Below are 288,358 nucleotides of genomic sequence, written 5' to 3' on the forward strand. Positions count from 1 at the left end.
AGCTTTTCTCTTTTTCTAAACTTTGGTTTTCATGGCATTCTTGGAATGTTACAACAGCTCACCTGTCAAACATTCCAGCTTTTCTCTTTTTCTAAATTTTGGTTTTCATGGCAATCTTGGAATGTTACAACTGCTCACCTGTCAAACATTCCAGCTTTTCTCTTTTTATAAACTTTGGTTTTCATGGCATTCTTGGAATGTTACAACTGCTCACCTGTCAAACATTCCAGCTTTTCTCTTTTTCTAAACTTTGGTTTTCATGGCAATCTTGGAATGTTACAACTGCTCACCTGTCAAACATTCCAGCTTTTCTCTTTTTCTAGACTTTGGTTTTCATGGCATTCTTGGAATGTTACAACTGCTCACCTGTCAAACACTCCAGCTTTTCTCTTTTTCTAAACTTTGGTTTTCATGGCATTCTCGGAATGTTACAACTGCTCACCTGTCAAACATTCCAGCTTTTCTCTTTTTCTAAACTTTGGTTTTCATGGCATTCTTGGAATGTTACAACTGCTCACCTGTCAAACATTCCAGCTTTTCTCTTTTTCTAAACTTTGGTTTTCATGGCATTCTTGGAATGTTACAACTGCTCACCTATCAAACATTCCAGCTTTTCTCTTTTTCTAAACTTTGGTTTTCATGGCAATCTTGGAATGTTACAACAGCTCACCTGTCAAACATTCCAGCTTTTCTCTTTTTCTAAACTTTGGTTTTCATGGCATTCTTGGAATGTTACAACTGCTCACCTGTCAAACATTCCAGCTTTTCTCTTTTTCTAAACTTTGGTTTTCATGGCATTCTTGGAATGTTACAACTGCTCACCTGTCAAACATTCCAGCTTTTCTCTTTTTCTAAACTTTGGTTTTCATGGCATTCTTGGAATGCTACAAATGCTCACCTGTCAAACATTCCAGCTTTTCTCTTTTTCTAAACTTTGGTTTTCATGGCATTCTTGGAATGTTACAACAGCTCACCTGTCAAACATTCCAGCTTTTCTCTTTTTCTAAACTTTGGTTTTCATGGCATTCTTGGAATGTTACAACTGCTCACCTGTCAAACATTCCAGCTTTTCTCTTTTTCTAAACTTTGGTTTTCATGGCATTCTTGGAATGTTACAACTGCTCACCTGTCAAACATTCCAGCTTTTCTCTTTTTCTAAACTTTGGTTTTCATGGCAATCTTGGAATGTTACAACAGCTCACCTGTCAAACATTCCAGCTTTTCTCTTTTTCTAAACTTTGGTTTTCATGGCATTCTTGGAATGTTACAACTGCTCACCTGTCAAACATTCCAGCTTTTCTCTTTTTCTAAACTTTCGTTTTCATGGCATTCTTGGAATGTTACAACTGCTCACCTGTCAAACATTCCAGCTTTTCTCTTTTTCTAAACTTTGGTTTTCATGGCATTCTTGGAATGTTACAACTGCTCACCTGTCAAACATTCCAGCTTTTCTCTTTTTCTAAACTTTGGTTTTCATGGCATTCTTGGAATGCTACAACTGCTCACCTGTCAAACATTCCAGCTTTTCTCTTTTTCTAAACTTTGGTTTTCATGGCATTCTTGGAATGTTACAACTGCTCACCTGTCAAACATTCCAGCTTTTCTCTTTTTCTAAACTTTGGTTTTCATGGCAATCTTGGAATGCTACAACTGCTCACCTGTCAAACATTCCAGCTTTTCTCTTTTTCTAAACTTTGGTTTTCATGGCATTCTTGGAATGTTACAACTGCTCACCTGTCAAACATTCCAGCTTTTCTCTTTTTCTAAACTTTGGTTTTCATGGCATTCTTGGAATGTTACAACTGCTCACCTGTCAAACATTCCAGCTTTTCTCTTTTTCTAAACTTTGGTTTTCATGGCATTCTTGGAATGTTACAACTGCTCACCTGTCAAACATTCCAGCTTTTCTCTTTTTCTAAACTTTGGTTTTCATGGCATTCTTGGAATGTTACAACTGCTCACCTGTCAAACATTCCAGCTTTTCTCTTTTTCTAAACTTTGGTTTTCATGGCAATCTTGGAATGTTACAACAGCTCACCTGTCAAACATTCCAGCTTTTCTCTTTTTCTAAACTTTGGTTTTCATGGCATTCTTGGAATGTTACAACTGCTCACCTGTCAAACATTCCAGCTTTTCTCTTTTTCTAAACTTTGGTTTTCATGGCATTCTTGGAATGTTACAACTGCTCACCTGTCAAACATTCCAGCTTTTCTCTTTTTCTAAACTTTGGTTTTCATGGCATTCTTGGAATGCTACAAATGCTCACCTGTCAAACATTCCAGCTTTTCTCTTTTTCTAAACTTTGGTTTTCATGGCATTCTTGGAATGTTACAACAGCTCACCTGTCAAACATTCCAGCTTTTCTCTTTTTCTAAACTTTGGTTTTCATGGCATTCTTGGAATGTTACAACTGCTCACCTGTCAAACATTCCAGCTTTTCTCTTTTTCTAAACTTTGGTTTTCATGGCATTCTTGGAATGTTACAACTGCTCACCTGTCAAACATTCCAGCTTTTCTCTTTTTCTAAACTTTGGTTTTCATGGCAATCTTGGAATGTTACAACAGCTCACCTGTCAAACATTCCAGCTTTTCTCTTTTTCTAAACTTTGGTTTTCATGGCATTCTTGGAATGTTACAACTGCTCACCTGTCAAACATTCCAGCTTTTCTCTTTTTCTAAACTTTCGTTTTCATGGCATTCTTGGAATGTTACAACTGCTCACCTGTCAAACATTCCAGCTTTTCTCTTTTTCTAAACTTTGGTTTTCATGGCATTCTTGGAATGTTACAACTGCTCACCTGTCAAACATTCCAGCTTTTCTCTTTTTCTAAACTTTGGTTTTCATGGCATTCTTGGAATGCTACAACTGCTCACCTGTCAAACATTCCAGCTTTTCTCTTTTTCTAAACTTTGGTTTTCATGGCATTCTTGGAATGTTACAACTGCTCACCTGTCAAACATTCCAGCTTTTCTCTTTTTCTAAACTTTGGTTTTCATGGCAATCTTGGAATGCTACAACTGCTCACCTGTCAAACATTCCAGCTTTTCTCTTTTTCTAAACTTTGGTTTTCATGGCATTCTTGGAATGTTACAACTGCTCACCTGTCAAACATTCCAGCTTTTCTCTTTTTCTAAACTTTGGTTTTCATGGCATTCTTGGAATGTTACAACAGCTCACCTGTCAAACATTCCAGCTTTTCTCTTTTTCTAAACTTTGGTTTTCATGGCATTCTTGGAATGTTACAACTGCTCACCTGTCAAACACTCCAGCATTTCTCTTTTTCTAAACTTTGGTTTTCATGGCATTCTTGGAATGTTACAACTGCTCACCTGTCAAACATTCCAGCTTTTCTCTTTTTCTAAACTTTGGTTTTCATGGCAATCTTGGAATGCTACAACTGCTCACCTGTCAAACATTCCAGCTTTTCTCTTTTTCTAAACTTTGGTTTTCATGGCATTCTTGGAATGTTACAACTGCTCACCTGTCAAACATTCCAGCTTTTCTCTTTTTCTAAACTTTGGTTTTCATGGCATTCTTGGAATGTTACAACAGCTCACCTGTCAAACATTCCAGCTTTTCTCTTTTTCTAAACTTTGGTTTTCATGGCATTCTTTGAATGTTACAACTGCTCACCTGTCAAACACTCCAGCATTTCTCTTTTTCTAAACTTTGGTTTTCATGGCATTCTTGGAATGTTACAACTGCTCACCTGTCAAACATTCCAGCTTTTCTCTTTTTCCAAACTTTGGTTTTCATGGCATTCTTGGAATGTTACAACTGCTCACCTGTCAAACATTCTGGCTTTTCTCTTTTTCTAAACTTTGGTTTTCATGGCATTCTTGGAATGTTACAACTGCTCAACTGTAAAACATTCCAGCTTTTCTCTTTTTCCAAACTTTGGTTTTCATGGCATTCTTGGAATGTTACAACTGCTCACCTGTCAAACATTCCAGCTTTTCTCTTTTTCTAAACTTTGGTTTTCATGGCATTCTTGGAATGTTACAACTGCTCACCTGTCAAACACTCCAGCTTTTCTCTTTTTCTAAACTTTGGTTTTCATGGCATTCTTGGAATGTTACAACTGCTCACCTGTCAAACACTCCAGCTTTTCTCTTTTTCCAAACTTTGGTTTTCATCGCATTCTTGGAATGTTACAACTGCTCACCTGTCAAACACTCCAGCTTTTCTCTTTTTCTAAACTTTGTTTTTCATGGCATTCTTGGAATGGTACAACTGCTCACCTGTCAAACACTCCAGCTTTTCTCTTTTTCTAAACTTTGGTTTTCATGGCATTCTTGGAATGTTAAAACTGCTCACCTGTCAAACACTCCAGCTTTTCTCTTTTTCTAAACTTTGGTTTTCATGGCAATCTTGGAATGTTACAACTGCTCACCTGTCAAACATTCCAGCTTTTCTCTTTTTCCAAACTTTGGTTTTCATGGCAATCTTGGAATGTTACAACTGCTCACCTGTAAAACATTCCAGCTTTTCTCTTTTTCCAAACTTTGGTTTTCATGGCATTCTTGGAATGTTACAACTGCTCACCTATCAAACATTCCAGCTTTTCTCTTTTTCCAAACTTTAGTTTTCATGGCAATCTTGGAATGTTTCAACTGCTCACCTGTAAAACATTCCAGCTTTTCTCTTTTTCCAAACTTCGGTTTTCATGGCATTCTTGGAATGTTACAACTGCTCACCTATCAAACATTCCAGCTTTTCTCTTTTTCTAAACTTTGGTTTTCATGGCATTCTTGGAATGTTACAACTGCTCACCTGTCAAACATTCCAGCTTTTCTCTTTTTCTAAACTTTGGTTTTCATGGCATTCTTGGAATGTTACAACAGCTCACCTATCAAACATTCCAGCTTTTCTCTTTTTCCAAACTTTGTTTTTCATGGCAATCTTGGAATGTTACAACTGCTCATCTGTAAAACATTCCAGCTTTTCTCTTTTTCCAAACTTTGTTTTCATGGCATTCTTGGAATGTTACAACTGCTCACCTGTCAAACATTCCAGCTTTTCTCTTTTTCTAAACTTTGGTTTTCATGACATTCTTGGAATGTTACAACTGCTCACCTGTCAAACATTCCAGCTTTTCTCTTTTTCCAAACTTTGTTTTCATGGCATTCTTGGAATGTTACAACTGCTCACCTGTCAAACATTCCAGCTTTTTTCTTTTTCTAAACTTTGGTTTTCATGGCATTCTTGGAATGTTACAACTGCTCACCTGTCAAACACTCCAGCTTTTCTCTTTTTCTAAACTTTGGTTTTCATGGCATTCCTGGAATGTTACAACTGCTCACCTGTCAAACATTCCAGCTTTTCTCTTTTTCCAAACTTTGTTTTCATGGCATTCTTGGAATGTTACAACTGCTCACCTGTCAAACATTCCAGCTTTTCTCTTTTTCTAAACTTTGGTTTTCATGACATTCTTGGAATGTTACAACTGCTCACCTGTCAAACACTCCAGCTTTTCTCTTTTTCTAAACTTTGGTTTTCATGGCATTCCTGGAATGTTACAACTGCTCACCTGTCAAACATTCCAGCTTTTCTCTTTTTCCAAACTTTAGTTTTCATGGCAATCTTGGAATGTTACAACTGCTCACCTGTCAAACATTCCAGCTTTTTTCTTTTTCTAAACTTTGGTTTTCATGGCATTCTTGGAATGTTACAACTGCTCACCTGTCAAACATTCCAGCTTTTCTCTTTTTCTAAACTTTGGTTTTCATGGCATTCTTGGAATGTTACAACTGCTCAGCTGTCAAACACTCCAGCTTTTCTCTTTTTCTAAACTTTGTTTTTCATGGCATTCTTGGAATGTTACAACTGCTCACCTGTCAAACATTCCAGCTTTTCTCTTTTTCTAAACTTTGGTTTTCATGGCATTCTTGGAATGTTACAACTGCTCACCTGTCAAACACTTCAGCTTTTCTCTTTTTCTAAACTTTGGTTTTCATGGCATTCTTGGAATGTTACAACTGCTCACCTGTCAAACATTCCAGCTTTTCTCTTTTTCTAAACTTTGGTTTTCATGGCATTCTTGGAATGTTACAACTGCTCACCTGTCAAGCACTCTAGCTTTTCTCTTTTTCTAAACTTTGTTTTTCATGGCATTCTTGGAATGTTACAACTGCTCACCTGTCAAACACTCCAGCTTTTCTCTTTTTCTAAACTTTGGTTTTCATGGCATTCTTGGAATGTTACAACTGCTCACCTGTCAAACACTCCAGCTTTTCTCTTTTTCTAAACTTTGTTTTTCATGGCATTCTTGGAATGTTACAACTGCTCACCTGTCAAACACTCCAGCTTTTCTCTTTTTCTAAACTTTGGTTTTCATGGCATTCTTGGAATGCTACAACTGCTCACCTGTCAAACATTCCAGCTGTTCTCTTTTTCTAAACTTTGGTTTTCATGGCATTCTTGGAATGTTACAACAGCTCACCTGTCAAACATTCCAGCTTTTCTCTTTTTCTAAACTTTGGTTTTCATGGCAATCTTGGAAAGTTACAACTGCTCACCTGTCAAACACTCCAGCTTTTCTCTTTTTCTAAACTTTGGTTTTCATGGCATTCTTGGAATGTTACAACTGCTCACCTGTCAAACATTCCAGCTTTTCTCTTTTTCTAAACTTTGGTTTTCATGGCAATCTTGGAATGTTACAACTGCTCACCTGTCAAACATTCCAGCTTTTCTCTTTTTCCAAACTTTGGTTTTCATGGCATTCTTGGAATGTTACAACTGCTCAACTGTAAAACATTCCAGCTTTTCTCTTTTTCCAAACTTTGTTTTTCATGGCATTCTTGGAATGTTACAACTGCTCACCTGTCAAACATTCTGGCTTTTCTCTTTTTCTAAACCTTGGTTTTCATGGCATTCTTGGAATGTTACAACTGCTCAACTGTAAAACATTCCAGCTTTTCTCTTTTTCCAAACTTTGGTTTTCATGGCAATCTTGGAATTTTACAACTGTTCACCTGTAAAACATTCCAGCTTTTCTCTTTTTCCAAACTTTGGTTTTCATGGCATTCTTGGAATGTTACAACTGCTCACCTATCAAACATTCCAGCTTTTCTCTTTTTCCAAACTTTAGTTTTCATGGCAATCTTGGAATGTTTCAACTGCTCACCTGTAAAACATTCCAGCTTTTCTCTTTTTCCCAACTTCGGTTTTCATGGCATTCTTGGAATGTTACAACTGCTCACCTATCAAACACTCCAGCTTTTCTCTTTTTCCAAACTTTGTTTTTCATGGCATTCTTGGAATGTTACAACTGCTCATCTGTAAAACATTCCAGCTTTTCTCTTTTTCCAAACTTTGGTTTTCATGACATTCTTGGAATGTTACAACTGCTCACCTGTCAAACATTCCAGCTTTTTTCTTTTTCTAAACTTTGGTTTTCATGGCATTCTTGGAATGTTACAACTGCTCACCTGTCAAACACTCCAGCTTTTCTCTTTTTCTAAACTTTGGTTTTCATGGCATTCCTGGAATGTTACAACTGCTCACCTGTCAAACATTCCAGCTTTTCTCTTTTTCCAAACTTTAGTTTTCATGGCAATCTTGGAATGTTACAACTGCTCACCTGTCAAACATTCCAGCTTTTTTCTTTTTCTAAACTTTGGTTTTCATGGCATTCTTGGAATGTTACAACTGCTCACCTGTCAAACATTCCAGCTTTTCTCTTTTTCTAAACTTTGGTTTTCATGGCATTCTTGGAATGTTACAACTGCTCAGCTGTCAAACACTCCAGCTTTTCTCTTTTTCTAAACTTTGTTTTTCATGGCATTCTTGGAATGTTACAACTGCTCACCTGTCAAACATTCCAGCTTTTCTCTTTTTCTAAACTTTGGTTTTCATGGCATTCTTGGAATGTTACAACTGCTCACCTGTCAAACACTTCAGCTTTTCTCTTTTTCTAAACTTTGGTTTTCATGGCATTCTTGGAATGTTACAACTGCTCACCTGTCAAACATTCCAGCTTTTCTCTTTTTCTAAACTTTGGTTTTCATGGCATTCTTGGAATGTTACAACTGCTCACCTGTCAAGCACTCTAGCTTTTCTCTTTTTCTAAACTTTGTTTTTCATGGCATTCTTGGAATGTTACAACTGCTCACCTGTCAAACACTCCAGCTTTTCTCTTTTTCTAAACTTTGGTTTTCATGGCATTCTTGGAATGTTACAACTGCTCACCTGTCAAACACTCCAGCTTTTCTCTTTTTCCAAACTTTGGTTTTCATCGCATTCTTGGAATGTTACAACTGCTCACTTGTCAAACACTCCAGCTTTTCTCTTTTTCTAAACTTTGTTTTTCATGGCATTCTTGGAATGTTACAACTGCTCACCTGTCAAACACTCCAGCTTTTCTCTTTTTCTAAACTTTGGTTTTCATGGCAATCTTGGAATGTTACAACTGCTCACCTGTCAAACATTCCAGCTTTTCTCTTTTTCTAAACTTTGGTTTTCATGGCATTCTTGGAATGTTACAACTGCTCACCTGTCAAACACTCCAGCTTTTCTCTTTTTCTAAACTTTGTTTTTCATGGCATTCTTGGAATGTTACAACTGCTCACCTGTCAAACACTCCAGCTTTTCTCTTTTTCCAAACTTTGGTTTTCATCGCATTCTTGGAATGTTACAACTGCTCACCTGTCAAACATTCCAGCTTTTCTCTTTTTCTAAACTTTGTTTTTCATGGCATTCTTGGAATGTTACAACTGCTCACCTGTCAAACACTCCAGCTTTTCTCTTTTTCTAAACTTTGGTTTTCATGGCAATCTTGGAATGTTACAACTGCTCACCTGTCAAACATTCCAGCTTTTCTCTTTTTCTAAACTTTGGTTTTCATGGCATTCTTGGAATGTTACAACTGCTCACCTGTCAAACACTCCAGCTTTTCTCTTTTTCTAAACTTTGTTTTTCATGGCATTCTTGGAATGTTACAACTGCTCACCTGTCAAACACTCCAGCTTTTCTCTTTTTCTAAACTTTGGTTTTCATGGCATTCTTGGAATGTTACAACTGCTCACCTGTCAAACACTCCAGCTTTTCTCTTTTTCTAAACTTTGTTTTTCATGGCATTCTTGGAATGTTACAACTGCTCACCTGTCAAACACTCCAGCTTTTCTCTTTTTCTAAACTTTGGTTTTCATGGCATTCTTGGAATGTTACAACTGCTCACCTGTCAAACACTCCAGCTTTTCTCTTTTTCTCAACTTTGTTTTTCATGGCATTCTTGGAATGTTACAACTGCTCACCTGTCAAACACTCCAGCTTTTCTCTTTTTCTAAACTTTGTTTTTCATGGCATTCTTGGAATGTTACAACTGCTCACCTGTCAAACACTCCAGCTCTTCTCTTTTTCTAAACTTTGGTTTTCATGGCATTCTTGGAATGTTACAACTGCTCACCTGTCAAACACTCCAGCTTTTCTCTTTTTCCAAACTTTGGTTTTCATGGCATTCTTGGAATGTTACAACTGCTCACCTGTCAAACACTCCAGCTTTTCTCTTTTTCCAAACTTTGTTTTTCATGGCAATCTTGGAATGTTACAACTGCTCACCTATCAAACACTCCAGCTTTTCTCTTTTTCCAAACTTTATTTTTCATGGCAATCTTGGAATGTTACAACTGCTCATCTGTAAAACATTCCAGCTTTTCTCTTTTTCCAAACTTTGTTTTCATGGCATTCTTGGAATGTTACAACTGCTCACCTGTCAAACATTCCAGCTTTTCTCTTTTTCTAAACTTTGGTTTTCATGACATTCTTGGAATGTTACAACTGCTCACCTGTCAAACATTCCAGCTTTTTTCTTTTTCTAAACTTTGGTTTTCATGGCATTCTTGGAATGTTACAACTGCTCACCTATCAAACATTCCAGCTTTTCTCTTTTTCTAAACTTTGGTTTTCATGGCAATCTTGGAATGCTACAACTGCTCACCTGTCAAACACTCCAGCTTTTTTCTTTTTCTAAACTTTGGTTTTCATGGCATTCTTGGAATGTTACAACTGCTCAGCTGTCAAACACTCCAGCTTTTCTCTTTTTCTAAACTTTGTTTTTCATGGCATTCTTGGAATGTTACAACTGCTCACCTGTCAAACATTCCAGCTTTTCTCTTTTTCTAAACTTTGGTTTTCATGGCATTCTTGGAATGTTACAACTGCTCACCTGTCAAACACTTCAGCTTTTCTCTTTTTCTAAACTTTGGTTTTCATGGCATTCTTGGAATGTTACAACTGCTCACCTGTCAAACACTCCAGCTTTTCTCTTTTTCTAAACTTTGGTTTTCATGGCATTCCTGGAATGTTACAACTGCTCACCTGTCAAACATTCCAGCTTTTCTCTTTTTCCAAACTTTAGTTTTCATGGCAATCTTGGAATGTTACAACTGCTCACCTGTCAAACATTCCAGCTTTTTTCTTTTTCTAAACTTTGGTTTTCATGGCATTCTTGGAATGTTACAACTGCTCACCTGTCAAACATTCCAGCTTTTCTCTTTTTCTAAACTTTGGTTTTCATGGCATTCTTGGAATGTTACAACTGCTCAGCTGTCAAACACTCCAGCTTTTCTCTTTTTCTAAACTTTGTTTTTCATGGCATTCTTGGAATGTTACAACTGCTCACCTGTCAAACATTCCAGCTTTTCTCTTTTTCTAAACTTTGGTTTTCATGGCATTCTTGGAATGTTACAACTGCTCACCTGTCAAACACTTCAGCTTTTCTCTTTTTCTAAACTTTGGTTTTCATGGCATTCTTGGAATGTTACAACTGCTCACCTGTCAAACATTCCAGCTTTTCTCTTTTTCTAAACTTTGGTTTTCATGGCATTCTTGGAATGTTACAACTGCTCACCTGTCAAACACTCTAGCTTTTCTCTTTTTCTAAACTTTGTTTTTCATGGCATTCTTGGAATGTTACAACTGCTCACCTGTCAAACACTCCAGCTTTTCTCTTTTTCTAAACTTTGGTTTTCATGGCATTCTTGGAATGTTACAACTGCTCACCTGTCAAACACTCCAGCTTTTCTCTTTTTCTAAACTTTGTTTTTCATGGCATTCTTGGAATGTTACAACTGCTCACCTGTCAAACACTCCAGCTTTTCTCTTTTTCTAAACTTTGGTTTTCATGGCATTCTTGGAATGCTACAACTGCTCACCTGTCAAACATTCCAGCTGTTCTCTTTTTCTAAACTTTGGTTTTCATGGCATTCTTGGAATGTTACAACAGCTCACCTGTCAAACATTCCAGCTTTTCTCTTTTTCTAAACTTTGGTTTTCATGGCAATCTTGGAAAGTTACAACTGCTCACCTGTCAAACACTCCAGCTTTTCTCTTTTTCTAAACTTTGGTTTTCATGGCATTCTTGGAATGTTACAACTGCTCACCTGTCAAACATTCCAGCTTTTCTCTTTTTCTAAACTTTGGTTTTCATGGCAATCTTGGAATGTTACAACTGCTCACCTGTCAAACATTCCAGCTTTTCTCTTTTTCCAAACTTTGGTTTTCATGGCATTCTTGGAATGTTACAACTGCTCAACTGTAAAACATTCCAGCTTTTCTCTTTTTCCAAACTTTGTTTTTCATGGCATTCTTGGAATGTTACAACTGCTCACCTGTCAAACATTCTGGCTTTTCTCTTTTTCTAAACCTTGGTTTTCATGGCATTCTTGGAATGTTACAACTGCTCAACTGTAAAACATTCCAGCTTTTCTCTTTTTCCAAACTTTGGTTTTCATGGCAATCTTGGAATTTTACAACTGTTCACCTGTAAAACATTCCAGCTTTTCTCTTTTTCCAAACTTTGGTTTTCATGGCATTCTTGGAATGTTACAACTGCTCACCTATCAAACATTCCAGCTTTTCTCTTTTTCCAAACTTTAGTTTTCATGGCAATCTTGGAATGTTTCAACTGCTCACCTGTAAAACATTCCAGCTTTTCTCTTTTTCCCAACTTCGGTTTTCATGGCATTCTTGGAATGTTACAACTGCTCACCTATCAAACACTCCAGCTTTTCTCTTTTTCCAAACTTTGTTTTTCATGGCATTCTTGGAATGTTACAACTGCTCATCTGTAAAACATTCCAGCTTTTCTCTTTTTCCAAACTTTGGTTTTCATGACATTCTTGGAATGTTACAACTGCTCACCTGTCAAACATTCCAGCTTTTTTCTTTTTCTAAACTTTGGTTTTCATGGCATTCTTGGAATGTTACAACTGCTCACCTGTCAAACACTCCAGCTTTTCTCTTTTTCTAAACTTTGGTTTTCATGGCATTCCTGGAATGTTACAACTGCTCACCTGTCAAACATTCCAGCTTTTCTCTTTTTCCAAACTTTAGTTTTCATGGCAATCTTGGAATGTTACAACTGCTCACCTGTCAAACATTCCAGCTTTTTTCTTTTTCTAAACTTTGGTTTTCATGGCATTCTTGGAATGTTACAACTGCTCACCTGTCAAACATTCCAGCTTTTCTCTTTTTCTAAACTTTGGTTTTCATGGCATTCTTGGAATGTTACAACTGCTCAGCTGTCAAACACTCCAGCTTTTCTCTTTTTCTAAACTTTGTTTTTCATGGCATTCTTGGAATGTTACAACTGCTCACCTGTCAAACATTCCAGCTTTTCTCTTTTTCTAAACTTTGGTTTTCATGGCATTCTTGGAATGTTACAACTGCTCACCTGTCAAACACTTCAGCTTTTCTCTTTTTCTAAACTTTGGTTTTCATGGCATTCTTGGAATGTTACAACTGCTCACCTGTCAAACATTCCAGCTTTTCTCTTTTTCTAAACTTTGGTTTTCATGGCATTCTTGGAATGTTACAACTGCTCACCTGTCAAGCACTCTAGCTTTTCTCTTTTTCTAAACTTTGTTTTTCATGGCATTCTTGGAATGTTACAACTGCTCACCTGTCAAACACTCCAGCTTTTCTCTTTTTCTAAACTTTGGTTTTCATGGCATTCTTGGAATGTTACAACTGCTCACCTGTCAAACACTCCAGCTTTTCTCTTTTTCCAAACTTTGGTTTTCATCGCATTCTTGGAATGTTACAACTGCTCACTTGTCAAACACTCCAGCTTTTCTCTTTTTCTAAACTTTGTTTTTCATGGCATTCTTGGAATGTTACAACTGCTCACCTGTCAAACACTCCAGCTTTTCTCTTTTTCTAAACTTTGGTTTTCATGGCAATCTTGGAATGTTACAACTGCTCACCTGTCAAACATTCCAGCTTTTCTCTTTTTCTAAACTTTGGTTTTCATGGCATTCTTGGAATGTTACAACTGCTCACCTGTCAAACACTCCAGCTTTTCTCTTTTTCTAAACTTTGTTTTTCATGGCATTCTTGGAATGTTACAACTGCTCACCTGTCAAACACTCCAGCTTTTCTCTTTTTCTAAACTTTGGTTTTCATGGCATTCTTGGAATGTTACAACTGCTCACCTGTCAAACACTCCAGCTTTTCTCTTTTTCCAAACTTTGGTTTTCATCGCATTCTTGGAATGTTACAACTGCTCACCTGTCAAACATTCCAGCTTTTCTCTTTTTCTAAACTTTGTTTTTCATGGCATTCTTGGAATGTTACAACTGCTCACCTGTCAAACACTCCAGCTTTTCTCTTTTTCTAAACTTTGGTTTTCATGGCAATCTTGGAATGTTACAACTGCTCACCTGTCAAACATTCCAGCTTTTCTCTTTTTCTAAACTTTGGTTTTCATGGCATTCTTGGAATGTTACAACTGCTCACCTGTCAAACACTCCAGCTTTTCTCTTTTTCTAAACTTTGTTTTTCATGGCATTCTTGGAATGTTACAACTGCTCACCTGTCAAACACTCCAGCTTTTCTCTTTTTCTAAACTTTGGTTTTCATGGCATTCTTGGAATGTTACAACTGCTCACCTGTCAAACACTCCAGCTTTTCTCTTTTTCTAAACTTTGTTTTTCATGGCATTCTTGGAATGTTACAACTGCTCACCTGTCAAACACTCCAGCTTTTCTCTTTTTCTAAACTTTGGTTTTCATGGCATTCTTGGAATGTTACAACTGCTCACCTGTCAAACACTCCAGCTTTTCTCTTTTTCTCAACTTTGTTTTTCATGGCATTCTTGGAATGTTACAACTGCTCACCTGTCAAACACTCCAGCTTTTCTCTTTTTCTAAACTTTGTTTTTCATGGCATTCTTGGAATGTTACAACTGCTCACCTGTCAAACACTCCAGCTCTTCTCTTTTTCTAAACTTTGGTTTTCATGGCATTCTTGGAATGTTACAACTGCTCACCTGTCAAACACTCCAGCTTTTCTCTTTTTCCAAACTTTGGTTTTCATGGCATTCTTGGAATGTTACAACTGCTCACCTGTCAAACACTCCAGCTTTTCTCTTTTTCCAAACTTTGTTTTTCATGGCAATCTTGGAATGTTACAACTGCTCACCTATCAAACACTCCAGCTTTTCTCTTTTTCCAAACTTTATTTTTCATGGCAATCTTGGAATGTTACAACTGCTCATCTGTAAAACATTCCAGCTTTTCTCTTTTTCCAAACTTTGTTTTCATGGCATTCTTGGAATGTTACAACTGCTCACCTGTCAAACATTCCAGCTTTTCTCTTTTTCTAAACTTTGGTTTTCATGACATTCTTGGAATGTTACAACTGCTCACCTGTCAAACATTCCAGCTTTTTTCTTTTTCTAAACTTTGGTTTTCATGGCATTCTTGGAATGTTACAACTGCTCACCTATCAAACATTCCAGCTTTTCTCTTTTTCTAAACTTTGGTTTTCATGGCAATCTTGGAATGCTACAACTGCTCACCTGTCAAACACTCCAGCTTTTTTCTTTTTCTAAACTTTGGTTTTCATGGCATTCTTGGAATGTTACAACTGCTCAGCTGTCAAACACTCCAGCTTTTCTCTTTTTCTAAACTTTGTTTTTCATGGCATTCTTGGAATGTTACAACTGCTCACCTGTCAAACATTCCAGCTTTTCTCTTTTTCTAAACTTTGGTTTTCATGGCATTCTTGGAATGTTACAACTGCTCACCTGTCAAACACTTCAGCTTTTCTCTTTTTCTAAACTTTGGTTTTCATGGCATTCTTGGAATGTTACAACTGCTCACCTGTCAAACATTCCAGCTTTTCTCTTTTTCTAAACTTTGGTTTTCATGGCATTCTTGGAATGTTACAACTGCTCACCTGTCAAACACTCTAGCTTTTCTCTTTTTCTAAACTTTGTTTTTCATGGCATTCTTGGAATGTTACAACTGCTCACCTGTCAAACACTCCAGCTTTTCTCTTTTTCTAAACTTTGGTTTTCATGGCATTCTTGGAATGTTACAACTGCTCACCTGTCAAACACTCCAGCTTTTCTCTTTTTCTAAACTTTGTTTTTCATGGCATTCTTGGAATGTTACAACTGCTCACCTGTCAAACACTCCAGCTTTTCTCTTTTTCTAAACTTTGGTTTTCATGGCAATCTTGGAATGTTACAACTGCTCACCTGTCAAACATTCCAGCTTTTCTCTTTTTCTAAACTTTGGTTTTCATGGCATTCTTGGAATGTTACAACTGCTCACCTGTCAAACACTCCAGCTTTTCTCTTTTTCTAAACTTTGTTTTTCATGGCATTCTTGGAATGTTACAACTGCTCACCTGTCAAACACTCCAGCTTTTCTCTTTTTCTAAACTTTGGTTTTCATGGCATTCTTGGAATGCTACAACTGCTCACCTGTCAAACATTCCAGCTGTTCTCTTTTTCTAAACTTTGGTTTTCATGGCATTCTTGGAATGTTACAACAGCTCAACTGTCAAACATTCGAGCTTTTCTCTTTTTCTAAACTTTGGTTTTCATGGCAATCTTGGAAAGTTACAACGGCTCACCTGTCAAACACTCCAGCTTTTCTCTTTTTCTAAACTTTGGTTTTCATGGCATTCTTGGAATGTTACAACTGCTCACCTGTCAAACATTCCAGCTTTTCTCTTTTTCTAAACTTTGGTTTTCATGGCAATCTTGGAATGTTACAACTGCTCACCTGTCAAACATTCCAGCTTTTCTCTTTTTCCAAACTTTGGTTTTCATGGCATTCTTGGAATGTTACAACTGCTCAACTGTAAAACATTCCAGCTTTTCTCTTTTTCCAAACTTTGTTTTTCATGGCATTCTTGGAATGTTACAACTGCTCACCTGTCAAACATTCTGGCTTTTCTCTTTTTCTAAACCTTGGTTTTCATGGCATTCTTGGAATGTTACAACTGCTCAACTGTAAAACATTCCAGCTTTTCTCTTTTTCCAAACTTTAGTTTTCATGGCAATCTTGGAATGTTTCAACTGCTCACCTGTAAAACATTCCAGCTTTTCTCTTTTTCCAAACTTCGGTTTTCATGGCATTCTTGGAATGTTACAACTGCTCACCTATCAAACACTCCAGCTTTTCTCTTTTTCCAAACTTTGTTTTTCATGGCAATCTTGGAATGTTACAACTGCTCATCTGTAAAACATTCCAGCTTTTCTCTTTTTCCAAACTTTGTTTTCATGGCATTCTTGGAATGTTACAACTGCTCACCTGTCAAACATTCCAGCTTTTCTCTTTTTCTAAACTTTGGTTTTCATGACATTCTTGGAATGTTACAACTGCTCACCTGTCAAACATTCCAGCTTTTTTCTTTTTCTAAACTTTGGTTTTCATGGCATTCTTGGAATGTTACAACTGCTCACCTGTCAAACACTCCAGCTTTTCTCTTTTTCTAAACTTTGGTTTTCATGGCATTCCTGGAATGTTACAACTGCTCACGTGTCAAACATTCCAGCTTTTCTCTTTTTCCAAACTTTAGTTTTCATGGCAATCTTGGAATGTTACAACTGCTCACCTGTCAAACATTCCAGCTTTTTTCTTTTTCTAAACTTTGGTTTTCATGGCATTCTTGGAATGTTACAACTGCTCACCTGTCAAACATTCCAGCTTTTCTCTTTTTCTAAACTTTGGTTTTCATGGCATTCTTGGAATGTTACAACTGCTCAGCTGTCAAACACTCCAGCTTTTCTCTTTTTCTAAACTTTGTTTTTCATGGCATTCTTGGAATGTTACAACTGCTCACCTGTCAAACATTCCAGCTTTTCTCTTTTTCTAAACTTTGGTTTTCATGGCATTCTTGGAATGTTACAACTGCTCACCTGTCAAACACTTCAGCTTTTCTCTTTTTCTAAACTTTGGTTTTCATGGCATTCTTGGAATGTTACAACTGCTCACCTGTCAAACATTCCAGCTTTTCTCTTTTTCTAAACTTTGGTTTTCATGGCATTCTTGGAATGTTACAACTGCTCACCTGTCAAGCACTCTAGCTTTTCTCTTTTTCTAAACTTTGTTTTTCATGGCATTCTTGGAATGTTACAACTGCTCACCTGTCAAACACTCCAGCTTTTCTCTTTTTCTAAACTTTGGTTTTCATGGCATTCTTGGAATGTTACAACTGCTCACCTGTCAAACACTCCAGCTTTTCTCTTTTTCTAAACTTTGTTTTTCATGGCATTCTTGGAATGTTACAACTGCTCACCTGTCAAACACTCCAGCTTTTCTCTTTTTCTAAACTTTGGTTTTCATGGCAATCTTGGAATGTTACAACTGCTCACCTGTCAAACATTCCAGCTTTTCTCTTTTTCTAAACTTTGGTTTTCATGGCATTCTTGGAATGTTACAACTGCTCACCTGTCAAACACTCCAGCTTTTCTCTTTTTCTAAACTTTGTTTTTCATGGCATTCTTGGAATGTTACAACTGCTCACCTGTCAAACACTCCAGCTTTTCTCTTTTTCTAAACTTTGGTTTTCATGGCATTCTTGGAATGTTACAACTGCTCACCTGTCAAACACTCCAGCTTTTCTCTTTTTCCAAACTTTGGTTTTCATGGCATTCTTGGAATGTTACAACTGCTCACCTGTCAAACATTCCAGCTTTTCTCTTTTTCTAAACTTTGGTTTTCATGGCAATCTTGGAATGTTACAACTGCTCACCTGTCAAACATTCCAGCTTTTCTCTTTTTCTAAACTTTGGTTTTCATGGCATTCTTGGAATGTTACAACTGCTCACCTGTCAAACACTCCAGCTTTTCTCTTTTTCTAAACTTTGTTTTTCATGGCAATCTTGGAATGTTACAACTGCTCACCTGTCAAACATTCCAGCTTTTCTCTTTTTCTAAACTTTGGTTTTCATCGCATTCTTGGAATGTTACAACTGCTCACCTGTCAAACATTCCAGCTTTTCTCTTTTTCTAAACTTTGGTTTTCATGGCATTCTTGGAATGTTACAACTGCTCACCTGTCAAACACTCCAGCTTTTCTCTTTTTCTAAACTTTGGTTTTCATGGCATTCTTGGAATGTTACAACTGCTCACCTGTCAAACACTCCAGCTTTTCTCTTTTTCTAAACTTTGTTTTTAATGGCATTCTTGGAATGTTACAACTGCTCACCTGTCAAACACTCCAGCTTTTCTCTTTTTCTAAACTTTGGTTTTCATGGCAATCTTGGAATGTTACAACTGCTCACCTGTCAAACATTCCAGCTTTTCTCTTTTTCTAAACTTTGGTTTTCATGGCATTCTTGGAATGTTACAACTGCTCACCTGTCAAACACTCCAGCTTTTCTCTTTTTCTAAACTTTGTTTTTCATGGCATTCTTGGAATGTTACAACTGCTCACCTGTCAAACACTCCAGCTTTTCTCTTTTTCTAAACTTTGGTTTTCATGGCATTCTTGGAATGTTACAACTGCTCACCTGTCAAACACTCCAGCTTTTCTCTTTTTCCAAACTTTGGTTTTCATGGCATTCTTGGAATGTTACAACTGCTCACCTGTCAAACATTCCAGCTTTTCTCTTTTTCTAAACTTTGGTTTTCATGGCAATCTTGGAATGTTACAACTGCTCACCTGTCAAACATTCCAGCTTTTCTCTTTTTCTAAACTTTGGTTTTCATGGCATTCTTGGAATGTTACAACTGCTCACCTGTCAAACACTCCAGCTTTTCTCTTTTTCTAAACTTTGTTTTTCATGGCATTCTTGGAATGTTACAACTGCTCACCTGTCAAACACTCCAGCTTTTCTCTTTTTCTAAACTTTGGTTTTCATGGCATTCTTGGAATGTTACAACTGCTCACCTGTCAAACACTCCAGCTTTTCTCTTTTTCTAAACTTTGTTTTTCATGGCATTCTTGGAATGTTACAACTGCTCACCTGTCAAACACTCCAGCTTTTCTCTTTTTCTAAACTTTGTTTTTCATGGCATTCTTGGAATGTTACAACTGCTCACCTGTCAAACACTCCAGCTTTTCTCTTTTTCTAAACTTTGTTTTTCATGGCATTCTTGGAATGTTACAACTGCTCACCTGTCAAACACTCCAGCTCTTCTCTTTTTCTAAACTTTGGTTTTCATGGCATTCTTGGAATGTTACAACTGCTCACCTGTCAAACACTCCAGCTTTTCTCTTTTTCCAAACTTTGGTTTTCATGGCATTCTTGGAATGTTACAACTGCTCACCTGTCAAACACTCCAGCTTTTCTCTTTTTCTAATTACCTGCTTGGACCACACCGTTCCTCTCCGTCACAAGGTACTGTTGTTTCTTGATTTTTCTATCACACTCACGTAAATGTATCCAATTAGTCAATTTCTTCCCAATCACACAGATGGATACTTAGGAAGCTCAGGGCACAGATTCTATATTACTCTTTTTTTCTTCATGCCCAATTTTCCATTGGATTTTCCCCGCCACTTCCTTCCACGCCTCCTTAATCCCAACACACATCTTCGGTTCACTCCATTAATTTCAGCGTTTCCATAATCTGTCATTCCAACCCTCACCAACGAATCGCAAACAACTCTCCTTCTTTGATAATACCTTCACGAATCTGTCCATCTTTGCAGGAAAGGGGTAGAAGGAGGTGGGAAGAAGGACAGGTGCTCCTTCAAGCCTCTCTTCCTCAGCATTCTCATCCAGCAAGTTCAAATCGAAGGAATTGTGATCCTCCGTGAACACTTTCATCATTCAACCTCGAGCCAACCTCTCGCCATTCAATCAACAGCCAAGTTTGTTTCACTCTTCACATAAAAATACAGCAATCCCATTCCAAGTGGTAGCTCGGACATGGACCCTCGAAGGACTCGTGGGGCACAGGGGTCAGAAACTATTGGTTACCTCCACATCAAAGTACATTAATTTTCAAACATACCAAAATGTACCCGAGAACAAACTCTTCAAACGTCGGAGCAACCTTTTTATCGGAGTTGGGATTCTCGAGTTACGGAGGGTGCGGACAGCAAGGGCGGATCCAGGAATTTTTAGGAGGGTCCAGAAAAAACTTGATTTTAAAATATTCACAGATCGCAAAATCTACCACCAAGCCTTATTCAAGTCAATGTATTCGTCTTCTAGTTTTTACACCTGACAATATTTAGCGAAAAGAGATATTATCCTCAATAGATGAATGTAAGCTTGTGCCGGGCGGCCTACTGAGTGAAGTAACAGTAGTGACAGCCATGTATCATGGCCCTGTGAAGCCATGTAAGGCATGTAGCGACAGTGACAGCGATGTAACATGACCATGTGAAGCCATGTGAAGCCATGTAGTGATAGCGACAGCCATGTAACATGGCCATGTGAAGCCATGTAAGGCATGTAGTGACAGTGACAGCCATGTAACATGACCATGTGAAGCCATGTAGTGACAGTGACAGCCATGTAACATGGCAATGTGAAGCCATGTGAAGCCATGTAGTGACAGTGACAGCCATGTAACATGGCCATGTAAAGCCATGTAATGCATGTAGTGACAGTGACAGCCATGTACCATGACTTTGTGAAGCCATGTGAAGCCATGTAGTGACAGTGACAGCCATGTAACATGACCTTGTGACACCAAGTAATGCATGTAGTGACAGTGACAGCCATGTAACATGGCCATGTGAAGCCACGTTGTGACAGTGACAGCCATGTAACATGGCCATGTAAAGTCATCAATCATGCATGCCACGTCTATCTAAATTCACGTCATAGTGAATGTGCGTTAGTAGCAGTCCATTCATCTGATCTTCACACATTGTTGTCTGCAGATGTCTCAGTCCACTGATGGACCGCTCACACTCGCATGATGTTACGGGCATCATGCAGAAGAGACATATCAAGCAGTGGATGTCGGGGAAGAATGATCTGTCTGTCTGTTTGATGGTTTTTACTGCTGTGTTTGGGACCTCTGAGGCTGACTTGCCTTTTTGCACACCGAGCTGACAACCGCGCACCTCAGTGTTAACTAATATTGGCGATGGCAGGCCAACTTGGTAGAAATCCACCAGTTTACTGATAACTTCTGTGTCTACTGTCCCAAACAAGCAGATCACAGATGTCATGAGGTGCAGTGCCTGTGTGACCCGTCTCGTGTGCTCAGTGAAGTGGGTACGTGGTTTTACGAGCAGGTCCGACATCATTGGCCAGACCTAGCAGCGGCAGAAGTATCATTGGAGGAGAGGCACCAGATGTGGAGATCTGCACGATGGTGCCGGGGGCGACTCAGTTTCCAGGGCCAGAAAAGATGATAGCTGGGACTCTGAAGGTTGTGTACAACTTGAATCTGTAGCTTGGGCCTCGTTTGCCTTCTTGTTGGCATTTTTGTCCAAAGTGGTAGCTCATGGCCTGCAATATGCAGAAATGAATGCACGTCTTACTTTGAGAAAGGAACTTTTGTTTGTAGTTAACAAACCAAATGGAAACTCTGGTTTTGTTTGTGATAGACGATTTTAAAATGATAGTTCCATCATGGATGTTGTGATTATTTAAATTTGTTAACAAAGAAAATATCTCCAAGAGGGTCACATCCAAGTACACAAACCAATAGAAATTGAAAATGAGTCCAGGAAAAACCAGTTAATATAACCAGAGCTGGTGATATCCAACCATCAACTTACTTTCTCCACAGGAAAATTCAGGAAAATTTAGGTATGGTATTCGACGAAAAGGCCTCGGGCCTGTCACTAACTGAGTGTAAAGAAGAGCAGAAGGTTTTGGAATCTTTGCGACGGATCTTTACAACAATGATGTAAATATAAAAACAGTTACGATACAGATCAACAAGAACAATGAACGGGCATGCACAAAATGCGATGAAAACAATCTGAGTACTAAACCTAAAGTCACCATTACGGATCATCATATAGTCATAACAATGGATGATTTAACAATTGAATGTTTGAATTACCTGATGAAGTAGTTCAGGATTGTACTGCGCTTTGCTGTCCAGAAGAAGATGAAGAAGACGATCCAGAAAATTTTGCCTTTCATGAGGAGCCAAATCTGGACACCGCATATCAGGAATTAACACAGAGCTAGACGAGAAAAGTAACGCGACTCGGAGCAATTGCTGCGTGAAAGGAAAAAAAAGCGTGAAAGAAAAAGACGCGTGAAAGAAAAAAGAAGCGTGAAAGAAAAAGATGTGTGAAAGAACGAGCTGAATGAAAGAAAAAGAGGCGTGAAAGAAAAAGAAGCGTGAAAGAAAAAGACACGTGAAAGAAAAAGACGCGTGAAAGAAAAAGACGTGTGAAAGAAAAAGACGCGTGAAAGAAAAAGACACGTGGAAGAAAAAGACGCGTGAAAGAAAAAGACGCATGAAAGAAAAAGACGCGTGAAAGAAAAAGACGCGTGAAAGAAAAAGACGCGTGAAAGAAAAAGACGCGTGAAAGAAAAAGACGCGTGAGAGAAAAAGATGCGTGAAAGAAAAAGACGCGTGAAAGAAAAAGACGCGTGAAAGAAAAAGACGCGTGAAAGAAAATGACGCGTGAAAGAAAAAGACGCGTAAAAGAAGAAGACGCGTGAAAGAAAAAGACGCGTGAAAGAAAAAGACGCGTGAAAGAAAAAGACGCGTGAAAGAAAAAGAAGCGTGAAAGAGAAAGATGTGTGAAAGAACGAGCTGATTGAAAGAAAAAGAAGCGTGAAAGAAAAAGACGCGTGAAAAAAAAGACGCGTGAAAGAAAAAGACGCGTGAAAGAAAAGACGGGTGAAAGAAAAAGACGCGTGAAAGAAAAAGACGCGTGAAAGAAAAAGATGCGTGAAAGAAAAAGAAGCGTGAAAGAAAAAGATGTGTGAAAGAACGAGCTGATTGAAAGAAAAAGAAGCATGAAAGAAAAAGAAGCATGAAAGAAAAAGACACGTGAAAAAAAAGACGCATGAAAGAAAAAGATGCGTGAAAGAAAAAGACGCGTGAAAGAAAAAGACGCGTGAAAGAAAAAGACGCGTGAAAGAAAAAGACGCGTGAAAGAAAAAGACGCGTGAAAGAAAAGGACGCGTGAAAGAAAAAGACGCGTGAAAGAAAAAGACACGTGAAAGAAAAAGACGAGTGAAAGAAAAAGACGCGTGAAAGAAAAAGACGCGTGAAAGAAAAAGACGCGTGAAAGAAAAAGACGAGTGAAAGAAAAAGACGCGTGAAAGAAAAGACGCGTGAAAGAAAAAGACGTGTGAAAGAAAAAGATGCGTGAAAGAAAAAGATGTGTGAAAGAACGAGCTGATTGAAAGAACGAGCTGATTGAAAGAAAAAGAAGCGTGAAAGAAAAAGACGCGTGAAAGAAAAAGAAGCGTGAAAAAAAAGATGTGTGAAAGAACGAGCTGATTGAAAGAAAAAGAAGCATGAAAGAAAAAGACACGTGAAAAAAGGACGCGTGAAAGAAAAATACGCGTGAAAGAAAAAGACGCGTGAAAGAAAAAGATGCGTGAAAGAAAAAGATGCGTGAAAGAAAAAGACACGTGAAAGAAAAAGACGCGTGAAAGAAAAAGATGCGTGAAAGACGAAGACGCGTGAAAGAAGAAGACGCGTGAAAGACAAAGACGCGTGAAAGGAAAAGACGCGTGAAAGAAAAACACACGTGAAAGAAGAAGACGCGTGAAAGAAAAAGACGCGTGAAAGAAGAAGACGCGTGAAAGAAAAAGACGCGTGAAAGAAAAAGACGCGTGAAAGAAAAAGACGCGTGAAAGAAAAGACGCGTGAAAGAAAAAGACGCGTGAAAGAAAAAGACGCATGAAAGAAAAAGACGCATGAAAGAAAAAGATGCGTGAAAGAAAAAGACGAGTGAAAGAAAAAGACGCGTGAAAGAAAAAGACGCGTGAAAGAAAAAGACGCGTGAAAGAAAAAGATGCGTGAAAGAAAAAGATGTGTGAAAGAACGAGCTGATTGAAAGAACGAGCTGATTGAAAGAAAAAGAAGCGTGAAAGAAAAAGACGCGTGAAAGAAAAAGAAGCGTGAAAAAAAAGATGTGTGAAAGAACGAGCTGATTGAAAGAAAAAGAAGCATGAAAGAAAAAGACACGTGAAAAAAGGACGCGTGAAAGAAAAAGACACGTGAAAAAAGGACGCGTGAAAGAAAAAGACGCGTGAAAGAAAAAGACGCGTGAAAGAAAAAGACGCGTGAAAGAAAAAGACGCGTGAAAGAAAAAGACGCGTGAAAGAAAAAGACGCGTGAAAGAAAAAGACGCGTGAAAGAAAAAGACGCGTGAAAGAAAAAGACGCGTGAAAGAAGAAGACGCGTGAAAGAAGAAGACGCGTGAAAGAAAAAGACGCGTGGAAGACAAAGACGCGTGAAAGAAAAAGACGCGTGAAAGAAAAACACGCGTGAAAGAAGAAGACGCGTGAAAGACAAAGACGCATGAAAGAAGAAGACGCGTGAAAGAAGAAGACGCGTGAAAGAAAAAGACGCGTGAAAGAAAAAGACACGTGAAAGAAAAAGACGCGTGAAAGAAAAAGACGCGTGAAAGAAAAAGACGCGTGAAAGAAAAAGACGCGTGAAAGAAAAAGACGCGTGAAAGAAAAAGACGCGTGAAAGAAAAAGACGCGTGAAAGAAAAAGACGCGTGAAAGAAAAAGACGCGTGAAAGAAAAAGACGCGTGAAAGAAAAAGACGCGTGAAAGAAAAAGACGCGTGAAATAAAAAGACGCGTGAAATAAAAAGACGCGTGAAAGAAAAAGACGCGTGAAAGAAAAAGACGCGTGAAAGAAAAAGACGCGTGAAAGAAAAATACGCGTGAAAGAAAAAGACGCGTGAAATAAAAAGACGCGTGAAAGAAAAAGACGCGTGAAAGAAAAAGACGCGTGAAATAAAAAGACGCGTGAAAGAAAAAGACGCGTGAAAGAAAAAGACGCGTGAAAGAAAAAGACGCGTGAAAGAAAAATACGCGTGAAAGAAAAAGATGCGTGAAAGAAAAATACACGTGAAAGAAAAAGATGCGTGAAAGAAAAAGATGCGTGAAAGAAAAAGATGCCTGAAAGAAAAAGACGCGTGAAAGAAAAAGACGCGTGAAAGAAAAAGACGCGTGAAAGAAAAAGACGCGTGAAAGAAAAAGACGCGTGCGATTGTCCATTGTCCAATGGTATATCGCATGACGCATGACGATCGAGACTAGAAGGGCACTTTGTGGAGCGCATATCTCCGCCAGGTTGAATAGTTTGTGCTTTGTATCCCACTGACACACCGGATCTGGATTTGGACCTGAACCAAAATCAAATCGGCTTCTTATTGTCGCCAAACCAACTCAACCACCAAATTTAGTTATAAAACGTCCACAACTTTTTGAGACATCGTCCTATATATCGTTATTAAACCTATCACTCAATGGTGAATAATGAATTCTCGTATCCGAATCCATATTGAGATTTTCACCAAAATCGAATCGATTTGTCCTTGTCGCAACCCCGACCTGTCCACCGAGTTTCGTTCGAATCCATCCACAACTTTTTGAAATAACATTCTATATGTCGATTTTAGACCAATCGCTCCATGGAAATGAATCACTTTAAAAATTCTCTTATCTGGATCCGTCTTCGGATCTTCACCAAAATCGAATCTGTTCCTCCTTGTCACCCACTCAACCTCTCCACCAAGTTTCAGTCGAATCCATCCACAACTTTTTGAAATATCGTGATATGTATCGTTGTTGCCCTATCGGTCAATCGCGTTGGGTTTTCCAGGGATGATTGAAGAACGTTCTTCCTACAGGGAGTGATTTATGAGAATCGATCAAGTTAAACACAATTGTCTTGTTGGTCAAACATCAATGTTGATCCCCTGAATGTTTCACCAAGAAAGGTGAAGGTGATCCTGGACAATGATCCATTCATTTATAGCGAGGTGTCCTGGTGACGATCGGGAGATGCCTACCTGAGGTTCCAACAAGCCTAAAAGGGCAGAATGTGATTGGGTATCAATGAATAAGGTGGGTACACTATCTCACTATCTCAGGCCCAAGCGCTGGAAAACTGACAATATCACTCGACTCACAATAATCAGTCCACTGCATCCGAGTCTGTTCCCTCTTCATCCACCTTACTGGTGCAGGTACACTTGTCACATTTTCAGGTACACTTGTGACATTTTCAGGTGCACTTGTCACATTTTCAGGTGCACTTGTCACATTTTCAGGTGCACTTGTCACATTTTCAGGTGCACTTGTCACATTTTCAGGTGCACTTGTCACATTTTCAGGTGCACTTGTCACATTTTCAGGTGCACTTGTCACATTTTCAGGTACACTTGTGACATTTTCAGGTGCACTTGTCACATTTTCAGGTGCACTTGTCACATTTTCAGGTGCACTTGTCACATTTTCAGGTACACTTGTCACATTTTCAGGTGCACTTGTCACATTTTCAGGTACACTTGTCACATTTTCAGGTACACTTGTCACATTTGCAGGTACACTTGTCACATTTTCAGGAATCAGTACTGATATGGAAGGGGAAGGGCGATGTTCAAGATCTGGGGAAGTACAGGAGCACGACGCTCCTTAGTCATGTCATGAAGGTGCTGGAGAGGATTCTGGACGAGAGGATAAGAAAGAATGTGGAGGTGGAGATCGGAGAAGAGCAGCAGGGATTTAGAAAGGGTAGGGAGACGACAGGTTGGATGTTGGCGCGAAGAAAGCTGGTGGAGAAGAGGTTGCAGGTGCAAGGTGAAATGGGCATTGGGATTTGTGGACCTGTAGAAGGCCTACGACACTGTCCCGAGAAAGATAGTGATGGCGACACTGAGATGGATGGGAGTGCTGGAGGCGAAAGTTAGGTTGCTGGAAGGGAAGGTAGAAGAGTTTTGATTGGTCCTGGGAAGTCGGAGGAGTTCAAAGTGAACATCAGTTTGACGCAGGAAGCGCTATCTGCCAACTCCTGCTTACTATGGTGATGGAGCTGGCAAGAAGGAAGGTAAACATGAAAGATATTCTGGGGAGGATGTTGTAGGCAGAGTATCTTGATTCCTGCTGTTGTGGTGGAGAGTAGGTGGGAGATGCAGGAAGTACTGGGGGAGTAGAATGAGGCATTTGGGAAACATGGGCTGAAAATGATCATGGAGAGGACGGAGGTGATGTGGATTGGGCAGATTTGGGCATTTGGAATTTGACCAGAGTGCCGGCGATAGGTCGCCTACTATTCGCGAAGAACACCATGGGATCTCTAACGTCCACCAACGAATGCTGCTATGGTGAAATAATAATAAACATAATGATAATATAACTTAAAATAATAATAATTGGAAGTAATGAATATCAGGTAAGAGGAGAAGGAGATCAGACATGGAAATTTATTTGAGTATCTGGGGGGGGGGGGGGGGCGGGGGGGGAATAGTGAACGGGGATGGTAAGTCAGAGGCAAAGATTCAGGGGAGGATTCAGGTGGGTGCGAATGCGTGGAGGATGTAATAGCAGACAGAAAGCTTTCAATGACTGAAAGGAAAGGTTCTGATGTTGTGTGTGACGCCGGCCTACCTGGATGGTCTGGAGACGGTGGCACTGACAGAAAGAGAACAACAGAGCTGCAGGTTTGCGAGAACACCTGGGTCAGGAGGATTGTGGGAGTGAAGAGGGTGGATAGACGGAGAATGGATGAAGTGAGGGTGGGGATTGGTGTGCACGTGAGTTTGATGGGGGAGATTGGTGTGCAGGTGAGCTTGATGGGGAGATTGGTGTGCAGGTGAGCTTGATGGGGAGATTGGTGAAATGACGGCTGAGATGGGCTGGACAAAAGGTATGGATGGGGGAAGAGAGAGTGGCAAAGAGAGTGGATAGGTAGAGGGAGCAAGTTAGGAGGAAAATAGGGAAGTGGAGGAGTATCGTGGACAAGGCAGGGCAGAAGCTTGATGCCATCGAACCTCACCCTTTATAAAGGGAAGAGGAGGAGGACACGTACATGGCACTTGATGTTTTCTGCATTTACGGGAATTGATGCCACATTGGGATGATTTACATCCATAAGTAACTTGCAGGGAGGAGTTTGTAGTATTCCAGTCAGACGACCTCTCCCATATTTGAGCCAAGGGTGGGCTCAAGTCCCTGAGCACCCCTTCCTCTTGATAGTAGTAAAAGTAGTAGTCAATGACGATCCCATGGCATTTTAAGTTTATGATTTTATCCCCTACAACCGGATTTTATCCGAAGTCAACCGGTGTAATCTCTCTTCAAGACTCTCCGAGAAAAACGTTCTGTTTGGGTTTGTGGGATAATACTAATAATAATATGGTGGAATATTCTTCTTCTTCTTCTACATTGGCCAACATTGTCCCACCTTTCTTGTGGGGTTTTCCCGGGGAAGCCTGGCCCAAGTCTTCACGGACCGGCTGGCCAGGCCTGACGTTCGACTAGTGAGGACAGAAATTTGGAATTTGACCAGAGTGCCGGCGATAGGTGGCCTACTATTCGCGAAGAACACCATGGGATCTCTAACGCCCACCAACGAATGCTGCTATGGTGAAATAATAATAAACATAATGATAATATAACTTAACATAATCTATCTATAATTCCAGTAATCTCTGTGTGTATGTGTGTGTGTATGTCTGTGTGTCTGTGACCGCTGTTTCTCGACAACCACGGGTCCGATATACTTGAAACTTGCCAGGTATATTGCTGGGGACCTGAGGATGTGCCTTTTCAAGGTTTCATATTAATCGGACAAGTAGTTACCGAGCTATGGCGATTTATTTACCAAACTCCGCAAGCCGTTCGCTTTGGCTTTGCGAATGGACCAAACCATTTCATGTAAATAGAGGGGGGGGGGGGGGGGGATTGTCACCGTACTCGCAAGCCGTTCGCTTTGGCTTTGCGAATGGACCAAACCATTTCATGTAAATAGAGGGGGGGGATATAATTTTAGATATATATATAGTACGGGCATGCCCTAGTAATAATAATAACAACAATAATAATAATCTATGTTATAAAAGGAACCGTGTCTGTCTGTTTGTTTGTATGTTTGTTTTTCGTGTTATAACTTGAGAACGGATTAACGGATTTCAATAAATGCAACTACGGTGGATTTGGGTAACTCCCGGGAATGTTTGTGATCCAAATATATATATATATACAGTGCGTATCAAAAAAAAGGTAATCCGAATTCAAGCGGTTAATATGCAAAGGTTATTTATTTTGACAATTTACATGTGGTTTACTAATTAAGAGGAGATCCTCAGCTTTCCATTGATACCTTCCATGCATCATTGCTTTCACACATGACCGAGTACATGTTCATTGAAAATGACAAGTTCAAATCGCATTTTTACAAGTTTGGCTAATCGATGCAAGTCAGGATAATTGGTGCAAAATGAACATCAGATGTGAACTTTTCTCAGGAATGATTGGCCTTTATGCACCCACACCTTCAACATGTCCACCTCCCCTTTCAACACAAAGCTCACAGTGGCGGAGCATGCCATGAACTGCTCGTCTCACCATAGACCGGTCATTGCGCAAAGCATCCACTTCATGTCGAATACGGCCCTGCAATTCGTCAAATTCACGGGAAGGAGTTACGAACGCCTTGTTCTTTAAATGTCCCCGAAGGAAATAATCACATGGTGTGAGGTCAGGTGATCTTGGCGGCCATTCCACTGCATGGTTGAGGGCGATGACTCGGTCTCCAAAGAGTTCCCTCAGTCGATCTCGGGCAGCGATAAGACGATGTGCTGGGGCACCGTCTTGGGCCCACCAGAGATATCTGAAGACACCACGAACCTGTCGCTCAAAGTTCTCCTCCAGCTGCGGTAAAACTTCATCATTGATCATCTGCAGATACCTGTTACCATTGACATTCCTTTGAAAGAAAAATGGTCCGATCACCTGACCACTTCCACAAAGTCCCAACCAAACAGGCCACTTTTGTCGATTCATGTTGGTGTCAAAATTAAATTCCGGGGGTTGTCCTGTTGGTGCATATTCAAGAACATTATGGGTATTGACCTTGCCGTCCATGGCGAAAGCAGCTTCGTCGCCAATAACGGGATACCGCAGCAAATTGACATCTGCTTCGCAACGTGCTATCAACCATCCGGCAAGCACCAGCCTCCTGGCAAAATCCTCTGGCATAAGTTGATGCCGGATGTGAATCCGATATGGATGTTGGTGGAGGTCCAGTCTTGTGATTCGGTTGAATGTTGCTGAAGGCCATCCCATCCCATTTCGTCTTGTGCTGGTATGAAACTTGCTGCCTTCCTGCTGCAATGTTCATTTCCGATCGCCCAGTGCACCTCCTACCAGAATTCTCCTTGTTGCGGTTGAGGCTAGTGCCATGCTCTTGGTATTTTCTAACATTCGCCCAGATGGTGTTGGCTACTGGAGGCTCCTGTTCTGGGAAACGTTCCCTGAACGCATCACGAGTTCGCTGCAAACTTCCAGTTTGGTGAAAAGTTGTAACCACAAAGGTCCACTGTTCAGTCGTAAGTTGAACCATCTTTTCAATGACTCAGACTGTCTCCAAACCCATACACTGTAGGCCCATCTTAAATACCCATCTTAAACAAAGGATGACGAAACCGACGATTACCAGACCAGCTTAACAATTTTACATAATCAACTTGGCAGTCGACAAGTAATGCGTCCATTTCAAACTGTCTTGCACCGATTAGCCAAACTTGTAAAAATGCGATTTGAACTTGTCATTTTCAATGAACATGGACTCGGTCATGTGTGACAGCAATGATGCATGAAAGGCATCAAATGGAAAGCTGAGGATCTCCTCATAATTGGTAAACCACATGTAAATTGTCAAACGAAATAACCTTTGCATATTAACCCCTTGAATTGGGATTACCTTTTTTTTGATACGCACTGTATATATATATATATATATAATTATATATATATATATATATATATATATATATATATATGTATATATGTATATATATATATATATATATATATATATATATATATATATATATATATATATATACATACATACATATATATATAATGGGTACATGGACACGCGTGTCAAAACTGTAAATGCCAACACGTGACGCTTGTTATCCCTGCACAGAGAGCAGGATCTCCCAGGAATCCTTCTTTGTTAACTTGAGATCAGATTTCAATGAAACCACTCTCAGGAAGTAAACATAACCAGTTATCCCTCTCCCTACAAAGATGTTTTATATCCACCATATTGATTGCAAATCTCCACGAAACTCCACGAATCCAAATCATACAAATCATACTCATCTATATATACGTACCCAAGACAATTTATTCAAAAGAAAGAAGAGATGGAGGGGGAGGGTGAGAATTTTTTTCATTTTGATCTTCCTCTTAATGTGTTGTTGTATATTATTTGCAATTCAGCATCTAACTAGAACGACACTCAGTCGAAAGTATACCTCCGCCTGGTTGGCCATATCACTCAATGGTGTAGAATCACTTAATAAATTCTACGAGCTGGATCCGGAACCGGATCTTCACCAAAATTTAATCGATTCTTCCTTGCCACACCACATACAACCTCTCCAACAAGTTTCGTCCAATTCCATCCATAACTTTTTGAGATATCCTGCTATGTATCGTTTTTGGCCCTATCTCCCAATGGTGAAGAATCACTTTAAAAAATATAGTCGCCGGATCCGAATCCGGATCTTCACCAAAATCTAATAATTTCGAATGTGTGGCATATGCTACATCTCTGCCAAATTTCGTCCGAATCCGTCAACAACTTTTTGAAATATGTTGTTCACAAACAAAGAAAAATCACTCATAGAGTGACACTTGGCAAAACAGAATAAAGTGGAATGGCACTCATAGAGCATCATTTTGACCTCAAAAATAATTAGTGGTTGAATTCAGTGACCTAATATGCAAATCGCCTTCAAAGTTTAAGTTAATCTGATTAAAATTGACAATTTTAGAAATATGGCCGTTGTTGACCTTTTGGTCTATGTTGACCTCAAAAATAGTTGGTGGTTGGTTTGAGTAAACTGATATGCAAATCATATTCAGATTTCAAGTCAATCGGATAAAAATTGAGGATTTTAGAAATTTAAAAAAAGTGGTTGACCTTTAGCCTATGTTGACCTTATGACCTATGTTGTTCTTCAAAATAGTTGGTGATTGAATTCAGTTCGCTGATATGAAAATCCTATTCAAATTTCAAGTCAATCGGCAGAAAATTGACGATTTTAGAAATTTGAAAAAAGTGGTTGACCTTTGGCCTATGTTGACCTTTTGGCCTACGCTGATCTCAAAAATTGTTGGTGGTTCAATTCATTTAGCCGATATGAAAATCACATTCAAATTCCAAGTCAATCGGTTGAAAATTGAGGATTTTAGAAATTAGAAATTGTTGTTGACCTTTTGACCTACGGTGATCTCAAAATAGTTGGTGGTTGAATTCAGTTAGCTGATGTGTAAATCCTCTTCAAATTTCAAGCCAATTGGATGAAAATTGAGGATTTTAGGAATTAAAAAAAAAGTGGTTGACCTTTGGCCTATGTTGACCTTTTGGCCTATGCTGATCTCAAAAATAGTTGGTGGTTTAATTCAGTAAGCCGATATGTATATGCCATTCAAATTTCAAGTCAATCGGATTAAAATTGAGGATTTTATAAATTCGAAAAAAGGTGGTTGACCGTTGGCCTATGTTGACCTTTTGACCTCAAAAATATATAGGATTTTGTCGGACCACAAACTCTACCATTTAGTGAAGTTTTGCGAAGATCGGTTTAATATTGTGTCCTGCAGGCAAGTATAAGTGAGCTGACAGACAAACACACACAAACCGGAATGATACTTGCACTTGCAAAAATATTGCAATTTTTTTTTTTTTTTTTTTTTTTTTGCCAAGTAACAAACGGACAAACGGACATAACCTCCAACCCCCATAAGGGGTGAAAACATAACCTCCATCCACCTTTGGTGGCAGAGGTACAAAGGTTGTGCTGAATATTCCTTTAGCACTCTCCCGACACACTTCCTAATTTTGTTTTCCCCATTTTTTTCATTTAATGTTTTTTTAATACCAAACAACAACAACCTTTTTTTATGATGCAAAGATTGGTGTTCTACGTCAGCAAAGCGACGGGTCTAGTCTTACATGCTAGTCTGTTATAAAGGGAGCCGCGTCTGTCTGTTGTCACGTTATAACTTGAGAACGGATTCATGGATTACAATAAATGCTACTACGGTGGATTCGGCTAACTCTCGGGAGTGTTTGTGATCCCTTCCCCCCCCCCCCCCAAATTTTTTTTTTTTTAATGGGTACATGGACACGCATGTCAGAACTGCAAATGCCAACCCGTGACGTTGGTTATCCCTGCACGGAGAGCAGGATCTCACGGGAATCCTTTTTTTTTCCTTCCCCCATAGATTTGACATCGCAGCAATGATTGGTATTTCCGTCAACGAAGCGACGAGTCTTATATTCTCGTAATAATGAAAACCCCGGGAAAAGAAAAGAGAGGGTATGGTGATGCGGTGCCGAACAGTAAGAGAAGTCACGCTTAAAGAAAACGTATTCAGATTATTTAAAATACACCCTGTTCCTATTTCCCCTCAAACATTACAGGTACCAAAGTTGGACAGGCACTCGGTAAAGAGTACACCTCCGCCAGGATGCTTTGTATCCTGGTATCCTTGATGGTCACGCTTTGTATCCGACTGATAGGCCGGATCTGGCTTCGGACCTGAACCAAAATCTAATCACTTGTTCATGTCACCTTCCAAACCCGTCCACCTAATCTTGTCATAAGTCGTCCATACCTTTTTGAGATAACTTGTTATGTATCGTTTTAGCCCAATCACTCAATGGTGAGGAATCACTTAATATTTAAATAATTCTCCTATCCGGATCCAGATCTTCACCAAAATCTAATCAATTCTTCCTCATCCGAGACCGAACCTCACCACCAAGTTTCAGCAGAATCCGTACACAACCTTTTGAGAGATCCTGCTCACAAACAGACAGACACAAACTGGGGTGAAACTAAAACGTCTGCCCTCCTTCGGACGGTGGTGCTGATGATGGTGGTAACAAATTTAGAAAACATGCGTTGTATGGCACTGTGAGGCTTAAAATCTACATACAAATATATATAATATATATATATATACAGACTTGGCATTTAATTTGGAATATTGTTTTTGTGGGGGTGAACTTACTTTTCAAGTTGACTTAGAACCAAAAGTTCATTGGAATTATGTTGAAATTATTCTAGATTTTGTTAACGTGACCTTTAAAAGAAACAAAAACCACATTTGACATTTCGAAGCAAATAAATTGATCCTTGAAAGTGATGTAAACTGATATCGAACTCAATTCACAGACAGTACTGTGTTAAACTTCTGTACGTTTTCCAGAAGTATCTCTTTATTTTGCACATTAGCCAAAATTCTTTTAACAAAAACAAAAGTTAAATTACGACTGGGATTACGGACAGTAAAATTACAGTTCAGTACTTCGTGTAACCCCCACGAGCATTCAGGAGAGCACGTACATGTTGAGGCATGCTGTTCACGAGATTTGACAAGGTTTGGACAGGAATCGCTTGCCATGCAGTGACAATAGCCTGCTGCAATTCACGCACAGAGGTCGGCTGCTGGTCCAAGTGGTCGATTTGACGCGTTAATTCTGCCCACAAGTTCTCTATCGGATTCATAGCCGGGGACATGGCAGGCCACTCCATATGCTCTACACCACAGTCAGCAAGAAAGTGTTGGATCATGCGAGCACGATGAGGCCGTGCATTGTCATCTTGGAAGACAAAGTTTCCTTGAAAGGCTGCATGAGCAAATGGAGGCAATGTTTCTTCCAGAATGGCCATGTACTTGAACTGGTTCAGGTTTCCATTCAGAACAACCAGGTCAGTTTTGCCCCCTGCATGAAAAGCAGCCCAAACGGTAACCCCACCACCTCCAGCTTGGACTCTTGGCACTATACAATCTTTGTTGTAGGCTTCATGCACTTGTCTGCGCACTCAGATGTGGCCATCTTGATAACAGACCAGAAATCTAGACTCGTCACTGAAGATCACGTGATTCCAGTGTCCTGGCTGCCATTGACGGTGCTCTCTGGCCCACTGCAATCGGCGCTGGCGGTGTTGCCTGGTCAGGCGTGGCCTTCTCAGGGGACGCCTGGCACGATAGCCTGCTTGAACCAGTCGTTGGTTGACTAGCCTTCTGGATACAGGCACATTTGTCAGTTGCTGCCACTCAGCCCTAAGCCGATTAGCTGACTTGGTACGGCCATTGCGGACTAACCGGTGCAGCTGGCGATCATCCCTCCTTGTGGTTCTGCGGGGATGTCCTGGCCTCGGTATTGGAGTAGGGACACCCCTCTGAGCATTTCGTTTCAGGATCTTTGACACCTGACCTTGAGTGATGCCATACTGCCGAGCAATAGCACGCTGTTTCATGCCGTAATTTCGTAAAGTCACCACATGACAAACAGCATTGTCGAGTTGACGGACCATCTCCAGAGGAAACGGCAATAACTTTTGGAGACGTGCAGCAGTTGTTTTCCACTAATACAGAATGCAACAACCCTTGTATACCCGACTGTGAAGCCAATCATCAAATGTACCTGTCCGTACATTTTGCCACGCTACCTGTGATATAATACTGTTGTTGACTTCTTGCTGTGACAGACAATCAGTGACATGGTTCTTTTAACAAATAAATCACCAAAGTGTAAAAGAAACTCACCAGATTGATATACCGAGTTAAGAAAGTAAACCCAAGTCAAGAAAAAAAAAAATTCCATATTAAATGCCAAATCTGTATATATATATATATATATATATATATATATATATATATATATATATATATATATATATATATATATATAAAACTGAAAAACATGGTCAGGCTGTGAAACCGTGAAGCCGTCCATGTCTGTGAAGCCGTTAAGCTGTCCGTGAAGCCATGAAGCTGTCCGTGAAGCCGTGAAGCTGTCCATGAAGCCGTGAAGCTGTTCCTGAAGCCGTGAAGCTGTCCGTGAAGCCGTCCGTGAAGCAGTGAAGCTGTCTGTGAAGCCGTCCATGAAGCAGTGAAGCTGTGCTTGAAGCCATGAAGCTGTTCGTGAAGCCGTGAAGCCATGAAAAAGCTGTCCGTGAAGCCGTCCGTGAAGCAGTGAAGCTGCCCGTGAAGCCGTGAATCTGTCCCTGAAGCCGTGAAGCTGTCCATGAAGCCGTGAAGCTGTCCGTGAAGTAGTGAAGCTGTCCGTGAAGCCGTCCGTGAAGCTGTGAAACTGTCCGTGAAGCTGTCCGTGAAGCTGTGAAGTTGTCCGTGAAGCCGTGAAGCTGTCCGTGAAGCCGTGAAGCTGTCCCTGAAGCCGTGAAGCTGTCCATGAAGCCGTGAAGCTGTCCGTGAAGTAGTGAAGCTGTCCGTGAAGCCGTCCGTGAAGCTGTGAAACTGTCCGTGAAGCTGTCCGTGAAGCTGTGAAGTTGTCCGTGAAGCCGTGAAGCTGTCCATGAAGCTGTCTGTGAAGCTGTCCGTGAAGCCGTCTGTGAAGCAGTGAAGCTGTCTGTGAAGCTGCCCATGAAGCTGTCCGTGAAGCCATACGTGAAGCAGTGAAGCTGTCTGTGAAGCTGTCCATGAAGCTGTCCGTGAAGCCATACGTGAAGCAGTGAAGCTGTCTGTGAAGCTGTCCATGAAGCTGTCCGTGAAGCCATACGTGAAGCAGTGAAGCTGTCTGTGAAGCTGTCCATGAAGCTGTCCGTGAAGCCGTGAAGCTGTCCGTGAAGCCATCCGTAAAGCCGTGAAGCTGACTGTGAAGCCGTGAAGCTGTCCGTGAAGCTGTCCGTGAAGCTGTCCGTTAAGCCGTCCGTGAAGCAGTGAAGCTTTCCTTGAAGCCGTCCGTGAAGCAGTGAAGCTGTCCGTGAAGCCGTCCGTGAAGCAGTGAAGCTGTCCGTGAAGCCGTGAAGTTGTCCGTGAAGCCGTGAAGCTGTCCAGGAAGCCATGAAGCTGTCCATGAAGCCGTCCGTGAAGCAGTGAGGCCATCCGTGAAGCAGTGAAGCTGTCTATGAAGCTGTTCGTGAAGCCATGAAGCTGTCCATGAAGCTGTGAAGCTGTCCGTGAAGCCGTCGGTGAAGCAGTGAAGCTGTCCTTGAAGCCATGGAGCTGTCCGTGAAGCAGTGAAGCTGTCCGTGAAGCCGTCCGTGAAGCAGTGAAGCTGTCCGTGAAGCCGTGAAGCTGTCCGTGAAGCCGTCCGTGAAGCAGTGAAGCTGTCCATGAAGCCATGAAGCTGTCCATGAAGCTGTGAAGCTGTCCGTGAAGCCGTCGGTGAAGCAGTGAAGCTGTCCTTGAAGCCATGGAGCTGTCCGTGAAGCCGTGAAGCTGTCCATGAAACTGTCCGTGAAGCTGTCCATGAAACTGTTCTGGAAGCCTTGAAGCTGTCCGTGAAGCCGTGAAACTGTCTGTGAAGCTGTCCGTGAAGCCGTCCGTGAAGCTGTCCGTGAAGCTGTCCGTGAAGCCGTCGATGAAACAGTGAAGCTGTCGGTGAAGCTGTCCGTGAAGCCGTGAAGCTGTCCATGAAGCCATCCGTGAAGCTGTGAATCTGTCCGTGAAGCCGTGAAGCTGTTTGTGAAGCTGTCCATGAAGCTGTCCGTGAAGCAGTGAAGCTGTCCGTAAAGCCGTCCGTGAAGCAGTGAAGCTGTCCGTGAAGCCGTGAAGCTGTCCGTGAAGCCGTCCGTGAAGCAGTGAAGCTGTCCATGAAGCCCTGAAGCTGTCCGTGAAGCCATGTGACTATATTTATTTTTAAACAACCCCAGACACAGTCTATTAATTACGTACTATTCGAATGTACCTTTCGACCCTTTAGACTGCTGAGACTCCTTACACCTTTGAAGACCCCTTTAGACCCGTTAAGACCCCGAAGAACCTTAAATACCCCGAAGACCCCGAATACCCTTTAATACCCTGAAGACACTTAAGACCCAAAATACCCCAAATACCCTTAATACCCAAATTACCCCAAGACTAAAAAAACCCCAAATACTCTGATGACCCTTAAAGACCCCAAAGACCCAAAAGACCCAAAGACCGTTAAGACCCAAAATACTCCGAAGGTGATTAACTGTAGGATTCATTTACTCAGGCTACCCCCTTTAATGCATTCGTGGGTCTTTTATGGCCCCAGGCTATGCTGAGTTTTGTTTAGCTATAACTTTGTTATAAAAACGTTTTTACCCAAGATCTTTAATATATGCTTTGAAGAAATCGTAATACATGTTCCTGTATGTGTGTTTTGTGTTTTCTTCTTTTAGCATCAGGGGAATTTAGTTTTAAAAATTATACCCTCGGGTATTTTTGGACCAGTTTAGCATTGAGGTTATTGTAAGAAAAAAAAAAGCAATAAAATGTAATTTTCTTGACTAATGTACTCTGTTAGATGTACGAGAATATAAGACCCATCACTTTGTTGATGGAAATACCAATCTTTGCTGCGATGGATAATCTATGGGGGAAGAAAAAAAAAAGGATTCCTTGGAGATCCTGCTCTCCGTGCAGGGATAACCAACATCATGTGTTGATATTTGCAGTTTTGACACACGAGTCCATGTACCCATTAAAAAAAAAATTGGTATAAAAAACACTCTCGGCAGTTACCCGAAGCTACCGTAGTTGGATTTATTGAAATCCGTTGATCCGTTCTCAAGTTATAACATGACAAACAAACAAACAGACAAACAGACACGGTTCCTTTTATAATATTACGAGAATATGAGACCTGTCACTTCGCTGACGGAAATACAAATCTTTGAGGCGATGGCTAATCTATGGGGAAGAAAAATAAAAAGGATTCCTGGGATATCCTGCTCTCCGTGCTGGGATAACTAACGTCACGTGTTGGCATTTGCAGTTTTGACACGTGCGTCCATGTACACATAAAAAACTAGAACACTGCGACTGTGTCGCCAATATGCCTCTGCATAGTCCCACAATGGGTAGCTTCCATCACTCTGAATATGTATGGGTAGGAGATCACGTTTGTGAAGTTCCGTGTTGATCAGATAAGGTTCGTTTTTCTATCCAAGATGGCTACCAAACCACGTGACCTATGACATCATCATTTTCAAACTATATGCAACAGTGCTATTAGATGATATTTGTAAAATTTTGCATCGATAGGGTGAGCGGTTTCAGAGATATAATTATTTTCTATTTTCCCTCATTCCAATATGGCTGCCAAACCATGTGACCGATGACATCATAAATTTAATATTTCAATACAAATGGGTCATAGATCATGTGCACGCAATTTCTGATTTTTAGGACGAGGAATTTCATAAAAACATTTTTGGCTGGTATACCACTTCACCCATGATGTCACCATTATCATGCTTTTGTTCCCCATTGGGAGTACTTGACAATGTGCCAAGTTTCAAATTATTCCATTCAGTGGTTTCGAGAAATGTTTTTTATTTGCTTTTAATCCAAGATGGCTGCTATACCACGTGACCTATGTCACCACAATCATCAAAAAAACATTCTGCATGGATCTCACTCCTACCCCAAAGGTTTAGTCTCAATAGGACCTATGGTTGCTGAGAAAAACGAGGTTTAGCCCGTACGGATGGGTGGCCCGTAAGGACAGACAACCCGAAACACACAATTCCTCCGCGACATCGGCATAAAAATGTTTTTTTTTTTTGGGGATCACAAAAACTCCTGGGAGTTACCCAAATCCACCATAGTAGGATTTATTGAAATCCTTTAATCTGTTCTCAAGTTATAACATGACAAACAAACAAACAAGAAGACGTCATGCAGAGTTTCAAATTTCAAATAGGTTCGTTTCTGCGTAATGCAGAAAATGAAGACGATGAAAATTAGATTCAGATGAAAATTGATGATTTTGGAAGTTTGACCTTGAGTTGACCTTTGACCGTTTGACCTCAAAAATAGTTGGTTTCCCTATTTAGTGATTCGATATGCAAATGCTGTTCTATTTTCAAGTCAATCGGATGAAAATTGACGGTTTTTTCATTTGAAAATTGATGATTTTGTAAGTTTGACCGTGAGTTGACCTTTGACCTTTTGACCTCAAAAATAGTTGGTTTCCCAATTCAGTGAGGCAATATGCAAATGCTGTTCTATTTTCAAGTCAATCGGTTGAAAATTGACGGTTTTTCAGATGAAAAAAATTCAAAAATGCAAATTAATTACAACACCACAACAACATGCATTTTAAGGCCATTTTCCCTGCTAGAGCAGGGGTTAGCCTTGCGGGTCCCCATGACAATCTTCTCCATCTTGCCCTATTTTCTGCATCTCTCCTGGTTAACCCCCTTGCCCGCATTTCTTCTTCCACCATCTTTAGCCAAGTCTTTCTCGGTCTTCCCCATCCTCTACTTCCTTCTACATTCATTTCCATCACTCTTCTCAACCAGTCACTTTCATCCTTCCTCAACACATGACCAACCATCTCAACCTGTTCCTCTTCACAGCATCAATCACAGGCTCTATTCCCATCATTTTTCGCAATTCATCATTTGTCTTCCTCTCTCTCAACGACACTCCGCACATCCATCGAACCATTCGCATTTCCACCCTTTCCAACCTTCGTTGCTGCTCTACGTTCATTACCCATGTCTCGCTCCCATAAATCATAACACTTCTCACACATGCAGCATACACCTTTCCCTTCAGCTTCAACGACACTCCCCTCCTCATCAGCACGCCACTCAGTTCCCGAAACTTCTTCCATGCACATCTCACTCCAGCAACCGTTGCCGAGTCTGATCCACCTTCTCCATTCAGCATGTCTCCGAGGTAGCAAAATGTTTTCACACCTTCCAGCTTCACACCGTCTCCAAGATTAAACTCAACATTTCCTCCATCTGCAGCTCCCTCTGTGCACATCTTACATTTGAATGTAGCTGCCACACTGGTTAATGACCCTCTCAGACCACTACATTTTTGATGAACCCACTCAGCGCACATTGTACTTTGAATGGAGTTCCCTCCGACACCCTTCCTGCACACAGCACAGGGCCACTTCCCAGTTCTTTCCACCTCACCACATGCTTTACCACTTGCCATCACCTTCGTCTTTCCGATATTCACCTTCAGACCTTTTGTCTCCATACATTCCTTCCACTTGTTCATCTTTTCCTTGAGTCCATCCATACTTTCCGCAATCAACACCAGATCATCTGCATACAACAACTCCCACGATAAACCCTCCTTTACGTTCTGAGCCAGCACCTCCATCACAGCTTCAAATAGTCGTGGACTTAGTACCGACCCCTGATGCACTCCCACCTTCACCTCAAACTCGCCACTGTTCCCGTCCTTCGTCCTTACAGCTGTGCACGCTCTTTTGTACATTGCCATCACTACTCTGATCAACCATTCCTCCACTCCTAACTTCCTCATTGCCCATGTCAATACTTTGCGTGGAACCCAATCGAATGCTTTCTCCAGATCAACAAACCCAAGAAACAACTTCTTCCTCTTCTCCATGTACTTCTCCTGCAACTGCCTCACAATAAAAAGCACGTCTGTCGTTCCTCTTCCTGGCATAAATCCAAACTGCATTTTGTCGATCTTCACTTTCTTCCTTATCCTCCTCTCCAACACCCTTTCCAATACCTTCATTCCATGCTCTAATAACTTTATCGCTCGGTATGAGCCACACTCTAGAGGGTCACCTTTCCCCTTGTATAGAGGGACGAGGGTACTCAGTTCCCAATTCACTGGAATGCGGCCTTCTTTCACCGCCAGATTACAGATCTCTGTCATTCTCTTCACATCCCAACTTCCTGCTGCCTTCAACATATCTCCCACAACTCCCGTCGGCCCTCCCACTTTTCTACTCTTCATTGCTTTTATCGCTTCCTCAACTTCCTTCTCAATTATCTTCTCTGCCGGTCCTAAAACTGGGGTACTCTCTATGTTGCCATCCCATTCATTCTCTGTATTCAACAGCATTTCCATATATCTTTTCCATCTTCCTTTAATTCCGTCTGGGTCCACAACGATTTGTCCCACTTCATCCTTCAAGAAACTCTCCCCCATCACATCACACCTCTCTTTCGCTATGTGCTTTGCAATCCTAAATACTACTCTCTGACCCTCTTCCGAATCCAAGCGTTCTCCGAACATTTTCCTACATGCCTCCTGTGCCTTTGCTACCTCTTTCTTTGCAGCCTTCTTGGCTGCCTTATAACTTTCATGCTCTGCTGTTTCTGCTCCCGTACCCTTCGCCTTCTGCCACTCCTTGAACTTCTTCCTCTTCTCGTCAATCCTCTTTCCAACTTCATCATCCCACCACCATGTTTCCGAGTGCCTCGGTGGTCCTTTTGGCCATCCACATACCTCACCAACGGCTCCCAACAGACTCGCTTTCATTGACATCCAACCACTTTCAAGCTCAATCACATCATCCTCTACCCTACTCAGCCTCTCTTTTAATGCCTCCCTTACTGTCACCTCTTTCAACCTCCACACCTTCATTCTCGGTTGGTTCTTCACCCGCCGAGCTCTCCTCGCACCTTTCACCCTTATGTCGCAGACAACCAAGTGGTGCTGTGAAACAGCCTCCTCCCCCGGGATCACCTTTGTGTCCCGGAGGTGACCCCTATCTCGCCTATGCACCATCAGGTAGTCAACGGTTGTCGTCGACCCACCTGACGTGTATGTAACAAGCTTATTATCCTCTTTCTGGAACTGAGTATTACAAATCAACAAATCAGCTCCATCAGCAAACTCCAAAATCCTTTCACCTTCTCCATTTCTCACACCATATCCGTAACCCCCATGAACTCCCTCAAAACCGTCCATACTCCTTCCCACATGTCCATTTAGGTCTCCTCCTACCACAACAACTTCCTCATCTTTCACGTTTTCCATCAGCTTCTTTATCGCACACCAGAACTTGTCCTTCTCTTCATCGCTCCGACCAACCTGCGGAGCATATCCCTAGATGACGTTCACCAAGAGCTTTCCAATCATCATTTTCACCATCATCAACCTATCACTCACTCTCGTCACACTCACCACACTGTCTACAAAGTCCTCAGAAAACAGGACACCAACACCATTCACGCCCTCCAGGCACCCTTGCCACACAAACTTGTATTTCTGTCCCTGCCTACCCTTCACCATTCTCACACCACTTCCCTTCCATCTCGTCTCTTGCACACAACATATCTCCACTCTTCTTCTGACCAATACTTCCACCACTTCTCCTGATCTCCCTGTCATTGTCCCTACATTCCATGTCCCAAACCTCAGAAACCGATCTCCACTTCGGCCTGTACCCTGCCCATATGTAGTTGTAATTGTCATGGTTCTCTTTTTGAGGCAATGTTTTTATGGCCGGATGCCCTTCCTGATGCCAACCCTCTTCGTCGTCTCTTACGACACGCAGGGATACAGTGTACCTATTCTAATCCAGGGTAAACACTGGGAAACGTTTAAAACATTGAAATTCTGGGGGGGTGGGGGGGGGGGAGGGGCACCACGCCACGGCGGCCCGGTCAGCACCACGCCACGTCGGCCCGGTCAGCACCACACCACGTCGGCCCGGTCAGCACCACACCACGTCGGCCCGGTCAGCACCACACCACGTCGGCCCGGTCAGCACCACACCACGTCGGCCCGGTCAGCACCACACCACGTCGGCCCGGTCAGCACCACACCACGTCGGCCCGGTCAGCACCACACCACGTCGGCCCGGTCAGCACCACACCACGTCGGCCCAGTCAGCACCACACCACGTCGGCCCGGTCAGCACCACACCACGTCAGCCTGGCCAGCACCACACCACATCAGCCCGGGCAGCACCACACCACGGCAGCCCGGTCAGCACCACACCACGGCGGCCGGGTCAGCACCACACCACGGCGGCCGGGTCAGCACCACACCACGTCGGCCCGGTCAGCACCACACTACGTCAGCCTGGCCAGCACCACACCACGTCAGCCCGGGCAGCACCACACCATGGCAGCCTGGTCAGCACCACACCACGGCGGCCGGGTCAGCACCACACCACGGCGGCCCGGTCAGCACCACACCACGTCGGTCCGGTCAGCACTAAATTCATTAAAACAAATTAAATCTCCTACAGTCATTCCTTTCTACATTCTCGAAACTCACCTTCATTCCACCCCTCCTCTATCGTTTTCAAACGGATCTCTGACTTGAAAATCACAATAAACCCAGTTTGTAATAAATGTTCGTTTTTCATAAATCATCCACTTTCTAAACTCCCCCCTCACCCCTCCCCACAAAAACTCCCTCCTCACTCCTCCCTTTCAATTCTCCTTCCTCACTCCTCCCCTCGTAAACTCCCCCCTCTCCCCTCCCCTCCTAAACTACCCCTCACCTCTAAATCTCCCCACACGCCCATCCCCTTCAAAACTTCCCCCTACCCCTCCCCTTCTAATCTCACCACGACTATTTTTCTCCAATTATCCACCCTCCCCCATCCTCTTCAACGCTGCCACCTCCCCACTTCTTCTCTCTTCCATCACATAACTCCACCTCCTCCAACCTTAGACTTTACCCTGCCCCCCTCAAACAACACCTCACTGTGCCTCTTCCCATCACCATCAAACCATTTGTCCTCCTCACCCTTCCCTTTCTCCTAACTCTGTTGCAATATCCAACACACTATCAACAGCACTCCTTACCTCCCCCTCTCACCCCTCATCTTACCCTACCCCTCCACTCACCTGTCCTGTACCCGATGCTTCCCCTCCCTCTTCCTTAACGGTATAGACCTCAAACATCTGGGGCCTTCACTCAAACCTGATTGATCTCTCCATACAGGTTGCTTCTGACAAACCAGACTTGATCTGCTTAACAGAAACTTTCCTCCTTCATGATGTCTCTGACTCCTTATTATCCTTGGGCCGAGTGAGTTAAAAATTGGGCACAGTCTATTCCAGGGCAAGATAAATATGTGTGTAAAGTTTGGCGATTCTATGTGCAACGGTGTAGACTTAGTACTGCGCACAACAGACAAACAGACAGACAAACAGATGAAAAATCGGTCAGAGACCAAGGACTTGCCGGAATGTACTTTTTTATCGGCCATTTTGGATGAATATTGCGGCCGAACCACATGATCGATGACGTCATCATTATTTGTTTTCTAAACTAATTTATTCCTTGATGATGCTCAAGAAATTTCATCTTGATCGGATGAAGTTTTGTACTTGTCGAATTATGACGTCATAATTGAGGCACCTATGACATCATCATTAACATGTTTTATTCCCCATGGAGAGTTCTTTACAATGAGCCATGTCTCATTTTTTTTCTATTCAGCACTTTCGGAGATATAGACGTGCAAAGTTTTTCCGTTTTTCCAAGATGCCGGCCGAACCACGTGACCGATGACGTCATCATTTTTATTTTCTCTATCAGTTTATGCCGTCATGTCGCTCAAGAAATTGCATCTTGATTGGATGAAGTTTTGTACTTGTCGAATTATCGAATTATGATGTCATAATGGAGACCTTGGGCCGAGAGAGTTAAAAATTGGGCACTGTCTATTCCAGGGCAAGACAAATACGTGTGTAAAGTTTGGTGATTCTATGTACAACGGCGTAGACGTAGTGCTGCGCATAGACAGACAAACAGACAAATAGACAAACCAACCGATCAACATACTTAACGGAATCTTTTCCGGCAAGTAACAAACAGACAGAATAACAAACGCTACCGACCAATATAGTTGAAAATTTTCGATTTTGCAAGTAACAAACAGACAAACAGACAGACAGACAGGCACAGCTCCTTTTATAATATAGATTCTTTAAATTTTTATTATTATTTAGTTATTGCATTACCACCCCTCCCCCCCCCCCCGCCCCCCACCCTTTCATAAAGTGGCGCTGCATGTGTGTGCGTGTGTGGTGTCCACACCTTTTGACCCACAAGGCTTGGCATGAAGATTGTTTGCTACCCCAGAATAGTTTTGCACTATTACCTGCCCCCCCCCCCTCATGAATTTGTGTAATTTTGTGTAATTCACGTGTGGTAACCCCCGCAGAATAGATCTATTCACTTGTAAATTGGTGTATTACTCATTGGTAACCCCTGCAGAATAGATCTATTCACTTGTAAATTAGTGTATTACTCATTGGTAACCCCTGCAGAATAGATCTATTCACTTGTAAATTAGTGTATTACTCATTGGTAACCCCTGCAGAATAGATCTATTCACTTGTAAATTAGTGTATTACTCATTGGTAACTCCTGTAGAATAGATCTATTCACTTGTAAATTAGTGTATTACTCATTGGTAACCCCTGCAGCAAGATCTATTCACTTGTAAATTAGTGTATTACTCATTGGTAACTCCTGCAGCATAGATCTATTCACTTGTAAATTAGTGTATTACTCATTGGTAACCCCTGCAGAATAGATCTATTCACTTGTAAATTTGTGTATTACTCATTGGTAACTCCTGCAGAATAGATCTATTCACTTGTAAATTAGTGTATTACTCATTGGTAACCCCTGCAGAATAGATCTATTCACTTGTAAATTAGTGTATTACTCATTGGTAACTCCTGTAGAATAGATCTATTCACATGTAAATTAGTGTATTACTCATTGGTAACTCCTGCAGAATAGATCTATTCACTTGTAAATTAGTGTATTACTCATTGGTAACTCCTGCAGCATAGATCTATTCACTTGTAAATTAGTGTATTACTCATTGGTAACTCCTGCAGAATAGATCTATTCACTTGTAAATTAGTGTATTACTCATTGGTAACTCCTGCAGCAAGATCTATTCACTTGTAAATTAGTGTATTACTCATTGGTAACTCCTGCAGCATAGATCTATTCACTTGTAAATTAGTGTATTACTCATTGGTAACCCCTGCAGAATAGATCTATTCACTTGTAAATTAGTGTATTACTCATTGGTAACTCCTGCAGAATAGATCTATTCACTTGTAAATTAGTGTATTACTCATTGGTAACCCCTGCAGAATAGATCTATTCACTTGTAAATTAGTGTATTACTCATTGGTAACTCCTGTATATTAGATCTATTCACTTGTAAATTAGTGTATTTCTCATTGGTAACTCCTGCAGAATAGATCTATTCACTTGTAAATTAGTGTATTACTCATTGGTAACTCCTGTATATTAGATCTATTCACTTGTAAATTAGTGTATTTTTCATTGGTAACTCCTGCAGAATAGATCTATTCACTTGTAAATTAGTGTATTACTCATTGGTAACTCCTGTATATTAGATCTATTCACTTGTAAATTAGTGTATTTCTCATTGGTAACTCCTGCAGAATAGATCTATTCACTTGTAAATTAGTGTATTACTCATTGGTAACTCCTGCAGAATAGATCTATTCACTTGTAAATTAGTGTATTACTCATTGGTAACCCCTGCAGAATAGATCTATTCACTTGTAAATTAGTGTATTACTCATTGGTAACCCCTGCAGAATAGATCTATTCACTTGTAAATTAGTGTATTACTCATTGGTAACTCCTGTATATTAGATCTATTCACTTGTAAATTAGTGTATTACTCATTGGTAACTCTTGCAGCAAGATCTATTCACTTGTAAATTAGTGTATTACTCATTGGTAACTCCTGCAGCATAGATCTATTCACATGTAAATTAGTGTATTACTCATTGGTAACCCCTGCAGAATAGATCTATTCACTTGTAAATTAGTGTATTACTCATTGGTAACTCCTGTATATTAGATCTATTCACTTGTAAATTAGTGTATTACTCATTGGTAACTCCTGCAGCAAGATCTATTCACTTGTAAATTAGTGTATTACTCATTGGTAACTCCTGCAGCATAGATCTATTCACATGTAAATTAGTGTATTACTCATTGGTAACCCCTGCAGAATAGATCTATTCACTTGTAAATTAGTGTATTACTCATTGGTAACCCCTGCAGAATAGATCTATTCACTTGTAAATTAGTGTATTACTCATTGGTAACTCCTGTAGAATAGATCTATTCACTTGTAAATTAGTGTATTACTCATTGGTAACCCCTGCAGCAAGATCTATTCACTTGTAAATTAGTGTATTACTCATTGGTAACTCCTGCAGCATAGATCTATTCACTTGTAAATTAGTGTATTACTCATTGGTAACCCCTGCAGAATAGATCTATTCACTTGTAAATTTGTGTATTACTCATTGGTAACTCCTGCAGAATAGATCTATTCACTTGTAAATTAGTGTATTACTCATTGGTAACCCCTGCAGAATAGATCTATTCACTTGTAAATTAGTGTATTACTCATTGGTAACTCCTGTAGAATAGATCTATTCACATGTAAATTAGTGTATTACTCATTGGTAACCCCTGCAGCAAGATCTATTCACTTGTAAATTAGTGTATTACTCATTGGTAACTCCTGCAGCATAGATCTATTCACTTGTAAATTAGTGTATTACTCATTGGTAACCCCTGCAGAATAGATCTATTCACTTGTAAATTAGTGTATTACTCATTGGTAACTCCTGCAGAATAGATCTATTCACTTGTAAATTAGTGTATTACTCATTGGTAACCCCTGCAGAATAGATCTATTCACTTGTAAATTAGTGTATTACTCATTGGTAACTCCTGTATATTAGATCTATTCACTTGTAAATTAGTGTATTTCTCATTGGTAACTCCTGCAGAATAGATCTATTCACTTGTAAATTAGTGTATTACTCATTGGTAACTCCTGTATATTAGATCTATTCACTTGTAAATTAGTGTATTTTTCATTGGTAACTCCTGCAGAATAGATCTATTCACTTGTAAATTAGTGTATTACTCATTGGTAACTCCTGTATATTAGATCTATTCACTTGTAAATTAGTGTATTTCTCATTGGTAACTCCTGCAGAATAGATCTATTCACTTGTAAATTAGTGTATTACTCATTGGTAACTCCTGCAGAATAGATCTATTCACTTGTAAATTAGTGTATTACTCATTGGTAACCCCTGCAGAATAGATCTATTCACTTGTAAATTAGTGTATTACTCATTGGTAACCCCTGCAGAATAGATCTATTCACTTGTAAATTAGTGTATTACTCATTGGTAACTCCTGTATATTAGATCTATTCACTTGTAAATTAGTGTATTACTCATTGGTAACTCCTGCAGCAAGATCTATTCACTTGTAAATTAGTGTATTACTCATTGGTAACTCCTGCAGCATAGATCTATTCACATGTAAATTAGTGTATTACTCATTGGTAACCCCTGCAGAATAGATCTATTCACTTGTAAATTAGTGTATTACTCATTGGTAACTCCTGTATATTAGATCTATTCACTTGTAAATTAGTGTATTTCTCATTGGTAACTCCTGCAGCAAGATCTATTCACTTGTAAATTAGTGTATTACTCATTGGTAACTCCTGCAGCATAGATCTATTCACATGTAAATTAGGGTATTACTCATTGGTAACCCCTGCAGAATAGATCTATTCACTTGTAAATTAGGGTATTACTCATTGGTAACCCCTGCAGAATAGATCTATTCACTTGTAAATTAGTGTATTACTCATTGGTAACTCCTGTATATTAGATCTATTCACTTGTAAATTAGTGTATTACTCATTGGTAACTCCTGCAGAATAGATCTATTCACTTGTAAATTAGTGTATTACTCATTGGTAACTCCTGTATATTAGATCTATTCACTTGTAAATTAGTGTATTACTCATTGGTAACCCCTGCAGAATAGATCTATTCACTTGTAAATTAGTGTATTACTCATTGGTAACCCCTGTATATTAGACCTATTCACTTGTAAATTAGGGTATTACTCATTGGTAACTCCTGTATATTAGAACTATTCACTTGTAAATTAGTGTATTACTCATTGGTAACTCCTGCAGCAAGATCTATTCACTTGTAAATTAGTGTATTACTCATTGGTAACTCCTGCAGCATAGATCTATTCACATGTAAATTAGGGTATTACTCATTGGTAACCCCTGCAGAATAGATATATTCACTTGTAAATTAGGGTATTACTCATTGGTAACCCCTGCAGAATAGATCTATTCACTTGTAAATTAGTGTATTACTCATTGGTAACTCCTGTATATTAGATCTATTCACTTGTAAATTAGTGTATTACTCATTGGTAACCCCTGCAGAATAGATCTATTCACTTGTAAATTAGTGTATTACTCATTGGTAACTCCTGTATATTAGATCTATTCACTTGTAAATTAGTGTATTACTCATTAGTAACTCCTGCAGCATAGATCTATTCACATGTAAATTAGGGTATTACTCATTGGTAACCCCTGCAGAATAGATCTATTCACTTGTAAATTAGGGTATCACTCATTGGTAACCCCTGCAGAATAGATCTATTCACTTGTAAATTAGTGTATTACTCATTGGTAACTCCTGTATATTAGATCTATTCACTTGTAAATTAGTGTATTACTCATTGGTAACCCCTGCAGAATAGATCTATTAACTTGTAAATTAGTGTATTACTCATTGGTAACTCCTGTATATTAGATCTATTCACTTGTAAATTAGTGTATTACTCATTGGTAACTCCTGCAGAATAGAGCTATTCACTTGTAAATTAGGGTATTACTCATTGGTAACCCCTGTATATTAGATCTATTCACTTGTAAATTAGGGTATTACTCATTGGTAACCCCTGTATATTAGATCTATTCACTTGTAAATTAGTGTATTACTCATTGGTAACTCCTGCAGAATAGATCTATTCACTTGTAAATTAGTGTATTACTCATTGGTAACTCCTGCAGAATAGATCTATTCACTTGTAAATTAGTGTATTACTCATTGGTAACTCCTGCAGAATAGATCTATTCACTTGTAAATTAGTGTATTACTCATTGGTAACCCCTGTATATTAGATCTATTCACATGTAAATTAGTGTATTACTCATTGGTAACTCCTGCAGAATAGATCTATTCACTTGTAAATTAGTGTATTACTCATTGGTAACTCCTGCAGAATAGATCTATTCACTTGTAAATTAGTGTATTACTCATTGGTAACTCCTGCAGAATAGATCTATTCACTTGTAAATTAGTGTATTACTCATTGGTAACTCCTGCAGAATAGATCTATTCACTTGTAAATTAGTGTATTACTCATTAGTAACTCCTGCAGAATAGATATATTCACTTGTAAATTAGTGTATTACTCATTGGTAACTCCTATATATTAGATCTATTCACTTGTAAATTAGTGTATTACTCATTGGTAACTCCTGCAGAATAGATCTATTCACTTGTAAATTAGTGTATTACTCATTGGTAACTCCTGCAGAATAGATATATTCACTTGTAAATTAGTGTATTACTCATTGGTAACTCCTGTATATTAGATCTATTCACTTGTAAATTAGGGTATTACTCATTGGTAACCCCTGTATATTAGATATATTCACTTGTAAATTAGTGTATTACTCATTAGTAACTCCTGCAGAATAGATATATTCACTTGTAAATTAGGGTATTACTCATTGGTAACCCCTGTATATTAGATCTATTCACTTGTAAATTAGTGTATTACTCATTGGTAACTCCTGTATATTAGATCTATTCACTTGTAAATTAGGGTATTACTCATTGGTAACCCCTGTATATTAGATCTATTCACTTGTAAATTAGTGTATTACTCATTGGTAACTCCTGCAGAATAGATCTATTCACTTGTAAATTAGTGTATTACTCATTGGTAACTCCTGCAGAATAGATCTATTCACTTGTAAATTAGTGTATTACTCATTGGTAACTCCTGCAGAATAGATCTATTCACTTGTAAATTAGGGTATTACTCATTGGTAACTCCTGTGTAATATATCTATTCACTTGTAAATTAGTGTATTACTCATTGGTAACCCCTGTGTAATATATCTATTCACTTGTAAATTAGGGTATTACTCATTGGTAACCCCTGTGTAATATATCTATTCACTTGTAAATTAGGGTATTACTCATTGGTAACTCCTGCAGAATAGATCTATTCACTTGTAAATTAGTGTATTACTCATTGGTAACTCCTGCAGAATAGATCTATTCACTTGTAAATTTGTGTATTACTCATTGGTAACTCCTGCAGAATAGATCTATTCACTTGTAAATTTGTGTATTACTCATTGGTAACTCCTGCAGAATAGATCTATTCACTTGTAAATTAGCGTATTACTCATTGGTAACTCCTGCAGTATAGATCTATTCACTTGTAAATTTGGGTATTACTCATTGGTAACCCCTGCAGAATAGATCTATTCACTTGTAAATTAGTGTATTACTCATTGGTAACTCCTGCAGAATAGATCTATTCACTTGTAAATTAGTGTATTACTCATTGGTAACTCCTGCAGAATAGATCTATTCACATGTAAATTAGTGTATTACTCATTGGTAACCCCTGCAGCATAGATATATTCACTTGTAAATTAGGGTATTACTCATTGGTAACTCCTGCAGAATAGATCTATTCACTTGTAAATTAGTGTATTACTCATTGGTAACTCCTGCAGAATAGATTTATTCACTTGTAAATTAGTGTATTACTCATTGGTAACCCCTGCAGCATAGATCTATTCACTTGTAAATTAGGGTATTACTCATTGGTAACTCCTGCAGAATAGATCTATTCACTTGTAAATTAGTGTATTACTCATTGGTAACTCCTGTAGAATAGATCTATTCACATGTAAATTAGTGTATTACTCATTGGTAACTCCTGCAGCATAGATCTATTCACATGTAAATTAGTGTATTACTCATTGGTAACCCCTGCAGCATAGATCTATTCACATGTAAATTAGTGTATTACTCATTGGTAACTCCTGCAGAATAGATCTATTCACATGTAAATTCATGTATTACTCATTGGTAACCCCTGTATATTAGATCTATTCACTTGTAAATTAGTGTATTACTCATTGGTAACTCCTGCAGAATAGATCTATTCACTTGTAAATTAGGGTATTACTCATTGGTAACTCCTGCAGCATAGATCTATTCACATGTAAATTAGTGTATTACTCATTGGTAACCCCTGCAGCATAGATCTATTCACATGTAAATTAGTGTATTACTCATTGGTAACTCCTGCAGAATAGATATATTCACATGTAAATTCATGTATTACTCATTGGTAACCCCTGTATATTAGATCTATTCACTTGTAAATTAGTGTATTACTCATTGGTAACTCCTGCAGAATAGATCTATTCACATGTAAATTAGTGTATTACTCATTGGTAACCCCTGCAGCATAGATCTATTCACATGTAAATTAGTGTATTACTCATTGGTAGCCCCTGCAGCATAGATCTATTCACATGTAAATTAGTGTATTACTCATTGGTAACTCCTGCAGAATAGATCTATTCACATGTAAATTCATGTATTACTCATTGGTAACTCCTGTATATTAGATCTATTCACTTGTAAATTAGTGTATTACTCATTGGTAACTCCTGCAGAATAGATCTATTCACTTGTAAATTAGTCTATTACTCATTGGTAACCCCTGTATATTAGATCTATTCACTTGTAAATTAGTGTATTATTCATTGGTAACTCCTGCAGAATAGATCTATTCACTTGTAAATTAGGGTATTACTCATTGGTAACCCCTGTGTAATATATCTATTCACTTGTAAATTAGGGTATCACTCATTGGTAACCCCTGCAGAATAGATCTATTCACTTGTAAATTAGTGTATTACTCATTGGTAACTCCTGTATATTAGATCTATTCACTTGTAAATTAGTGTATTACTCATTGGTAACCCCTGCAGAATAGATCTATTCACTTGTAAATTAGTGTATTACTCATTGGTAACTCCTGTATATTAGATCTATTCACTTATAAATTAGTGTATTACTCATTGGTAACTCCTGCAGCAAGATCTATTCACTTGTAAATTAGTGTATTACTCATTGGTAACTCCTGCAGCATAGATCTATTCACATGTAAATTAGGGTATTACTCATTGGTAACCCCTGCAGAATAGATATATTCACTTGTAAATTAGGGTATTACTCATTGGTAACCCCTGCAGAATAGATCTATTCACTTGTAAATTAGTGTATTACTCATTGGTAACTCCTGTATATTAGATCTATTCACTTGTAAATTAGTGTATTACTCATTGGTAACCCCTGCAGAATAGATCTATTCACTTGTAAATTAGTGTATTACTCATTGGTAACTCCTGTATATTAGATCTATTCACTTGTAAATTAGTGTATTACTCATTGGTAACTCCTGCAGCATAGATCTATTCACATGTAAATTAGGGTATTACTCATTGGTAACCCCTGCAGAATAGATCTATTCACTTGTAAATTAGTGTATTACTCATTGGTAACTCCTGTATATTAGATCTATTCACTTGTAAATTAGTGTATTACTCATTGGTAACCCCTGCAGAATAGATCTATTAACTTGTAAATTAGTGTATTACTCATTGGTAACTCCTGTATATTAGATCTATTCACTTGTAAATTAGTGTATTACTCATTGGTAACTCCTGCAGAATAGATCTATTCACTTGTAAATTAGGGTATTACTCATTGGTAACCCCTGTATATTAGATCTATTCACTTGTAAATTAGGGTATTACTCATTGGTAACCCCTGCAGAATAGATCTATTCACTTGTAAATTAGTGTATTACTCATTGGTAACTCCTGTATATTAGATCTATTCACTTGTAAATTAGTGTATTACTCATTGGTAACTCCTGCAGAATAGATCTATTCACTTGTAAATTAGTGTATTACTCATTGGTAACTCCTGCAGAATAGATCTATTCACTTGTAAATTAGTGTATTACTCATTGGTAACTCCTGCAGAATAGATCTATTCACTTGTAAATTAGTGTATTACTCATTGGTAACCCCTGTATATTAGATCTATTCACATGTAAATTAGTGTATTACTCATTGGTAACTCCTGCAGAATAGATCTATTCACTTGTAAATTAGTGTATTACTCATTGGTAGCTCCTGCAGAATAGATCTATTCACTTGTAAATTAGTGTATTACTCATTGGTAACTCCTGCAGAATAGATCTATTCACTTGTAAATTAGTGTATTACTCATTGGTAACTCCTGCAGAATAGATCTATTCACTTGTAAATTAGTGTATTACTCATTGGTAACTCCTGCAGAATAGATCTATTCACTTGTAAATTAGTGTATTACTCATTGGTAACTCCTGCAGAATAGATCTATTCACTTGTAAATTAGTGTATTACTCATTGGTAACTCCTGCAGAATAGATCTATTCACTTGTAAATTAGTGTATTACTCATTGGTAACTCCTGCAGAATAGATCTATTCACTTGTAAATTAGTGTATTACTCATTGGTAACTCCTGCAGAATAGATCTATTCACTTGTAAATTAGTGTATTACTCATTGGTAACTCCTGCAGAATAGATCTATTCACTTGTAAATTAGGGTATTACTCATTGGTAACTCCTGTGTAATATATCTATTCACTTGTAAATTAGTGTATTACTCATTGGTAACCCCTGTGTAATATATCTATTCACTTGTAAATTAGGGTATTACTCATTGGTAACCCCTGTGTAATATATCTATTCACTTGTAAATTAGGGTATTACTCATTGGTAACTCCTGCAGAATAGATCTATTCACTTGTAAATTAGTGTATTACTCATTGGTAACTCCTGCAGAATAGATCTATTCACTTGTAAATTTGTGTATTACTCATTGGTAACTCCTGCAGAATAGATCTATTCACTTGTAAATTTGTGTATTACTCATTGGTAACTCCTGCAGAATAGATCTATTCACTTGTAAATTAGCGTATTACTCATTGGTAACTCCTGCAGAATAGATCTATTCACTTGTAAATTTGGGTATTACTCATTGGTAACCCCTGCAGAATAGATCTATTCACTTGTAAATTAGTGTATTACTCATTGGTAACTCCTGCAGAATAGATCTATTCACTTGTAAATTAGTGTATTACTCATTGGTAACTCCTGCAGAATAGATCTATTCACATGTAAATTAGTGTATTACTCATTGGTAACCCCTGCAGCATAGATATATTCACTTGTAAATTAGGGTATTACTCATTGGTAACTCCTGCAGAATAGATCTATTCACTTGTAAATTAGTGTATTACTCATTGGTAACTCCTGCAGAATAGATTTATTCACTTGTAAATTAGTGTATTACTCATTGGTAACCCCTGCAGCATAGATCTATTCACTTGTAAATTAGGGTATTACTCATTGGTAACTCCTGCAGAATAGATCTATTCACTTGTAAATTAGTGTATTACTCATTGGTAACTCCTGTAGAATAGATCTATTCACATGTAAATTAGTGTATTACTCATTGGTAACTCCTGCAGCATAGATCTATTCACATGTAAATTAGTGTATTACTCATTGGTAACCCCTGCAGCATAGATCTATTCACATGTAAATTAGTGTATTACTCATTGGTAACTCCTGCAGAATAGATCTATTCACATGTAAATTCATGTATTACTCATTGGTAACCCCTGTATATTAGATCTATTCACTTGTAAATTAGTGTATTACTCATTGGTAACTCCTGCAGAATAGATCAATTCACTTGTAAATTAGGGTATTACTCATTGGTAACTCCTGCAGCAGAGATCTATTCACATGTAAATTAGTGTATTACTCATTGGTAACCCCTGCAGCATAGATCTATTCACATGTAAATTAGTGTATTACTCATTGGTAACTCCTGCAGAATAGATATATTCACATGTAAATTCATGTATTACTCTTTGGTAACCCCTGTATATTAGATCTATTCACATGTAAATTAGTGTATTACTCATTGGTAGCCCCTGCAGCATAGATCTATTCACATGTAAATTAGTGTATTACTCATTGGTAACTCCTGCAGAATAGATCTATTCACATGTAAATTCATGTATTACTCATTGGTAACTCCTGTATATTAGATCTATTCACTTGTAAATTAGTGTATTACTCATTGGTATCTCCTGCAGAATAGATCTATTCACTTGTAAATTAGTCTATTACTCATTGGTAACCCCTGTATATTAGATCTATTCACTTGTAAATTAGTGTATTACTCATTGGTAACTCCTGCAGAATAGATCTATTCACTTGTAAATTAGGGTATTACTCATTGGTAACCCCTGTATATTAGATCTATTCACTTGTAAATTAGTGTATTACTCATTGGTAACTCCTGCAGAATAGATCTATTCACTTGTAAATTAGGGTATTACTCATTGGTAACTCCTGCAGCATAGATCTATTCACATGTAAATTAGTGTATTACTCATTGGTAACCCCTGCAGCATAGATCTATTCACATGTAAATTAGTGTATTACTCATTGGTAACTCCTGCAGAATAGATATATTCACATGTAAATTCATGTATTACTCATTGGTAACCCCTGTATATTAGATCTATTCACATGTAAATTAGTGTATTACTCATTGGTAGCCCCTGCAGCATAGATCTATTCACATGTAAATTAGTGTATTACTCATTGGTAACTCCTGCAGAATAGATCTATTCACATGTAAATTCATGTATTACTCATTGGTAACTCCTGTATATTAGATCTATTCACTTGTAAATTAGTGTATTACTCATTGGTAACTCCTGCAGAATAGATCTATTCACTTGTAAATTAGTCTATTACTCATTGGTAACCCCTGTATATTAGATCTATTCACTTGTAAATTAGTGTATTACTCATTGGTAACTCCTGCAGAATAGATCTATTCACTTGTAAATTAGGGTATTACTCATTGGTAACCCCTGTGTAATATATCTATTCACTTGTAAATTAGGGTATCACTCATTGGTAACCCCTGCAGAATAGATCTATTCACTTGTAAATTAGTGTATTACTCATTGGTAACTCCTGTATATTAGATCTATTCACTTGTAAATTAGTGTATTACTCATTGGTAACCCCTGCAGAATAGATCTATTCACTTGTAAATTAGTGTATTACTCATTGGTAACTCCTGTATATTAGATCTATTCACTTGTAAATTAGTGTATTACTCATTGGTAACTCCTGCAGCAAGATCTATTCACTTGTAAATTAGTGTATTACTCATTGGTAACTCCTGCAGCATAGATCTATTCACATGTAAATTAGGGTATTACTCATTGGTAACCCCTGCAGAATAGATATATTCACTTGTAAATTAGGGTATTACTCATTGGTAACCCCTGCAGAATAGATCTATTCACTTGTAAATTAGTGTATTACTCATTGGTAACTCCTGTATATTAGATCTATTCACTTGTAAATTAGTGTATTACTCATTGGTAACCCCTGCAGAATAGATCTATTCACTTGTAAATTAGTGTATTACTCATTGGTAACTCCTGTATATTAGATCTATTCACTTGTAAATTAGTGTATTACTCATTGGTAACTCCTGCAGCATAGATCTATTCACATGTAAATTAGGGTATTACTCATTGGTAACCCCTGCAGAATAGATCTATTCACTTGTAAATTAGTGTATTACTCATTGGTAACTCCTGTATATTAGATCTATTCACTTGTAAATTAGTGTATTACTCATTGGTAACCCCTGCAGAATAGATCTATTAACTTGTAAATTAGTGTATTACTCATTGGTAACTCCTGTATATTAGATCTATTCACTTGTAAATTAGTGTATTGCTCATTGGTAACTCCTGCAGAATAGATCTATTCACTTGTAAATTAGGGTATTACTCATTGGTAACCCCTGTATATTAGATCTATTCACTTGTAAATTAGGGTATTACTCATTGGTAACCCCTGTATATTAGATCTATTCACTTGTAAATTAGTGTATTACTCATTGGTAACTCCTGCAGAATAGATCTATTCACTTGTAAATTAGTGTATTACTCATTGGTAACTCCTGCAGAATAGATCTATTCACTTGTAAATTAGTGTATTACTCATTGGTAACTCCTGCAGAATAGATCTATTCACTTGTAAATTAGTGTATTACTCATTGGTAACCCCTGTATATTAGATCTATTCACATGTAAATTAGTGTATTACTCATTGGTAACTCCTGCAGAATAGATCTATTCACTTGTAAATTAGTGTATTACTCATTGGTAGCTCCTGCAGAATAGATCTATTCACTTGTAAATTAGTGTATTACTCATTGGTAACTCCTGCAGAATAGATCTATTCACTTGTAAATTAGTGTATTACTCATTGGTAACTCCTGCAGAATAGATCTATTCACTTGTAAATTAGTGTATTACTCATTGGTAACTCCTGCAGAATAGATCTATTCACTTGTAAATTAGTGTATTACTCATTGGTAACTCCTGCAGAATAGATCTATTCACTTGTAAATTAGTGTATTACTCATTGGTAACTCCTGCAGAATAGATCTATTCACTTGTAAATTAGTGTATTACTCATTGGTAACTCCTGCAGAATAGATCTATTCACTTGTAAATTAGTGTATTACTCATTGGTAACTCCTGCAGAATAGATCTATTCACTTGTAAATTAGTGTATTACTCATTGGTAACTCCTGCAGAATAGATCTATTCACTTGTAAATTAGTGTATTACTCATTGGTAACTCCTGCAGAATAGATCTATTCACTTGTAAATTAGGGTATTACTCATTGGTAACTCCTGTGTAATATATCTATTCACTTGTAAATTAGTGTATTACTCATTGGTAACCCCTGTGTAATATATCTATTCACTTGTAAATTAGGGTATTACTCATTGGTAACCCCTGTGTAATATATCTATTCACTTGTAAATTAGGGTATTACTCATTGGTAACTCCTGCAGAATAGATCTATTCACTTGTAAATTAGTGTATTACTCATTGGTAACTCCTGCAGAATATATCTATTCACTTGTAAATTTGTGTATTACTCATTGGTAACTCCTGCAGAATAGATCTATTCACTTGTAAATTTGTGTATTACTCATTGGTATCTCCTGCAGAATAGATCTATTCACTTGTAAATTAGCGTATTACTCATTGGTAACTCCTGCAGAATAGATCTATTCACTTGTAAATTAGGGTATTACTCATTGGTAACCCCTGCAGAATAGATCTATTCACTTGTAAATTAGTGTATTACTCATTGGTAACTCCTGCAGAATAGATCTATTCACTTGTAAATTAGTGTATTACTCATTGGTAACTCCTGCAGAATAGATCTATTCACTTGTAAATTAGTGTATTACTCATTGGTAACTCCTGCAGAATAGATCTATTCACTTGTAAATTAGTGTATTACTCATTGGTAACTCCTGCAGAATAGATCTATTCACTTGTAAATTAGTGTATTACTCATTGGTAACTCCTGCAGAATAGATCTATTCACTTGTAAATTAGTGTATTACTCATTGGTAACTCCTGCAGAATAGATCTATTCACTTGTAAATTAGTGTATTACTCATTGGTAACTCCTGCAGAATAGATCTATTCACTTGTAAATTAGTGTATTACTCATTGGTAACTCCTGCAGAATAGATCTATTCACTTGTAAATTAGGGTATTACTCATTGGTAACTCCTGTGTAATATATCTATTCACTTGTAAATTAGTGTATTACTCATTGGTAACCCCTGTGTAATATATCTATTCACTTGTAAATTAGGGTATTACTCATTGGTAACCCCTGTGTAATATATCTATTCACTTGTAAATTAGGGTATTACTCATTGGTAACTCCTGCAGAATAGATCTATTCACTTGTAAATTAGTGTATTACTCATTGGTAACTCCTGCAGAATAGATCTATTCACTTGTAAATTTGTGTATTACTCATTGGTAACTCCTGCAGAATAGATCTATTCACTTGTAAATTTGTGTATTACTCATTGGTAACTCCTGCAGAATAGATCTATTCACTTGTAAATTAGCGTATTACTCATTGGTAACTCCTGCAGAATAGATCTATTCACTTGTAAATTTGGGTATTACTCATTGGTAACCCCTGCAGAATAGATCTATTCACTTGTAAATTAGTGTATTACTCATTGGTAACTCCTGCAGAATAGATCTATTCACTTGTAAATTAGTGTATTACTCATTGGTAACTCCTGCAGAATAGATCTATTCACATGTAAATTAGTGTATTACTCATTGGTAACCCCTGCAGCATAGATATATTCACTTGTAAATTAGGGTATTACTCATTGGTAACTCCTGCAGAATAGATCTATTCACTTGTAAATTAGTGTATTACTCATTGGTAACTCCTGCAGAATAGATTTATTCACTTGTAAATTAGTGTATTACTCATTGGTAACCCCTGCAGCATAGATCTATTCACTTGTAAATTAGGGTATTACTCATTGGTAACTCCTGCAGAATAGATCTATTCACTTGTAAATTAGTGTATTACTCATTGGTAACTCCTGTAGAATAGATCTATTCACATGTAAATTAGTGTATTACTCATTGGTAACTCCTGCAGCATAGATCTATTCACATGTAAATTAGTGTATTACTCATTGGTAACCCCTGCAGCATAGATCTATTCACATGTAAATTAGTGTATTACTCATTGGTAACTCCTGCAGAATAGATCTATTCACATGTAAATTCATGTATTACTCATTGGTAACCCCTGTATATTAGATCTATTCACTTGTAAATTAGTGTATTACTCATTGGTAACTCCTGCAGAATAGATCTATTCACTTGTAAATTAGGGTATTACTCATTGGTAACTCCTGCAGCATAGATCTATTCACATGTAAATTAGTGTATTACTCATTGGTAACCCCTGCAGCATAGATCTATTCACATGTAAATTAGTGTATTACTCATTGGTAACTCCTGCAGAATAGATATATTCACATGTAAATTCATGTATTACTCTTTGGTAACCCCTGTATATTAGATCTATTCACATGTAAATTAGTGTATTACTCATTGGTAGCCCCTGCAGCATAGATCTATTCACATGTAAATTAGTGTATTACTCATTGGTAACTCCTGCAGAATAGATCTATTCACATGTAAATTCATGTATTACTCATTGGTAACTCCTGTATATTAGATCTATTCACTTGTAAATTAGTGTATTACTCATTGGTATCTCCTGCAGAATAGATCTATTCACTTGTAAATTAGTCTATTACTCATTGGTAACCCCTGTATATTAGATCTATTCACTTGTAAATTAGTGTATTACTCATTGGTAACTCCTGCAGAATAGATCTATTCACTTGTAAATTAGGGTATTACTCATTGGTAACCCCTGTATATTAGATCTATTCACTTGTAAATTAGTGTATTACTCATTGGTAACTCCTGCAGAATAGATCTATTCACTTGTAAATTAGGGTATTACTCATTGGTAACTCCTGCAGCATAGATCTATTCACATGTAAATTAGTGTATTACTCATTGGTAACCCCTGCAGCATAGATCTATTCACATGTAAATTAGTGTATTACTCATTGGTAACTCCTGCAGAATAGATATATTCACATGTAAATTCATGTATTACTCATTGGTAACCCCTGTATATTAGATCTATTCACATGTAAATTAGTGTATTACTCATTGGTAGCCCCTGCAGCATAGATCTATTCACATGTAAATTAGTGTATTACTCATTGGTAACTCCTGCAGAATAGATCTATTCACATGTAAATTCATGTATTACTCATTGGTAACTCCTGTATATTAGATCTATTCACTTGTAAATTAGTGTATTACTCATTGGTAACTCCTGCAGAATAGATCTATTCACTTGTAAATTAGTCTATTACTCATTGGTAACCCCTGTGTAATATATCTATTCACTTGTAAATTAGGGTATCACTCATTGGTAACCCCTGCAGAATAGATCTATTCACTTGTAAATTAGTGTATTACTCATTGGTAACTCCTGTATATTAGATCTATTCACTTGTAAATTAGTGTATTACTCATTGGTAACCCCTGCAGAATAGATCTATTCACTTGTAAATTAGTGTATTACTCATTGGTAACTCCTGTATATTAGATCTATTCACTTGTAAATTAGTGTATTACTCATTGGTAACTCCTGCAGCAAGATCTATTCACTTGTAAATTAGTGTATTACTCATTGGTAACTCCTGCAGCATAGATCTATTCACATGTAAATTAGGGTATTACTCATTGGTAACCCCTGCAGAATAGATATATTCACTTGTAAATTAGGGTATTACTCATTGGTAACCCCTGCAGAATAGATCTATTCACTTGTAAATTAGTGTATTACTCATTGGTAACTCCTGTATATTAGATCTATTCACTTGTAAATTAGTGTATTACTCATTGGTAACCCCTGCAGAATAGATCTATTCACTTGTAAATTAGTGTATTACTCATTGGTAACTCCTGTATATTAGATCTATTCACTTGTAAATTAGTGTATTACTCATTGGTAACTCCTGCAGCATAGATCTATTCACATGTAAATTAGGGTATTACTCATTGGTAACCCCTGCAGAATAGATCTATTCACTTGTAAATTAGTGTATTACTCATTGGTAACTCCTGTATATTAGATCTATTCACTTGTAAATTAGTGTATTACTCATTGGTAACCCCTGCAGAATAGATCTATTAACTTGTAAATTAGTGTATTACTCATTGGTAACTCCTGTATATTAGATCTATTCACTTGTAAATTAGTGTATTACTCATTGGTAACTCCTGCAGAATAGATCTATTCACTTGTAAATTAGGGTATTACTCATTGGTAACCCCTGTATATTAGATCTATTCACTTGTAAATTAGGGTATTACTCATTGGTAACCCCTGTATATTAGATCTATTCACTTGTAAATTAGTGTATTACTCATTGGTAACTCCTGCAGAATAGATCTATTCACTTGTAAATTAGTGTATTACTCATTGGTAACTCCTGCAGAATAGATCTATTCACTTGTAAATTAGTGTATTACTCATTGGTAACTCCTGCAGAATAGATCTATTCACTTGTAAATTAGTGTATTACTCATTGGTAACCCCTGTATATTAGATCTATTCACATGTAAATTAGTGTATTACTCATTGGTAACTCCTGCAGAATAGATCTATTCACTTGTAAATTAGTGTATTACTCATTGGTAGCTCCTGCAGAATAGATCTATTCACTTGTAAATTAGTGTATTACTCATTGGTAACTCCTGCAGAATAGATCTATTCACTTGTAAATTAGTGTATTACTCATTGGTAACTCCTGCAGAATAGATCTATTCACTTGTAAATTAGTGTATTACTCATTGGTAACTCCTGCAGAATAGATCTATTCACTTGTAAATTAGTGTATTACTCATTGGTAACTCCTGCAGAATAGATCTATTCACTTGTAAATTAGTGTATTACTCATTGGTAACTCCTGCAGAATAGATCTATTCACTTGTAAATTAGTGTATTACTCATTGGTAACTCCTGCAGAATAGATCTATTCACTTGTAAATTAGTGTATTACTCATTGGTAACTCCTGCAGAATAGATCTATTCACTTGTAAATTAGTGTATTACTCATTGGTAACTCCTGCAGAATAGATCTATTCACTTGTAAATTAGTGTATTACTCATTGGTAACTCCTGCAGAATAGATCTATTCACTTGTAAATTAGGGTATTACTCATTGGTAACTCCTGTGTAATATATCTATTCACTTGTAAATTAGTGTATTACTCATTGGTAACCCCTGTGTAATATATCTATTCACTTGTAAATTAGGGTATTACTCATTGGTAACCCCTGTGTAATATATCTATTCACTTGTAAATTAGGGTATTACTCATTGGTAACTCCTGCAGAATAGATCTATTCACTTGTAAATTAGTGTATTACTCATTGGTAACTCCTGCAGAATATATCTATTCACTTGTAAATTTGTGTATTACTCATTGGTAACTCCTGCAGAATAGATCTATTCACTTGTAAATTTGTGTATTACTCATTGGTATCTCCTGCAGAATAGATCTATTCACTTGTAAATTAGCGTATTACTCATTGGTAACTCCTGCAGAATAGATCTATTCACTTGTAAATTAGGGTATTACTCATTGGTAACCCCTGCAGAATAGATCTATTCACTTGTAAATTAGTGTATTACTCATTGGTAACTCCTGCAGAATAGATCTATTCACTTGTAAATTAGTGTATTACTCATTGGTAACTCCTGCAGAATAGATCTATTCACATGTAAATTTGTGTATTACTCATTGGTAACCCCTGCAGCATAGATATATTCACTTGTAAATTAGGGTATTACTCATTGGTAACTCCTGCAGAATAGATCTATTCACTTGTAAATTAGTGTATTACTCATTGGTAACCCCTGCAGCATAGATCTATTCACTTGTAAATTAGGGTATTACTCATTGGTAACTCCTGCAGAATAGATCTATTCACTTGTAAATTAGTGTATTACTCATTGGTAACTCCTGTAGAATAGATCTATTCACATGTAAATTAGTGTATTACTCATTGGTAACTCCTGCAGCATAGATCTATTCACATGTAAATTAGTGTATTACTCATTGGTAACCCCTGCAGCATAGATCTATTCACATGTAAATTAGTGTATTACTCATTGGTAACTCCTGCAGAATAGATCTATTCACATGTAAATTCATGTATTACTCATTGGTAACCCCTGTATATTAGATCTATTCACTTGTAAATTAGTGTATTACTCATTGGTAACTCCTGCAGAATAGATCTATTCACTTGTAAATTAGGGTATTACTCATTGGTAACTCCTGCAGCATAGATCTATTCACATGTAAATTAGTGTATTACTCATTGGTAACCCCTGCAGCATAGATCTATTCACATGTAAATTAGTGTATTACTCATTGGTAACTCCTGCAGAATAGATATATTCACATGTAAATTCATGTATTACTCATTGGTAACCCCTGTATATTAGATCTATTCACTTGTAAATTAGTGTATTACTCATTGGTAACTCCTGCAGAATAGATCTATTCACATGTAAATTAGTGTATTACTCATTGGTAACCCCTGCAGCATAGATCTATTCACATGTAAATTAGTGTATTACTCATTGGTAACCCCTGCAGCATAGATCTATTCACATGTAAATTAGTGTATTACTCATTGGTAACTCCTGCAGAATAGATCTATTCACATGTAAATTCATGTATTACTCATTGGTAACTCCTGTATATTAGATCTATTCACTTGTAAATTAGTGTATTACTCATTGGTAACTCCTGCAGAATAGATCTATTCACTTGTAAATTAGTCTATTTCTCATTGGTAACCCCTGTATATTAGATCTATTCACTTGTAAATTAGTGTATTACTCATTGGTAACTCCTGCAGAATAGATCTATTCACTTGTAAATTAGGGTATTACTCATTGGTAACCCCTGTGTAATATATCTATTCACTTGTAAATTAGGGTATCACTCATTGGTAACCCCTGTATATTAGATCTATACACTTGTAAATTAGTGTATTACTCATTGGTAACTCCTGCAGAATAGATCTATTCACTTGTAAATTAGTGTATTACTCATTGGTAACCCCTGCAGAATAGATCTATTCACATGTAAATTAGTGTATTACTCATTGGTAACCCCTGCAGAATAGATCTATTCACATGTAAATTAGGGTATTACTCATTGGTAACCCCTGCAGAATAGATCTATTCACATGTAAATTAGTGTATTACTCATTGGTAACTCCTGCAGAATAGATCTATTCACATGTAAATTAGGGTATTACTCATTGGTAACTCCTGCAGAATAGATCTATTCACATGTAAATTAGGGTATTACTCATTGGTAACCCCTGCAGAATAGATCTATTCACTTGTAAATTGGTGTATTACTCATTGGTAACCCCTGCAGAATAGATCTATTCACATGTAAATTAGGGTAATACTCATTGGTAACTCCTGCAGAATAGATCTATTCACTTGTAAATTAGTGTATTACTCATTGGTAACCCCTGCAGAATAGATCTATTCACATGTAAATTAGGGTATTACTCATTGGTAACCCCTGCAGAATAGATCTATTCACATGTAAATTAGGGTATTACTCATTGGTAACCCCTGCAGAATAGATCTATTCACTTGTAAATTGGGGTATTACTCATTGGTAACCCCTGTATATTAGATCTATTCACTTGTAAATTAAGGTATCACTCATTGGTAACCCCTGTGTAATATATCTATTCACTTGTAAATTGGGGTATTACTCATTGGTAACCCCTGTATATTAGATCTATTCACTTGTAAATTAGTGTATTACTCATTGGTAACTCCTGCAGAATAGATCTATTCACTTGTAAATTAGGGTCTTACTCATTGGTAACCCCTGTGTAATATATCTATTCACATGTAAATTAGTGTATTACTCATTGGTAACCCCTGTATATTAGATCTATTCACTTGTAAATTAGTGTATTACTCATTGGTAACTCCTGCAGAATAGATCTATTCACTTGTAAATTAGGGTCTTACTCATTGGTAACCCCTGTGTAATATATCTATTCACATGTAAATTAGTGTATTACTCATTGGTAACCCCTGTGTAATATATCTATTCACTTGTAAATTAGTGTATTACTCATTGGTAACTCCTGCAGAATAGATCTATACACATGTAAATTAGTGTATTACTCATTGGTAACTCCTGCAGAATAGATCTATTCACTTGTAAATTAGGGTATTACTCATTGGTAACCCCTGTATATTAGATCTATTCACTTGTAAATTAGTGTATTTCTCATTGGTAACTCCTGCAGAATAGATCTATTCACTTGTAAATTAGTGTATTACTCATTGGTAACTCCTGCAGAATAGATCTATTCACTTGTAAATTAGTGTATTACTCATTGGTAACTCCTGCAGAATAGATCTATTCACTTGTAAATTAGGGTATTACTCATTGGTAACCCCTGTATATTAGATCTATTCACTTGTAAATTAGTGTATTTCTCATTGGTAACTCCTGTATATTAGATCTATTCACTTGTAAATTAGTGTATTTCTCATTGGTAACTCCTGCAGAATAGATCTATTCACTTGTAAATTAGGGTATTACTCATTGGTAACCCCTGTATATTAGATCTATTCACTTGTAAATTAGTGTATTTCTCATTGGTAACCCCTGCAGAATAGATCTATTCACTTGTAAATTAGGGTATTACTCATTGGTAACTCCTGCAGAATAGATATATTCACTTGTAAATTAGGGTATTACTCATTGGTAACCCCTGTATATTAGATCTATTCACTTGTAAATTAGTGTATTTCTCATTGGTAACTCCTGCAGAATAGATCTATTCACTTGTAAATTAGGGTATTACTCATTGGTAACTCCTGCAGAATAGATCTATTCACTTGTAAATTAGTGTATTACTCATTGGTAACTCCTGCAGAATAGATCTATTCACTTGTAAATTAGGGTCTTACTCATTGGTAACCCCTGTGTAATATATCTATTCACATGTAAATTAGTGTATTACTCATTGGTAACCCCTGTGTAATATATCTATTCACTTGTAAATTAGTGTATTACTCATTGGTAACTCCTGCAGAATAGATCTATTCACATGTAAATTAGTGTATTACTCATTGGTAACTCCTGCAGAATAGATCTATTCACATGTAAATTAGTGTATTACTCATTGGTAACTCCTGCAGAATAGATCTATTCACTTGTAAATTAGGGTATTACTCATTGGTAACCCCTGTATATTAGATCTATTCACTTGTAAATTAGTGTATTTCTCATTGGTAACTCCTGCAGAATAGATCTATTCACTTGTAAATTAGTGTATTTCTCATTGGTAACTCCTGCAGAATAGATCTATTCACTTGTAAATTAGTGTATTACTCATTGGTAACTCCTGCAGAATAGATCTATTCACTTGTAAATTAGGGTATTACTCATTGGTAACCCCTGTGTAATATATCTATTCACTTGTAAATTAGTGTATTTCTCATTGGTAACTCCTGCAGAATAGATCTATTCACTTGTAAATTAGTGTATTACTCATTGGTAACTCCTGCAGAATAGATCTATTCACTTGTAAATTAGTGTATTACTCATTGGTAACCCCTGTATATTAGATCTATTCACTTGTAAATTAGTGTATTTCTCATTGGTAACTCCTGCAGAATAGATCTATTCACTTGTAAATTAGGGTCTTACTCATTGGTAACCCCTGTGTAATATATCTATTCACTTGTAAATTAGTGTATTACTCATTTACTCATCACATTAGTTATTGCATTACCACCCCTACCCCTACCCCCCCACACCCCCACCTTTTGATAAAGTGGCGCTGCATGTGTGTGCGTGTGTGGTGTCCACACCTTTTGACCCACAAGGCTTGGCATGAAGATTGTTTGCTACCCCAGAATAGTTTTGCACTATTACCTGCGCCCCCCCCCCCCCTCATGAATTTGTGTAATTTTGTGTAATTCACTTGTGGTAACCCCTGCAGCAAGATCTATTCACTTAATTCACAATCAATATTCACAATCCCACTCATCACATAATATAATATATATATTATATTCTTAATTTACTCATCACAAACCCCAGTAATGTGAACAAAATATTTCATAAATCCCAGTAATGTGAACAAAATATTTCATAAATCCCAGTAATGTGAACAAAATATTTCATAAATCCCAGTAATGTGAACAAAAAATTTCATAAATCCCAGTAATGTTAACAAAATATTTCATAAATCCCAGTAATGTGAACAAAATATTTCATAAATCCCAGTAATGTGAACAAAATATTTCATAAATCCCAGTAATGTGAACAAAAAATTTCATAAATCCCAGTAATGTGAACAAAAAATTTCATAAATCCCAGTAATGTGAACAAAATATTTCATAAATCCCAGTAATAGGAACAAAAGATTTCATAAATCCCAGTAATGTGAACAAAAGATTTCATAAATCCCAGTAATGTGAACAAAATATTTCATAAATCCCAGTAATGTTAACAAAATATTTCATAAATCCCAGTAATCGGAACAAAATATTTCAGAAATCCCAGTAATGTTAACAAAAGATTTTATAATTCCCAGGAATGTTAATAAAATATTTCATAAATCCCAGAAATGTTAATAAAATATTTTATAAATCCCAGTAATTTTAATAAAATATTTTATAATTCCCAGGAATGTTAATAAAATATTTCATTAATCCCAGAAATGTTAATAAAATATTTCATTAATCCCAGTAATGTTAATAAAATATTTTATAAATCACAGTAATGTTAATAAAATATTTTATAAATCCCAGTAATGTTAATAAAATATTTCATAAATCCCAGTGATGTTAATAAAATATTTCATAAATCACAGTAATGTTAATAAAATATTTTATAAATCCCAGTAATGTTAATAAAATATTTTATAATTCCCAGTAATGTTAATAAAATATTTTATAAATCCCAGTTATGTTAATAAAATATTTCATAAATCCCAGTAATGTTAATAAAATATTTCATAAATCCCAGTAATGTTAATAAAATATTTCATAAATCCCAGTGATGTTAATAAAATATTTCATAAATCCCAGTAATGTTAATAAAATATTTTATAAATCCCAGTAATGTTAATAAAATATTTTATAATTCCCAGTAATGTTAATAAAATATTTCATTAATCCCAGTAATGTTAATAAAATATTTCAAAAATCCCAGTAATGTCAATAAAATATTTCATAAATCCCAGTGATGTTAATAAAATATTTCATGAATCCCAGTAATGTTAATAAAATATTTCATAAATCCCAGTAATGTTAATGAAATATTTCATAAATCCCAGTAATGTTAATAAAATATTTCATAAATCCCAGTAATGTTAATAAAATATTTCATAAATCCCAGTAATTTTAATAAAATATTTCATAAATCCCAGTAATTTTAATAAAATATTTCATAAATCCCAGTAATGTTAATAATATATTTCATAAATCCCAGTGATGTTAATAAAATATTTCATAAATCCCAGTGATGTTAATAAAATATTTCATAAATCCCAGTGATGTTAATAAAATATTTCATAAATCCCAGTAATTTTAATAAAATATTTCATAAATCCCAGTAATGTTAATAAAATATTTCATAAATCCCAGTGATGTTAATAAAATATTTCATAAATCCCAGTGATGTTAATAAAATATTTCATAAATCCCAGTGATGTTAATAAAATATTTCATAAATCCCAGTGATGTTAATAAAATATTTCATAAATCCCAGTGATGTTAATAAAATATTTCATAAATCCCAGTAATGTTAATAAAATATTTCATAAATCCCAGTAATGTTAATAAAATATTTCATAAATCCCAGTAATGTTAATAAAATATTTTATAAATCCCAGTAATGTTAATAAAATATTTCATAAATCCCAGTGATGTTAATAAAATATTTCATAAATCCCAGTGATGTTAATAAAATATTTCATAAATCCCAGTGATGTTAATAAAATATTTCATAAATCCCAGTGATGTTAATAAAATATTTCATAAATCCCAGTAATGTTAATAAAATATTTCATAAATCCCAGTAATGTTAATAAAATATTTCATAAATCCCAGTAATGTTAATAAAATATTTTATAAATCCCAGTAATGTTAATAAAATATTTTATAATTCCCAGTAATGTTAATAAAATATTTCATTAATCCCAGTAATGTTAATAAAATATTTCAAAAATCCCAGTAATGTCAATAAAATATTTCATAAATCCCAGTGATGTTAATAAAATATTTCATGAATCCCAGTAATGTTAATAAAATATTTCATAAATCCCAGTAATGTTAATAAAATATTTCATAAATCCCAGTAATGTTAATAAAATATTTCATAAATCCCAGTAATGTTAATAAAATATTTCATAAATCCCAGTAATTTTAATAAAATATTTCATAAATCCCAGTAATTTTAATAAAATATTTCATAAATCCCAGTAATGTTAATAAAATATATCATAAATCCCAGTGATGTTAATAAAATATTTCATAAATCCCAGTGATGTTAATAAAATATTTCATAAATCCCAGTGATGTTAATAAAATATTTCATAAATCCCAGTAATGTTAATAAAATATTTCATAAATCCCAGTAATGTTAAGAAAATATTTTATAAATCCCAGTAATGTTAATAAAATATTTCTTAAATCCCAGTGATAATAAAATATTTCATAAATCCCAGTAATGTTAATTAAATATTTCATAAATCCCAGTGATGTTAATAAAATATTTCATAAATCCCAGTGATGTTAATAAAATATTTCATAAATCCCAGTGATGTTAATAAAATATTTCATAAATCCCAGTAATGTTCATAAAATATTTCATAAATCCCAGTAATGTTAATAAAATATTTTATAAATCCCAGTAATGTTAATAAAATATTTCATAAATCCCAGTAATTTTAATAAAACATTTCATAAATCCCAGTAATTTTAATAAAATATTTCATAAATCCCAGTAATGTTAATAAAATATTTCATAAATCCCAGTAATGTTAATAAAATATTTCATAAATCCCAGTAATGTTAATAAAATATTTCATAAATCCCAGTAATGTTAATAAAATATTTCATAATCCCAGTAATGTTAATAAAATATTTTATAAATCCCAGTAATGTTAATAAAAGATTTCATAAATCCCAGTAATGTTAATAAAATATTTCATAAATCCCAGTAATGTTAATAAAATATTTCATAAATCCCAGTAATGTTAATAAAATATTTCATAAATCCCAGTAATGTTAATAAAATATTTCATAAATCCCAGTAATGTTAATAAAATATTTCATAAATCCCAGTAATGTTAATAAAATATTACATAAATCCCAGGAATGTCAATAAAATATTTCATAAATCCCAGTAATTTTAATAAAATATTTCATAAATCCCAGTAATGTTAATAACATATTTCAGAAATCCCAGTAATGTTAATAAAATATTTCATAAATCACAGTAATGTTAATAAAATATTTCATAAATCCCAGTAATGTCAATAAAATATTTCATAAATCCCAGTAATTTTAATAAAATATTTCATAAATCCCAGTAATGTTAATAAAATATTTCATAAATCCCAGTAATGTTAATAATATATTTCATAAATCCCAGTATTGTTAATAAAATATTTCATAAATCCCAGTAATGTTAATAAAATATTTCATAAATCCCAGTAATGTTAATAAAATATTTCATAAATCCCAGTAATGTCAATAAAATATTTCATAAATCCCAGTAATTTTAATAAAATATTTCATAAATCCCAGTAATGTTCATAAAATATTTCATAAATCCCAGTAATGTTAATAATATATTTCATAAATCCCAGTATTGTTAATAAAATATTTCATAAATCCCAGTAATGTTAATAAAATATTTCATAAATCCCAGTAATGTCAATAAAATATTTCATAAATCCCAGTAATTTTAATAAAATATTTCATAAATCCCAGTAATGTTAATAAAATATTTCAGAAATCCCAGTAATGTTAATAAAATATTTCATAAATCGCAGTAATGTTAATAAAATATCTCATAAATCCCAGTAATGTTAATATAATATTTCATAAATCCCAGTAATGTTAATAAAATATTTTATAAATCCCAGTAATGTTAATAAAATATTTCATAAATCACAGTAATGTTAATAAAATATTTTATAATTCCCAGTAATTTTAATAAAATATTTCATAAATCACAGTAATGTTAATAAAATATTTCATAAATCCCAGTAATGTCAATAAAATATTTCATAATCCCAGTAATTTTAATAAAATATTTCATAAATCACAGTAATGTTAATAAAATATTTCATAAATCCCAGTAATGTCAATAAAATATTTCATAAATCCCAGTATTGTTAATAAAATATTTCATAAATCCCAGTAATGTCAATAAAATATTTCATAAATCCCAGTAATGTTAATAAAATATTTCATAAATCCCAGTAATGTTAATAAAATATCTCATAAATCCCAGTAATGTTAATAAAATATTTCATAAATCCCAGTAATGTTAATAAAATATTTTATAAATCCCAGTAGTGTTAATAAAATATTTCATAAATCACAGTAATGTCAACAAAAGATTTTATAATTCCCAGTAATGTTAATAAAATATTTCATAAATCTCAGTAATGTTAATAAAATATTTCATAAATCCCAGTATTGTTAATAAAATATTTAATAAATCCCAGTGATGTTAATAAAATATTTCATAAATCCCAGTAATGTCAATAACATATTTCATAAATCCCAGTATTGTTAATAAAATATTTAATAAATCCCAGTGATGTTATTAAAATATTTCATAAATCCCAGTAATGTCAATTTTTTTTTTTTTTTTTTTTTTTTTTTTGTATACAAGATCGAGGCTCGTGAAAGAGCGAACATTAATCACACAGAAAGACAAACAGACACATAAAACAAATAACATCGGGAGCAGTAGACAAGATGGGGAGAGAGGGGGAAGGACACAAACACAACATTTGAGAGCAGGGACCGAGAGACATGGAGACATCGAGAGATCTGTGGGAGGGAGAGGGCTTTGGGGGGGAGGCATGTGAAGGGGGGGAGGCATGTGAAGGGGGGGGGGGGTGGGAGAGGTATAAACATATGGACACTGCCAGGATTTCCAGGAAATAAGTTGGAATTTCAAACAAGGTGGATCTGGGGTGAATTAGTGGGGGTAGAAAAGATCAAGGTTATGGATGGGGGAAGATAAGAGATGGTGGTGAACAGCTGTTTTAAAGACCTGGAGGGAGGAGAGGGATTGAAGGGAGTGTGGGAGTTTGTTCCACAGGCGGGAGAAAAGAGGAATGAAAGAGTGAAGGTGAGCAGAGAGCCGAGATTTCGGCAGTTTAACCATCAGAGGGTTGCTGGCAGATCTTGTGCGACCTGTAGGAATATTTGGGGGACAGAGCACAGAGAGAGCTGGGGGAGCAAGGCCGGAGAGGAGTCGGTAGAAGACAGAAAGACCACCTACCTGCCTGCGGTGAGTGAGTGAAAGGCCCTCAGAGATAGCTTCATCGCGGGAGATTCCAATGATTTTGAAAGCTTTGGATTCAACAGCGTGAAGCCGAGCCAGGTGTGAGGCAGGAGCACCAGCCCATAGGGGAGAACAGTATTCCATAGAGCTGCGGATGAAAGCCTTGTATGTGGTGAGGAGCTCAGGTGTGCCGAGGAAGGACTTCGCACGACGGAGGATGCCCAGTCGGCGACTGGCTTTGGAGGCCAGCTTGGAAATGTGGTTTTCCCAAGAAAGATCATGGCAGATAGTGAGACCCAAAAGCTTGAGTGACAGAACTTCTTGGAGAGGATTGTTGAGAAAGTAGATGGGAGGGTTGTCCAGTCGATCTTTTCGGAGAGACATAGTAAGAGAGTGAGATTTGGCAGGATTGAAAGACATGTTCCACTTGTTTGACCAGTCTGTGATTTTGTCCAGGTCTTCAGAGAGTGAGGAGGCTGCAGACTGCCGATCTGAGGGAAGAGGAATGGAGCGGCAGAGAGTGGAGTCATCAGCAAAGAGATAGAGAGGATTTTCCAGAGAGTCAGAGAGATCATTGATAAAGACCAGAAAAAGCACAGGGCCCAGCACACTTCCTTGGGGAACTCCAGCCTGAACAGGAAGGGGAGATGAGAGAAATCCATTCAGGGCCACACGTTGACTACGACCAGAGAGGAAGTCCGCAAGCCATGCATGGAGATTTCCATGGATACCATAGGAGGAGAGTTTGGTGAGCAGAGCTGGGTGCCAGACCGTATCAAAGGCTCTTGATATGTCAAGGGAGACAGCTCTGATTTCCTGTTTGGCATTGAGGACCTCCATCCATTGTTGAGACAGCAGAAGCAGCATGTCCAGAGTAGAGTGACCTGGTCTGAAACCAAATTGATGATCAGAGATCAAGCCATTGGAGAAGAGGAAAGATTTCCTATCCGAAGCAATGATGGATTCCATGACTTTGCTGATAATTGGGAGCAGGCTGATTGGTCTGTAGTTGCAAGGATCTGTTTTTGCACCTTTTTTGTGTAAAGCGGTAATGTTAGCTGATTTCCAGGATGCTGGCAGATGACCTTGAGCAAAAGATAGGGTGAAAAGAACAGAGAGAGGGTGAGATAGAGCGGCAGAGCAGGATTTTAGGACCCGTGGGCTGATGCCGTCTGGTCCAGTTGCAGAATCAGAGTCGAGGTTTGACAAAAACTCCTCCACCTTGTCAGGAGAGAAGGACACAGAGTCCAGGAGCAGTTGGGTTCGACTGGGAAAGGAGGGAACAGAGAGAGATGGGTTTGGGACTAAGGATTTCGAGGCAAACACAGAGTTGAGGCATTCGGCTTTGTCACGTGCGATGTCAACTGTGTGGCCATTTGAGGTAAGGGAGGGGATGGAGGGGGAACAAACACCAGAAACGGATTTGACCAGACGCCACCAGGATTTGGAGGAAGGAGACAGGTTTGAGAGTTCATTCTTGAGTGAGGAGAGATAGTGCTTCCTGGCACTCCTGAGGGTAGACACACACTTGTTCCGAGCTTGGTGGAAGGAACTGAGATTTCCTTCAGTTGGATTAGCCTTCCAAGAGGCAAAGGCAAGTTGTTTCAGGGCAACTGCCTCACCACAAGATTGATACAATAACATATTTCATAAATCCCAGTAATGTAAATAAAATATTTCATAAATCACAGTAATGTTAATAAAATGTTTTATAAATCCCAGTAATGTTAATAAAATATTTCATAAATCACAGTAATGTTAATAAAATGTTTTATAAATCCCAGTAATGTTAATAAAATATTTCATAAATCACAGTAATGTTAATAAAATGTTTTATAAATCCCAGTAATGTGAATAAAATATTTCATAAATCACAGTAATGTTAATAAAATATTTCATAAATCCCAGTAATGTTAATAAAATATCTCATAAATCCCAGTAATTTTAATAAAATATTTCATAAATCCCAGTAATGTTAATAAAATATTTCATAAATCCCAGTAATGTCAATAAAATATTTCATAAATCCCAGTAATTTTAATAAAATATTTCATAAATCCCAGTAATGTTAATAAAATATTTCAGAAATCCCAGTAATGTTAATAAAATATTTCATAAATCCCAGTAATGTTAATAAAATATCTCATAAATCCCAGTAATGTTAATAAAATATTTCATAAATCCCAGTAATGTTTATAAAATATTTTATAAATCCCAGTAATGTTAATAAAATATTTCATAAATCACAGTAATGTCAACAAAAGATTTTATAATTCCCAGTAATGTCAATAAAATATTTCATAAATCCCAGTAATGTTAATAAAATGTTTTATAAATCCCAGTAATGTGAATAAAATATTTCATAAATCACAGTAATGTTAATAAAATATTTCATAAATCCCAGTAATGTTAATAAAATATCTCATAAATCCCAGTAATTTTAATAAAATATTTCATAAATCCCAGTAATGTTAATAAAATATTTCATAAATCCCAGTAATGTCAATAAAATATTTCATAAATCCCAGTAATTTTAATAAAATATTTCATAAATCCCAGTAATGTTAATAAAATATTTCAGAAATCCCAGTAATGTTAATAAAATATTTCATAAATCCCAGTAATGTTAATAAAATATCTCATAAATCCCAGTAATGTTAATAAAATATTTCATAAATCCCAGTAATGTTAATAAAATATTTTATAAATCCCAGTAATGTTAATAAAATATTTCATAAATCACAGTAATGTCAACAAAAGATTTTATAAATCCCAGTAATGTTAATAAAATATTTCATAAATCCCAGTAATGTTAATAAAATATTTCATAAATCCCAGTGATGTAAATAAAATATTTCATAAATCTCAGTAATGTTAATAAAATATTTCATAAATCCCAGTATTGTTAATAAAATATTTCATAAATCCCAGTGATGTTATTAAAATATTTCATAAATCCCAGTAATGTCAATAACATATTTCATAAATCCCAGTAATGTAAATAAAATATTTCATAAATCACAGTAATGTTAATAAAATGTTTTATAAATCCCAGTAATGTTAATAAAATATTTCATAAATCACAGTAATGTTAATAAAATGTTTTATAAATCACAGTAATGTGAATAAAATATTTCATAAATCACAGTAATGTTAATAAAACATTTTATAAATCCCAGAAATGTTAATAAAAGATTTCATAAATCCCAGTAATGTTAATAAAAGATTTCATAAATCACAGTAATGTCAATAAAATATTTCATAAATCACAGTATTGTAAACAAAAGATTTCATAAATCGCATGAATGCATATTTTATTTTGATGAGTTTTGCAAGCTCTACATACAGCGATTTAGTCGTCTCGGCATGATGTAATTATGAATATATAACCTTGTGATTTCAAACCAAAAACAATGTTTTTGGAGTGAAGCAAGCAGCAGCTTTAAGAAGAGAACACTTCATGATTCGTTCCCAGCCAATTATCCGTGGGGAGAGTACTATGGGGCACACTAAGTGGACAAACGTCACAATTTGTACGTGACATCACGTCAGGCTGGAAAAATGGGACATTAAGGGGGGCATTGTGGTACTGTATCGGGAAATGATGGATTTAATGAGGATTGTGATTGAGCAGCTTGGAGATGGTGAGGGAGAGGGAACTATAGAGATGGAGAGGATGAATGTACGATGACTGTGTCGGGCAAGAGTTAAATTTCCATATTCATCCATCATCAGCATTTTCATTCGTCGCATTCAATCATCACCGACCTAGATTTATGGCACGGCGGAGGTTTGCATCACGGGCAGCACTGCTTTTGTAACCGATATGAATCCAGCGAGAGTGTTCAGGAGGAGCAGATGGCACTCCATGGTGGAGAGTGTCACCCTCGGTACCCCGAACCGGTGTAAGGGAGTTCTCTTGAAACAAGAAGACGTATCTGCGAAGCGCAGAGACGTCCGAGCAGCTTGGAGCAGGTGCCGATAAATCTCCATGACACTTCCAAACAGCGAACATTTTAGTTGAACAAACGATGTTGAAAATGCACACCTTGCGTTCCCTCGTGCTCCATTTTCCTCTTCCTCCACTCCAAGTACGCGTCGCCTTTGGATTGTTTGCCATGAAAAGCAACACGTGGCAAAAGTTCCGCTTGTGGAGGGGCGCGACTCATCGGGCACATTGTTAGTACACAGAGCTTGGTGCTCACATTTAGCTTTTTAGTAAATGAACACGATGAACATTACAAACATTGTGCTGCATGTGCTTTGAACGTTCGACTTTCCTTGCTTCACCTGAAAAGCCATAAAAGATAAAATTTGCATACAACAAAAACAGCACCCCACTAAACATTTGGACTCTGGTACTGAGTCTTTCCGTCATCATCGAAAGTCCGTTCTTTGTTTTATCTCCGATCGAGCTGTTATGGGGTGTCTAGTCCAGGTGTAACATTGAAATGGCAAAGAGTCCACCAACACCTCATCCAGCAAGGGTCAGGACTACCTGGGCCGTGCTACGACCCTCCGGAGGGGATGGAATCTCACGGGAAACTCGGGAATCTCGAGCACAGGATTGTAATGAACAGAAAGAATAGTTTGCTGAGTTGTTTGTCATTTATCCACAATCGTGGGCTTAATAACCGCCATGTTCTGCTCGATGTTGTCTTGGCCATTTTTGCCTCACACATCCAAAGAGAATTGGTCCATCTCTGCTGGTTTTGTGGCCCAGCAGCCAAGCCCAGCCATCTGCAGTGCATTTCCCACTCGTTCCTTCACCTTTTGGTAGTGCACAGCTGCTGCCTTTGCCTCTGCGTACGAGGCGTCTCTGCTGGCTCCGGGATTCGAATATCCAAGCTGGAGGAAATGGGAAGAAAACCAAATGTAACCCAAAAATACTATTTGTCAAACCCATCGGTTGGCATATAGGATTTGTTTTGTCTATGTGTTCCACACCAGAGTGTAGTGTTGGATGCACCACAAAGGGCAGCAAAGCAGTCAAAGGGCAGCATATCCAAATCCCTCAATTCAAAAACCCTTACTTATGTGTAAACCTTACGATCCCTGGAAACATTTTTTCTTCCATCACCCTCTTGAACTCTACTACCTGATGTTGCAGCAGAAACCAACTATCATACAAGGAACGCTTGCACAGACGTGAAGGTCGACCGCCGTCGGCCATTCCGGTGACTCCTTCCACCACCTCCAGTTCCCGATCGCCTTCCGACCAATTTACGCTCAGTGATGGAGCACGACCGTTGTAGCGTAAATCAGCACCATGTACGCCTGCACCCAAGGCACATTGTAGATCCCATGTTAAATCATTCAGATGGATACAAGAAAGAATAGTTCAAGGAACAAGATTGAATAAAGGGATGGGAAGAGAGGGATGGACAGAGAAAGACAAAGACAAAGCTAGTTGCATGTTTACCTATCCTGCAAACAAGTTAGTGCTCTCCGAGACCACACAATCAACCACACCAAGCTGTGCACAATCCCGATGTGCACGGCAGGAAAGAGATGCTAATAATGACAGATGATAGATACATCCACAGAAAAAAATACAGTGTTAAGGGAGGAATAAAAGCGCAAGTTATCTCCTGTGGGTTAGAGCAGCATTCAGTGTCACTCAGTCTCGCTCAGCGTTGCTCAGTGTCGGTTAATGTCGCTCAGTCTCGCTCAGTATCGGTGAATGTCTCTCTCTCGTGCACAGATTTATCCCATCTCGTCTTCAGTTGTCATACCCTTCCTCCCGTCCATGGTACATGGAATCTTGTGGTGAGGCTGTTGCCCAGAAACAACTTGCTTTCGTCTCCTGGAAAGCAAATCCAACAGAAGGAAATCTCATTTCCTTTCACAAAGCCCGAAACAAGTGTGTGTCCACCCTCAGGAGAGCCAGGAAACAATATCTCTCCGTTCTCAAGACCGAACTCTCTTATCTGTCTCCCTCTTCCAAATCCTGGTGGCGTCTGGTCAAATCTGTTTCTGGTTTTTGTTCCCCCTCCATCCCCTCCCTCACCTCAAACGGCTACATGGCTGACTCCGCACGTGAGAAAGCTGAATGCCTCAACTCTGTGTTTGCCTCTAAATCTTGTGTCGCAAACCCATCCCTCTCTGTACCCACCATACCCAGTCGTACCCAGCTGCTCCTAGACTCTGTGTCCTTTCCTCCTGACAAGGTGGAAAAGTTTCTGTCAACCCTCGACTCTGATTCTGCAACTGGACCTGACGGCATCAGCCCACGGGTCCTAAAATCCTGTTCTTCCGCTCTTTCACTCCCTCTCTCTGTTCGCTTCACTCCCTCTCTCTGTTCTCTTCACCCTCTCTTTTGCTCAAGGTCATCTGCCATCTGCTTGGAAATCAGCCAACATCACCGCTTTGCACAAAAAAGGTGCAAAAACAGATCCTAGTAACTACAGACCAATCAGCCTTCTCCCAATTATCAGCAAAGTCATGGAATCCATCATTGCTTCAGATATGAAATCTTTCCTCTTCTCCAATGCCTTGATCTCTGATCATCAATTTGGTTTCAGACCTGGTCACTCTACTCTGGACATGCTGCTTCTGCTTTCTCAACAATGGATGGAGGTCCTCAATGCGAAACAGGAAATTAGAGCTGTCTCCCTTGACATATCACGTGCCTTCGATACGGTCTGGCACCCCGCTCTGCTCACCAAACTCTCCTCCTTTGGTATCCATGGAAATCTCCACGCATGGCTGGCGGACTTCCTCTCTAGTCGTAGTCAACGTGTGGCCCTGAATGGGTTTCTCTCATCTCCTCTTCCTGTTCAGGCTGGAGTTCCCCAAGGCAGTGTTCTGGGCCCTGTGCTTTTTCTGGTCTTCATCAATGATCTCTCTGACTCTCTTGAAAATCCTCTCTATCTTTTTGCTGATGACTCTACTCTCTGTCGCTCCATTCCTCATCCCTCAGATCGGCAGTCTGCAGCCTCCTCACTCTCTGCAGACCTGGACAAAATCACAGACTGGGCAAACAAGTGGAACATGTCTTTCAATCCTGACAAATCTCACACTCTTACGATGTCTCTCCGAAAAGACCGACTGGACAACCCTCCCATCCACTTTCTGAATTATCCTCTCCAAGAATTTCTGTCAATCAAGCTTTTGGGTCTCACTATCTGCCATGATCTTTCCTGGGAAAACCACATTTCAAATCTGGCCTCCAAAGCCAGTCGCCGACTGGGCATCCTCCGTCGGGCGAAGTCCTTCCGTGGCACACCTGAGCTCCTCACCACATACAAGGCTTTCATCCGCAGCTCAATGGAATACTGCTCTCCCCTCTGGGCTGGTGCTCCTGCCTCACACCTAGCTCGTCTTCACGCTGTTGAAACCAAAGCGTTCAGAATCATTGGAATCTCCGGCGATGAAGCTAACTCCAAGGGCCTTTCACTCACTCACCGCAGGCAGATTGGTGGTCTTTCCGTCTTCTACCGACTCCTCTCTGGCCTTGCCCCCCCAGCTCTCTCTGGGCTCTGTCCCCCAAATATTCCTACAGGTCGCACAAGATCTGCCTGCAACCCTCTTATGGTTAAACTGCCAAAATCAAGACTCTCTGCTCACCTTCACTCCTTCATTCCTCTTTTCTCCCGCCTCTGGAACAAACTCCCTCACTCTCTTCAATGCCACTCCACCCTCCAGGTCTTTAAAACAGCTGTTCACCACCATCTCTTCTCTTCCCCCATCCAAAACCTTGATCTTTTCTACCCCCGCTAATTTCACCCCAAATCCACTTTTTTTAAATACCAACTTCTGTCCGGGAAGTCCTTGGTGTCCTTGTGTTTTATACTTCTCCCACCCCCCTCCATTCCCACGCCTCCTCCCCCCAAGCCCTCTCCCTCCCATACATCTCCCTGCTCTCAAATGTTATGTTTGTGTGCTCCCCCTTCTCTCCCCATCTTGTCTTCCGCTCCCTCTTTTTATATTTTTTGTTTGTCTGGTTGATTTGTTTGTGAAATAAATGTTAGCTCTTTCACGAGCCTCGATTCAGTATACAAAAAAGAAAGAAAGAAAAAAGTCGTTCGGTGTCGCTTAATGTCGCTGAGTCTCGCTCAGTGTCGGTTAATGTTGCTTGGTGTCGCTCAGTGTCGGTTAATGTCGCTCGGTCTCGCTCAGTGTCGGTTAATGTCACTCGGACTCGCTCAGTTTCGGTTAATGTCGCTCACTATCGCTCAGTGTCAGTTAATGTCGCTCAGTATCGCTCAGTGTCGGTTAATGTCGCTCAGTATCGCTCAGTGTCAGTTAATGTCGCTCAGTATCGCTCAGTTTCGGTTAATGTCGCTCAGTCTCGCTCAGTGTCAGTTAATATCGCTCAGTCTCGCTCAGTGTCGGTTAATGTCGCTCAGTCTCGCTCAGTGTCGGTTAATGTCGCTCAGTCTCGCTCAGAGTCGGTTAATGTCGCTCAGTCTCGCTCAGAGTCGGTTAATGTCGCTCAGTCTCGCTCAGTGTCGGTTAATGTCGCTCGGTGTCGCTCAGTGTCGGTTAATGTCGCTCAGTCTCGCTCAGTGTCGGTTAATGTCGCTCGGTCTCGCTCAGTGTCGGTTAATGTCGCTCAGGCTCGCTCAGTGTCGGTTAATGTCGCTCAGTCTAGCTCAGTGTAGGTTAATGTCACTCAGTTTCGCTCAGTGTCGGTTAATGTCACTCAGTCTCGCTCAGTGTCCGTTCATGTCGCTCAGTCTCACTCAGTGTCGGTTAATGTCACTCGGCCTCGCTCGTTGTCGCTCGTTGTCGCTCGGTGTCGCTCAGCCTCGCTCGGTGTCGCTCGGCATCGCTCAGTCTCACTCGGTGTCACTCGGTCTTGCTCAGTGTTCCTCGGTCTCGCTTGGTGTCGCTCAGTGTCATTCGGTGTCGCTCAGTGCTACTTGGTGTCGCTCACTGTCACTCAGTGCCTCTCGGTCTCACTCAGTCTCGCTCGGTGTCGCTCAGTCTCGCTCAGTGTCGGTTAATGTCGCTCAATCTCGCTCAGTGTCTGTTAATGTCGCTCAGTCTCGCTCAGTGTCGGTTAATGTCGCTCAGTCTCACTCAGAGTCGGTTAATGTCCCTCAGTCTCGCTCAGAGTCGGTTAATGTCGCTCAGTCTCGCTCAGTGTCGGTTAATGTCGCTCAGTCTCTCTCAGTGTCGGTTAATGTCGCTCAGCCTCGCTCAGTGTCGGTTAATGTCGCTCTTGTGGGACTGAGCTGTTGGACCACCAACTCTTACTACCTCTAGTTATTTATCAAATTCCTGTTTAAACTCACCAACTGTCCTTTGCTTCCACAATAACCCTTCCTGGATGCTATTCAAATACGTGCCCATTGGTTTGTTTTTGTATCCAAATAAGGCCTTTACATGAAACATGTGAACCACCTCATCAATTTGTTTGTAGCATAGAAGCTGCTTACCAAACAGCAACCACATTCTGAGATAACAAGAGGTATAACCTGATGTCAAGGAACCTCCAAAAAGACGAGACCACTTGCTACCCGAAGTTCAGGTACAAATTTGTAATTTGGCCAGGGTTCCACAGGCAATAGTTCGCCTACTCTTCGCGAAGGACACCGTGGGATATTCAATGTCCACCGACTAATGCTGGGAGACGGGACTCCTAGTTTAACATCCATCCAAGGGACGACCCACACATTGATCAATGACTCTGCCTGTGAAACACCAGGATGATGGTTTATAGGTGAGCCAAGATTCAAACGCAAACTAGACGGATTCGAGTTGATGCATACACTGTGACCCCCTGAAAAAGTGGGCTGCAGGAAAAGTTTAATAACATTCACAGTTTTCATTCAATCTCTTGCATATTTCAGGATATTTGAAGCGAGTTAAGGACGAGTGGATCTGTCTAGTTTCTCGATTCTGTGTCATTCACACGCCATGTTGTAGACACCTGAAGAAAAGTCATTTTCTGTAGAAAACCATCTGAGGATAGATTCGTTCTTATGGAGAAGGTGCCTGTTATATGGACATTTTGAAACAAGTGAAGCACCCAGCAAATGTTAAATTCAAAGGTGGTGACAAATGTCGGCAGTATGGCACAGTCTTTAATATGAATTCACCAAACAGAGGAGGCCGCTCCAAAATCAGGAAGGTCACCCGAGGATATTGCTGCCATAGCTGACTCATTCGCCCGCAGTCCCAAAAAATCTCTCCGGCACCGCTATCAAGAGCTCAACATCAGTAAAGAAAGATCAAGAGAATTCCGATAACAGTGTTGTTAAAAGTTCAAGAAGGCAGAAATGAACATGTGAGTTTGTTCAACTACACGATGACCGAACACGCAGGCCTTAGGCTTCAGGCCATCATCGAGCAACTGACTCCGCCTACCCGGAAACGGAAACAGGGTTACCTAATACGTCATGCGTAATACCAAAGAGTTTTGCAGTATCTAACAAGTGTATGCAAGTCATTGATAACTTTTGCCTCTGCATTTGGTGAAGTGGTGCCCATTTCGAGCACATCATCAAACATCGACGTCATCAGTAATTTCATTGTGAAATTGTCAAATTTCTTTGTAGACAACTGAGATTTTCAGTGATACCTTGACTATGAGGGAGTAATTTGATTTGCAAATTTGGTTAAGAATGATTGGATGACATTAAAGTTATTAAACTTTTCCCAGGGCCCACCTTTTGGGGTGACCCTGTACCTCCAAGCTATCCTTCCAACTCACGTATACCTGTAGTTGTACTCTCCAGGTAAAATAGAAAAACCCTCATCTTGATTGCGGCTCCTTTCTCCTTCATCCTTAACCCGTTACCTCTACTTCGCTCGCACATTGGCACGCTACCGTCAATAAATGACTTGTATCCATCCTTACAATCCAATCACAAATCCCAAAATTTTCCATCATAACCCTGCAATATCACACACACATATATATATATATATAGACTTAGGTTGCTCTATGTCGGTCAAACCCAGGTGAGACAGCTTAGAGGTGAGTGTGTGTACCTCCAAGCCATCTTGTCAGCTCACTATGTAGCAATCAATACACCACTTCTCCTCCAATTGAACACAACACCTCTAATGTGCACCTGAAGGCTTGCCTTACCTTTTTCCTCCTGACACTGCACTGACTGTTTCAGTGTTTTGATTTAATCATCCCAAAGTCCATTTTCTGAACCATCCTTATGCACAATGTCACCATTATGAAAATAGTCGTTGCCACTGTTGGTTCTGTGTGCTCCCTCTGGCCTCCATTTACCGAAATAAAGTTAATTTCTCCTCCGGGAGATCATTACAAAGAAATCTCTCCCACAACACATCCACCCTTATTGGACATCATGCCCCGGTGGTTATAACGTTCGTGTGCTGCGGTGTTGGTGACGCTGCCAGGGGTCGCAATGCACTTTAGGAAAGGTGTTATTATCTTATATCACAGCATAGTGTGACACAACTCACAATACACGATACATTATCACATTTGATGGATATTAAAAAATACTGCTCAACGTATTGATGGAACACATGTCCTAGAGCTGATTGGTATTATGGAGCACACCACAGAACATGTCCTAGAGCTGATTGGTATTATGGAGCACACCACAGAACATGTCCTAGAGCTGATTGGTATTTGGAACACACCACAGAACATGTCCTAGAGCTGATTGGTATTATGGAGCACACCACAGAACATGTCCTAGAGCTGATTGGTATTATGGAGCACACCACAGAACATGTCCTAGAGCTGATTGGTATTATGGAGCACACCACAGAACATGTCCTAGAGCTGATTGGTATTATGGAGCACACCACAGAACATGTCCTAGAGCTGATTGGTATATGGAACACACCACAGAACATGTCCTCGAGCTGATTGGTATTATGGAGCACACCACAGAACATGTCCTAGAGCTGATTGGTATTATGGAGCACACCACAGAACATGTCCTCGAGCTGATTGGTATTATGGAGCACACCACAGAACATGTCCTAGAGCTGATTGGTATTATGGAGCACACCACAGAACATGTCCTAGAGCTGATTGGTATTATGGAGCACACCACAGCACATGTCCTAGAGCTGATTGGTATTATGGAACACACCCCAGAGCATGTCCTAGAGCTCCTGGAGAGGTGTAGTTTGATGTCATAGTTCAGACCCAGTCGGGATTTATTACTGGAACTGATCCATGTTGGATTGGGTAAGGCCTTGTTGCATTGTCCTCGTTGTTTTGGGTTCGATTCCCACAGATGCTAAGCTGAAAAGTCCCCACTCCTGCGATATTGGAATGATGATCTCTCTAGAATGAACTCTACCTGTAGAAACGTTCAGGACTCGCCAGGTGCATTTTATGGCCTAAACATAAGGCTTGTGGAGATGAAGTATCACCACTGGAGGTTTCCTAGGAGGCAGGTCCTCCAAAACTCAGGCACAGTTTGTACAGAAGTAATCGAAGGCCTTCAGATCTCATGTTTCCCTGGTGCCAGCACAGGTAATCTTTACGTCCTGTGATAATTCCTATTGAAGGTCAAACGTATACAAAACACAGGTGTACAAGTTGGTTACACTCAAAGTACCAGCCAATTAATCGTTTGCAGTGCAAGTACCTGGTCGATACAAGAAAAGTTTTTCCAGGTACCGGCATCACTATTGAAGGGTTTTCATCTTGGACGTTCAGCGAGATGTTAAGAAGTGTTTGCGAGAATCTTCTGAAGGTGAAGATGTCAAGAGTGAAATACCTGGAGTGTTTTTACACCTATGTGACTCCCACAGTGTATAAATTAACGTGTAGTCACAAGGCCAACATTTACTGTGTTAAACACGAGTGTGCAAGGCTTCATTATGTAAATGAGTGTTACATGTTGAAAGGTTAAATGAGGGGTGGAATAAGAGCGTCACACACGATAAACAGTTACAGGTTCAATCATCCAGTTACACATTTCATCTTTCATGAAGTTCATAGTGATTAAACTAAGGAGAGTTAAAAGATATGTGAAACAGACAGAGAAACAAAAGCAGTTTGCTCTGAATTTGTCCAAAGAAACACTTCAATTCACAGAGTGAAACGAGTCACCGAATGATTATGGGAATGACCAAGGGGCAGATTCATGAAAACCAGTCTTCCTTCTTGACGTGGCCATTTTGTTTGGCAGGAATAAAACCACCACTACTCCACCTACTACTACACCGCAATTATTCCCACCTTTTTTGGGGGACGACAGGGCAAATGGTTTTGGCCAAAAGCGTTTCACGAACCAACTGGCTAGGCCTGATGTTCGACTGCAGGTGATTGGTTGAGGAATTTTAAATATGTTCAGGTGGCCGGCGATAACTCACATAGTCTGTGACCGAGCATGGGATATTTAACGTAAGTAGGTTAATGCTAGCGGCAGGACATCCGGCTTAACTCTCATCCGAGGGGTGGTGCACCTGCCTGCGAAGCACCAATCCATCAGCGTTTAGTCGGATCGGGAATCAAATCCAGATTAGCATTACCAGATTCCAGATTCCAGATAATCCAGATTAGCTTCGCTCTTTCACGAGCCTCGATCTTGTATACAAAAAAAAAAAAAAAAACCTGTTTGACGAAGAACAGCACGAAACAATCAAGTGTTGCATTTCACTGTACAAGCGTAGGGGAAGGCGGGGCAAGTTGAGCCAGTTTTTGTTCTTGGAATGTTAGGACTGAACTTACTGATGATCTTGCACAAATGAGTATCTTGCCTTCTAATTTAATCCTTGGGAAACATTTTGTAGCTAGTTCTTACTTTCTATCCCCACACTGAAAGTCACTGTGACCTTTGAAAAAACGGAGGCCAAATGGCTCAACTTGCCCCACCTGAGGGGTAAGTTGATCCAACCTCTGGGGTAAGTTGTACCACATAGGGGTAAGTTGATCATTGCCCCAAATAAAGATAACTAAAGTAGAAAACCATTGTTTTGCCAGAAAAATATTTAATGTTGTAAAGTTCTACAACACTGAACGAAATGATTGCCTTGTGTTCATGGTTATAGTAATCAGTTACGAACAAATTGAGTCACTCTCATAGACAAAGAAGATTGTCAACTGTGGTAAGAAAAGTCAACTCGATCCACCTGTCACAGTTTCAAGTCACAATTAAACAAAAAGTATCCCAAATACACCCAGAAAGGCCAACAGTCAGACTGTGGCAATTAAGGCACAATATCTTGCTCATCAATGCCAGCTTCATCATTTGGATCTGGAACTAAAACTAAAACATGTCAGAAATCAAGTCAATTAAGCTGCCAAACTGACAAGTCACAATTGAACACAAGCTGTCCAGAACAACGGGCAGAACTGCGAACGCACTTAGGCTGTGGCAGCTTACGCACGATGTCTTCCAGTTCAAATCCTGCTTCATCCTTTGGGTTTGGAACAAACACTGGGTTGTCAGATCCAACTTTTCCAGCAACCTTCTGCAGGAAGACACCTTCAAACTGAAATTCCTCTCCATTCAGTACATCAACCCGAGCAATGTAATGCACAAATCTTGATTTGCCAGCACATTTGCCCGAGCTTTGCTCGGAGCGCTTGAAATGGCAGCACGGCAAGGATTGCTCCCCGGGGAGTGGAGATGGTACACCCAGTGTGGTGCAGGCTCGCAATGTATCCAATGACCGGGGTAATAATATGGTATTCTGTAAGCGCTTTGAGCCTTTGGGGAAAAGCGCATTATAAATGCCAATTATTATTATCTCCACCAACATGAGTTGGCAAGTTGAGCCAGACCCTACGGGGAAAGTTGAGCCATGGCCCAACTTGCCCCGTAGGGTCTGGCTCAACTTACCCCAGTCTGAACTTTCTGAGATGTCTCCACATACACACATATTCTATGCATCCATCGTATTAAAGTCTATGACAAGAATGGAGACACATACCTGGACTAACAATTGTCATCTGATATCCATATTATATCTATGCTGCATATGGAAGAAACGTGAACTTACCTGTTTTACACCTTTTTACTTTTATGGCTGAAAATTGGATTTTTCCCTCTGCAACACTGGTTTCTGTTTCAATTTAGAAAACAATATGGCAGAATTTGGAGTTATGCAATGGGGCATCTATAGATGGGGCCACCACAAAGGCTGACTCATTCATAACTGGCTGGGAGGTGGTGGCTCAACTTACCCCTATGCTCAACTTGCCCCACCTTCCCCTACTCCATTTTTGGCCCAGCAAAAAAATCCACCCCCGAAACTGCGCTGTACATCATGATAGGCACACCAGGAGCAATTTGTCGTCTATGGCGGGAGGGTTGTGGAGGCAGCGGGAGGGTTGTGGGGGCAGCAGCAGGGTTGTGGAGGCAGCGGGTGGGTTGTGGACGCAGTGGGAGGGTTGTGTAGGCAGCGGGAGGGTTGTGGAGGCAGCGGGAGGGTTGTGGAGGCAGTGGGATAGTTATGGAGGCAGCGAGAGGGTTGTTGAGGCAGTGAGAGGGTTGTTGAGGCAGCGAGAGGGTTGTGGAGGCCGCGAGAGGGTTGTGGAGGCAGCGGGAGGGTTGTGGAGGCAGCGGGAGGGTTGTGGTGGCAGCGAGAGGGTTGTGGAGGCCGTGAGAGGGTTGTGGAGGCAGCAGGAGGGTTGTGGAGGCAGCGGGAGGGTTGTGGAGGCAGCAGGAGGGTTGTGGAGGCAGTGAGAGGGTGTTGGAGGCAGCGATGCTTCCACTGCACCTGCAGAGACCTCACATGGTGCAGATACTCAGCATCTCACTAAAGCAACGAGTCCTCCTCTCTAGGAACCCTGTTTTAAATGTCAAAGCAGTGCCAATGGACAGCCGCAAGGAGAATAAAGAATCCCGCGTGTCCGCCCAGTGCCCGATAACCGGCTTCTCTCAAATCCCCGCCATATTAAAATGTCAGCGGCTAATCGGCGTACTGACACCTTAACCCCTTCATGGAAAATGGAGTTTGCTGAGCAATGGCAGACACCTACTCATGGAAAAAGCCTTTGCTCATGTGGTGTGTCAGAAGAACAAAAGGTGAAAAGATTCCAACGAGCAACAGACTCAGATATGTGAGTGAGGGCTCGCAGACAAAGAGCGCGTCGGCAGACGACGCTTTATCTAAGGCCCAGCTTTGTTTGTCGGTGGCATGAAAAGTCGAGGAATGTGAATGTATTATGTCCCAAAGCCTTTCCGGAAAAGGAGACATTAAAGGAAGAGGATGTGATTGATCCGACCAGTAACTCATTTATATACGCCGTGTCTTCGTGGATGGATCGAAAAGGCGATTATGTGGAAGGAGATGAACTTCTTTTCTGACATCTTGGTTTTGTGTTATTACAGCAATCTGAGTTCACCTTTCCATTGTTTAAATATCCCTTCCATCTCTGCCCCTTTCTTCCTCGACCTCCTTCTTCTGTCTCTCCAGCTCCATCACCACGCTCCGAGAGAAGCAACCACACTTGGTCTAACGAGGGTTCAAAGAGGTTTGGGTGCACCTTGTCCAGCAGAAACACCAATTATTCAATCACCAAACAGTTCTGTGCCTGTTGATCAGACATCAACCGATTCAGGGAACTTCCTGGAGCTGCTCCTGCTCCATCTGTGGCTCGAGCTGTTTCCATCTCGACTACGTTTGGAGCCAAATCGGAATGCGCACCTGCACAGAAAGGTCATGACTGAGGATTATATATGATAATCCTATGAAATATGTAAATATTATATCATTTGGCCACACAGAGCAAGTGTAAGATGGCCAGCAGATGGTATTTTAGTTTGTAATTGTAACTTTGGCCTGGCCAGACTGGATTCAGTTCCCATCACACCTATAAACTGCCAGATTGGTGCTTCACAGGTAGATGGGTTATACCAGAGATTACGCTGACCCGCAGTTGGACATTAAGCGGGTTTGTCCTGTTTTCTAGGACAAGTTTGTGGGCATTAAAGATCCCACGGTGTCTTTCAGGAAAGTAGGAGCAAATTACCGCTGACATGCTGAACAAACCCCATATTTCCTGCCATAAACTACAGGGGACACTGCATCAGCGGTCACCACCATGCAATGGCGTGGACCTGCAAGCCATTAACGACCCAATATGCATGCGATATGCAAAAATATTAATTCATTCTGGACGACTCACTTCAACCTCCATATTCTCTGGAATCTCATTATTCCCTCCAGAGCTGCAAGACAGCTCTTCACTACCATCTCCAGTGATCCCCCATCCACATTCATGTCCTTTTTTGCCCCCATTAACCATCCACAAGCCATCTCTTTGTGGGTTTCCTTCTATTTCTGAATTTGAGAGTTGCAGCTATATCCGTCGTGTTCAACCTTATGTCCTCCCCAAGTCCATCATTTATCTCCCTCTATTTGTCATCCAACCATGGTGTTGATGGTTTCCTCCTACCCTCTACTATGTATATATATATATATATATATATATATATATATATATATATATATATATATATATATATATATATATATATATACTGTATATATACTGTATATATATATATATATATATATATATATATATATATATATATATATATATATATATATATATATATATATATATATATCTGTGCAGTGTCTGTGTTGTCTTGTCTTGTCTTGTCTCATCACTGAACTACTCCCTCAAACTTTTGTGAAATCGTACCAAACTTATGGTATGCACCGACCCGTCCCGTCGGTATGTCCTAAGGGTATTTCTTTTGAAATTTTTTAAAACTTAAATCTTCAACTTCAGTTGTTTATAAAATGTGATATCACGTATATTACAAATACATTTGTGCAAAATAATTGTTTGAATTATGATTGGTGTAAACCATGACAAAACAGCAACTCGGGTACAGTCATTTATCTATATATCTACACATCTGGGCAGTGTCTGTGTTGTCTTGTCTTGTCTTGTCTTGTCTCGTCACTGAACTACTCCCTCAAACTTTTGTTTCCGTGGTTGTGAAGCGTTTTAATAACGTTGTTGGTGAGGTGTTTTGAATCATGTGATGGTGAGGTGTTTTGAATTACGTGGTGGTGAGGTGTTTTGAATTACGTGGTGGTGAGGTGTTTTGAATTACGTGGTGGTGAGGTGTTTTGAATTACGTGGTGGTGAGGTGTTTTGAATTACGTGGTGGTGAGGTGTTTTGAATCATGTGGTGGTGAGGTGTTTTGAATTACGTGGTGGTGAGATGTTTTGAATTACGTGGTGGTGAGGTGTTTTGAATTACGTGGTGGTGAGATGTTTTGAATTACGTGGTGGTGAGATGTTTTGAATTACGTGGTGGTGAGGTGTTTTGAATTACGTGGTGGTGAGATGTTTTGAATTACGTGGTGGTGAGGTGTTTTGAATTACGTGGTGGTGAGATGTTTTGAATTACGTGGTGGTGAGATGTTTTGAATTACGTGGTGGTGAGGTGTTTTAAATTATGTGGTGGTGAGATGTTTTGAATTACGTGGTGGTGAGGTGTTTTGAATTACGTGGTGGTGAGGTGTTTTGAATTACGTGGTGGTGAGATGTTTTGAATTACGTGGTGGTGAGATGTTTTGAATTACGTGGTGGTGAGATGTTTTGAATTACATGGTGGTGAGGTGTTTTGAATTACGTGGTGGTGAGGTGTTTTGAATTACGTGGTGGTGAGGTGTTTTGAATTACGTGGTGGTGAGGTGTTTTGAATTACGTGGTGGTGAGGTGTTTTGAATTATGTGGTGGTGAGGTGTTTTGAATTATGTGGTGGTGAGATGTTTTGAATTACGTGGTGGTGAGGTGTTTTGAATTACGTGGTGGTGAGGTGTTTTGAATTACGTGGTGGTGAGATGTTTTGAATTACGTGGTGGTGAGATGTTTTGAATTACGTGGTGGTGAGATGTTTTGAATTACGTGGTGGTGAGGTGTTTTGAATTACGTGGTGGTGAGGTGTTTTGAATTACGTGGTGGTGAGATGTTTTGAATCATGTGATGGTGAGGTGTTTTGAATTACGTGGTGGTGAGGTGTTTTGAATCATCTGATGGTGAGGTGTTTTGAATTACGTGGTGGTGAGATGTTTTGAATTACGTGGTGGTGAGATGTTTTGAATTACGTGGTGGTGAGATGTTTTGAATCATGTGATGGTGAGGTGTTTTGAATTACGTGGTGGTGAGGTGTTTTGAATTACGTGGTGGTGAGATGTTTTGAATTACGTGGTGGTGAGATGTTTTGAATTACGTGGTGGTGAGATGTTTTGAATCATGTGGTGGTGAGATGTTTTGAATTACGTGGTGGTGAGGTGTTTTGAATTACGTGGTGGTGAGGTGTTTTGAATTACGTGGTGGTGAGATGTTTTGAATTACGTGGTGGTGAGATGTTTTGAATTACGTGGTGGTGAGATGTTTTGAATTACGTGGTGGTGAGATGTTTTGAATTACGTGGTGGTGAGGTGTTTTGAATTACGTGGTGGTGAGATGTTTTGAATTACGTGGTGGTGAGATGTTTTGAATTACGTAGTGGTGTGTTTTGAATGACATGGTGGTGAGGTGTTTTGAATCATGTCGTGGTGGTTTTTTTGAATTACGTGGTGGTGAGGTGTTTGGAATCATGTGGTGGTGAGGTGTTTTGAATTACGTGGTTGTGAGGTGTTTTGAATTACGTGGTGGTGAGGTGTTTTGAATTACGTGGTGGTGAGGTGTTTTGAATTACGTGGTGGTGAGATATTTTGAATTATGTGGTGTTGAGGTGTTTTGAATGACATGGTGGTGAGATGTTTTGAATCATGTGGTGGTGAGGTGTTTTGAATTACGTGGTGGTGAGGTGTTTTGAATTACGTGGTGGTGAGATGTTTTGAATTACGTGGTGGTGAGGTGTTTTGAATTATGTGGTGGTGAGATGTTTTGAATTACGTAGTGGTGTGTTTTGAATGACATGGTGGTGTGTTTTGAATGACATGGTGGTGAGGTGTTTTGAATTACGTGGTGGTGTGTTTTGAATGACATGGTGGTGAGGTGTTTTGAATCATGTCGTGGTGGTGTTTTTTTGAATTACGTGGTGGTGTGTTTTGAATGACATGGTGGTGAGGTGTTTTGAATCATGTCGTGGTGGTGTTTTTTTGAATTACGTAGTGGTGTGTTTTGAATGACATGGTGGTGAGGTGTTTTGAATCATGTCGTGGTGGTGTTTTTTTGACTTACGTAGTGGTGTGTTTTGAATTACGTGGTGGTGAGGTGTTTTGAATTATGTGGTGGTGAGGTGTTTTGAATTACGTGGTGGTGAGGTGTTTTGAATTACGTGGTGGTGAGGTGTTTTTTAAATTACATGGTGGTGACATGTTTTGAATTATGTGGTGGTGAGGTGTTTTGAATTACGTGGTGGTGAGGTGTTTTGAATTACGTGGTGGTGAGGTGTTTTGAATCATGTGGTGGTGAGGTGTTTTGAATTACGTGGTGGTGAGGTGTTTTGAATCACGTGGTGGTGAGGTGTTTTGAATTACGTGGTGGTGAGGTGTTTTGAATCATGTGGTGGTGAGGTGTTTTGAATTACGTGGTGGTGAGGTGTTTTGAATCACGTGGTGGTGAGGTGTTTTGAATTACGTGGTGGTGAGGTGTTTTGAATCATGTCGTGGTGGTGTTTTTTTGAATTACATGGTGGTGAGGTGTTTGGAATCATGTGGTGGTGAGATGTTTTGAATTACGTGGTGGTGAGGTGTTTTGAATTACGTGGTGGTGAGATGTTTTGAATTACGTGGTGGTGAGATGTTTTGAATTACGTGGTGTTGAGGTGTTTTGAATTACGTGGTGGTGAGATGTTTTGAATTACGTGGTGGTGAGATGTTTTGAATTACGTGGTGGTGAGATGTTTTGAATTACGTGGTGGTGAGGTGTTTTCAATTACGTGGTGGTGAGATGTTTTGAATTACGTGGTGGTGAGATGTTTTGAATTACGTGGTGGTGAGATGTTTTGAATTACGTGGTGGTGAGATGTTTTGAATTACGTGGTGGTGAGATGTTTTGAATTACGTAGTGGTGTGTTTTGAAAGACATGGTGGTGAGGTGTTTTGAATCATGTCGTGGTGGTTTTTTTGAATTACGTGGTGGTGAGGTGTTTGGAATCATGTGGTGGTGAGGTGTTTTGAATTACGTAGTGGTGTGTTTTGAATGACATGGTGGTGAGGTGTTTTGAATCATGTCGTGGTGGTTTTTTTGAATTACGTGGTGGTGAGGTGTTTGGAATCATGTGGTGGTGAGGTGTTTTGAATTACGTGGTTGTGAGGTGTTTTGAATTACGTGGTGGTGAGGTGTTTTGAATTACGTGGTGGTGAAGTGTTTTGAATTACGTGGTGGTGAGATATTTTGAATTATGTGGTGTTGAGGTGTTTTGAATTACATGGTGGTGAGATGTTTTGAATCATGTGGTGGTGAGGTGTTTTGAATGACATGGTGGTGAGGTGTTTTGAATCATGTCGTGGTGGTGTTTTTTTGAATTATGTAGTGGTGTGTTTTGAATTACGTAGTGGTGTGTTTTGAATTATGTGGTGGTGAGATGTTTTGAATTACGTAGTGGTGTGTTTTGAATGACATGGTGGTGAGGTGTTTTGAATTACGTGGTGGTGTGTTTTGAATGACATGGTGGTGAGGTGTTTTGAATCATGTCGTGGTGGTGTTTTTTTGAATTATGTAGTGGTGTGTTTTGAATTACGTGGTGGTGAGGTGTTTTGAATTACATGGTGGTGAGGTGTTTTGAATTACATGGTGGTGAGGTGTTTTGAATTACGTGGTGGTGAGGTGTTTTGAATTACGTGGTGGTGAGGTGTTTTGAATTATGTGGTGGTGAGGTGTTTTGAATTACGTGGTGGTGAGATGTTTTGAATTACGTGGTGGTGAGATGTTTTGAATTACATGGTGGTGAGGTGTTTTGAATTACGTGGTGGTGAGGTGTTTTGAATTACGTGGTGGTGAGGTGTTTTGAATTACGTGGTGGTGAGGTGTTTTGAATTATGTGGTGGTGAGGTGTTTTGAATTATGTGGTGGTGAGATGTTTTGAATTACGTGGTGGTGAGGTGTTTTGAATCATGTGATGGTGAGGTGTTTTGAATTACGTGGTGGTGAGGTGTTTTGAATCATCTGATGGTGAGGTGTTTTGAATTACGTGGTGGTGAGATGTTTTGAATTACGTGGTGGTGAGATGTTTTGAATTACGTGGTGGTGAGATGTTTTGAATCATGTGATGGTGAGGTGTTTTGAATTACGTGGTGGTGAGGTGTTTTGAATTACGTGGTGGTGAGATGTTTTGAATTACGTGGTGGTGAGATGTTTTGAATTACGTGGTGGTGAGATGTTTTGAATCATGTGGTGGTGAGATGTTTTGAATTACGTGGTGGTGAGGTGTTTTGAATTACGTGGTGGTGAGGTGTTTTGAATTACGTGGTGGTGAGATGTTTTGAATTACGTGGTGGTGAGATGTTTTGAATTACGTGGTGGTGAGATGTTTTGAATTACGTGGTGGTGAGATGTTTTGAATTACGTGGTGGTGAGGTGTTTTGAATTACGTGGTGGTGAGATGTTTTGAATTACGTGGTGGTGAGATGTTTTGAATTACGTAGTGGTGTGTTTTGAATGACATGGTGGTGAGGTGTTTTGAATCATGTCGTGGTGGTTTTTTTGAATTACGTGGTGGTGAGGTGTTTGGAATCATGTGGTGGTGAGGTGTTTTGAATTACGTGGTTGTGAGGTGTTTTGAATTACGTGGTGGTGAGGTGTTTTGAATTACGTGGTGGTGAGGTGTTTTGAATTACGTGGTGGTGAGATATTTTAAATTATGTGGTGTTGAGGTGTTTTGAATGACATGGTGGTGAGATGTTTTGAATCATGTGGTGGTGAGGTGTTTTGAATTACGTGGTGGTGAGGTGTTTTGAATTACGTGGTGGTGAGATGTTTTGAATTACGTGGTGGTGAGGTGTTTTGAATTATGTGGTGGTGAGATGTTTTGAATTACGTAGTGGTGTGTTTTGAATGACATGGTGGTGTGTTTTGAATGACATGGTGGTGAGGTGTTTTGAATTACGTGGTGGTGTGTTTTGAATGACATGGTGGTGAGGTGTTTTGAATCATGTCGTGGGGGTGTTTTTTTGAATTACGTGGTGGTGTGTTTTGAATGACATGGTGGTGAGGTGTTTTGAATCATGTCGTGGTGGTGTTTTTTTGAATTACGTAGTGGTGTGTTTTGAATGACATGGTGGTGAGGTGTTTTGAATCATGTCGTGGTGGTGTTTTTTTGACTTACGTAGTGGTGTGTTTTGAATTACGTGGTGGTGAGGTGTTTTGAATTATGTGGTGCGGTGCTTTGAATTACGTGGTGGTGAGGTGTTTTGAATTACGTGGTGGTGAGGTGTTTTTTAAATTACATGGTGGTGACATGTTTTGAATTATGTGGTGGTGAGGTGTTTTGAATTACGTGGTGGTGAGGTGTTTTGAATTACGTGGTGGTGAGGTGTTTTGAATCATGTGGTGGTGAGGTGTTTTGAATTACGTGGTGGTGAGGTGTTTTGAATCACGTGGTGGTGAGGTGTTTTGAATTACGTGGTGGTGAGGTGTTTTGAATCATGTGGTGGTGAGGTGTTTTGAATTACGTGGTGGTGAGGTGTTTTGAATCACGTGGTGGTGAGGTGTTTTGAATTACGTGGTGGTGAGGTGTTTGGAATCATGTGGTGGTGAGGTGTTTTGAATTACGTAGTGGTGTGTTTTGAATGACATGGTGGTGAGGTGTTTTGAATCATGTCGTGGTGGTTTTTTTGAATTACGTGGTGGTGAGGTGTTTGGAATCATGTGGTGGTGAGGTGTTTTGAATTACGTGGTTGTGAGGTGTTTTGAATTACGTGGTGGTGAGGTGTTTTGAATTACGTGGTGGTGAGGTGTTTTGAATTACGTGGTGGTGAGATATTTTGAATTATGTGGTGTTGAGGTGTTTTGAATTACATGGTGGTGAGATGTTTTGAATCATGTGGTGGTGAGGTGTTTTGAATGACATGGTGGTGAGGTGTTTTGAATCATGTCGTGGTGGTGTTTTTTTGAATTATGTAGTGGTGTGTTTTGAATTACGTAGTGGTGTGTTTTGAATTATGTGGTGGTGAGATGTTTTGAATTACGTAGTGGTGTGTTTTGAATGACATGGTGGTGAGGTGTTTTGAATTACGTGGTGGTGTGTTTTGAATGACATGGTGGTGAGGTGTTTTGAATCATGTCGTGGTGGTGTTTTTTTGAATTATGTAGTGGTGTGTTTTGAATTACGTGGTGGTGAGATGTTTTGAATCATGTGGTGTTGAGGTGTTTTTTAAATTACATGGTGGTGACATGTTTTGAATTATGTGGTGGTGAGGTGTTTTGAATTACGTGGTGGTGAGGTGTTTTGAATTACGTGGTGGTGAGGTGTTTTGAATCATGTGGTGGTGAGGTGTTTTGAATTACGTGGTGGTGAGGTGTTTTGAATCACGTGGTGGTGAGGTGTTTTGAATTACGTGGTGGTGAGGTGTTTTGAATCATGTCGTGGTGGTGTTTTTTTGAATTACATGGTGGTGAGGTGTTTGGAATCATGTGGTGGTAAGGTGTTTTGAATTACGTGGTTGTGAGGTGTTTTGAATTACGTGGTGGTGAGATATTTTGAATTATGTGGTGTTGAGGTGTTTTTTAAATTACATGGTGGTGACATGTTTTGAATTATGTGGTGGTGAGGTGTTTTGAATTACGTGGTGGTGAGGTGTTTTGAATTACGTGGTGTTGAGGTGTTTTGAATCATGTGGTGGTGAGGTGTTTTGAATTACGTGGTGGTGAGGTGTTTTGAATTACGTGGTGGTGAGGTGTTTTGAATCACGTGGTGGTGAGGTGTTTTGAATCATGTGGTGGTGAGGCGTTTTGAATCATTTGGTGGTGAGGTGTTTTGAATCACGTGGTGGTGAGGCGTTTTGAATCATTTGGTGGTGAGGTGTTTTGAATCACGTGGTGGTGAGGTGTTTTGAATTACGTGGTGGTGAGGTGTTTTGAATCACGTGGTGGTGAGGTGTTTTGAATCATGTGGTGGTGAGGTGTTTTGAATTACGTGGTGGTGAGGTGTTTTGAATTACGTGGTGGTGAGGTGTTTTGAATCACGTGGTGGTGAGGTGTTTTGAATCACTTGGTGGTGAGGTGTTTTGAATCATGTGGTGGTGAGGCGTTTTGAATCATTTGGTGGTGAGGTGTTTTGAATCACGTGGTGGTGAGATCTAATCGTCCCAAACTTCCCGTCTGCACCGACCCCTCCCCTACGTATGTGCTGAGGGTTTTTAAATTTAATTTATTTTTCTTTTTTCAACCCAAATCTTCAACCTAAATCTTCAACCTAAATTGCCTATAAAAATGTAATATCACAAACACAACAAATACATTTGTGCAAAATAATTGTTTGCATTATGATTGGTGTAAATCATGACAACACAGCACCTCAGGTACAGTCATTATCCTAAGCTAAAACAAGCCCGTTCCTCTGTAACGACGCGTGGTGAGGAGAGCGCAGCGAGCCGAGCCAAGCTAGTATATATATATATATAGAGTCCCAGCAGGCTCAACAGTGGGGCTAAGGTCCCCTACTCTTTTCGAGGTTCTTGACGAACACCGTGAGATATTTAACATCCCCAAAAGAATGCTGGCAGATGGGACACCCCGTTTGGCGTCCATCGAGGGACGACACACATTGACGAATCACCCCAACCGTGAAACAACGGGATGGCGGTTTGGGTGGAGCGGGGCCGGGATTCGGACCCAGACGAGACGGCTTCGAGGCGAGTGTGCGTACCTCGAGGTCATCTTGCCGACCCGACACACTCACCGAGACCTCTCACCATGTTTACCCTTCTGTGCAGACCCCTTGAATGCCCCGTCTTATCCGCTTTTCCCCCCACACACGCCTGTCCTCACTATACGTCATACGGCATGGGTCACGTACAGTACGTCATGGCGTATCTTGTGTGTACACGTGGGTACCGTACGGATTAAGGAAACTCTAACATGAAAGAGAAAACGGATCATTGTTACAAGTTGCTCATTACTGTCATTAGCAATAAAAACATAAAATGTTCAAATTTCGTGATAAATTACCGTTCAGTGTGTGGAATGAGAATTCAAAACAAAACAAAAGAGAAAATATGTTAAAGTACTAAAACATTGAATATTCAGCACATATGCACATTTGTATTTATTTGTTCACCATGACAACGGTGTGCAATGCTTCAAAACCTTGCCGTTTCTACACCGATATGAGCAAAAAGTTCAATTGTTTTCCCTCCCAATCCGAGGCCGATACCCCTACCTGCAGGTGGAGCAGTCGAACACCTTTGGGCTATTTATAGCATGTACGGCTCACAACGACAATGCATACAGTACGTGTGCTATGTGTATGGAGAAATTGTGTACAGTGCATCACCAAATTGTGTACAGTGCATCCCCAAATTGTGTACAGTGCACTGCCCGATTGTGTACAGTGCACTGCCCGATTGTGTACAGTGTATCACTGAATTGTGTACAATGTGCTGCCAAATTGCATACAGTGCATGGCTAAATATGTGCAGTGCACCAACAGATTGCGTGCGGTGCATCACCTAAGTGTGTACAGTGCACCACAGAATTATGTACAGTGGGCCACCAAATTGTGTGCAGTCAATCACCAAAATGTGTACAGTGCATCACCAAAGTGTGTGCAGTACATCACCAACTTGTGTACAGTGCATCACCAAAGTGTGTAGTGGGGTTTGTGGGATTGTGGGTTCGTGGGATTGTGGGATTGTGCGTTCGATTGTGGGTTTGTGGGGTTTGTGTGTTAGATTGTGGGTTTGTGGGATTGTGCATTAGTGGGTTTGTGGGATTGTGCGTTAGATTGTGGGTTTGTGGGATTGTAGATTGTGGATTGTGGGCTTGTGGATTAGAGATTGTGGCTTTGTGGGATTGTGGCTCTGTGGGATTGTAGGTTAGAGATTGTGGGTTTGTAGGATTGTGGGTTACAGATTGTGGATTAGCATTTGTGGGTTTGTTGGATTGTGGGTTTTTTTGGATTGTGGGTTTGTTGGATTGTGGGTTCGAGATTGTAAGTTTGTGGGATTGTGCATTAGATTGTGGGTTTGTGGGATTGTGCATTTATGGGTTTGTGGGATTGTAGATTATGGATTAGAGATTGTGGGTTTGTGGAATTGTAGATTTCTGGGATTGTGGGTTAGAGATTGTGGCTTTGTGGGATTGTAGGTTAGAGATTGTGGGTTTGTGTGATTGTGGGTTACAGATTGTGGATTAGCAATTGTGGGATTGTGGGTTTGTGGCTTTGTTAGATTGTGGGCTAGAGATTGTGGGTTACAGATTGTGGTTTTGTGGGATAGAGATTGTGGGTTAGAGATTGTGGGTTTGTGGGATTGTAGGTTAGAGATTGTGGCTTTGTGGCTTATTGGGATTGTAGGTTAGAGATTGTGGGTTTGTGGGATTGTGGCTTTGTGGGATTGTAGGTTAGAGATTGTGGGTTTGTGGGATTGTGGCTTTGTGGGATTGTAGGTTAGAGATTGTGGCTTTGTGGCTTATTGGGATTGTAGGTTAGAGATTGTGGGTTTGTGGGATTGTGGCTTTGTGGCATTGTAGGTTAGAGATTGTGGGTTTGTGGGATTGTGGCTTTGTGGGATTGTAGTTTAGAGATTGTGGGTTTGTGGGATTGTGAGTTACAGATTGTGGATTCGTATTTGTGTGATTGTGGGTTTGTTGGATTGTGGGTTAGAGATTGTGGGTTAGAGATTGTGGGTTTGTGGGATTGTGAGTTACAGATTGTGGATTTGTATTTGTGTGATTGTGGGTTTGTTGGATTGTGGGTTAGAGATTGTAGGTTAGAGATTGTGGGTTAGAGATTGTGGGTTTGTGGGATGTGGCTTTGTGGGATTGTAGGTTAGAGATTGTGGCTTTGTGGGATTGTAGGTTAGAGATTGTGGGTTTGTGGGATTGTGAGTTACAGATTGTGGTTTAGTATTTGGGTGATTGTGGGTTTGTTGGATTGTGGGTTAGAGATTGTGGGTTAGAGATTGTGGGTTAGAGATTGTGGGTTAGACATTGTGGGTTAGAAATTGTGGGTTAGAGATTGTGGGTTAGAGATTGTGGGTTTGAGATTGTGGGTTTGTTGGATTGTGGGTTAGAGATTGTGGGTTAGAGATTGTGGGTTAGAGATTGTGGGTTAGAGATTGTGGGTTAGACATTGTGTGTTAGAAATTGTGGGTTAGAGATTGTGGGTTAGAGATTGTGGGTTTGAGATTGTGGGTGAGAGATTGTGGGTTAGAGATTGTGGGTTTGAGATTGTAGGTTAGAGATTGTTGGTTTGTGGGATTGTGGCTTTGTGGGATTGTGGCTTTGTGGGATTGTAGGTTAGAGATTGTGGATTAGTATTTGTGGGATTGTGGGTTCGAGATTGTGGGTTAGAGATTGTGGGTTAGAGATTGTGGGTTTGAGATTGTAGGTTAGAGATTGTGGATTAGTATTTGTGGGATTGTGGGTTCGAGATTGTGGGTTAGAGATTGTGGGTTAGAGATTGTGGATTAGTATTTGTGGGATTGTGGGTTCGAGATTGTGGGTGAGAGATTGTGGGTTAGAGATTGTGGGTTTGAGATTGTAGGTTAGAGATTGTTGGTTTGTGGGATTGTGGCTTTGTGGGATTGTGGCTTTGTGGGATTGTAGGTTAGAGATTGTGGATTAGTATTTGTTGGATTGTGGGTTCGAGATTGTGGGTTAGAGATTGTGGGTTAGAGATTGTGGATTAGTATTTGTTGGATTGTGGGTTCGAGATTGTGGGTTAGAGATTGTGGGTTTGAGATTGTGGGTTAGAGATTGTGGGTTAGAGATTGTGGGTTAGAGATTGTGGGTTAGAGATTGTGGGTTATAGATTGTGGGTTAGAGATTGTGGGTTAGAGATTGTGGGTTAGAGATTGTGGGTTAGAGATTGTGGGTTAGGGATTGTGGGTTAGAGATTGTGGGTTAGAGATTGTGGGTTATAGATTGTCGGTTAGAGATTATGGGTTAGTGATTGTGGGTTAGAGATTGTGGGTTATTGATTGTGGGTTAGAGATTGTGGGTTATTGATTGTGGGTTAGAGATTGTGGGTTAGAGATTGTGGGTTAGAGATTGTGGGTTATAGATTGTGGGTTAGAGTTTATGGGTTAGAGATTGTGGGTTAGAGATTGTGGGTTATTGATTGTGGGTTAGAGATTGTGGGTTAGAGATTGTGGGTTAGAGATTGTGGGTTAGAGATTGCGGGTTAGAGATTGTGGGTTAGAGATTGTGGCTTTGAGATTGTGGGTTAGAGATTGTGGGTTAGAGATTGTGGGTTAGAGATTGTGGGTTAGAGATTGTGGGTTAGAGATTGTGGGTTAGAGATTGTGGGTTAGAGATTGTGGGTTAGAGATTGTGGGTTATAGATTGTGGGTTATAGATTGTGGGTTAGAGATTGTGGGTTAGAGATTGTGGGTTAGAGATTGTGGGTTAGAGATTGTGGGTTAGAGATTGTGGATTCGAGATTGCGGGTTAGAGATTGTGGGTTAGAGATTGTGGGTTATAGATTGTGGATTCGAGATTGCGGGTTAGAGATTGTGGGTTAGAGATTGTGGGTTAGAGATTGTGGGTTAGAGATTGTGGGTTAGAGATTGCGGGTTAGAGATTGTGGCTTAGAGATTGTGGGTTTGAAATTGTGGGTTAGAGATTGTGGGTTAGAGATTGTGGGTTAGAGATTGTGGGTTAGAGATTGTGGGTTAGAGATTGCGGGTTAGAGATTGTGGCTTAGAGATTGTGGGTTTGAAATTGTGGGTTAGAGATTGTGGGTTAGAGATTGTGGGTTAGAGATTGTGGGTTAGAGATTGTGGGTTAGAGATTGTGGGTTATAGATTGTGGGTTATAGATTGTGGGTTAGAGATTGTGGGTTAGAGATTGCGGGTTAGAGATTGTGGGTTAGAGATTGTGGATTTGAGATTGTGGGTTAGAGATTGTGGGTTAGAGATTGTGGGTTAGAGATTGTGGGTTAGAGATTGTGGGTTAGAGATTGTGGGTTAGAGATTGTGGGTTAGAGATTGTGGGTTATAGATTGTGGGTTATAGATTGTGGGTTAGAGATTGTGGGTTAGAGATTGTGGGTTAGAGATTGTGGGTTAGAGATTGTGGGTTAGAGATTGTGGGTTAGAGATTGTGGATTCGAGATTGCGGGTTAGAGATTGTGGGTTAGAGATTGTGGGTTATAGATTGTGGATTCGAGATTGCGGGTTAGAGATTGTGGGTTAGAGATTGTGGGTTAGAGATTGTGGGTTAGAGATTGTGGGTTAGAGATTGCGGGTTAGAGATTGTGGCTTAGAGATTGTGGGTTTGAAATTGTGGGTTAGAGATTGTGGGTTAGAGATTGTGGGTTAGAGATTGTGGGTTAGAGATTGTGGGTTAGAGATTGCGGGTTAGAGATTGTGGCTTAGAGATTGTGGGTTTGAAATTGTGGGTTAGAGATTGTGGGTTAGAGATTGTGGGTTAGAGATTGTGGGTTAGAGATTGTGGGTTATAGATTGTGGGTTATAGATTGTGGGTTAGAGATTGTGGGTTAGAGATTGTGGGTTGGAGATTGTGGGTTAGAGATTGTGGGTTATAGATTGTGGATTCGAGATTGTGGGTTAGAGATTGTGGGTTAGAGATTGTGGGTTAGAGATTGTGGGTTAGAGATTGTGGGTTAGAGATTGTGGGTTAGAGATTGTGGGTTAGAGATTGTGGGTTAGAGATTGTGGGTTAGAGATTGTGGGTTAGAGATTGTGGGTTAGAGATTGTGGGTTAGAGATTGTGGGTTAGAGATTGTGGGTTATAGATTGTGGATTCGAGATTGCGGGTTTGAGATTGTGGGTTAGAGATTGTGGGTTAGAGATTGTGGGTTAGAGATTGTGGGTTATAGATTGTGGATTCGAGATTGCGGGATTGTGCTGCCTAGTACTTTCAGTTTTTTGACAGCGCCATAAATCCCCGCCATTTTTACACTCACAGCCTCTCATTCTCCCTCTTCCTCCAGCATGTGCCATAAAAGTCATTTTACGATTATGAGATTGAATAACTAAGTGGAGCATGGCCGCAATAGGATCATGTTGGATGTATCGCTCAGACAGATTTTACAGCAGGCACCGATAAAACTTGATAAAAATGGCCGAATAATTAGAAGATGGACTATTATTCTGTGAGTGCGTCAGGCAATTGAGAGGGAACGACTTTATCCGCGGGATCTCATCAGGGAGGGAAGTGATTGGCCTGTGTTGATTGCTTGTGATGGGGAGCACGTGGGTACATTGTCTGTGTTCACCACGAGGCGGGGCCGTGGACAACGGCGCAAACCTTACACCTCCTGAGAGCTGTTGCACCAGGTCCAGGTGAGAAGGTGAGCTCATTATAAAGGTGACATAATATATATGGCATTTCAGATGAAAATACCATATTGAGTCACAGGTGAGAGTCATGATGAAACAAACGTAGTATTTATTAGCCAATCCCCTGCACAGCAGGACACGGGGTTTTATAATCACTTCTGTGTGTGTGTGTGTTTGTGTGTGTGTGTGTTTATGTGGGTTTGGGTGTATGTGTGTGTGTGTGTTTGTGTGTGGGTAGTGTGTGTGTTTTTGTTTGTGTGTTTGTGTGTATGTGTGTTTGTGTGTGTGTGTGTGTGCGTTTGTGTGTATGTGTGTGTGTGTTTGTGTGTATGTGTGTTTGTGTGTGTGTGTGTGTGTGTTTGTGTGTGTTTGTGTTTGTGTTTGTGTGTGTGTGTATGTGTGTGTGTGTTTGTGTGTGTGTGTGTGTGTTTATGTGGGTTTGGGTGTATGTGTGTGTGTGTGTGGGTAGTGTGTGTGTTTTTTTTGTGTGTGTGTGTGTGTGTGTTTGTGTGTTTGTGTGTGTGTGTTTGTGTGTGTGTGTTTGTGTGTGTGTGTTTGTGTGTGTTTGTGTGTATGTGGGTAGTGTGTGTGTGTTTCGTTGTGTGTGTGTGTGTGTGTGTGTGTGTGTGTGTGTGTGTGTGTGTGTGTGTGTAGTGTGTGTGTTTTTTTGTTTGTGTGTGTGTGTGTGGATAGTGTGTGTGTGTGTGTGTGTGTGTGTGTGTGTTTTTGTTTGTGTGTGTGGGTAGTGCGTGTGTGTTTTTGTTTGTGTGTGTGTGGGGGGGGGGGGGGTAGTGTGTGTGTGTGTTTATGTGTATGTGGGTAGTGTGTGTGTTTTTGTTTGTGTGTGTGTGTGTGGGTAGTGTGTGTGTGTTTTTGTTTGTGTGTGTGTGTGTGTGTGGGGGTTGTGTGTGTGTTTTTGTTTATGTGTGTGGGTAGTGCGTGTGTGGTTTTGTTTGTGTGTGTGTGCGGGTAGTGTGTGTGTTTTTGTTTGTGTGTGTGTTTTTGTTTGTGTGTGTGTGTGTGTGGGTAGTGTGTGTGTGTGTTTTTGTTTGTGTGTGTGGGTAGTGCGTGTGTGTTTTTGTTTGTGTGTGTGGGGGGGGGTAGTGTGTTGATTGCTTGTGATGATCTGTCCCTCCCACAGATCTCTCGATGGTCCTGTCCTCTACTGTTGTGTTTATGTGCTTCCCTCTCTCTCCCCATCCTGTCTCCCCCTCCCTTTAGTGTTTTATGTGTCCGTTTATGTTTTTTGTGTTGTATGTGCTAATGTGTGTTTAATGTGCTTGCTCTTAAACGAGCCTCGATCTTGTACACAAAAAACACCAAAAACCTTCGTGTGTCTAATACTGTACCAGGAAGTCCCACGCCAGTGGAAGTTCTTCTTCCTCATCCTCACTTTTCTCTTCACACCCTTCTCCAAATACATTTCTCTTGCTTCCCTTTATTACAATGAAGAACATTATCTTCACTCCACGCACAATGTTTTCCTGATCGCTGTCCCGATCCCACTGTTCGCTGTTGGTATTGTTACGTGGTCCTCCCGGTAACTACCTGGTCTCGGTGACCCCCGGACCGTGGGAGGCACCCCGCCAGAAAGATATATGATTTATACGCTTTCGTAATGCAATCAATATGAATTCCAGTCAATAAGAAACCCCACACCAAGGATCCGGAGTAATCAATAATATATTCCCCCCAGGAATCAACAACCATCAACAATCAACAATCAATCACTAAGATGGCCATCTTACATATGTGTCCCCTTTCCCCACTCCCGACCCCTTGGGTACTCACGACCCCTTTGGTCTCTGTCCCTCACAATGTCGCTGGGCCCTTCCTGACCAAGATGATGGTCGGCTTCTCCGCACACGGGCGGTTGAACGAACCCCGGGCGGACGTGCTCCAAACGTGTACGTCGCGCACAGGGGACAGCTGCTGCAGCGCACACCTCCTTGCCAAGCAATGGGGCAAAACCAAGCGCGGCTTGCAACGCGCGCGAGGCCCAAGGTGCGACCCGTACGCGTCCTTGTAGACGGTGAGGCGAACTGTGCCGGACGCTGGGTTCCGTGCACGAACCCACGGCAACTTGACGTGTCAAGGGGTAATTACCCCGTGCAGGTAACTCCTTTTGTCAGACGGGCTTTCAAACGCAGCGTCCTCCACGCTGCTCTATATCGATCCCAACTCGCGTCGAAGCTGGGCGAGGAAGAGGAAGAAGATCGTCGCTTCTCCAGGACCTCGTGTCTTTTCTTCTTCCATTTCCGGTCTCCTTTTTCCCAGAAGGGCTCCTGACCCTTTAATCACAACAACCTTTAATCGACTACACATTGATAAGCAAAGACCTGAATAGTAATTCACATAAATCCACATAAATCCGTAACACTCCCCCCCTTCAAGAAAGAAAGTTTGAACCCAGCGAAAACTTTCTTTGCCGGCCAACTTGGATAAACAAACCAGATAACTCACCCCCCCCCCCCCCAAATCATCAGTTCCCCCCGGGCACAGTCATCACTTAAAAATAAAGCAACAAAATTTCACACAATCCCCTAGATTAATTCCCTCTGGACCAAGCATCAACCACTTCTAGTTTCTCTTGAATGACGGTTAAGAGGTGGTGACCAAAGCCCCCAAATTTAAACCTCTCTATAGCACTTTTTCGGGAGGCCCAGCGGAGTATTCCCTACATGGACGCCTTAAGGAATGTGGAGTTCACGGTTAGTCTGGGGAGGAAAGTTCATTACATGGATGCCTTTAAGAACGTGGAGTTCACGGTTAGTCCGTGCAGGAAAGTTCACTACCTGGACGCCTTTAAGAACGTAGCGTTCACGGTTAGTCCGTGTAGGAGCCCCGGCTCGGCGGCTCCCCCGTATATAGTGCTTCAACTTCTCCAGACTCCTAACAGTTACAGTGGGACCCCTTGTCCCAGCCGTTACCTGACTGGCGGTCTCCTTCTCGGCCAGTGCTCTGACATTCATTCTTTCGGGAGGTGCTGTAACTCTGGGAGCCTCCATAGTAATATCGGCTGCTGCCAACCCCAAAACTACTGCCAAGTTGTCCTCTTCTGTAGACCTCTCGACGCCTACGAAATGCCTTCCCTACTGTTATGGTCCGACCCTCCAAATCCTTACCATTCCAATTATTCTCTGCCTCCCTGGCGTCTCTTGTGCTTGCAAACGTGACAAAGCCGAACCCTCTTGACCGTTGCGTTTCCCTGTCTTTTACCACCCGCACTTCCACCAGCGGCCCATATCTGTTGAAGACAGAGGACAGAACTTCTTCCTCTGTGTTGAAGTTCAGTCCCCCTACAAATAACTTGGAACTTTTGTCGCCATCCCGAGCTGGTGTGGTGTTATTTTCCCTGCTGTGCTCTTTACCAACCCTCGGGTTACCATAAATTTGCCCCCCGGCCAAATCATTCCCGATAATCACAGATACTCCCTCTACAGGAAGCGTGGCTTGTAAACCGACGGTGACCGCTCCTGACACCAAATCGGATTCCAAATGGATGACATGAAGTGGGGCACTAACACAGCCACCGATCCCTTGTAACCGAACACTATCACCAGTTGCGGTACTCTTTGACAATGGCAAAATGCCTTCAAGCATTAAGGATTGATGGGCTCCTGTGTCCCTCAAAACCCTAACCGGTCTTGGGTTAGTCAAGTCTCCCTTGAGTGAGACCAACCCCTCATAAATAAATGGTTGGTAACTCTTCTGTGGGCGATTTCTTACGCTTGCCATCGCATTCGGAGTGGTAATAGTCGGACTCCGCTCTGGGTTTTCCCTTTTCATGAGGTAACAACTGGACATCAAGTGTCCAGGTTTCTTGCAAAAAGCGCAAGTAGGCCCAGAGGAAAAAGTCGTGGTCTGCCTCGGGCCCCCCGAAAAATAAGTTTGTCTTGGGCCCGTAGCCCCCTGATTTCGAACAGTTCGGGTATCAGCGTTGTCCCCATATTCATCTCGAGGCCGCCGCCATGTATTGTCGTTCTCCGCACCTGCTGTTCCACACCTCCCCTGCGGAGATCTAGGCGAGGAGTTAGGTTCGTGGACCCCTATCCGGTGTGTTAAGGCATAATCATCTGCCATGGTGGCTGCGTCCCACAACTTCGGTACTTTCTTTTCCTGCAGGTACACTTTGATGTCCTCGTGGACACACTGTTGAAATTCCTCCACCAGCATCAGGTCACGCAATGCTTCGAAGTCGTTCCCGACTCCTTTTGACTCACACCACCGATCAAACATATTTTCTTTCACTCTAGCAAACTCCACATGGGTCTCACTCTCCCTCTTCCTGGCATTCCTGAATTTTTGCCGGTAAGCTTCCGGAACCAACTCATAGGCTTTGAGGATGTCTTCTTCAATACCTCATAATCTGCACATTGGTCCATTGGTAGCGCCGAATAAATCTCTTGAGCTTTACCCACCAGCACACTTTGCACTAGTATGGTCCAGGCCTCCTCCGGCCAATTTAACTGTCGAGCCACTTTCTCAAAGTGTGGAAAAAATTTAGCGACTTCCTTTTCACTGAAGGGTGGAACCAGCCTCACATGTCTGCCCACATCCCAGGTGTTCTGGCTAGGTGTCGACCCCGTCAGCAAGGGTGGTACCTCTCCCCGTTCTCTCATTAACTCCAGCTCCTTGAATTTAATTTCTTGCTGAAGCGCCATGTCACGTTCCTTTAATTCCCTTTCCGCTTTTCTCTCCTCTGCTTCGAGTTCCCTTGCAGCTCTCCTCTCCTCTGCTTCTGCTTTCCTTTCCTCTGTTTTCATCCTTTCTAACCTTTCCTGGAGTTCTCGTTCCACTCTCCTTTCTTCTTCTGCTCTTTCCTTTTCTGCTTTCCTTTCTTCTTCTGCTCTTTCCTTTTCTGCTTTCCTTTCTTCGTCTGCTCTTTCCTTTTCTGCTTTCCTTTCTTCTTCTGCTAACCTTTCCTGGAGTTCTCGTTCCACTCTCCTTTCCTCTGCTTGTTTCTCTTCTCTCCTCTCTTCTGCTTTCCTTTCCTCTTCTTTTAACCTTTCCTGGAGTTCTCGTTCCACTCTCCTTTCCTCTGCTTGTTTCTCTTCTCTCCTCTCTTCTGCTTTCCTTTCTTCTTCTTTGATCCGTTCCTGGCTCCGTAATTGCAACTCCAGTTTCCGGAGCTCAACGTCTTCTGGTTCTTCGGGTAGCCACTCCCAGGCTAACTCGTCCCATGTTCCTAACCCCACCATAGACTGTATCACCGTGGTCTGCAACTCTGCCTTCCTCAAATTAGTTCGGACCTCCAAGTTAAAATGTTTGGCCAATTTCAAGAGGTCCGACTTTAGTAACGCTCGGAACTGTGCCTCACTCGGGGTTACTGCAAAGTTCTGTGCCACAAACGCCATGGTGCCTATCGTTAACACCTGTTAACCTTCACCCAAGACTTTACCCCCAATTTCCCCAAAAATTTACCAATTAATACTTAATTAATAAATTTTAATTAATAAAAATATTATTTTATTATTTTATACAATTTTAGATCCCGGACGTAGACCCAATTGCGAATCCGCAAATCGTAATTTGGACGAGCCCCCAATTCTGTTACGTGGTCCTCCCGGTAACTACCTGGTCTCGGTGACCCCCGGACCGTGGGAGGCACCCCGCCAGAAAGATATATGATTTATACGCTTTCGTAACGCAATCAATATGAATTCCAGTCAATAAGAAACCCCACACCAAGGATCCGGAGTAATCAATAATATATTCCCCCCAGGAATCAACAACCATCAACAATCAACAATCAATCACTAAGATGGCCATCTTACATATGTGTCCCCTTTCCCCACTCCCGACCCCTTGGGTACTCACGACCCCTTTGGTCTCTGTCCCTCACAATGTCTCTGGGCCCTTCCTGACCAAGATGATGGTCGGCTTCTCCGCACACGGGCGGTTGAACGAACCCCGGGCGGACGTGCTCCAAACGTGTACGTCGCGCACCGGGGACAGCTGCTGCAGCGCACACCTCCTTGCCAAGCAACGGGGCAAAACCAAGCGCGGCTTGCAACGCGCGCGAGGCCCAAGGTGCGACCCGTACGCGTCCTTGTAGACGGTGAGGCGAACTGTGCCGGACGCTGGGTCCGTGCACGAACCCACGGCAACTTGACGTGTCAAGGGGTAATTACCCCGCGCAGGTAACTCCTTTTGTCAGACGGGCTTTCAAACGCATCGTCCTCCACGCTGCTCTATATCGATCCCAACTCGAGTCGGAGCTGGGCGAGGAAGAGGAAGAAGATCGTCGGTTCTCCAGGACCTCGTGTCTTTTCTTCTTCCGTTTCCGGTCTCCTTTTTCCCAGAAGGGCTCCTGACCCTTTAATCACAACAACCTTTAATCGACTACACATTGATAAGCAAAGACCTGAATAGTAATTCACATAAATCCACATAAATCCGTAACAGTATCCTTTCATCTCCCATAACCACCAGTCTCATCATCCTCATTTCATCCTCTTCTCTCCCTTCTCTGTTTTTACCTTCCCCTTCCATCCTATTCATTACAATAAAGCACGGCGTTACGCGCGCTGCTTGCGAGCAAGGAGGAAGCGGACAAGCGGTAACTTATAAGCGTCTTTATTTCAGGAGCTCACTGTAACACTGGCGCGCTCCGGGCTGCGCGCCCGGTGTATATCATGAGGCCACGCCTACCCCTCGGGCGTGGCCACCGCCCACTTGGTGCGCGGAATGATGTCACCACGCCAGTGGGCTTTTGTGTCCGCCACATGCGCCCCCCCAGAATTCCCGCGCACCTGGAGGGCCAGTTTGCGGGGCAGACGAATGACCCGGCCGAAGCGCCCCCTGGCGATCGGCGGCGTCCGGGGTGCAGGGATGCCAGGTGGGATGCCCCTGGCTGCCCCTGGGATGGGTGCAGGACCGGGGGGCGGCGTGGCGGCGGGGCTGGGCGGTGCTGGGGGTCCGCCCGCAGGGGGGCGGCCCCGACGTGGGGGTCAGGCCACTGGCGGTGGATGGTCCACGTCGAGGTGGGCCGGCTTGAGGCGGTCTACCGAAATGCGGTCAGGAGTACCGCCGATGTCCAGGGTGAAGTGCTTCACCCCGGTCTCCAGCACGCGGAAAGGCCCGTCGTACGGGGGCCGCAGTGGTGTCCGGTGGGCATCGTGGCGGACGAAGACGTACTCCGCCGTGCGAAGCTCTGGGCCGACGGGCGTCGGTGGGTGCCCGTGGCATGCCGTTGGCACCGGGGCGAACCTCTGGGCGGTCTCTTGCAGAGCGGAGCGCTGCTGTGCCGCGGACCATGGTGCCGTGGAGTCGGGGAGGAACTTGCCCGGCATCCGCAGCGGTTGCTCGAAGACCAACTCCGCCGCGGATGCGCGCAGGTCCTCCTTGGGCGCCGTCCGGAGGCCCAGCAGGACCCAGGGGAGCCTGTCGACCCAGCTGCCGTCGCGGAGGGTGGTCCGGAGCGCGGCCTTCAATGAGCGGTGAAATCGCTCACACAGACCGTTAGCCTGGGGGTGGTAGGCCGTGGTTCGGTGCAGCCGGACCCCGAGCCCCTGCGCGACCGCCCCCCAGAGCTCCAAGGTGAACTGGGGGCCGTGGTCGGACGAGATGTCTGAGGGGGCGCCGAACCGGGCGACCCAGGTGGCGATGAAAGCCTGCGCGACATCGGCCGCCATTGTCGACGCCAAGGGCACGGCCTCCGGCCACCGGGTGGTGCGGTCCACCATGGTGAGGACGTAGGTGAAACCCCACGAGGGGGGCAGAGGTCCCACCAGGTCCACGTGGACGTGGTCAAACCGGCGTTCCGGCACCGTGAACAGGGCCAACGGGGCCTGGGTGTGCTGGTGCACCTTGGCGCGCTGGCACGCGAGGCACGTCCTGGCCCAGCCGCGGACGGCCTTCCGGAGGCCATGCCAGACGAACTTGTCGGCGATCAGCCTTTGGGAGGCCCTCGCGCCCGGGTGGGACAGGCCGTGGATGGCGTCAAACACCTTGCGCTGCCAGCCCGCGGGCACGATGGGGCGAGGACGCCCGAGGGAGACGTCGCACAAGAGGGCCGCGCCCGCGCCGTCGAACGCCACCTCGGTGACGCGGAGGCCCGTGACGGCGGTCCGAAAGGCCTGGACATCGGGGTCAGCGGCCTGGTCCGCTGCCATCCGGGCATAGTCGATGCCGAGGTGGACTGCGTGGGCGACGGCCCGGGAAAGGCAATCCGCCACCGGGTTGTCCTTCCGCGCGACGTGCTGGATGTCCGTCGTGTACTCGGACACGGCCGAGAGGTGACGCTGCTGCCGGGCCGACCACGGCTCGGTGACCTTGCCCATCGCGAAGATCAGCGGCTTGTGGTCGACGAAGGCAGTGAACGCACGGCCCTCGAGCAGATGGCGGAAGTGCCTGACCGCCAAGTGAAGCCCGAGCAACTCGCGGTCGAAGGTACTGTAACGGCATTCCGGCGGGCGAAGCTGCTGGCTAAAGAACGCCAGCGGTTGCCAAGCTCCACGCACCCATTGCTCGTGCACCGCGCCCACCGCGTAGTCCGAGGCATCGGTGGTGAGGGCGATCGGTGCATCGGGCGCCGGGTGCGCGAGCATGGTGGCGTTAGCCAAGGCGAGCTTCGCGCCCGTGAACGCCGTGTCCATCTGCTCGGTCCAGGTAACGTCGCCTTTGCCCGGCTTACCTCGGAGAGCTTCGTGCAGGGAGCGCAGGAGCTGGGCGATACGGGGCAGGAACCGATGGTAAAAGTTCACCATGCCCAGGAACTCCTGCAGCCCTCTGATCGTGCGGGGGCCCGGAAACCCCTTCACCGCCTCCACCTTGGCCGGCAGGGGGACGGCTCCGTGCCTGGTGACACGGTGCCCCAGAAAATCGATTATGGTGGCGCCGAACCGGCACTTTGCGGGGTTCACAATCAGGCCATGCTGGCCCAGGCGTTCGAAGAGCATGCGGATGTGGCGTAGGTGCTCTTCGCGGGACGCGCTGGCGACGAGGATATCGTCCAGGTAGACATAGACAAAATCCAAGTCACGCAGGACGCTGTCCATCAGTCGCTGGAACGCCTGAGCCGCATTCTTCAGACCGAAGGGCATGCGCAGGAACTCGAAGAGTCCGAATGGTGTGATGACCGCCGTCTTCGGGACGTCCTCCGGCCTGACGGGGACCTGATGGTAGCCGCGTATGAGGTCCACCTTCGAGAAGAAGGACATGCCCGCCAAACGGGCGGAAAAGTCCTGAATGTGGGGGACGGGGTAGCGGTCAGGAGATGTGGCATCATTGAGACGGCGATAGTCCCCGCACGGTCGCCATCCCCCGCCGGGCTTCGGCACGATGTGCAGCGGCGACGCCCAAGCGCTCTCTGAGCGCCGAACGATGCCGAGTCGCTCCAGGGTAGCGAACCCCGCTTTTGCCACCGCCAGCTTCGTCGGCTCGAGGCGGTGTGCCCGGGCGTAGACCGGTGCCCCGACGGTGGGGATGTGATGGGCCACCCCGTGCTTGACGGCCCCCGCCGAGAAGGTGGGCTGCGTGAGGGCCGGGAAGCCGGCGAGGAGGTGGGTGAATGCGTCCGCTGCCGGAAGCGTACAGACAAACGTGGCCGGACCGAACCGTTCGGCAAGCCACTTGGCAAGCCACTCGTTGAGCTGGGCAATGCACAAGCGAGCAAGCTGAACGTCTCGGCCTGGACAAGACGTCTGCGCTTGACGTCGACCAGGAGCCCATTAGCACACAGGAAGTCCGCGCCAAGCATTGCCATGGGCACGTCGGCGGTGACGGACGTCCATCGGAAAACCTGCCCTCCGAACCGCAGAGAGAGGCAGCATTTTCCGTACGTACGGATGGGCGTCCCGTTCGCGGCAAGCAGCGCGGGGCCCCCACCCATGGCGTGCTTGTCTGACGTGCCGGCGGGAACGACACTCACCTGCGCTCCCGTGTCGCACAGGTAACGGCGCCCGGAGAAGGTGTCCGTTATGAACAGCAGGCTGCTCGAACGGCCGGCGCTCATCGCCACTATTGAGCGCCGGCCCAGGCGTTTCCCGACCTGTTGAAGGAGCATGGCGGATGACACTGCCGAGCTTCGTGGCCGAACTTGGCGTGGAACCAGCACCAGGTGGTGGAGCTGGAGGAGCGCGGCTGGCTCCGCCAGGCCGGTGGAGTTGGCGGGTTTCCCCGCGGTGGCGGTTTTCGCCGCGGCGGTGGGCGGGGCGTGGCGGCGGTCACGAGGTGCGTATCAGCATGCTGCGTATGCTGTATAAGCTGATGCTGTGGATCAGCAGCATCAGCAGCAGCATCCGCATCAGCCACGAGGGCCGTGACGGCCACGCCGACTCTCGCCCGCGTGTCCGAAGCGGCGAAGTACTTGTCCGCCTCGGCTGCCAATGCTCGGGGTTCCGTTAGCCCGGTCCCGGCCAACGCGAGGCGAACCTGCGCTGGAAGTTGGCGACGGAAAAGCGCCCGGAATAGAGAACCGGGGGCTTGGTCGCCCAACAGTGACAGCATATGGTCCATTCGGCCCGACGGGCGCGTGTCACCGAGCTCGGGGAGATCCAGGAGGCGGTCGGCCCGTGCGTCGTCCGTGAGGCCGAACGTGGCTAGGAGTAGCCGCTTGAGTGCCTCGTACTTGTGGCCGTCCGGTGGGTGGCGAAGGACGGACACAACTCGAGCGGCCGTGCCGGGCCCGAGGGAGGCGACGACGTGGCAATAGCGCGTGTCATCGCCGGTGAGGCGCCGAAGCTGAAATTGAGCTTCGGCCTGGACGAACCAGACTTCGGCCTGAACCTCCCAAAATTCGGGAAGTTTGATGAAGTTGGCCATGGCAATGGCGTCGCGTGTGGAAGGATCGCTCCGGCAGATCCAACGTCAAGGGGGTCACCAGTAAAGCGCGGCGTTACACGCGCTGCTTGCGAGCAAGGAGGAAGCGGAAAAGCGGTAACTTATAAGCGTCATTATTTCAGGAGCTCACTGTAACACTGGCGCGCTCCGGGCTGCGCGCCCGATGTATATCATGAGGCCACGCCTACCCCTCGGGCGTGGCCACCGCCCACTTGGTGCGCGGAATGATGTCACCACGCCAGTGGGCTTTTGTGTCCGCCACAACAAAACCTTTTCATCCTTTCATTGATTCCTCTCTTCCATTCCCTCATATATATATATATATATATATATATATATATATATATATATAGATATATATATATATGGTCGTAGTCATGCAGTGTTCCCATAAACTACGCTGAGTCCATTGCTGTTTATTCACTTTCTCATTTCCCTACTCCTCCTCCTCCTCCTCCTCCTCTGACCTCCACATTTTCCCATCATGTTCACTTCTACTTCTTCTTCACCCTATCCACACACGATACAATGCCATTTACAAATACCCATCATACAGGTACCACATGGCCTCCCCAAAAGCAATACATAGCCCGACATTTCACACGAGTCACGATGTGTTTGACAGCATCGCCAACTTGGATATCCAGGAATATAAATCGCCTTTTAGGAGTGAGGTTGGAACCATGGGACAACCCTTCCCTCTCAATGTCCCTCACCCCCACTATCCACATGTTCCCACACCCACAGGCTGAGCCACCATCCCCGCACCATCACCCATCATGACACGACATCTCCAGTCCAAAAGGATCAGAGGCTTATGCTCTAATCTCTTGGATCTCTCTCTAACGGTTGCCTCCTTATCCGCAGATGGTTGCCTCCTTATCCCCAGATGGTTGCCTCCTTATCCCCAGATGGTTGCCTCCTTATCCCCAGATGGTTGCCTCCTTATCCCCAGAGGGTATCCGTGTAACAGAAACTTTTCATCTCCAGTGCATTCAGAAAGTATTCAGACCCCTTCACTTTTTTCACATTTTGTTATGTTGCAGCCTTGTGCTGAAATCGTTTAAATTCATTTTTTCCCTCATCAATCTACACTCAATACCCCATAATGACAAAGAGAGAACAGGATTTTAGAAAGTTTTGCAGATTTATTAAAAAGAAAAAACTGAAATATCACATTGACATAAGTATTCATACCCTTTGCTATGACACTTGAAATTTAGCTCAGGTGCCTCCCATTTCTCGTGATCATCTTTGAGATGTTTCTACACCTTGATTGGAGTCCACCTGTGGTAAATTCAATTGATTGGACATGATTTGGAAAGGCACACATGTGGCGGGCACAATGATCAATAATTCCGCGCACCAGTGGGTGGCGCAAGCGTCCGGGCGTGGAACTGAGATACATGCCCCGCCTTTCGGCCGATCGGCCACGCCCGGGGGCCAGGCGTGGCCTCGGGACATATATGCGGGCTCGAAGGTCGAGCCCGCCCAGTGCTGATGTGCGAGCTTGTAATAAAGTGCTTTCGTTTGTACCACGCGTTGTGGCCTATCTTTTTGGCAAACGAGTTGTGTGTGCACAGCACCACACTGGTGACCCCGACTGGTTCAGCCGTCGCTGACCCCCGAACGCGCCATGGCTACCAACGCCGTCGCCGTCAAACTCCCGGAGTTCTGGAAAGCGCAAGCCGACATTTGGTTTGTGCAGGCCGAAGCTCAATTCCAACTCCGGGGCATCATGGCGGACGGGACCATGTACTACCACGTGGCCGCCGCCCTTAGGCCCGGCACTGCCGCCCGCGTCGTGTCCATCCTTCGGCGCCCGCCGGGTGACCACAAGTATGCGGTGCTCAAACGCCTCCTCCTCGCCACGTTCGGGCTCACGGAGGTCGAACACGCCGACCGCCTCCTGGACCTTCCCGCCCTCGGCGACACACGACCGTCCGTTCGGATGGATTTTATGCTGTCCCTTCTTGGAGACCAGCGCCCGGATTTCCTGTTCCGAGCACTTTTCCTCCGCCAGCTACCTGTACAGGTGCGCCTCGCGCTGGCCGGTTCAAAAATAACGGAACCCCGCGCCCTGGCCGGAGAGGCCGACAAATTTTTCGCGGCCTTAGACACGCGGTCGGTGTACGGTGCTGCCGTAGTGGATCCCGGTGCGGACGCTACAGCGCCCCCTGCTTCCCTCGTGAACGCTGCTACGGCCCGCCAACTACCGCCGCCGCCACCACCACCACCACAGCCGCCGGCACGGCTGACGCAGCCGCCACCGCCGCAAACCTGGTGCTACTATCATGCCAGGTTCGGCCGCAAGGCTAGAACGTGCCGCCCGCCGTGTTCTTTTGACGGGTCGGGAAACGACCGGGCTGGCGCTCACTTGCGGCCATGAGCGTCGGCCATTCTGACAGCCTCCTGTTCATCACGGACACCTCATCTGGTCGTCGTTTTCTGTGCAACACGGGAGCGCAGGTAAGCGTCCTCCCTGCCTCCGCGTCCGACAAGCAAGCCGCGGGCCGGGGCCCCGCTTTGCATGCCGCCAACGGAACACCTATCCGCACATTCGGGAAGCGTTGCCTCTCACTGCGGTTCGGAGGGCAGCATTTCCAATGGTCGTTCGCCACCGCCAGCATGCCAATGGCCCTGCTCGGTGCGGACTTCCTTTGTGTGCATGGGCTGTTGGTGGACGTTAAGCGTCGACGTCTCGTCCAGGCCGAAACCTTCAGCTTGCTCGCTTGTTCACTGAGCGGCTCGTTGAGCAGCTCACTGAGCAGCTCACCGAGCGGCTTGCCAAGCGGCTTGCTGAGTGGTTCCGTCCCGGCGAGGTTAGTCTGTACGCTTCCGGCAGCGGACGGGTTTACCCGCCTCCTCGCCAGTTTTCCGGCACTCACGCGGCCCACCTTTTCAGCGGTGGCGGTCAAACACGGGGTGGAGCACCATATCCCCACCGTCGGCCCACCGGTCTATGCCCGGGCATGCCGCCTCGACCCCACGAAGCTCGCCGTGGCGAAACCGGCGTTCGCCACGCTGGATCGGCTGGGCATCGTACGGCGCTCCAACAGCGCATGGGCCTCTCCTCTGCACATTGTGCACAAGCCCAGCGGCGGATGGCGGCCGTGCGGTGACTACCACCGGCTTAACGATGCCACCACCCCAGACCGCTACCCAGTCCCGCATATTCAAGACTTTTCCGCCCGGTTGGCAAACACGACCGTTTTCTCCAAGGTGGACCTCAACCGGGGCTACCACCAGGTCCCCGTACGACCGGACGATGTACCAAAGACAGCCGTCATCACCCCTTTCGGCCTGTTTGAGTTCCTGCGGATGCCTTTTGGGTTGAAATATGCGGCCCAGGCTTTCCAGCGGCTCATGGACAGCGTCTTGCGCGACTTACCTTTCATCTACGTCTACCTGGACGATATCTTATTCACGAGCGCGTCCCGGGAGGAGCACCTGCTCCACCTCCGCACACTCTTCGAATGCCTGGGCCAACACGGTCTGATTATCAACCCCACGAAGTGCCGTTTCGGCGTCACCGCCATCGACTTCTTGGGGCAACGCATCACCAGGCACGGGGCCATCCCTTTGCCGGCCAAGGTGGAGGCGGTCAGGAGTTTCCCGTGCCCCCGCACGATCAAGGGGCTCCAGGAATTCCTGGGCATGGTGAATTTTTGTCACCGCTTCATGCCCCACGTCGGCCAGCTCCTCCGCCCCCTGCACGAGGCCCTCCGGGGCAAGCCAGGCAAAGGTGACATCGCCTGGACGGAGCCGATGGCCGCGGTGTTTGCGGGCGCAAAGCTGGCCCTGGCCAACGCCACCATGCTGGCGCAACCGGCGCCCGATGCACCGATCGCCCTCACCACCGACGCGTCGGACTACGTGGTGGGCACGGTGCACAAGCAGTGGGTGAGTGGTGCTTGGCAGCCGCTGGCGTTTTTTAGCCGGCAGCTTCACCCGCACGAACGCCGCTACAGCACCTTCGACTGCGAGCTGCTCGGGCTCCACCTGGCGGTCCGACACTTCTGCCATCTGCTCGAGGGCTGCCCGATCACGGCTTTCGTCGATCACAAGCCCCTTGTGTTCCCGATGGCCAAGGTCGCCGAGCCATGGTCAGCCCGGCAGCAACGTCACCTCTCTGCCGTGTCCGAGTACACGACGGACATCCGTCACGTCACTGTTAAAGACAACCCGGTGGCGGATTGCCTTTCCCGGTCTGTCGCACACGCGGTCCACCTCGGGATCGACTATGCCCGGATGGCAGAGGACCAGACCGCCGACCCCGACGTCCAGGCCTTGCGGACCGCCGTCACGGGCCTCCGCATCACTGAGGTGCCATTCGACATCGCGGGCACGGCCCTCTTGTGCGACGTCTCCATCGGCCGGCCTCGTCCCATCGTGCCCGCTGGCTGGCAGCGCCCGGTTTTCGACGCCATCCACGGCCTGTCCCACCCGGGCACGAAGGCCTCCCAGAAGCTCGTCGCGGCGAAGTTCATCTGGCATGGACTCAGGAAGAACGTCTGCGACTGGGCCAGGACGTGCCTCACGTGCCAGCGCGCAAAGTTCCACCGCCACACCCAGGCCCCGTTGGCCCCGTTTACGGTGCCCGAGTGTCGGTTCGACCATGTCCACGTCGACTTGGTGGGACCTCTGCCCCCCTCGCGGGGGTTCACCCACTTCCTCACCATGGTGGACCGCACCACCCGGTGGCCGGAGGCCGTGCCATTGGCAGCGACGGCTGCGGCTGACTTCGCGCAAGCCTTCATCGCCGCGTGGGTTGCCCGGTTCGATGCCCCCTCGGACATCTCGTCCGACCGTGGCCCCCAGTTCACCTCGGAGCTCTGGGGAGCGGTGGCGCAAGGGCTCGGCGTCAAACTGCACCGCACCACGGCCTTCCACCCCCAGGCCAACGGCCTGTGCGAGCGCTTTCATCGCTCAATGAAGGCCGCGCTCCTGGCCAGCCTCTGCGACGGCAGCTGGGCCAACAGGCTCCCCTGTGTCCTGCTGGGCCTCAGGACGGCGCCCAAGGACGACCTACGCGCATCCTCGGCGGAGCTGGTCTTCGGACAACCGCTGCGGGTGCCGGGCGAATTTATCCCCGACTCCACGGCTCCTTGGTCCGCGGCGTAACAGCGCTCCACCCTGCAGGAGACCGCCAGGAGGTTCGCCCCGGTGCCGACGGCACACCACGGTTGCCCGTCCTCCCACGTCGCCCCGGAGCTTCGCACGGCGGAGTACGTTTTCGTCCGGCACGACGCCCACAGGGCACCGCTGCGGCCCCCGTACGATGGGCCCTTCCGCGTGCTGGAGACCGGGGACAAACATTTCACCGTGGACATCGGCGGTGCTCCGGATCGTATATCCGTGGACCGCCTCAAGCCGGCCCAGCTCGATCTGGACCACCCCCCGCAAGCAGCTCTGCCTCCACGTCGAGGCCGCCCCCCGGCGGTCAGGCCCCCGGCACCCCCCAGCCCCGCCGTCCCGCTACCCCCAGCCCTGCATGCATCGCCAGAGGGCGTTTCGGCCGGGTCATCCGGCTTCCCCACAAACCCACCCTTCAGGTGCGCGGGAATTCTGGGGGGGGGGGGGGGCGCGTGTGGCGGGCACAATGATCAATAATTCCGTGCACCAGTGGGTGGCGCGAGCATCCGGGTGTGGACCTGAGATACATGCCCCGCCTTTCGGCCGATCAGCCACGCCCGGGGGCAAGGCGTGGCCTCGGGACATATATGCGGGCTCGAATGTTGAGCCCGCCCAGTGCTGATGTGCGAGCTTGTAATAAAGTGCTTTCGTTTGTACCACGCGTTGTGGCCTACCTTTTTGGCAAACGGGTTGTGTGTGCACAGCACCACACACACCTGTCTATATAAGGTCTCACAGCTGACAATGCATATCAGAGCACAAACCAAGCCATGAGGTCGAAGGAACTGCCTGCAGAGCTCAGAGACAGGATTGTGTCGAGGCACAGATCTGGGGAAGCCTACCAAAAAATCTCTGCTACATTGAAGGTTCCCAAGAGCACAATGGCCTCCATAATTCTTAAATGGAAGAAGTTTGGAACAACCAGATGGAAGCCAAACAGTTCAATCTTGGTTTCATCAGACCACAGAATCTTGTTTCTCACAGTCTGAGAGTCCTTTCGGTGCTTTTTTGCAAACTCCAAGCGGACTTTCATGTGTCTTTCACTGAGGAGAGGCTTCCGTCTGGCCACTTTGCCATAAAGCCCAGATCGGTGGAGTGTTACAGTGATGGTTGTCCTTCTGGAAGTTTCGCCCATCTCCACACAGTATCTCTGGAGCTCAGCCAGAGTGACCATCAGGTTCTTGGTCACCTCTCTTACCAAGGCCCTTCTCCCCCGAATGCTCAGTTTGGCCAGGCGGCCAGCTCGAGGAAGAGTCCACAACATTTCCTGCACTTCCACAGCTCCCTTTGGCTTCTCAGATCACGTAGACTTTAAAGTGTCCATCTCTCTTCAGGCAAAGACCAAGGTGTAGCCAGGTCTGGCGGTCTAAACGGACAGAGTAGTCCACCTGAAAGTCTGGTTCCACTTTTCATCTCCAGAAATATACAGTACCTGTACTCATTCTTCAGGTTCAGTGATGTTTTGGGGTTGCTGTGCTGCCTCTGGTACTGGGTGCCTTGAATGTGTTCACGGCATCAGGAAATCAGGAGATCACCAAGGCATTTTGGAGGGCAATGTTCAACCCAATGTCAGAAAGCTGGGTCTCCGTCGAAGATCATGGGTCTTGCAGCAGGACAATGACCCCAATTACACTTTAAAAAGCACCCAGGAATGGTTCAAGACAAAACGCTGGATTATTCTGAAGTGGCAGCAATGAGTCGAGATCTAAATCCCATTTAACATCTGTGGGGAGATCTGAAAACAGCTGTTGGGAGAGGGCACCCTTCAAATCTGGGAGAACTGGAGCAGTTTGTACAAGAAGAGTGGGACAAACTGCCAGTAGAGGGGTGTAGGAAGCTCATTCATGGATATAGGAAGCGCTTGACTGCAGTTATTTTGTCCAAAGTCTGTACTACCAAACATTAAGTCTCGGGTGTCAATAATTTTGTCAATGCCATTTCTTTTTATTTTCTGATTTAAAATTATATTTTAAGTTCTGAATCAAGAAAAAGGTTCTGTAATATTAATAGTGAAATAAAGAATTGTGGAGACCAAATACTTTTGTTAATTTCAATTTATTTTTAGAGAAAATTGTGAGTTTTTTTTAAAAAGTGCAAGGGTGCCAATATTTTTGGCCACGACTGTATGTATGTATATATATATATATATATATATATATATATATATATATATATATAATATAATATAATATAATATAAATATAATATAATATAATATAATATAATATAATATAATAAAATATAATATAATATAATATAATATAATATAATAGGGCAAAATGGAGAACATTGTCATGGGGACCGCAAAGCTAACCCCCGCTCTTGCAGGGAAAATGGCCTTAAAATGCCTGTTGTATAATATAATATAATATAATATAAAATAATATAATATAATATAATATATAATATAATATAATAACCTCCATCCACCTTTGGTGGCAGAGGTGAATATTTATAATACTATCAGGAGTGGGGGGCGGGGGGGGGGGGGGTCTGGTCATTGTTTTGTATTTATTTATGCGAATATGTACTTGTATAAAACTGTCTGTTTGTTTGTCCGCACAGAATAAATATGATTTTCTCTGCAACCGTTGGTCCAATTGACAGGAAATGTTTTACGATAGGTGCAACTCCACCTGTAGAATTTTTTAATGATAATTATGACGTCATAGGTCACGTGGTTCATCCGCCATCTTGGAAAAACCGAAAAATTTTGCACCTCTATATCTCCAAAAGCGCTGAATATAAAAAATTGAGACATGGCTCATTGAAAAGAACTCTCCATGGGAAATAACATCTGTGAATGATGATGGCATAGGTGCCTCCATTATGACGTCATAATTTGACAAGTACAAAACGTCATTCGATCAAGATGAAATTTCTTGAGCATCATCAAGGAATAAATTAGTGGAGAAAAAAATAATGATGACGTCATCGGTCACGTGGTTCGGCCGCCATATTTGTTTTGACACAAAAGCCTTAAAAACCACTGAAAATAAATCCTAGCAAGGGTTTGCAATCTCCGATTGCTCTTTTTCTTGTTACCATATGATAGCACGATATACTTTATGGTGCCCTGACCACTGCCGTTTCTAAGGATTTTTTTGCATGCACTGAGAATTCTGTTGCGGATTACGCCATTTTGAAAGTTGCGTATTGGTTGAGTCCAGTTTATTTGCTATTTTTTAGTTGGGTGTGCCTTTTATACATCAAAATGGATAATCCTAACTACGCTCATCCCCATTCCAATACCCCCACCTCCCCAGTAAATCTAAGTTGATAAACTGTTAGATCAAATTGATGTAGTGTGGATGTAGTGCAGGCTTTATGGGCCAAATGGCCTCCTCCTGTGTCAAGGTTCCTTGTGTATCCTTGATGAAAGATTTTCTCAAAGGCCAAACATCTATGGAGCTCCATGAAGGGAAGTGAAAATGAACCGGCATTCCGGTCTAATCAAATACGTCCTTTCTTTTCCCTGATCCAGTCACTCAGCTCCATACTTTGGCGAATGCGCATGCAGGAAAACAAAGGCTCCACTCATTCGAAACAATCATTCGCTCCTCATTCAATGCCCTTTCTCAATTTAAATGCAAATGGTGACCAGTGCATCATTTCAGACTTGTATAAAAGGGGTTAAACAGTGAACAAAAAGCAGAATTAATTATGGAAAAGATTTCATCCAAATCCCTTTCTTCCCTTTTAGCACAAGACTCCTTATCGCTGCGCCATGTGTTCCTAATCACATTAACCTTTATATCTGGGCCTTTCATTAGTACCAGATGATCAGGACGAGATACGAGCACACAGAGGTGCATGCTTGACCAGTTGACGTTCTGCTTATCTCTAATTACCTGCCTGTTGCTGCCTTTGCCACCATCCTGTGTCCTTGGCCTTGGCACTGTAACCGCCTTCCTCGCCACACACCGTTCCACCTTGGTGATGTCTCGGCACAGCCTTTTTCTGCAAGGCCTAAACAGCTGAATGCTTTTGGAGTACAGGTGGTGATCAAATCCCATTGAGGTTTCATCAGCTCCTGCGAAAATCTCTGTTCTTCAGGATAACCATCGTGGTGTAACGGATATGATGTATTTCATACCTTTAGAAATGGACTACCATGGTGGTAGGCCTACTGCCATGATTCTACCTTTTGCATTGCCATATACAAGGGTGTACCATGTACGAAGATACTTCGACAGGTAAGAGACCATTTGGCCCATCACACCTAAAATGTATTTTACTTATATCTTCTAAATTCTAAATTCTAACCCCATTCTTACCAACAATAATGGGTTTTTTTTTGGGGGGGGGGGGTGGATTGAGGCTAAGGGGAGGGGGTGGAGGTGCCCTCATCTTAATTTTTTTCAGTAGTTTACAATTAAGATATAAAAAACATCCCATATTTAAACGTGAGTAACAATAATAAACGTAAAGTGTATTTGTGATTTCACGAACACTGTAACTGCACTAACAAATGGTCATTTTGGAAGTCAGACCTCAGCTACACATTATTAATATTAAGCCTTTGCCCCCCCCCCTCCACCCCCCAAATAGAGAAGTCAAACTACACCTATACCTACTGTCCTAGTCTTTTCAAGAGATACTGTAGGATATTTAAATTTCACCTCCCATGTAAATGCAGATGAATACCTGGATTCACATCTCCATCAAAGAGACAACATTCTTAAAGATATTGTCAGGTTTATGGGGAAGTTAGTTAGATTAAGATTGTAAATGGTGTGTGTATTTGTATAGTTTTAGAACTTCTTCCCTGTATGTGAGTGTGCTAGGCCAATAAGTCTTTAAATGTTGCCCATGAGGGGACAGGTATTGTCCCATTTAGAGATGGCTCGGTAAAAGCATCTCGTCTGCTGTTTTTCCTTGATGGTGTTAGCCTGGATGGGGGTGACATCATGTTCCCTACCAACCAGAGGAGATAACTCCTTATCCGCAGCTGTCCATCATCACGCGGGAGGAGGATATTGGTTCGTCGCCGAAGTTGAGGTGTGTGAATATCCTGTGTGCGGAGACGCTTCCTGAGGGCTGGAATTCCTGAGGGTGTTGGACTGATTGGTGGGCGTAGTAGGGCAGAGACTTGTGGGAACCTTATGGCAGGAACAGTAAGGCCCTTAGGGTCATAATTAGTGGAACTCTGGTGGCCATGGTAATGTTTTGGGCCCCAGGGGATGAAGACCTTTATGTAGCCTGTAATTGGAGAGCCTTGTCGGGGGCAGGAGGTGGGATAGGGAAAGGGCTGAAGACTTACATCAGGGCAGGGATTGGGGATAAAACCTAGGCCCCAACAGGAAGAGATCGCATTCTGTCTCTGATTCTTTGTCTCTTGGGCATGCTAACTCTCTCTAACTCTGACCCTGTCTGACCGCTTCTCTGCCTCTAGCCTCTGGCGTACACTGACTCTCTGGCCCGCTGTCTGGCTTCCACTATTGCCATGGTGGAGATGGGGCAGCACCACGTGTGTTCTGCTCCAGCTTCGAATTCTTCACCACTTGCCTTGAGACTGGCTCTTGTATGTGTGTATGAGTGTGTGTGTTTGTGTTTGTAGATATATCGGTCCTGCTCAATCACAGGCAGGCAGAAGCTGCTTCGTGTTGGCTTATAAGAAACAGTTTTAGTTTGGCTATCCTCAAAGTCTTGCCTTCAGTGTGACAGGTAACCACATAAGTATAGTTAAATCCCATTGGGAGGTTGCCGTCCATGCGACAATATTTTACAAATAGTCCAGTTGCCACCTATGATAAACCCTATGTGAACCCAGAAATTGTCAGCGCTAAAAGGTCTTTTGATATTCTGGTCAATTTGTTGACTTCCTACATCGGTTGAGTTTGTGTTTGACCACTGCACCTCATCAAGACTTTCCTATTTGGAAGCATGTTCCCTGAAGAACAAATGAATAATACACAAGTGGCTAAATTATTGGTTCATCATCCAGGGTGAAAGTGCATTTTTTCTGGCAAAACTGCAGTCAAGGTCATCCATGCTCATCATGTTTAAGATGATTCTGAAACCGAGTGTGTTCTGTACATATTTGTGGGAATAAAACCATAGCCAGACGGATACTGATTTGGCGCTGGCTGGTTCTTAAACATTTCCATTCCAAGTTGCAAACATTCATTCTTTCGGCCTTATCTTTTACTAGCAGGGGTACCCGACGTTGCCCATTGCAGGGGCTTATATCACAATGTCCCTTGGATACGACAAAATATGTAGCAGGGGTACCTGGCATTGCCCGTTGCTGTTCTAATCCTGTTGTCATTTTGAAGAAATCAAATTTTGTTTTTTTTCTACTTTTTGTGAGGACCGAAAACACTTCCCTACACCCACTAAGGAATGTTTTCGGAGATCATTCAATATTACCTTTCACTTAACTGCAAAGGCGTAGGAACAATAAAGTGATTAAGAAAAATCTCCCCCCCAAAAATCAGCTCTCTTTTTAAAAAATCCTGAAAAACTTTTTTTGCCTAAAAGAATCTACGACACTCACTGACGAACCTCTGAAAATTTGACGAAGATCCTTTTGGCCATCTCTGAGAAAAATGGCGACACACACACACACACACACACACGCAAACATGTCTCTTATAGCATAGATGAGCTTGGATCAGTGGTTTTAGTAACATCATTTACCTCAAGGAAACGAATCCTGAAACTCTTGTAATGTTATGAATTACTGACAAACACTCAGAGAAAATGCAAATACATTAACTGAAGAAAGAATGAGAATGACTTGGGACAGCTAAATTCCACAGTTTCGAAGCTGGCCTTCAATAAATTTATCTTCACTAGCAACGGTACCCACCCTATGGGCGGGGCTTCAATTGGGACGCCCAAATGAAAAGCCAAAATATCAGAAATTGAAGGTTTTTTTTATTTTAAACGATTTATATAAACATCCGTTGAATCATATCACACGCAAATCATCAAAATCTAAACAGTATTTGTAGAATTTCAATAAAAGCCACATCACCGTTCATATCGGTAAATATTATTCCATCGTGTTTGGAAAAACTGGAAAATTGGAAAAATTGGAAAAATTGGAAAAACAATAGAGCCTATTTTACTCCAGGGGGCCCCAGGATTACCCACCCAAAATTTCGTTGCGATCGGTTCAGCCGTTTTTGCGTTACCTGGGAACAGACGGACAGACAGACGGACAGACGGACAGACATTTGGTGAATTATAGTAAGATTGTGGAAATAGCACTACATTCTGGAGAAAATCATTGTGTATTGAAGATTAAAAAGTTATTTCAATAACCCATCATGAAATTGAGTGTCATTCAGCTTGACAGACAAAATACGCAATTTCAGTATATTCTCAGGAGCACAAATGGTCTTTGAAACACATTTTACAAAGGAAAGAGCATAAAATGTAAAAACAATAAGTTAAGAAATTTATAAGTAAATCAGATTTTGCTTGCAGTTGTCTTCTTCATCTCAATGATAGTCTAGACTCTAGAGTAACTACTTAGCATCAACCTTCATTTGATAGTCTTCAATAAGGTAAAAGATTGGCTTGTTTGGTAACAGGTTTCATCATCCTGGGATCACCAGGTTCAAATGGGAACCTGGGATCAAATAATAACATGGGAACCTGGGATCAAATAATAACATGGGAACCTGGGATCAAATAATAACATGGGAACCTGGGATCAAATAATAACATGGGAACCTGGGATCAAATAATAACATGGGAACCTGGGATCAAACAAGAACATGGGAACCTGGGATCAAATAATAACATGGGAACCTGGGATCAAATAATAACATGGGAACCTGGGATCAAATAATAACATGGGAACCTGGGATCAAATAATAACATGGGAACCTGGGATCAAATAATAACATGGGAACCTGGGATCAAATAATAACATGGGAACCTGGGATCAAATAATAACATGGGAACCTGGGATCAAATAATAACATGGGAACCTGGGATCAAATAATAACATGGGAACCTGGGATCAAATAATAACATGGGAACCTGGGATCAAATAATAACATGGGAACCTGGGATCAAATAATAACATGGGAACCTGGGATCAAATAATAACATGGGAACCTGGGATCAAATAATAACATGGGAACCTGGGATCAAATAATAACATGGGAACCTGGGATCAAATAATAACATGGGAACCTGGGATCAAATAATAACATGGGAACCTGGGATCAAATAATAACATGGGAACCTGGGATCAAATAATAACATTGGAACCTGGGATCAAATAATAACATGGGAACCTGGGATCAAATAATAACATGGGAACCTGGGATCAAATAATAACATGGGAACCTGGGATCAAATAATAACATGGGAACCTGGGATCAAATAATAACATGGGAACCTGGGATCAAATAATAACATGGGAATCTGGGATCAAATAATAACATGGGAACCTGGGATCAAATAATAACATGGGAACCTGGGATCAAATAATAACATGGGAACCTGGGATCAAATAATAACATGGGAACCTGGGATCAAATAATAACATGGGAACCTGGGATCAAATAATAACATGGGAACCTGGGATCAAATAATAACATGGGAATCTGGGATCAAATAATAACATGGGAACCTGGGATCAAATAATAACATGGGAACCTGGGATCAAATAATAACATGGGAACCTGGGATCAAATAATAACATGGGAACCTGGGATCAAATAATAACATGGGAACCTGGGATCAAATAATAACATGGGAACCTGGGATCAAATAATAACATGGGAATCTGGGATCAAATAATAACATGGGAATCTGGGATCAAATAATAACATGGGAACCTGGGATCAAATAATAACATGGGAACCTGGGATCAAATAAATGTTTATTTATTTATTGTGTCTTTATGTCGTAATTTTTGCAAAAGTACAATGTGTGCAGACATACAAATGGTTTATTGGTGTATATATATATATATATACAAGCTCCTCCGCACGAGTCATAGATAAATGTTAAAATGTACATGAACAGATTTTTCCCCTAAGTTGATGCAGCGGAAGCAAAGTTGTATATGATGAGCTGTTTTTTCCGAGCTGGATTCTCGTCTCAACTACACTTTTTTTTTTTTTTTTGATATAGGATCGAGGCTCGTGAAAGAGCTCACATTTATCAAACAACAACAACATGCATTTTAAGGCCATTTTCCCTGCTAGAGCGGGAGTCAGCCTTGCGGTCCCCATGACAATCTTCTCCATCTTGCCCTATTTTCTGCATCTCTCCTTGTTAACCCCCTTGCCCGCATTTCTTCTTCCACCATCTTTAGCCAAGTCTTTCTCGGTCTTCCCCGTCTTCTACTTCCTTCTACATTCATTTCCATCACTCTTCTCAACCAGTCACTTCGATCCTTCCTCAACACATGACCAAACCATCTCAACCTGTTCCTCTTCACAACATCAATCACAGGCTCTATTCCCATCATCTTTCGCAATTCATAATTTGTCTTCCTCTCTCTCAACGACACTCCGCACATCCATCGGACCATTCGCATTTCCACCCTTTCCAGCTTCGTTGCTGCTCTACGTTCATTACCCATGTCTCGCTCCCATAAATCATAACACTCTCACACATGCAGCATACACCTTTCCCTTCAGCTTCAACGACACTCCCCTCCTCATCAGCACGCCACTCAGTTCCCGAAACTTCTTCCATGCACATCTCACTCGAGCAACCATTGCCGAGTCTGATCCACCTTCTCCATTCAGCATGTCTCCGAGGTAGCAAAATGTTTTCACACCTTCCAGCTTCACGCCGTCTCCAAGATCCAACTCAACATTTCCTCCATCTGCAGCTCCCTCTGTGCACACCTTACATTTGAATGAAGCTGCCACACTGCTTAATGACCCTCTCAGACCACTACATTTTTGATGAACCCACTCAGCGCACATTGTACATTGAATGGAGTTCACTCCGACACCCTTCCTACACACAGCACAGGGCCACTTCCCAGTTCTTTCCACCTCACCACATGCTTTACCACTTGCCATCACCTTCGTCTTTCTGATATTCATCTTCAGACCTTTTGTCTCCATACATTCCTTCCACTTGTTCATCTTCTCCTTCAGTCCATCCATACTTTTCGCAATCAACACCAGATCATCTGCATACAACAACTCCCACGGTAAACCCTCCTGTACGTTCTGAGCCAGCACCTCCATCACAGCTACAAATAGTAGTGGACTTAGTACCGACCCCTGATGCACTCCCACCTTCACCTCAAACTCACCACTGTTCCCGTCCTTCATCCTTACAGCTGTGCGCGCTCTTTTGTACATTGCCATCACTACTCTGATCAACCATTCCTCCACTCCTAACTTCCTCAATGCCCATGTCAATACTTCGCGTGGAACCCTATCGAATGCTTTCTCCAGATTAACAAACCCAAGACACAACCTCTTCCTCTTCTCCATGTACTTCTCCTGCAACTGCCTTACAATAAAAAGCATGTCTGTCGTTCCTCTTCCTGGCATAAATCCAAACTGCATTTCGTCGATCTTCACTTTCTTCCTTATCCTCCTCTCCAACACCCTTTCCAATACCTTCATTCCATGCTCCAATAACTTTATCGCTCGATACGAGACACAGTCCAGAGGGTCACCTTTCCCCTTTTATAGAGGGACGAGGGTACTCAGTTCCCAATCCACTGGAATGCGGCCTTCTTTCACCACAAGATTACAGATCTCTGTCATTCTCTTCACACCCCAACTTCCTGCTGCCTTCAACATATCTCCCACAACTCTCGTCGGCCCTCCCGCTTTTCTACTCTTCATTGCTTTTATTGCTTCCTCAACTTCCTTCTCAGTTATCTTCTCTGCCGGTCCTAAAACTGGGTTACTCTCTTTGTTGCCATCCCACTCATTCTCTGCATTTATCTAACATTTATCACACAAAAAAAATCAAGCAGACACACAAAACATATAATAAGGGTGGAGGTAGACAAGATGGGGAGAGAAGGGGAAGCACACAAACACAACATTTGAGAGCAGGGACATCAGGAGATATGTGGGAGGGCTTGGGAGGAGGAGGCGTGGGAAGGGGGGGGGGGGTAAGGAGGCATGGGAAAGGGGGGGGAGGGGTGGGAGAAGTATAAAACACAAGGACACTGCAAGGACTTCCAGGAAGGAAGTTGGTACTTCCAGAAAGGAACTTCCAGGAACTTCCAGGAAGCACATTGTCAAATTGGTGCTTAATAGGTATCTGGTTGAATCACAAGGTCTCTTGGATGGACGTTAAACTGGTGTCACATTGTCCGGCATTCGTGAAGGAAGCATGTTAAAGATCCCACATTGTCTTTCATGATTAATCGGCCAGTTATCACAGACATAAATTACAGATTTCATCAAAATCCATTTCAGTTGAACATTTGGCTTGGCCAGCCAAGTTCGTGGGCATTGACCCCAAAATTCCGGCCAATCCCACAAGAAGGTGGGGATAATCAGGGTCATTAGCGCAGTCCTATACAGTACTTTATACAATCTGATTTGCGTGTGATTAATAATAAAGAAGGCAAAATGTGTTTTTTTCTGAACATAAGAAATATGCAGACAAAATTTGGCAAAGAAGGTCATTTGGTCTCTTCCATTGTGGTGTACCGAGCTCAGCAGACAGACAGAGCTCAGCACTGCTAGATAATGGTGAAATTCACACCCACCTTTGAAGGATATCACTGCAGGCACTGCATCAGAACACCATTTTAGCCAAGTTTGACTGCATTGTGGTTCAAACACAGACTAGACTGCTCAACGGAGAACACATTAACAACTAGGCTATTCTGATATCTATATCAAAATAAAAGTAGTGGGTCAATGCAAACAAATATGAGTAAAACATATTTAAGGTAAAAATTGGTGTCAGGAGTGGGATAGGGTTGGACTATCCAAAGACTTTCAATGTTCCCTCCTCCATTAGTCACAATTGTGCACAGAAATGAGCGATTTAGTAAAACAGATTATGAATTGTGCTTGCAATTACGAGCCATTTGTGATTGCTTACTGCTGAGACGAGGCCGGTTGAGGTGGTAGGGTGCGGGGAGGCACGAGAGGCCAGCCAGACGGTGATGCAAGGCACGTGCGAACAAGGCTCCCTGGTACGATGAGCCCAGTATGACACTACTTAGGTAGATGGGCTCAATCAGGTGACTCAGCAGAGCACCCTGAAGTCCCAGCACATTCCACCTGGAGAGAGTGAGATCTCCCACATATCAACACCCCCATGCCATCAAAGGCAAATATGTATTTAAAGCCATCCTTTATGTCTTAAGTATTTAAAAGCAAGTAATTTGACAAGATATTTTTATTCCCATTGCCGATTTCCTCACCTTTACAACTTTGAAAATTAGGACTTTCACAATTACCGTACATAGTGGCATTGTGGTTGAGGCTCTCAAGCTGGTATGTTGGCAGTTTGATTCTGACCCTAGAATACTGAGGACTAAAAATGGTCCGTGCTGCTTCTTCACTTGCCTTGATACTCAGCATTTAGTGGATAGACCATGGCAAAACCTCATTGGTTGGCATCCCATGAGGTTTGGCCAAACCTCATTGGGTGGGGCAGAGTGTAGGGGGTATTTCTCTTTAATTGCCCGCTGACTGCATAGAGAAAAACTATGTGAAAAGATGGCCTCGCCACCACGCAGAATGTTGTTCCGGGAAGTTACAACATTTCCCCTCAAGGTTAATAGCTGTGTGCCTGATGTTTTCATTTTTTTAAAGTCTACTGCTGTCTAACTGTGTGTGTGTGTGTGTGTGTGTGTGTGTGTGTGTGTGTGTGTGTGTGTGTGTGTGTGTGCGTGTGTGTGTGATTTGTGTGAAAGCTCTTTGACAAAGCTTAGACTCTGTAAAAAAAAAACAACCTGTGTTATAGCCCCCTCTAATGTAGCCCATACTGCTGTGTATAAGGCACAATAACATTATTACATTCTCAATCTGTATGGAGTCAGCTATGGGGGGGGGGGGGGGGGGGGTGGGGGGAGTGGTGCTGGGTTTCATATCCATTGTTGTTGTTTTCATATGCAGCCTCTGGCTTCTAGTTGCATCATTTCTCTGGAAGCGCGTTTGTGCCACTGATGCAGTGGCCCAATTACCAGTGAGCTGGTACTCAATTTGCCGACCTCGGAAGGATGACAGGCTGAGTCAACCCCCCTGGCGTTAATTCAACCATCGACCGAGATTCGAACCCAGGATCCTAGTATCCCAAGCCGGCACCCGAACCGCTAAGCCAACGAACCCAGGATCCTAGGATCCCAAGCCGGCACCCTAACCACTAAGCCAACGAACCCAGGATCCTAGTATCCCAAGCCGGCACCCTAACCGCTAAACCAACGAACCCAGGATCCTAGGATCCCAAGCCGGCACCCTAACCGCTAAGCCAATGAACCCAGGATCCTAGGATTCCAAACCGGCACCCTCACCGCTAAGCCAACAAACCCAGGATCCTAGGATCCCAAGCCGGCACCCTAACCGCTAAGCAAACGAACCCAGGATCCTAGGATCCCAAGCCTGCACCCTAACTGCTAAACCAACGACCCTAGGATCTTAGGATCCCAAGCCTGCACCCTAACCGCGAAGCCAAAGAACCCAGGATCCTAGGATCCCAAGCCTGCACCCTAACCGCTAAGCCAACGAACCCAGGATCCTAGGATCCCAAGCCTGCACCATAACCGCTAAGCCAACGAACCCAGGACCCTGGGTTCCCAAGCCGGCACCCTAACCGCTAAGCCAACGAACCCAGGATTCTAGAATCCCAAGCCTGCACCCTAACCGCTAAGCCAACAAACCCAGGATCCTAGGATCCCGAGCTGGCACCCTAACCGCTAAGCCAACGAACCCAGGATCCTAGGATCCCAAGCCTGCACCCTCACCGCTAAGCCAACGAACCCAGGATCCTAGGATCCCAAGCCTGCACCCTAACCGCTAAGCCAACGAGCCCAGGATCCTAGGATCCCAAGCCGGCACCCTAACTGCTAAGCCAACAAACCCAGGATCCTAGGATCCCAAGCCGGCACCCTAACCACTAAGCCAACGAACCCAGGATCCTAGGATCCCAAGCCTGCACCCTAACCGCTAAGCCAATAAACCCAGGATCCGAGGATCCCACGCTGGCACCCTAACCGCTAAGCCAACGAACCCAGGATCCTAGGATCCCAAGCCTGCACCCTAACCGCTAAGCCAACAAACCCAGGATCCTAGGATCCCAAGCCGGCACCCTAACCACTAAGCCAACGAACCCAGGATCCTAGGATCCCAAGCCGGCACCCTAACCGCTAAGCCAACAAACCCAGGATCCGAGGATCCCAAGCTGGCACCCTAACCGCTAAGCCAACGAACCCAGGATCCTAGGATCCCAAGCCAGCACCCTAACCGCTAAGCCAATGAACCCAGGATCCTAGGATCCCAAGCCTGCACCCTAACCGCTAAGCCAACGAACCCAGGATCCTAGGATCCCAAGCTGGCACCCTAACCGCTAAGCCAACGAACCCAGGATCCTAGGATCCCAAGCCTGCACCCTCACCGCTAAGCCAACGAACCCAGGATCCTATGATCCCAAGCCTGCACCCAAACCGCTAAGCCAATGAACCCAGGATCCTGGGATCCCAAGCTGGCACCCTAACCGTTAAGCCAACGAACCCAGGATCCTAGGATCCCAAGCCTGCACCCTAACCGCTAAGTCAACGAACCCAGGATCCTAGGATCCCAAGCCGGCACCCTAACCGCTAAGCCAACGAACCCAGGATCCTTGTATCCCAAGCCGGCACCCTAACCGCTAAGCCAACAAACCCAGGATCCTCGTATCCCAAGCCGGCACCCTAACCGCTAAGCCAACGAACCCAGGATCCTAGGATCCCAAGCCGGCACCCTAACCGCTAAGCCAAGACCAGGCTGTATGGGTCAGCTATCGAGAGGGGAGGTGGATCAGTTGGGTCAGTTGTTAAAAGGTTTATTCGGTTTTCATATATTATCTCCCACTTTGACGTTTCATTTAAGAAGAACAATTACAACATGTCATGGCAATAATGGGATTATAACTGAAGGGATTATTGCTAAAGAGGCCTCAGCTGCCTTGAATACATTTAAATATTATGAGGTACTTCATAGGCAGGTAAGTGAGGATTATACGAAAAGGCTTAGTTTACCACAATAGGTCTACTAACATTGAACTAAGCCGAGTTGGCCAGATAGTAACAATGTCAAACAAAACGTGTGTCCCTGTGCATGCATTGCTCTTGTATATTGCTTAAACCAGTCAGGATTTAAAAAAAAAAATCTTTTCAGATTAATGGCAAAAGTATCGACCTTATTAAACACAACTGTTGAACAAGGTGAGCCCCCAACGGCACTGCCAGATCCAGGAGGACACAGGCTGGTAATGGTGAAAACTCCTCAAGCGGTGGTTGTACCGCAGGTACAGCTATTTCACATAAATCGTCTTTGTAAAGGACTCAGATGTGTCCATTCAAGACTTTTTTGTGTCGTTTTAGTCTAATCTAACCTTGTGTGTGACTAATTAGGGGAGAACGGGGTAAATACGGAAATGGGGTAATTGCGGACAAGGCTGTTACAGGAATTTCGCGATAGCTGGCGCTGTTCCGTCATCACTCGTGAGTGGCCTCGCAGGTAACAAGGTAAATACCAGCTAACTTCTATTATTTGCCTCATTTAAAGAGAAGTACTCAGTCAGAGAATTAAGTACACCCCCTAAAATGTGTTCCTAGATTTTGCTGTTTGGGTTTATTGCTGTCAGTCGTTTTGGTTCATCATCGATTTTATTAGAAACGTGTATTCGGTTTGAAGCATGGTTTACGTACATACAGTGTCAATTGATGTAATGAGACAGTGTTGTGTGGAGGAAAGTATCGTGTGTCAAAGGTCAATGTGGGGTAATTGCGGACGGGTGTCCGCTATTGCCCCATTCATGTTTTCTGCGGTCTATATTGAATTCTAATGCATTTAATGTTAATTGCACATTTAATTTTTAATGTTAATTTAATTTAACACATTCACCCCTGATAACTTCCTTGTATTTGTGCGTCTTACAGTTAAAATTGTCCTTTTGCAGAAACATGTAGCTACCAACTCACCAATTGTCTGACTGGAACATTGATGGGTTCCAGATCAAGAATGAAAGTGTTTCACAAATCTCGTTTGTTTTGTGTTTCGATTGTCATTTGTTTTCTAAAGTTTCATTTTATTTTGGAGTGTGATGAAGGCTTATTAAAATTGTTTATGTGTATTGGTTTAAAAGACCTTGTCCAATAACTTCATCAAGTTAAAGAAAGGAAACACAGTCATTAGTGCAGGACTTGTAACTCGAGTGATCACTTCATTAAAAAAAAATAACAATATACGACAAACAAATATTACACATTTCAATGTTAATCTATAGACGAAAATATTTCATTGTATGCCTATTGGGAACATTTCATTGTATTGAGAAGATAACTACTTAGCATCTCTGGTGTCTTAAAAGGTCGTTTAGCCTGTTTGAAAAGGGGAGGGGGCTTATGCAAGACCCTAAAAGTCGACTTCTTCACTTGTCCGTAGTTGCCCCACCAGGTGTCCGGTTTTCCCCGCTAGCGCGCGGGGAATTGCGGACACTTACGAAAATGGTTTCTTAAAGATAACTTAAATATAGAAAAACGTTTTAGGTATGTATCTATCTCATATTGAGGGGATGCCTCATATGTATCTGCTACCATGTTAATTTTAGAGTTATACTACTCGTTGTGCAGATACAGAGGTTTAAAAATCTGTATCCGTATTTACCCCCTTCTCCCCTACAGCTTACAGATCCAAGTCCAGGTTGGATGGCCAAGTGACAGCACTGTTTGGTGTTAGGTGGATTGCCATAAATCCTTCATGAAACTTCTGTAGGTGACACTCATTCACAATGTGACGAATTGTCTGATCTGAATGACCACAGTCACATGGTGGGCTGTCTTTGAAATTTAATTTGTGGAGGTGGTGTGATGCTGGACTGGGCAGTACGCATCTTGCATGGAGAGCGTGGATCTCGTTGAGCGCAGACCACCGTTTCCGGGAGAGGTCGAAATATTGAGTCACATCAGTCGGATCACTCACCAATTCGTTGTTGGCGATGTTGTTGTTTGTCCAGAGATTACGCCACTTGTCCTTTGTGTTAAACCCCACATCATTTAAACATTTGCAGAGCCCCAGAAAGGTTTGCGTGACCTGAGTCACATATTTGGTAGATTCTGCAGGTCTTCTTGGATTGGAAGCTCCAGGTTGGCTTTGATGCAGTCACGCTCTCTCAGCATTCTTGCCTTCCAGCCCACATCAGGGGATTGGATGTTAGACAGGACTAGGAGCTCCTGCATGGGTGTTTATTTGAGTGTTCCACTGATTATCCACATCAGTGTTTTTAGGACAATGTCCAAGTGTTTTGTGTGGTTGCTGTCTGCCCAAACAGGAGAACAGTATTCTGTGGAAAGAGTACACAAGAGCAAGGCAAGCAGTGTGAAGATATAGTCCTGGGACAGGGTACAGCTGCGATATTCAAGGTTGATTGCTTGGGTAGCAAGGGCAAGATTATCTGTGTAGGTAAACTTTCTGGAGGTGGAACAAGGCATGTCGCTCATATATATGTTGACGAGGATTGGAGCTAAGACAGACCTTGGGGAAGACCATCATTCATAGTCCTTATGGAGTTTGTTTGAAATCCTATGTCTTTGATTGCCAAGCATGGAAGAAATGGCAAGCATTATGGCTTGGCACTGGAAAGGTCTGGCAGCTTTCAGCAGGAAGATGATATCACCATCCCGTACCATATGCGGATGAAAGGCAAATTAGTGCAACACCTGTCTTGAGCGAGCGTTGGCACCCAGCCTCAATGTGGGTGGTAAGTGCTAGTACTTGATCAGCACAGCTCCTACCAGGACTGGGGCTACCTTGTTCCTTAGGAAGGTTGGGCACAACCACTGGAGAGAGCTTGGCCAGAAGGACACACTCAAACAACATGTAAGTGCTACGTAGCAGAGATGTGGGCCTATAGCTAGATGGGTCAGCAGCAGGTGTTCCTGGTTTAAGGAGAGCAATAACTTTAGCCTTTATCGAGGTTGATGGTATGACTCCAGTTTCATGGATGTTCGTGAAAAGAGAAGCCAACCAATTGTGTCCGTGAGATCCCAAGTTCTTCAATATTTCAGGATAGATGCCATGAATTCCTGCTGCTTTCTCTACTTTCGTGGAGGAAACGCCAGTGTCAATATCAGATCAGGTGTAGGGGGGGAAGAAATCAGGGATGTGGGAGGAGATGATGAAATGGTCTTGGATAATTCCTTATGGACTTTACGGCAAGCCTCCTTAGTTGAGGCAACTTTAGAGTTGAGGAGCATCTTAGAAGCAACAGCATTAGCGATACTTTGGGAGGTTGATATTGAGCAGGTGAGGCAGCTCCAAGATTCCTTAGTAGGTTACATGCCCTTATTTAGTAAATAGCACTGTTAGATTTGGAGAGAGAGGGGGATAGGGGGACATTTGGGGTAACTACAGGCTTGGCATTTAATATGGAATATTTTTTTTTCTTGACTTGGGTTTACTTTCTGAACTCAGTATATCAATCTGGTGAATTTATTTTACCCTTTGGTGATGTCTTTGTTGAAAGAACCATGTCACTGATTGTCTTTCGCAGCAAGAAATCAATAACAGGATTATATCACAGGTGGCGTGACAAAATGTAAGGACAGGTACATTTGACGATTGGCTTCACAATCGGGTATATCAGGGTTGTTGCGTTCTGTATTAGTCGAAAACAACTGCTGCACGTCCACAAATGTTATTGCCGCTTCCTCTGGAGATGGTCCGTCAACTTGACAATGCTGTTTGTCATGGAGTGGTAGCTTTACGAAATTCTGGCATGAAACAGCGTGCTATTGCTCAGCAGTATGGCATCACTGAAGGTCAGGTGTCAAAGATCCTGAAACGAAATGCTCAGAGTGGTGTCCATACTCCAATACCGAGGCCAGGACGTCCACTCAGAACCACAAGGAGAGATGATCGCCAGCTGCACCGGTTGTCTGCAATGGCTGTACCAAGTCAGCTAAACGGCTTAGGGCTGAGTGGCAGCAACTGACAAATGTGCCTGTATCCCGAAGGCTAGTCAACCAACGACTGGTTCAGGCAGGCTATCGTGCCAGGCGTCCCCTGAGAAAGCCACGCCTGACCAGACAACACAGCCAGCGCCGATTGCAGTGGGCCAGAGAGCACCGTCAATGGCAGCCAGGACACTGGAATCACGTGGCATTCAGTGACGAGTCTAGATTTCTGGTCTATCGTCAAGATTGCCGCGTCCGAGTGCGCATACAAGTGCATGAAGCCCACAACGAAGATTGTATAGTGCCAAGAGTCCAAGCTGGAGGTGGTGGGGTGACCGTTTGGGCTGCTTTTCATGCAGGGGGAAAAACTGACCTGGTTGTTCTGAATGGAAACCTGAACCAGTTAAAGTACAGAGTCATTCTGGAAGAAACATTGCTTCCATTTGCTCGTGCAGTCTTTCGAGGAAACTTTGTCTTCCAAGATGACAATGCACGGCCTCATCGTGCTCACATGATCCAACACTTTCTTGCTGACCGTGTTGTAGAGCATATGGAGTGGCCTGCCATGTCCCCGGATATGAATCCGATAGAGAACTTGTGGGCAGAATCAACGCGTCAAATCGACAACTTGGTCCAGCAGCCGACCTCTGTGCGTGAATTGCAGCAGACTATTGTCACTGCATGGCAAGCGATTCCTGTCCAAACCTGGGCAAATCTCGTGAAAAGCATGCCTCGACGTGTACGTGCTCTCCTGAATGCTCGTGGGGGTTACACGAAGTACTGAACTGTAATTTTACTGTCCGTAATCCCAGTCATAATTTAGCTTTTGTTTTTGTTGAAAAAAATTTGGCTAATGTGCAAAATAAAGAGATACTTCTGGAAAACGTACAGAAGTTTAACACAGTACTGTCCGTGAATTGAGTTCGATATCAGTTTACATCACTTTCAAGGATCAATTTATTTGCTTCGAAATGTCAAATGTGGTTTTTGTTTCTTTTGAAGGTCACATTAACAAAATCTTGAATAATTTCAACATAATTCCCATGAACTTTTGGTTCTAAGTCATCTTGAAAAGTAAGTTCACCCCCACAAAAAAAATATTCCATATTAAATGCCAAGTCTGTAGTTTAAGGCCTTAACCACCATTTTTTTTCAGATAGAATCTTTGGACATTTTGAACATGTATTAAGAACATGTGGAAGCATTCCAATGTGTTCTGTGCAGCACGCCAGGGGGGTGAGCCTTGCTGATCTTGGACAATGCAGGTGAACATGAACATGTCTTGTTGACGTGTTCCCCTATGCCAAACGCAGAAAGGCTGGGAGTGTGGAGGGGGCAGTACGCATGCTTCCCTGCCACATACAAAGGGACGAAGCCTCTCCTTTCAGCTGTCCATCAAAAAGTGGGAGGCGAGTTCTGGACCGTCTCATGATTAGTTTGCATTTGTGGGCTGGTGAATGGACCCGCTGTTCCCGGGGCGGAAAGATCTCTTGAGTTGTGATTGGTTGACCCATCTGGAAAGTGAAGAAATACCACTTTGCGGCCAGTGTTGGTTGGCCTCAAGGGACGGAGGAGGGGGCTAAACTTGCGCATTGCCAGTGGTGGGGAATGAAGGTGTGTGTCCCATGCTGGGACACGCTCTCTTCTTCTTCTTTCTTCTCTTGCTGCTGGGATGCACTCACTCTCACTCTCTCTCGCTCTATTCCTCTTTCTCCCTCCCTCTCACGAGCTCTCCAACCCAATCTATTGCCTCTTAGAACTCTTGCTGCAGGGCCAAGCACAGAAAGACAATAGCGTCGAGCGTGTTCCCATTTTCCAAACCAAATTGATTGAATTTGAAAACTTGTTTTGAATTCTTAAGATCCAGACGTTCCACTTGCCTCCATTATTTTATTCCTCTTTTTCCAATCTGTGGAACTACCTTCTGGAAAGTACTTAATCATACTCTTACCTCCAGGCCTTCAGGCAAGTGGTGCACCACCATCTCACGTAACCCCCATTATATTTTATATCCCAATCACCTTACTGAACCCAACCCAACCCTCTTACATGGAGGTTAATAGGTTTCTGTCTCTGTCTCTCTGTCTGTCTCTGTCTCTGTCTCTGTCTCTGTCTCTGTCTCTGTCTCTCTCTCTCTCTCTCTCTCTCTCTCTCTCTCTCTCTCCCTCTCTCTCTCTCTCTCTCTCTCTTATTCTCTCTCTCTCCCTCTCTCTCTCTCTCTCTCTTCCTGTCTTCCTCTCCCTCTCTGGCACACTTTTGGTGTGGCTCTGGTCTGGCTCTTGCATCTTTCACCACGGTGTTGTCCACTCTGCTTCTGCCTTGGACACCTCTGCTTCTCAGAGCTTGGCACTGACACTTTGGTAGGATATACTGTATGCCTCATTTCCCTTTGCCAGAGCATACAAGTCCGGCAACAGCCGGCGGTAATTCACATTGTCTGTGCTTTCCCCTGTGAGTTGCCCGGTTGGAGTACTTGATGTGTGTGTGGGACCCATTATATCCAGGGTTAGTTTTGTTGTGTATTGTATTGTACTTAATAATTGGATACTTTGTCTGTCTTTCCACTTGAGATTTTGTTCTGTGTCTTCTTGTTTTTGTAATAAATTATTTGTTTATTTCTTAAAGAGAGGTGATGCACCTCATGTTGCTGCACCGACGTTGGGGTTTAATTGGAATCCCTGGAGGGATAAATTGGTGATAATCCTCTATTATAACCGGTGTGAGGCACAGACTGACATTCTCTGCTCACTTTGGTCTATGCTTAATAACAACGGCTTTGGTTTAATCCTCAGAGCTTCCAGCGTGGTCAGTAATAGCGTCCATTGTGATTATCCGGAGGTTACCGTCCACGCATGGGTACTTTGTACTCCAGAAAGAGATGTTCTTCATCTACACACAAATGTGTAGTATCACATTGAGCAATAAAATAGAATCACTTAGGCCTAGAGGATGCGCAAAGAAAATCAATGGTTTCCTTTTGGAGTCCTGATGCACGAATGACAGTGAACACAGGAACAGTTACACAACATGCATGATTCATGTGGTTTGGAAACAGCAATTTAAAGGGTTTTTTCACTGCAAGGTTAATAGGATCGGATTTATCTGTGCATTTTCTGAATGTTTGAACCGCCTTTAGAGGCCATTTTCCTCGCAGAGCGGGCGTTGGCCTTTTTGGGGCACCGTGGTCCCCTTTTTGAAGCAATGTTTTATGGCCGGATGCCCTTCCTGCCACCAGCCCTGTTAGTCGCCTCTTGCCACACAGGGAATTACCAGTGAACTGGTACTCAATTTGCCGACCTCGCAAGGATGACAGGTTGAGTCAACCCCCCTGGTGTTAATTCAGCAATTGACCAGGATTGGAACCCAGGATCCTAGGAATCCCAAGCCGGCACCCTAACCGCTAAGCAAACACCAGGCTGTATTTTATGAACAACAATACCCACGCCAAAGCCAACATTGCTCTAATAATAATTAATAAAAGCATGTCCATCATTTGGGGCAGGCTGCCCTATATGGGATGGCGTCCAAGACGTGGGGCAGGCTGCCCTATATGGGATGGCGTCCAAGACTTGGGGCAGGCTGCTCTATATGGGATGGTGTCCAAGACGTGGGGCAGGCTGCCCTATATGGGATGGCGTCCAAGACGTGGGGCAGGCTGCCCTATATGGGATGGCGTCCAAGACTTGGGGCAGGCTGCCCTATATGGGATGGCGTCCAAGACGTGGGGCAGGCTGCCCTATATGGGATGGCGTCCAAGACTTGGGGCAGGCTGCTCTATATGGGATGGTGTCCAAGACGTGGGGCAGGCTGCCCTATATGGGATGGTGTCCAAGACGTGGGGCAGGCTGCCCTATATGGGATGGTGCCCAAGACTTGAGGCAGGCTGCCCTATATGGGATGGCGTCCAAGACGTGGGGCAGGCTGCCCTATATGGGATGGCGTCCAAGACTTGGGGCAGGCTGCCCTATATGGGATGGCATCCAACACTTAGGGCAGAATGCCCTATATGGGATGGCATCCAAGACTTGGGGCAGGCTGCCCTATATGGGATGGCATCCAAGACTTGCGGCAGGCTGCCCTATATGGGATGGCGTCTAAGACTTGGGGCAGGCTGCCCTATATGGGATGGCGTCCAAGACTTGAGGCAGGCTGCCCTATATGGGATGGCGCCCAAGACTTGAGGCAGGCTGCCCTATATGGGATGGCGCTCAAGACTTGAGGCAGGCTGCCCTATATGGGATGGCGTCCAAGACTTGAGGCAGGCTGCCCTATATGGGATGGCGTCCAAGACTTGGGGCAGGCTGCTCTATATGGGATGGCGTCCTAGAAGGGACATTGTACTTTTTCTGCAACAATCAATAAAACTGGTAGAAATTTAAAAGTATCACACTTAAGAAGTTCCTATCTTATTAAATGTAATACTTTAACTTTTTTTTTTCAATTGCAATGATTGTTAATGATAAATTACACCATCCCAACTTGTGGAACCTGCTCCCAAATTGTTCCTACATTGTGAACAATACCAACAGCATTTTCCCTATTCCATGCATGTTGTCTAATCTACTCTTCTAAAGCCTGAGGCCTAGAACAAATAATGACTAAGCTGCTCATTTATTAAAGATTTTCAACCATCTTAATTTTCAAACGTCACAATGATGCTAAGCTTTCTGGGCCTCAAAGTGGACAAAATGGGAGAAGGACAATGGTGGCAATCGATCAGGTCTCGTTAAGGAAGGTCAACACCTCCTTCTCCTTCTCCCGTCGTCCCCAACTCTTCGCTTCGCATTTGTATGTCTGAAGGTGGAACAATCAAAGAGGCAGAATTAAGCATGATTATTTAATGGCGTAATTGCCCATCATTTCAGGCATTTGTCTGCTCTCCGTTGCAATATCGATTCGTCGGAATCGGTGCATCGCACGTGCAAAGAAAGTCGAAGACACCTGCTGTCGGACAGTTTTGCTCCCCAAAACTAGGGCTCTATGCATAATAGAGGAAGATCAGATTGAAACCCTTTCAGAAGTCGTGCAACAAAGCAGGGAGGCCTAGAAGCATTTTCAATAGCTGCCAAATGGGGTTCCGTATCAAGAGGCATGTGGCATCTCTCATCTTGCAGACATTCTCAGCGATTTACTGTGCTTCGCTGCACCGGGAGTGCACGGACACCCTTGGATGGGCTGCTCGGGGCTCAACTTCACAGGGACGTCTGAGCTCTACAAACAAGGCAGGACGACACCAGCAATATAACCAGGCTTCCGGAGACCTCCCACAGGCCAGAAATTCATTTTTGCAATGGATATTGAGCAGGTTTCACAGGTGTTATGAATTGTGGATATGCCACGCCATACGGAGACTTATGTTTACTCGTGACCTTCCAATAGGAAGGCGGTCAAGCTTCATTAAGCTCGGCCCAAAAACTCACCTTGTGTTCATTTTAAGTTATTTGATAGGTTATTTCATAGGTAAAGTTTGCAGGCTCCTTGGCAGTGTTGGAGACTGTTAGTCAGACGAGATTCCAGCATCCTGGGAAGTTTAAACACAGCTTTTCATTTCCATACCATCCATCATAGACGCCTCTAATCCCCAATCATCTCAGTTGCGTTCTTCTTTAGATGAGATAACATTTTCCAATTCCAGGTTCCGGGGTGGAGATCAGTTCTGGGATGCTTATTGTCTACACTGGGACGTACGAGTATGCGAAGATATCATAAACTGAGCTGCTATCGAAATAGATCATAAATATGTTTGTTGGAATTTAAAAACAATTCATGTGCTTATTTGTCTCATGAGCAAGAAATCTTTTTTATTTAGGAATTTTTTTTTTTTTAAATGAAAGGTTTAAATATTTGACTTTCTATGCACCAAGAACTATGAATGGCCGAGTCAAAAAAGGTGCAATTCCTCTCCTGCACTCTTCCAATCAGCTGTCCATCTTGCACCTGGCACTTTCTCTTGCCAGTAGCCAATGACAGATGACCTTTGCTGTACTTCTAACCCAATCACCTTCCTATTACGGAAATACATGGCCTGGAAATGATGGCCGCCACAAGCCGCTTACCGCTCCGCGCCCAGCCAGTTAACCCTGTCCCAACCCCATCCTTACCAAAGGCATAATTTCTCTCCCATACTCCATAATCCGAGGTAGGCCGAAAGGTTCTCAGATGGGAGGAAAGGTGTCACTACATCGGTGAATGCGCATTTTGATTCTTGGTCAAACTCTCAACACCTCGCGGCAAGAGTTGCTCAAGCGAGTCACTCTACTTTTCATCACCTACGAACCCATCACACCTTTCCACGCGACTCTGCTTTTCACTACCACTTGTCAATCACATCCTTAAACTAGAACCGCACTTGGTAGAGAGCACATACCTCTGCCAGGCTGAACAGGTTATGTTTTGTGTCCACCGAGAGGTCAGATCTGAATCCGGACCTGAAGGAAAATCGAATCAGCTTGGTCTTGTCACCTGAGCAACTCATCCACCAACTTTTGTCATAATCCATCCACAACTTTTTCAGATTTCCTGCTATATGTTCGTTTTTGGCTCCATCTCTCAATGGTGAAGAATCACTGAAGAAATTCTAGTACCGGATCCAGATCTTCACCAAAATCGAATCTTTTCGTCCTTGTCACATATGCTACCTCCTCGCCAAATTTGTCTGAATCTGCCCACGACCTTTTGAGGTATCCTGTTCACAGACAAACAAACAAGCAGACAAACAGAAAGGGGTGAAAACAACCTCTGTCCACCTTTAGTGGTGTCGGTAATAATGGACCTACTCTAATACCCATTACCTGCTATAAGTATAAACCATTCCCCTCCCCACAACTATTCCTTTAAGTATAGATCACATCATATATAAATAATGATCGATTTTCTTCTATGCACAACACATAAAAATAATACGTCACATCCGAAATTTTGCGCAACGACATATTCTAACCTGAGCAAGACGTACAGGAAGTGATATAATGTGTCAAAGCATTGTGGGTAAAACCAAGATGGCGTTGAAATGGTCTTGTGTGTTGTGGAACAGAGATGTATCATTAAAGTGGTTTCTGAATTTGAACATCAAACCATCTTTCATCCACAGGAAGCCGTCCGTCCGCACAATCTGTTGTTGGGTGTGTTTCACGTAGTTTGTGTTTAGATGGTGCAGTGAGTTCAAAATTGCCATAAATGTGTGAGAGTGACCATTCACACAACAACAACAAACTGCTGTCGTTTGTGGAAACCTGAAACATGTTGAACGCATTATTTTACGGCATCACCAAATTACTGCACGAGAATTGCACATTAGTTGGGAATTAGTGTTGATCGTGTGGACAATTATTGGCGGGAGTAACGCATTCGATCGTGTCCGTCCGTGTGTGTTCGTGTGTCCGTGTGTTTGTGAACAAGATATCTGGAAAAGTTCTGAACGGATTTGGATGAAAGTTGGTGGGATGATTGCACTTGGGATAAGGAAGAATTCATTAGTTTTTGGTGAAACTCAGGATATTATTCCGGATCCAGGAATGTTTTGAAGGATTTTTTTTACCATTGGAAGAGATAGGGCTCAGCAGCGGCCACCCACGGTGGAAGTATGCGCTATACTGAGTGGCGTTCTAGTTCAGACTTTTCATACAACAAGAAGGTTGTGGTTTAGGGGGAAATGCTTGTGCTTCTGGAGTACATAGATTCGAGTAGATCTGAGAACCAGTGTGCACTCACTAACTGAATCACTCACTCACGGACACAAAATGAATAGGGAATGGTTGTGGTTCAGGAGAAATGTTTGTGGTTTTGGAGTATATAGATTAGAGTAGATCTGAGAACCAGTGTGCACTCACTCACTGAATCACTGACTCACGAACACACACATGCTTCAGAAATGGTTGTGGTCCAGGAAGAATGATTTTGGTTCAGGGAAAACGACTGTGGTTCAGTGTGTGCTTCTGTATGTGTTTTTTTTTTTTTTTTTTTTGTATACAAGATCGAGGCTCGTGAAAGAGCGAACATTAATCACACAGAAAGACAAACAGACACATAAAACAAATAACATCGGGAGCGGTAGACAAGATGGGGAGGGAGGGGGAAGGACACAAACACAACATTTGAGAGCAGCGACCGAGAGACATGGAGACATCGAGAGATCTGTGGGAGGAAGAGGGCTTTGGGGGAGAGGCATGTGAAGGGGGGGGGGGGGGGTGGGAGAGGTATAAACATATGGACACTGCCAGGATTTCCAGGAAATAAGTTGGAATTTCAAACAAGGTGGATCTGGGGTGAATTAGTGGGGGTAGAAAAGATCAAGGTTATGGATGGGGGAAGATAAGAGATGGTGGTGAACAGCTGTTTTAAAGACCTGGAGGGAGGAGAGGGATTGAAGGGAGTGTGGGAGTTTGTTCCACAGGCGGGAGAAAAGAGGAATGAAAGAGTGAAGGTGAGCAGAGAGCCGAGATTTCGGCAGTTTAACCATAAGAGGGTTGCTGGCAGATCTTGTGCGACCTGTAGGAATATTTGGGGGACAGAGCACAGAGAGAGCTGGGGGAGCAAGGCCGGAGAGGAGTCGGTAGAAGACAGAAAGACCACCTACCTGCCTGCGGTGAGTGAGTGAAAGGCCCTCAGAGATAGCTTCATCGCGGGAGATTCCAATGATTTTGAAAGCTTTGGATTCAACAGCGTGAAGCCGAGCCAGGTGTGAGGCAGGAGCACCAGCCCATAGGGGAGAACAGTATTCCATTGAGCTGCGGATGAAAGCCTTGTATGTGGTGAGGAGCTCAGGTGTGCCGAGGAAGGACTTCGCACGACGGAGGATGCCCAGTCGGCGACTGGCTTTGGAGGCCAGCTTGGAAATGTGGTTTTCCCAAGAAAGATCATGGCAGATAGTGAGACCCAAAAGCTTGAGCGACAGAACTTCTTGGAGAGGATTGTTGAGAAAGTAGATGGGAGGGTTGTCCAGTCGATCTTTTCGGAGAGACATAGTAAGAGGTGAGATTTGTCAGGATTGAAAGACATGTTCCACTTGTTTGACCAGTCTGTGATTATGGCCAGGTCTTCAGAGAGTGAGGAGGCTGCAGACTGCCGATCTGAGGGAAGAGGAATGGAGCGGCAGAGAGTGGAGTCATCAGCAAAGAGATAGAGAGGATTTTCCAGAGAGTCGGAGAGATCATTGATAAAGACCAGAAAAAGCACAGGGCCCAGCACACTTCCTTGGGGAACTCCAGCCTGAACAGGAAGGGGAGATGAGAGAAATCCATTCAGGGCCACACGTTGACTACGACCAGAGAGGAAGTCCGCAAGCCATGCATGGAGATTTCCATGGATACCATAGGAGGAGAGTTTGGTGAGCAGAGCTGGGTGCCAGACCTTATCAAAGGCCCGTGATATGTCAAGGGAGACAGCTCTGATTTCCTGTTTGGCATTGAGGACCTCCATCCATTGTTGAGACAGCAGAAGCAGCATGTCCAGAGTAGAGTGACCTGGTCTGAAACCAAATTGATGATCAGAGATCAAGCCATTGGAGAAGAGGAAAGATTTCATATCCGAAGCAATGATGGATTCCATGACTTTGCTGATAATTGGGAGCAGGCTGATTGGTCTGTAGTTGCAAGGATCTGTTTTTGCACCTTTTTGTGTAAAGCGGTCATGTTAGCTGATTTCCAGGATGCTGGCAGATGACCTTGAGCAAAAGATAGGGTGAAAAGAACAGAGAGAGGGTGAGATAGAGCGGCAGAGCAGGATTTTAGGACCCGTGGGCTGATGCCGTCTGGTCCAGTTGCAGAATCAGAGTCGAGGTTTGACAAAAACTCCTCCACCTTGTCAGGAGAGAAGGACACAGAGTCCAGGAGCAGTTGGGTTCGACTGGGAAAGGTGGGAACAGAGAGAGATGGGTTTGGGACTAAGGATTTTGAGGCGAACACAGAGTTGAGGCATTCGGCTTTGTCACGTGCGATGTCAACTGTGTGGCCATTTGAGGTAAGGGAGGGGATGGAGGGGGAACAAACACCAGAAACGGATTTGACCAGACGCCACCCGGATTTGGAGGAAGGAGACAGGTTTGAGAGTTCATTCTTGAGTGAGGAGAGATAGTGCTTCCTGGCACTCCTGAGGGTAGACACACACTTGTTCCGAGCTTGGTGGAAGGAACTGAGATTGCCTTCAGTTGGATTAGCCTTCCAAGAGGCAAAGGCAAGTTGTTTCAGGGCAACTGCCTCACCACAAGATTCAGTGTACCATGGACGGGAGGAAGGGTAAGACAATTGAAGGCGAGATGGGATAAATCTGTGCATGAGAGAGATCAGTTTGCTTTGGAAGAATTCCCAGAAAGTTGATGTCAGAGGCAGTAGAGATGGGAGACCAGTCCAGATGATTGATGGCTGCTTGAAGACCGTCCCAGTCGGCCTGAGTGAAATGCCAGCCTCGTCGACGCTGAGGAGGCTCTCTGAGAATGGCCAGAGAGATGTCCACTTTGACAAGCACATGATCAGAAGAACCGATTGGAGCAGAAGAAGAGCAGCAGACATTAGCAGGGAAGTTTGTCATAACCAAGTCTAGAAGAGAAGATACTCCATTGGCTGAGATCCGGGTCGGGAAATTGTGTGTGTGTGTTTTTGTGTGTGTGTGTTTCTGTATTTGTGTGTGTGTGTGTGTGTGTGTGTGTTTCTGTATGTGTGTGTGTGTGTGTGTGTGTTTCTGTATGTGTGTGTTTCTGTATGTGTGTGTGTTTGTGTATGTGTGTGTTTCGGTGTTTCTGTATGTGTGTGTGTGTGTGTGTGTTTCTGTATGTGTGTGTGTGTTTCTGTATGTGTGTGTGTCGGTGTTTCTGTATGTGAGTGTCAGTGTTTCTGTATGTGTGTGTGTGTTTCTGTATGTGTGTGTCGGTGTTTCTGTATGTGTGTGTCTGTGTTTCTGTATGTGTGTGTGTGTGTTTCAGTATGTGTGTGTGTGTGTGTTTCAGTATGTGTGTGTGTGTGTGTGTGTTTCTGTATGTGTGTGTGTGTGTGTGTGTTTCTGTATGTGTTTGTGTTTCTGTATGTGTTTGTGTTTCTGTATGTGTGTGTGTGTGTGTGTGTGTGTGTGTTTCTGTATGTGTGTGTGTGTATGTGTGTGGTGTTTCTGTATGTGTGTGTGTGTTTCTGTATGTGTGTGTGTGTGTTTCTGTATGTGTGTGTTTCTGTATGTGTGTGTGTGTGTTTCTGTATGTGTGTGTCGGTGTTTCTGTTTGTGTGTGTGTGTGTTTCTGTATGTGTGTGTGTGTGTGTTTCTGTATGTGTGTGTATTTCTGTATGTGTGTGTGTGTTTCTGTGTGTGTGTGTGTGTGTGTGTGTGTGTGTGTGTGTTTCTGCATGTGTGTGTGTGTGTGTTTCTGTATGTGTGTGTGTGTGTTTCTGTATGTGTGTGTGTGTTTCTGTATGTGTGTGTGTGTGTTTCTGTATGTGTGTGTGTGTTTCAGTATATGTGTGTGTGTGTTTCTGTATGTGTGTGAGTGTGTGTGTTTCTGTATGTGTGTGTGTGTGTGTGTGTGTTTTTCTGTATGTGTGTGTGTTTCTGTATGTGTGTGTGTTTCTGTATGTGTGTGTGTGTGTGTTTCTGTATGTGTGTGTGTTTCTGTATGTGTGTGTGTTTCTGTATGTGTGTGTCTGTTTCTGTATGTGTGTGTGTGTGTGTGTGTGTGTGTGTGTGTTTCTGTATGTGTGTGTGTTTCTGTATGTGTGTGTGTGTTTGTGTGTGTGTGTTTGTGTGTGTGTGTGTGTTTGTGTGTGTGTGTGTGTGTTTATGTGTGTGTGTGTGTGTTTGTTTGTGTTTGTTTGTCTGTCCGCTCACTTATACTTGCCTACAGGTCACAATTTTAAACCGATCTTCACGAAACTTTACCAAATGGTAGAGTTCGTGGTTCGACAAAATCTTATATTTTTGGGGGGTCAAAAGGTCAAAAGGTCAACGCAGGCCAAAGGTCAACCACTTTCTCCGGATTTCGAAAATCCTCAGTTTTCATCCGATTGACATGGAATTTGAATGGGATTTTCATATCAGCGAACTGAATAGATCCAGGAACTATTTTGAGATAAACATAGGTCATAAGGTCAACACAGACCAAAGGTCAACCACTTTTTTCAAATTTCTAAAATCCTCAATTTTCATCTGATTGACTTGAAATTTGAAAAGGATTAACATATCAGCAAACTGAATTCAACCACCAACTATTTTTGAGATCGGCATAGCCCAAACGACAACATTGGCCAAAAGGTCAACCACTTTCTTAAAATTTCTAAAATCCTCCATTATCATCCGATTGACTTGAATCTGAATATGATTTGCATATCAGCTTAATGAAACTAACCACTAACTATTATTGAGGTCAACATAGGCCAAATTTCTAAAATCCAAACCAATTATTTGTGAGGTCAAAAGGATGCTCTACTGAGTGCCATTCTACTTTGTTCTCTTTTGCCAAGTGTCACTCTATGAGTGATTTTTCATTTGTTTGTCTGTATGGCTGTTTGTCTGCATGTCTTTTTGTCTGTATGGCTGTTTGTCTGTATGGCTGTTTGTCTGTATGGCTGTTTGTCTGTATGTCTGTTTGTCTGTATGTCTGTTTGTCTGTATGGCTGTTTGTCTGTATGGCTGTTTGTCTGTATGGCTGTTTGTCTGTATGGCTGTTTGTCTGTATTGCTGTTTGTCTGTATGGCTGTTTGTCTGTATGTCTCTTTGTCTGTTTGTCTGTATGGCTGTTTGTCTGTGTGTCTGTTTGTCTGTATGACTGTTTGTCTGTATGGCTGTTTGTCTGTATGGCTGTTTGTCTGTATGGCTGTTTGTCTGTTTGTCTGTATGTCTGTTTGTCTGTATGGCTGTTTGTCTGTATGGCTGTTTGTCTGTATAGCTGTTTGTCTGTATGGCTGTTTGTCTGTATGGCTGTTTGTCTGTATGTCTGTTTGTCTGCATGTCTGTATGGCTGTTTGTCTGTGTGTCTGTTTGTCTGTATGGCTGTTTGTCTGTGTGGCTGTTTGTCTGTATGTCTGTCTGTTTGTCTGTATGGCTGTTTGTCTGTATGTCTGTTTGTCTGTATGGCTGTTTGTCTGTATGGCTGTTTGTCTGTATGGATGTTTGTCTGTATGGCTGTTTGTCTGTATGTCGGTTTGTCTGTCTGTATATATGGCTGTTTGTATGTATGTCTGTTTGTCTGTATGGCTGTTTGTCTGTATGTCTGTTTGTCTGTATGTCTGTTTGTCTGTATGTCTGTTTGTTTGTATGGCTGTTTGTCTGTATGTCTGTATGGCTGTTTGTCTGTATGGCTGTTTGTCGGTATGTCTGTTCATATGTTTGTATGTTTGTCTGTATGGCTGTTTGTCTGTGTGTCTGTTTGTCTGTGTGGCCGTTTGTCTGTATGGCTGTTTGTCTGTATGTCTGTTTGTCTGTATGGCTGTTTGTCTGTTTGTCTGTTTGTCTGTATGTGTGTTTGTCTGTTTGTCTGTATGGCTGTTTGTCTGTATGGCTGTTTGTTTGTATGGCTGTTTGTCTGTTTGTCTGTTTGTCTGTATGGCTGTTTGTCTGTATGGTTGTTTGTCTGTATGCTGTTTGTCTGTATGGCTGTTTGTCTGTATGTCTGTTTGTCTGTTTGTATGTATGGCTGTTTGTCTGTTTGTGTGCAGGATATCTCAAAAAGGTATTGACGGATTCGGAAGAAACTTGGTAGACAGGTTGGATGTTTGACAAGGACGAAATGATTCGATTCTGGTGAAGATCTGAATATGGATCCAAATACGACAACATTTTAAAGTGATTTTTAGCCGCGTCGCAGACGCTGCTCATAGAGTGCCCTCTGCTGTTGTTGTTGTTACCACTGCTTCTTCTTCTTCTTCTTGTTGTTGTTCTTGCAGAGAAGACAAAACCTCAAAGCTCCACCCATTCTGGGAACCATAGCTCCACCCATTTTGGGAGAGGCTTCATATAAACAAATATCCACCATTTTATTAACTCGCATAGCTTTGAGGCCTGTTTTGTAGGCCCGTGGTGTCTTCCTCTCTCACACAGTTTTCTTTCAAATCAAATTCGATATATCATTCCATTTTTCACAGTCGCTAACATAGTTTTAGAATCGGTTGAAAAAAAACGGGAAGAAAATGTGATGAAAGTTGCCCTTTATAGAACGAAATGAATTCTCAAAGGCCTGTAACTTCAAGTCCATTGAGATTTTTTTTTTTTTAATCGCGGCATGCTCAGTCATACACCGCCCGAAATAACAGACGGGAAAATGCCGAGATATATATATTTTTTAAAAATCGCGGCATGCACAGTCATACACCGCCCGAAATAAGAGATGGGAAAATGCCGAGATATATTAAAAATTCGTCCATTTGATGACAATCGTCACGATGAAATATTTAATTTATACGTCGTCACAATAATGTGGAGAGAGGAGCATCGCTTCGTTCACGTGTCGCCACACACGGGAAATTGCCGAGATATATTAAAAATTCGTCGCCACACACGGGAAATTGCCGAGATATATTTTCACTTTGTACAAAAATAACATCAAGTAATCGAATCAATAGGCATGTCCTGTGCCTATAACATCGACGTTATAGGCACAGCTGCATCTAGGCATTGTGTAACATCGACGCGGCTTTTGTTTTAATTAAAACTTTTTGTACTTGTTTCACATTGAGTGATCGGGATAAAACCGATATATATAACATGATATTTCAAAAAGTTGTGGATGACATGATAAAACTAGGTGGATCAGCGGCAAGAACAAGCCGATTCGATTTTGGATCAAGTCTGGATCCAGATCCGGTCTATCGGTGGGATACAAAACGTAAACCATTCACCTGGCGGAGGTATGCGCTCTACCGAGTGCTGTTGTAATTGTAAATGTTATCACTATTATCATTATAATCAATTGTAATGAAAAGTCTTCATCAGGATTATTAAATAATTGAGTATCGTTCCCATTTAATACTTCCAGACTCCCCCTCCCCTTTCCCAACATGCCAACATCACCCCCCCCCCCCCCCTCACCACTCACCTGGCTATTTTGTCACTGCACGCCATTGTGAGCAATGGCTCGCCCTGGTGCATGCCTTCCCAGCTCTGTGGGACGCCGTGTGGTCCTGCGGTCAAAGGCGCCGTGCCCTCCCCACCTGCCTGCTTGACGCGCAGCTGCCAGTGGGCGCGACGACGCCAATGCCTGTCAGCACTACCTGCGGGATTCAGACCGTTTACCCGTGACATTGCGCCAGAGAGACAACGACAGTCAAAACAGTCGACTCAACATGGCAGTACGTCTCCTAGCCATTCCATAAGGTACTATGGATCCACAAAATGAAGAACTCCTACACACTGGGTAATACTCGCACAGGTATTCGGCAAGCGGGCAACTACGACCGCTCAGCTACTCTCACACCGCGTCCTCTCACAGGCCTAGCGATGCTTACAAAAGTGTGAGCACTCAGACTACAACCACTTAGGGTCAAAGTAGGTGAAGTGACATTTCGGACATGAGCCCCTCATCGAAGCAACAAAGAGACCCAAAATGTCGCTGCACCTGTTTTCCTCCACCAGTAAGCACACCCCTCTCGATATTTGGGTCACACAATCCGTTATCCTTACTTTTCGACCTAGACAGACCGACGCTAATCATTGTGAAGACCCGTTTTCCATTGTGTAACATCCATTACCAACATTTCACATCACAAGGACAACTTGTTTCAGTAACGTAGCAAATGTTGCACTAAAAGCCATTCCAAGGAAAATGAAACATGCACAAATTGATGATGTCAGATATTCACAGTAACCTTTCAATATCAGTTGGTAGGTGTCACCAGAAGACCTTTGCGGACGAGACAACTTATCAAGGGGAAGGGTTAGATTTGGACCAATCAGCTTGTGCTCTGGATGATCCAATGAGCGAGGTCGATGTGTGAGGGGATGGATGTAGTCGAGTGGTGTTGTGGTGTGTGGAGTGAATCTCACCTGCGGAGAGTGTGGCCCGATGCATGCAGGCAAGGCGTGCGGCACCACACGGTGGAGCACTCACGTACAGGTGAAGTTCCACTCCGTGACGCAATCCGAACCTCCCCCAACGCCTTCGCTCCAGAACCGCCTGCTCGGACGTTCCACTCGAGCTGGTACACAGGGAAACATTTACCAGCCGATTATAAACTCCAAACCGATAAACTCCTTAACAATTCTTATAAAAAGTCCGTTGAGATGTTTGAATGTGTTTGAGGTTTTATTTATTTTGGGATAGAGGGATGCGTGCGGAACTACCTTTTCACAGGTACCATTGACAAGTTGCCCGGCGCACATCAAGTCAACCGCAAAGTGATGACTGGCATCAAATGTACACCGGTTGGGGTAAACAGATTTCCCAAAGCCTGACAGTCATTCATGAGCCAGCTGGGTTTTTCTTGACAATTCAATAGAATCACGATAATTGTCACGATAATAAAATGAGACTAGCTCATTTTCCAGAACCTTCGAATCCTCTTAAAAAGTGCTGCCTCCATCCGGAGTTAAACCCATAATCTCCAGGATGCTAATCCAGTGTAATCTCCATAGTTCTGGTTGTCATGACATCACCAAGATAATGTTGAGACAAGTGAAACAAACAACAACCTCTTCTCATCTTTAATTCCTAATTTAAATCTTTTTACATTTAAATGGCTGGAGGATACGCCCAGAGGTTAAAGAGAAAGGCAGAAGGTCAAAGACCCAGCATTTGAAGCAATGCTAAAGGTCTTCAGCACTGATTGAAACTCAAAGTGCAGTCGGTGTACTCGTAGGTGGATTGTGCTTTGGGGTTATGGGACGACATTAAAACAATACGTCACGAAAACTGAAACGGTTAAAAGATATTGATGAGAGTGACCACAGCTCTCGAGGCAATTCCATGATTTACAATTTTACTTTTTCCAAAACATAAGGCTTGTGGAAAAACGAATGAAGAATGAAACAAGGAGAAAAAAGACGTAAAATGTCATGGCCCCCGTGGTTTTGGCAATTTTGCTGTACAGAGTCAGTCGGCCATCTTGGATGTGATCTCGAAAAAAAAAATGGCGTGCATATGTAAGCCATCATTCGTCATCTGTGTGCAGAGATTGAACAAGATCGGTAAATGCATGTCTGAGAAAAGGTTGAGGATGTGTTCAATATCGGGGTCTTTTTTTACAACTAAAATGGCCGCCAGTCGGCCATCTTTCATCGCATCGCGAAGAAACATGATGCGTATATGTCTAACGTCATGACGTATTGTCTTTGTGCCAAGTATGAACAAAATCGGTCCATACATCTCCGAGATATGGTTGCGGACATACGCACGCACGGACGGACGGAGAGAGAGACGAGACCCAATCCATAAGACCCCGTTTCCAACGGGGCTAATAAACGAATATGTTAACTAGATGGTATTCATAGAATACTCACCCTGCGCAGTCAACTTGGTGTGAGCCAACTCTTCTGTTTTTTTACATTTTTTTTCTTTGATCCAATATGGCTGCCAGACCACGTGAGTGATGACATCATAAATTTCTATTCTCTAATATAATTGTTGCATAGATAATGCTCAATACATTTCAAACTGATCAGGCTAAGCGTTGTCCCTGTCGAATTATGACGTCATAATTATGGTACCAATGACGTCATCGTTAACAACACCTAGTCCCCATATGGAGTTCTTTACAATGAGCCTTGTTCCAATTTTTTCCATGCAGCGGTTTTGGAGATATAGAGGTGCAACGTTTTCGGTTTTTCCAAGATGGCGCCTGTAACACATGACCTATGACGTCATGATGAGCATTAAAATATTCGAAAGGAGGAGGCGCTCCTATGGTGAAAATTTCGTGTCCAATAGACCAACAGTTGCTGAGAAAAACAATTAATAATGATCGGATGGATAAGTGTTGTATTTTTTTTTTTTTTGTATACAACATCGAGGCTCGTGAAAGAGCTAACATTAATCACACAAAAAGTCAAACCGACACGTAAAACACAAAATAAGGGGAGCGGTAAACAAGATGGGGAGAGAGGGGAAGGACACAAACACAACATTTGAGAGCAGGGACATCGAGAGAACTGTGGGAGGGAGAGGGCTTGGGGGGAGGTGGGAGAGGTATAAAACATGGACACTGCAAGGACTTCCAAGAAAGAAGTTGGAATTTCGAAAAAGTGTATCTGGGGTGAATTAGCGGGGGTAGAAAAGATCAAGGATTTGGATGGGGGAAGATAAGAGATGGTGGTGAACAGCTGTGAACAGCTGTTTTGTCGAATTATGACGTCATAACGAAGGCACCGATGGCATCATCATGAACATATCTTATTCTCCATGGGGAGTAGTTGACAATGAGCCAGGTTTTTTGTATGGAGTGGTTTTAGAGACAGAGGTGTGAAATTTTTCCAAGATGGCGCCTGTACCACGTGACGCATGACGTCATAATAATCATTGCAATATGCCACAGGAGGAGTCCCTCCTATGGTGACAATTTCATGTCAATCGGAGCAACGGTTGCTGAGAAAATGAAGTTTTAAAATGCAGACATGAACGGAACATGTACGTAGGTACCTGAATGCTTAACCCCGCTTTTCGCTTCGCGAGCTCAGGGTAACAAGAAAATGGCACTCGGTAGAGCGCATACCTCCACCAGGCCAAACAGTTTACATTTTGTATCCCACTGATAGGCCGGATCTGGATTCGGACCTGAACCAACATCGAATCGGCTTGTTCTTCTCACCAAACCAACTCATCCACCAAATTTAGTCATAATCCGTTCATAAACTTTTGAAACACCAAGCTGTACTGGACATCGTTTTTGGCCCCATCTCTCAGCAGTGAAGGATCAGCAAATACATTTTAGAAATCCAGTATCCCGATCTGGATCTTCATCAATATCGAATCAATTCTTCCTTGTTGCACACCCAACCTGTCCACCAGGTGTTGGACCAATCCGTACGTAACATTTTTGAGATATCCTGCTCCCCGACAAACAAAACAGACTTTAATACGTAACCTCTGTCTACCTTCGATGGTGGAGGTAATGAAGAGGACAAAGGACGAGAAAGAAAAACAATTCGAGGAAAATATGAATTCACTAGCAGAAGTACCCGGCATTGCCGGGCGGGGGAGGGGAGGGGGAGGGGAGGGGAGGGGGAGGGGAGGGGAACGGGGGGAGAGCGAGCCCCTTGGTAAAGCGAGCGATTTTTTTTTTCATAGCGTCATAGCGTTCATAGCGTCATAGCGTTCATATCGTTCATAGCGTCATAGCGTTCATAGCGTCATAGCATTCATATAGTTCATAGCGTCATAGCGTTCATAGCGTCATAGCGTTCATATCGTTCATAGCGTCATAGCGATTTTTTTTGTCATAGCGTCATAGCGTTCATAGCGTTTCATAGCGTCATATCGTTCATAGCGTTTCATAGCGTCATAGCGTCATAGCGTCATATCGTTCATAGCGTTTCATAGCGTCATAGCGTTCATAGCGTCATATCGTCATATCGTCATATCGTTCATAGCGTTTCATAGCGTCATATCGTTCATAGCATTTCATAGCGTCATAGCGTCATATCGTCATAGCGTCATATCGTTCATAGCATTTCATAGCATCATAGCGTTCATAGCGTTTCATAGCGTCATAGCGTTTCATAGCGTCATATCGTCATATCGTTCATAGCGTTTCATAGCGTCATAGCGTCATATCGTCATATCGTTCATAGCGTTTCATAGCATCATAGCGTTCATAGCCTTTCATAGCGTCATAGCGTTTCATAGCGTCATATCGTCATATCGTCATAGCGTTTCATAGCGTCATAGCGTTCATAGCGTTTCATAGCGTCATATCGTCATATCGTCATATCGTCATATCGTTCATAGCGTTTCATAGCGTCATATCGTTCATAGCGTTTCATAGCGTCATATCGTCATATCGTCATATCGTTCATAGCGTTTCATAGCGTCATAGCGTTTCATAGCGTCATATCGTCATATCGTCATCGCGTTTCATAGCGTCATAGCGTTTATAGCATTTCATACCGTCATAGCGTCATAGCGTCATATCGTCATATCGTCATATCGTTCATAGCGTTTCATAGCATCATAGCGTTCATAGCGTCATATCGTCATATCGTTCATAGCGTTTCATAGCGTCATATCGTCATAGCGTCATATCGTCATATCGTTCATAGCGTTTCATAGCGTCATAGCGTTTCATAGCGTCATATTGTCATATCGTTCATAGCGTTTCATAGCGTCATATCGTCATATCGTCATATCGTTCATAGCGTTTCATAGCGTCATAGCGTTTCATAGCGTCATATCGTCATCGCGTTTCATAGCGTCATAGCGTTCATAGCGTTTCATACCGTCATAGCGTCATATCGTCATATCGTCATATCGTCATATCGTTCATAGCGTTTCATAGCATCATAGCGTTCATAGCGTTTCATAGCATCATAGCGATTTTTTTTGTCATAGCGTCATAGCGTTTCATAGCGTCATATCGTCATATCGTTCATAGCGTTTCATAGCGTCATAGCGTCATAGCGTCATATCGTTCATAGCGTTTCATAGCGTCATAGCATTCATAGCGTCATAGCGTCATATCGTCATATCGTCATATCGTTCATAGCGTTTCATAGCGTCATATCGTCATATCGTTCATAGCGTTTCATAGCGTCATATCGTCATATTGTCATATCGTTCATAGCGTTTCATAGCATCATAGCGTTCATAGCGTCATAGCGTTTCATAGCGTTTCATAGCGTCATATCGTTCATAGCGTTTCATAGCGTCATATCGTCATATCGTCATATCGTTCATAGCGTTTCATAGCATCATAGCGTTCATAGCGTTTCATAGCGTCTCATAGCGTCATATCGTCATATCGTCATATCGTCATAGCGTTTCATAGCGTTCATAGTGTTTCATAGCGTCATAGCGTCATATCGTCATATCGTCATATCGTCATATCGTCATATCGTTCATAGCGTTTCATAGCGTCATATCGTCATATCGTTCATAGCGTTTCATAGCGTCATATCGTTATATCGTCATATCGTTCATAGCGTTTCATAGCGTTTCATAGCGTCATATCGTTATATCGTCATATCGTTCATAGCGTTTCATAGCGTCATAGCATCATATCATCATATTGTCATATCGTTCATAGCGTCATAGCATCATATCGTCATATCGTCATATCGTTCATAGCGTCATATCGTCATATCGTCATATCGTTCATAGCGTCATCGCGTCATAGCGTTTCATAGCGTCATAACGTCATATCGTCATATCGTCATATCGTTCGTAGCGTTTCATAGCGTTTCATAGCGTCATATCGTTCATAGCGTCATATCGTCATATCGTCATATCGTTCATAGCGTTTCATAGCGTCATAGCGTCATATCGTCATATCGTTCATAGCGTTTCATAGCGTCATCGCGATTTTTTTTTTCATAGCGTCATAGCGTTCATAGCGTTCATAGCGTCACAGCGTCATCACGTGATCGCTCTGAGCGAATCAGCGCCCACCTGCTCTGATTCCGTTGATTCCGTGCGCTGAAATGCGCTGAGGTAAATATGAATAAAAAATATGGATCGTCAAATATTTTGAGTTCGGCCATGTTCGTCCCAGGCTCAATGGCCATGTCTATGTCTATGCCAAATATTAAGCACGTAAGCCTCTCCGTTTAGGAGTCTATCGGTAACATTACACACACACACACACACACACACACACACACACACACACACACACACAAACTGTGTTTTATATTATATATATAGATAGCAGCAAAAGGAGATCATCATGGATGCACTTTGGGGACATTGGTATAAAATGTCACGAGTCTGGAAAGGAAGACCTGCTCGATGAAAGTCGGTGAGCAATGCGAAAGGATTTGTTGGGAGCGCCAGTACATATATTGCGTTTCCAAGGATCCCTGCAGAGAAAACATGGAAGGCGCGAGGAATAACTGCTGTCCGGGAATGGTGTTACCGGTCAAGAGAGCGCGCTCCCAAGATGCATCATGGATAGTTATCAACAGTTAAGATGAAAACACCAGTGGTAGAGTTTTACGTGGCAGAAATAACTCTCGACTGAAATTTGCAGCATTCGGAGTCGGCACCACATTTGTGGAAAAGTTTAACACGGAACTCCGAGTGGAACCAACATGGACGGAGGAATAAACGACTTTGTTAAGGCTATGGTCGGTCTGCGTCCGCAAACATTCAAACAATAGGTCTTATCGACGTAATATGTTATGTTAACCACAATGGGAAGCAAACGTTGTGCTAACCACAATCGGACGCAAAGGTTATGCTAACCACCATGGGAAGCAAATGTTATGCTACTCACCATGGGAAACAAATGTTATGCTAACCACCATCAGACGCAAAGGTTATGCTACCCACCATGGGAAACAAATGTTATGCTAATCACCATCAGACGCAAAGGTTATGCTACCCACCATGGGAAACAAATGTTATGCTAACCACAATTGGATGCAAAGGTTATGAACCACCATGGAAAGCAAATGTTATCTAACCACCATGGGAAGCAAATGTTATGCTAACCACCATGGGAAGCAAATGTTATGCTAACCACCATGGGAAGCAAAGGTTATGCTAACCACCATGGGAAGCAAATGTTATGCTACCCACCATGGGAAACAAATGTTATGCTAACCACAATCGGACGCAAAGGTTATGCTAACCACCATGGGAAGCAAATGTTATGCTACCCACCATGGGAAACAAATGTTATGCTAACCACAATTGGATGCAAAGGTTATGAACCACCATGGAAAGCAAATGTTATCTAACCACCATGGGAAGCAAATGTTATGCTAACCACCATGGGAAGCAAATGTTATGCTAACCACCATGGGAAGCAAAGGTTATGCTAACCACCATGGGAAGCAAAGGTTATGCTAGCCACCATGGGAAGCAAAGGTTATGAACCACCATGGAAAGCAAATGTTATCTAACCACCATGGGAAGCAAATGTTATGCTAACCACCATGGGAAGCAAATGTTATGCTACCCACCATGGGAAACAAATGTTATGCTAACCACAATTGGATGCAAAGGTTATGAACCACCATGGAAAGCAAATGTTATCTAACCACCATGGGAAGCAAATGTTATGCTAACCACCATGGGAAGCAAATGTTATGCTAACCACCATGGGGAGCAAAGGTTATGCTAACCACCATGGGAAGCAAAGGTTATGCTAACCACCATGGGATGCAAATGTTATGCTAACCACCATGGGAAGCAAATGTTATGCTAACCACCATGGGAAGCAAATGTTATGCTAACCACAATTGGATGCAAAGGTTATGAACCACCATGGAAAGCAAATGTTATCTAACCACCATGGGAAGCAAATGTTATGCTAACCACCATGGGAAGCAAATGTTATGCTAACCACCATGGGAAGCAAATGTTATGCTAACCACCATGGGATGCAAAGGTTATGCTAACCACCATGGGAAGCAAAGGTTATGCTAACCACCATGGGAATCAAAGGTTATGCTAACCACCATGGGATGCAAAGGTTATGCTAACCACCATGGGAAGCAAATGTTATCTAACCACCATGGGAAGCAAATGTTATCTAACCACCATGGGAAGCACCCCTCCTCCCCATCTCCACCCCTCTTCCCCATCTCCTCTTCCCCTCATCTGTTCTTCCCCCTTCCTCTTCCCCCCTCCCCTCTCCTCCGCTCTCCTCTTCCCCCCTCTCCTCCCTTCTCCTCTTCCCCCTCTCTTCCCCCCTCCCCTCCCCCCCTCTCCTCCCTCTCCTCTTCCCCTCATTTGTTCTTCCCCTTCCTCTTCCCTCCTCCCTTCTCTCCTCCCCTCCCCTCTCCTCTTCCCCCTCCCCTCCCTGCTCTCCTCCCTTCTCCTCCTTCCCCTCTCTTTCCTCCTCCCCCTCCTCTCCAACTCAGCTTAATAGCGCACGCTGTGACGCTCTGTTATATATCCTTTCACCCAAGTGCTGCAAGGAAACGTTTCCCACTGATTACTTAATTGTTTGCATTTCAGCCTTATTGTAAAACTCACAAAAGGAGTTTGATTGGATAGAAGAAAAAAAAAAAAGAAGTCATTTTTACAAATTACCTGAATTCTTTCATTTTCTCAGGATAAATAATGAATGGTAAAAGTGGCTCCTGAGCTGCGAGTGGAAAGAGAGAGAAAAAGGCTCAAAATCCCCAGACATTCCGTATACAAGGAGATTGTCAGATTATCCTCAAAGAATAACAAATTATCAAGGTCTTTATGCACTTTGGCTACCTGGAGATCACCTGATTCTCCTCCAAGAACAACTTCCCTCAATGGAAACACAAAACGCCTTGTCCCGGCGATGCTGGAGGTTTACGCAGTGCTCACAGAATAATACGTACCCTTGACAAAAGGACGAGACGATAAATTTGGGCTCCATTCAATCTATTTATTATGTACGTGGATTTGGGGATGGCTTGTGGGGCTGCCCATCCTAAATGTTTAAATATCCCAAAATTTGACTTAGTTTTGCATTTCCATGACATTCCAACAAACGCGGGTAAAAAAAAAGAAGAAGTTTCTGGAACTTTTTACCAAACCTTCATCTTTCACCCCCAAAGGTGTCATGTCGTGGTACAGATAATGGGGGCACTGGAGATGAGAGGGGTTCTTAGGGCGAAATGTCTGGTTCTATATCTGGATAGTGTAACCAGCCGGTGATAACGATTGCCATTAAGCAATTCTCAAGAGCAATCATCCGTACAGGGCAATTAGCAGTAAGGGGCTCGCTAAATCTTTATGATTTCAAAAAGTAATCAGCAAAGCCATTGTTGATAATATTACTGCCTTGGGTCATAAATCCCATAATGGTTGAAATCTCAAAGTTAGAAAAGGTCAGACTGGAAAAAGAAACATTACATGGAATTTTCATTGCATTGGAAAAACCATGACGAAGAAAAATTGCTCCGTTTTTGCAATTAAATTATGAAATAAATTAACAGCATGATGAAAAGCCAGTGATCTTTTTCTCATCTGTTAAATCATAAATGAGCTAGGTCTCTGAACGGTCATCTGATACACGAGCTAGGTCTATGGTATGGTCGTCTGATAAACGAGCTAAATCTCTGGTATCGTCGCCTGATACACGAGCTAGGTCTATGGTATGGTCGTCTGATACACGAGCTAAATCTCTGGTATCGTCGCCTGATACACGAGCTAGGTCTATGGTATGGTCGTCTGATACACGAGCTAGGTCTCTGGTATGCTCGTCTGATACACGAGCTAGGTCTATGGTATGGTCAACTGATACACGAGCTAAATCTCTGGTATGGTCGTCTGATACACGAGCTAGGTCTCTGTACAGTCTTCTGATACACGAGCTAGTACTCTGTATGTTCGGTCTTCTGATACATGAGTTTGGTCTGTACGGACGTCCAATACACGAGCTAGGTCTCTGTACAGTCATGCAATACAGGAGCTAGGCCTCTGTATGGTCATCCCTTACACAAGCTAGGTATCTGTACGGTCCTCTGATACACGAGATAGGTCTCTGTACGGTCGTCCGATACATGAGCTAGGTCTCTGTACGGTTATACCGGACACAAGCGAGGTCTCTGTATGGTCGTCTGATGCAAGAGCTAGGTCACTGGTATGGTCGTCTCATACACAAGCTAGGTGTCTGCACGGTCTTCCGATACTTGAGCTGGGTCTCTGTACTGATGTCAAATACATGAGCTAGGTCTCTGCACGGTCTTCTGATACATGAGCTAGGTCTCTGCACGGTCGCCCAATACACGAGCTAGGTCTCTGAACGGTCATCTGTTACACAAGCTAGGTCTCTGTATGGTCGTCTGATACACGAGCTAGGTCTCTGTATGGTTGTCTGATACACGAGCTAAGTCTCTGGTATGGTCGTCTGATACACGAGCTAGGTCTCTGTATGGTCGTCTGAAACACGAGCTCGGTCTGTGGTATGGTCGTCTGATACATGAGCTAGGTCTCTGTGTGATCGTCTGACACACGAGCAAGGTCTCTGGTATGGTCGTCTGATACACGCGCTAAGTCTCTGGTATGGTCATCTAATACACGCGCTAAGTCTCTGGTATGGTCATCTGATACACATGCGAAGTCTCTGGTATGGTCATATGGTACACGAGGTAGGTCTCTGGTACGGTCGTCTGATACACTCGCTAAGTCTCTGGTATGGTCGTCTGATACACGCGCTAAGTCTCTGGTATGGTCGTCTGGTACACGAGGTAAGTCTCTGGTATGGTCTTCTGGTACACGAGGTAAGTCTCTGGTATGGTCGTCTGATACACGTGCTAAGTCTCTGGTACGGTCGTCTGATACACGCGCTAAGTCTCTGGTATGGTCGTCTGATACACGCGCTAAGTCTCTGGTATGGTCGTCTGGTACACGAGGTAAGTCTCTGGTATGGTCGTCTGGTACACGAGGTAAGTCTCTGGTACGGTCGTCTGAGACACGCACTAAGTCTCTGGTACGGTCGTCTGATACACTCGCTAAGTCTCTGGTACGGGCGTCTGATACACGCGCTAAGTCTCTGGTATGGTCGTCTGGTACACGAGGTAAGTCTCTGGTACGGTCGTCTGATACACGTGCTAAGTCTCTGGTATGGTCGTCTGGTACACGAGGTAAGTCTCTGGTACGGTCATCTGATACACGCGCTAAGTCTCTGGTATGGTCGTTTGATACACGAGCTCGGTCTCTGTATGGTCTGCTACACGAGCTAAGTCTCTGGTATGAGTGGTGTGGTCGTCTCATACACAAGCTAGGTCTCTGTATGGCCATCTCATTCACAAGCTAGGTCTCTGTACGGTCGTCTGATGCACGAGCTATGTCTCTGTATGGCCATCCAATACACAAGCTAGCTCTCTGTACGGTCATCCGATACACGAGCTAGGTCTCTGGTATGGTCGTCTGATACACAAGCTAGGTCTCTGTATGGTCATCCGAAACACGAGCTAGGTCTCTGGTATGGTCGTCTGATACACAAGCTAGGTCTCTGTATGGTCTCATACACGATCTAGGTCTCTGGTATGGTCGTCTGATACACAAGCTAGGTCTCTGTATGGTCTCATACACGAGCTAGGTCTCTGGTATGGTCGTCTGATACACAAGCTAGGTCTCTGTATGGTCTCGTACACGAGCTAAGTCTCTGGTATGGTCGTCTCATACACAAGCTAGGTCTCTGTACGGTCGTCTAATGCATGAGCTAGGTCTCTGTATGGTCGTCTGATGCATGAGCTAGGTCTCTGTACGGTCGTCTGATGCACGAGGAAAGTCCCTGGTACGGTCGTCCTATACACGAGATAGGTCTCTGGATGGTCATCCGATACAAGAGCTAGGTCTCTGTACGGTCGTCCTATACACGAGATAGGTCTCTGGATGGTCGTCCGATGCACGAGTCTCTGTAGGGTCGTCTGAGGTTGTCGAAATATGTCGAATGTGGCATTGGTCCGTTATGTCATTCCAAGCCACGTATACATCACCGTATGCTTTGTCCGCCCAATGAACTTGTCCACCCACGACCCTCCTTGCACCATAAACGCCGCTCACCCAATCCCTGTGGTGGATAAAACGGATTTTTATCACCCTCTCCCTCACTCCATCTTTTACTGTCACTGGTAATTGATCACAAGGATAAAGCGGTGAGGATGAATGGAGTTTCAACGCAGAATCATGTACAGTTTGCCTTTTAGACGTACGTACCTTCCCTTTGACAAAAGGACTAGACAAGAAATTTGGGTTTGATTCAATCTATATATTATGTACGTGGATTGGGGGATGGCTCATGGGGCTTTCCATCCTAAATGTTTAAATATCCCAAAATTGGACTCCGTTTAGCATTTCCATGACATTCCAACAAACACGGGTAGAAAATGAAGTTTCTGGAACTTTTACCAAACCTTCATCTTTCACCCCCAAAGGTGTCATGTCGTGATACAGGTAAATGGGGGCAGTGGAGATGAGAGGGGGGGTTCTTCGGACGAAATGTCTGGTTCTATATCTGGATGGTGTAAAACCTGTGTTCGGAGGTATCGAGCTGTTTCGTTTTTTTTTTTTGTACTTTCATTGAACCACGTGTATTCAATTCTACCATATGTACTCAATTTTTATTTTTCTGCAATAACATTGCAATAAAATAAATAAAGAACTTTGAACTGTTTGTGAGGGCTTAAATAGGGTTTCCCTATAGACTATAGAGGATTGAGGCTCTTGGAAGAGTGAGGTGATGGAGGGTAAATAGCAACGAACTGAAGGTGGGGAAACAGGTGGACAAAACAAGCAAAAATGACCAGGAAAGGAGGAGAAAGAGGTGAGGGGAGGATTCACAGTAATATGCAAGTAAGAGGGTTGGGTTAGGAAGGGTTAATAGTGGGGCAGAAAAGATCAAGGGTAAGAATGGGGGACACCTGCTTGAAGTCATGGAGAGAAGGGTGAGATTGCACAGCTTCAGGAAGGAGGTTCCATGAATGGGACGAATTCACCAAAAAAAGGAAAAAAAACAAGTACAGGTACATCCAAAGTACACCAACCCCATGCCAAATAAATAAATATCCTCCAGCGCGGCATTCAAAAAAATACATGTTATAGATTTGGATGAAACGGTGGTGGTTTAGGTATTCTTTTTGACAATATTGATTAATTATTTAATTATTTAATTAATAAAATAATCAAATTTTATTTAATTTATTAAATAAATATTATTTTATTAAAGGCGCCCCGCCTCCGGCGCCGGGCAATACCGCCGTGCAGCTCATGGAGACTGTATTGGGAGGGAGAGGTGAGGTGTACAATAATTGATTGATTCATTGCATAATTAAAATCAATAAATAATAATCATAAAATAATTAAATAATTAATCAATTGTCGAAAAGAATACCTAAACCACCACCGTTTCATCCAAATCTATAACATATATTTTTTGAATTAATTAAGTCATTAATCGAAAATTAAATAATTAATCGATTAATTGATTGATTTATCAATAAATCATAAATAGCCTTGACAGCCAAATCACTTGGTCATTGTTGTGTCCAAATATCAGCTTCGTAGCTCAAAATTTCGCTTCATTCTTCTTTTCTCCCGCCTCTGGAACAAACTCCCTCACTCCCTTCAATCCCACTCCTCCCTCCAGGTCTTTAAAACAGCTGTTCACCACCATCTCTTATCCTCCCCCATCCAAAACCTTGATCTTTTCTACCCCCGCTAATTCACCCCAGATCCTTTTTTTATTATTTTAAATATCGACTTCTTTCTTTCCTGGAAGTTCTGGCAGTGTCCATGTGTTTTATACCTCCCCACCCCCTCCCCCGCCTTCCCATGCCTCCTCCCCCCAAGCTCTCTCCCTCCCACGGATCTTCCGTTGTCCCTGTCTCTGCTGTTGTACTTGTGTGCTTCCCTCTCTCTCCCTATCTTGTCTCCCGATCCCTTTATTGTATGTTTTATGTGTCCGTTATTTTTTTTATGATTAATGTTAGCTCTTACACGAGCCTCGATCTTGTATTCGTAAAATAATAAAATGTTATATCAATTGGCTAATATAATACCAAAACCACCACCGTTTCATCCGAATCTGTAACTTCAAAAAAAAATGATTATTTGTCATTCATCGAAATATTAAACAATTTATCAAGCTTGGTCTTTAGGTCTTAAATAATTTATCAATCAAGCTAGGATTCATTGATTAATCAATAAATCAAAAACAGCCTTTACAGCCAAATCACTTGGTCATTATATCATGTCCAAATATGAACTTCCTAGGTCAAAAGGTTCCTGAGATATTGCCCAGATGAGAAAGGAAATAAATAAGTACTTAATTAATAGCTAATAATTAAGTAACTCATTAATTAATTGATGAAACAAAAAACAAAAAATGGTTTTTTTTCAAATAACTTGCTCACTATTGTGCCGAAATTTCAGCTTCCGAGCTTAACGAATGGCTGAGATATCGCCCGGACAAACAAGAAAACAACCAAACAACCGGAGTGAAAACTGAGTACACCCTTTCAGCGTGCGTCATTGCCGGGTTCCCTTCGGTGCCCGGCAATGACGTTATGCAGCGCCTGGAGATGGCAGAGTAAAGGAGCAGTCCACAATATGTTGTGCATAGCACGATACTTGCGAAATCCTTTAAATAAGTTGTTGGCCTATGATCACCTCAAAAATACTTGATGGTTAAATTCAGTAACCTGGTATACAAATCTTCTTAAAAATTTTAAGTCAATCAGATGAAAATTGAGGATTTTAGAAATTTGGCCTATGTTGACCTTTTGGCCTTTGTTGACCTAAAAAATACGTGGTGGTTGAATTCAATGTCCAGATATGCAAATCCTCTTCAAATTTCAAGTTAATCGGATGAAAATTTAGGATTTTAGAAATTCGAAAAAAAGTTGTTGACCTTTGGCATATCTTGACCATTTGGCCTATGTTGACCTTTTGGCCTATGTTGATCTCAAAAATAGTTGGTGGTTGAATTCAGTTCACTGATATGAAAATCCTATTCAAATTTGAAGTCAATCGGATGAAAATTGAGGATTTTAGGTATCTGGCCTATGTTGACCTTTTGGCCTATGTTCACCTCAAAAATAGTTAGTGGTTGGTTTCAGTAAGCTGATATGAAAATCCGATTCAGATTTCAAGTCAATCGAATGAAAATTGAGGATGTTAGAAATTGAAATGGGTTTTGACCCCTCAGCCCAAATTGGGCTGATTGGGCTGAGGGGGATTGTCGTCACGGGCGTCGCCTGGGCGGGCGTCCGTCAACTTTTGGTTTCCATCAATTTCAAGGAGAACGGCTTGTCCGATTAAATCCATTTTTGCAGTGTGTGTTGGGGTTGAGTCGAGGAACGTTCCTTTCGAAAATGGGCGCGCTGCGATTTTCAATATGGCCGCCACGGCAGCCATTCGGGCGTCCGTCAACTTTTGGTTTCCGTCAATTTCGAGCAGAACGGCTTGTCCGATTAAATCCATTTTTGCAGTTTGTGTTGGGGTTGAGCAGAGGAAGCGTCCTTTCGAAAATGGGCGCGCTGCGATTTTCAATATGGCCGCCACGGCAGCCATCTTGAAATTAGTTTCCGTCAATTTCGAGCAGAATGGCTTGTCCGATTAAATTCATTTTTGCAGTGTGTGTTGGGGTTGGGTTGAGGAAGGATCCTTTCGAAAATGGGCGCGCTGCGATTTTCAATATGGCCGCCACGGCAGCCATCTTGAAATTGGTTTCCAACATGCATGGGCTGAGGGGTTACGCCCGCTTTGTGGGGCTATTTATTATTTTTGTGTACAAGATCGAGGCTTGTGTTAGAGCTAACATTAATCACAAAAAAAAAAAACGGTCACATAAAAAACATATTAAAAGGGGAGCGGGACAAGATGGGGAGGAAGAGGGAAGCACACAAGTACAACAGTAGAGAACAGGGACATCGGGAGATCTGTGGGAGGGCGAGGGCTTGGGGGAGGAGGCTTGGGAATTGAGGGTGGGTGGGAGAGGTATAAAACACATGGACACTGCTAGGACTTCAAGGAAAGAAGTCGGTATTTCAAAAAAGTGGATCTGGGGTGAAATTAACAGGGGTAGAAAAGATCAAGGTTTTGGATGGAGGAAGATAAGAGATGGTGGTGAACAGCTGTTTTAAAGACCTGGAGGGAGGAGTGGGATTGAAGAGAGTGAGGGAGTTTGTTCCAGAGGTGGGAGAAAAGAGGAATGAAACAGTGAAGGTGAGCAGAGAGTATTGCTTTTGGCGGTTTGACCAGAAGAGGGTTGCTGGTAGATCTTGTGCGACCTCTTGGAATATTTGGGGGACAGAGCACGGACAGAGCTGGGGTAGCTGGGCCGGAGAGGAGTCGGTAGAAGACAGAAAGACCACAACCTACCGGTGGTGAGAGAGAGAAAGGCCCTCAGAATCAGCTTCATTGCGGGAGATTCGAATGATTCTGAATGCTTTGGTCACAACCACGTGAAGCTGAGCTTGGTGTGAGGCTGGAGCACCAGTCCAGAGGGGAGAGCAGTATTCCATTGAGCTACAGATGAAAGGTTTGTATGTGGTGAGGGGCTCAGAAGTGCCCAGAAAAGACTTTGCACGACGGAGGATTCCCAGACGGAAACTGGCTTTGGAGGCCAGCTTGGAAATGTGGTTTTCCCAGGAAAGATCATGGCAGATAGTGAGACCGAAAAGCTTGAGTGACAGTACTTCTCCAAGAGGATTGTTCAGAAAGTAGATGGGAGGGTTGTCCAGACTGTCTTTTCGGCGAGAGTGTGAGATTTGTCAGGATTGAAAGACATGTTCCACTTGTTTGACCAGTTTGAGATATTGTCCAGGTCTGCAGAGAGTGATGAGGCTGCAGACTGCCAATCTTGGGGTTGAGTATGGAGCGGCAGAGAGTGGAGTCATCAGCAAAGAGATAGAGAGGACTTTCCAAAGTGCCAGAGAGGTCATTAATGAAGACCAGAAAAAGCACAAGGCCCAAAACACTACCATGGGGAACTCCAGCCTGAACAGGAAGAGGAGATGAGAGAATTCCATTCAGCACCACACGTTGACTGCGACCAGAGAGGAAGTCTACAAGCCATGTGTGGAGGTTTCCATGGATACCATAGGGGGAGAGTTCAGTGAGCAGGGCGCGTGCCAGACCGTATCGAAGGCGCGAGATATGTCAAGGGAGACAGCTCTGATTTCCTGTTTGGCGTTGAGGGCCTCCATCCCTTGTTGAGACAGCAGAAGCAGCATGTCCAGAGGAGAATGATTTGGTCTGAATCCAAATTGATGATCTGAGATAAAGCTATTGGAGAAGAGGCAGGATTTGATATCAGAAGCGATGATGGATTCCATGACCTTGCTGATTATTGGGACCAGGCTGATTGGTATGTAGTTGCAAGGATCTGTTTTTGCACCTTTTTTGTGTAAATCGGTAATGTTTGCTGATTTCCAAGCAGATGGCAGATGACCTTGACCAAAAGAGAGGGTGAAGAGAATAGAGAGAGGGTGAGATAGATCGGCAGAGCAGGATTTTTGGACACATAGGCTGATGCCGTCTGGCGCAGTTGCAGAATCAGAGTCGAGGTTTGACAGAAACTTCTCCACCTTGTCAGGAGCGAAGGACAAAGAGTCCAGGAACAGCTGGGTTCGACTGGGAAAGGTGGGAACAGAGAGAGATGCGTTTGGGACACAGGATTTGGAGGCAAACACAGAGTTGAGGCATTCGGCTTTGTCACGGGCGGTGTCAACTGTGTAGCCATTTGAGGTAAGGGAGGGGATAAAAGGGGAACAAACACAAGAGACAGATTTGACCAGACGCCACCAGGATTTGGAGAAGGGAGACAGGTTTGAGAGTTCAGTCTTAAGAGTAGAGAGATATTGTTTCCTGGCTCTCCTGAGGGTAGACACACACTTGCTCTGATCTTTCTGAAAGGAACTGAGATTACCTTCTGTTGGATTTGCCTTCCATGAGGCAAAGGCAAGTTGTTTCAGGGCAACTGCCTCACCACAAGATTCAGTGTGCCATGGACAGGAGGAAGGGTAAGACAACTGAAGACGAGATGGGATAAATCTGTGCATGAGAGAGAGCAGTTTACTTTGGAAGATTTCCCAGGAAGAGTTGATGTCAGAGGCGGCAGAGATGGGAGACCAATCCAGATGATTGATGGTTGCTTGAAGACTGTGCCAGTTGTCCCGAGTGAAATGCCAGACTCGTCGACGCTGAGGAGGCTCTCTGAGAACGGCCAGAGAGATGTCCACTTTAACAAGCAAATGATCAGATAAACCGATCGGAGCAGAAGAAGAGCAGCAGACATTTTCAGGGAAGTTAGTCATAACCAAGTCCAGAAGAGAAGATGCTCCGTTGACTGAGATCTGGGTCGGGTAATTGACAAATTGTGTCAGTCCCAATAAGTCGCAAAAGTCCTTTGCTGAAGTGCTGTGGCTGGTGCAGGAGGTACCCACACCCAGCCAGCTGGCGTGATGACAGTTGGAGTCGCCACATCTGAGGAAGAAAGAGTTGGGATGAGTGGATAGAAGTTGGTCCATGTTGTCAGACAGCGAGATTTAAATGGAGTCATTACTGTTTGGTGGATGGTTCAACACACATATGAACAAAATGTGGGAGCAGGGGAAGAGGGGAAGCCGTAGCCAGAGGTATTCCTGTGGGTGGGGTGGAGAGAGGGCAGTGCAGTGAGAGTGAGGAAGAGAATTTTTGATAAAGATGGCAACCCCACCACCAGGACGAGGCTCAGGTCTATCATACCAGAGGAGGGAGTAACCATGAAGAGATATTAAGGAATCAGAGACATCTTGAAGGATGAAAGTTTCTGTTAAGCAGATTAAGTCTGGTTTGTCAGAAGCAACCTGTATGGAGAGATCAATCAGGTTTGAGCGAAGACCGCGGATGTTTGAGGTCCATACCTTTAAGGAAGAGGGAGGGGAAGCATCGTGTACAGGACAGGGAAGGGGAGGAGTAGGTCTTCAGGGTCTTTTGGGTCCTTCTGGGTCTTTTGGTTCTCTTAGGTCTTCAGGGTATTTAAGGGTCTTTGGGATCTATTGGGTCTTTTTGGTTGTTAAGGGTCTTTGGAATATTTTCAGTCTTTGGGGTATTTTATGTCTTCGGGGACTTTTGGATTTTCAGGGTATTTTGGGTCTTCAGAGTATTTTGGGTCTTTGGGGTCTTTTGGGTCTTTAAGGGTCATTGGAGTATTTTGGTTATTCAGGGTCTTTTGCGTCCTCTGGGTCTTCGGGGTCTTTTGGGTCTTCAGGATCTTTTGGTTGTCTTCGGTCTTCGGTGTCTTTTCAGTCTTTGGGGTATTTTAGTTGTTTGGGGTCTTCAGGGTCTTCAGGGTATTTTGGGTCTTTGGGGTCCATTGGGTTTTTTCAGTCTTTTAGATCTTCAGGGTCATTTCAGTCTTTTGATTCCTCTGGTTCCTTTAGGTCCTCGGGTTCTTTAGGGTCCTTTGGGTCTGTAAGGTCCTCGGGATCTTTGGGACCTCTGGGTATTTTGTGTCCTTTCGGTCTTCTCGGTTTTGTGGGTCCTCGAGGTGTTGGAGGGGGGGGGGGGGGAGGAGGTGGAGGGTCTTTTGGGTCCTCTGGGTACTTTAGGTAAAGTATTTGAGGTTACATTTGTGGGTGGATTCAGGTCACCTGTCAACCAATGGGCGAAGAGCGGACATGCATACATACAGTGACGTGAAAAAGTAAGTACACCCCATGTAAAGTTTTGACCTTTTCAACATATTTCAACATACAGCTATTTGCTCTTCATTTCAACAATATTGATAGATAAAGGTGATATAATATAACAAATATCATGAAACATTTACATTTTGTAGTCCATTGTATAATTTAAATAAACATAAATGCAACTTTTCGCATGTGGAAAAAGTAAGTACACCCCTACATTTATCACTACTTCAAATACCTAAAATTAGAATCAGGTGCACCAGCTTAGGTGCAAATGATTAGAACATCGTTAGAGAGGATCTTGGAGGAACCTGTCTTATTTAAACCTCAGACATTTAGTTTGGTTTGCTCTTTGTTGTTGAAGTGTGCGGCGTCACCATGCCCAGATCAAAAGAGCTCTCTGAGGCCTTCAGAAAGAAGGTTATAGATGCCTACGAGTCTGGGAAGGGATTTTAAAAGATCTCCAAACAATTTGAAATCAATCATTCGACTGTCCGGAAGATCATCTACAAGTGGAGAAGATTCCAAACAACTGCCAACTTGTTCAGGCCAGGCCGACCCAGCAAGTTCAGCCCGACAGCAGACCGCAAGATGCTGAAAGAAGTCTCGAAGAACCCCAGAATGTCATCACGGGATCTACAGGTAGCTCTTGCCACTGTTGATGTCAAAGTGCACGAGTCTACCATTAGAAAGAGGCTGCACAAATTTGATCCACATGGGAGGTGTGCCAGGAGGAAACCTTTGCTGTCCAGAAAGAACATCAGGGCAAGACTAAAGTTTGCCAATGAACACCACGGCAAAGACCAGCACTTCTGGAACAATGTGCACTGGACAACAACAACAACAACAACAACATGCATTTTAAGGCCATTTTACCTGCTCGAGCGGTGGTTAGCCTTGCGGTCCCCATGACAATCTTCTCCATTTTGCCCTATTTTCTGCATCTCCCCTTGTTAACTGGACCTAAGTGCACTGGACAGATGAGTCAAAGGTGGAGCTATTTGGCCACAGTACCAGAAGACATGTTTGGCGAAAACCAAATACAGCATTTGACCACAAGAACCTGATACCAACTGTAAAGCATGGTGGTGGAAATATTATGGTTTGGGGCAGCTTTGCTGCATCAGGACCTGGGCAGCTCACCATCATAGAATCCACTATGAATTCTTCATTGTACCAGAGGGTGCTTGAGGATAATGTGAGGTCATCTGTCGGAAAGTTGAAGCTAAACCGAAGGTGGACCTTACAACATGACAATGAACCTAAACACACCAGTAAATCCACCAAGGAATGGCTGAAAAAGAAAGAAATGGAGGGTTCTGGAATGGCCAAGTCAAAGCCCGGATCTAAATCCCATCGAGATGTTGTGGGGGGATTTGAACCGAGCTGTGCATGCAAGAAACCCCTCAAACATCGCACAACTGAAGCAATTCTGCATGGAGGAGTGGGCAAAAATTTCTCCCAGTCGATGTCAGAGACTGGTAGACAGTTATAAGAAACGCCTACAGGAGGTTGTTTCTGCCAAAGGGGGCAATACCACCTATTAGAGCCAAGGGTGTACTTACTTTTTCCACATGCGAAATTTACATTTATGCAAAGGCGGGGCTCATCGTTGTGTAATGGGGTGTTTGTTGAGTGGCAATGCTAAAGGAGCTGAAATTCACAGGATTCGTTAGCGATGCACTTCAGTCATAATTGCACCTCGTGTGGAAATGCGTTTGAGTGGTGTAAAAGTTTTAAAGGTATAATCAGTGCAGGTGAACTTTGAAAGAATAAGTGCAGGTGAACCTTGAGTATGCAGTGTTTCTGCATGTGGTAATGTCACAAAAAGAGTGGGATAACCTTGATCCATCCACGCAAACAAATCCGGGTAACTTCACATGATTCGAGCTGATTCAAAAAACAAACAAACAAACAACGAGACCGCGAACTCAATGTGCCGGACACAGGTCCTCCTTCATTATCAATCCCTTCTCTTTTTCAATATCTCCAAACTGAATCTTCATTGAATTAAACGTTTCTTCCTTTAACAACTCTCAATAACAATCAAAAACACACTTTAAAATGAATTTTAAAATGCTTCACTGTCCTTACTACTCCGTCAGGAATGACCCTTGCATTCTCCTTTTTTACAAGGACTATTTCCTTCACTTTTTCACTCCTAAACGCTCAGTTCATGCACCCTGCTCTCATACCTACAGCTCCACTGTCCTCCTTGTCTTCAAGCGAAAACATTTTTACCAATCCTTCCATGAAGTCTGTCTCCGTTTGTCCAATTTCAGAATCCTGAGAATTCAATTTAGCAGAGGTTGTGTGCACATGAGAATCAATTCCCGTTCACATCCATTAATGGTGTCAAACCCCTCCATGTAAGTACCCTTACCACTCTTTGCTTTGGCATGTCATCCCAACCTCTTACTGCACCCCACACTCTCCCAGCTCCCACCATACCTCCCACACCATCACAGCTCCACCTCACACCCTCTTAGCTTCTGCCCACCACCCACACCCTTCCATTTTCCCCCCTCTCCCCGCATCCTCCCAGCTTCCCTCCACGCTGCACCCTCTCCTTGCTCCTTTCCACATTCCTGCACCTTGCAAACAGCACCTCCTCTGCTGTCTCTAACTACGTGGACCTCAACCACCCGAGGGCTCTGTACCAGCTTGACAGATCTATCAATCCAGGCCGCTGCTGATAAAATGGAAGCCATCTTTTTTGAAAAACAAGACCGAAAGTCCAACAGCGGCGTAGCCGGGCTTGTTTGATACTTTAGTTGAAGAGGATAGTATGACCTGGGTGGAGATACCAGTTAGCAAATAATGTAAGTATTAAATTATTTTGAGGTCCTACAAGTCTCTCAGCTGTCTGTCACCATGAAAGTGAAGAGATTGCAATGAGACACTGGTTTATTACCTCTGCCACCAAATGTTGGTGGAGGTGATGTTTTCACCCCCTGTCTGTTTGTCTGTCTGTCTGTGAACAAGATATCTCAAAACGTTGTGGACAGATTTGGCAGAGAGGAAGTGTATGTGACACGGACGAATCGATTAGATTTTGGTGAAGATCTGAATATGGTTTCGGATACGAGAATTATTTAAATTTAAGTGATTCTTCACTCTCTGCAGACCTGAACAAAATCACAAACTGGTCAAACAAGTGGAACATGTCTTTAAATCCTGACAAATCTCAGACTCTCACTATGTCTCTCCAAAAATACCGTCTGGAAACCCTCCCATCCACTTTCTGAACAATTCTCTCCAAGAAGTTCTGTCACTCAAGCTTTTGGGTCTCACTATCTGCCATGATCTTTCCTGGGAAAACCACATTTCCAAGCTGGCCTCCAAAGCCAGTCGCCGACTGGGCATCCTCCGTCGTGCGAAGTCCTTCCTTGGCACACCTGACCTCCTCACCACATACAAGGCTTTCATCCGCAGCTCAATGGAATACTGTTGTCCCCTCAGGGCTGGTGCTCCTGCCTCACACCTAGCTCGTCTTCACACTGTTGAAACCAAAGCTTTCAGAATTATTTGAATCTCCCGCGATGAAGCTATCTCCGAGGGCCTTTCACTCACTCACCGCAGGCAGGTTGGTGGTCTTTCTGTCTTTTACCGACTCCTCTCCGGCCTTGCTCCCCCAGCTCTGTCTGTGCTCTGTCCCCAAAATATTCCTACAGGTCACACAAGATGTGCCTGCAACCCTCTTATGGTTAAACTGCCAAAATCGAGACTCTCTGCTCACCTTCACTCCTTCATTCCTCTTTTCTCCTGCCTCGAGACCAAACCATCAAAGGGCAGATGAGCTCCCTCTGGGAGCCAACGGCCATCCAGTAAGGAGATGGTGTCTCCAAAAAAACACTCATCCGGTTGGACCGGTTCCTTAGGGGGCCTTTACACAGGATGGCGACCTTTGTGCCTCCCTTGTGCGACCATAAAATTTGCCAGGTCGCCGTTGGAGGCTCAAAGGAGGCAGAATGGTTGCCTAGGTCGTTCAAAGGTGGTACACAGGAGGGTCAGACATCGCCATGGACGCCATGGTCGCCGTAAATTTTTGAACATGTTCAAAACAGTCGCACAAAGGTCGCCGAGGAGGTTGGTTGCTCAAAGGTGGCTCAAAGGAAGCAGAAGGGAGGAACAAGCATTGCCGTGGTTGCAGAATGGAGGCACAGTGGTCGCCCAATGGTCGCCAGGTAATAGATGCGTTCTGCTGCAAATTTTCCTGTCAATCTGGGCGATGCTTCTGCCTCCCTTGTGCCTCCATTGTGCCTCCTTTGGGCGACCAATAGCGTGCATTGAACGATGACTGTGGCGACCGCTGTGCCTCCATTCGGCGACCACGGCAACCCTTGAGCCACCATGACAAAGCTTTTGCCTCCCTTCTGCCTCCTTTGAGCCACCTGTAGTGCCTCCTCAGCCTGCCTATAAATAGAGGGCTGGTACCTGCAGTGGTTCATTGTGTTTGCAGTGAATGGTGAACAACTCAACTCAAGAAAGTCTCCAGACTCAACAGGCACAAGACATCATGCCTCCCAAGAAGTGCACAAGACCAAGGGCAAAGAACCGCAGAGGTGCCAGGACTACTGAAGAAGAAGGTCCTGCTGGCCATGGTGATCGCCAAGAAGAAGTCCCTGCTGGCCAAGGTGGTGGACCTGATGGTGGAGCGCATGCTGCCCAAAGTCAAGAGAATAAAGGTCCTCAAGACCAAGGTGAAGGGGATGAAGATACCCATGTTGATGGCCAAGGTGATGGTGATCAACAGGCCACAAGTGCCCTACAACCCTCCTGTAAGGAGAGGAAAAGAAAGGAAAAGGCAGCTTTGGCAGCTAGGATGAAACGGATGGAAAAGCGCCAGAATCAGGGCATATATATACCCAGGCACTCCAGGTTGCCCAGCAGTCGCCAGGGGTCGCCCAAACAATGCTCAAGGGTCGCCTAGGAGGCAGAAGCATGGCTAAATGGTCGCACAGTGGTCGCCGTTAGTTGCCGTTGGTCGCCGATGATGGCACAGAGGAGGCTCAATGGTTGCCCAAACATTGCTCGGGGGTCGCCTATGTAGCTTCTAATCGCGTTGGTTGCCGTAGGTTGCACAGGGGAAGCAGGCAGGTGGCGCAGTGGACGCACAGGTCGCTCGGACATCGCCATGAAAATGCCCGAAAAGTGAATTTTGGGTGGTTCAAGGGAGGTACAAGGATCGCTAGAGCAGTTACATAGAAACAGGATTTTCTGGGTTTAGGCGACCATTGAGCGTTCTGGCCATTTTTTGGTCGTTCAAAGGTGGCACAAAGGTCGCAGCCCTGTGTAAAGGGGGTCTTAGGAGCGTTAAAGTGGTGCCTGGAACCATCTTAGGCCCTCCATGTCAGGAATGCTGAATTTTCTTTCTTTCTCACTCAAACTACAGCTTCCGGGCGAGCTTCAATCTCTTTCTCACAAACAAACATCATACATTTTTCATAATACACTTTTCTTCTCTTCTATTTAAGGCCTGGCCTCAATGAGGGCTACATAGTCTGTGCCCGGAGCCTCCAACATTAAAAAAAAAAACAACCCCCTCACTCTCTTCAATCCCACTCCTCCCTCTAGATCTTTAAAACAGCTGTTCACCACCATCTCTTGTCTCCTCCCATCCAAAACCTTCATCTTTTCTACCCCTGTTAATTCACCAGATCCACTTTTTTGAAATACCAACTTCTTTCCTGGAAGCCCTAGCAGTGTCCATGTGTTTTTTTTTTTGAACCTCTCCCACCCCCCCCCCCCCCCCTTCCCATGCCTCCTCCCCCCAAGCCCTCTCCCTCCCACAGATCTCCCAATGTCCCTGCCCTCTATCTTTTCTCCCGCTCCCTTTATCATATGTTTTATGTGTCATTTTGTCTTTTTGTGATCAATGTTAGCTCTTACACGAGCCTCGATCTTGTCTCCAAAAAAAAAAAAATCAAACTCCTGGGTCACATGATCAGCCATGATCTTTCTTGGGTAAACCACATTTCAATGTTGACCTCCAAAGCCAGCCGCCGACTGGGCATCGCCCATCGTACAAAGTCCTTCTTTGGCACACCTGAACTCCTATCCACCAACAAGGTCTTTATCCACAGCTTGATGGAGAACTACTCTCCCCCTGGGGCTGGTATACCTGTCTCACATCTTGTTCACCATGACTCCATGGAAACCAAGGCCTGCTAGATTATTGGAAACTCCCACGATGAAGCTGAGTCTATGGGCCTCTTAGTTTGTCATCACCGAGAGGTCGGTGTTCTCTCTGTCTTCTCCCGCCTCATTTCTGGTCTTTCAACGTCTGCTTTTCCATGCTTTGTCCCCCCAGGTTTTTGCAGGGTTCAAATGGTCCACCATCAACCCCTTTCTAGTGAAACTACTGAAAATTCACCTCCACTCATTTGTTCCTTTTTCTCCCCACCTGCAGAACATTCTCTCATTCTCAACTTCCACATTCTCCTCAGTCATTCTTCCCTCCAGGTCTTCAAGGCAGCTGTTCACCACCATCTCAGGTAATGTAATGCTCAATCCAAAACCATGATCTTTTCAACCCTCTTTAACACCCCTCCCCATCTTACCCCAATCCCTCTTCCCAAATTTCCAGTTTTCCCTCCTGAGAGTTTCCTTCTTTTTCCATCTTGTTCACCCCATGCAACCTCTACTGCCCCCCATTCCACCCCACACCTATTGTTTGTCCAATTCTGCCTCTATTTTGGTGTTCAAGTCTGCTGTTGGTGTTTGCCCCACTCTCTCATCTGCTCTTTGTGTCCTGTTGTGTCCTGATCCGTTCAGTCGACTATAGCTCTTCCTCAAACCTCAACCATGTATACAGAAAACAAATAAACAAAAAACCTCCACTCATTCCCATCCAAAACCATGATCTCTTCTACCCCCATTAACTCTCTCCAAACCCACATCCTTCCAACTTTCTTGTTTTCCTTTATGAGTGTTTTCTTCTTTATTCATCTTGTCCTCATCCCTGTATCCCCCTCATCCTCACATCCATTATCTTCAATATCTCTCTTTATTTTGCCCCTCAACCTAGTTGTTGCGTGGTCCCCCCCTCTCCTACTGTTGTTCATTTTGTTTTGTCCTGATCCGTTCTATGTTCTATCTTCCAACCCTCAAATCTGTATAAACTAGAACAATCTTTGTTTATAAAAGACTTTGTCGGCGGAGGCATAAAAAAAAAAACAAGAACAAAGTAGAACAATGCGACTGTCGCCAATATGCCTCCGCAAAGTCCCACAATGGGTAGATGCCGTCACTCTGCATATGTATGGGTGGTGGATCACGTTTATGAAGTTTTGTGTTGATCGGATAAGGTTCATTTTTCTATCCAAGATGGCTGCCAAACCACGTGACCTATGACATCATCATTTTCAAACTATATACAACAGTGCTGTTCGATGATATTTGTAAAATTTCGCATCGATGGGGTGAGCGGTTTCAGAGATATAATTATTTAATATTTTCCTTCAATCCAAAATGACTGCCAAACCATGTGGCCTATAATGTCATAAATTTTATATTTCAATACAAATGGGACATTGATCATGTGCATGCAATTTCAGATTTTTAGGATAAGGAATTCAAACGGGGTGTCACTCACTGAACTGAAAATATATAGAATGACCATTGCCATTCACACCACACAGGTGGAGATGCAGATACCGGGCGCCATCTTGGTTGGCACTCGATGCTGGGCGATGGTGATTTCCGTCATGCGTTTGCACGTAATTCAGAGCGAAAAGCGATTGCGTTTCTTCACCTTTTGTGCGATCGTTTTTCAATAGGAAACCTATCACAGTTACTACAACACTTTCCTTTACAAAAAAAAATTCGAGAACAAATATTGTTAATTTGGGAGCGTGAAGAACTCGGGACATTTTCATGAAACTTGCGGAGTCTGTCCGAATTATTTCACAATTATTTCACAAAATCACAAATGAATTTCACAAAATGGCATTTTAACAGTTGTCTGGCTTTTAAAATCTGGGACACGTTCAAAACAAACGAGATCCGCGAAGCGAGTCGGTCGAGTCGCGCTAACCAAGATGGCGACACGGCGGCTTCACTTTTCACGGAGTATGAGCGTTCTATATATTTTCAATTCAGTGGTGTCACTCCTACCCTGAAAGTTTGGTCTCAATCAGACATGGTGATTGCTGAGAAAAACGAAGTTTAGCCCATACGGATGGACGTATGTACGTACAGGACAGACAACTCGAAAACATAATGCCTCCGGCGACTTTGTCGGCGGAGGCATAAAAAACACCAGGTCTTTAGCTTACACTGGAATTTGAAAGCAAAATGCTATTTGCAAATGGTCTATTCAAACAGGACTTGTTACAACAACAACAACAACAACAACAACAACAACAACAACAAACACTCTTTCCTTGATGTCTCAATTTCAATATCGTTATGATTACACTGTACTTTATGGGTATGCGTTACTTTATGGCAATACTGTACTTTATGATGGTACTGTACATCAGGATGACACTGTACTTCATGATTACACTGTACTTTGTGATTACACTGTATTTCATGATTACACTTTACTTTATGGGCAAACTGTACTTTATTATCACACTGTACTTCATGATTATACTGTACGTGATGGTTATACGTCACTTTAAGGTTATACTGTACTTTATGATTACACTGTACTTCATGATTATACTGTACTTTATGATTGTATTGTACTTCATGATTATATTGCACTTTATGGTTATACTTTACTTCATGGTTATACTGTACCGGTACTTTATGATTACACTGTACTTCGTGATTATACTGTACTGTATGATTATATTGTACTTCATAATTGTACTGTACTTTATGATTATATTGTACTTCATGATTATACTGTACTTTATGATTATATTATACTTCATGATTACACTGTACGTCATGATTATACTGTACTTCATGATAACACTGTACTTTATGTTCACACTCTACTTTATGATTACACTGTACTACAGGATTACACTGTACTTTATGATTACACTGTACTTCATGATTATACTGTACTTTATGATTGTATTGTACTTCATGATTATATTGCACTTTATGGTTATACTTTACTTCATGGTTATACTGTACCGGTACTTTATGATTACACTGTACTTCGTGATTATACTGTACTGTATGATTATATTGTACTTCATAATTGTACTGTACTTTATGATTATATTGTACTTCATGATTATACTGTACTTTATGATTATATTATACTTCATGATTACACTGTACGTCATGATTATACTGTACTTCATGATAACACTGTACTTTATGTTCACACTCTACTTTATGATTACACTGTACTACAGGATCACACTGTACTTTATGATTACACTGTACTTCATGATTATACTGTACTTTATGATTGTATTGTACTTCATGATTATATTGCACTTTATGGTTATACTTTACTTCATGGTTATACTGTACCGGTACTTTATGATTACACTGTACTTCGTGATTATACTGTACTGTATGATTATATTGTACTTCATAATTGTACTGTACTTTATGATTATATTGTACTTCATGATTATACTGTACTTTATGATTATAGTATACTTCATGATTACACTGTACGTCATGATTATACTGTACTTCATGATAACACTGTACTTTATGTTCACACTCTACTTTATGATTACACTGTACTACAGGATTACACTGTACTTCATGGTTATATTGTACTTTCTGATTACACTGTACTTTATGATTTCAACTAACACGACAAAGCACTTCGAACCTCAAATTGGATCCATGGAGCTCGAAATCACCTTTAGATTCAATGTTCACTCAAAATGTGCATTTCCTTAATTGATAGAATCCTAATCAATAGTAAATTACCACCTCGGTGTTGCCATGGAGCTCAGTCAGATCGGGCCTCTTGACTGTGGGACATGGCCGAGGCTCCCTCCCGCACGTACTTGAAGCCACCCTGATGAATGGCTTTCCGAGCAGGTTTCAATCACTGCAATCAGTGAGCGGCCTCTCCAGGTGATTGCTTGGGCACCCATGGATCCTTCCCCATGATGCCTCCGTGGGTGCCGCATCGTCAGATTTGATGGCTGGCAACTGCGACTGGTTTAACTGAACCATTAAGGTGGAAATGCTGTCAAAATCAACATCAGTCGGTCATTTCGTCCAGGAAGTGGCTGCACAGGTATGGTATATGTGAGTAAAAATGCACAAGAATCCCCCTACCTGTGTAACCTTCTCCGTCTTCGGTACATGTTCAGTATTATCAACGTCTCCAGCAGAGGGTGTTTGGGTGATGGTGATTTGAAGTGGAAATGCTCAATATACAGTACATTTGTGACTGTACATTAAGGACCGATGACCCTGGTGTTGCCTTAACAGTCAAGGTAGTTGGCTTGAGATCTTAGGGTCATGAGTTTGACCCCTGGCATGCCTTTGAATTGGCACCAGGCAGGTTGACTCAGCCTGTCATCCTTCCGAGGTTGGCAAAATGAGTACCAGCTGACTGGCAATGGGGGAGGGGTAGGAGGGGCACTGCATCAGTGGCACAGCCGCACCCACATACAATGATAAGGCCAAACAGTCACAGGCTGCATAGGAACCACCAAGAACTGAAGATGTGTCACTTTGTACAAACGAAGTTCAGCAATCAGATCATCATTGTAATAGTATTTATAAACAATTTAAGAACTACATGCACCCCCCCCCCCCCCCACCATAAAGATAAAATAGATCTTTAAGATCCAAGACCGTTACTTACATCTCAGAATAATTCACGTTTTTGCGCCTGCCTTGTGACGCTCATCCGTTTCTCATTTAATGTCCAATTTGTGTTATCAAGGGAACCTTCTCCTCCCTTCTCCCAGTGGAGGCTGGAGTTCCCTAAGATAGTGTTTTGGGCCTAATCTTGTTCCTCGTCTATATGAATTACCTCTCCGATACTTTGGGAAACCTGTCTTCCTCATTGCAGACGACTCCACATTGTGTCACATGGTATCCCCGTCCTGGTGCTAGGCAACAAGGGCTGCGTCTCTCTCTCTCTGCTGATCTGGAATTAAATTAAAGTTTGGTCTGATAAATGGAAAATGTCCGTGAATCCTGGAAAATCCCATAGTCTCATCTTATCGCCTCAGAATTCTGTACAATCTGAAGCTCAACATTATTGGAATCTCCCATGATGAGGCTGGAAGCACAACGTCTGTTGCTCTCACATTGCGGACAGGTAGGTCGGTGGTCTCTCTGTTTTCTATCGTCTATTCTCCAACATCACTCCCTCTGATCTCTCAGTCCTCCGACCCTCCACAAAAACTCTGGGATGCACGTGTTCCTACAGCAACCCCTTCCCGGTTAAACTTCCCGAATCCAGGTTGACTGCACGTCTCAACTCTTGTATTCCTCATTTCTCCCCTCGATGGAATCACAATGCAGAGGCGGTTCTGTCTCACTCTTCCCTCCAGAGCTTCAAGGAAGTGGGAGCCATCCCCATTCTGACCCATGATCTTTATTACCCACATTAACCCATCCATCTCATTTGCTGATTTCAGTCTCTTTCATTCTCTCTCTTTCAGTCTCAGTCTCTCTCTTTCAGTCTCAGTCTCTCTCTTTCAGTCTCAGTCTCACTCTTTCAGTCTCAGTCTCTCTCTTTCAGTCTCAATCTCTCTCTTTCAGTCTCAGTCTCTCTCTTTCAGTCTCTCTCTTTCAGTCTCAGTCTCTCTATTTCAGTCTCAGTCTCTCTCTTTCAGTCTCAGTCTCTCTCTTTCAGTCTCAGTCTCAGTCTCTCTCTTTCAGTCTCAGTCTCAGTCTCTCTCTTTCAGTCTCAGTCTCTCTCTTTCAGTCTCAGTCTCTCTCTTTCAGTCTCACTCTTTCAGTTTCAGTCTCACTCTTTCAGTCTCAGTCTCTCTCTTTCAGTCTCAGTCTCTCTCTTTCAGTCTCAGTCTCTCTCTTTCAGTCTCAGTCTCTCTTTTTCAGTCTCAGTCTCAGCCTCTCTCTTTCAGTCTCTCCCCGTCCCCGTCCCGTCTTGTCTTGTCTTGTCTTGTCTTGTCTTGTCTCTCTCTCTCTCTCTCTCTCTCTCTCTCTCTCTCTCTCTCTCTCTCTCTCTCTCTCTCTCTCTCTGTTTACTCCCTTGCCAGTTGCACTCAATTATTGTTTCCCCACTAGTCCACTGTCAATTTACCTTCTCCTCTTCCAGGGGCATTACTGATAGAGGAAAACAAGAGCAGAAGTCTAACAGCGGCGAGAACGGGCTTGTAAAATATTATAAACCACAAACATGTTTGATTAGCTTTTTTAACAGTCGCTAATGCTGTTTATAACATTAAACAAATACATTTTGAGGAATCCCGACATCCGTGAAGAAAGTTTTACTTACAGAACTGAACGAAGATCTACTGTAATCTATATACCCCACAAGGGTTGGAGGTGTGCTCATTTACCAAGCAGCTAGCTAGCGCTTGCCAAGCCAGTCGTTCCTTAATGGTTTTGAATGGAGTGCTTGCTCGAATGCTTTAACCACTTGGCGATCTCTCCACAAGAAACTTGGTAAATGAAAACACACCCAATGTTCTTGAGACCCGACCATAGAGAGACTGCAATCTATATACCCCAAAGATGAATGACCTTTCCTGCGGCTCTCAAAGTGAGCGGGTGTTTACGCCCTAATGACATCATATACGTAATGACGGCCGACACAAAACTTCCGCTAATTTAATGTATATACATATATATATATATATATATATATATATATATATATATATATATATACATAATACCGTAAGGACTCTCCTCTTCGACTTTGTTATCCCTTTTACGCCACACCCAGTGACCCGATGCCCACGGCACTAATGCATTTTCCATCTACGAACCGCGCTCTTTGTTTATCACGTACAGCCATACTCGAAAAATCTGAATTCGCCGACTTTGGGACCCAAAAGCATCCGATTATCGGCCGATACGACGCCATCTTACGACACCATCGTATTGGCGTCTGCTGGGCGAAGGCGATGCGAGCCGTCCGCTGATTGGACAGTCGAGTGGTGTGATGGGTGGTGTGAACCAAATGGTCTTTTTATTCCCTTGAACATTTTAAATTAGGATATATAAGGAAACGTCTTTATCGTCATTTTAATAAAGTTAAATGGAGTGACGTTGCGATACTCGGGGTGCGTTGCATAAATCCTCGTAACTCAGAGAGGTGTAGCAGGTGGCGAGACATAAGGAAGCTTAAAGATAACGAGCTGAAAACAGACGAACGATATCCCTTCCGTGGATGTTCCACGGGTTCACGTCTTTATCGTCATTTTAGTAAAGTTAAATGGAGTGACGTTGCGATCAGTGAGTTGTATACGAAGAGATAAAAGGATGGCATTGACTTCGAGACGGTACGTGATAGTTGGCTGCGGCTGGCTGATGCCACGTTTTTTTTTTCTAAGTGCCATGGATGCTGATGGACATAATAAAGGTATCGGATGATCTCTCATCGTAATATTACCCGATGGAAATGAACTGTTTCTTTGTTTGTCATTTCCTGTGCAATAATGTCAAATTGATGTCAGACAGCCTTTTCTATTGACAGCTGCTTTCCTTTTCGATGGCATCGTCCATTGATATGCATGTTCTTCTTTCATATAATTTTACACATTCACAATCAGTATTTCAATTCTTGCAGACATTGGAAAGGAAGTTGACTCACAGGCCAACTCTCTGGCTCAATCACAGGCCGACGCACGGGCGATGTAATTGTGAGTAGCATTTTTGGACAAGTGAAAATTGATCTTTCTTCCTAACTCTTACTCGGACAAGCAAATCCCCTATGCCATCCATAATGGTACACTATCCATACACCACATCCTCCCTTCCGTGGATGTTCCACGGGTATCGGCTAGTATATATAATAATAGCTTAAGGACTCGACTTTGTTATCCCTTTTACGCCGCACCCAGTGACCCGATGCCCACGGCACTAATGGATTTACGATCTACGAACCGCGCTCTTTGTTTATCAAGTACAGCCACACTCGAAAAATCTGAATTAGCCGACGTTGGGGCCCAAAAGCATCCGATTAACTGCCGATACGACGCCATCTTACGACGCCATCGTATTGGCGTCTGCTGGGTGAAGGCGAAGCAAGCCGTCCGCTGATTGGACAGGCGAAGGCGAAAGCAAGCCGTCCACTGAGTGGACAATCCAGAGCATGCATTTGTGCCGGTGTCGGCGATCGTTGTTCATATATGCACTCTTCATTCTCATCTTTCTTCCTAACTCTTACTCGGACAAGCAAATCCCCTATGCCATCCATAATGGTACACTCTATCCATACACCACATCCTCCCTTCCGTGGATGTTCCACGGGTTCCGGCTAGTATATATATATATATATATATATATATATATATATATATATATATATTGTTGCGGAGATGAGGACTGTATTTTTTTTGATTGTGTGCTGTATTATTATTATTATTGTTTATTCTGCGTCCCCCTACCTCCGGAGCTGTGTAAAGGTGAAAGGGCATCCCATAATTAGTCCACAAGCATACACGTCAGCCAAATAATAGAATACCCCTGTTTGATAGTTATCTCTTATTCTGTGTTTTAGGGTAAGGCTGTGTCTCCCATTAATTGAAGTACTCCATTGCACCAGTGAAAGAGAATAGATCCCCTTTCATTCCCATCCCCAAAATCTCCATTCCCTTTTACATCCCCTCTGGTCATTGCCGAGCCTCGATTGCCAAATTACCTCCCCTCCAATAACCGCCATTGACCATGAGGCAGGGTCGGAGAAGAAAGGCGTGTCTCCACCTCGTCATAGAGGGGAAGAGGGGCGTGCCCGCCCGTCGTCATCAAGGGCGGAGCGAGAGGGTCGCGCGACCAACCAGGGCCGAGGTGAGCACCCCGATGGGCGTGTCCAAAAGGCCGGCGGCTTGATCGCTGGAGGCGCTATAAAAGGCGCGCACGCAAGAAGCAAGGGAGAGTCGTCGCGAGGAGTCAGTCAGTGGAGTCGGTGGTCAGTTGGTTGCATTGGTTGCGGTGAGGAGTCGGTGGTGGTGGTCAGTTGGTGGCGTTGGTTGCGGTGAGGAGTCGGTGGTAAACAAGTGAGTGGACCAAGAAAGAGTTGAGGGTTTGGACCAGACGAGTCGGACAAGGCCTGGCAAAGCACGCGACGTCCACAGCAGCCACAACAGCAGCTTGGGGGCCTGAACGGCGGTTTGGAGCAGGGCCGTGAAGGAACGGCGGCTGCTAAACGCGCCGGTTGTGCTGCAGGACCCCCTTGGACCTTCCTCTCCCTCCAGCCATCCACCTCCTGCCATTCCATCCTTCTTGTGTACGTGAGTTTGTTCTGTTTGTTCTGTCCTGGGTTAATTAAGTCTGTATAAGCTAGTATTTTCACTGTGTCACCTGTGTCTTATGTGCTTGTAAATAAACGTGACTGCTTTCTTTTTGCTTATGTGTGTAAATAGTCAATAAATTCAGTAGTATTTCCAAACCTTTCTTTGCCTTCGTTTTCCTCTTTGCATTCGTCGTTTTAGTCTTTTCCCTCATTGAGCAGCCGCGGTGCGATCTGGTCAACGTCGGGTGGAATCGGGTTCTAATCGGGGAGTAACTGTTCGGTCGCGGTTGGACCATCCGCTCGGCCCATCATACCATCTAAACCGCGATCAGTAACAATTGGTGTCGGGGAGTGAGATACGGACCCGAAGCGCGCTTAACGCGCTCAAAATTACAAAGTGCTGGAAATTTGTGTCGTTGTAAAGGAAAACCCGAATTTTGAAATCGCGCCATGGCTGGTCAATGCGACGGGATGCCGGTGGGAGAGATAGACGGGGTAGAATCGACCCAGGACCTCGGGGAAATGTATGTGGATGAAAAAGAGGAGGAGAACATTGGCAATGTGGTTGAGGGGGTATCAGGCGCACAAAATGGCGCTCTCGCGCACGAGGCTACAGGCGCGCAAAATGGCGCCTCGCACATAGCTACGGCGGCCGCACCCGCTGCACAAGTGGGAGGGATGGCCCAAATGCAGGCCCTCATGGAGCAATTTATGGCGCAAATGCAGGCGTCCCTCAAACTGCAGAGTGAGCAATTGGGGGTAATGGGAAACCAAATGGGGGTAATGGGGAACCGGATGGATGCTCAGGGTGAGCGATTGGAGGGCCAAATGGGGGTAATGAGGGACGAAGCGAGGGGTACTGGTGAGGGGTTAGACAAGAAATTTGGGAAGTTAGACAATAATTTTGAGGGGTTAGACAACGGGATAAAAGAGGTGAAAAATGGGTTAATGGGGCTAGAAAATAGGATGGAGAACAAATTGCGGGAAATAGGGGAGCAATCCGCCCGATAAATTAAACAAATGGGAGAGCAGATAGAGGAGGTAAAAATCGGGGTAGAAACCAGATTGGATGCTCAGAGGGATGAATTGGGACAGATGAGGGTGGCATCTACAAAACAGATGGAGGAGATGAAAGAGGAGATACGACGAGGTGTAGGTGAGGAGGTCTCGGGGCTACGCGAGGAGGTAAAGCGAGGTGAGAAGCGTATGGAGAAAGAGGTGAGAAATAATACGGCGAGGTTACAAGGGGGCATAGAGGACCTGACGGAGGAGGTGGAACAGCTGACAGAGGGACAAATGGAGTTAGTGGAGCAGGTCCAAAGGAACACTGCGGTACTAGGAGGGTTAAAAGCGACACAAAGAGACATCAAGGAAGACTTAATAGCGACACAGAGGCAATGTCAGATGGTACGTGAGGGACTGACAATGAGGGTGGACGAGGTGACAGAGATAATGGAGACGAAGGACCGAGAGGTGAGGATGCACATAGAGACGGTCACGGTAGCCTTAGAGGACGAACTTGAGGAGACGCACCGAGGAATAAAAGAGGTGAAGCAAAAGTTAAAGGAGGTGCTAGAAGAGGTGAGTGAAATTAAGAAGGGACGGACAGAAACTAAGAGGGAGATAAAGGAGGAAGTAATGGAATATGTACAAGGTCGGTGCTCAACTCATGATGTGCTGCTCACTAACCAAATAAAGAGTTTGCAGGTGTCAAAAGAGGTGCGGAGACGAGGTGCCAAGGTGAGTGGCGAAATATTCGGCAATGTATATGATGTGAGGAAAGCTTCAGTCGGCTTGGGGGTTGCTTTAGACCCGGGTGTTCATGAGAGGCCGTTGGTGAAGTGTGTGACAGGTCAGGTGTGCGAAAAAAGAGGTGTGCGAGAATGTCCGACCATGGGGTGTGTGAGGAAAAAGTGCACGCCAAGGAGTGAGTGTGCTGTCGAGAGTGAGTCGGTCGTAGCGCGTGTGCGAGGGGGTACATGGAAGCGCGGTGTGGTAAGTGTTACGGAGGAAGTAACGAAAAAGTGTGCGCAAGAGGATGCGCGAGAAAGGTGTGTAACGGACGGGTGCATGGGGAAAGCGCATGCTGTCAAGAGTAAGGGAGAATGCACGCCTGTGGTGAGTGTTACAGAGGATGTAACGGGAGAGTGTGTGCAAGAGTGTGCGTGAGAAAGGTGTGTAACGGACAGGTGCATGGGGAAAGAGTGCGCTGTCGAGAGTAAGGGTGAGTGCGTGACCGAGAGTGGAGGTGAAAGTAGTGAGAGTGACACGGAGCGTGAGTTGGTTGTGACAGGTGAGCGAGGATGTACACCTGGAATGGAAGGATGCACACCTGGAATGGTAGAGCGTGTGTGGGAATGCACACTTGAGTTGGTCGTGAGGCACGTAGTGGGGTGTGCGAGTGAAAGCACACCTGTGATGGTCACAGAAGAGGTGACCGAGGAAGGGGCGCGAAGAGGTGTGTTGGTGAGGTGTGCGAGCGACGAATGTGTGCCAAGGTGTTCGGTGGTCAGGTGTGTGACCAAGTCTGTGAGCGGAATGAGTGTACCGAGGTGTGTAAGGAAAGGTACGAGGAGCATGGGAACAGCTGGAGGTATGAGCAAGAAAGGGGTAGCGTATGCGTGTAAGCATCCAGGTCAGGCATCGACGGTAACCGGGTTAGCGGTTAGAACGACTTATAGCCGAATCGGGCCCTCGGTGCGTGCCGGGCTTCGCGTGCCGCGAGAACCAGCGGGGATCCGAGCCACGGCGGGTTCGAAAGGACCGCCGTACACGATCCACGCTGGGCCTCGCTTGGAACGGCCGCGTCCGTGCTCCACTAGGCGGAGCGGGCAGCTCGATAGGAAGGGTCGTCATGGCGACCACTTTTTGTTGAGACGTGCCGGCAGGTCGAGATCGGGACATTGGATGGCTCCACGCCGAGGTGGTGCATGGGATCTCGGCCCGGGTAAGCCCCCGTCCCTGCCCCGAATGCGGGACGTATCCAGCCGCTGGCACAAAACAACCCGCATTTATTGCTCGGCTGTACGAAGCCGAGCTTTAGAAGGGAATTGGCGCACCGAGAGGATCTAATAAGTAGACGGGTGATGAGGATAGTGTTTTGGCCCCGAAATTAGAAAAAAAGCAAAATTTGATGATGGTACGGTGATTAGCGGTAAATGGCAAATTGTTGATTTGTTGGATTAGGACGAGCGAAATTGATAGTAGGACCTCCCCGATGTGGTGGGATGGCAAATCCACCATCCCTCACAGAGTGGGGGCAAATGCGCTATAGTTTATGGGGTTGATGGCAGTGAAAACTAGCCCAGGTGGGTTAGGATATATCGTGTGTAGGGATCTAGCGAAGATGACATTAGGTGACGATAAGGTTAATTAGTGACAAGGATACCTGTAGTGGGGACGCAGGTAGCTTAGCGTGGATGATAATGACGTGGGAGCGCAATAGTTTAAAGGGACGACTGGGAAGCGCAAGTTTCAGAGGGGAGTAGTTAGCTGAGATGATGCCGTGTGTTTGAAGATTGAACAGGTGTGATTGAACAGGTGTGATTGCACAGGTGTGCAACTGAACAGGTGTGTGGAGCAGTGTATGAGTGAGTGATGGTGATTGCGTGTTGTGCTGACCAAATGGTCCAGGAAGAGGAGGAGGGTGCAGGTGGCACCTGGTATGATTGCACAGGTGTGCAACGACAGGTGAATGGAAGACAGTGTATGGAATAAATGGTATGGAGTATTGGAATGGATGGTCGTGGAGTGAGTATGGTGGAAATTGTGGAGTGGAGTGGATGGTGCGGAGGTGTGAATGGGGGAAGAGTGGACCCCCATCACGGATACCCGGGGCGGGTAGTGTAAGTGTTAGGTAGAGGGTACAGGTAAATTGTGGTTGGATATTGGCATCTGTGGTGCGGGTGAAAGAATGGTCTTTGGATGGGTGCATTAGTGTTGTGGAAATGGCTGGGCGTGTAGCCTGTTAGTGTGTGTAGTTGGTTGGGCGCTCCACCACTGTGAGGATGTCGGCCAGGTGAGGCCGCAGGTGGGCTCTGGGAGCCGGTAGTAGTTGTTGTGGATGGGGCCCGAGGATCCGGAGGACGGACCCGGGTAGCCCAGTGCCAGAGGGCACCGAGTGGGGTGACAGAGCCAGGAGGGGCTTCCCCCAGTTAGTTAGGTTAGGGTGAGGAGCTAGGTAAGCTCGGGTGGCAACTGCAGTGGTGGAGGTGTGCAGGTGGGTAGACCTGCTGGGAGAGCTACACGTCGCAGCCCAGAAATTGTGCGAGGGCACCGGGAGATGAATCGGGGGAGTGAGACCCCAAATTGAGAAGCACCACAGTTTGGTCAATGGGAATTGGTTTTTAGAACCCATAGTGTAAGTTGGCCAATGGATTGGCGGGGAAAGACCCCGGGTAGTGTAAAGTGTGTTAATGTCATTTAGAAAGTAGTTAGGATGAAGTCTCCTCGCACCATCTGCATCCACTCACCTGGGGTGACAGGTACTCCACACCATGCCATGTTTGGATTGTTTTTTATGATGCAAATGTTTGGATTGTGAGACGCATCATGACGTGGGTGTGACATTGTGCTTTGATGTTCCATCTCTTCCTCCTTATGAGGATTGATGATGAATTTGGTGATGGCAAATTTTGAAGTAGAGGGATTGTGGAGACGAATTTGGTATAGGGGAAATAAGGGGAAGACGTGACATTAGCGACGAATTTGTAAATGTGTAAATTTTGTACATATGGGGTAAGGGCAAGGGTAGTGTAGGTGACAGGGGGGTGATGTACGGTAGGGACGAGCTTTCTCACTTCGCCCTCCGTACGCATTTCGCCTTGCATTGCCTTATTGATGTGTACCCTTGTGACCTTACCCCTCGCTCAATTGTCTCTTTTTGTCTCCCACATGACCTGTGCGCCATGGGGCGCCGAGGGGAGCGTGCGTGGGTCGGCCATTGTGCGCCCGAAATTCCCAGAACCAGCTGTCTGCATCGATGCACCACATTATGGACCACAGGTCTGTGGCCGAGCACCACTTATGGACCCCATGGGTTGGGGCATGGCCCCTCTGCTGGAACCGGCCATGAGGGCCCGAAATCTTGCTGGCGGACCTTGGCCACAGGGCACCGATGCCCCACAGGTGAACCACACTAGTCGGCCCTGTGGGCCATAAATAAAATAAATAAAAATGGACACATTGGGTGCAAGTTTTAATACAAATAGGCCGCCAGTAAGCAAAGCAAAAGAATGACAACATCTGGAAGACCAAATAATAATAACCAGCAGAGGGAGCCGAAGAGCAAGAGATCACCTGCAGGGTTAGGGGTTGTTGATTTATTTTTTATTGTTGAACACTGATGAACTATGGTGACTGCACCAATTGGTGCTTGAGGGTGCTTGTATTGGTGCGTTTTTGGGTGCTTTAATGGTGCATTGATGCAGAGCAGACTGTCTCCCCCCCAGAAAGAACAATCACAGGTCCTGGGTTAGTTTTGTAAATAAAAATAGGGTCATTGTAAATAATGCTTCCCACCGTCAGTGTATAGTTTGAAGACCATTCCGCAATTCGGTTAACTGTGGGCGTAAGTCTGTTAGGCAGGGTGCAATGGAGCAGCGCGACACATTTATTTATGTTTTAAAACGGTCGCACTCAGGGTCAGGTTAAAAGTAGAGGGAACTACACCTACGTGTCACACTAAATAAAAGTTGTAGGCCCGGGACGTGCCTAAGAGGAGGAGGGTGCAGTGTTGCGGAGATGAGGACTGTATTTTTTTTGATTGTGTGCTGTATTATTATTATTATTGTTTATTCTGCGTCCCCCTACCTCCGGAGCTGTGTAAAGGTGAAAGGGCATCCCATAATTAGTCCACAAGCATACACGTCAGCCAAATAATAGAATACCCCTGTTTGATAGTTATCTCTTATTCTGTGTTTTAGGGTAAGGCTGTGTCTCCCATTAATTGAAGTACTCCATTGCACCAGTGAAAGAGAATAGATCCCCTTTCATTCCCATCCCCAAAATCTCCATTCCCTTTTACATCCCATCTGGTCATTGCCGAGCCTCGATTGCCAAATTACCTCCCCTCCAATAACCGCCATTGACCATGAGGCAGGGTCGGAGAAGAAAGGCGTGTCTCCACCTCGTCATAGAGGGGAAGAGGGGCGTGCCCGCCCGTCGTCATCAAGGGCGGAGCGAGAGGGTCGCGCGACCAACCAGGGCCGAGGTGAGCACCCCGATGGGCGTGTCCAAAAGGCCGGCGGCTTGATCGCTGGAGGCGCTATAAAAGGCGCGCACGCAAGAAGCAAGGGAGAGTCGTCGTGAGGAGTCAGTCAGTGGAGTCGGTGGTCAGTTGGTTGCGTTGGTTGCGGTGAGGAGTCGGTGGTGGTGGTCAGTTGGTGGCGTTGGTTGCGGTGAGGAGTCGGTGGTAAAAAGTGAGTGGACCAAGAAAGAGTTGAGGGTTTGGACCAGATGAGTCGGACAAGGCCTGGCAAAGAATGCGACGTCCACAGCAGCCACAACAGCAGCTTGGGGGCCTGAACGGCGGTTTGGAGCAGGGCCGTGAAGGAACGGCGGCTGCTAAACGCGCCGGTTGTGCTGCAGGACCCCCTTGGACCTTCCTCTCCCTCCAGCCATCCATCTCCTGCCATTCCATCCTTCTTGTGTACGTGAGTTTGTTCTGTTTGTTCTGTCCTGGGTTAATTAAGTCTGTATAAGCTAGTATTTTCATTGTGTCACCTGCGTCTTATGTGCTTGTAAATAAACGTGACTGCTTTCTTTTTGCTTATGTGTGTAAATAGTCAATAAATTCAGTAGTATTTCCAAACCTTTCTTTGCCTTCGTTTTCCTCTTTGCATTCGTCGTTTTAGTCTTTTCCCTCATTGAGCAGCCGCGGTGCGATCTGGTCAACGTCGGGTGGAATCGGGTTCTAATCGGGGAGTAACTGTTCGGTCGCGGTTGGACCATCCGCTCGGCCCATCATACCATCTAAACCGCGATCAGTAACAATATATATATATATATATATATATATATATATATATATATATATTTATATATATTTAACCTCCATTAACGTGGCAGTCACTACAAAGGGATTGGTGTTATGATTAGATTTGCTATAATAATAATGTTACGTTATTATTATGAAAATTAGATAATTTTTTTTAAACCGAGGTGAATTCCTTACTTCTGCTTTTACACCGCTTCAATCCATCAACTTTCCATTCACGACATTGGGATTAAAGTGTTATGGTTATATTTACTATAATATTATTATTACTATGAAAACGTTACTACTGAAACGATACTACTGAATTATGAAACCTGGGTTTAATTTTTCTGAAGTGGACGGTGAGTCATAAAGCCTCTTTTTTTTTTTTCTCTTTCTTTTTCTTTTTGTATACTGAATTGAGGCTCGTGAAAGAGCTAACATTTACTTCACAAACAAATCAACCAGACAAACAAAATATATAAAAAGAGGGAGCGGAAAACAAGATGGGGAGAGAGGGGGAAGCACACAAACACAACATTTGAGAGCAGGGAGATGTGTGGAAGGGAGAGGGCTTGGGGGGAGGAGGCGTGGGAAGGGGGGGGGGGGGAGGGAGAAGTATAAAACACGAGGACACCAAGGACTTCCAGGACAGAAGTTGGTATTTCAAAAAAGTGGAATTGGGGTGAAATTAGCGGGGGTAGAAAAGATCAAGGTTTTGGATGGGGGAAGATAAGAGATGGTGGTGAACAGCTGTTTTAAAGACCTGGAGGGTGGAGTGGGATTGAAGAGAGTGAGGGAGTTTGTTCCAGAGGCGGGAGAAAAGAGGAATGAAGGAGTGAAGGTGAGCAGAGAGTCTTGATTTTGGCAGTTTGACCATAAGAGGGTTGCAGGCAGATCTTGTGTGACCTGTAGGAATATTTGCTGGACAGAGCCCAGAGAGAGCTGGGGGGGGGGGGGGGGGCAAGGCCAGAGAGGAGTCGGTAGAAGATGGAAAGACCACCAACCTGCCTGCGGTGAGTGAGTGAGAGGCCCTTGGAGTTAGCTTCATCGCGGGAGATTCCAATGATTCTGAATGCTTTGGTTTCAACAGCGTGAAGACGAGCTAGGTGTGAGGCAGGAGCACCAGCCCAGAGGGGAGAGCAGTATTCCATTGACCTGCGGATGAAAGCCTTGTATGTGGTGAGGAGCTCAGGTGTGCCAAGGAAGGACTTCGCACGACGGAGGATGCCCAGTCGGCAACTGGCTTTGGAGGCCAGATTTGAAATGTGGTTTTCCCAGGAAAGATCATGGCAGATAGTGAGACCCAAAAGCTTGAGTGACAGAACTTCTTGGAGAGGATTATTCAGAAAGTGGATGGGAGGGTTGTCCAGTCGGTCTTTTCGGAGAGACATCGTAAGAGTGTGAGATTTGTCAGCATTGAAAGACATGTTCCACTTGTTTGCCCAGTCTGTGATTTTGTCCAGGTCTGCAGAGAGTGAGGAGGCTGCAGACTGCCGATCTGAGGGATGAAGAATGGAGCGACAGAGAGTAGAGTCATCAGCAAAGAGATACAGAGGATTTTCAAGAGAGTCAGAGAGATCATTGATGAAGACCAGAAAAAGCACAGGGCCCAGAACACTGCCTTGTGGAACTCCAGCCTGAACAGGAAGAGGAGATGAGAGAAACCCATTCAGGGCCACACGTTGACTAGGACTAGAGAGGAAGTCCACCAGCCATGCGTGGATAGTTCCATGGATACCAAAAGAGGAGAGTTTGGTGAGCAGAGCGGGGTGCCAGACCGTATCGAAGGCACGTTATATGTCAAGGGAGACTGCTCTAATTTCCTGTTTGGCATTGAGGACCTCCATCCATTGTTGAGACAGCAGAAGCAGCATGTCCAGAGTGGAGTGACCTGGTCTGAAACCAAGTTGATGATCCGAGATCAAGCCATTGGAGAAGAGGAAGGATTTGATGTCAGAAGCGATAATTGATTCCATGACCTTGCTGATTATTGGGAGCAGGCTGATTGGTCTGTAGTTGCAAGGATCTGTTTTTGCACCTTTTTTGTGCAAAGCGGTGATGTTGGCAGATTTCCAAGCAGATGGAAGATGATCTTGAGCAAAAGAGAGGGTGAAGAGAACAGAGAGAGGGAGTGAAAGAGCGGAAGAACAGGATTTTAGGACCCGTGGGCTGATGCCGTCAGGTCCAGTTGCAGAATCCGAGTCGAGGGTTGACAGAAACTTTTCCACCTTGTCAGGAGGAAAGGACACAGAGTCCAGGAGCAGCTGGGTACGACTGGGTACGGTAGGTACAGAGAGGGATGGGTTTGGGACACAAGATTTAGAGGCAAACACAGAGTTGAGGCATTCAGCTTTTTCACGTGCGGAGTCAGCTGTGTGGCCATTTGAGGTGAGGGAGGGGATGGAGGGGGAACAAACACCAGAAACAGATTTGACCAGATGCCACCAGGATTTGGAAGAGGGAGACAGATAAGAGAGTTCGGTCTTGAGAACGGAGAGATATTGTTTCCTGGCTCTCCTGAGGGTGGACACACACTTGTTTCGGGCTTTGTGAAAGGAAATTAGATTTCCTTCTGTTGGATTTGCTTTCCAGGAGACGAAAGCAAGTTGTTTCTGGGCAATAGCCTCACCACAAGATTGGGGAATGGAACGGGAGGACGGGTATGACAACTGAAGACGAGATGGGATAAATCTGTGCATGAGAGAGAGCAGTTTGCTTTGGAAGAATTCCCAGGAAGAATTTATGTCAGAGGCAGTAGAGATGGGAGACCAGTCCAGATGATTGATGGCTGCTTGGAGACCGTGCCAGTTGGCCTGAGTGAAATGCCAGACTCGTCGACGCTGAGGAGGCTCTCTGAGAATGGTCAGAGAGATGTCCACTTTAACAAGCACATGATCAGAAGAGCCGATTGGAGCAGAAGAAGAGCAGCAGACATTTTCAGGGAAGTTAGTCATAACCAAGTCCAGAAGAGAAGATGCTCCGTTGACTGAAATCCGGGTCGGGAAATTGACAGATTGTGTCAGTCCCAGTGAGTCACAGAAGTCCTTTGCTGAAGAGCCATGGCTGGTGAGAGAGGTACCCACACCCAGCCAACTGGCATGGTGACAGTTGAAATCACCACATATGAGGAAGAGAGAGTTGGGATGGGTAGATAGAAGTTGGTCCATATTCTCAGACAGCGAGATGTAGATGGAGTCATCACTGTTTGGTGGACGGTACAACACACATATGAACAAAAGGTGGGAGCGAAGGGAAAGCCGTAGCCAAAGGTATTCCTGGGGGTGAGGTGGAGAGAGGGCAGTGCAGGGCGAGTGAGGAAGAGTTTTATTATAAAGATAGCAACCCCACCTCTAGGACGAGGCTCAGGTCTATCATACCGGAGGAGGGAGTAACCTGGGAGAGATACCAAGGAATCAGAGACATCATGAAGGAGGAAAGTTTCTGTTAAGCAGATCACGTCTGGTTTGTCAGAAGCAACCTGTATGGAGAGATCAGACAAGTTTGAGCGAAGGCCCGGATGTTTAGAGGTCCATACTGTTAAGGAAGAGGAAGGGGGAGCATCGGATACAGAACGGGGGGGGGGGGGGGGGGAGCGGTAGGGTAAGATGTGGAAGAGGAGGAAGAGGTAGGGAGAGCTGTTGAAGGTGTGTCGGAGATTACAGAATAGCTTGGAGAAAGGGAAGAATGGGGCGGACAAAAGGTTTGATGGTGATTGGGAGAGGCGCAGTGAGGTGTTATTTGATGAGGGGGAAGAGCGAGGCAGAAGGTTGAGGGAGATGAAGGTGAAAGTTGGAAGGGGGAAGAAGCGGGGAGGACGCTTTGAGGAGGAAGGGTGAGAGGGGAGTCTAGGAGGGGAGGAGCGAGGGAGAGTCTCGGAGGGGAGGGGTGTGGGGGGAGATTTGAAAGGAATGGGTGATTGGGAAGATTTGGATGGGGGGGGGGGGGCAAGGGGGAAGATTTGAAAGAGATGGGTGATGGGGATGATTTGGAGGGGAGGGGCAAGGGGGTAGATTTAGAGGGGAGAGGTGATGGGAAATGGGATTTTGGGGTGATGGGATTTTGAAAAGTGTACGATTAATGGGAAACGAACATTTATTGCAAAATGAGTTTCTTGAGACATTCGAGTCAAAAATACGTTTGAGGACGCTGGAGGGAGGATGGAGTGCTGGAGAGTTTAGGGAATGAATGAAAGATGCACTATAAGAGATGGAATTTTTTTTTGGAATGAATAGATTTGGTGAGCAAGTCGAAAGCATCCTTTTATAGAAGAAGAAGAAAAAGGTGTTATAGAATATGACAGAGTACGGGTCTTCAGGGGACAGATGAGACATTTTTTAACAACGTGATCACGTGATCACAAACAACGTGGTCGAAGAACGAACGAACAAATAAGAACGAATAAACGAATAAGAACAGAAGGAAATGTTGTTTTTTTTTGTGTTTTTTTGAGATTTTAAAACAATGATGTATGGGGTGAAAAGACTGTGAAAAACAGAGACCGGAAAGTAATTGCAGCGCGATCGGAGAACCGCTGAGACAAAAACAAAGCCTCAAGCCAAGGTCGGACACGGTAGCCTAGTACTACACTTAGGCCTCAGAATACGCGATACGAAAGACCGACGATTCTGTACACAGGTATGAAAAACCACACCAAGAATACTATTAAAGACACCCCAATAGGTACATACACCGAGAGAAAGATACAGTTTCGACAAAAACACAATTGTGAAAAGTTACTTAACTTCGAAAGCGAGCGCGCATGGTCAGCTTTGAAGAGACGAGACCTCCAATCTTGCGCATGCGCAGGTACTTCAAGGCCTATAGGCCTGAGGCCTATACGTCCCATATTGTTGGAAAAGATGTAACGCCGATGCTTTCGATATTTCATGGTCATTTTAACAATTGGTTTGTTTGTGTTTCACACTGAATGAAAAACGTCAAGGTAGAGCATGGCGATGGTGATATATGACAGGTTCGACGATATGTTCGGCATGAACGGCATAGAAATCAAAATGGCGGTGCGTGGAGAGTCAGCTGCAGCACTGCCGTAATGGCATCAGACATAATCACATAACCCTGTCATGTGACCAGATTCTCAGCTCCGATTGGTATACGTTTGAGGGGACATACATACATACATACATACATACATACATACATACATACATACAAACACTGTTCTAGACGGCTCTGCCCGATGGGCTACGTCGTAAAAATGGCAGACCTGACATCTTCACAGGGTGCAGCTGTGTGTGAAATCATTGAGTTTAACTCAAACAGTTTCAATTGGGAGGAAATAAAGACAAAGCTATTTCTCTCTTGCTTTGCTCGAATTTCAGGGCAGAGTGTGCTCAGTGCAGCATTTCACAAACCACAGAAATCGCATCAGGGGAAGGATGGCGGAGGTGGTAAGTGGTTACTGGAAGTTACTCATATACTTAACTTACAAAGCTCGTTTAATTAGCACATTCACCTTTGTCACATTCATGGCACACTTCACCTAAATTATAAATGTTTGTGAGATGACCGAATTCAAATGATTCTTTTAAATCAATAGTCACACAGGAAAGGGCATCAATTCATCCGAAACCAATAAATGACTTTACAAGAAGAAAAGAAAGCACTTTGAGGATGTAATTTGTGTTGAAGAGGTGATCAGTAGTTAGGATCTTCAAAGAAGATGGAACTACAAACTGGATAGCTTTGATCCAACGGTATGAAGGAGGTTGATTGAGACAAACCGCAATCCTAACCACAGCTCTAACCGCAATCCGAACCACAACCCTATCTGTAATCCTAAACACAACTCGAACCGGAATCCAAACCACAACCCTATCCACAACTCTAACCACAATCCTAACCACACCCCTATCTGTAATCCTAAACACAACTCGAACCGGAATCCAAACCACAACCCTATCCACAACTCTGACCGCAATCCTAACCACAACCCTATCTGTAATACTAAACACAACTCGAACTGGAATCCAAACCACAACTCTATCCGCAATCCTATCCACAACTCTATCCACAACTCTATCCGCAATCCTATCCGCAATCCTATCCACAACTCTATCCACAACTCTATCCGCAATCCTATCCACAACTCTATCCACAACTCTATCCGCAACTCTATCCGCAATATCCGCAATCCTATACGCAATCCTATCCACAACTCTATCCGCAATCCTAACCACAACTCTATCCCCAACTCTATCCGCAATCCTACCCACAATCCTATCCACAACTCTATCCGCAATCCTAACCACAACTCTATCCACAACTCTATCTGCAATCCTATCCACAACTCTATCCGCAATCCTATCCACAACTCTAGCCGCAATCATAACCACAATTCTATCTGCAATCCTAACCACAACTCTACGCGCAATCATAACCACAACTCTATCCGCAACTCTATCCACAATCCGAACCACAACTCTATCCGCAATCCGAACCACAACTCTACCCGCAATCATAACCACAACTCTATCCACAACTCTATCCACAATCCTAACCACAACTCTATTCGCAATCATAACCACAATTCTATCCACAATCCTAACCACAACTCTATCTGCAATCATAACCACAACTCTATCCACAATCATAACCACAATTCTATCCGCAATCCTAACCACAACTCTATCCGCAATCCAAACCACAACTCTATCTGCAATCCTAACCACAACACTATTCACAATATTAACCACAACTTTAACCATAATCCAACCACAACTTTAACCGTATTTCTTAAAAACGATAACCGCAATCCTAACCACAACTTTAATTGGAATCCAAACAACTACTCTTACCGCCATAATCCGAAACACAACGATAACTGTATCCCCAACCGCAACTCTATCTGGAATCCTAACCACAACTCTAGCCGTTCTCCGAACCACAAGTTATCAGATAGAGAGAAAAAAAAATCTCGACAGCAAATTTTTTTCAAACAGGAAATCTGCAATCGTTATCAGATAATGGCTAACAGATAATGGTTATCAGATAATGGCTAACAGATAATGGTTATCAGATAATGGCTAACAGATAATGGTTATCAGATAATGGCTAACAGATAATGGTTATCAGATAATGGCTAACAGACAATGGTGAACAGATAATGGTTATCAGATAATGGCTAACAGATAATGGTTATCAGATAATGGCTATCAGATAATGGCTAACAGATAATGGTTATCAGATAATGGCTAACAGATAATGGTTATCAGATAATGGCTAACAGATAATGGCTAACAGATAATGGCTAACAGATAATGGTTATCAGATAATGGCTAACAGATAATGGGTAACAGATAATGGTTATCAGATAATGGCTAACAGATAATGGCAAACAGATAATGGTTATCAGATAATGGCTAACAGATAATGGTTATCAGATAATGGCTAGCAGATAATGGTTAACAGATAATGGCTAACAGATAATGGCTAACGGATAATGGCTAACAGATAATGGCTATCAGATAATGGCGAACAGATAATGGCTAACAGATAATGGCTATCAGATAATGGCGAACAGATAATGGCTAACAGATAATGTTTATCAGATAATGGCTAACAGATAATGGCTAACAGATAATGGCTAACAGATAATGGCTAACAGATAATGGCTAACAGATAATGGCTAACAGATAATGGCTAACAGATAATGGCTGGCAGATAATGGTTAACAGATAATGGCTAGCAGATAATGGTTAACAGATAATGGCTAACAGATAATGGTTATCAGATAATGGCTAACAGATAATGGCTAACAGATAATGGTTATCAGATAATGGCTAACAGATAATGGCTAACGGATAATGGCTAACAGATAATGGCTAACAGATAATGGCTAACAGATAATGGCTAACAGATAATGGCTAACAGACAATGGCTAACAGACAATGGCTAACAGATAATGGCTAACAGATAATGGCTAATAGATCATGGATATCAGATAATGGATATAGCATAATGGATATCAGATAATGGCTATCCGATAATCACTAACAAATAATGGATATCAGATAATGGTTATCAGATAATGGTTAACAGATAATGGCTGTCAGATAATGGCTCTCAGATAATGGTTAACAGATAATGGTTATCAGATAATGGCTCTCAGATAATGGCTAACAGATAATGGTTATCAGATAATGGCTAACAGATAATGGCTAACAGATAATGGCTAACAGATAATGGCTAACAGATAATGGCTAACAGATAATGGCTATCAGATAATGGCTAACAGATAATGGCTAACAGATAATGGCTAACAGATAATGGCTAACAGATAATGGCTAACAGATAATGGCTAACAGATAATGGCTAACAGATAATGGCTAACAGATAATGGCTAACAGATAATGGTTATCAGATAATGGCTAACAGATAATGGCTAACAGATAATGGCTAACAGACAATGGCTAACAGACAATGGCTAACAGACAATGGCTAACAGATAATGGCTAACAGATAATGGCTAATAGATCATGGATATCAGATAATGGATGTAGCATAATAGATATCAGATAATGGCTATCCGATAATCACTAACAAATAATGGATATCAGATAATGGTTATCAGATAATGGTTAACAGATAATGGCTGTCAGATAATGGCTCTCAGATAATGGTTAACAGATAATGGTTATCAGATAATGGCTCTCAGATAATGGTTAACAGATAATGGTTATCAGATAATGGTTATCAGATAATGGCTATCTGATAATGGTTAACATATAATGGTTATCAGATAATGGTTAACAGATAATGATTATCAGATACATGTAAGAGCAGGTGGGATAAGAGGTTACCAACGGAATGGAAGAAGGTAAAAGATCAAATGAAACAGCAGAGACTGGAATCCAGTAAAGTTCATTTGGAGAGAAATATATTTGAAACGATTTGTGGGATTGTTAACGTCATGTCAGATAAAATTGCCTCCTCCAGTAAATTCGAAGTTATCCCACTGACAAGTTATGATGTTTATGTTGACGCGGCTTCGGTATCGAGCCAGTTTGCACCGACAGAGATTGTCACATCCAAGAAATGATTCCCTGTAATAAGTAGATAATAATAATTGATTTTTGATTACTTGGTCGGTGATAATGATTATATATATTTATGGTTATTTCATTTTGAATAAACGTCAATACACCACTTGGTTAGAACCGGTGATCCGTCACCATTTTGTTCAGCCCACACATTGTCTTGGTGTTGCCCCTGCACAGTTTAAGGTTGTTAACTATCATTGGTAACCATCCAAGACTGACAATTTATGGCTATACCTATTGCGATAGGAAGTCTTCTCAGCATCTCGTTATGAATTAAGAGCTTAAGCAAAGTGTGCAAGTACATTTTGATCTGATTGTCGGATAGTCGATGTGCGGAGGCCTGAGAGGCGTAGTTTCTATGGTAATGAGGAAGTGAAGTTTTACCATCATTATCTTGCCAAAACGAAGTTTTTGCAAGATGTATTAGTCAGCTTGTATGTTTGTTTTTTTGTTTGTTTTTTTGTTTGTGGTTAATCATTTTTTTTCACGTTTAGATCACTCTGTAGACCACAGTTATTATTGGAAACTCCTGTAACTTCGCATATCAGAGTCCTATAGAGATACCCTTCAGCACACAAAATTTTGAAGGTCAAGGTCAAAGGTCAAGGTCACTTTGTGGTCAATCATGGAGGTCGACGAAACCCTTATTTTTTGAGTAACTTTGATCGGATCGTCTCCAAACTTCATGGGAATCTAGTATATGGTCCGGCGCTCAGCTGATTAGTTTTTGGTGGCGATCGGCCTTGACCTTCATGGTTAGCGCTGGAGGTCGAAAATTATTGACCCCAAGGTCAAATGTTGAAATCGTAGGTACCATATCTTCGCATATCTTCGCATGTAACTTCGCATATCAGAGTCCTATAGAGATACCCTTCAGCACACAAAATTTTGAAGGTCAAGGTCAAAGGTCAAGGTCACTTTGTGGTCAATCATGGAGGTCGACGAAACCCTTATTTTTTGAGTAACTTTGATCGGATCGTCTCCAAACTTCATGGGAATCTAGTATATGGTCCGGCGCTCAGCTGATTAGTTTTTGGTGGCGATCGGCCTTGACCTTCATGGTTAGCGCTGGAGGTCGAAAATTATTGACCCCAAGGTCAAATGTTGAAACCCTTATTTTTTGAGTAACTTTGATCGGATCGTCTCCAAACTTCATGGGAATCTAGTATATGGTCCGTCGCTCAGCTGATTAGTTTTTGGTGGCGATCGGCCTTGACCTTCATGGTTAGCGCTGGAGGTCGAAAATTATTGACCCCAAGGTCAAATGTTGAAATCGTAGGTACCATATCTTCGCATATCTTCGCATGTAACTTCGCATATCAGAGTCCTATAGAGATACCCTTCAGCACACAAAATTTTGAAGGTCAAGGTCAAAGGTCAAGGTCACTTTGTGGTCAATCATGGAGGTCGACGAAACCCTTATTTTTTGAGTAACTTTGATCGGATCGTCTCCAAACTTCATGGGAATCTAGTATATGGTCCGGCGCTCAGCTGATTAGTTTTTGGTGGCGATCGGCCTTGACCTTCATGGTTAGCGCTGGAGGTCGAAAATTATTGACCCCAAGGTCAAATGTTGAAATCCTTATTTTTTGAGGAACTTTGATCGGATCGTCTCCAAACTTCATGGGAATCTAGTATATGGTCCGGCGCTCAGCTGATTATTTTTTGGTGGCGATCGGCCTTGACCTTCATGGTTAGCGCTGGAGGTCGAAAATTATTGACCCCAAGGTCAAATTTTGAAATCGTAGGTACCATATCGAGTAATACCTCATATGAATGCCCTTGATGAGTGCTTCCCAGATCTGTAAACAGTTTGACGCTATGACGTCATTTGATGACGTCATGACGAAAAAACGGAATTTTCATGAAAAAATTATTTCCTCAGTTCTCATCAAAATCTTTCAATATTTCATGTGCGTTGGTCATGAAGACATACTATTCACCATACGAAATTATTAAGGTCAAGGTCAAAGGTCAAGGTCACTTTGCGGTCAATTTGTCAAGGCAAGATACGGTTCACCCTGTGGGTGACATATGTTTATTTTTTTGTTTGTGGTTAATCATTTTTTTTTCACGTTTAGATCACTCTGTAGACCACAGTTATTATTGGAAACTCCTGTAACTTCGCATATCAGAGTCCTATAGAGATACCCTTCAGCACACAAAATTTTGAAGGTCAAGGTCAAAGGTCAAGGTCACTTTGCGGTCAATCATGGAGGTCAACGAAACCCTTATTTTTTGAGTAACTTTGATCTTATGATCTCCAAACTTGGTGGGTATATAGGGTGTGGTATGGCGCTCAGCTGATTAGTTTTTGGTGTCGATCGGCCTTGACCTTCAAGGTCATTTTGAAGGTCATTCATTTGTTTGTGGTTAATCATTTTTTTTCACGTTTAGATCACTCTGTAGACCACAGTTATTATTGGAAACTCCTGTAACTTCGCATGTCAGAGTCCTATAGAGATACCCTTCAGCACACAAAATTTTGAAGGTCAAGGTCAAAGGTCAAGGTCACTTTGTGGTCAATCATGGAGGTCGACGAAACACTAATTTTTTGAGTAACTTTGATCGGATCGTCTCCAAACTTCATGGGAATCTAGTATATGGTCCGGCGCTCAGCTGATTAGTTTTTGGTGGCGATCGGCCTTGACCTTCATGGTTAGCGCTGGAGGTCGAAAATTATTGACCCCAAGGTCAAATTTTGAAATCGTAGGTACCATATCGAGTAATACCTCATATGAATGCCCTTGATGAGTGCTTCCCAGATCTGTAAACAGTTTGACGCTATGACGTCATTTGATGACGTCATGACGAAAAAACGGAATTTTCATGAAAAAATTATTTCCTCAGTTCTCATCAAAATCTTTCAATATTTCATGTGCGTTGGTCATGAAGACATACTATTCACCATACGAAATTATTAAGGTCAAGGTCAAAGGTCAAGGTCACTTTGCGAAGTGAAGCTTTAGACATTTATAGGTCAAGGTCAAGCTTTAGACATCTATCTATAATTCCAGTAATCTCTGTACGTTTGTACGTCTGTACGTCTGTACGTTTGTCTGTGACCGCTGTTTCTCGACAACTACCGGTCCGATATACTTGAAACTTGCCAGGTATATTGCTGGGGACCCGAGGATGTGCCTTTTCAAGGTTTGAAATTAATCGGACAAGTACTTACCGAGCTATGGCGATTTAGCCGTTCGCCGTTCGCTTTGCCGTTGCGAATGGACCAAACCATTCATGTAAATAGAGGGGGGGGGGGGGGTTCTGTGGTCGTTCGCTTTGGCTTTGCGAATGGACCAAACCATTCATGTAAATAGAGGGGGGGGGGGGGTTCTGTGGTCGTTCGCTTTGGCTTTGCGAATGGACCAAACCATTCATGTAAATAGAGGGGGGGGGGGGGGGTTCTGTGGTCGTTGCGAATGGACCAAACCATTGTTTTTTTTTTGCAGTTTTTTTTTTTTTTGCAGTTTTTTTTTTTTTGCAAGGAACGGGCACCCACGTACGGGCACGTCCTAGCTTATATATAGTACGGGCATGCCCTAGTTATATAAATGACGTCATTTGGTGACGTTATAAGGCAAACACGTATTTTTCAAGGTCACTCTCTAGAACGATTATCATCGGAATATCTCGTGGGCAGACATTCCTCAAAGAGTCGCTTCTAGTGGATAGCAGTTCTGTTCACCTCAGTGTGACCTGAAGCAAGTCACTCATGTTCACATTTTGGCAAGATACGGTTCACCCTGTGGGTGACATATGTTCATTTTCATTCTTTCTTTGTTCTTCCAGACGTCCAGGTCAATGCTTTCTTGTTCACCATTAAATTTTGTTGTATTTACATCATTATGTTGTCCTCATTGCCTGGGCTACCCGATAATGAATGACAACATCTACAAAGGTTCCGCATGCCATTGTCAGCACAAGTTGGTTTCAACAAACCAAGTCGAATTTTTGGCAAAGTACCTGAGTTTCGATAATTTGAATGTTCGTGTAGAATATTCAGTTGATCTATATTTATGGGAAACTTCTGTTAAAGTATCAGGTCGGTATGAAGTATTAAAGTATCAGGCCTTGGCTGAAGGCAGAGATGCCCAGAGAGAGGGGCAACAAGCGGGCACAAGGTGGCATATGGCAGGTATGAACTGGCGGAGTAGTACCGCAAGGGTTGGATTGCCTCCATTGGTCTTAATAACTCATTGAAATGATCGAGATGAAACACAAGGGTTTAGTTGATGGAAATTTGGAGAATACACAAAATTTCTAGGTTAATTAAATAACAAAGGAGAAAGGTGCAGGACTTGGGGGGTAATGAACAGGAAGTAACAGATGGGATTTGATGTCGGAAAAGATAAGGAATTTTATTTGTACCGAAAATAAAAACTCATGGAGGAGCAAAGGTGACTGATGGTAAAATGGCAATGGTTAACCAGATTGGATTACACATGGTTAATTGAGGTTGGATTAGACATGGATAATGGACGTTGGTTTAGACATGGATAATGGAGGTTGGTTTAGACATGGATAATGGAGGTTGGATAATACATTGTTAGTGGGGGTTGGATTAGTGATGGTTAATGGGAGATCGATTAGTCATGGTTGATGTGGGATGTATTATTCATGGTTAATGTGGGATGGATTAGACATGGTTATATTGGAGGGTTGGATTAGTCATGGTTAATGGGGGTTGGATTAGTCAAGGTTAATGTGGGATGGATTAGTGATGGTTAGTGGGGGGATGGATTAGTCATGGTTAATGGGAGATTGATTAGTCATGGTTATGGGGGACGGATTATTCATGGTTAATGTGGGATGGATTAGACATGGTTATATTGGAGGGTTGGATTAGTCATGGTTAATGGGGGTTGGATTCGTCAAGGTTAATGTGGGATGGATTAGTGATGGTTAGTGGGGGCTGGATTAGTCATGGTTAATGGGAGATTGATTAGTCATGGTTAATGGGGGATGGATTATTCATGGTTAATGTGGGATGGATTAGTCATGGTTATATTGGAGGGTTGAATTAGACATGGATAATGGAGGTTGGTTTAGACATGGATATTGGAGGTTGGATTAGACATAGTTATATTGGAGGGTTGGATTAGTGATGGTTAGTGGGGGATGGATTAGTCATGGTTAATGGGGGATCGATTAGTCATGTTTAATGGGAGATGGATTATTCATGGTTAATGGGGGATGGATTAGTCATGGTTATATTGGAGGGTTGGATTAGACATGGATAATGGAGGTTGGATTAGACATGGTTATATTGGAGGGATGGATTAGTCATGGTTAATGGGAGATCGATTAGTCATGGTTAATGGGAGATCGATTAGTCATGGTTAATGGGGGATGTATTATTCATGGTTAATGTGGGATGGATTAGACATGGTTATATTGGAGGGTTGGATTAGTCATGGTTAATGGGGCTTGGATTAGTGATGGTTAGTGGGGGATGGATTAGTCATGGTTAATGGGAGATTGATTAGTCATGGTTAATGGGGGATGGATTATTCATGGTTAATGGGAGATCGATTAGTCATGGTTAATGGGGGATGGACTAGTTATGGTTAATGGGAGATCGATTAGGCAAGGTTAATGGGAGATCGATTAGTCATGATTAATGGGGGATGTATTATTCATGGTTAATGTGGGATGGATTAGACATGGTTATATTGGAGGGTTGGATTAGTCATGGTTAATGGGGGTTGGATTAGTGATGGTTAGTGGGGGATGGATTAATCATGGTTAATGGGAGATTGATTAGTCATGGTTAATGGGGGATGGATTATTCATGGTTAATGGGACATCGATTAGTCATGGTTAATGGGGGATGGATTAGTTATGGTTAATGGGAGATCGATTAGTCATGGTTAATGGGGGATGGATTAGTCATGGTTAATGGGATATCCATTAGTCATGGTTAATGTGGGATGGATTAGACATGGTTAATGGGAGATCCATTAGTCATGGTTAATGGGGGATGGATTAGACATGGTTAATGGGGGATGGATTAGACATGGTTAATGGGGGATGGATTAGACATGGTTAATGGGAGATCGATTAGTCATGGTTAGTGGGGGATGTATTATTCATGGTTAATGTGGGATGGATTAGACATGGTTAATGGGAGATCCATTAGTCATGGTTAATGGGGGATGTATTATTCATGGTTAATGTGGGATGGATTAGACATCTAATAGGCTACGGCGATTCTGTCTGTCTGTCTGTCTGTCAGTCTGTCTGTCCGGGGTTGTGGCTTACTCCGTTTACAGAGTAGCTCCACCCATTCTTGGAGAGCCTTCATGTAAACAAATATCCACCATTTTATTACCTCGAATAGCTTTGAGGCCTGTTTAGTTAGGCCCGTGCTGTCTTTCTCTCTCACACAGGTTTTTTTCAACTCAAATTCGATATATCATTTCATTTTTAACAGTAGTCCGGCAGCTAAGCTAAATATAGCATAACAATTGTGCATTTTGTGAGGAAAGCACCAAATTTGGCACACTAGTAGACTATTGAAGGAGCTGCGCTCCAACGCGAGTCGAAAGAATTGACGCGACCAAAGACGGAATTCGTCCGAGTTGCTTTATTGAAACAAAACAGCTCAGGTATTCTGACAAGCCCGTTTATCGGGCAGCAATATATATACATATTTATGCCCGGGCGTTTGCTCGGGAAAACCGAGACCGGGCATGCCCGGGCGTCAAGGGCGAGTCCTGGAAAGGCGAGTCTGGACATGCCCGGGCGTCCTGGACGCGGCCTGGCAAGTCGAGGCTGGGCGTGCCCGAGCGCTCTGGGCGAGCCTTGGAAAGGCGAGAGCGGGCATGCCCGGACGCTCTGGGCGAGCCCTGGAAAGGCGAGTCTGGACATGCCCGGGCGTCCTAGACGCGGCCTGGCAAGTCGAGGCTGGGCGTGCCCAGGCGCTCTGGGCGAGCCCTGGAAAGGCGAGAGCGGGCATGCCCGGGAAAGACGAGACCGGGCGTGCCCGGGAGGTTCGGGCGTGCCCGGGAACAGCGAGTCCGGGCATGCCCAAGAGAGGCGCGTCTGGGTCCGTCCGGACGAGCCCGGCATGGCGATCGCGCCCTGGCCGCGTCCTGGCAGGTGCAAGGCGATTGTGTACATTCAGCGGGAACCGCTACACACCCCCCTCCAGAATCGACCTGCACCGGCAGGGTCAATTTAAGGGGGGTCCGGATGACCCGGCCAAAGCAACCCCTGGAGGGTCAAGGGGGGGGGGTCCGATCCGGTGGTGGGTGGTCGAGCGGGGGGAACTGTAGATGGGGGGCGGCCTCGCCGTGGAGGAAGGGCCAACCGTGGTGGTTGGTCGACGTCCACGTGCGCCGGTTTGAGGCGGTCCACAGAGATCCGGTCCGACCGGCCGCCGACGTCGACGACGAAGGACTTGTCGCCCCGTCGCAGGACCCGGAAGGGCCGGTCGTATGGCGGCCGGAGTGGCCCCCGGTGCGCGTCATGATGCACAAAGACGTACTCCGCTGTGCGAAGCGCCGGGGGGACGTAGGACTGGGGGCCACCGTGGCGGGTACGTTGGCACGGGGGCAAATCGGCGGGTGGCCTCCTGGAGGTCCGAGCGCTGGTGTGCGGCGGACCAGGGACTGGTAGCGTCGGGCATGAACTCGCCCGGGACGCAGAGCGGCTGGCCGTAGACGAGCTCGGCGGCGGACACCCGGAGGTCCTCCTTGGGGGCCGTGCGGAGGCCCAAAAGGACCCACGGCAGCCGGTCGGTCCAACCGTCGTCCTGAAGGCCGGCCATGAGTGCGGCCTTCATGGAGCGGTGAAACCGCTCGCACAACCCGTTGGCTTGGGGGTGGTAGGCCGTGGTGCGGTGCAGCATGACCCCCAACGAGCAGGCGACCGCGCCCCAAAGTTCGGACGTGAACTGTGGGCCGCGGTCGGACGAGATGTCCGCCGGTGCGCCGAAGCGCGCGACCCAGGTGGCGATGAACGCCTGCGCCACGTCGGCGGTGGTGGTGGAGGTGAGGGGCACGGCCTCTGGCCACCTGATGGTCCTGTCCACCATGGTGAGCAGGTGGGTGAACCCCCGCGATGGGGGCAGGGCACACACCAGGTCCACGTGGACATGGTCGAAACGCCGTGCAGGCACGGTGAAAGGTGTTAGCGGGGCCTGGGTGTGGCGGTGGACCTTGGCCCGCTGGCAGGCCGTGCAGGCATTCGCCCAGTCGCGGACGTTCCGTCGAAGGCCGTGCCAGACGAAACGCGCCGACACCAGCTTCTGAGAAGCTTTCCGGCCAGGGTGAGAAAGGCTGTGGATGGAGGCGAAGATGCGGCGCTGCCAGGAAACGGGCACGATGGGGCGAGGCTGGCCCTGGGAGACGTCGCAGAGCAGGACGGTGCCCGCGAAGGGGATGTCGGCCAGGCGGAGGCCTGTGTCCACCGCCCGGAGGGCCTGCACCGAGGTGTCGGTGGTCTGGTCGGCCGCCATGAGCGCGAAGTCCACGCCGAGCTGGACCGCGTTAGCGCTGGCCCGAGAAAGACAGTCGGCCACGGCGTTGTCTTTGCCGGCGACGTGCCGGATGTCCGTGGTGAATTCCGACACGGCGGAGAGGTGGCACTGCTGGCGGGCCGACCACGGCTCCGTGACTTTGGCCATTGCGTAGACCAACGCCTTGTGGTCGACGAAAGCCGTGAACGGGCGGCCCTCCAGGAGGTGTCGGAAATGGCGAACGGCCAGGAATAGACCGAGCAGCTCGCGGTCGAACATGCTGTATTTTAACTCGTTCGGCCGGAGCTGCCGGCTGAAAAAAGCGAGTGGCTGTCAAACCCCGTCCACCCATTGTTCATGGACGGCGCCCACCGCGTAGTTGGAGGCGTCCGTAGTGAGGGCGATGGGCGCGTTGAGCACCGGGTGAGCCAGCAGCGTTGCGTCGGCGAGGGCCCGTTTTGCGCTCACGAAGGCCGCGTCCATGGCCGCGGACCAAACGATGTCATGCTTGGCCGGCTTGCCCCGGAGGGCCTCGTAAAGGGGCCGCATGAGCTGAGCAGCGCGGGGCACGAATCGGTGATAAAAATTCACCATGCCGAGGAACTCTTGCAGGGCTTTGATGGAACGGGGACGCGGGAACGTGGTGATGGCCTCAACCTTGGTCGGCAGCGGCACGGCCCCGGTCTTGGTGATGCGGTGGCCCAAAAAGTCAACGGTCGTCGTGCCGAAGTGGCATTTGGCCGGGTTGACAATTAAGCCGTGCTCGCTGAGGCGACCGAACAGTGTTCGGAGGTGGAGGAGGTGCTCGGCGCGGGACGTGCTGGTGACGAGGATGTCGTCCAGATAGACGAAAAGAAATGGCAGGTCGCGCAGCACGCCATCCATTAAGCGCTGGAACGCCTGGGCCACGTTCTTGAGGCCAAACGGCATCCTCAAAAATTCGAACAGGCCGAACGGCGTGATGACGGCTGTCTTCGGGACGTCAGCCGCCCAGACAGGTACCTGGTGGTATCCCCATATCAGGTCAATTTTGGAAAATATGACCCGTCCCACCAAACGGGCGGAAAAGTCCTGGATGTGCGGGATCGGGTACCTGTCGGGGGTGGTAGCGTCGTTGAGGCGGCGGTAGTCGCCACATGGGCACCATCCGCCCCCCGGCTTTGTCACGATGTGCAGTGGTGAGGCCCACGCGCTATTGGAGCGCCGCACGATGCCGAGGTGCTCCAACGCGTCGAACTCGGCCTTTGCCACGGCGAGCTTGGCCGGATCGAGGCGGCGGGCCCTGGCGTAGACCGGCGGGTCCGTAGTGGGTATGTGGTCCTCGATCCCATGCCGCACTGCGACGGCCGAAAACGTCGGCCGCGTGAGAGCCGGGAATTCCGCGAGCAGGCGAGCGAACTCGTTCGCCGTCGGGAGGGCGCACGCCAGTTCGGTCGGCGCGGAGCTGCTCATTGTGCATGCCAGGGAGCTGAAGGTCTCGGCGTTGACAAGGCGAAGACGTTTGACGTCGACCAGCAGCCCTTGCGCGCAGAGGAAGTCGGCGCCCAGCAAAGCCATGGGGACGCAGGCGGTCACAAAGATCCACTGAAAGCGCTGGCTGCCGAAGCAGAGGGTGACGTCGCATGGGCCGAAAGTGCGTATGGCCGAGCCATTAGCAGCGACCAAAGAGGGGCCGCAAACGGCGTCCCGCCTGTCCTGCACGGAGGCGGGTATGACGCTCAGTTGGGCGCCGGTGTCACAAAGGAAACGCCGCCCGGACGCCTTGTCCTGAATAAAAAGCAAGTTGCCCGAGTGGCCGGCGCTCATGGCTGGGAATGAACGCCGGCCCGGCCGTTTCCCGACTTGCCGAAAGTGCACGGGGGTCGGCACGTCCGAGCCTTGTGTCCGAACCTGGCATGGTAATAACACCACGCCTGGTCAGGTGGAGGCCCCGGCCGTCGTGTCAGAAGCGGTCGGCGCGGCGTGGCGGCCGCCAGTTGCACCGGCAGTTCGGCCTCCAACCGCGCAGGGCGCTCGGGTGTCGCCTCGGACGGCGGCGGGCTCCAGGTAGCCGCGCCGATGTTTTGGCCCGCCGAGGAGATCTTATCGGCTTCCCTGGCGAGGGCGCGGGGATCGGTGATCGACGTGCCAGCCAGGGCGAGGCGTACCGGGTGAGGCAGCTGGCGAAGGAACAGCTCGCGGAACAGAAAATCCGGAGAGTGCTCACCGAGCAACGAGAGCATATAGTCCATGCGCTCGGACGGGCGCGTGTCGCCGAGCTCGGGCAGGTCGAGCAGGCGCCGTGCGCGTGCCGCCGGTGAGAGGGCGAAAGCGTCGAGGAGGAGCGTCTTCAGCGCGTCATACTTGTCGGCAACCGGCGGGTGCTCGAGGAGGCCCAGAGCGCGGGCCGCGGTGGCGGAACCGAGCGCTGCCACGACGTGGTGGAAGCGGGTGTCATCCGCGGTGATGCCTCGCAGGGCAAACTGGGAGTCCGCCTGGGCGAACCAAACAGCCGCGTGATCCTCCCAGAAGGTAGGCAGTTTAAGAGTCACTGCCGTGTCCATGTCGGTAGGTCACCAGTGAAGGAGCTGCGCTCCAACGCGAGTCGAAATAATTGACGCGACCAAAGACGGAATTCGTCCGAGTTGCTTTATTGAAACAAAACAGCTCAGGTATTCTGACAAGCCCGTTTATCGGGCAGCAATATATATACACATTTATGCCCGGGCGTTTGCCCGGGAAAACCGAGACCGGGCATGCCCGGGTGTCAAGGGCGAGTCCTGGAAAGGCGAGTCTGGACATGCCCGGGCGTCCTGGACGCGGCCTGGCAAGTCGAGGCTGGGCGTGCCCGAGCGCTCTGGGCGAGCCCTGGAAAGGCGAGAGCGGGCATGCCCGGACGCTCTGGGCGAGCCCTGGAAAGGCGAGTCTGGACATGCCCGGGCGTCCTGGACGCGGCCTGGCAAGTCAAGGCTGGGCGTGCCCGGGCGCTCTGGGCGAGCCCTGGAAAGGCGAGAGCGGGCATGCCCGGGAAAGACGAGACCGGGCGTGCCCGGGAGGTTCGGGCGTGCCCGGGAACAGCGAGTCCGGGCATGCCCAGGAGAGGCGCGTCTGGGTCCGTCCGGACGAGCCCGGCATGGCGATCGCGCCCCGGCCGTGTCCTGGCAGGTGCAAGGCGATTGTGTACATTCAGCGGGAACCGCTACACTATCATATTATGAAAAGATCTGGATATTGGGCCATCTCAGATTCAGAGATTTGATTTTTGCAAGATTTGCAGATTTTGCAGATTATGCAAAGTGAGATTGCAACGCCAGGGACGGCCGACTCCTTCCTGCGAGCTGCCCACGTTACCCGCACAAGAAGAGCTTATCAAATCACTGCAGCGACACTGCACATCCTCCAACACCATGCGTATGAACGCCACTGTATGACGTATGCTGATGATGCAGAAGATATGCCTGAGTTCGAAGACTGGTGTCACCAGAGAGAAGACATTCCCAACTTTCAGTACTGGGCAACGGTGCTGGAACTAGAGATGTTGGTACTGGTCTATGTGCGTTCTCTGCGGCAGGCTTCATTCACGATGTACCTTGATGCCCTGACGGAACTGGTTCCATGCCTTAGACCACACACACTATGCCAGGTGGGTCCCTGTTCACCCAAGGGACATGGTTGCACTCCCAATGAAGCACCCAGATGTAGCCAGATAATTCAGGGCTGGCAACTTCACTGTACAGAAGATGAAGAAGGTGTTCTCTTCGATCCCAATCGAATCGAAATCTTGCAAAAATCAAATCTCTGAATCTGAGATGGCCCAATATCCAGATCTTTTCATGATATGATAGTCTACTAGTGTGCCAAATTTGGTGCTTTCCTCACAAAATGCACAATTGTTATGCTAAGTTGCCCCACTACAGTCGCTAACATAGTTTTAGACTCGGTTGAAAAAAACCGGGAAGAGAATCCCATGAAAGTTTCCATAGGCGCGTGCGATTTGCACTTCTGGAAGAAGAAGAGCTCTCTTCCGGTCGTTCGATTTGGAGTCTTCTCTTCTCGGAAGCTCTTCTGCCTCTTCCCATTATCCAGCAGAAGAGGCACGGGCTCTTCGAAAACAAAATGGCCTCGCCGATTACTTTGAAAGAACTTTGTCATATATGACAAGTTGATATTACAGCTGTATGGCAAGTTTGCTTAACAGGTTTAACTCACTTAATCACGAGTTCTATTTTACTTATTTGTTGTTTTCTTGGTAATTAGTGAGTGATATGGGAGTGGTATACGCCGTTTCACCCATAATTTCAGTCACGGAGAAACGCTGCTGGTTATACTTACGCAGCAAAACTTGCAAGTCAAAACACAATCTGGATATTTGCATCAACTTGTGATGTAGTGTCATCTTTGTCTAATTCTTCCATCATGAGGATGCTGCTGCAGGATGATGCTGCAACAACGATGAGGAGGGTTGGAGAGGAGTTAGGGGTTGGAGAGTGAGGAGCGAGATGTTGGAGAGGAGTTAGGGGTTGGAGAGTGAGGAGCTAGGGGTTGGAGAGTGAGGAGCTAGGGGTTGGGGAGTGAGGGGCTAGGGGTTGGAGAGTGAGGGCCTAGGGGTTGGAGAGTGAGGGCCTAGGGGTTTGAGAGTGAGGAGCTAGGGGTTGGAGAGTGAAGAGCTAGGGGTTGGAGAGGAGCGAGAAATTGGAGAGGAGCGAGGGGTGGAGAGGGAGGCATGAGGGGTTGGGGAGTGAGGAGCGAGGATTTGGAGAGTGAGGGGCGAGGGGTTGGAGAGTGAGGAGTGAGGAGTTGGAGAGCGAGGAGCGAGGGGTTGGAGAGCGAGGAGCTCGGGGTTGGAGAGCGAGGAGCTCGGGGTTGGAGAGCGAGGAGCTCGGGGTTGGAGAGCGAGGAGCTAGGGGTTGGAGAGCGAGGAGCTAGGGGTTGGAGAGCGAGGAACGAGGGGTTGAGGAGCGAGGGGTTGGAGAGCGAGGAGCTAAAGGTTGGAGAGCGAGGAGCTAGGGGTTGGAGAGCGAGGAGCTAGGGGTTGGAGATCGAGGAGCGAGGGGTTGGGGAGCGAGGAGCTAGGGGTTGGAGAGCGAGGAGCTCAGGGGTGGAGAGCGAGGAGCTTGGGGTTGGAGAGCGAGGAGCTGGGGATTGGAGAGCGAGGAGCTAGGTGTTTGAGAGTGATGAGCGATTGGAGAGGAGAGTGAGGAGCGATTGGAGAGGAGAGTGAGGAGCGATTGGAGGGGAGTGTGAGGAATTGGAGAGGAGTGTGAGGGATTGGAGAGGGGTGTGAGGGATTGGAGAGGAGTGTGAGGCAGTATTGGAGAGGAGTGTGAGGAGGTATTGGAGGGGAGTGTGAGGAGGAGTGGGATTGGAGAGGCGTGAGGGTGGAGAGAGGAGAGTGTCAGGTGGAGAGGAGTGAGGGGTCACATATTATGTGAAATAAATAAATTGTGTTCATTACACCATTTCTGGATCTGATGAATTGCCAGTAACCATTTTGTAAAATTTAATGTGCAGCATCGAAATCAAGATGTCGAAATGTCACACACGTCCATGCCCGTGGGATTCCCACGGGTGACCCCACTTGCCTTATTATAATAGCGCAAACGTATCTGGTTCGCTATGTATGTTTATATGCGACGAAAACATCTTCTTCTTCAAAAAAAAATAACCACCCTCTTAATTAACCCTCTTAATTGCGTTTAGACTGCTGAGACCCCTCAGACCTTTGACGACCCTTTAATTCCCCCAATACCCTTCAGACCACCAAGACCCCTGAAGACCCAAAATACCCTGAAGACCCCCAAAGACCCAACATACCCTGAAGACCCCCAAAGACCCAAAACACCCCAAAGACCCAAAATACTCTTCAATGCCCTGAGGCTCAAAAAGACCCTGAATACCCAAAAACCCCAAATACCCCAAAGACCCAAACCACCCCGACGATCCAAAAGACTCCGCAGACCCAAAACACCCCGCAGACCCAAAACACCCAGAAGACCCAAAACACCCCGAAGACCCAAAACACCCTGAAGACCCAAAACACCCCGAAGACCCAAAAGACCCCAAATACCCAAAAGACCCAAAACCCCCCGAAGACCCAAAACCCCCCCGAAGACCCAAAATACCCCAAATACCCAAAAGACCCAAAACACCCCGAAAACCCAAAACACCCCGAAGACTCAAAAGACCCCAAAGACCCCAAATACTCCAAAGACCCAAAACACCCCGAAGACCCAAAACACCCTGAACACCCAAAACACTCTGAAGACCCAAAACACCCTGAAAACCCAAAACACCCCGAAGAGCCAAGAGACCCCAAAGACCCAAAAAACCCCGAAGACCCAAAACACCACGAAGACCCAAAAGACCCCAAACACCCAAAACACCCCGAAGACCCAAAACACCCCGAAGACCCAAAAACACCCAGAAGACCCAAAACACCCCAAAGACCCAAAAGACCCCAAATACCCAAAACACCCCGAAGACCCAAAACACCCCGAAGACTCAAAAGACCCCAAAGACCCCAAATACTCCAAAGACCCAAAACACCCCGAAGACCCAAAAACACCCTGAACACCAAAACACACTGAAGACCCAAAACACCCCGAAGACCCAAAACACCCCGAAGAGCCAAGAGACCCCAAATACCCCCAAAAAACCGAAGACCCAAAACACCCCGAAGACCCAAAAGACCCCAAACACCCGAAGACCCAAAACACTCCGAAGACCCAAAACACCCAGAAGACCCAAAACACCCCAAAGACCCAAAACACCCCAAAGACCCAAAACACCCCAAAGACCCAAAACACCCCGAAGACCCAAAACACCCCGAAGACCCAAAACACCCCGTAGACCCAAAACACCCCGAAGACCCAAAACACCCCAAAGACCCAAAACACCCTGAAGACCCAAAACACACCGAAGACCGAAAACACCCCGAAGACCCAAAACACCCCGAAGACCCAAAACACCCCGAAGACCCAAAACACACCGAAGACCCAAAACACCCCGAAGACCAAAAAACACCCCGAAAACCCAAAACACCCCAAAAACCCAAAACACCGCGAAAACCCAAAACATCCCGAAGACCCAAAAGACCCAAAAGACCCCGAAGACCCCAAAGACCAAAAAGACCAAAAAGACCCTGAAGACCCAAAAGACCCCGAAGACCCAAAAAGCCCTGAAGACCCCACAGACCCAAAAGACACTGAAGACCCTTAAGACCCAAAAGCCTCTGAAGACACCAAAGACCCAAAAGACCCTGAAGACCCAAAACACCTCAAAGACCCAAAATACCCTTAAAGGCCCAGAGGATCCAAAACACCATGAAGACCCAAAAGACACCGAAATGGTCAAAGATGCCTACCCCTCCGAAACGACGCATGATGAGGCGCGCGGAGCGCGCCGAGTCACGCTAGTGGTTATAAAGGAGGGATGGATTAGACATGGTTAATGGGAGATCGATTAGCCATGGTTAATGGAGGATGTATTATTCATGGTTAATGTGGGATGGATTCGTCATGGTTAATGTGGGATGGATTAGTCATGGTTAATGTGGGATGGATTCATCATGGTTAATGTGGGATGGATTAGTCATGGTTAATGTGGGATGGATTAGTCATGGTTAATTGGGGATGTATTATTCATGGTTAATGGGAGATCGATTAGACATGGTTAATGGAGGATGTATTATTCATGGTTCGTGAGGGATGTATTGTTGCAGTTGTGGGAATAAAGGATGACCCCCTCTCATAGGTAGTTGAACCACAACATGTAGCCTCGCTGTAGTTCAGTTATTTCTTAGTAAATGTAAGTGTAGTCTCCTTTCCTGTGTTAGTTTTGCGTTAAGCAGGCCAGTAAGGGTAGGCCTCAATTCGGCTAGAATGCCATGTGCTCGGCCTGGAACAAGTCTGGCAAGGCCGAAGGGAGGATCTGCAGGGAGTGGCCGGTAAGCAGCGAGCCGCCAATCAGAGCTCAAGGGGAGTGGCTCACAATGGCGGCAAGAGGAGGGGCTTGGAACATTCGGGTAGGACCGGGGAGGGGCTATGTAAAACCCTGCCTCGAGCCCCCCGCGTCAGAACGAGAGCAGACAAGTCAGAGAGTCGCCCCGAAAGAATCGGTGAGAAGCAGAGCGAGTGAGAGTCTCCCCGTCAGAGCTGTTGTCCCACCACGAGTGGATTAAGTTACTTGTTATAGTCTCTGTACACGAACTCCCCGTGCCCTGCGCTCTGCGGCTGCCTGTATTAATCGCGCCATGTGAAGACGACCCATTCCGGGCCACAGACGTGCGATCTCTTTGCCTGCGCTCCCAGCACACGTGCCGTGAACAACCGAGGGCCACGCCGGGCGAGCTGTCCGGGAGTAAACGGCGTCAAGGCGCATTTGGCACGCGAACTTGTTCTTCCCTCCTTTTCCCCGCATGAGTGAGTGGGCCCTTTGTCTGGGGATAAGTTAAGACTGTTAAGCATCTGCTCTGTGTCCATTCCCTTTATCCCATACTTTGTACATTATAAATAAACCTGTTCTTCCTCCTATTTGATCGTTCCCGTCCTTTCCATTTATTGGCCGAGCATCGCACGAATAAAACCGCTCGAATCGGGTTCAATAAAAGTAACGGCACGAGTCACGTGATACGCAAACCGCCCGGCGTACTCGATTAGCATGGCTCGTGCGAGGTCTGGTCCCCGCTTTCCTGGCAGCGTGGGTACCAAAGGTACATGTGGAATCGACCCGATACCCTTTTCCACGCTCACTGCGGGAGTGGCGACTCGGCCTCTTGCACTCGAAGACCCGAGGGGCAAAAGGGGTTTAACCCCCCCTCTGTACGTCGACAGGCTTCGAGAGATCTGCAACAGTATTATTTATGGTTAATGTGGGATGGATTCGTCATGGTTAATGTGGGATGGATTAGTCATGGTTAATGTGGGATGGATTATTAATGGTTACTGTGGGATGGATTATTCATGGTTAATGTGGGATGGATTCGTCATGGTTAATGTGGGATGGATTAGTCATGGTTAATGTGGGATGGATTAGTCATGGTTAATTGGGGATATATTATTCAAGGTTAATGGGAGATCGATTAGACATGGTTAATGGAGGTTGGATTAGACATGGATAATGGAGGTTGGATTAGACATGGATAATGGAGGTTGGATGAGACATGGTTAATGGGGGTTGAATTAGTGATGGTTAATGGGGGATGTGTTATTCATGGTTAATGTGGGATGGATTAGTCATGGTTAGTGGGGGATGGATTAGACATGGTTAATGGGGGATGGATTAGTCATGGTTAATGTGAGATGGATTAGACATGATTAATGGGAGATCGATTAGTCATGGTTAATGGGGGATGTATTATTCATGGATAATGTGGGATGGATTCGTCATGGTTAATGTGGGATGGATTAGTCATGGTTAATGTGGGATGGATTAGTCATGGTTAGTGGGGGATGGATTAATGGTGGTAAGTGGGAGATGGATTAGTCATGGTTAATGGGAGATCGATTATTCATGGTTAATGTGGGATGGATTCGTCATGGTTAATGTGGGATCGATTAGTCATGGTTAATGTGGGATGGATTAGTCAGGGTTAGTGGGGGATGGATTAATGATGGTTAGTGGGGGATGGATTAGTCATGGTTAATGGGAGATCGATTATTCATGGTTAATGTGGGATGGATTTGTCATGGTTAATGTGGGATCGATTAGTGATGGTTACTGGGGGATGGATTAGTCATGGTTAATGGGAGATCGATTAGTCATGGTTAATGGGGGATGGATTAGACATGGTTAATGGAGGGTTGGATTAGTCATGGTTAATGGGGGTTGTATTAGACATGGTTAATGGAGGATGGATTCATCATGGTTAATGGGAGATCGATTAGTCATGGTTAGTGAGGGATGGATTAGTCATGGTAGATCGATTAGTCATGGTTAATGGAGTGTTGTGAAATCAATCAAGTCCACAACTTTGTCCCATAGGTAGGTTTAATAACAATCAGATCTCTGGCATCATCCTGTAAAATACAATCATGCAATATATGTATCAGGATCTTGGCATCATATAGAAAGGATCGATATCAGTCAATGCAAGCAAGCCGAGAATATGAGCGGGTACGTCCCATCCAAGTCTACATGTCATAGTATAATGTCGCAGGAGTGGCCCAGAGTCGCGGACGTCCGAGGTCTTATAGACGCCTCTCAGCGGTTTAAGTGAGCATCACACCTGGGTTCAACTTTGATACATTTTCACTACATTCTCCCCGCCATTAGAACTACACTGCCGTTAGGCAGGAATCAACAGTGCGTCAGCATTAATTGATTGGGGATGTCATTCCATGTCAGTCGGTCCATCCGTAGCGGTCAGGGTGGCGAATTACCCTGCCAGCACGGGTCCGGAAACTACCGGGTACGACATCCCCAAGCCCAGAGTCCCCTGCATCGGAGTAGCCGCTGGAGGCAGGTGTCGGAGGGGGCGCCTCAGTGCCTTCAGGCAGGGGTGTATCTGGCGAAGGGAGGGACGGCAGATGCTCCATAGGGGAAGCTTCGGGAGAGCCAATAGACTCGTAGATCGGTTCGTCGATATCCCTATAAGGGTCGATGACCCCACAAGGGGTGAGATGGCGTACGGAGACAGTGGACTCACGTCCATCTGCCGTCATCACACGAGCATGCTCGGGATTAGCCTGGAGTACCTGCACCTTATCCACTAAGGGATCGTACTTGCTTGTGCGAACCGCACGTTTGAGATAGGCCGGGCCCGGCTCTGCAAGCCAACTGGGTAAAGATTGGATACTACCCAAGCTTCTAGGGTGGTGGAACAGTCTTTCGTGAGGAGTCTGGTTGGTGGCCGTGCATAGTAGAGCCCTGATCGAGTTCAGCGCCTCAGGTAGCGACCACGCCCATTTATCTAGGCCCCGGCCGAGGGTCCTGAGGCTTAGCATGACGGCCCTCCATATAATCCCATTGAAGCGTTCGACCTGCCCATTCGCCTGGGATCTGTACGGAGTGGTGTAACTCGAAGCGACATTATTTTGGAGCAAGAAACACCTCACTTCCTGGGACAGGAACACTGCACCCCGATCGGTATGCACGTAGGCCGGATACCCAAACATAGAAAACAAATTCTGCAGGCACCATATGACTGTGGCAGCCGTCATATCCACGCACGTATAAGTGAAAGGGAATTGCGAGTACTCATCAATGACAGTGAGCAGCTAACGAGAGTTACTCGACACCGGCAGCAGTCCTTTGAAATCCATCGCCAATCTCTCCCACAGTCTAGTAGCCCTAACCAGCGTCCCCATGGGAGGGTTGTAAAAACGCGGTTTGAGTTCCGCACATACAGCACAGTCACGGCAGACGCGGCGGATGTCCTCAACCGAGTACGGCAGATTACCACGACGCACAAAATGAGCGAAACGCGTCACCCCAGGATGACACATAGTGTCGTGCAAAGCACGCAGACCCTCCAAAGTTATGATACCCGCGCACGTAGCCGGCCTCGATAAGGCGTCGGCGACCAGGTTATCCTTCGCCGGGCGATATTTGATGGTGTAGCAGAAGTCGGCGAGTTCGATACGCCAGCGAGTGATTTTCTCATTCTTAATGCGTTGAGCATGTAAGGTGTCATACATTAATGCCACACTTTGTTGGTCCGTGATGCTTTGGAAGCATCGCCCGATCAAGTACGGTCGCCATCGCCGAATCGACTCGATGATCGCGTACGCTTCCTTTTCGACAGACGAATGCCTCTGCTCAGCGGAGGTGAGAGTCTGCGAAAAGAAAGCCACAGGGCGCCCCCCCTGGGAGAGAGTCGCCGCTATCGCATGATCCGAGGCATCACTTTCTAAGATGAAAGATTTGCTCTCATCGATCGTCGCCACAGCGGCGCCAGCGATGTCGGACTTAAGGCCCCTAAAGGCAGCCAAGGCGGCTGGGCTCATGGGGAACGTGTCGCAGGCCACAAGGGGGCGGAGCTTCGCGGAGAAATTTTGCACCCACTTCGAATAATGGGCGAACAGCCCGAGAGCACGCTTCAGCGAAGCTCGATCGCAGGGCGGAGCCATATCGAGCAAAGGTCGCAGACGCTCCTTATCTGGAGCAACAGAGCCGTGGGTCACGGTGTACCCCAGAAGATCTATCGTGCGCAGGGAGTAACGACACTTAGCCTCATTCATGGTTAGGCGATACCTCTGCGCGACCTCGAGGAAGTGCTTCAGATTAGCATCATGATGCCCCTGGTCATGCCCACAAACCGTAAGATTGTCCAGATATACAAAGACATCTGTCAAGTTCTCCTTAGTAATGAGGTCGTCCATAGCCCTCTGAAAACAGGAGACCCCGTTCATCACCCCAAAAGGTAGTCGGGTGAACTGGTATAACCTTTGACCCGATTCAAAGGCGGTATAGATGCGATCGGCCCTAGAGATGGGGATCTGATGATACGCACTACGCAGATCGAGAGTGCTATAGACTGAGTACTGGGCCACCTGTCGAACCAGTGTGTCCATCCCCGGTAGGGGGTAGGCATCCAGCTGTGTAAAGTGATTAATCGTCTGTGAATAGTCGATTACCATGCGTCTGCGATGCGCTTCACTTCGCACCACGAAGACCTGGGCCTGCCACGGCGACCGGCTAGGTTCTATGATACCTTCCTTTAAGAGCTGGGCCGTTTCCTGGGGTAGGCATCCAGCTGTGTAAAGTGATTAATCGTCTGTGAATAGTCGATTACCATGCGTCTGCGATGCGCTTCACTTCGCACCACGAAGACCTGGGCCTGCCACGGCGACCGGCTAGGTTCTATGATACCTTCCTTTAAGAGCTGGGCCGTTTCCTCCGCAATGAATTGCGCGTCTGCTCGTGAGTAGCGCCGTGATTTTACCGCTACAGGAGTGCAGTCAGTGCAGGAGTGCAGTCAGCCTGCAGAATTTGTGTATTATTCATGCAGAATTTGTGTACATGGGGGATGTATTATTCATGGTTAATGGGGGATGGATTAGTCATGGTTAATGTGGGATGGATTAGTGATGGTTCGTGGGGGATGGATTAGTCATGGTTTATGGGAGATCGATTAGGATTGGTTAGTGGGGGATGGATTAGTCATGGTTAATGGGGGATCGATTAGTCATGGTTAGTGGGGGATGGATTAGTCATGGTTAATGGGGGATGGATTCGTCATGGTTAATGTGGGATGGATTCGTCATGGTTAATGTGGGATGGATTCATCATGGTTAATGTGGGATGGATTAGTCATGGTTAATGTGGGATGGATTAGTCATGGTTTGTGGGGGATGGATTAATGATGGTTAATGGGGGGTGGATTAGTCATGGTTAATGGGAGATCGATTAGTCATGGTTAGTGGGGGATGGATTAGTCATGGTTAATGGAGGATGTATTATTCATGGTTAGTGAGGGATGAATTAGTCATGGTTAATGTGGGATGGATTAGTCATGGTTAATGTGGGATGGATTAGTCATGGTTAATGTGGGATGGATTAGTCATGGTTAATGGGAGATCGATTAGTCATGGTTAGTGGGGGATGGATTAGTCATGGTTAATGTGAGATCGATTAGTCATGGTTAATGGGGGATGTATTATTGTATTATTCATGGTTAATGGGAGTACAAAATTCCACAGATGGAGATGGGGGTTGACACGAGGTGATAGTGCACCATTTTCTTGATTCCCTGGATTGAACACAGTCTCTGGTAGGTATACCCACAAACGGGACAAAAGGGGAGCGCCGAATTGAGGTGTGCATCAACACTGGATGTTGTAAGCTTCAAACAATTTTTAGAAAAATGGGAGAATTTTCTTTTTCAATTTCTTTTTGGGGAAATTGTGGAGAGGTTAGGCCAATAAAAGGTTTGGGAGCCATAGTGGATAAAACATTCAGTGCAGGTATTTTGAGAGTCAATTAGATGGCTGCAGGTGTCTGCAGGGTTCATAGGCTGATGGTGATATGTGTTTGGAAATGGAGGTGGGTATTTGAAAGGGGGTGAGGGATTGAATGAATGGCACTTCCAATGGAAATCCCAAAGAACAACATCCTCAGGATATTATTAGAAAATCTTGGATCAGTGTGTGTCTAACAATCTGCTTTTGTCATCATCTGAACTTAGCAATGAAGTGGCATCCAGACAAACACTCCGTGCGACTACGTGCGCATCGGGCCAGGTACATCTGGCATGCCTCCTGTAAGTATTGCTCGAATAATTTTCCACCGAATGAGATTTTAATGACAATTGTTACGCATGTGAGCGTGCATAAGCCGACACGGGCGTTTCATTAAAGCCTTCTCCGCACAGTGCTCTCATCCCTTATAAGCCTTTGGGGGTTTCGTCCTCTAACTTCGGACAAGATAAAGCGCACTTGTTAAAATTGATAAGTCGATGTTCGCAGAAAACTCCATATGTTTCAAATCATTTTGGATGCACTGATTAATAGTTATTGACAAATTGTAAAGAATTAATATGGCGATTGATGGTGGTGATGACGACGGTTTCGTCAATGCCCCTGGAGATGTGCTGTATTTATGGTGGCTCCACATCGTTCCATCCACATCGTTAATTGATTGGTGAACTCCATTAGATACGAATGTGATGATGCCGCTTCAGAAATTCTGATTGATGTCACTGTCCTGGGCCTGGTATTACTTTTTGAAGGATGTTATTGCACCAAGAAACCATCTACAGAATGGATGATAACAAAATAAGCAACCTTCTCATAATTGTTTTGTTGTTGTTCAATATTTTACTGACAATTCACGTGAGTAATTTGTAATAAATTTGCTGGTTTGAATTTCGTTTGTTAACTGTTCAGCTATCCGAATAGTCATCTACTTATTACATACGCACATTAGGGGATGGGGTGATGGTGGGGGGATAATGAAAATTGAAATTTAGAAAACAGATCTTCCGAGAGCAATACCGTGGACCACCACCCAAAAGAACATGAGCAATGATCACATGACGGATTTTCACAATTTCACATTAACATCAGTACCAGGCAGCACTGATTCCATCTTGTGAATAAAAAGTAGACATAAGAAAACAAGTAAAGAATGAAGAGAAATAAGGACAAAGCTGGGATTTACATGTCCGCAGTCCTTGACACTCCGAGGACTGCTTGGCTCTTCCAAAGGGAAGTCCAGCGGTGGATTATTTCTTTGGGTCCATCTGTTGTAACTTGATTCTAATGTTGTTCACCTCCTGTACGTTGTCATTTACTTCCTGTTTGTAACTCATTTGGGTTTTCTTAGTAGGCCAAATGCTCAACTAGTTTATATCCTTGTTTTCCATTGCCATGTCTGCCATGTTCTTCCTCGCCCCAAAAATGTTTTTTTTAACCCTTCGAGACATCTTTTCTGCTGATCCTTGTACCCAATGTCCCATATTTATTTGCATATCGTTATATTAATCTTTCGTTTTCCAAGTGGTCCAGATAGATCCATCTTCCCCACTTCCACATCTCCACATCTCCATACTCTGCTAACATTCCTCCCTCAAAGTCCCCACTTAGCTCCAAGCAATAAATTAATTTTAGAAATACATATAAATAAAAAAAGGCAGTTAGAAGTACCCTTTCTTCTCCATCCCACCTCCCCGCCCCCTACTTCGAGGCAGACTTAGCTATTTGCATAATGTGTGGATTCCAGGATAAATTTCATGTTGGGGTAAAACCTAGTAGGTTTATTGAATCACATGGTGTAATTGTGGAGCTTTCAAAGGAGATTGGAGAGTTGAGAGGAGTTTTAGAGAGAGAGATGGGAAGAAATTGAGTTTTAGAATCATTAAACTTAACCCGATTACATTTCCCCCACTGGGAAATCTTGTCCAAATCCCAATTTAAAGAGGTGGCTGTGAACAAACGAGGTGTACATCAAGTGAAGGATGATGGGGCAGAGGGAAAAAACCATGGAGGAATGTAATGCTGAATCATCAGCATACGAGTGCATTTGGTTATTTGTAGAAGAAAGAAGGTCATTGATAAAAATAAGGAAGAGTGTTGGAGACAGGATAGACCCCTGAGCGACACCGCTGTTGATAGGGAAGGAGGAAGATGTTGAACCATCAACAATTACAGAGATAGAGCGGTCGGAGAGAAAGCTCGATATGAGAGAGCAGAGTGAAGGAGGAAAGCCGAAAGAGGGAAACCTGGATATCAGACCCCGATGCCAAACTATGTCAAAGGCTTTTTGAGATATCCAGGAATTCAGCAAAGGATTCCCCAAAGTCTCTCAGAGAAGAGGCCCAGACATTCTTAATGTAAGAAAGGAAATCGCCAGTACATCTTACCTTGTGAAAGCCATATTGATGGTCAGATAGAAGACTGTGGGATTCAAGATGCTTGAGGAAATGGTTATTGAGAAGACATTCAAAGACTTTGGAAATAGTATAAGTCAGAGCAATAGGGTGGTAGTTGGAAGGGTTTGAACGATCACCCTTCTTTAAAATAATCTGTACTGAGGCATGTTTCCAGGAAAGGTTGTACTTACATTCCTCATGCTTCTCTCCATAATTAGGATGTAATTTATTTGTATTTGGGAATGTTATATCCACATTCACACCTGCTTTTCCATTCTCATTTCTGCTCATGTTCCCATCTCTTCACTCCACACTCTCACTCCCTTTGTGCCCATTCCCATTTTCCTTCGACCCTTCCTTTGCAGCCTCAAAAAAAACAAATCATGTCCAAGTTGATTTTTTTAAAGGTGCTGTTTTCCTGAAGGAATGTCGTAGTCCATTTTCCACCCTCACCACAGTGTTTGAGAATGTGTGCTGGAATTTAAGCTGCAAAAGTGTGGACCAGGTTTTGATAAATGCTTCCATCCAACCAGACCTTTCCACAGCCCCTCATGCCCCTCTATTACCTCTTTCCAGCAAGCTCTTCCATCCTTCCCTGTTGCTGTTTCCTGCCATACCCCTCTCGCATCCCCACCTTCAGATTCCCCACTCCTGCGCCATCCTCCCTAAGGCTTCAAACATCCCAGTATATGGTCTTTTTCCCTCCCTCACTCACTCTGTGGGTCTCTAACCTCAGAGTACTTCGAACAAACTTCCTTCTTCGTTCCTACCCGTTTGTGTGATCCGTTCTGCATGTATGCCCTTCCCAAACTACTTTCCCATTGCCGTTTGTGTTGTGGCTTCACCTTTGCTGCACCCATGTAAGACAGAGAGACCACTGACCTGTGTGCAATGGCGAAGTGATAGGCCCATAGACTCAGCTTCATTGCCGGAGATCCCAATGATCTTGAAAGCCTTGGTTTCCATGGAGTCAAGCTGAGCAAGGTGTGAGGCGGGGGACCAGCCCAGAGGGGAGAGCAGTACTCCATCAAGCTGTGGATGATGGTCTTGTAGGTAGATAGAAGTTTAGGTGTGTCAAGGAAGGACTTTCTATGACGGAGGATGCCCAGTCAGAGGCTGGCTTTGGAGGTCAACTTTGAAATGTTGTTTACCCAAGAAAGGTCATGGCCGATTGTGAGACCCACGAGTTTGAATAACGGAAATTCCTCAAGAGGATTTTTAAATGAAATTTGACATTCCCTAAAGGATTCTTGATGTAATATTCAACGAGAAACATATGATCTTCCACAGTGAGCGGCATGGCGTGACTGAGTGAAAACCGTTAAACGTCACTGCCGGGTCACGTGGTGAATCACGTGATACCTGATAACACACGGGATCATGTCACATCTTTCTGTAACGTTAGGCTACATTTACACAAAATATTAGGTTCCTAACAAATATCGTTTTTCGTGTCTGGGAATCATTTAAGGTTCACAAATTTTTAAAATCACCTCGTATAAAAAGGTGCAAAAACGGATCCCCTTAACTACAGATCTATCAGCTTCCTTCCAATCATCAATAAGTCATGGATTCCCGAATCACAATAGACATAAAATCATTCCTTTCCTCCAACGGCCTCATCTCAGATCATCAATTCCGTTTCAGACCAGGCTTTCCGATTCCCTCTACCCTCGGAGCCATTGTGTGGCTCTCACCGGAATCCACTCACCTCCTCTCCCAGGTAAGGCTGGACTTCCCCAAGGTAGTTTTCTGAGCTCCAGAATTCCTAATCTTCATCAATAATCTCCCTGACTCAGGAAAATCCACTTTATCTCTTTTCTGGTGACTCCACCTTCTGCCCTGACATCCCTCATCCTTCAGATGGACAGGTAGATAGATAGATAGATAGGTAGATGGGCAGGCAGCAGCCTCTTCACTCTCTTCAGACCTTGACAAAATAACAAGATGGTCAAACACTTGGAATATGTCTTTCATTCCTGACAAATCTCACACTCTCACGATCTCTCGCTGAAAGGAGCTTTGGCAAACCCTCCTATCTACCTTCTTAATGGCAGATCACAAATTGGCTTCCATCGTGGTCACTCCACCTTAGATATGCTCTTTCTGATAACGAAGCAAAGGACGCTCAAGCAAAATATCAGAGCAGTTGTTGTTTCGTATGCAGCATGTGGCGGCTGGTTGCATCATTTCCTGGAGGCGTGGCTGATGCAGTGCCCCCTGTTACCAGTAAGCAGGTACTCATTTTGCTGATGACAGGTTGAGTCAACCCACCTGGTGCCATTTCAACGACATGACAGGGGCTCAAACTCAGGACCCTTAGACCTTGATCCAGGCACCTTAACCGTTAATCCAAGACCAGGCAAGAGTCGAACTGGACATCTCACGAGCATCGCACAGAGGGCCTATTCTGTTTATATCAACAACTTCAGAGTCTCTTTGTAAAACCTTGTACATATATCACATTGCAGATGCCTCCATCATTTGTCAAAAAGTCGTCTCCACCAAAGACTGGCAGGCTGCAGCCAAATCCTTACGTAATCAATATTTCCAGAAAAATATGAAGCTCCGCACTCGTTCTGCTCAAACCTTGTTAATCTCGCCAAGTCCAAGCTAAATGCTCATCTACACTAACCACCCTCTCCTACTCAAAATTATGGAATCACCTCCCTGAGTATGTCCAATCAAGTCTCCCTCTCTCTCTTCCCCTCTCTCTCTCTAACTTTCGATACTGTCTGGCATGTAGCTTTACCTGACTTCCCGGACTACGTCCAGGTGCCTCTTATCTGGTTTTCCCAGTGAGCGAGCAGAAATAACGAGCTACTCCAAATGGTGTTTGTCTCAAGGTCAGCCAGCTGTAGAGGCTGGTGTAGTGGTGTACCCCAAGGCAGTGTTTCAGGATCGACCATATTATTGGACTACATCATGGATTACACAACTCTACTGAGAGGCACACAGACAGTAACAGAGTGCACAGCTACAAATCTGGAAAACAAAATCAACGTGTAAGATTCCACATCCTCTTCTTCAAGAGCAGGCCATTGTGTAGTGTGCCATGTCCAAATAACAATCTCAACAGATGGGCCAAACATAAGAGTGAACTCCAGGACAACTTCATCAGACCCATGGTTTTGATGATCCTCAAAAATGGAATGCCAGATGTGATGAGAAAAAATGTTTAAAAATATGAAGCGAGGTAAATTAAATGGATCACCACTTCAACTTGTAAAGTATTCCGAGTTGTAATCTGTATTTCATCCGATATAACCAGATATTAATAGATGTATGACAGGCTGTACAAAATTACTGCACTATTTACACGAAACTGTGCACAATCCATTATGGACAGTGCACGACCCTTTACTGATGGAGACAGAGCATGACCCTTTACTGATGGAGACAGAACACGACCCTTTACTGATGGAGACAGAGCATGACTCTTTACTGATGGAGACAGAGCATGACCCTTTCCTGATGGAGACAGAACACGACCCTTTACTGATGGAGACAGAGCACGACCCTTTACTGATGGAGACAGAGCACGACCCTTTACTGATGGAGACAGAGCACGACCCTTTACTGATGGAGACAGAGCATGACCCTTTACTGATGGAGACAGAACACGACCCTTTACTGATGGAGACAGAGCATGACCCTTTACTGATGGAGACAGAGCATGACCCTTTCCTGATGGAGACAGAACACGACCCTTTACTGATGGAGACAGAGCACGACCCTTTACTGATGGAGACAGAGCACGACCCTTTACTGATGGAGACAGTGCATGACCCTTTACTGATGGAGACAGAGCATGACCCTTTACTGATGGAGACAGAACACGACCCTTTACTGATGGAGACAGAGCATGACCCTTTACTGATGGAGACAGGGCATGACCCTTTACTGATGGAGACAGAGCATGACCCTTTACTGATGGAGACAGAACACGACCCTTTACTGATGGAGACAGAGCATGACCCTTTACTGATGGAGACAGAACACGACCCTTTACTGATGGAGACAGAGCATGACCCTTTACTGATGGAGACAGAACACGACCCTTTACTGATGGAGACAGTGCACGACCCTTTACTGATGGAGACAGAGCATGACCCTTTACTGATGGAGACAGAACACGACCCTTTACTGATGGAGACAGAGCATGACCCTTTACTGATGGAGACAGAGCATGACCCTTTACTGATGGAGACAGAGCATGACCCTTTACTGATGGAGACAGAACACGACCCTTTACTGATGGAGACAGAGCATGACCCTTTACTGATGGAGACAGAGCATGACCCTTTACTGATGGAGACAGAACACGACCCTTTACTGATGGAGACAGAGCACGACCCTTTACTGATGGAGACAGAACACGACCCTTTACTGATGGAGACAGAGCACGACCCTTTACTGATGGAGACAGAGCACGACCCTTTACTGATGGAGACAGAGCATGACCCTTTACTGATGGAGACAGAACACGACCCTTTACTGATGGAGACAGAGCATGACCCTTTACTGATGGAGACAGTGCACGACACTTTACTGATGGAGACAGAGCACGACCCTTTAATGATGGAGACAGAGCATGACCCTTTCCTGATGGAGACAGAGCATGACCCTTTACTGATGGAGACAGAGCATGACCCTTTACTGATGGAGACAGAACACGACCCTTTACTGATGGAGACAGAGCATGACCCTTTACTGATGGAGACAGAACACGACCCTTTACTGATGGAGACAGTGCACGACCCTTTACTGATGGAGACAGAGCACGACCCTTTACTGATGGAGACAGTGCACGACCCTTTACTGATGGAGACAGAGCACGACCCTTTAATGATGGAGACAGTGCACGACCCTTTACTTATGAAGACAGAGCACGACCCTTTACTGATGGAGACAGTGCACGACCCTTTACTGATGGAGACAGAGCACGACCCTTTACTGATGGAGACAGTGCACGACCCTTTACTGATGGAGACAGAGCACGACCCTTTAATGATGGAGACAGTGCACGACCCTTTACTGATGGAGACAGAGCACGACCCTTTACTGATGGAGACAGAGCACGACCCTTTACTGATGGAGACAGAGCATGACCCTTTACTGATGGACACAGAGCATGACCCTTTACTGATGGAGACAGAGCATGACCCTTTACTGATGGAGACAGAACACGACCCTTTACTGATGGAGACAGTGCACGACCCTTTACTGATGGAGACAGAGCACGACCCTTTAATGATGGAGACAGTGCATGACCCTTTACTTATCGAGACAGAGCACGACCCTTTACTGATGGAGACAGAGCACGACCCTTTACTGATGGAGACAGAGCATGACCCTTTACTGATGGAGACAGAACACGACCCTTTACTGATGGAGACAGAGCATGACCCTTTACTGATGGAGACAGAGCACGACCCTTTAATGATGGAGACAGTGCACGACCCTTTACTTATGGAGACAGAGCACGACCCTTTACTGATGGAGACAGAGCACGACCCTTTACTGATGGAGACAGAGCACGACCCTTTACTGCATACGTGACGGGATAATGTTCTGCATCAGGATGATGTCCATACAATTCTCCCACCCTCCTTGCCTGTCATCCTGATCTTGAACTTCATGAAAACCAAATGTGACACAGTTTGATTGAAGACAAACAGACAAAATCAGGCAGACAGGCAGACAGAGAGGTATCTGACCCAGTAAGTTGTTGGAGTTGTGAGTAGAAGAACCTAAGCAGAGCTCTCCTTGCCAGGACCTCGCCGTGTGAGTCGTTGAGAGCCGTACCACCGGTCCTCAAAAACTTCCCGGTCAGACACTTGGTTCCCATCGCCAGAGAAACCACCCGTGGGTTCCTCAACAAGGTTCCCTCCTCTAGGGGAATGGTCAGGAGGCAAGGGATAGGGTGTCGAGGAAAGGCCTCTCTCTATAAGTTTACACCTGATTATTACACGGAGAGGAAAAGTGAATTCTTACCGCAAAGTTTTATGGTTCGTGGGTTATTATTGTTAAACAACATGTTGATGACGTTTTCACTGCAGTAACCAAATTGATAACCAGGTTAGCATCCAAAATTGCAAAACAAGTAACCAAGTTCTATATAGTATGTAGCAGCTTATTAATCAGAGCACATTGCAGAAAACGTGTTCTCCAAACGATACACTTCGAGGTGTATCCATGAACATCATGAAAAGCAAAAACTGCATTTCAAAACAGGTATATTGCACAGACATCTGCAACTCCTTGGTCCTACCAGTGAGAATGATGGCAGCGAGGACCTTATGCTTGGCCAGGATGGTGACCCCTCCATTTGTGAGCTCGAATAATTTCCCAACAACGAGTCCAGTCAGCATCTCTGCCTCTGCCTGATCCATGTTTAGAATTGGGTGGAGGGTGGAATGGGGGGAAGAAATTAGTGATTAGTACAAGTACATTTATAGTTAAAAAAAAAAAGATTCGACCTTCGGTTCATGGGATGCAACATTTACGTATTTACAATAACCAATGTCAGAAATGTCTCCATATAGTGTAGACACACACACACACACACACACACACACACACACACACACACACACACACACACACACACACACACACACACACACACACACACACACAGCGTTTTAATGGTTGCGTGAACAAACTGTTGGGTATAAGTTAGATGATAGGGGGAATAAATAATCATTCGTTTTGAATCAGTATCACATCGAGGCACCAAAGGCAAAACTCTGAGCCTATGAATGTTAGCGCTGCTCAAAATGATGAAATTTTACGGTCTGTACATCAAATGATTCTTCATGCGTTGACCTAAATATTATTGGTGGTTGAATTAAGTGACTGGATATGCAAGTTGTGTTCAAATTTCAAGTCAATCGGATGAAAATCGAAGATTTTAGAAATTCCACCGAAGTTGTTGACCTTTTGGCCTATTATTGTGGCCTACCTTTTGACCTCAAAATCAATAGGCTTCTTCCTTATGACCAATTCTACTATTTGGTGACGTTTCGTAACGATCGGTTTAAAATTGTGACCTGTAGGCGATTGCCATACAAACAGACAAACAGACAGACAAGAAGAAGACGTCATGCGGAGCACGATACTTGCAAAATCCGCCCCCCCACCCCCAAGGGAAAAAAATTCCATTGATACAGCAAATTGTCCATTTCATCAAGATTAAAATTGTGACCTGCAGACGATTGCCATACAAACAGACAAACAGACAGACAAGAAGACGTCATGCGGAGCACGATACTTGCAAAATCCGCCCCCCCCACCCCCCCACCCCCAAGGGAAAAAAATTACATTGATACAACAAATTGTCCATTTCATCAAGATTAAAATTGTGACCTGTAGACGATTGCCATACAAACAGACAAACAGACAGACAAGAAGACGTCATGCGGAGCACGATACTTGCAAAATCCGCCCCCCCACCCCCCCACCCCCAAGGGGAAAAAATTACATTGATACAGAAAATTGTCCATTTCATCAAGATTAAAATTGTGACCTGTAGGCGATTGCCATACAAACAGACAAACAGACAGACAAGAAGAAGACGTCATGCGGAGCACGATACTTGCAAAATCCGCCCCCCCCCCACCCCCAAGGGAAAAAAATTACATTGATACAGCAAATTGTCCATTTCATCAAGATTAAAATTGTGACCTGTAGACGATTGCCATACAAACAGACAAACAGACAGACAATAAGACGTCATGCGGAGCACGATACTTGCAAAATCCGCCCCCCCCCCACCCCCAAGGAAAAAAAATTACATTGATACAGCAAATTGTCCATTTCATCAAGATTAAAATTGTGACCTGTAGACGATTGCCATACAAACAGACAAACAGACAGACAAGAAGACGTCATGTGGAGCACGATACTTGCAAAATCCGCCCCCCCCCCACCCCCAAGGGAAAAAAATTCCATTGATACAGCAAATTGTCCATTTCATCAAGATTAAAATTGTGACCTGTAGACGATTGCCATACAAACAGACAAACAGACAGACAAGAAGACGTCATGCGGAGCACGATACTTGCAAAATCCGCCCCCCCCCCCCACCCCCAAGGGAAAAAAATTACATTGATACAGCAAATTGTCCATTTCATCAAGATTAAAATTGTGACCTGTAGACGATTGCCATACAAACAGACAAACAGACAGACAAGAAGACGTCATGCGGAGCACGATACTTGCAAAATCCGCCCCCCCCCCCACCCCCAAGGGAAAAAAATTACATTGATACAGCAAATTGTCCATTTCATCAAGATTAAAATTGTGACCTGTAGACGATTGCCATACAAACAGACAAACAGACAGACAAGAAGACGTCATGTGGAGCACGATACTTGCAAAATCCGCCCCCCCCCCCCCCACCCCCAAGGGAAAAAAATTCCATTGATACAGCAAATTGTCCATTTCATCAAGATTAAATTGTGACCTGCAGACGATTGCCATACAAACAGACAAACAGACAAACAAAGAGACAGACACAGACAGGATAACGCACCAGACCAACCAATATACTTGAAAAATCTTCGATTTTCGAAAAGAACAAACAAACAGACAAATGAAAAATCACTCATGGAGCGACACTTGGCAAAACAGAACAAAGTAGCATGGCACTCAGTAGAGCATCCTTTTGACCTAAAGAATAATTAGTGGTTGAATTCAGTGACCTGATATACAAATTGTATTCAAAGTTTAAGTTAATCGGTTTAAAATTGACTTTTAGAAAATTGGCCTATGTTGACCTTTTGGCCTATGTTGACCAAAAATGATAGTTTGTGGTTTGTTTCAGTAAGGTGATATGCAAATCCTATTCAGATTTTAAGTCAATCAGATGAAAATTGAGGATTTTAGATATTTGAAAAAAGTGGTTGACCTTTGGCCTATGTTGACCTTTTGGCCTACGCTGATCTTAAAAATAGTGGGTGGTTGAATTCAGTTAGCCGATGTGTATATCCTATTCAAATTTAAAGTCAATCGGATGAAAATTGCGGATTTTAAGAAATTTGAAAAAAGGTGGTTGACCTTTGGCCTATGTTGACCTTTTGACATTTTGACCTCAAATATATATAGGAATTTTTCGGACCACGAACTCTACCGTTTGGTGAAGTTTCGTGAAGATCGTTTAAAAACTAACATGTCGGCAAGTATAAGTGAGCGGACAGACAAACACACAAACCGGAATGATCAACTTGCTTGCTTGCTTGCTTGCTTGCTTGCTTACTTGCAAAAAAAATTTTTTTTTTTTTTTCCAGGTAAAAATCGGATCCAAATGCAATCAATACCCTCTCCTTTGGCGCAACACAAAGATCGGCCATCTGTAATGGGAATGGCATCAGAGAAGGAACACAAGGTAGGAAGGAAACAAACGCAAACAAGTGGCGGAATGGTGGACAAAGTGTGAACATTGATATTTCATCATAATCGGAAAGTTGATTCTTAATTTTGAGGCGCTCGGAACAGCCTTCATGTTGCGGCCCCGCGGTGCTTTGTCTACATCAAGTTTGACACCCCAGTGTCCGCAGGAGGATGTCGTCCAACATTGCGCATCGGGTGTACCTGTCAGTTCCCCTGCCACCTCCAGATAAGGGAAGGCCCAGCAGGAGCTCGGGACAGCACCTGAGCCTTGTCTCATCCATCTGCAGATTGTGCGTTAAGGGTAATGGCTCCGAATGGCTCCTCGCCAAGAAAAGGCGCGACACACAAAGCTCGATAATGGGAGCATGGAAAAGGTAAGGGGGTAAAAAGTGGGATTTTCCTTTTCATCCACAGCATCTTCCAATGGACTGTCTTGCTTGAAGTGCATTGGATCTTTATTAGATGAGGGTAGGGTGTGCGCAAAGGGATGCAGGCCATCTCCCACCGTGTATCCCAACTCGAACCACACCAAATCTTTATAAGATGAGGGTAGGGTGTGCGCAAAGGGATGCAGGCCATCTCCCACCGTGTATCCCAACTCGAACCACACCAAATCTTTATAAGATGAGGTTAGGGTGTGCGCAAAGGAATGCAGGCCATCTCCCACCGTGTATCCCAACTCGAACCACACCAAATCTTTATAAGATGAGGGTAGGGTGTGCGCAAAGGGATGCAGGCCATCTCCCACCGTGTATCCCAACTCGAACCACACCAAATCTTTATAAGATGAGGTTAGGGTGTGCGCAAAGGGATGCAGGCCATCTCCCACCGTCTATCCCAACTCGAACCACACCAAATCTTTATAAGATGAGGGTAGGGTGTGCGCAAAGGGATGCAGGCCATCTCCCACCGTGTATCCCAACTCGAACCACACCAAATCTTTATAAGATGAGGGTAGGGTGTGCGCAAAGGGATGCAGGCCATCTCCCACCGTGTATCCCAACTCGAACCACACCAAATCTTTATAAGATGAGGTTAGGGTGTGCGCAAAGGGATGCAGGCCATCTCCCACCGTGTATCCCAACTCGAACCACACCAAATCTTTATATAAGATGAGGGTAGGGTGTGCGCAAAGGGATTCAAGCCATCTCCCACCGTGTATCCCAAATCGAACCACACCAAATCTTTATATAAGATGAGGGTAGGGTGTGCGCAAAGGGATGCAGGCCATCTCCCACCGTGTATCCCAAGTGGAAGCACACCAAATCTTTATATAAAATGAGGGTAGGGTGTGCGCAAAGGGATTCAAGCCATCTCCCACCGTGTATCCCAAGTGGAAGCACACCAAATCTATATAAGATGAGGGTAGGGTGTGTGCAAAGGGATTCAGACAATCTTCCACTGTCTAACCAACCTCAAATCACACCATATCTTTATAAGACGAGGGTAGGGTGTGCGCAAACGGATTCAGGCAATCTTCCACTGTCAATCCCAACACGAAGCACACCATATCTTTATAAGATGAGGGTAGGGTGTGCGCAAATGGATGCAGGCCATCTCCCACCGTGTATCCCAACTCGAACCACACCAAATCTTTATATAAGATGAGGGTAGGGTGTGCGCAAAGGGATTCATGCCATCTCCCACCGTGTATCCCAAGTGGAAGCACACCAAATCTATATAAGATGAGGGTAGGGTGAGGGATTAAGACAATCTTCCACTGTCTAACCAACCTCAAATCACACCATATCTTTATAAGACGAGGGTAGGGTGTGCGCAAACGGATTCAGGCAATCTTCCACTGTCAATCCCAACACGAAGCACACCATATCTTTATAAGATGAGGGTAGGGTGTGCGCAAATGGATTCAGGCAATCTTCCACTGTCAATCCCAACTCGAAGCACACCATATCTTATAAGATGAGGGTAGGGTGTGCGCAAATGGATTCAGGCAATCTTCCACTGTCAATTCCAACTGCAAGCACACCATATCTTTATAAGATGAGGGTAGGGTGTGCGCAAACGGATTCAGGCAATCTTCCACTGTCAATCCCAACACGAAGCACACCATATCTTTATAAGATGAGGGTATGGTGTGCGCAAATGGATTCAGGCAATCTTCCACTGTCAATCCCAACTCGAAGCACACCATATCTTATAAGATGAGGGTAGGGTGTGCGCAAATGGATTCAGGCAATCTTCCACTGTCAATTCCAACTGCAAGCACACCATATCTTTATAAGATGAGGGTAGGGTGTGCGGAACTGGATTCAAGCAATCTTCCACTGTCAATCCCAACTGGAAGCACACCATATCTTTATAAGACGAGGGTAGGGTGTGCGCAAATGGATTCAGGCAATCTTCCACTGTCAATCCCAACTGGAAGCACACCATATCTTTATAAGATGAGGGTAGGGTGTGCGCAAACGGATTCAGGCAATCTTCCACTGTCAATCCCAACACGAAGCACACCATATCTTTATAATATGAGGGTAGGGTGTGTGCAAATGGATTCAGGCAATCTTCCACTGTCAATTCCAACTGCAAGCACACCATATCTTTATAAGATGAGGGTAGGGTGTGCGGAAATGGATTCAGGCAATCTTCCACTGTCAATCCCAACTGGAAGCACACCATATCTTTATAAGACGAGGGTAGGGTGTGCGCAAATGGATTCAGGCAATCTTCCACTGTCAATCCCAACTGGAAGCACACCATATCTTTATAAGATGAGGGTAGGGTGTGCGCAAATGGATTCAGGCAATCTTCCACTGTCAATTCCAACTGGAAGCACACCATATCTTTATAAGATGAGGGTAGGGTGTGCGCAAATGGATTCAAGCAATCTTCCACTGTCAATCCCAACTGGAAGCACACCATATCTTTATAAGATGAGGGTAGGGTGTGCGCAAATGGATTCAGGCAATCTTCCATTGTCAATCCCAACTGGAAGCACACCATATCTTTATAAGATGAGGGTAGGGAGTGCGCAAATGGATTCAAGCAATCTTCCACTGTCAATCCCAACTGGAAGCACACCATATCTTTATAATATGAGGGTAGGGTGTGCGCAAATGGATTCAGGCAATCTTCCATTGTCAATCCCAACTGGAAGCACACCATATCTTTATAATATGAGGGTAGGGTGTGCGCAAATGGATTCAGGCAATCTTCCACTGTCAATCCCAACACGAAGCACACCATATCTTTATAATATGAGGGTAGGGTGTGCGCAAATGGATTTAGGCAATCTTTCACTGTCAATCCCAACTGGAAGCACACCATATCTTTATAAGATGAGGGTAGGGTGTGCGCAAATGGATTCAGGCAATCTTCCACTGTCAATCCCAACTGGAAGCACACCATATCTCTAGAAGATGAGGTTAGGGTGTGCGTCTGGCAAATGAACTTGAACAGCTGAATTGAGTGCAGGTTTACTCAATGAGATGAAACAAAGTGGAGAGCAGCAGCAAGAGTGGAAAATAAACAGCGAATTGTGAGTTTGCGAGTCGAACGTCGATAGCGATCTGAATTAATTAGTGCGGCGTCGGTGGCGGCAATGTCGGCCAAGCCGGTGCTCTTAATTCTTCATGGAGATCAATTTCAGGAGCAGCTGATGATTAAATAAAATGCCAGAAGAGACAACTTGCCAAACGTTATTCACAAGCTCTGAATGCCAAGCTCTAATTTGCACCTTGTGGGCAAGCACTGCGCAAACCTTGTTTTCCTCATTCTTTTTTGCTTTCGCTCACGATTAAGAGCCAGAATGACGTCATAATCGCCATGTGTTTCAGGTCCGTGACGACTGCATGCGTAATGGGTTGCTGGAAAATTCGACGTTTAGCAAAGGTGAAACCTTTAGAGCTTCACTGCAGCAACAAAAAATGGATTCTTCTTGGTTTCGGAAAACCTTTCCATGTCTAATCAGGTGAGCGTTACATCCACCTGGATGAGAATTTCATTTGAATTAGTCGCATTAACTTCAGCCAAGGACATATTAAAAAGGCACGAGGAGCTTTTTGCACTAATTTCGTCAGGAATGAATAGATTTGACATTTCTGATTCAAACAAAATTGCTTTTGGTCAATCAGTTGACCTCCAGATAAGAAAGGTAACAAATAATCCCTGTATTGTACCTACCGTCTATGATTGCGCATTGCGCCACCGGTACCTTTATCAGTACATTGTTCTCGAACTTTCGATAGATTCTCAAGTTTATGGCTCAAGTCTTTCCAAGACATGTAAAACACCAAGACGTTAACAGATTGCCATTTATACGAGTGGTAGGGAACCTAAAGTGCGGGCGGAGACCACTTGACCCACCATGCCAGGCATGCGGGTGTTACCTTCACTCCATTAACTCAAGAGCCATGCGTTTATTACGTACGCACAGCAGAGGAGGTTAATAAATAAAAACTAAAACTGACAAATAAGCAAGAGAAGTGCAAAAGATAGGAAAAGACATGATGAATCGGCATTTATGGGACAAATGGTTTTAGGGGAGTTATGGGACAGAATGGGAGGGGGTGGCGCTATAGAGGGTGTAAGGGGTTAGAGAAGGGCAGAGGTCATAAAGCTATGGTGCATGGTAAATGGACAGGCCCTAATTTTCTAACATGGCAGTTTTTAATAATTAAAAAATTATAAATGAAATAATTACACATGACAAAATTTCAAACACCAAAAAAATAAAAAGAAATATGTCGTGCACAGCAAAATACTTGTGAAATCCCTAAAATAAGTTGTTGGCATATGATGACCTCAAAAATAATTGGTGGTTGAATTCAGTTACCTGGTATGCAAATCCTCTTACAAGTTCAAGTCAATCAGATGAAAATTGATGATTTTAGAAATTTGGCCTATGTTGACCTTTTGGCCTATGTTGACCTCAAAAATACTTGGTGGTTGAATTCAGTGACCAGATATGCAAGTCATCTTCAAATTTCAAGTCAATCGGATGAAAATTTAGGATTTTAGAAATTCGGCCTATGTTTATTTTTTGGCCTATGTTGACCTCAAAAATACTTGGTGGTTGAATTTATTGTCCAGATATGCAAATCCTCTTCAAATTTCAAGTCAATCGAATGAAAATTGAGGATTTTAGAAATTTAACAAAGTTGGTGACCTTTGGCCCATTTTGACCTATTTACCTTTTTACCCTAAAAACAATAGGCTTCGTGCTTATGACCAACTCTGCCATTTGGTGAAGTTTCGTGAAGATCGGTTGAAAATTGTGACCTGCAGGCGACTGACATAAAGACAGACAGACAGACCGACAGAATAATGCAAAAAGCCAACCAATATACTTGAAAAATCTTCCATTTTCTCAACAAACAAACAAACAAACGGACCCGAATGTAATACCCTATCCTATGGTGAGGTTAATAAATAAAAAAAATGGACCCAAACCAGTGACGGTGACCAATCTCAAAATTATCATTTGAGGAGGTGGTCATGTTGATTCAAATAACATCAGGAGGTGGTCATGTTGATTTAAATAACATCAGGAGGGTGTCATGTTGATTCAAATAACATCAGGAGGTGGTCTTGTTGATTCATAACAACATCAGGAGGTGGTCATGTTGATTAAAATAACACCAGGAGGTGGTCATTTTGATTAAAATAGTATCAGGAGGTGGTCATGTTGATTAAAATAACATCAGGAGGTGGTCATCTTGATTAAAATAACATCAGGAGGTGGTCATGTTGATTCAAATAACATCAGGAGGTGGTCTTGTTGATTCAAATAACATCAGGAGGTGGTCATGTTGATTCAAATAACATCAGGAGGTGGTCTTGTTGATTCAAATAACATCAGGAGGTGGTCATGTTGATTCAAATAGCATCAGGAGGTGGTCATGTTGATTAAAATAACATCAGGAGGTGGTCATCTTGATTAAAATAACATCAGGAGGTGGTCATGTTGATTAAAATAACATCAGGAGGTGGTCATCTTGATTAAAATAACATCAGGAGGCAGTCATGTTGATTCAAATAACATCAGGAGGTGGTCATGTTGATTCAAATAACATCAGGAGGGCATCATGTTGATTCAAATAGCATCAGGAGGTGGTCATGTTGATTCAAATAACATCAGGAGGTGGTCATGTTGATTCAAATAACATCAGGAGGGCATCATGTTGATTCAAATAGCATCAGGAGGTGGTCATGTTGATTCAAATAACATCAGGAGGTGGTCATCTTGATTAAAATAGTATCAGCAGGTGGTCATGTTGATTCAATTAACATCAGGAGGTGGTCATGTTGATTCAAATAGCATCAGGAGGGCGTCATGTTGATTCAAATAACATCAGGAGGTGATCATGTTGATTCAAATAACATCAGGAGGTGGTCATGTTGATTAAAATAACATCAGGAGGTGGTCATGTTGATTCAAATAACATCAGGAGGTGGTCATCTTGATTAACACAACATCAGGAGGTGGTCTTGTTGATTCAAATAACATCAGGAGGGTGTCATGTTGATTCAAATAGCATCACGAGGGCGTCATGTTGATTCAAATAACATCAGGAGGTGGTCATGTTGATTCAAATAACACCAGGAGGTGGTCATATTGATTCAAATAACACCAGGAGGTGGTCATATTGATTCAAATAGCATCAGGAGGGCGTCATGTTGATTCAAACAACACCAGGAGGTGGTCATGTTGATTCAAATAGCATCACGAGGGCGTCATGTTGATTCAAATAACATCAGGAGGTGGTCATGTTGATTCAAATCACACCAGGAGGTGGTCATATTGATTCAAATAACACCAGGAGGTGGTCATATTGATTCAAATAGCATCACGAGGGCGTCATGTTGATTCAAACAACACCAGGAGGTGGTCATGTTGATTCAAATAGCATCACGAGGGCGTCATGTTGATTCAAATAACATCAGGAGGTGGTCATGTTGATTCAAATAACACCAGGAGGTGGTCATGTTGATTAAAATAGTATCAGGAGGTGGTCATGTTGATTAAAATATCAGGAGGTGGTCATCTTGATTAAAATAACATCAGGAGTTGGTCATGTTGATTCAAATAACATCAGGAGGGTGTCATGTTGATTCAAACAACATCAGGAGGTGGTCATGTTGATTCAAATAACATCAGGAGGGTGTCTTGTTGATTCAAATAACATCAGGCGGGCGTCATGTTGATTCAAATAACATCAGGAGGTGGTCATGTTGATTCAAATAACATCATGAGGGTGTCATGTTGATTCAAATAACATCAGGAGGTGGTCATGTTGATTCAAATAACATCAGGAGGTGGTCATGTTGATTCAAATAACATCAGGAGGGTGTCTTGTTGATTCAAATAACATCAGGAGGTGGTCATGTTGATTCAAATAACATCAGGAGGTGGTCATGTTGATTCAAATAACATCAGGAGGGTGTCTTGTTGATTCAAATAACATCAGGAGGGTGTCATGTTGATTCAAATAACATCAGGAGGGTGTCATGTTGATTCAAATAACATCAGGAGGTGGTCATGTTGATTCAAATAACATCAGGAGGTGGTCATGTTGATTCAAATAACATCAGGAGGGTGTCTTGTTGATTCAAATAACATCAGGCGGGCATCATGTTGATTCAAATAACATCAGGAGGTGGTCATGTTGATTCAAATAACATCAGGAGGGTGTCATGTTGATTCAAATAACATCAGGAGGGTGTCATGTTGATTCAAATAACATCAGGAGGTGGTCATGTTGATTCAAATAGCATCAGGAGGGTGTCATCTTGATTAAAACAACATCAGGAGGTGGTCATGTTGATTCAAATAACATCAGGAGGTGGTCATGTTGATTCAAATAACAACAGTAGGTTGTCATGTTGATTCAAATAACATCAGGAGGTGGTCATGTTGATTCAAATAACAACAGGAGGTGGTCATGTTGATTCAAATAACACCAGGAGGTGGTCATGTTGATTAAAATAGAATCAGGAGGTGGTCATGTTGATTAAAATAACATCAGGAGGTGGTCATGTTGATTCAAATAACAACAGTAGGTTGTCATGTTGATTCAAATAACATCAGGAGGTGGTCATGTTGATTCAAATAACAACAGGAGGTGGTCATGTTGATTCAAATAACACCAGGAGGTGGTCATGTTGATTAAAATAGAATCAGGAGGTGGTCATGTTGATTAAAATAACATCAGGAGGTGGCCATGTTGATTCAAATAACATCAGGATGTGGTTATGTTGATTCAAATAACATCAGGAGGTGATCATGTTGATTCAAATAACATCAGGAGGTGGTCATGTTGATTAAAATAACATCAGGAGGTGGTCATGTTGATTCAAATAACATCAGGAGGTGGTCATCTTGATTAACACAACATCAGGAGGTGGTCTTGTTGATTCAAATAACATCAGGAGGGTGTCATGTTGATTCAAATAGCATCACGAGGGCGTCATGTTGATTCAAATAACATCAGGAGGTGGTCATGTTGATTCAAATAACACCAGGAGGTGGTCATATTGATTCAAATAACACCAGGAGGTGGTCATATTGATTCAAATAGCATCAGGAGGGCGTCATGTTGATTCAAACAACACCAGGAGGTGGTCATGTTGATTCAAATAGCATCACGAGGGCGTCATGTTGATTCAAATAACATCAGGAGGTGGTCATGTTGATTCAAATCACACCAGGAGGTGGTCATATTGATTCAAATAACACCAGGAGGTGGTCATATTGATTCAAATAGCATCACGAGGGCGTCATGTTGATTCAAACAACACCAGGAGGTGGTCATGTTGATTCAAATAGCATCACGAGGGCGTCATGTTGATTCAAATAACATCAGGAGGTGGTCATGTTGATTCAAATAACACCAGGAGGTGGTCATGTTGATTAAAATAGTATCAGGAGGTGGTCATGTTGATTAAAATATCAGGAGGTGGTCATCTTGATTAAAATAACATCAGGAGTTGGTCATGTTGATTCAAATAACATCAGGAGGGTGTCATGTTGATTCAAACAACATCAGGAGGTGGTCATGTTGATTCAAATAACATCAGGAGGTGGTCATGTTGATTCAAATAACATCAGGAGGGTGTCATGTTGATTCAAATAACATCAGGAGGGTGTCATGTTGATTCAAATAACATCAGGAGGGTGTCATGTTGATTCAAATAACATCAGGAGGGTGTCATGTTGATTTAAATAACATCAGGAGGGTGTCATGTTGATTCAAATAACATCAGGAGGGTGTCATGTTGATTCAAATAACATCAGGAGGGTGTCATGTTGATTCAAATAACATCAGGAGGGTGTCATGTTTATTCAAATAACATCAGGAGGGTGTCATGTTGATTCAAATAACATCAGGAGGGTGTCATGTTGATTCAAACAACATCAGGAGGTGGTCATGTTGATTCAAATAACATCAGGAGGGTGTCTTGTTGATTCAAATAACATCAGGAGGGCGTCATGTTGATTCAAATAACATCAGGAGGGTGTCATGTTGATTCAAACAACATCAGGAGGTGGTCATGTTGATTCAAATAACATCAGGAGGGTGTCTTGTTGATTCAAATAACATCAGGCGGGCGTCATGTTGATTCAAATAACATCAGGAGGTGGTCATGTTGATTCAAATAACATCATGAGGGTGTCATGTTGATTCAAATAACATCAGGAGGTGGTCATGTTGATTCAAATAACATCAGGAGGTGGTCATGTTGATTCAAATAACATCAGGAGGGTGTCTTGTTGATTCAAATAACATCAGGAGGTGGTCATGTTGATTCAAATAACATCAGGAGGTGGTCATGTTGATTCAAATAACATCAGGAGGGTGTCTTGTTGATTCAAATAACATCAGGAGGGTGTCATGTTGATTCAAATAACATCAGGAGGGTGTCATGTTGATTCAAATAACATCAGGAGGTGGTCATGTTGATTCAAATAACATCAGGAGGTGGTCATGTTGATTCAAATAACATCAGGAGGGTGTCTTGTTGATTCAAATAACATCAGGCGGGCATCATGTTGATTCAAATAACATCAGGAGGTGGTCATGTTGATTCAAATAACATCAGGAGGGTGTCATGTTGATTCAAATAACATCAGGAGGGTGTCATGTTGATTCAAATAACATCAGGAGGTGGTCATGTTGATTCAAATAGCATCAGGAGGGTGTCATCTTGATTAAAACAACATCAGGAGGTGGTCATGTTGATTCAAATAACATCAGGAGGTGGTCATGTTGATTCAAATAACAACAGTAGGTTGTCATGTTGATTCAAATAACATCAGGAGGTGGTCATGTTGATTCAAATAACAACAGGAGGTGGTCATGTTGATTCAAATAACACCAGGAGGTGGTCATGTTGATTAAAATAGAATCAGGAGGTGGTCATGTTGATTAAAATAACATCAGGAGGTGGCCATGTTGATTCAAATAACATCAGGATGTGGTTATGTTGATTCAAATAACATCAGGAGGTGGTCTTGTTGATTAAAATAACATCAGGAGGGCGTCATGTTGATTCAAGCAACATCAGGAGGTGGTCATGCTGATTAAAATAGTATCAGGAGGTGGTCATGTTGATTAAAATAAAATCAGGAGGTGGCCATGTTGATTCAAATAACATCAGGATGTGGTTATGTTGATTCAAATAACATCAGGAGGTGGTCTTGTTGATTCAAATAACATCAGGAGGTGGTCATGTTGATTCAAATAACAACAGGAGGTGGTCATGTTGATTCAAATAACATCGGGAGGTGGTCTTGTTGATTCAGAATAACATCAGGAGGTGGTCATCTTGATTAAAATAACATCAGGAGGTGGTCATGTTGATTCAAATAACATCAGGAGGTGGTCTTGTTGATTCAAATAACATCAGGAGGTGGTCATGTTGATTCAAATAACATCAGGAGGTGGTCTTGTTGATTCAAATAACATCAGGAGGTGGTCATGTTGATTCAAATAGCATCAGGAGGTGGTCATGTTGATTAAAATAACATCAGGAGGTCGTCATCTTGATTAAAATAACATCAGGAGGTGGTCATGTTGATTAAAATAACATCAGGAGGTGGTCATCGTGATTAAAATAACATCAGGAGGTGGTCATGTTGATTCAAATAACATCAGGAGGTGGTCTTGTTGATTCCAATAACATCAGGAGGGCATCATGTTGATTCAAATAGCATCAGGAGGTGGTCATGTTGATTCAAATAACATCAGGAGGTGGTCATCTTGATTAAAATAGTATCAGGAGGTGGTCATGTTGATTAAAATAACATCAGGAGGTGGTCATGTTGATTCAAATAACATCAGGAGGTGGTCATCTTGATTAACACAACATCAGGAGGTGGTCTTGTTGATTCAAATAACATCAGGAGGGTGTCATGTTGATTCAAATAGCATCACGAGGGCGTCATGTTGATTCAAATAACATCAGGAGGTGGTCATGTTGATTAAAATAGTATCAGCAGGTGGTCATGTTGATTCAAATAACATCAGGAGGTGATCATGTTGATTAAAATAGTATCAGCAGGTGGTCATGTTGATTCAATTAACATCAGGAGGGCGTCATGTTGATTCAAATAACATCAGGAGGTGATCATGTTGATTAAAATAGTATCAGCAGGTGGTCATGTTGATTCAATTAACATCAGGAGGGCGTCATGTTGATTCAAATAACATCAGGAGGTGATCATGTTGATTCAAATAACATCAGGAGGTGGTCATGTTGATTAAAATAACATCAGGAGGTGGTCATGTTGATTAAAATAGCATCAGGAGGGCGTCATGTTGATTCAAATAACATCAGGAGGTGATCATGTTGATTAAAATAGTATCAGCAGGTGGTCATGTTGATTCAATTAACATCAGGAGGGCGTCATGTTGATTCAAATAACATCAGGAGGTGATCATGTTGATTCAAATAACATCAGGAGGTGGTCATGTTGATTAAAATAGCATCACGAGGGCGTCATGTTGATTCAAATAACATCAGGAGGTGATCATGTTGATTCAAATAACATCAGGAGGTGGTCATGTTGATTAAAATAACATCAGGAGGTGGTCATGTTGATTCAAATAACATCAGGAGGTGGTCATCTTGATTAACACAACATCAGGAGGTGGTCATGTTGATTAACACAACATCAGGAGGTGGTCATCTTGATTAACACAACATCAGCAGGTGGTCATGTTGATTCAAATAGCATCAGGAGGGCGTCATGTTGATTCAAATAACATCAGGAGGTGGTCATCTTGATTAACACAACATCAGGAGGTGGTCATGTTGATTAACACAACATCAGGAGGTGGTCATCTTGATTAACACAACATCAGCAGGTGGTCATGTTGATTCAAATAGCATCAGGAGGGCGTCATGTTGATTCAAATAACATCAAGAGGTGGTCATGTTGATTCAAATAACATCAGGAGGTGGTCATCTTGATTAACACAACATCAGGAGGTGGTCTTGTTGATTCAAATAACATCAGGAGGGTGTCATGTTGATTCAAATAGCATCACGAGGGCGTCATGTTGATTCAAATAACATCAGGAGGTGGTCATGTTGATTCAAATAACACCAGGAGGTGGTCATATTGATTCAAATAACACCAGGAGGTGGTCATATTGATTCAAATAGCATCAGGAGGGCGTCATGTTGATTCAAACAACACCAGGAGGTGGTCATGTTGATTCAAATAGCATCACGAGGGCGTCATGTTGATTCAAATAACATCAGGAGGTGGTCATGTTGATTCAAATAACACCAGGAGGTGGTCATATTGATTCAAATAGCATCAGGAGGGCGTCATGTTGATTCAAACAACACCAGGAGGTGGTCATGTTGATTCAAATAGCATCACGAGGGCGTCATGTTGATTCAAATAACATCAGGAGGTGGTCATGTTGATTCAAACAACACCAGGAGGTGGTCATGTTGATTCAAATAGCATCACGAGGGCGTCATGTTGATTCAAATAACATCAGGAGGTGGTCATGTTGATCCAAATAACACCAGGAGGTGGTCATGTTGATTAAAATAGTATCAGGAGGTGGTCATGTTGATTAAAATAACATCAGGAGGTGGTCATCTTGATTAAAATAACATCAGGAGTTGGTCATGTTGATTCAAATAACATCAGGAGGGTGTCATGTTGATTCAAAGAACATCAGGAGGTGGTCATGTTGATTCAAATAACATCAGGAGGTGGTCATGTTGATTCAAATAACATCAGGAGGGTGTCATGTTGATTCAAATAACATCAGGAGGGTGTCATGTTGATTCAAATAACATCAGGAGGGTGTCATGTTGATTCAAATAACATCAGGAGGGTGTCATGTTGATTTAAATAACATCAGGAGGGTGTCATGTTGATTCAAATAACATCAGGAGGGTGTCATGTTGATTCAAATAACATCAGGAGGGTGTCATGTTGATTCAAACAACATCAGGAGGTGGTCATGTTGATTCAAATAACATCAGGAGGGTGTCTTGTTGATTCAAATAACATCAGGAGGGTGTCATGTTGATTCAAATAACATCAGGAGGGTGTCATGTTGATTCAAACAACATCAGGAGGTGGTCATGTTGATTCAAATAACATCAGGAGGGTGTCTTGTTGATTCAAATAACATCAGGCGGGCGTCATGTTGATTCAAATAACATCAGGAGGTGGTCATGTTGATTCAAATAACATCATGAGGGTGTCATGTTGATTCAAATAACATCAGGAGGTGGTCATGTTGATTCAAATAACATCAGGAGGATGTCTTGTTGATTCAAATAACATCAGGCGGGCGTCATGTTGATTCAAATAACATCAGGAGGTGGTCATGTTGATTCAAATAACATCAGGAGGTGGTCATGTTGATTCAAATAACATCAGGAGGGTGTCTTGTTGATTCAAATAACATCAGGCGGGCATCATGTTGATTCAAATAACATCAGGAGGTGGTCATGTTGATTCAAATAACATCAGGAGGGTGTCATGTTGATTCAAATAACATCAGGAGGGTGTCATGTTGATTCAAATAACAACAGTAGGTGGTCATGTTGATTCAAATAACATCAGGAGGTGGTCATGTTGATTCAAATAACAACAGGAGGTGGTCATGTTGATTCAAATAACACCAGGAGGTGGTCATGTTGATTAAAATAGAATCAGGAGGTGGTCATGTTGATTAAAATAACATCAGGAGGTGGTCATGTTGATTCAAATAGAATCAGGAGGGTGTCATCTTGATTAAAACAACATCAGGAGGTGGTCATGTTGATTCAAATAACATCAGGAGGTGGTCATGTTGATTCAAATAACATCAGGAGGTGGTCATGCTGATTAAAATAACATCAGGAGGTGGTCATGTTGATTAAAATAACATCAGGAGGTGGCCATGTTGATTCAAATAACATCAGGATGTGGTTATGTTGATTCAAATAACATCAGGAGGTGGTCTTGTTGATTCAAATAACATCAGGAGGTGGTCATGTTGATTCAAATAACAACAGGAGGTGGTCATGTTGATTCAAATAACATCAGGAGGTGGTCTTGTTGATTCCGAATAACATCAGGAGGTGGTCATCTTGATTAAAATAACATCAGGAGGTGGTCATGTTGATTCAAATAACATCAGGAGGTGGTCTTGTTGATTCAAATAACATCAGGAGGTGGTCATGTTGATTCAAATAACATCAGGAGGTTGGTCTTGTTGATTCAAATAACATCAGGAGGTGGTCATGTTGATTCAAATAGCATCAGGAGGTGGTCATGTTGATTAAAATAACATCAGGAGGTCGTCATCTTGATTAAAATAACATCAGGAGGTGGTCATGTTGATTAAAATAACATCAGGAGGTGGTCATCGTGATTAAAATAACATCAGGAGGTGGTCATGTTGATTCAAATAACATCAGGAGGTGGTCTTGTTGATTCCAATAACATCAGGAGGGCATCATGTTGATTCAAATAACATCAGGAGGTGGTCATGTTGATTCAAATAGCATCAGGAGGGCGTCATGTTGATTCAAATAACATCAGGAGGTGATCATGTTGATTCAAATAACATCAGGAGGTGGTCATGTTGATTAAAATAACATCAGGAGGTGGTCATGTTGATTCAAATAACATCAGGAGGTGGTCATCTTGATTAACACAACATCAGGAGGTGGTCTTGTTGATTCAAATAACATCAGGAGGGTGTCATGTTGATTCAAATAGCATCACGAGGGCGTCATGTTGATTCAAATAACATCAGGAGGTGGTCATGTTGATTCAAATAACACCAGGAGGTGGTCATATTGATTCAAATAACACCAGGAGGGCGTCATGTTGATTCAAATAACATCAGGAGGTGGTCATGTTGATTCAAATAACACCAGGAGGTGGTCATATTGATTCAAATAACACCAGGAGGTGGTCATATTGATTCAAATAGCATCAGGAGTGCGTCATGTTGATTCAAACAACACCAGGAGGTGGTCATGTTGATTCAAATAGCATCACGAGGGCGTCATGTTGATTCAAATAACATCAGGAGGTGGTCATGTTGATTCAAATAACACCAGGAGGTGGTCATATTGATTCAAATAACACCAGGAGGTGGTCATATTGATTCAAATAGCATCAGGAGGGCGTCATGTTGATTCAAACAACACCAGGAGGTGGTCATGTTGATTCAAATAGCATCACGAGGGCGTCATGTTGATTCAAATAACATCAGGAGGTGGTCATGTTGATTCAAACAACACCAGGAGGTGGTCATGTTGATTCAAATAGCATCACGAGGGCGTCATGTTGATTCAAATAACATCAGGAGGTGGTCATGTTGATTCAAATAACACCAGGAGGTGGTCATCTTGATTAAAATAACATCAGGAGTTGGTCATGTTGATTCAAATAACATCAGGAGGGTGTCATGTTGATTTAAACAACATCAGGAGGTGGTCATGTTGATTCATAATAACATCAGGAGGTGGTCATGTTGATTCAAATAACATCAGGAGGGTGTCATGTTGATTCAAATAACATCAGGAGGGTGTCATGTTGATTCAAATAACATCAGGAGGGTGTCATGTTGATTCAAATAACATCAGGAGGGTGTCATGTTGATTTAAATAACATCAGGAGGGTGTCATGTTGATTCAAATAACATCAGGAGGGTGTCATGTTGATTCAAATAACATCAGGAGGGTGTCATGTTGATTCAAACAACATCAGGAGGTGGTCATGTTGATTCAAATAACATCAGGAGGGTGTCTTGTTGATTCAAATAACATCAGGAGGGCGTCATGTTGATTCAAATAACATCAGGAGGGTGTCATGTTGATTCAAACAACATCAGGAGGTGGTCTTGTTGATTCAAATAACATCAGGAGGGTGTCTTGTTGATTCAAATAACATCAGGAGGTGGTCATGTTGATTCAAATAACATCAGGAGGGTGTCTTGTTGATTCAAATAACATCAGGTGGGCGTCATGTTGATTCAAATAACATCAGGAGGTGGTCATGTTGATTCAAATAACATCATGAGGGTGTCATGTTGATTCAAATAACATCAGGATGTGGTCATGTTGATTCAAATAACATCAGGAGGGTGTCTTGTTGATTCAAATAACATCAGGCGGGCGTCATGTTGATTCAAATAACATCAGGAGGTGGTCATGTTGATTCAAGTAACATCAGGAGGGTGTCTTGTTGATTCAAATAACATCAGGCGGGCATCATGTTGATTCAAATAACATCAGGAGGTGGTCATGTTGATTCAAATAACATCAGGAGGGTGTCATGTTGATTCAAATAACATCAGGAGGGTGTCATGTTGATTCAAATAACATCAGGAGGTGGTCATGTTGATTCAAATAGCATCAGGAGGGTGTCATCTTGATTAAAACAACATCAGGAGGTGGTCATGTTGATTCAAATAACATCAGGAGGTGGTCATGTTGATTCAAATAACAACAGTAGGTGGTCATGTTGATTCAAATAACATCAGGAGGTGGTCATGTTGATTCAAATAACACCAGGAGGTGGTCATGTTGATTAAAATAGTATCAGGAGGGCGTCATGTTCATTAAAATAACATCAGGAGGGCGTCATGTTGATCCAAATACTATCAGGAGGTGGTCATGTTCATTAAAATAACATCAGGAGGTGGTCATGTTGATTCAAATAACATCAGGAGGTGGTCATGTTCATTAAAATAACATCAGGAGGGCGTCATGTTGATCCAAATACTATCAGGAGGTGGTCATGTTCATTAAAATAACATCAGGAGGGCGTCATGTTGATTCAAATAACATGAGGAGGTGGTCATGTTCATTAAAATAACATCAGGAGGTGGTCATGTTGATTCAAATAACATCAGGAGGTGGTCATGTTGATTCAAATAACACCAGGAGGTGGTCATGTTGATTCAAATAACATCAGGAGGGCGTCATGTTGATTAAAATAGAATCAGGAGGTGGTCATGTTGATTAAAATAACATCAGGAGGTGGCCATGTTGATTCAAATAACATCAGGATGTGGTTATGTTGATTCAAATAACATCAGGAGGTGGTCTTGTTGATTAAAATAACATCAGGAGGGCGTCATGTTGATTCAAACAACATCAGGAGGTGGTCATGCTGATTAAAATAGTATCAGGAGGTGGTCATGTTGATTAAAATAACATCAGGATGTGGTTATGTTGATTCAAATAACATCAGGAGGTGGTCATGTTGATTCAAATAACACCAGGAGGTGGTCATGTTGATTAAAATAGAATCAGGAGGTGGTCATGTTGATTAAAATAACATCAGGAGGTGGCCATGTTGATTCAAATAACATCAGGATGTGGTTATGTTGATTCAAATAACATCAGGAGGTGGTCTTGTTGATTAAAATAACATCAGGAGGGCGTCATGTTGATTCAAACAACATCAGGAGGTGGTCATGCTGATTAAAATAGTATCAGGAGGTGGTCATCTTGATTAAAATAACATCAGGAGTTGGTCATGTTGATTCAAATAACATCAGGAGGGTGTCATGTTGATTCAAACAACATCAGGAGGTGGTCATGTTGATTCATAATAACATCAGGAGGTGGTCATGTTGATTCAAATAACATCAGGAGGGTGTCATGTTGATTCAAATAACATCAGGAGGGTGTCATGTTGATTCAAATAACATCAGGAGGGTGTCTTGTTGATTCAAATAACATCAGGCGGGCGTCATGTTGATTCAAATAACATCAGGAGGTGGTCATGTTGATTCAAGTAACATCAGGAGGGTGTCTTGTTGATTCAAATAACATCAGGCGGGCATCATGTTGATTCAAATAACATCAGGAGGTGGTCATGTTGATTCAAATAACATCAGGAGGGTGTCATGTTGATTCAAATAACATCAGGAGGGTGTCATGTTGATTCAAATAACATCAGGAGGTGGTCATGTTGATTCAAATAGCATCAGGAGGGTGTCATCTTGATTAAAACAACATCAGGAGGTGGTCATGTTGATTCAAATAACATCAGGAGGTGGTCATGTTGATTCAAATAACAACAGTAGGTGGTCATGTTGATTCAAATAACATCAGGAGGTGGTCATGTTGATTAAAATAACATCAGGAGGTGGTCATGTTGATTCAAATAACACCAGGAGGTGGTCATGTTCATTAAAATAACATCAGGAGGTGGTCATGTTGATTCAAATAACATCAGGAGGTGGTCATGTTGATTCAAATAACACCAGGAGGTGGTCATGTTGATTCAAATAACATCAGGAGGGCGTCATGTTGATTAAAATAGAATCAGGAGGTGGTCATGTTGATTAAAATAACATCAGGAGGTGGCCATGTTGATTCAAATAACATCAGGATGTGGTTATGTTGATTCAAATAACATCAGGAGGTGGTCATGCTGATTAAAATAGTATCAGGAGGTGGTCATGTTGATTAAAATAACATCAGGATGTGGTTATGTTGATTCAAATAACATCAGGAGGTGGCCATGTTGATTCAAATAACATCAGGATGTGGTTATGTTGATTCAAATAACATCAGGAGGTGGTCTTGTTGATTAAAATAACATCAGGAGGGCATCATGTTGATTCAAGCAACATCAGGAGGTGGTCATGCTGATTAAAATAGTATCAGGAGGTGGTCATGTTGATTAAAATAACATCAGGAGGTGGCCATGTTGATTCAAATAACATCAGGATGTGGTTATGTTGATTCAAATAACATCAGGAGGTGGTCTTGTTGATTCAAATAACACCAGGAGGTGGTCATGTTGATTAAAATAGTATCAGGAGGGCGTCATGTTCATTAAAATAACATCAGGAGGGCGTCATGTTGATTCAAATAACACCAGGAGGTGGTCATGTTGATTAAAATAGTATCAGGAGGGCGTCATGTTCATTAAAATAACATCAGGAGGGCGTCATGTTGATTCAAATAACATCAGGATGTGGCCATGTTGATTCAAATAACATCAGGATGTGGTTATGTTGATTCAAATAACATCAGGAGGTGGTCTTGTTGATTAAAATAACATCAGGAGGGCGTCATGTTGATTCAAATAACATCAGGATGTGGCCATGTTGATTCAAATAACATCAGGATGTGGTTATGTTGATTCAAATAACATCAGGAGGTGGTCTTGTTGATTAAAATAACATCAGGAGGGCGTCATGTTGATTCAAACAACATCAGGAGGTGGTCTTGTTGATTAAAATAACATCAGGAGGGCGTCATGTTGATTCAAACAACATCAGGGTGTGGTCATGTTGATTCAATTTGGACATGTCAAAAAGCACTTGTGGTGGATATGTAAAAAAACATCAGGAGGTGGATGTGTTGAAAATCATCAGTAGGTGGACATGTCAATTCAAATAAGTAGTAGGTTTGATGCAAAAAGGTTCAGGAGGTGGAGGTGTTGACCGAATACTGAGCACGTTCGATATAAATCTGTATGTCAACTTGAACACCAAGGACCAATTTCCCGACTAACATTATGTAACGTATCTTCATCCTTTTCTAATCAACGAGTATGTGCAACATCAAAACTATCGCCATGGGTTTTGACACCTGCTGGCACATAATGGCCTACTACTCCTGGCCTAGAAAGATGACCTCGTAACATTAGAAAGCCTACTTTGTCTGAACACACTGTCGGAACCACCAACATCCATTGCCTGATGACAGCCGACATTTTGTCCTTTTCTGAAGTAGATCATAATCCAAGATTGAGAGGTCCATGCTCCCACTTCACCACAACGGTGGTTTTCGTTGACCTGAACTCACGTCTGTGGCAGCAACCACATGTGTATGGCAGCATCCACACATCCACAGCATCGTTGTGGTCAAGCAGCTTCCTTTCTCAACATGGAATGCAAACCCGACTCAGGGCAACTTGAGGACACTCGATAAGGCTTACAGCGGAGACACAGCATGGAGTGAAGCGTGTCGCTATGTTAACACATATGTTACCACATATGTTACCACATATGTTACCACATCAACTTCCAGGTTTGGAATAAACAAAAATACAAATTCGGAATGATTTTCCCGTTTCCACCATGACCGTACGACTGGAAATCTGTATCTGTGGCCGGATTGGAGGTTCACAGGTAGAACATTTGTTCGATCGATGGTAAAACGGATGTTGGATGGGAGATGAAGCTGGGGAATCTTCAGTGAGTATTGATGGCACAGGTGGCACAAGCAGTCATAATAATCTGCACAAAAATATTCCAGACAGGTAGTTTAAGGCAAACACGTATTCGCATCGCAATTCTTCGTCACAGTGATGGTGAACGTGCCATATTGCAAACCATTGTGCAGGAGCCGGAGCCGCATGGGAACGCAGCGCACATGGTGCATGTGGAGAACATGGCTGGATTGGAAGTGACAGCGAATTACCACAAAGCATGGCACGAGTTCACGTTAAATTGGTACCCGGACAAAGAGGCGTCCTGGGCTCGCGAGGCTCCAAAGTGCTTACGGCTTGCTTACTGCTGGAGCGAAACAGCTGCAGACAGCATGGGATCAAGGGATCCCAGGCTGAGGCTGAATGACAGAAATCGTCTGGACAATAATGTGTTCGTCAGCACCTTTTACTGCACCATTTTGGTGTACACAACATGAAAACAAGAGAGTTCAAAAACAGGGTACAGCTATTTGGTCTATGAACAACCAAGCGGAGTCACATTTGGTAGAATAACACTCAAGTGGAGCCACTTGGGCCAAGCACATTGGAATTAATACACCATTTGGTCCAAGAAGACTCAGGTAGATTAATTTGGTACAATAACACTCAAGGTAGAGCGATTTGGCCCAATAACATTCAGGTAAAGCCATTTGGTCCAACAACACTTAGGCAGTGCCATTCCATCCAAGAACACTTAGGTAGTGTAATTTCATCCAAGAACACTTAGGCAGAGCCATTTCATCCAACAACACTTAGGGAGCGCCATTTCATCCAACAACACTTAGGGAGCGCCATTCCATCCAAGAACAGCTAGGTAGAGCCATTTCATCCAACAACACTTAGGGAGCGCCATTTCATCCAACAACACTTAGGGAGCGCCATTCCATCCAAGAACAGCTAGGTAGAGCCATTTCATCCAAGAACACTTGGGTAGAGCCATTTCATCCAAGAACACTTACGGAGCACCATTTCATCCAATAACACTTGGGTAGAGCCATTTCATCCAAGAACACTTAGGTAGAGCCATTTGATCCAAGAACACTTAGGTAGAGCCATTTCATCCAAGAACACTTCGGTAGAGCCATTTCATCCAAGAACACTTGGGTAGCGCCATTTCATCCAAGAACACTTAGGTAAAGCCATTTCATCCAAGAACACTTAGGTAGAGCCATTTCATCCAAGAACACTTAGGTAGAGCCATTTCATCCAACAACACTTAGGGAGCGCCATTTCATCCAAGAACACTTAGGTAAAGCCATTTCATCCAAGAACACTTAGGTAGAGCCATTTCATCCAAGAACACTTAGGGAGCGCCATTTCATCCAACAACACTTAGGGAGCGCCATTTCATCCAACAACACTTAGGGAGCGCCATTTCATCCAACAACACTTAGGGAGCGCCATTTCATCCAACAACACTTAGGGAGCGCCATTTCATCCAAGAACACTTAGGTAAAGCCATTTCATCCAAGAACACTTAGGTAGAGCCATTTCATCCAAGAACACTTAGGGAGCGCCATTTCATCCAACAACACTTAGGGAGCGCCATTTCATCCAACAACACTTAGGGAGCGCCATTTCATCCAACAACACTTAGGGAGCGCCATTTCATCCAACAACACTTAGGTAGAGCCATTTCATCCAAGAACACTTTGGTAGAGCCATTTCATCCAAGAACACTTAGGTAGAGCCATTTCATCCAATAACACTTAGGTAGAGCCATTTCATCCAAAAACACTTAGGTAGAGCCATTTCATCCAAGAACACTTGGGTAGAGCCATTTCATCCAAGAACACTTGGGTAGAGCCATTTCATCCAAGAACACTTCGGTAGAGCCATTTCATCCAAGAACACTTCGGTAGAGCCATTTCATCCAAGAACACTTCGGTGGAGCCATTTCATCCAAGAACACTTAGGTGGAGCCATTTCATCCAAGAACACTTAGGTAGAGCCATTTCATCCAAGAAGACTTAGGCAGAGCCATCTCATCCAAGAACACTTAGGTAGAACCATTTCATCCAAGAACACTTAGGTGGAGCCATTTCATCCAAGAACACTTAGGTGGAGCCATTTCATCCAAGAACACTTAGGTAGGGCCATTTCATCCAAGAACACTTAGGTATAGTCATTTCATCCAAGAACACTTTGGTAGAGCCATTTCATCCAAGAACACTTAGGTAGAGCCATTTCATCCAAGAACACCTAGGTAGAGCCATTTCATCCAACAACACTTAGGGAGCGCCATTTCATCCAAGAACACTTAGGTAGAGCCATTTCATCCAAGAACACTTAGGTAGGGCCATTTCATCCAAGAACACTTAGGTAGTGCCATTTCATCCAAGAACACTTAGGTAGAGCCATTTCATCCAAGAACACTTGGGTAGAGCCATTTCATCCAAGAACACTTGGGTAGTGCCATTCCATCCAAGAACACTTAGGGAGCGCCATTTCATCCAAGAACACCTAAGTAGAGCCATTTCATCCAACAACACATAGGGAGCGCCATTTCATCCAAGAACACTTAGGTAGAGCCATTTCATCCAAGAACACTTAGGCAGAGCCATTTCATCCAAGAACACTTAGGGAGAGCCATTTCATCCAACAACACTTAGGGAGCGCCATTTCATCCAAGAACACCTAGGTAGAGCCATTTCATCCAACAACACTTCGGTAGAGCCATTTCATCCAAGAACACTTCGGTGGAGCCATTTCATCCAAGAACACTTAGGTGGAGCCATTTCATCCAAGAACACTTAGGTAGAGCCATTTAATCCAAGAACACTTAGGCAGAGCCATCTCATCCAAGAACACTTAGGTAGAGCCATTTCATCCAAGATCACTTAGGTGGAGGGAGCCATTTCATCCAAGAACACTTAGGTGGAGCCATTTCATCCAAGAACACTTCGGTAGAGCCATTTCATCCAAGAACACTTAGGTAGGGCCATTTCATCCAAGAACACTTAGGTAGAGCCATTTCATCCAAGAACACTTAGGTGGAGCCATTTCATCCAAGAACACTTAGGTGGAGCCATTTCATCCAAGAACACTTAGGTGGAGCCATTTCATCCAAGAACACTTCGGTAGAGCCATTTCATCCAAGAACACTTAGGTAGAGCCATTTCATCCAAGAACACCTAGGTAGAGCCATTTCATCCAAGAACACTTCGGAAGAGCCATTTCATCCAAGAACACTTAGGGAGCGCCATTTCATCCAAGAACACTTAGGTGGAGCCATTTCATCCAAGAACACTTAGGTAGAGCCATTTCATCCAAGAACACTTAGGTAGAGCCATTTCATCCAAGAACACTTAGGCAGAGCCATTTCATCCAAGAACACTGGACCTGGAACACACCTGGACCTGGAACACTGGAACACATTTCATTGGACCAGACGGCATCAGCCCACGGGTCCTAAAATCCTGCTCTGCCGCTCTATCTCACCCTCTCTCTGTTCTTTTCACCCGATCTTTTGCTCAAGGTCATCTGCCAGCATCCTGGAAATCAGCTAACATTACCGCTTTACACAAAAAAGGTGCAAAAACAGATCCTTGCAACTACAGACCAATCAGCCTGCTCCCAATTATCAGCAAAGTCATGGAATCCATCATTGCTTCGGATATGAAATCTTTCCTCTTCTCCAATGGCTTGATCTCTGATCATCAATTTGGTTTCAGACCTGGTCACTCTACTCTGGACATGCTGCTTCTGCTGTCTCAACAATGGATGGAGGTCCTCAATGCCAAACAGGAAATCAGAGCTGTCTCCCTTGACATATCACGGGCCTTTGATACGGTCTGGCACCCAGCTCTGCTCACCAAACTCTCTTCCTATGGTATCCATGGAAATCTCCATGCATGGCTTGCGGACTTCCTCTCTGGTCGTAGTCAACGTGTGGCCCTGAATGGATTTCTCTCATCTCCCCTTCCTGTTCAGGCTGGAGTTCCCCAAGGAAGTGTGCTGGGCCCTGTGCTTTTTCTGGTCTTTATCAATGATCTCTCCGACTCTCTGGAAAATCCTCTCTATCTCTTTGCTGATGACTCCACTCTCTGCCGCTCCATTCCTCTTCCCTCAGATCGGCAGTCTGCAGCCTCCTCACTCTCTGAAGACCTGGACAAAATCACAGACTGGTCAAACAAGTGGAACATGTCTTTCAATCCTGACAAATCTCACTCTCTTACTATGTCTCTCCGAAAAGATCGACTGGACAACCCTCCCATCTACTTTCTCAACAATCCTCTCCAAGAAGTTCTGTCACTCAAGCTTTTGGGTCTCACTATCTGCCATGATCTTTCTTGGGAAAACCACATTTCCAAGCTGGCCTCCAAAGCCAGTCGCCGACTGGGCATCCTCCGTCGTGCGAAGTCCTTCCTCGGCAAACCTGAGCTCCTCACCACATACAAGGCTTTCATCCGCAGCTCAATGGAATACTGTTCTCCCCTATGGGCTGGTGCTCCTGCCTCACACCTGGCTCGGCTTCACGCTGTTGAATCCAAAGCTTTCAAAATCATTGGAATCTCCCGCGATGAAGCTATCTCTGAGGGCCTTTCACTCACTCACCGCAGGCAGGTAGGTGGCCTTTCTGTCTTCTACCGACTCCTCTCCGGCCTTGCACCCCCAGCTCTCTCTGTGCTCTGTCCCCCAAATATTCCTTCAGGTCGCACAAGATCTGCCAGCAACCCTCTGATGGTTAAACTGCCGAAATCTCGGCTCGCTGCTCACCTTCACTCTTTCATTCCTCTTTTCTCCCGCCTGTGGAACAAACTCCCACACTCCCTTCAATCCCTCTCCTCCCTCCAGGTCTTTAAAACAGCTGTTCACCACCATCTCTTATCTTCCCCCATCCATAACCTTGATCTTTTCTACCCCCGCTAATTCACCCCAGATCCACCTTGTTTGAAATTCCAACTTCTTTCCTGGAAATCCTGGCAGTGTCCATATGTTTATACCTCTCCCACCCCCCCCCCCCCTTCACATGCCTCCCCCCCTTCACATGCCTCCCCCCCAAAGCCCTCTCCCTCCCACAGATCTCTCGATGTCTCCATGTCTCTCGGTCCCTGGTCTCAAATGTTGTGTTTGTGTCCTTCCCCCTCTCTCCCCATCTTGTCTACCGCTCCCGATGTTATATGTTTTATGTGTCTGTTTGCCTTTCATGTGTGATTAATGTTCGCTCTTTCACGAGCCTCGATGTTGTATACAAAAAAAAAAAAACAAAAAAAAAAACACTTAGGTAGAGCCATTTCATCCAATAACACTTAGGTGGAGCCATTTCATCCAAGAACACTTCAGCAGAGCCATTTCATCCAAGAACACTTAGGCAGAACCATTTTTTCCAAGAAGACTTAGGCAGAGCCATTTCTTCCAAGAACACTCGGTTAGAGCCATTTGGTTCATGACCACTCAAATAGAAAGATATGGTCCAAAAGACTCCATTAAAGCTATTTCGTCCAGGAATACTCAGATTGGAGCCATTTGGTGAAAGAACAGTCGACGAGTCATTTGGTACAAAAACATCCAAGTAGAGCCATTTGGTCTAAGAATACGCAAGCAGAGCCTTTTTGGTCCATGAACACCTAGGTAGGGGCCAGTTAGTCTCGGGACATTCAAGTGGAGCCATTTGGTCCAAAACAATCAAATCAGACGGATTGGTCCAATAACCTGCTCTATTGCTGATGGCAATCCTTTTTCTGCTTTGTTCACTCAATCATTCTCTGTAGCACAGTTTCTGTCTCCATGGAAGTTAGCTAAAATCACTGCAAGTCACAAACGTGTTGCAAAAATGGATCCTCTTAACTACAGGCCTATTAGCTAGCTCCAATTATAAACAAGGTCATGTAATCTGTCATTACAGTTCACATCAAAACCTTCCTTTTATTGAATGGACTCATCTCATAAATTCAATTTCAGATCTGGTCATTCTACCTGGAACATGCTTCTACTCTCCCAACAATGGATAGAGGCCTTCAATGTCATATATGAGATCAGGGCAGTTGGTCTGGACATATCTCAAGCATTTTAATAGTCTGGCACCACACCTTGCCCTCCAAGTTCTTTGCGTATGGCATCCAAGGTGCCACCTGCTCTCATGGCTCCACCACTCCCCTATTCAGCATGTGAACATGATGGTGTGAGTCGTCATTTTCGACAAATCTCTTCGCTTTGTTGGCGTGCTCACTCAGCATTGTGTGTTGGCGATGGCTGTATAGTCGAATGTGGGACCCACAGCAACTACTATACACATCGCAGGTATAGACTGGTCCTTGTGGAGATGGATGATGGCAGGTTTTCCTTTCTTGCCTCCACTGTCTCTCGATAGCAAGTCTCCAACAATCAAAGTGGTCCAGGCCTTTGTGACAAATGTTATGTTACACCACACTGATCTGTGTGTGACCTGATTTTCCCAGGTGACATCTGGGATGTCACAGGACTTGAGTGTAGACTTAAGAAACGTCTTTATAACGCTTTCTTTGTCCAACACATGACCGTTTACCAAATTTCAGTTATCCATAGAAAAGCGCTCTTGGGATTCTATGGTCTTCCATGTGTGTGAGGTATCCTGACCAGTGAAGCTGGGCTTGCATCAGGAAATACTCAATTCCTTGGATACGACAACGGTCTATGATTGAGGTGTTAGGTATTCTGTCTCACCAGGTGATGCTAAGAATCTTCCGAAAGCATCGCATATGGAATTGATCAAGGCGTTTGATATGGCAATGATCGGGTGTCCAGGATTTGCATCTGCACAGGAGTGTCGACAAGACAACGGCACAATAAACACTGATCGTGGTGTCCAGAAGAATGCCACGTTCATGCCAAAGGTGATGTGTCAATCTACCAAAGGACACACATGCTTTACGGAGTCTTGATGTTACTTTGTTGTCAATCATTGCAATTTGAGAGAGGACACCTACACCTTGATCGAATCAGGAGCTGTTCTAACATTTGCAATACTTCTTTTAACCCTGAGAGATCTCACACACACACCCTGTCTCTCCGAAAGGACCATCTGGCAATCCCTCCCAAAGCCTTCCAAAACAAACCACATGAAATTATTAGGTGAAGGGTGGATCTAGGAATTTCAACAGCTGGGTGTAGGGGAGCCGGAGGGGGTACACCAGGCCAAGCCGTTCCTTAGTTAAAACAAGAATGACCGCACTGTGGTCGCAACCTGTGACAAAGTCCAATAACAGGCCGGTTGGGAAACACACATTTAATGCAACATTAAAAGATGAACAACATGATTGGGAAACTCACATTTAATGCAACATAAAAAGATGATCAGCATGATTGGGAAACACACATTTAATGCATTATTAAAAGAAGAACAGCGTGATTGGGAAACACACATTTAATGCTCTATTAAAAGATTAACAGAGTGATTGGAAACACACACTTAATGAGATATTAAAAGATAAACAGCATTATTGGGAAACACACATTTAATGTGATATTAAAAGATGAACATGCGATTGGGAAACACACACTTAATGCGATATTAAAAGATAAACAGCATTATTGGGAAACACACATTTAATGCGATATTAAAAGATGAACAGCGTGATTGGGAAACACACATTTAATACGTTATTAAAAGATGAACAGCGTGATTGGGAAACACACATTTAATGCTCTATTAAAAGATTAACAGCATGATTGGGAAACACATTTAATGGGTTATTAAAAGATGAACAACGTGATTGGGAAACTCACATTTAAGCTGAACACGTGATTGGGAAAGACATTTAATGCGATATTAAAAGATGAACATGCGATTGGGAAACACATTTAATGCGATATTAAAATATGAACACGTGATTGGGAAACACATTTAATGCGATATTAAAAGATGAACATGCGATTGGGAAACACATTTAATGCGATATTAAAAGATGAACACGTGATTGGGAAAGACATTTAATGCAATATTAAAAGATGAACATGCAATTGGGAAACACACACTTAATGCAATATTAAAAGATGAACACGTGATTGGGAAAGACATTTAATGCGATATTAAAAGATGAACATGCGATTGGGAAACACATTTAATGCGATATTAAAATATGAACACGTGATTGGTAAACACATTTAATGCGATATTAAAAGATGAACATACGATTGGGAAACACATTTAATGCGATATTAAAAGATGAACACGTGATTGGGAAAGACATTTAATGCGATATTAAAAGATGAACATGCGATTGGGAAACACATTTAATGCGATATTAAAAGATGAACAAGCGATTGGGAAACACATTTAATGCGATATTAAAAGATGAACACGTGATTGGGAAACACATTTAATGCGATATAATATTAAAAGATGAACATGCGATTGGGAAACACATTTAATGCGATATTAAAAGATGAACATGCGATTGGGAAACACATTTAATGCGATATGAAAAGATGAACAAGCGATTGGGAAACACATTTAGTGCGATATTAAAAGATGAACAAGCGATTGGGAAACACATTTATTGCGATATTAAAAGATAAACATGCGATTGGGAAACACATTTAATGCGATATTAAAAGATGAACACGTGATTGGGAAACACACATTTAATGCGATATTAAAAGATGAACACGTGATTGGGAAACACACATTTAATGCGATATTAAAAGATGAACAAGTGATTGGGAAACACACATTTAATGCGATATTAAAAGATGAACACGTGATTGGGAAACACACATTTAATGCGATATTAAAAGATGAACAAGTGATTGGGAAACACACATTTAATGCGATATTAAAAGATGAACAAGTGATTGGGAAACACACATTTAATGTGATATTAAAAGATTACCTCAACACCTCTTGAGCATCCTGTAAACAAACTCATAATTGACTTACAACTGTAGAGAAAGTTGAATGGTGCACACCACTCTGTATCTGCCACTGTACTGCATCCAATATCATAGCGTGAAACTTATCTTCGAAAATCTGAAAGGAGGGGGTGGGGGGGGGGGGGCTCCCTCCACAATTTCTGGATTCACCTATGTAAGTCACTCAAACATTTGGGCCTCACCATCGGCCATGATCTTTCGTGGGCAGTCAATATTTCTCAGATGACCTACAAAAACAGTCGCAGACTGGGCATCTTTTGTCATTTTGAAGTTTTGACAACCCACAAGGTCTTCATTCGGAACTTGGAGTACTGCTCTCCCATTTGGGCTGGTGATCCTGCCTCCCACCTTGTCCTTCGTGCCATGGCAAACAAGGCTTTCAAAATCATTGGGATCTCCCATGACAAAGCTGAGTGTCTACGCATGTTACTCTCACATCACAGGCAAGTTGTTGGCCTCGCTCTATTCTAGCACCTCCTTCTGGTCTTGCACCTACTGCCCTCTCTTGGCTCTGATCCTCCCAATTCCCTGCAAGCTGCACATGGTTTTCCAGTACAGTAACCCTCTTGTTAAACTCCCAAAATCCAGGTTCACTGCTCACCACCACTCATTTGTTCTTGTTTTCTCACCTGTGCAAACAACTTCCCCGGTCTGTTCAGTCCAATTCTTCCCTCCAGGGCTTTAAGCCAGCTGTTCACCCTTGCCTCCGGTCATCCCTCATCCATACTCACGATCTCTTCTACCAAAAATGACCCCATTCCCAAGCACCCCCTTTTCCCAGGTTAATGTGATTTTCCCCTCTCCCTTGCCTCTTTTCGTTTGTTAGATGTTGGTTGGTTTTTCCATTTCTGTTTCATTCCCACTTTCCCCTTCCTTCTACATTTGATCTTGTGTGCAGATTCTTCACTACAACGTGTCCTCCTCCACCTCCCGTTGATCCCACTCTCACTTATATTATGTTGCTGGTGTTTCACCCTTTCCATTTTGTTCCTGCTATTCCACGAACCTCGATCATGTGAACCAAAAAGCAGACGAAAATTCAGGCTGAGCCATTTGTTCCAAGAACACTGAAACTGACTCACTTGGTCTAAGAGCACTCAATGAGAGCCAGCTGGTTCGAGAACACTAAGGCAGAGCCATTTGATCCAAGAATATGCAGATCAGGCCATTTGGTCCAAGAACACTCAGGAACAGACAACCATTTCGTCCAATAACTCTCAAATGCAACCATTTGGTCCAAGAACACTCAGGAATAGCCATTTCGTCCAATAACTCTCAAATGCAACCATTTGTTCCAAGAACACTCAGGAATAGCCATTTCGTCCAATAACTCTCAAATGCAACCATTTGGTCCAAGAACACTCAGGAATAGCCATTTCGTCCAATAACTCTCAAATGCAACCATTTGGTCCAAGAACACTCAGGAATAGCCATTTCGTCCAATAACTCTCAAATGCAACCATTTGGTCCAAGAACACTCAGGAATAGCCATTTCGTCCAATAACTCTCAAATGCAACCATTTGGTCCAAGAACACTCAGGAATAGCCATTTCGTCCAATAACTCTCAAATGCAACCATTTGTTCCAAGAACACTCAGGAATAGCCATTTCGTCCAATAACTCTCAAATGCAACCATTTGGTCCAAGAACACTCAGGAATAGCCATTTCGTGCAATAACTCTCAAATGCAACCATTTGTTCCAAGAACACTCAGGAATAGCCATTTCGTCCAATAACTCTCAAATGCAACCATTTGGTCCAAGAACACTCAGGAATAGCCATTTCGTCCAATAACTCTCAAATGCAACCATTTGGTCCAAGAACACTCAGGAATAGCCATTTCGTGCAATAACTCTCAAATGCAACCATTTGTTCCAAGAACACTCAGGAATAGCCATTTCGTCCAATAACTCTCAAATGCAACCATTTGGTCCAAGAACACTCAGGAATAGCCATTTCGTCCAATAACTCTCAAATGCAACCATTTGGTCCAAGAACACTCAGGAATAGCCATTTCGTCCAATAACTCTCAAATGCAACCATTTGGTCCAAGAACACTCAGGAATAGCCATTTCGTCCAATAACTCTCAAATGCAACCATTTGGTCCAAGAACACTCAGGAATAGCCATTTCGTCCAATAACTCTCAAATGCAACCATTTGGTCCAAGAACACTCAGGAATAGCCATTTCGTCCAATAACTCTCAAATGCAACCATTTGGTCCAAGAACACTCAGGAATAGCCATTTCGTCCAATAACTCTCAAATGCAACCATTTGTTCCAAGAACACTCAGGAATAGCCATTTCGTCCAATAACTCTCAAATGCAACCATTTGGTCCAAGAACACTCAGGAATAGCCATTTCGTCCAATAACTCTCAAATGCAACCATTTGGTCCAAGAACACTCAGGAATAGCCATTTCGTCCAATAACTCTCAAATGCAACCATTTGGTCCAAGAACACTCAGGAATAGCCATTTCGTCCAATAACTCTCAAATGCAACCATTTGTTCCAAGAACACTCAGGAATAGCCATTTCGTCCAATAACTCTCAAATGCAACCATTTGGTCCAAGAACACTCAGGAATAGCCATTTCGTGCAATAACTCTCAAATGCAACCATTTGTTCCAAGAACACTCAGGAATAGCCATTTCGTCCAATAACTCTCAAATGCAACCATTTGGTCCAAGAACACTCAGGAATAGCCATTTCGTCCAATAACTCTCAAATGCAACCATTTGGTCCAAGAACACTCAGGAATAGCCATTTCGTCCAATAACTCTCAAATGCAACCATTTGTTCCAAGAACACTCAGGAATAGCCATTTCGTCCAATAACTCTCAAATGCAACCATTTGGTCCAAGAACACTCAGGAATAGCCATTTCGTCCAATAACTCTCAAATGCAACCATTTGGTCCAAGAACACTCAGGAATAGCCATTTCGTCCAATAACTCTCAAATGCAACCATTTGGTCCAAGAGCACTCAGTGTATATAGATTTGTTGCACGTCTTGTCCTGGCTGTTTGACTGTGGTCACATGAGGTGGTCAGTTTTGTGACCACAGATTGGACGGTATACACCATGAGTATCATGTTACAAAAGGGAATCTCCTCCAGGTTGTTTTTGCTTGCCTGACTTAGTGAAACGTCCATTTAGATGTTTTTTTTTTTTTTTTTTTTTTTTTGTATACAAGATCGAGGCTCGTGAAAGAGCGAACATTAATCACATAGAAAGACAAACCGACACATAAAACATATAACATCGGGAGCGGTAGACAAGATGGGGAGAGAGGGGGAAGGACACAAACACAACATTTGAGAGCAGGGACCGGGAGACATGGAGACATCGAGAGATCTGAGAGAGGGCGAGGGCTTTGGGGGGGGGGGGGGGGCATGGGAAGGGGGCGGTGGGAGAGGTATAAAACATGTGGACACTGCCAGGACTTCCAGGAAAGAAGTTGGAATTTCAAACAAGGTGGATCTGGGGTGAATTAGCGGGGGTAGAAAAGATCAAGGTTTTGGATGGGGGAAGATAAGAGATGGTGGTGAACAGCTGTTTTAAAGACCTGGAGGGAGGAGTGGGATTCAAGGGAGTGAGGGAGTTTGTTCCAGAGGCGGGAGAAAAGAGGAATGAAAGAGTGAAGGTGAGCAGAGAGCCGAGATTTCGGCAGTTTAACCATCAGAGGGTTGCTGGCAGATCTTGTGCGACCTGTAGGAATATTTGGGGGACAGAGCACAGAGAGAGCTGGGGGTGCAAGGCCGGAGAGGAGTCGGTAGAAGACAGAAAGACCACCTACCTGCCTGCGGTGAGTGAGTGAAAGGCCCTCAGAGATAGCTTCATCGCGGGAGATTCCAATAATTCTGAAAGCTTTGGTTTCAACAGCGTGAAGCCGAGCTAGGTGTGAGGCAGGAACACCGGCCCATAGGGGAGAACAGTATTCCATTGAGCTGCGGATGAAAGCCTTGTATGTGGTGAGGAGCTCAGGTGTGCCGAGGAAGGACTTCGCACGACGGAGGATGCCCAGTCGGCGACTGGCTTTGGAGGCCAGCTTGGAAATGTGGTTTTCCCAAGAAAGATCATGGCAGATAGTGAGACCCAAAATCTTGAGCGACAGAACTTCTTGGAGAGGATTGTTGAGAAAGTAGATGGGAGGGTTGTCCAGTCGATCTTTTCGGAGAGACATAGTAAGAGTGTGAGATTTGTCAGGATTGAAAGACATGTTCCACTTGTTTGACCAGTCTGTGATTTTGTCCAGGTCTTCAGAGAGTGAGGAGGCAGCAGACTGCCGATCTGAGGGAAGAGGAATGGAGCGGCAGAGAGTGGAGTCATCAGCAAAGAGATAGAGAGGATTTTCGAGAGAGTCAGAGAGATCATTGATGAAGACCAGAAAAAGCACGGGGCCCAGAACACTGCCTTGGGGAACTCCAGCCTGAACAGGAAGAGGAGATGAGAGAAACCCATTCAGGGCCACACGTTGACGACGACTAGAGAGGAAGTCCGCCAGCCATGCGTGGAGATTTCCATGGATACCAAAGGAGGAGAGTTTGGTGAGCAGAGCGGGGTGCCAGACCGTGTCGAAGGCACGTGATATGTCGAGGGAGACAGCTCTAATTTCCTGTTTGGCATTGAGGACCTCCATCCATTGTTGAGACAGCAGAAGCAGCATGTCCAGAGTAGAGTGACCTGGTCTGAAACCAAATTGATGATCAGAGATCAAGCCATTGGAGAAGAGGAAAGATTTCATATCCGAAGCAATGATGGATTCCATGACTTTGCTGATAATTGGGAGAAGGCTGATTGGTCTGTAGTTGCTAGGATCTGTTTTTGCACCTTTTTTGTGCAAAGCGGTGATGTTGGCTGATTTCCAAGCAGATGGCAGTTGACCTTGAGCAAAAGAGAGGGTGAAGAGAACAGAGAGAGGGTGAGATAGAGCGGCAGAGCAGGATTTTAGGACCCGTGGGCTGATGCCGTCGGGTCCAGTTGCAGAATCAGAGTCGAGGGTTGACAGAAACTTTTCCACCTTGTCAGGAGGAAAGGACACGGAGTCCAGGAGCAGCAGGGTACGACTGGGTATGGTGGGTACAGAGAGGGATGGGTTTGGGACACAAGATTTAGAGGCAAACACAGAGTTGAGGCATTCAGCTTTTTCACGTGCGGAGTCAGCTGTGTAGCCGTTTGAGGTAAGGGAGGGGATGGAGGGGGAACAAACACCAGAAACGGATTTGACCAGACGCCACCAGGATTTGGAAGAGGGAGACAGATAAGAGAGTTCGGTCTTGAGAACGGAGAGATATTGTTTCCTGGCTCTCCTGAGGGTGGACACACACTTGTTTCGGGCTTTGTGAAAGGAAATGAGATTTCCTTCCGTTGGATTTGCTTTCCAGGAGACGAAGGCAAGTTGTTTCTGGGCAACAGCCTCACCACACGATTCCGTGTACCATGGACGGGAGGAAGGGTATGACAACTGAAGACGAGATGGGATAAATCTGTGCATGAGAGAGAGCAATTTACTTTGGAAGAATTCCCAGGATGAGTTGATGTCAGAGGTGGTAGAGATGGGAGACCAGTCCAGATGATTGATGGCTGCTTGAAGACCGTGCCAGTTGGCCTGAGTGAAATGCCAGACTCGTCGACGCTGAGCAGGCTCCCTGAGGATGGTCAGAGAGATGTCCACTTTAAGAAGGACATGATCAGATGATCCGATCGGAGCAGAAGAAGAGCAGCAGACATTTTCAGGGAAGTTAGTCATAACCAAGTCCAGAAGAGAAGATGTTCCGTTGACTGAGATCCGGGTCAGGAAATTGACAGATTGTGTCAGTCCCAGTGAGTCGCAGAAGTCCTTTGCTGAAGAGCCATGGCTGGTGAGAGAGGTACCCACACCCAGCCAACTGGCATGGTGACAATTGAAATCACCACATATGAGGAAGAGAGAGTTGGGATGAGTAGATAGAAGTTGGTCCATATCATCAGACAGCGAGATGTAGATGGAGTCATCACTGTTTGGTGGATGGTACAACACACATATGAACAAGAGGTGGGAGCGAAGGGGAAGCCGTAGCCAGAGGTATTCCTGGGGGTGAGGTGGAGAGAGTGCAGTGCAGGGCGAGTGAGGAAGAGAGTTTTTGATAAAGATAGCAACCCCGCCTCCAGGACGAGGCTCAGGTCTATCATACCGGAGGAGGGAGTAGCCCGGGAGAGATACTATGGAATCAGAGACATCATAAAGGAGGAAAGTTTCTGTTAAGCAGATCACGTCTGGTTTGACAGAAGCAACCTGTATGGAGAGATCAGTTAAGTTTGAACGAAGGCCCCGGATGTTTGAGGTCCATACCGTTAATGAAGAGGAAGGGGGAGCATCAGATACAGAACAGGGGGGAGGAGGGGTAGGGTAAGATGTGGAAGAGGTGGAAGAGATAGGGAGAGCTGTTGAAGGTGTGTCAGAGATTTCAGAATAGCTCGGAGAAAGGGAAGGATGGGGCGGACAAAAGGTTTGATGGTGATTGGGTGAGCCACAATGAGGTGTTATTTGAGGAGGGGGAAGAGCGAGGCAGAAGGTTGGGGGAGATGGAGGTGAGAGTTTGAAGGGGGAAGAAGCGGGGAGGACGCTTTGAGGAGGGGGAGTGAGAGGGGGGAAATTGAGAAGCAATGAGGGTGGGGTGATTTGAAGGGGAGGGGTGAGGGGGGAGTTTGGGAGGGAAGGGACAAGGGGAGGGATTTGAAAGGGATGGGATATGGGGGAGATTTGGAGGGGAGGGGTGAGGCAGGAGTCTAGGAGGGGAGGGGCGAGGGGGCGTCTTGGCGGGGAGGGGTGAGGGGGTAGTTTAGGAGGGAGGGGGCAAGGGGGGAGATTTGAAAGGGATGGGTGATGGGGAAGATTTGGAGGGGAGGGGTGATGGGGAAGATTTGGAGGGGAGGGGTTATGGGGAAGATTTGGAGGGGAGGGGTGAGATTGGATTTTTGAAAGTGTACGATTTATGGGAAACGAACATTTATTGCAAAATGAGTTTCTTGTGACCTTCGAGTTAAAAATACGTTTAAGGACGCTGGATGGAGGATGGAGTGCAGGAGAGTTTAGGGAATGTAGAAAAAAGGCACTATAGGAGATGGATATTTTTTTTGGGATGAATTGATTTGGTGAGCAAGTCGAAAGCAGCCTTTTAAAGAAGAAGAAGAAAAAGGTGTTATAAAATATGACGGAATACATAAGTTGAGGGGAAAGTGTAAACATTGAAGGTTAATGAGTGAAAACTATCTGGGGAAATGGGGGAGAAACACGTGGTCGAAGAACGAACGAACGAATAAGAATGAATAAACGAATGAGAACAGAGAAGGAATTTTTTTTTTTTTTTTTTTTTTTTGAGTTGAGATTTACACAAGGAAGTAGGCTATGAGTGAAAAGCCTGGGAATACAGAGAACGAAAGTTATTGGATCACAAACGACGGACCGCTGAGAGAAAAACAAAGCCTCAAGGTTGTACAGTGCACACTGTACAAGGCCTCAAGACACGACACGGCAAACAGACGATCAATTTATGAAAGATAAACACCGAGAAACAACCAAAGTTGCACACAATAACTTCACACACCGAAAGATAAATACAGTTTCGACAAAATACAATTGTGAACAGACAACTTCGAAAAACGTGGAGACCGTGTGGAGCTTCGAAAATCCCTCCCACCGTCTCCGAGATCTCGCGAAATCTCGCGAAATGTTTCCCACAAGGTGTCAGATTTGAGGCTCTATATAGACAAGTGAGTAACCAAATGTTACTCATTACAAGATATCAAATTGAGAACCTCTATTATTATTAAACGTCATGATCCCTGCATCTTGTCTGTCAGAACCAAACGTTTAGACTTTAGTTGAGGTACAATTTCAGGTTTGTTTCTGGAGGTTCAGCATGGCATGGAGTGGTTGTGAAAGGTTTTAATGGGTTTAGCAGCATTGAGGACCAAAAAAATGAGGATGAAATGCAATGAACAGAGTTGACTTGCCGACCTGTCCCCGCAGATCTGCAATTAGCAAATACTTTCAGGCACAGGAGGACTCTGCATGGAGCCTTCCTTCATTAGCAGGGTGACGGTGGAGGCAAGGGGTGACCCTTGTCTCCCTGGGGTCATGGAAAACTTGGCAAAACAAGTTATTTCTGTAGAAAGCTTTATATTACTTGAAAGTCCATGACCGTAACAAGACATCACACATTTGAACCAAATGAGGGGGAAAGTTCAGGGGAACATGACGAGAAGAGAAGGTTTAAAGGTTGTTAAAATATCAAATGTTCTAACAAGTCACAATCAAGTAAAGTAACAAAGAGGTTCAATTTCCAAGAGCGAAATAGATATGGAAATAGAAGGAGATAACGAGGAGGTGTCACAGTGTATTAATGCACCTCATTTACTGTTGGCAGAAATTGAGGGATATATATCACAACTTTAATTGCTGGACACTTTCACAGCCCTTCCCGAAACTTTCACATTAAATGAATTACCCGTGCTTGACTTCAACCTAGTGATGTTGAAACAAAAGGTCTGATCACAGCAACGAAAGTCCTGATGCATAGGCATCCACATCACAGCTACGTGGTATTGAGTCCGGGTGTCGAACCCCACATTCCGGGTGTGGAGCCCCACACTCCGGGCGTCCAGCCCCACACTCCGGGCGTCCAGCCCCACGCTCCGGGCGTCCGGCCCCACGCTCCGGGCGTCCAGCCTCACACTCCGGGCGTCCAGCCCCACACTCCGGGTGTCGAGCCCCACACTCCGGGCGTCCAGCCCTACACTCCGGGCGTCACGCCCCACACTCCGGGCGTCCAGCCCCACACTCCGGGTGTCGAGCCCCACACTCCGGGTGTCGAGCCCCACACTCCGGGCGTCGAGCCCCACACTCCGGGTGTCGAGCCCCACACTCCGGGTGTCGAGCCCCACACTCCGGGTGTCGAGCCCCACATTCCGGATGTCGAGCCCCACATTCCGGATGTCGATCCAAAGTGTCGAAACTGAGTTGCAACAGTTTACAGGTGTCGAGTTACTGTGAACTGTTTGAACTCGGTTTGATGTCATTTCACAGGTGTTGAGTCCGAATCCCACTTCACAGGTGCCAAAGGACCATTTCCAGTTCTGTGGCTCAGCGTCCGAGTCCCGGTTCCAGTTCTGATGCTTAGAGTCCAAATCCTAGTCCCAGTTCCAGTTCCAGTTCCGAGGAGGTGAGGCCGAGTCTCAGTTCCAAGGCAGCAAGGCCGAGTCTCAGTTCCAAGGCAGCAAGGCCGAGTCTCGGTTCCAAGGCAGCAAGGCCGAGTCTCAGTTCCAAGGCAGCAAGGCCGAGTCTCAGTCCCAAGGCAGCAAGACCGAGTCTCAGTTCCAAGGCAGCAAGGCCGAGTCTCAGTTCCAAGGCAGCAAGGCCGAGTCTCAGTTCCAAGGCAGCAAGGCCGAGTCTCAGTTCCAAGGCAGCAAGGCCGAGTCTCAGTTCCAAGGCAGCAAGGCCGAGTCTCAGTTCCAAGGCAGCAAGGCCGAGTCTCAGTTCCAAGGCAGCAAGGCCGAGTCTCAGTTCCAAGGCAGCAAGGCCGAGTCTCAGTTCCAAGGCAGCAAGGCCGAGTCTCAGTTCCAAGGCAGCAAGGCCGAGTCTCAGTTCCAAGGCAGCAAGGCCGAGTCTCAGTTCCAAGGCAGCAAGGCCGGGTCTCAGTTCCGAGGCAGCAAGGCCGAGTCTCAGTTTTGAGGCGGTGAGACTGAGTCTCAGTTTTGAGGCGGTGAGACCGAGTCTCAGCTCAGAGGTGACTAGGCCGAGTCTCAGTTCCAAGGCAGCAAGGCCGAGTCTCAGTTTTGAGGCGGTGAGACCAATTCCCAGATCTGAGGCAGTGAGGCCGAGTCTTAGTTCCGAGGCGGTGATTCCAAGTCTCAGTTCAGAGGTGACGAGGCCGAGTCCTAGTTCCGAGGGGGTGAGTCCAAGTTTCAGTTCCGAGGCTGTAATGCCGAGTCTCAGTTCCGAGGCTGTAATGCCGAGTCTCAGTTCCGAGGCTGTAATGCCGAGTCTCAGTTCCGAGGCGGTGATTCCGAGTCTCAGTTCAGAGGTGACGAGGCGGTGTGTCCAAGTCTCAGTTCCAAGAAAGTGAGTCTGAGTCTCAGTTCTGATATGGCGAGTCCAATTCCCAGATCAGAGGGATCGAGTCTGATTCCCAGATCTGAGGGGGCGAGTCTGATTCCCATATCTGAGGGGCGAGTCTGATTCCCAGATCAAAGGGAGCGAGTCTGATTCCCAGATCCGAGGGGGCGAGTCTGATTCCCAGATCCAACACAGTGAATCTGATTCCCAGATCCGAGGGGGCGAGTCTGATTCCCAGATCCAACACAGTGAATCTGATTCCCAGATCCGAGGGGGCAAGTCTGATTCCCAGATCAGAGGGAGCGAGTCTGATTTCCAGATCCAAGGGGGCGAGTCTGATTCCCAGATCCAACACAGTGAATCTGATTCCCAGATCCGAGGGAGCGATTCTGATTCCCAGATCCAACACAGTGAATCTGATTCCCAGATCCGAGGGGGCGATTCTGATTCCCAGATCAGAGGGGGCGAGTCTGATTCCCAGATCAAAGGGAGCGAGTCTGATTCCCAGATCCGAGGGGGCGATTCTGATTCCCAGATCAAAGGGAGCGAGTCTGATTCCCAGATCCGAGGGGGCGATTCTGATTCCCAGATCCAACACAGTGAATCTGATTCCCAGATCCGAGGGGGCGAGTCTGATTCCCAGATCCAACACAGTGAATCTGATTCCCAGATCCGAGGGGGCGAGTCTGATTCCCAGATCAGAGGGAGCGAGTCTGATTTCCAGATCCAAGGGGGCGAGTCTGATTCCCAGATCCAACACAGTGAATCTGATTCCCAGATCCGAGGGGGCGATTCTGATTCCCAGATCCAACACAGTGAATCTGATTCCCAGATCCGAGGGGGCGATTCTGATTCCCAGATCCAACACAGTGAATCTGATTCCCAGATCCGAGGGGGCGAGTCTGATTCCCAGATCCAACACACTGAATCTGATTCCCAGATCCGAGGGGGCGAGTCTGATTCCCAGATCCAACACAGTGAATCTGATTCCCAGATCCGAGGGGGCGATTCTGATTCCCAGATCCAACACAGTGAATCTGATTCCCAGATCCGAGGGGGCGAGTCTGATTCCCAGATCCAACACAGTGAATCTGATTCCCAGATCCAACACAGTGAATCTGATTCCCAGATCCGAGGGGGCGATTCTGATTCCCAGATCCAACACAGTGAATCTGATTCCCAAATCCGAGGGGGCGAGTCTGATTCCCAGATCCAACACAGTGAATCTGATTCCCAGATCCGAGGGGGCGAGTCTGATTCCCAGATCCAACACAGTGAATCTGATTCCCAGATCCGAGGTGGCAAGTCCAATCTTGTTTAACAACCGAAATGGAGTCCTAGTGTTAAGGTGCACAATCTTTGTTCCCAGTTCGTTAGTACAGTAGTATATAATTGAAGTCAGGCTTGAGAGGAAGTTTTGGGGAATGTTTTCCACACTGCATCTTCCTCACTTTGTGACCATTTTGATTTTCGTACTCAGTGACTTTAATCAATGCTATGGATTTTCATGTGACAATGAATGATTAGTTCATCTAGTTCGGATGGCTGTTTTTATAACTGCAACATGAGGATGTTGCTAATCAACAAAACGTTCCTGTAATTTTACATTCTTTTGTTATACTTCACTGAATTGGCAGATAAATTGGGTATATCAACTGTAAAATAGCAGCACTCAGTTTAATTCTGACAAAAAGAGGGTTGTAAGTGTACTCCTGAGCAGTCATACCTTGGAGAGCTGTTTGTGAGTGGTCCTCATCCCTCTCCACGAGACCCGTGGAACACTCAGACCAAAGAGTGTCCGAAGAGCAGCCTGTGCCGCCCTGGCCTTCGCCTGTCGCCGACACCGTCCTGTGCCGCGGAATGTCCGGCCCTCGACTGTAACCGTGACCGCTGTGCTGTGACGTGTTTGACTGCTTTGTGAAGAAGTTGGAGCCACTTCGTAGCGCAGACCAGGCCGCAACGAGTCCAAACCAGCAACTGGTCCTCCTTGTCGCCCATCCGTGCGCTGCGGCCATGGTGCTTCCCAGGAACACAGCTTAATAGGAGGGTCACGTGGAGATGGTATTGGTGAGGAGAGTAACCCTTGGAGGTTTGTGGAGATTGAAGGTTGCGATGGAAGTTCGTGCACTGAAGCTCCTGTGTCTGACAACTTGGTGATGGAACACAAGGGTTCCTGAAGGGTCACTGTCTCTTTGTTGTCCCTGTGATGTGGACCATTGTAAACGAGGGCAGTAAGCACTCCAATCTCATAGGACATCTTTGAAGAGGACAATAGATTAGCTAAGTGATCGGTACGGGGGGTAGTGATTGCGGAGGCAGCCTGAGTCATATCAATAAAGTCTTCGTTGTTGTCTGAAGGAAAGACTTCATCGTGTGTATCAGCAGTGAAGTCAGGGTGAAATGTTGGAGTGGAGACACCCATCGCTAGGTGTACTTCCCACGCATTCGGGAATTGGATGAAAGAGTGAAGGGCCCGACGTGCCGCAGTGAGCTTCGCCTGCCTCTTGGTAGGCCCCACACCGCGAAAAGTCGCTCCGTTCACCTCCACAGTGAATACAAACTGCGGGGCGTGCAGCGGACCGGTGCGGGCCTCCAGCCGGTACTCCAGCCCAGGGAGCAGCGTGTGCAGCTGAGAGACCGCATTCCTGAGCGGCGGCGACCCTCTGGCTTGACGTCTACGCTTCGGGCAGGCCCACAGGTCGGAAGCACACCTCTCTGCACTTCGCATACAGACTGGGCCGTGCTTCTGCCTCTGGTGATCCAGAGCTCGTTTGAGGGTCGAGAAGAAACGAGAAGGCCAGGGCTTGGCTGGTGGTGGCGGCGAGTCCTCTTGGTCTGACAAAGACATGTTCTCTTTGACAGAACCAGAACCTGCAAAGGCAAAGTCCAACAAGATACAGTAAGTTTCACCTCAACGAGTCCCTTTACGGTCACCGCTCGTCTCACGGACAGCCAGACATGATCTGAAATATGGAAGCTCTATTATGATCCCGATCCCTGCTGAATTGACTCATTTTAAGCTCCACTATAACCTATTCTACAAGGTTTAGCACCAATATCTGCTTCGTTTCGTTCCAAAGGAAGCATTTAAAGAATGTATGCACCGTAATGAAGTATGGGTCACGAGATTAAGGTCTCCATGTTGTTGGGAAGACTCATGAATAAACACACGGTCTTCGCCGTAATAAATAAAGGACTTTGGTGAAAGAAAACCCTTCGTAACCTTATCCCTCCTCTGCCGGAGTTGTTAGCAAAATAATTATCTTGCCATTGGGAAGGCAATCATGTGCTTCTTACTCATGTTCTCTTCATCCTGCTCATCCGCCTGGAGGGAGTGCAAGGCCATTGGAGACGACGACGACTGAACCTTCCCTGCCAATGACAAACAATGTGCACAATGTTACCTTTACAACATGTATCTGTTACTTTAGTCGATGGTTTGACAATCTATGGAAATATTTGCTTCTGATCAACGAATTTGCTCACCGTTTGCTGACCTGGAGTTTGGAGTCCATTTTTTTAAATCTATTTCATTGTTTACGGTCTACGTGGCCTTGGTGCCAGCGTAAGGACCTTCTCTTGCGGAAGTTACCGTGGGATGTTTCAGGTCCACATGAATATGGATGGGACAAAACTGCCCAAAACAACGATGTGCTCCATGATGGAGACCCGCACCGATGCTGGCGCCAAGTTATGTCATTTGAATCAGATCGATGGCCTAGAGACAACTTATTCTGGTTAGTGATGGATCTGAATTTCCACATATTTCATACTACCAAACCTAGAGACAACTTATTCTGGTTAGTGATGGATCTGAATTTCCACATATTTCATACTACCAGACCTAGAGACAACTTATTCTGGTTAGTGATGGATCTGAATTTCCACATATTTCATACTACCAGACCCAGAGACAACTTATTCTGGTTAGTGATGGATCTGAATTTCCACATATTTCATACTACCAAACCTAGAGACAACTTATTCTGGTTAGTGATGGATCTGAATTTCCACATATTTCATACTACCAAACCTAGAGACAACTTATTCTGGTTAGTGATGGATCTGAATTTCCACATATTTCATACTACCAGACCGAGAGACAACTTATTCTGGTTAGTGATGGATCTGAGTTTCCACATATTTCATACTACCAGACCAAGAGATAACTTATTCTGGTTAGTGACGGATCTGAATTTCCACGTATTTCACACTACCAGACCTTGAGACAACTTATTCTGGTTAGTGATGGATCTGAATTTCCACATATTTCATACTACCAGACCGAGAGATAACTTATTCTGGTTCGTGATGGATCTGAATTTCCACATATTTCATACTACCAGACCGAGAGACAACTTATTCTGGTTAGTGATGGATCTGAATTTCTACGTATTTCATACTACCAAACCTAGAGACAACTTATTCTGGTTAGTGATGGATCTGAATTTCCACGTATTTCATACTACCAGACCTAGAGACAACTTATTCTGGTTAGTGATGGATCTGAATTTCCACGTAGGTATTTCATAATACCAGACCGAGAGACAACTTATTCTGGTTAGTGATGGATCTGAATTTCCACGTATTTCATACTACCAGACCTAGAGACAACTTATTCTGGTTAGTGATGGATCTGAATTTCTACGTATTTCATACTACCAAACCGAGAGACAACTTATTCTGGTTAGTGACGGATCTGAATTTCCACGTATTTCATACTACAAGACCTAGAGACAACTTATTCTGGTTAGTGATGGATCTGAATTTCCACGTATTTCATAATACCAGACCTAGAGACAACTTATTCTGGTTAGTGATGGATCTGAATTTCCACGTAGGTATTTCATAATACCAGACCGAGAGATAACTTATTCTGGTTAGTGACGGATCTGAATTTCCACATATTTCATACTACCAGACCGAGAGATAACTTATTCTGGTTGGTGATGGATCTGAATTTCCACATAGGTATTTCATACTATCAGACTTAGAGACAACTTATTCTGGTTAGTGATGGATCTGAATTTCCACGTAGGTATTTCATACTACCAAAAACACCCATGCTGGAGTTGTGCATGGAGTGAGGTGCTGCTTGCAAACTAAGCACAAGCAGGCCTACTTGGGTTTCTGCCTCTTGGCAGAAAAATATGAAAGAGTTATCGTGCGCCCAACCCGAGGGGTCAGCCCAGAGTGATGAGATCTTCGAATGTCAACTACTTTGGCATTTCCCACAAGTCAATGGGGAAATATCTCGAATCAAGCAAGCGTTGTAACGACAAACCCTGTGATGATAGGCCATTGCTCCAGTCTGACGCTCCTTTGATTTTAGGAGAGATATCTGCGGTGAAAATCTGTTCCAACCTCACTGTTCTGAAATGAAAGAATACACGTCATGCCCTTCCACATGTTTGTCTTGATCTGGGTCTCTTTTCACACCTGGCGCATTTGAAACACCTACCTGAGAAAGAAAAATCTGTGCTTTCACTCGTTTAATATAACCACTTAAGGCTGCAAAATGAGATCACGTGACCCGACACGTAACACTTGTGTTCGATGGAAATCAATTCAGGGAAGCCACTGTTGTCATTAAATGGCTGTACTACATGCACGCAATTATTCATGAGTGCTCAAAAGTGAACCAAAGCCAAGAAATGTTTTATTCAAGGTGGAGGAAGTGTAATGAATGAATAAATAAAAATACACAACTGTGCAATTAACTCATTCCAGCTCAGATGGCAAGTCGAGTTGGTCCAGCGGAGGTATCATGGTTTCTACTCTGGGAGAGAAACATGGCGGCTGGTTCACAAGAGTTAGTAAAAAGGGACATGATGAATCTGAGACCACATAGGGAGAGGAACATGGCGGCTGGTCCACAAGAGTTAGTAAAAAGGGACATGATGAATCTGAGACTACATAGGGAGAGGAACATGGCGGCTGGTTCACAAGAGTTAGTAAAAAGGGACAGGATGAATCTGAGACCACATCGGGAGAGGAACATGGCGGCTGGTCCACAAGAGTTAGTAAAAAGGGACAGGATGAATCTGAGACTACATAGGGAGAGGAACATGGCGGCTGGTTCACAAGAGTTAGTAAAAAGGGACAGGATGAATCTGAGACTACATAGGGAGAGGAACATGGCGGCTGGTTCACAAGAGTTAGTAAAAAGGGACAGGATGAATCTGAGACCACATCGGGAGAGGAACATGGCGGCTGGTCCACAAGAGTTAGTAAAAAGGGACAGGATGAATCTGAGACTACATAGGGAGAGGAACATGGCGGCTGGTCCACAAGAGTTAGTAAAAAGGGACAGGATGAATCTGAGACTACATAGGGAGAGGAACATGGCGGCTGGTCCACAAGAGTTAGTAAAAAGGGACAGGATGAATCTGAGACCACATAGGGAGAGGAACATGGCGGCTGGTCCACAAGAGTTAGTAAAACGGGACAGGATGAATCTGAGACCACGTAGGGAGCGGTCTCACTAAAATCCGAAATGGACT

The sequence above is a fragment of the Myxine glutinosa genome, chromosome 6, assembly GCF_964187855.1.
Source record: "Myxine glutinosa chromosome 6, kmMyxGlut1.1, whole genome shotgun sequence".
NCBI lineage: Eukaryota > Metazoa > Chordata > Myxini > Myxiniformes > Myxinidae > Myxine > Myxine glutinosa.